Here is a 288358-nt window from a genome sequence, read left to right on the forward strand (position 1 = left end):
AGAACTGTGCCACTTGTATCCAGGAATATTGAACACCCAGTAGCACCCTTCTTTGAGTTACTCTTATTCTGGCCGCACCTAATACCTTACTATTCCCTATCCATGCGTTCCATCACTCCCAAATCTCTGCGTATTTTAGCTTTTCTCTCCATTTCACACTCCAGCCAAGTTAGTTTACAACCTCCACAACAGCACAAGCACATTGCTCTGCAAGGACATTGGTTCAAGCTCTGTTCAGGTGCAACATGCCCAAATACAGGTCCCGTCTCCCCCAGAACTGGTCCCGATGCCCCAGGAATATTTTATTACAGAAATGTATCAAAACAGGTTACAACCCATAAACATCTTGGGAAACATATTTTCCAGCAATCAACTATACAGTCTGTACAAATGTTTTCCCCTTTTTCACCCTCCTCTCTTTCCTCCCCCCCCCCCCATCCCTTCAACGAACAGCTCCTCAAACACATCCCCCACCTTTTCTCAAACCCCCCTGCGGAGCCACTTAACTCATATTTTTTCTTCTCCAACTACAGGCGGTCGTACACGTCACCCAACCAAGCCGCTGCCCCCGGTGGGATGCCCCAGGAATCTAAAGCCCCATCTCTGCAGTCAAACACTCATCTGCTATATCCTCCTATTTCTATACACACTTGCACATGGTACCAGGGATGATCCAGAGATCGTTGTTGATTGATGTAACTGAAAACAAAATCAGTCAAATGGGACATCCTAATAAAGGCTTTCTTTGTGACACACTTGCACATGAACAATCACATATACACACTGGTGAACACAGGCCACAATGAGGCCTTGTTGGATGTAATGGAACAGTCAGGAACAGACACCTAATCCTAACACAACCAGCAGCAGTGGGAATCTCAGAGCAAGTAAAAAAAATTGATGAGTAAGCTCGAACCAGCAAGTTGGCCTACTTTAGTCAGCAATAGGTGATTAACGGCACTGCAGTGGACTGAGTCAATCTTTCAATGGAATTGGTTCGCCTGATGTTCAAGAGGGAGGGCTTTTGTAGACATTGTAGATGGTACACAGATTATGTACAACTTGTTTTCAGCACATCTCAGCAGGTTTGAGGGAACTAATACTGATCCAAGTGATAGGAAGTACAAATAGCCATGAGTTTGATGTTAGCACATGAGTTCCAGGCACTGAATAGACAGTGGTCAGACAGAGTGTGACTCAAGTCCAATTCGAAAGCTGCACTCTTTACTGTATTAAAGGAGCACTCTTAAGAATGGGATCAATTGTGACCTTCACTTCTCTGTTTATATCAGAGATGTTTAATTCTGAAGATTCCAAGTAGCACTGGCCTAGAATTCCTGGTGAGACTTTGAAGAAGGGGGGAGATTCTTTTCTTTTCGATTTTTCCAATTAAGGTGCAATTTAGTGTGGCCAATCCAGCTACCCTGTACATCTTTGGGTTGTGGGGGTGAGATCCACGCAGTCACGGGGAGAATGTGCAAACTCTACCCGGAAAGTGACCCGGGGCCTCTACGTTGCTGGAGGAGGTGCTGACGACAGGGGGACTGGAAAAGGGGGTAGTGTCAGCGGTTTACGGGGCCATTTTGGAAGAGGAGACTGGATGGGATCAAGGCAAAGTGGGTGGAAGAGTTGGGAGAGGGTATGGAGGAGGGGTTCTGGTGTGAGGTGCTCCGGAGGGTGAACGCCTCCACCTCGTGCGCGAGATTGGGGCTGACACAACTGAATGTGGTGTACAGAGCGCACTTCAAAAGGTGAGGTTGAGCCGGCTCTTCTTTGAGAGGGTAGAAGATGTGTGAACGTTTGGGGGGGGGGGGGGGGGGGGGGGAGGATCAACCTCTCCACCCTGTGCCCTGGCATGGCGGGGGGGACCTGCTGGAATTCTTGATTTTTGAGAAGGTCAAATTTGAACTGAGGGTAAGGATGGAGGGGTTCTACAATTCATGGGCGTTATTCATTATGCACTTTGGAGAACTGGATTACATCGAACATAAGGATTTCACAGCTGTGCTGAAGGAGGGCACTATGGAGGACTCGAGCAGTGAGGCGATATGGGCAGAGCTCAGAAATAGGAAGGGTGCGGTAACAATGTTGGGGCTGTACTACAGATCTCCCAACAGCGAGCGTGGGATAGAGGTACAAATATATAAACAGATTATGGAAAGATGTAGGAGCAACAGGGTGGAGGTGATAGGAGATTTTAATTTTCCCAACATTGACTGGGATACACTTAGTGTCAGAGGTCTCGATGAAGCAGAATTTGTAAGGAGAATCCAGGAGGGTTTTCTAGAGCAGTATGTAAATAGTCCAACTCGGGGCAGCACCGTAGCATTGTGGATAGCACAATTGCTTCACAGCTCCAGGGTCCCAGGTTCGATTCCGGCTTGGGTCACTGTCTGTGCGGAGTCTGCACATCCTCCCCGTGTGTGCGTGGGTTTCCTCCGGGTGCTCCGGTTTCCTCCCACAGTCCAAAGATGTGCAGGTTAGGTGGAGTGGCCATGATAAATTGCCCTTAGTGTCCAAAACTGTCCTTCGTGTTGGGTGGGGTTACTGGGTTATGGGGATAGGGTGGAGGTGTTGACATTGGGTAGGGTGCTCTTTCCAAGAGCCGATGCAGACCCGATGGGCCGAATGGCCTCCTTCTGCACTGTAAATTCTATGATAAATCCTATGAACTCGGGAAGGGGCCATACTGGACCTGGTGTTGGGGAATGAGCCCGGCCAGGTGGTTGAAGTTTCAGTCGGGGATTACTTTGGGAATAGTGATCACAATTCAGTAAGTTATAGAATACTCATGGACAAAGACGAGAGTGGTCCTAAAGGAAGAGTGCTAAATTGGGGGAAGGCCAATTGTACCAAAATTCGGCAGGAGCTGGGGAATGTGGATTGGGAGCAGCTGTTTGAAGGTAAATCCACATTTGATATGTGGGAGGCTTTTAAAGAGAGGTTGATTGGAATGCAGGACAGACATGTCCATGTGAAAATGAGGGTTAGAAATGGCAAGGTTAGGGAACCATGGATGACAGGTGAAATTGTGACACCAATAAGAGGAAAAAGGAAGCATACATAAGGTCTAGGTGACTGAAGACAGACAAAGCTTTGGAAGAATATCGGGAATGTAGGACCAATCTGAAATGAGGAATCAAGAGGGCTAAAAGGGGTCATGAAATATCTTAAGCAAACAGGGTTAAGGAAAATCCCAAAGCCTTTTAATCATATATAAGGAGCAACAAGAGTATCTAGAGAAAGGGTTGGCCCACTCGAGGACAAAGGAGGAAAGTTATGCGTGGAGTCAGAGAAAATGGGTGAGATTCTTAATGAGTACTTTGCATCGGTATTCACCGAGGAGAGGGACATGACGGATGTTGAGGTTAGGGATAGATGTTTGATTATTCTAGGTCAAGTCAGCATATGGAGGGAGAATGTGTTGTGTATTCGAAAAGGCTTTAAGGTGGACAAGTCCCCAGGTCTGGATGGAATCTGTCCCAGGTTACTGAGGGAAGTGAGAGAGGAAATAGCTGGAGCCTTAACAGATATCTTTGCAGCATCCTTGAACACGGGTTAGGTACCGGAGGCCTGGAGAATTGCTAATGTTGTCCCCTTGTTTAAGAAGGGTGCAGGGATAATTTAGATAATTATAGACCGGTGAGCCTGACATCGGTGGTAGGGAAGCTACTGGAGAAGATACAGTGGGATAGGATCTATTCCCATTTGGAAGGAAATGGGCTTATCAGTGATAGGGAAGATCATGTCTTGCCAACTTAATAGAATTCTTTTGAGAAAGTGACAAAGTTGATTGATGAGGGAAGGGCTGTAGATGTCACATACATGGATTTCAGTAAGGCATTTGATAAGGTTCCCCATGATAGGCTGATGGAGAAAGTAAAGTCTCATGGGGTCCAGGGTGTACTAGCTAGATGGATAAAGAACTGGCTGGGCAACAGGAGACAGAGCGTAGTAGTGGATGGGAGTTTCTCAAAATGGAGAACTGCGACCAGTGGTATTCCACAGGGATCCGTGTTGGGACCACTGTTGTTTGTGATATACATAAATGATTTGGAGGAAGGTATAGGTGGTCTGATTAGCAAGTTTGCAAATGACACTAAGATTGGTGGAGTAGCAGATAGTGAAAGGGACTGTCAGAGAATACAGCAGAATATAGATAGATTGGAGAGTTTATAGAATTTACAGTGCAGAAGGAGGCCATTCGGCCCATCGAGTCTGCACCGGCTCTTGGAAAGAGCACCCCACCCAAGGTCAACACCGCCACCCCATCCCCATAACCCAGTAACCCCACCCAACACTAAGGGCAATTTTGGACACTAAGGGCAATTTATCATGGCCAATCCACCTAACCTGCACACCTTTGGACTGTGGGAGGAAACCGGAGCACCCGGAGGAAACCCACGCACACACGGGGAGGATGTGCAGACTCCGCACAGGCAGTGACCCAAGCCGGAATCGAACCTGGGACCCTGGAGCTGTGAAGCAATTGTGCTATCCACAAGGCTACCGTGCTGCCCCTGCTGGGCGGAGAAATGGCAGATGGAGTTCAATCCGGGCAAATGCGAGGTGATGCATTTTGGAAGATCCAATTCAAGAGCGAACTATACGGTAAATGGAAAAGCCCTGGGGAAAATTGATGTGCAGAGAGATCTGGGTGTTCAGGTCCATTGTACCCTGAAGGTGGCTGCGCAGGTCGATAGAGTGGTCAAGAAGGCATACGGCATGCTTTCCTTCATCGGAAGGGGTATTGAGTACAAGAGTTGGCAGGTCATGTTACAGTTGTATAAGACTTTGGTTCGGCCACATTTGGAATATTGTGTACAGTTCTGGTCGCCACATTACCAAAAGGATGTGGATGCTTTGGAGAAGGTTCACCAGGATGTTGCCTGGTATGGAGGGCGCTAGCTACGAAGAGAGGTTGAGTAGATTAGGATTATTTTCATTAGAAAGATGGAGGTTGAGGGGAGACCTCATTGAGGTCTACAAAATCATTGAGAGGTATAGACAGGGTGGATAGCAAGAAGCTTTTTCCCCAGAGTGGGGGAATCAATTACTAGGGGTCACGAGTTCAAGGTGAGAGGGGAAAAGTTTAAGGGAGATATGCGTGGAAAGTTCTTTACGCAGAGGGTGGTGGGTGCCTGGAACGCATTGCCGGCGGAGGTGGTAGAGGCGGGCACGATAGCGTCATTCAAGATGTATCTAGACAGAAACATGAATAGGCAGGGAGCAGAGGGATACAAATCCTTGGAAAACAGGCGGCAGTTTTAGATCGAGGCTCTGGATTGGAGCAGGCTTGGAGGGCTGAAGGGCCTGTTCCTGTGCTGTAATTTTTCTTTGTTCTTCTTTGTTCTTCATGGGAGGGTTGGGGGTGGGGGACTGTATATGTTAATGGTAACTATGGGTGATTCCTGATTCCCTTTTGTTTATGTTAACATGCGGGCCGCTGTTTGGGGGTTTGGTGGGAGGATGGGATTGTTGCTATTGATATGGGGATTGACATTGCATTCGTTACTGATTATTGTTTATTATTGGTGGGTGTAAATTTGGGAGAAAACGTGAAAAAGGAGAATAAAAATATTTTTTTTAAAAGTGACCCGGGGCCGGGATCGAACCCAGGTCCTCCGCACCGTGAGGCAGCAGTGCTAACCAGCGCACCACTGCGTCACCCCTAAAGTGGGGAGATTCTACCAGCTCTTTGCTTGCCTCTTTGTTCCAAAATGAAGGGAGAGAGGGTCATTTCAATGTTTTGGGCAGGCACCTGCACTCTTGGAGCAACTTGAAAGTCCACTTGGATAATGGGGAGCATTGAGAGGATTTGTACTGTGGCAACACAGAGTATGGCGTTTAGATTGGCCAAGAAATGTAAAACTCAGTATGTTTGTTGTTTCCCCCCAGATGAATGCATTGTTAACAACCACCATCCAGTCACAAAGAATGATATTTCAGAAGCACTGCAGCTTGTCAAAACCGATGGAGCCAAACTCCACTCTGTGCACCCTCAAGAGAACTGATGTAAGAACTGAAAGAGATAAATAAAGGAATAGAACTGTATACCATTGTTGCTTTATTGTTCATTTGTTCCTCCTTTATGTGAGAAAGAGACCTGGATTGTCTCTCCCTTCATTCCCACAGCAACCGCCTCTCCCCTCACACCCCCATATCACGTAGAAGGCCCAACTCTGAACAGCCCTTGACAAAATGTACAGATCAAGAACATGACTTTGTGCCTTGTTCCGCCAGTGAGACATGAAAAACACCCACGGTTCAAACACTGACATCTGCTCAACTATGCCATCATTCATGCAAGAAACTACACAGATGTTGATATCACCCACACCATGACAGGTACCAACGACTGCCAGGTAGATCACTACCTTATTTGACCAACCATCTCCCTCAGCCTGGACCCCCAAACAACAAAGGCAACAGAAGCAATGGTGCAAGAAAATTAACACCACATGCCTCAAAGATCCCTATCACAGTCAATGCTGCATTGCCGACTTCTCAACCTCCAACCACCAAGAGTGGAAGTGCTTATAGTGCATGGTCAACCCTGAAATCAACTATAATATGCACCTGTGAAGAGGTCTTTGGCCTTGCTATCAAGTGACTGGTTTGATGAAAACAACCCAGAGATACAGGAGCCAAACAAGAAGATACGCAAAGCATTCAAAGACTGGAAACTTAACCACACTTCAAGAGAAAAATAACAGTTCTGCAAGTGTGTGAGGACAATGGTACAATATAAAACCCACAACATAAAGAACAAATGATGGATGGAAAATACGCGATAAATCAAATAACTCATGGACACCACTGACATGCATGGCTTCTTTAACTTTATCAAGACAATCTTGGGCCCTAGCATACAAAGGCCCATTCTTCTAAGAGCCAAGTATGGAGGGAAGCTCAGCAATGACAGAGAGGCAGTCAGTGCTCACTGAAGAGAACATTATGAAGATGCTGGGCTGGAATCTCTGATTTTGAGGCTATGTCCGGAGAATGTATCTGGTTCAATGACAAAAAAATTGGCAAGGCCCCAGCACCGACATTCCGACTGGTGAGGGGCTAGCAGCCGTGTTGCGTAAAACACATGGCCTTCACGAAATAAACGGCCAGAGAATTGCCTGTTCCTTGGCCACACACGTGCATGGCAACGATGTGCAACGGTCGTGCCATACAATATAGCGCCGGCCGCACGCAGACCCGACCTGCGAGATAGTGCCACCCTGGACCCTGCCTTGCCACCCCTTGACCCCCCTCCCCCCACCACCACCACCAGTCCACCCAGCCCTCTTCAAAGCCCCCCTGGCCAGCAGCAAGGCTCCCCCCCCCCCCCCACACACACACACGACTGTGGCGGCGCTGGACACAGTCCGCAGCCACCACTCGAGGTTCACAAAAACTGAGAGCACAAGTGAACCGTGCCATTGTGAACCCAGCCCATCGGGGGAGGGCCTTCAGGTAACGTGCTGAGGCCAACGCAATGGCATGCGGCATACTCCCCAATGACGCCGTTTTGGAGGTGGGGGGAGCATCCGAAAACAGGCGCCCCTTCGATTCGGTCTTGAAGGGATTCTCTGCCCAATTGACGATTACGAAATTGGCATTGGCAAGCGGAGAATCCCGCCCCTTGTCTTCGACTTGAATATCCTTCAGTTCCATTCCTCAATATCCTATCTGGCTCAGTCTTGGTGCCACTCCAGTCCAGAGAGAAGTTGTAAATGCCTTCGACAGCTAAAATGTAACAAGGCCTCTGGAGCAGATGGAGTCCCTTCCAAAATTCTGAGACATGACAAAGATACATGCCAGGCACAACTGCACAACCTTATATACCTTGTCCGGGAAGAAGAGTGGATGTCGGGGGATCACAGGGGTGCTGACTATATTCAAGAAGAGAGTCCGGTTCAATTGTGGTGTCTGCGAAGGAATCTCCCTGCTGTCTGCCACAGGGAGGTTAATTGCAAGGATCCTCTTCAATCACTTTCTTCTGCCAGTGGCCAAATAACTCCTTCCTGTGTTGCAGTACAGTTTTTGCCCATTAAGAGGCAGCGCAGACATAATCTTCACTGCATAGCAAATCAAAGGAAAATGCAAGGAACAGCATGAACCATTATTGCCTGGCCCTTGTTCGATCTCTTCAAAGCCTTTGACTCTGTCAACTGTGAAGGCTTAAGGAATCTTATCCTCAAATCATCCCCCATGGTTACCTGCTACCATGATCATCACCAACAGAACCACCAAAGACACTATCACAGTGAAAGCTGGAGTCAAACAAGGCTATTGTCTTTGCACCAACCCTCATCTTCATGTTCCTCACTGAAAAACCACACCGCAACTCCAGCAAACCACCCATGGGAATGGAGATCATTTTCAGTGCAGGCATAAGAAAACTGTTCAATCTGCGCCATTCAAGCCAAAACCAAAACCACTCCAATCTCAGTGGCTCGTTTTCAGAATTGTGTGTGTGCGCTCACTCGGAAATTGAGATCCAGGTGACTGTTAACTCCTTTTCTGAAGCAGCTGAGAAACTGACCTTTCACTAAGAAAAATAACTTCCACTTCCAATTAGCTCCCACAAACAACACAACCTCTCATTGATTAAGATTAATGGCGAGATCCTGGAAAATGTGGATCATTTTCTGTTGCTTGGAGCCTCTTCTTAACGGAGGCAGACATCGACGATGAAATTCATCATCACCTCCAGTGTACCAGCTTAGCCTTTGGCTGACTGACGGAAAGAGTATTTGAAGGCTGGAATCTCAAACCTGACACTGAGGTCACGAGGTTCCAATGCAACTGTTGCATTCAGAAACTGGTCGCAGGAGGAGAGACTCCGAGGACGTTTTAGAGACATCCCCAAGAACTGACCCCGAAGAGGTCAAACATGTACCTGATTCATGGGAGACTCTGGTTTCTGATCAACAAAAATTGATTAGACTCATTCGGGAAGGCGCCGAGCACAGAGACTAAATTGGCAACACGGGAGGTTTCGGAGAGAGAATGCGAACCTCCCAAGAGCTCATCCACCTAACCCTTCAAGCACCACTTGGCTGCAGATCATGCATTGGACTTAACAGCCATCTCAGAACCCACTGAACCAGAGTGGGAGCAAGTACCCCTTGATGTGTGTGTGGGGGGGTTAAAGGAATTCTTCCTCAGAGTTACAAAGCTAATGTGCAGAGTGGACAGGGCAAGGCCCTTAATCCATCCCGTTGCTGGCTCCAAAAACCAATCCAAATTGAATCTAATTCATGGTCCCCACAAACTGGATCCAAGCTGACAAGAACAGGATTAACACCTGATCTCGGGCTTGATCCTACGCTTGATCTTAGTCGAAAGGTCGTGATGCGATGCCTAAGAAACTTTCACCATAGCTACCACCTTGGTGTTGCTTCCAGGCCTGTCTAACTCGTGGTCACAGGTGGAGCCAGCTTTACACTTGCTGTGACTGATGAGGCAAATCTGAGGCAACTCTTGAAGAATCGACATCAGCACTTTCGTCAGCCTGCAGTCTCTTATTTCTGATCACCCTTCTATTAAGTCTGTCAGTATAAATAGTGGCCTATTGATGTTATATGCAAAGCAGCAAGTTACAGCCATCCTCTCTGAATACGCCTTCAGAGATCCGGAAGATGAGAGAAGGGAATGGTTCTCTCCCTCTGCCCCCCCCCCCAAAAAAAAACCTGCATAATTAATTCCAGGAACCCAGTTCATTGCTGCTCTGCTCCCCCCCTGCAGTATTAATGCCATTAGGACGGAGAAGAGGCTGGACCCGTTTATCATGAATCAATCTACAAAAGACTTCTCTGTTCCACCTCAGGCCGCAGGGGTGTTCCGTCAGAGGAGCCCACATGCTTGATTTTAACTCTTTGGCGCTAAGCTCCAGGGTCTGGCATTGTGGGGGGAGTGGGAGTGGAAGGCTGGGCTGGCGGAATGTTGGTATTCATCTTGCAAATGACTGCGTTCAATGTGAGTGAAAGCTCCAGATTGTGAGAGGGGGAGGGAGAGAGGGAAGGAGGGATGGCTGGAAGAACACTGATCTTAGGCAGTGCAAGACAGTGTGACAGTCTTTCATACATAAGCAAATTGCAGATAAATTATGCACATTGAACTGCACAGAGTCAGCTCCCAGCCTCGTTCAGTACCACACGGCAGGAAAGGAGCAGGAGCCAAGGAAGCAGCGAATGCTGAGACAGACAGAGCGAGAGACTTGATTTGAAAAGGGTCACTCTGTGAGGGAGACAGAAACCAGCTCAGGATTCCTGCCTCTGTCCTGAATGCCTCACAGGAAACCTATCTAACCGGGATTCCTGCCTCTCGGGGTGGGAAGATTACAAATAGCCTCTCGTCGCGCCGACAGTGGAATTGGGAAGCTCCGCCAATGTACTGAGTCCCGCGGATTTAAAACAAAACACACACCACAGGCATCCGGTAAGAGCAACGCGCGATTTTACTTGGATTGTGGAGGGTGGCAGAGCTTTTTCGGAATCAGAGAGCCACATTCTTCTTTAGGGGGCACATCCACCCCCCACCCCCCCCCCCCCCTCCCAGCCCCTGCACCTTGTCTCTATCTGTGCCCCTGGGTAACGTACTCCATCCAGTTGTCACACAGCAGACAGCCTCTTCCTTATCCCAGTCCCACACATTCTGACTGGGGTCTGTGTGTGTGATCTATTTTAAAATCGAGGAATTCTGACCTTTGGAAGGACTCTGAGCATCCAGAGGGGGGTTTACGGGAATGAATGAATGGAAGCTCTCAGGATATAATGGGCAGGAGGAGGCAGGGGCGTCGGATGCACAAGGTTCCATCTGTTTAAAAGCGTTTGAACTTTTATTTGAATGCTGTTGTTACACGGAATCCTGTCCAGTAGACGAGCCCCTGGGCTCAGCTTCACACAGTGGAGATGTTCAAGTCACAGGTCTGTCCCCAAAAATGATTCAGGGAGATTAAGGATTTAGTTACCCCCTCCCCTCCTCTCCCATTTAATTACATTTTAGACTCAACAATGCAACAAGATTACTGTCAGATGTATACACTCATGTGTACAGCAGGAGAGAGAGCTTTCTGGGTTAAAATGGGGGTCCTCCCCACGCCACGTTTAGGTTGTTGATTCCAAGATTCGGGAAAACGCCAAGTTGATTTTTAAAGCGCAGTTAGGCAAAGTTTTCTAGGAGACCCCCCCCCCCCCGACATTCGTTTGACAAGCCTACAAACATGGTAGCAGACAGCGCCCAGTAGTCCATGAGGTGCAATGATGACACTGGGAGCTGCCCAGCTCCCTGGATCTCCCGCCCTCCCTTGGAAGAGCTCCGGGTGGACTGCCCTGAGTTTTCTACAGCTGTCTCTCTTTCTCGTCTGGAAGCCCTTCTGGAAGGGCTGCATTGCAAGGGCCGGGGCAAATGGTTTGCGGTTAGCCCATTGGAGAGGGAGACAAGCAGCTGAGCGAGTGTTCAAATGCTTGCTTTGCAAAAAGAGTCGACCGAAATCATTTTTCATTTTGTAAAAGTCAGGGGTTCTATGTGGAAAAAAAAGTTGAGACATGTTTGATTGAATTCACAATAGGTGGCAGTACTGAGTCGTGAGGGGGGTGGGGTGGGGGATAGAGACATGTGTAATTCAGTTAAAAGTCTTAATATCCCAGGCTGAAACAATTCTTTTTTCTAATAAATGTTAGAATACTCAATTCATTTTTTTCCCAATTAAGGGGCAATTTAGTGTGGTCAATTCACCTACCCTCCACATCTTTGGGTTGTGGGGGCGAAACCCAGGCAAACGGGGAGAATGTGCAAACTCCACATGGACAGTGACCCGGGGCCGGGATCGAACCTGGGACCTCGGCGCCATGAGGCAGCAGTGCTAACCCACTGCGTCACTGTGCTGCCCTAGGCTGAAATAATTCTCAAACAGGGGCAAGATGCTCATTAAATCTCCATGTGTTGGTGACTGAACTTGAGTGGGAGGTGTATTTTTCTTATTTAATGATCAATCGTAAGTAAACTTGCCGCAAAGATGCTACATTAAAGAAACCTTGTGTAACTTGTAGAAGGCAGTGAGAGAATAGTTGTATGTCAGGATGGGACGCAAATATATGTCACGCATCCGTTTGCCCTGTGGGAACGGCACCTCAGCACTGTGCACAGCTCTCCTGTAAGTACTGTGTAAGGTTAGGCGCTGTTCATTAGCTACTCCATTACTCCCCATTGTAACACAGAGGCTTCACCGCACAGTGTGTCTGAGATTTTAATGAAGTGCCCTGCCCTCTCCACTGCACAACGTGGTACCAAGAGGTTTCTGTGACTCCCCCTGAAGGGAAGTCAAATAAGCTGCGCCGCAGACCTTTTTCCCCCGGTTTGTATGTGTTAATGAACCCATTATTTAATTTGCCGAAGGGGGCCTGTAAATGGATCGAGGCACTCAATGTTCGTTGTTTTGATGAAATCAGGTCATTTCACAGGCATAATCAGCTCTCAGAAAACACTCCAATGCAAAATTAAATCCACAACAAACTGCCTTTAGTGATTCGCTTTGTGTTTGAAAAATCAGGGATGCCTTCAGCAGTTTGCTGCAAGCTGGTGTCTGAACATACAGATTTACAAACTTGTGTGCTTGCACGTGAGTGCTTTTTGACCAGTGAATAAGCTCTTGGATGCCCTCCTTCGGATCACCATTTTTCACAGGATCCCCCAAACACTGAACCCGTTTCGGAGGGGGTTTAGTTTCTGAGAGCAGGATTAGCATCAGTAGAGATACAGCCAGCAACACGCTGGGAGGAGTTACTGAGTGACTCAGTCCCTAAATCTGCCAACATTTAGTCAATAATGTAATTTAAAACTGTGTTCGATAGTTCACCTAGCGTGGAATGTTTCTGAGTGATGTCAAAGGATTTTTTCGTCAGAATTAATCATTCCTTTTTTTAATAGCATATTTAGTTTTCAGAAGTGATATTGATGGTCCCAGAGGAGGTTCTCCTCTTTGAGAGCTGACTGTGTCGTGTTATGTACTCTGGGATAACACAGGCTGCAACTGGATGCAGCTTTAACCAAAAGATACTCCATACCTTGAAGTTAGTTCAATCTGATTTATTGAACCAGTAGCACAGTTCTCTGAGTTCGACTCTCTGCTAACTGTCATCTCAGGGTACCTTTAAGAAATGGATGTTTAAGCAATGTACCTTTTAAGAAATGCAGTGATGTCAGAGTGTGGGTGGAGCTTGATTTTAGTTCAGCCATTTTGCAGTTTAGTTCCAGTTTTGAGAAAAAGAGCTTGGGGTGTGTCTGTGTTTGCAATGAGCTGGATCTGCTGTGATCTCTGCCATGAAAGACTATCTCTGGATCATTTGGGTGATTTAAACTCATAAAGGTAAAGCCTTTAATCTGATGTGTTTCTGTTTAAAGGTGTTAAGTCTCATGGATGCTGAAAGGAATAACTGAAGGATTATGTAGTGTTGTGATATTTTCGGGGTTATCTTTGAAGTAAGGGGTGTTAAGAGATCCAATGTTTATTTAAGAGGTTAAGTTGAGTTCATGGAATAAACATTGTTTTGTGTTTAAAAACCCATGTGTCCATAACTGTAATATCACACCTGGAGAACAAGCCGTGTGCTCGGAAAAGCAACAAATACATTAAAGGGGGAGGTTGGTTGAACTCCATGATACATTTTGGGGTTCTGAAAATGCCTCGCCCATAACAATTGGGGGCTCGAGGGGGATAAAAGTCTATCTATTGGATTGTTTTTTGTGAACTTAAAGACAGTGAAGGATTGTTGCTTTTCCGATGTGGTATTTTAGGTTAAGTGGGGAGTGTTGTGGACAATGGCTCTTTCAGCGGCTCAGAGGTTTTTGGGGGTGGGGAATGACACACTCAGTACCTTATGGACAGAGACTAAACGCAGACTGTTGGGTCTGGCAAAAACATTGCAGTTAACATTACCTGACAAAATGCGAAAAGTTGAGGTCATTATGGCGGTGGTTAAGCATTTAAAGTTGCCTGAGTTACCGTTTGACTCATTGGAAATGACTAAAATTCAGTTGCAAATTGAACAAATGGAACTTGGGAAAGAATTAAAGTGGCTTGAATATGAGAGTGAGAGAGAGGAAAAAGAGAGAAAAAGAGAGAGAGGAAAAAGAAAAGGAGAGAGAAGAAAGGAGAAAAGAAAGAATAGCCCTAGCAGAACAAAAAGAAAAAGAAAGGGAGATACAGGTCAGGGAAAAAGATAAAGAGAGGGAGTTTGAACTTCAGAAAATGGCCATGAAACATGACAATCAGTTAAAATTGGCAGACGTAAAGGGAAACGTACAGTTGGATGATAGTGATGAGGATGAGGAGAGTGAGAAAGAGCGTCATAATCGAAGGCTTGATGAGAATCTATTTAAATATGTCCAAACATTGCCAAGGTTTGACGAGAAGGAAGTGGAAGCCTTTTTCATTTCATTTGCTAAACAACTGAAATGGCCACAGGACATGTGGGTATTACTGATTCAAACAAAGCTGGTAGGTAGAGCTAATGAAGTGTTTGCATCACTACCGGAGGAGGTATGTGGAACATATGAGGAGGTGAAGAAATCCATCTTAAGTGCATATGAGCTAGTGCCTGAAGCTTACAGACAAAGGTTTAGAAATTTAAGGAAAGAATTTGGTCAAACATACATGGAGTTTGAAAGGCTCAGAGTAATTTTGATAGGTGGATAAGGGCTTTGAAAATAGATCAAACGTATGAAGCTCTGAGAGAAATTATACTTTTGGAGGAGTTTAAAAATTCAATTCCTGATGTAGTGAGAACTCATGTGGAAGAACAGAGGGTTAAAACTGCGAGATTAGCAGCAGAAATGGCAGATGATTATGAATTAGTTCATCAATCAAAGATTGGTTTCCGACATCAGTTTCAGCCGGCGAGGGATAGAAACTGAGGACATGACAAATACTCAAATGGTAAAGGTAAAGGTAATCTGATGGGAGACAATAAAGAGAGTGTAACTCAGATTTAAAAAGAAATTCAGGAGGGTGGAAAAGAGATGAAAAGTTTCAAATGTTTTCACTGTAATAAACTAGGCCATGTAAAGTCACAGTGTTGGTGGTTGAAGAAAAGCACTGGGAAGGCTGATGTGGTAAAACAGGATAAGACAGTGGGATTTGTGAGAGTGGTAAAGGAAAGCCCAAGGGAAGCGAAGGAGGTGCAAATGATTGTACAGCCTGTTCAAGAAGTAATTGTTAAGAAGGTGCCAGATGTCTTTAAAGAATTTACTTGTGTGGGTAAAGTTTACTCGTGTATCAGGAAGAGCAGGTAAAGAAGTCACAATTTTAAGAGATACAGGGGCCAGTCAATCTTTAATGGTAAGAGATGAGGAATTATGTAGTTTGGGACGAATGTTGCCAGAAAAGGTGGTGATATGTGGAATTCAGGGTGAGAGGAGTAGCGTTCCGTTATATAAGGTAAGATTGGATAAGTCCAGTGAAGAGTGGTGAAGTGGTAGTAGGAGTAATAGATAAACTATCTTGTCCAGGAATACAGTTTATCTTGGGTAATGATATAGCTGGATCGCAGGTGGGAGTGATGCCTACTGTGGTTGATAAATCAGTGGAAAATCAGACAATTGAAGGACGAATATCCTGGGATTTTTCCGGATTGTGCAGTAACAAGGTCGCAAAGTCACAGGTTAAGACAAGAGGAGAAATCAAGGAGTGATGATGAGGTTGAAGTGCAATTATCAGAAACGATTTTTGATCAGAAGGTTGAAAAAGAACAAGAACAGGTGGAGGATGAGGCGGATATTTTTAGTTCAGGAAAATTGGCGGAGTTACAACAGAAAGATGTAGAAATAAAATGGATATATCAGAAAGCATATATGGAAGAGGAATCTGAGAATATAGCAGAGTGTTATTACCGTAAAAGTGATGTCTTAATGAGAAAATGGAGACCTGTACATATGCAGGCAGATGAAAAGTGGGCAGAAGTTCATCAAGTAGTATTGCCGGTTGGGTATAGAAAGGAGGTGTTGCGAGTTGCACATGAGGTACCAGTGGGAGGTCATTTGGGAATAAGGAAAACTCAAGCTAAAATCCAGAAACATTTTTATTGGCCTGGACTACATAAAGATGTAGTTAAATTTTGTCAATCATGTCAACATGTCAAGTGAGAGGGAAACCTCAAGCAGTGATAAAACCAGCGCCCTTCATACCCATTCCAGCATTTGTGGAACCTTTTACGAGGGTCCTAATTAATTGTGTAGGACCGCTTCCTAAAACCAAAAGTGGGAATCAATATCTTTTGACTATAATGGATGTGTCTACTAGGTTTCCAGAGGCCATTCCAGTACGTAATATTACAGCGAAAAGGATTGTGGAGGAGTTACTTAAATTCTTTACTAGATATGGACTACCCACAGCAATTCAATCGAATCAAGGATCAAATTTTACTTCAAAGTTATTCAAAGAAGTTATGGAAAGCTTAGGAATAAAACAATTTAAATCAACTGCGTACCATCCAAAACCGCAGGGAGCGTAAGAAAAGTGGCATCAGACATTAAAGACAATGTTGAGGGCGTATTGTCCAGAGGATTGGGATAAAGGAATCCCATTCGTATTGTTTGCAATTAGGGATGCACCAAATGAGTCTACCAAATTTAGTCCTTTTGAACTAAGTTTTGGTTATGAGGTAAGAGGACCACTTAAATTGATCAAGGAAAAATTGGTGGGTGAGAAATCGGAAATTACACTATTGGATTACGTGTCAAATTTTAGGGAACGATTAAATCGAGCAGGTGAATTGACTAGACAACATTTGAAAGTTGCACAAAATGTGATGAAACGGGTAGCGGACAAGAAATCCAAAGTTCGTAGTTTTGTCAGTGGGGATAAAGTTTTAGTGTTGTTATCAGTGGTAGGTGAGCCTTTAAAAGCTAGGTTTTGTGGACCGTATCAGATTGAAAGGAAATTAAGTGAGGTGAATTATGTGGTAAAAACATCAGATAGAAGGAAGACTCGCCGAGTGTGTCATGTGAATATGCTTAAAAGGTACTTTGAAAGGGAAGGAGAGAAAAATGAGGTTTTAATGATTCTAACTCAAAGTGATGAACCAAATCCAGATGACTGTAAATTTGAAATACCTCAAATTAAATTGGAAAATGAGGATGTTTTTAAAAATCAAGATGAATTGTTAAGTTACCTTCCAGAGGAAAAACGAACTGACCTGAAAGAGTTATTGATATCACATGGGCAAGTTTGTAGAGATAAATTGGGAAGTACTAAAATGGCTATATCTGACGGAGATGTGGGAAATGCTATTCCTATCAAACAACATCCATGTAGACTTAATCTTTTAAAATTGGCACAGGTTAACAGAGAGATTGAGAGTATGCTTAAAAATGGCATAATTGACGTGGGCTGCAGTCAATGGAGCTCACCCATAGTAATGGTACCTAAACCACACGGTACACAACGGTTGTGTGTGGACTATCGAAAGGTGAATGCAGTTACAAGAACGGATTCTTATCCTGTCCCGTGTTTGAAGGATTGCATTGAGAAATTGGGACAATCTGCTTTTATTTCCAACTTCCAGACAAGGAAAGAACATTTAAAACATTGTATGGAATTCCTCGATCGACTTCAGGCGGCGGGTTTGGTGATGAACCTAGCCGAAAGTGAATTTGGAGAAGCCCAAGTCACTTTCCTTGTGGAGTTTCCAATACCCTCAAGACGAAGGGAAATAATGCGATTTCTTAGCATGAGTGGATTTGATCGAACATTTGTGCAAAAGTTTTGTGGCATGATTACTCCACTGATGGGCTTGCTAAAGAAACGTCACAAATTTCAATGGACAGCGGACTTTCAACAGGCATTTGACTGCCCAAAAGCTGTGGTAACCAATGCTCCTGTATTGGAGAATTGCAAGGGGTTCTGTGGTCAGATTGAACTAAAGTATCTGATTCTAAAGAGAAATGCTGAGGAGTAGAGGAATGGATGGATCGTGCAGAGACTTTGTTCAAAGAGACTGTCAATCAAGAAGGTTTTCGGTTGGAGGAAGAAGAGCGAAGAAAAATGGACTATATTATTATACCTGTTTGAGTGTGTTGTTGTCTTTAAATGAAAATGTATATTTACTGTGTGCATTTCTTAGTGAATGGTGCAAAAGTGAAAAAAGAAACCATCTTGAAGTTGATGGTTTTTTTTTCCAGGGGGGAGGTGTCATGTGAGGGTACCTTTAAGAAATGGATGTTTAGCAATGTACCTTTAAGAAATGCAGTGATGTCAGAGTGTGGGTGGAGCTTGGTCATTGATTGAACTCGATGATACATTTTGGGGTTCTGAAAACGCCTCGCCCATAACATAACCTAAGTGTGGTTACTCTGAACCAGACTAGCTCTTAGCCACGTGCTGGAGGTGTGATACTGTACATACATCCTGACTCACTCTGTAGCTATTCATCAAGGGAAAGAGACGGAGTGTGAGTGCCTCGTGCCTTTTAAAGTGAGATACCACCCCTGAGTGTCCTGCCTGCTCATTGGTCATGTCCTGTTCTCTGAGTTCATTAGCTGCCTGCCTGTATATCATTATCTGCATGTCTGCATATTATGGCATCTCCCCTTTTTTATGTTTTGTTGGCACATGGGAACGTACTTATATGTGGCATATATTAACATATTCACAAGCGGTGGCATATCTGAACATATTTACATGTGAAGACAGACAGCTGTCTAATGTGAGAAAACAGAACATAGCAAACAAAACAAATGTTCATAAGTCCAGTCTCTGGTGCTTGCGTCTGATCCTTGTCGACCGCCGGAGAGGTGGCGGTGGGGACGACGGTGCCTTGACAGGCGGGATGGAAGCCTGACTGGTGGCCTCATAGTTCGAGGTATCAGGAGGTGGCAAAACAACGGACGGAAACGGAGAAGAAAGCGGTTGCGGGCAGGCAACTTTGCGCAGTGAACGTCTGTTTCGTCACACAACAGAACCATCAGCCATACGTACAACATACGAGCGGGGCGCAGCCTGTCGAACAACGACAGCTGGAGCAGACCAGCCACCATCCGATATCTTGATCCTGACAGTGTCTGCCGGGGATAACACGGGCAAATCGGTGGCATGAGCATCATAGCCCTGCTTTTGCTGGTTTCGGAGTTGCTGCACCTTCTGCAGCACAGGGAGGTGATCCAGGTTGGGCAAGTTTATGGCTGGAAGTGTCGTTCGCAGGTCCCTGTTCATCAGGAGTTGAGCCGACGATATGCCAGTGGACAGTGGGGTTGCCCTGTACGCAAGCAGTGAGAGGTAGATGTCAGAAGCAGAATCCGTGGCCTTGCAGATGAGCTGTTTCACAATGTACACCCCTTTTTCTTTTTTTTTAATAGACAATTTTATTGAGGTATTTTTGGCATATAAAACAATGACATTGTATCGTACTGTACAGAAAGAAAAGCAAATAACGCATAGTGCAAACCACGACTCCATTCTCGCAAGGATCTGCTGAAACCACCCCCTACTCTACTCTACCCTAGCCCCCCCCCCCCCCCCCCCGCTGACGATTAATTCTCCGCGAAGAAGTCAATGAATGGCTGCCACCTCCGGTGAACCCTGATAGTGAACCTCTCAAGGCGAACTTAACCTTTTCTATACCGAGAAAGCTCGCCATGTCCGATAGCCATACTTGGGTCTTCGGGGGCTTTGAGTCCCTCCATGCCAACAGTATTCATCGTCGGGCTACCAGGGAAGCAAAGGCCAAGATGTCGGCCTCCTCCTCCTGGACTCCCGGGTCCTCCGACACCCAAAGATTGCCACCTCACGACTCATTACCACCCCAGTTTTCAAAACCTGGGACATGATGTCCGCGAATCCCTGCCAGCACCCCGAGTCTAGGGCACGACCAGAACATGTGTACATGGTTAGCCGGCCCACCGGCGCATCTGGCACACTTATCCTCCAGCCCGAAGAATTTACTCATCCGGGCCACCGTCATGTGGGCCCGATGTATGACGTTAAACTGGATCAGACTGAGCCTGGCGCATGTTGCGGTCGTGTTTACTCTGCCCAGAGCTTCTGCCCAAATATCGCCCTCCATCTCCCCCCAAGCTCCTCTTCCCACTTAAGCTTCAGGTCCTCAGTCTGTATATCCTTGCTCCCATTAGTTCTTTGTAAATATCTGAGACTCTATCCTCACTTACCTCTCCCCTAGAAACTACCCTGCCCTGCCTCCCCTCTGGCAGGAGGCGTGGGAAGGATGGCACCAGTCGGCGCACAAAATCCCGCACCTATAAGTATCTAAAGTCATTCCCTCTCGCCAGCCCAAACTTCTCCTCCAATGCTCGGAAAGCTCCCTTCCAGGAACAGATCATCCACCCTCACAATCCCCGCCCTCCGCCACAGTCGATACCCACCATCCATGTTCCCCGGGGCAAATCGGTGATTGCCGCAGATTGGGGTCCACACTGATGCTCTCACTTCCCCTATATGCCTCCTCCACTGGCCCCAGATCCGCCACCATTATAGGGCTGGTGGAGTACCACACCGACGGGAGCGGCAGAGGCGCTGTAACCAGGGCTGTCAAACTGGTGCCCCTGCACGAAGCAGCCTCCATCTGCTCCCAAACCGACCCCGTACCCACCATCCATTTCCTTATCATCGCTATGTTGCCCGCCCAGTAGTAGTTGCTGAAGTTCAGCAACGCCAGCCCTCCTTCCCCTCTGTTCTTTCGAGCATCACCTTCATCATCCGCGGGGGCTTCCCCGCCCAGACAAATCCCAGGATAATTTTATTCAGCCTCTTAAAGAAGGACCTCGGGATGAAAATGGGGAGACACTGAAATATGAACAAGAATCTCGGGAGAATCGTCATCTTAACAGTCTGCACCCTCCTCGCCAGTGACAGCGGGAGCGCATCCCAACTCCAAACCTCCTCCCTCACCCGTTCCACCAGTCGGGACAGGTTGAGCTTATGCAACTTGCCCCAGTCCCGTGCCACCTGTATCCCCAAGTATCTAAAGCTTTCTCCTACCAGCCTGAACGGCAACCCCTTCAGCCTACTCTCCTGCCCCCTCGCCTGAATTACGAACAACTCGCTCTTAGCCATGTTCAATTTATATCCTGAAAACCGGCCAAATTCCCTCGGGGTTTCCATGATTCCGTCCATCCCCGCCATTGGGTCCGATACGTATAACAGCAGGTCATCCGCGTATAACGAGACTTTATGTTCCACTCCCCCCTCGGACCAGCCCTTTCCAGTCCCTTGAAGCTCTCAGAGCAATTGCCAGCGGCTCTATGGCCAGCGCGAACAGCAGAGCGGAGAGAGGGCAACCCTGTCTTGTCCCGCGGTGCAGTCTGAAGTAATCTGATGTCATCCTGTTCGTCCTTACACTAGCCTCTGGGGCCTGATATAACAACCTAACCCAGTCAATGAATCCCTCCCCGAACCCAAACCTTCCCAGCACCTCCCATAAATAGTCCCACTCAACCCGGTCGAAAGCCTTTTCGGCATCCACTACCTCTGCCTCCCTGCTCTCCGGGGGCATCATAATCACATTGAGCAGCCTCCTTAGATTGGCCACCAGTTGCCTGCCCTTTACGAACCCGGTTTGGTCCTCCGCAATCACGTCCGGTACACAGTCCTCAATTCTAGTCGCCAAGATCTTGGCCAATAACTTAGCGTCTGCGTTATCCCGTTTCAGAATAAGCGAAATAGTGGCCTGCGACATCGTCGGGGGTAGAACCCCTCTGTCTCTTGCCTCGTTAAAAATCCCGACCAGCACCGGCCCCACTATCTCGGCAACCTTTTGTAAAACTCCACCGGATACCCATCCGGCCCCGGGGCTTTACCCGACTGCATGACCTTCAGGCCCCCCAATACTTCTTTGATCCTAACCAGGGCCCCCAGTCCGTCTACCAACCCCCTACCCACTCTTGGAAAGGTCAGTTCGTCCAGGAATCGCCTCATCCCCTCCGGTCCCTGGGGGATTTCCGAAGTGTACAGCTTACTATAAAAGTTCCTAAACACCTTGTTCAGCCCTGCCGGGTCCCCCACCAGATTTCCCTCCCCATCCGCTATCCTTCCTATCTCCCTAGCCGCTTCTCTCTTCCTTAGTTGTTGCACGAGCATTCTGCTGGCCTTCACCCCATGCTCATAAATCGCACCTTTTACCTTTCTCAGCTGCTCTACAGCCTTGCCTGTAGTCAGCACCCCGAACTCGGCCTGCAGCCTCTGTCGTTTCCTGAGTAACTCTGGCCTCGGGGACTCTGCATAGCTCCTGTCCGTCCGTAAAATTTCCTGATCCGGTCGGTCCGTTTCTGCCCTATCTGTCCTGACCCTATGAGCCCGGATTGAGATCAGCTCCCCTCTCACCACTGCCTTCAGTGCCTCCCAGAGCACTGCTGTTGAGATTTCTCTGGTATCATTTACCTGCAGGTAATTCTGCATGTATCTCCTGAGTCTCTCACACACCGCCTCGTCCGCTAGCAATCCAACTTCCAACCTCCATTGTGGGCTCTGAAAGCTATCCTTACAAATCTGTAGATCTACCCAGTGCGGAGCATGGTCCGATATGGTAATTGTCGAATATCCTGCCCTCACCAACCCGGCCAGCAAGTCCCTACTCATGGCAAAGAAATCAATTCGGGAATACACATTGTGGACGTGGGAGTAGTACGAAAACTCCCTCGCCGATGGCCGGCTAAATCTCCACAGATCAGCTCCTCCCATTTGCTCCATGAACCCTCTCAGTTCCTTTGCCATTGCTGGCAACCTGCCCGTTTTTGAACACGACCGACCAGGCTCGGGTCCAGGACTGTGTTAAAATCCCCACGCATGATCAGTTTGCGCGAGTCCAAGTCGGGGATCTTCCCTAGCATCCTCCTAATAAAATCCACATCGTCCCAATTAGGGGCATACACACGAACCAAGACTACTCTCACCCCTTCGAGCTTACCCCTAACCATAATAAATCTGCCACCCCCATCCACAACTGTACCCCCCGCCTCAAATTGAACCCATTTATTAATCAGGATCGCAATCCCCCTAGTCTTAGTGTCAAGCCCTGAATAAAAGACCTGACTAACCCAGCCCTTCCTTTACCTAACCTGGTCTGCCACTTTCAGGTGCGCCTCCTACAGCATGACTACATCCGCCTTCAGAACCCGTAAATGCGCGAACACACGCGCCCTCTTCACTGACTCGTTTAGCCCTCTAACATTCCAGGTGATCAGCCTGGTTGGGGGGCACTTCGCCCCTCCCCCTTTGCCGATCAGCCATCCCCTTTCCTTGGCCAGCCCCTCCAGCCATGTGTCGCGCTTCCTCTGGCCCGCCTCCTGGCCGGTTCTACCCATGACCTCCTCACTGTTGCCATGTCCAATTTCCATCCTCGTCAGCAGATCAACTCCCCCCCCCCCCCCCCTAGCGACACCATCCTACCACCTGACCCCTGCTCTAATCTAACTATATGAACACCCCCCACCTGGCTTCCGTTGACTAGCCCGCCCAGCTAGTCTGGTGGCTCCCAGCTTCGGCTCCAGCGCGTCTCTCACCCATTGTTCCCCGGCTCCCCTCCACCCTGCCCATCCATCCATACCACTTCCCCAAACCGGCCCTGCTTAAACAAATACTCTATACAAGTCAGAGACGTCCCCAACAATAGTGCAATTTAAATCAAACAAATAGAGATAAGGGGCGGGATAATCGCCGGCGGCTGGCGTGAATCCCGCTCCTGCCGGTTGCCGAATTCTCCGGCACCGGATATTCGGCGGGGGTGGGAATCGCGCCGCGCCGGTTGGCGGGCCCCACCCGGCGATTCTCCGGCCCGCGATGGGCCGAAGTCCCACTGCTGGAATGCCTGTCCTGCAGGCGAGAATCAAACCACCTTTTGAACGGCGGGACAAGGCGGCACGGGCGGGCTCTGGGGTCCTGGGGGGGGGCGCGGGGCGATCTGGCCCCGGGGGGTGCCTCCACGGTGGCCTGGCCCACGATCGGGGCCCACCGATCCGCGGGCGGCCTGTGCCGTGGGGGCACTCTTTTCCGTCCGCCTTCGCCATGGTCTCCACTATGGCGGAGGCGGAAGAGACCCCCTCCATTGCGCATGCGTGGGGATGCCGTGAGTGGTCGCTGACGCTCCCGCGCATGTGCCGCCCGGCAAAGTCATTTCCGCACCAGCTGGCGGGGCACCAAAGGCCTTTTCCGCCAGCTGGCGGGGCGGAAATCAGTCCGGCTCGGGCCTAGCCCCTCAAGGTGAGGGCTTGGCCCCTCAAGATGCGGAGAATTCCGCACCTTTGGGGCGGCGCGATGCCGGACTGATTCGCGACGTTTTTGGCACCGGTCGGCGGATATCGCGCCGATTGCGGAGAATCCCGCCCAAGAAGTACCAGGCACTCTCAGCCCTTCCCCCCCACACACAGAAAAAGATTGCAAAAAAAAAAATTCCCCGAAACCCCCATTATAACCACACCTTTTTAATTATTTCCTTTTTTATTTTCCCCCTACCAAAACTCCAGCCAAACAAGAAACCCAAAAAGGAAACATTCAGGGAAACCACGAAAAAGAACAAGAAAAACTCATCGCAACCAAAATACATCCACCTAAAAAGGTCGAAAAAACGAAAAGAACAAACCCAAGCATGTAGGCATCTCGCAAAGCGAGAGGGAGAAACAAAATAGACTTAAAAGTTCTACCATGAGTCCAAGAGTCCTCAGCTCAGGGCCAGCCCTTGCTTCTTAACAAAGTCCATCGCCTCCTCGGGTTCCTCAAAATAGTGGTGCTGGCTCTCATACTTAACCCACAGTCGCGCCGGAAAAAGCAGCCCGAATTTCACCTTGTTCTTGTACAAAATCTCCTTCACCTGCCTGTAGCCTCCCCTCCTCCTGGCCACCTCAGTGCTCAGGTCTTGGTAAACACGCAGGGTGCTATTGTCCCAGGTACAGCTTTGTGTGCTCTTGGCCCATTGAAGTACCCGCTCCTTATCCAGGAACCTGTGGAACCGGACCACCATCACTCGTGAGGGACCCCCTCGCCGCGGCTGCCTCACCTGCACTCTATGTGCCCTATCCACCACCGGAGGGCGAGGGAACACCTCGTTCCCCAGCAGCTTCTGAAACATACTCCCCACATACACGGCAGCATTCAGCCCCCTCCGGGAGGCCAACGATTCTTACATTCTGCCGGCGAGATCTGTTGTCCAGGACCTCCAGCCTTTCCAGGATCATTTTTTGCTGATCCCGCAACCTCCAAATCTCCACGTCCGCCACCGTTTGAAAGTTGGCCTGCTCCTCCACCGTCTTCTCCAGCTCCTGGATCTTCTCAGCCTGGGCATCCAGCCTTTTCTCCATTCGGTCCATCGACTTCTGGAGCGGCTCAAAATTATCGTGCTTCAGAGGTAAAAAGCCCTCCTGCATGGCCTGTAGCAGTTGCTCCATTGTAGGCTGGGCTGTCGGCGCCTTGCTCTGGACATCGGGCATATTGGTCTCTCTCACAGCCTCCACCGTGGCCTTGTTTGACAACTTCTTCTGCTGTTTACGGTCCCTCCAGCTTAAGTCCATACAACTCTGTATGGGTTCAGTGCCTGAGTACTATTGCTTTCCAGTTCCGCGCACAAAAGCAAAAAAAGTCAGGGGAAAATGTGTGACCTACTCCCTCATAGCCGCCACCGGAAGTCGTGCACCCCTTTTTCAACCTTTCCATTGGACCGCGGATAGTGTGGGCTGGAAGTGACATGTTTGAAATGGTACGACTTGGCAAACATAGACCACTCGTGGCTGTTGAAGCACGGGCCATTGTCACTCATGACAGTGCGGGGGATACCATGCCTGGAGAATGTCTCCTTACAGGCCTTGATGACGGTCCGGGATGTGAGGTCTGAGAGCTTCACGACTTCAGGGTAATTGGAGAAATAGTCAATAATCAACACGCAGTCACGACCATTTGCACAAAAGAGGTCGATGCCAACCTTGGACCACGGGGAGGTCTCGATTTCATGCTGCTGGAGCGTCTCCTTGCTCTGCACTGGCTGGTTGACAGGTTGCACAGTTGAGGACCATGTTCGAGATGTCCTGGCTAATACCGGGCCAGTAGACAGCTTGCCTGGCTCTGTGTCTGCACTTCTCGACGCCCAGGTGTCCCTCATGGATTTGGCGGAGCACCAAGCTCTGGAGACTGAGTAGAATGACAATCCGGTCCAGCTTGAGGAGGATACCATCAATCACCGTCAGGTCGTCCTTTACATTGTAAAATTGAGGGCACTGCCCTTTCTGCCAGCCATTGGCGAGGTGGTGCATGACACGCTGCAAGAGGGGGCCTTTGGCTGTCTCCTCGCGGATACGAACCACCTTCTCATCAGACGTTGGGAGGGTGCTAGCACACAGCCGCACCTGTGATTCAATCTGCCGGGTGATTTCCAGCGGTCCACTAGGCAATGTGATGGAGCGGGACAATGCATCAGCGATGATGAGCTCCTTGCCAGGCGTGTACACTAAGTCAAAGTTGTACCTTCTGAGTTTGAGGAGGATGCGCTGCAACCGAGGCGTCATGTCATTCAGGTCCTTGTGGATAATGTGGACCAGAGGCCTATGATCCATCTTGACAGTGAATGTTGTGAGGCCGTAGACATAGTCGTGACACTTGAGAATGCCAGTGAGAAGACCCAGGCATTCCTTCTCTATTTCACATACCTTGTTTCGGTGGGCGTCATGGCCCTCGATGCATAGGCTACCGGTGCCCAGAATGAAGTGTCATCGCGTTGAAGCAGCACCGCACCGATGCCATCCTGGCTCGCATCTGTCGAGATCTTCGTCTTCCTGTCTGGGTCGAAAAATGCCAAGACGGTGCAGTGGTGAGCTTGGCTTTCAGCTCCAACCACTCTGCCTGATGTGCTGCCTTCCACTCAAAGGCAGTGGACTTTTTCACCAGATTTCGTAGGGCCGTGGTGTGTGAGGCCAGGTTTGGGATGAACTTGCCCAGAAAATTGACCATGCCCAGGAAGCGCAACACCGCCTTCTTGTCTTCAGGGACCTTCATGGCTTCGATGGCCTTGACCTTGTCTGTGTCCGGGCGCACGCCCTGCTGAGAGATCTGGTCACCTAGGAACTTGAGTGTCGACATGTCAAAGCAACATCTGGACCTGTTCAGCTTCAGGCCATTGGCATGGACACGGGGGAATACTTGCTGGAGACGGGAAACATGCTCTTCAGGGGTCGTGGTCCATATGATGATGTCGTTCACATACACAAGAACCCCTTCAATGCCCTCCATCATCTGCTCCATGATGCGATGAAAGATCTCCGATGCTGAGACAGTGCCAAATGGCATGCGATTATAGCAGTATCTGCCAAACTGTGTGTTGAAGGTGCAGAGCCTTCTGCTGGACTCATCCAGCTGGATTTGCCAAACTCCATGTGACGCATCGAACTTGGTGAAAAAACGTGCGTGTGCCATCTCACTGGTGAGTTCCTCCAGCTTCGGGATGGGGTAGTGTTCACGCATTATATTCTTATTGAGATCCTTGGACTTAATGCAGATGTGCATTTCTCCTGAAGGCTTTCTAACACATACCATCGAGCTGACCCAGTCAGTCGGTTTGGTTACCTTGGAAATGATGCCCTGTTGCTGAAGATCCTTGAGCTGTGCCTTCAGGCGCTCCCTCAGCGGAGCCGGGACCAGGCGTGGTGCGTGGAACACTGGCTTGGCATCAGGTCGTAGCAGAATTTTGTATCTATATGGCAGTGTGCCCATCCCGTCGAACACATCCGGATACTGAGCGAGGATGTCGTCAATGCCGGCCTGAAGATCCACATTGGAGGATGTCGTTGTGTAAACCCGCTGCACGAGGTTCAGCTGCTTGCAGGCATGTGCGCCAAGTAGGGATGCCCTGTCTGGCTTGACAATTTCAAAACGTAACTGTGATGGGTGCTCCGGTTGGAGACGAGTAGATGGCAGGATCCCAGTGCCGTGATGGCGTTACCGTTGTAGTCCATGAGCCTGCAGACTGCTGGAAGGACCTTGGGGGGCTTTTTGACACGTTTGAAATCTGCCTGTGAGAGGAGGTTGGCAGAAGCACCTGTGTCCAGCTTAAACTGGATGGAGCAGTGGTTGACCTGCATCACCGCACGCCATTCGTCCGCAGAATCCACAGCGAGGATGGATTGAATTTGTGATGAGTTGGATGTGGCATATTCACATTTGGTAATGATGCCCACACAGTAGGCGGAGTCCAGGCATTCTTCCTCTGGATCCGTTGTGCTGCCAGGATCAGAATCCTGTAATCGTTGTTGCACACTCTGCACGCGCCGTCGCCCGAATTGGCAGCGCTGGCCCCTGACTGGTGGTGCAGACCTGCACAAGGCTGCATAGTGTCCAGGCTTCCCGCAGTTTAAACATCGCCTGCCTCTTGCAGGGCAGTGTTTCTTTAAGTGGGCGTTGCCGCAGTTCGAGCACGTCATGACGTCGGCATCCTGACGCTCCGCGCGTCGTCGCACATACGCAGTGCGGGTGTCGGACGCTTCGTTATCCCGTTCGCATTGCGCAAGCGTGGGGCCCCGGGAAAAGCGTGCAAAATGGCCGCTTTCATCAATGCTCAGGCGCTGCATCCGGGAGATGGCCTGCACATTCTCTGCCTCGTGGGAGGCAAGTTTCTCATTTTCAGCTGATTTGTACTCGGCATAGCGAGTTTTGGCATGCTCATGCACTGTGCATGTTTCAATCGCGACTGGCAGGGTCATATGCTTGATTTTCAGTAGCTGATCTCTCAGAGGATCAGAGTGAACTCCAAAAACGATTTGGTCTCTGATCATGGAGTCAGCAATATCACCAAAGTTGCAGGACAGCGCTAGCAGGCGGAGGTTAGTTAAGAAGGAGTTGAAAGATTCATCTTTACCTTGTAGACGCTGTTTGAATATGTAGCGCTCGAAGATTTCATTGGTGTCCACTTCACAGTGACTGTCAAACTTGTCCAGGATGGTCTGAAACTTTTGTCTTGTCCTAGCCTTCGGTGAAGTGAAAAGAGTTGAAGAGTTCCATGGCTTGATCACCCTCTGTTGAGAGGAGAAGCGCGATCTTCCTTGCATCAGATGCACCCACGAGGTCTGAAGCTTCGATGTACAGCAGAAACTTTTGCTTGAATGTCCGCTAGTTGGCACTGAGATTGCCGGAGGTCCTGAGCTGGTGAGGAGCCTGATTCTTCTCCATGGTGCCGGGATACATTCGCTGGTCATCACGGGAGGGACTGAGGTAAACCACCTAGATTAAGCAGTCTCCTGGTAGCATGTCATGTTATGTGTACTCTGGGATAACACAGGCTGCAACTGGATGCAGCTTTAACCAAAAGATACTCCAAACCTTGAAGTTAGTTCAATCTGATTTATTGAACTAGTAGCACAGTTAGCATAGTTCTCTATGAGTTTGACTCTTTGCTAACCTAAGTGTGGTTTCTCTGTCTGACTGAACCAGACTAGCTCTTAGCCACGTGCTGGGGGTGTGATACTGTACATACACCCTGACTCACTCTGTAGATGTTCATCAGTGGAAAGAGGCGGAGTGTGAGTGCCTTGTGCCTTTTATAGTGAGATACCACCCCTGAGTGTCCTGCCTGCTCACTGGTCATGTCCTGTTCTCTGTGTTCATTAGCTGACTGTGCCTGTCTGTATATCATTATCTGCATGTCTGCATATCATGACAGACTGGTGGTTATTTAACCTGAGGGTCACCACACCCCAGGTTCGATTCCCCGCTGGGTCACTGTCTGTGCGGAGTCTGCACGTTCTCCCCGTGTCTGCATGGGTTTCCTCCAGGTGCTCCGGTTTCCTCCCACAGTCCAAAGATGTGCAGTTTAGGTGGATTGGCCATGATAAATTGGCCTTAGTGTCCAAAAAGGTTAGGAGGGGTTATTGGGATAGGGTGAAAGTGAGGGCTTAATGTGGGTCGGTACAGACTCGATGGGCCGAATGGTCTCCTCCTGCACTGTGTGTTCTATGTTCTATCTCAGGCAAGCGGAAAGGTGGAGAAGGCTTCATCCTTCATATCAGCCAGTACGGGAATTGAACCCACACTGTTAGCATCGCTCTGCATCACAAACCACTCATCCAGCCAACTGAGCTAACCGACCCTCTCAATATTGATGACAAGATTCTCCTTAAAAGGGGCCCTAATGGCATGACTGCCAGTTTTAGAAGTCGATCCTGGATGGTGAGGCTTCCTCTTTAACGGTGATAGGGATACTGCTATCTAAAAGGGTTCACAATATGAAACAGAGAAACAGAGTTTCTGAAATAGAAACAGAGCATGCTGGAATCTGAAAGGCCATCGATCTGAAATGTTGACTCTGTTCCTCTCTCCACACAGCTGCTGCCTGACCCACTGAGTATTTCCAGCAGTTCCTGTTTTAATATCCCCGTTCCAGCATCCACAGTATTTTGCTTTTCGATTACATTGAGGGAACCCTCTTTTTGAAAAGGCCTCAATGGTGTAATTTCCTCTTTAAAAAGCGACTTGTTAAGAAGGGGACCCAACTCTTTGCCAAAGGGAGATTTTTTATGCAGATGGTAGGTCTCCTGTATTTCGATGTAACCATAAATTACAGCAGATTTGCGGTAAATTCCATTACAAAGAGAGCTGCTAATATTATTTTCCTTCCTGTGCTTCAGAAAAATGGTCCTGCCTGGAAAAAAAAAGCAGAGCTACTCTTCCGGTTATTAACTTGCATTCTTTTTTATTACAATAAATGATCCATGTTCAAAGTCATGAGGGGGGGGGGGGGCGGACAGAGTAGATAAGGAGAAACCGTTCCCGCTCGCAAAGAAAAAGGCTCAAGCGGGAAAGGGCATAGATTTAAGGTGATTTGCAAAAGAAGAAAATGTGATGCGAGAAAAATAGGTTTTCACACAGCAAGTGGTTTGGGTCAGGAATGTTCTGCCCAGAAATGTGATGGGGGCAGGTCCAGTCAAGGCATTCAAGAGGGCATTAGATGATTACGTGAATAGAAACAATGTGTAGGGGTACGGGGAAAAGGCAGGGGAATGGCACTGGGTCGTGATGCTCGTTTGGAGAGCTGGTGAAAAGAAGATGGGCCAAATGGTCTCTTTCAGTCTGCGATTCTGTATTGTTGAGTTAACTTGGACCTTTGTGGTAGATGTGGGAAAGTGGAACTGTTGGCTTTGTGTGGTTGAACAACCTTTTTCAGGAATTGTTGGATGGAAAAAGACTAAAGTCGATCTGACCCCTCAAATAATCACCCAATAGGAAATTGGAGTTGTTGAGAAGTTATGGAATCAATCGCTGTCAATTAGTCTCCAACAAACCCTGAAGTGAGGTGAGGAAAGCCCCAATGATAGAAAACATTGGAAATTACAGATCCAAAGGTGCCATCTCCTTCCAAGCATGTTACACATACCGTGGGTGGAATTTCTGGCCGTTCGCTGGTGGCGGGATTCTCTGGTTCCGCCGGCAACTGTGTTCCCGGCAGCGTGGGGGGCTTCAATGGGAAATCCCATTGACAAGCAGCAGGAGTAGAGAATCCCACCGCCAGCAAATGGCGGGCCAAAACCCTCCATCCTGGTGAGCAGCGGTAGGGGTCAGCCTCGCCACGGAGAATCCCAGCCCATATGTCATGTCTCAAGTTGCTCATATGCTGTATCCCAAAATATTATCTTCTCAAAAGAAATATCAAATTCCTTTGAATGAATCACTGTTACTTGCTCCATCAAGGGAGCTCATTGCTCCTCACTCAAATGATGTGTCCTGTTTTGATCATTTTCCACTTCAGGAAGATGGAGCTGAGGTAGATCGGCCATGATTTTGTTGATCAGCAAAGCAGGCACAAGTGGCAAATGGCCCATATCAGCTCCTATTCCTTTTGTCATTATGTTCCACTGTGTCGGGCAATGTGAAATAACTTGTCATGGTTGACATTATCTTGTCCTTATTGAATTCTGCAAACAGCAATGATATAATCTCTTACTGTCCTCTTTTCTACTGAGAACATGTCCAATTTAAATAATCGCTCCTCTTAATACCTCACTTCACCCCTCAACCATTCCTACTTCTCTCTCCTGCATCTTTCCAGTAGCTACAATATCCTTTTTGTAATGTGGCAACCAGAACTGTGCACACTATTCGAAGTGCTGTCACACCAATAATAGTGGCAGGACTACCAGACTATCTTGGTTCATGATTGATCTTTTAATACACCTCAACATCTGGTTTGCTTGACTCAACTGCCACCGAGCATTGCTACGATAACCTCAATTTATCGGCACCACAATCTATTAGATTTTTGTTCCCATGGTGAAACATTTTGCATTTCAACACATTGAATTTCATCTGTCTGCCCAATTCCCAAGTACATTGAAACATTCCCTTCACGTACCCTGAAGAAGAGAAATAAGAGCTGATATCATTGCTGTTTGCAGAATTCAATCAGGATTTGGTAATGTCAACTTTGGATGCTACTATCTTCATTAGCTTTGTGTCAACTTCGTATTTAAACACTGTCAGTTGCTTCCAGCTCCAGATGTTAAGAAATTAAACAAAAGAGGGCCCTAAATAGTGGGATGCCTCTGCTTTACATTATCCTATGCTGATGATGGTTAGCACTGCTGCCTCACAGCGCCAGGGACCAAGGTTCAATTCCGGTCTAGGGTAACTGTCTGGAGTTTGTACGTTCTCCCCGTGTCTGTTTGGGTTCCCTTCGGGTGATCTGGTTTCCTTCCACAGTTTAAAGATGTGCGGTTAGGTGGATTGGCTGTGACAAATTGTCCTGTGGTGTCCAGGGATGTGCAGGTTAGGTTATGGGGTTACACGGATAGGGTGGGGTGGACTGGTTGAGGGAACCTATGTAGGATGCTCATTCGAAGGGTCGGTGCAGGCTCAATGGGCCGAATGGCCTTCTTATGTACTGTAGAGATTCTATGACAATCCCTGTACAACCACAATTCTATTGATCAACCAGTTTTGGATCCACTCCAAATTATTTCCACTAAATCCCACATATTTTCAGCACCAGCCTTCCCAGAGGAACTGCACCAAAGGCCATATTCACATCCAATGACGTATCCCTTAGCAGGCTCTTCTGCCAGGCGCCCAAAGAAAAATCGTGATACAGGGCAAGATACTGCAGAAGCTGGAAATCTGAAGTAAAAACAGGAACAGCTGGAAATACTCAGCAGGTCAGGCTGCGTCGGTGGAGAGAGGAACAGAGTTTCAGGTTGATGGCCATTCATCAGAACTGGGAAAATGGGTGGAACACTAGGATGGATGCGATTGCACTACAAAGGGTGCAAAGGAGATTCACCAGGACGTTGCCTGGGCTGGAACGTTTTGGCTATGAAGAGAGGCTGGTTAGTCAGGGGTTGTATTCCTTTGGGCAGAGAAGGCTGAGGGGGGAACCTGATTGAGATGTACAAAATTATGAGGGACATAGATAGGGTAGATAAGAAGGAACTTTTACCCTTAGTGTTCGGGTCAACGAGGGGGAATAGATTTAAGGTAAGGGGCAGGAGATTTAGAGAGGATTTGAGGGAAAACCTTTTCACCAAGAGCGTGATGGGAATCTGGAACTCACTGCCTGAAAGGGTAGTAGAGGCGGGTACCCTCACAAAAAGCATTTAGATGAACACTTGAAACGCCATAGCATTCAAGGCTATGGACCCAGTGCTGAAAAATGGTATTAGACTGTCGTGATTTCATTAAATGGCGGGACAGGCTCAAGGGGCTGAATGGCCTACTTGTGTTCCTATGTTCCTAGGTGCTTAATAGCTGGCGCAGGCACAATGGGCCAAAGGGCTGGTTTAGCACACTGGGCTAAATCGCTGGCTTTTAAAGCAGACCAAGGCAAGCCAGCAGCACGGGTTCAATTCCCGTACCAGCATCCCCGAACAGGTGACGGAATGTGGCGACTAGGGGCTTTTCACAGTAACTTCATTTGAAGCCTACTTATGACAATAAGTGATTTTCATTTCATTTCATTTTGTGCTGCAAAAACTATGACTCTAAGTTAGACATGTTGTCTGCAAGTAAAAGGAGGTGGGGTGAGAAGAGCTGAAGGGAAGGTCTGTGATAGGATGGAAGGCAGGAGAGAGTAAATGACAAGAAGTTGGTGGTGTAAGGTCAAAGGGGTGGTAATGGAAGAAGTGAAGAAACAAAGGATATGTCTGGGGGAGGTGTGAATGACAGAATCAGGAGCAGCTGCTATTCAAAAGCAAAAGGAAAGAAGAAATAAGAGAGTAAAATCAAAACCTGCAAAGAAAATGTAAACAAAATGGAGCGAGGAGTGGGGCCGGGGGGGGGGTTGGTGGTGCAGGATCACAGTCTGAAATTGTTGAATTCAGTGTTGAGTCCGGAAGGTTGGAAGATGCCAAGTTGAAAGTTGAGGCGGTGGCCCTCGAGCTCACATGGATCTTCATTGGAGGACTACAGGAGGTTGAGAAGAAAGAGGTCAGAGTGGGAGCAAGATTCAGAATTAAAATGACAGAAAACCAATAAGTTCAATTGGCAAAGTCTCACTTTCCTGAACCCACGTTGGCTACCTTTCATGATCTTATCTCTATCAAGATATTCCAGCACCTTGGCTGGAATTCTCTGGCCGTTCGCTGGCGGCGGGACTCTCTGGCCCTGCAGGCCACGTACCCTCGCCCATGGGTTTCCCGGAGGTGTGGGGTATCTCAATGGGAAAATCCCATTGACAAGCGGCGGGGGTAGAGAATTCCGCCACCAGCGAAAGGTGCTACCAAATTCTCCGATAGCGGGGCGGACTCACACCGGAGAATCCAGGCCCTTATCTTTTCATAACTTTGCCCACCATGGACATCAAGCTTGCTGCTCTGTCATTTCCTGCGTTACTTTTGTAACAGGAGCAACATCTGCCTCTCTCCTGTTCCCAGGAACATCTCTGGTATTCAGTGGTTCCTGGAAGATTTGTGACAGAGTTCCGGCAACTTTCTGATGGGTCCTGAGATGCATCTTATCCACCCCCTGAGATTTAGTTGCCTTAAATTATGGGGAACATAGATAGTGTAAATAGGGTAGATAGGAAAGAACTTTCTTTATTAGAGGGGCCAATAACCCGGGGCATAGATTTAAGATAAGGTACAGGTCATTTAGGGAGAGTTTGAGGAAAAACCTTTTCACCCAGATGGGTACTGGAATTCACTGTCGAAAAGAGTGATGGAGGCGGGAACTCTTAACATTTAAGAAATGGATGGAAAATATTAATTCAGTGGCTACCAGAGCAGGTCAAAGGTTAGGAATCCTGTGGCGAGTAACTCGTCTTCCTCTCCCAAAGCCTGTCCACCATCTACTGGCCACAAGTCAGGAGTGTAATAGAATACTCTACACTTGCCTGGATGAGTGCAGCAACAGCACTTAAGCTCAACACCATCCAGGACAAAGCAGCCGCTTGATTGCTCCTCCTTCCATAAACATTCAATCCCTCCACCACCGACAAGCAGTGGCAGCAGTGTGCACTGTCTGCAAGATGCACTGCAGTAACTCACCAACATTCCTTAGACAGCACCTTCCAAACCCACGACCACTACCATCTAGAAGGACAAGAGCAGCAGATACCTGGGAACACCACCACCTGGAGGTTCCCCTCCAAGTCACTCACCACCCTGACTTGGAAATATACCGCCGTTCCTTCACTGTCGCTGGGGCAACATCCTGGAATTCTCTCCCTAACAGCACGGTGGGTGTACCTACACTTCGGGGACTGCAGCGGTTCAAGAAGGCAACTCACCATCACCTTCTGAGAAGCAATTGGGGATGGGCAATAAATGCTGGTCTAACCAGCAACGCCCACATCCAGTAAACGAATGAGAAAAGTATGAGCACAGCTGTTCATCACAGTTACTGTTTGGAGTTACAGTTTACTTCAGTCCATCACACGAACCTGCCTCCCATCCACTGACTCCATTTACACCTCCCGCTGCCTGGGGAAAGCGGGCAGCATAATCAAAGACCCCTCTCACCCGGCTTACTCACTCTTCCACCTTCTTCCATCGGGCAGGAGATACAGAAGTCTGAGAACACGCACGAACAGACTCAAAAACAGCTGCTGTCACCAGACTCCTAAATGACCCTCTTATGGACTGACCTCATTAACACTACACTCTGTATGCTTCATCCGATACCGGTGTTATGTAGTTACATTGTATACTTTGTGTTGCCCTATTATGTATTTTCTTTTCTTCCCTTTTCTTCCCATGTACTTAATGATCTGTTGAGCTTCTCGCAGAAAAATACTTTTCACTGTACCTCAGTACACGTGACAATAAACAAATCCAATCCAATCCAAAACCCTCTCGTTCCCTTTCCAGATCACACAGATCCTCTCAGTAAAGACAGAGACGGAAACCTGACTGAGCATGTTTATTGCATGTGTGACTTAAGTTGGCATTCCCTCACCCGACCCCACTCCATCTTTCATTTTTATTTTTCTCAATATAATTAAAATTATTTATCCTTGACTTGTTTTGCCATTTTCAATTATTTACCATCTGACACCTTTTTTGCACACCCAGTATGCTTTTTGATATGGAATCTGTCTTTACCCTATGCCATTTTACATCAAAGCTCCCAAGAGTAGGATTTCTGGCAAGTAGAAGTATCGAAATGCAACGGACTGAGCACTAATTGACCCTTTGCACCCAAAAAAAGTAAACATCTCTTCAGGAGTTAGGGAAATCTTAAGAAAGCCAAAGAAGAAATCAAAATGGAATGGAAAGCAGACAAAAAGAGGAGACAAGTGAAGTCCAAGGGTTTATGTCCCACCCCAGTCACCTGAACACACAGTCCACTGCAGTACGATCAGCTTTGTGTTATCCGGTACGCTACCAAGCAGAATTCTGTGGTAACCTGAATTTCTGACAGCTTCATTATTTTTTAACGTTGGTCGCTTTCAATTTGCGTTCTTTAAAAAACAAATCTAATAACAACAGATTGGAAATCTGCAGAAGCTGTTCTTCAGTTTTACATTGAAATCATTGCATTATTGGGATCAGTTTTTAATATTGTGCCTGAATGAAAGGTGCACTGCTTAGGGCAACTGTTAGTGAAGCTGGCTGTTCGATTTTATTTTAAAGCTGGTCTGAAGGTCTTGGTTGTGGGCCGAGGTGCCAGCTTTGTCTTCAGTTGTGGTGGTTTTACTCTGATGTCCTACTGTGCTTGGGACTCTTGACTGCCCGGCTGCTTCCCCTTTCCCTCAAAGGTAGAGTTGCACCTCCTCTTGTGTCCTGAGTCGTAAGTTGCAATGAGAAAATAAGAGATTTACAATGGATAGGTCAGGTGAGTGGGCCAAAATTTGGCAGATGGAGTCTATCTTGGGTAAGTGATAGGTTATCTATTTTGCTTGGAAAAATGGAAAGGCAAGTTATCTAAATGGAGAGAAGCTTCAGTGTGCTTCGCTGCAGAGGGATCTGGGTGTCCTCATGCATGTGTCGCAGAAAACTAGCATGCATGTACAGCAGGTAATAAGGAAAGCAAATGGCATTTTGGCCTTCATAGCTAAAGGAATAGAGTATAAAGTAGGGAAGTGTTGCTGCAATTGTACAAGGCATTGGTGAGACCACACCTGGAGATCTTTGCACAGTTTTGGTCTCCTTACTTGAGGAGGGATGTAATTGCATTTGAGGCGTTCAGAGGAGGTTCACGAGATTGATTCCAGAGATGAGGGGCGGGATTCTCCGAGCCCCCGCCGGGAATTCTCCGGCGCCGGGGATTTGGCGGGGGCGGGAATCGCGCCACGCCGGTCGGTGGCCGCTGGCAGCGGCCCCCCCCCCGGCGATTCTCGGGCCCGCGATGGGCCAAGTTTTCGGCCGGTCCCGCCGGCGTAAATTACAACAGGCCCTTACCGGCGGGACCTGGCTCTGAGAGCGGCCTCCGGGGTCCTGGGGGAGGGGGGAATCTGGCCCCGGGGGGTGCTCCCATGGTGGCCTGGCCCGTGATCGGGGCCCACCGATCCGCGGGCGGGCCTGTGCCATGGGGGCACACTATTCCTCCGCACCAGCCGCTGTAACAGTCCGCGATGGCCGGCGAGGAGATGAACCCCCCCTGCGCATGCGCTGGGATGACACCAGCACAGGCTGGCACTCCAGCGCATGCGCCAACTCGTGCCAGCCGGCGGAGGCCCTTCGGCGCAGGTTAGCATGACGCCAAGCCCCTTCTGCGCCGGCTGGCATGGCGCAAACCACTCTGGCGCCGGCCTAGCCCCTGAAGGTGCGGAGGATTCCGCACCTTCGGGGTGGCCCGACGCCGGAGTGGTTCACGCCACTCCTCGGCGCCTGAGTGGCCGCCCCGCCGATTCGCGGAGAATCCCGCCCGTGGGGTCTGTCTTATGAAGAGAGATTGAGCAGTATAAGCCTATACTCACTTGAGTTTAGAAGAATAAGAGAGATCTAATTGAGGTATATCAGATGATAAAAGGTATTGACAAAGTAGACATGGAGCGGATATTGCCTCTTGTGGGACATTCTAGAATGAGCGGTCATAATTTTAGGATAAGGGGTAGCAGATTTAAAACAGGGATGAGGAGAAATTACTTCTCTCAAAAGGTCATGAATCTGGGAAAATCATTACCCCAGATTGCGGTGGATGTTGGGACATTGAGTAAATTTAAGGAGGAGATAGACTGGTTTTTAATTAGTAATGGGTTGAAGGGTTATGGAGAATGGGCAGGAACGTGGAGTTGAGGCCAAGATGAGATCAGCCATGATCGTAGAGAATGGCTGAGGGGGCTTGAGGGGCTGAATTGCCTACCCAAGCCCCTAGTTTTCTGAGTAAGGTAGCTCCCTGTTACCAGGCAATTTGACTAACCAGTGTCACCCATTCCCTGAGAATGGCAGATTACAAATGTTTTACTTTGATAAGGAAGTGTTGCACTGTCAGAGGTGCCATTTTACAAATTAAATCTTAAACCAAGTCTGCTCTTTCTTGTGGCTGTATGTGATTTCACAGCACTATTCACAAAGAGAAGGGGACTTCTCTCTGGTGTCCAAGTCAATATTTATCCCTCGAACAACATCATAAACGTAGATTATCTCATTATTAGATTGCTGTTCTGAGAGCTTGCAACTCTGCTGTTACATTTCCTACATTACAACAGTGACTACATTTCAAAGTTACGGTATTGACTGTGAAGCACTTTGCGGTGTCCTGAGGCCATGAAACATACAAGCATGTGAAATAGGAGCAGGAATAGGCTATTCGGCCCCTCGAGCCTGCACTGCCATTCAATAAGATCATGGTTGATCTGATTGTTACCTCAACCCCACATATTCCTGCCTACTCCGGTAATCTTTCACCCCCTTGTTTTATCAAGAATCCATCTATCTCTGCCTTAAAAATATCAAACACTTTGCATCTACTATCTTTTGAGGAAGAGATTTAAAGATGCATGGCTCGGGCAGCACGGTGGCACGGTGGTTAGTGCTGCTGCCTCATGGCGCCGAGGTCCCAGGTTGCATCCCAGCTCTGGGTCACTGTCCGTGTGGAGTTTGCACATTCTCCCTGTGTTTGCGTGGGTTTTGCCCCCACAACCCAAAGATGTGCAGGCTAGGTGGATTGGCCACGCTAAATTGCCCCTTAATTGGAAAAAATTTATTGAGCACTCTAAATTAATATTTTTTAAGAATGCACGACTCTCCGAGAGAGAATGCTATATCGGTGCAATTCTTTATTCCAATCCCGTTTCGGGCCAATCAACACCCTCAAACAAAATCTCTTGACCACTTTCCTTCCCAGACATAAAGACATAGAAGACAGGAGGAGGCCATTCGGCCCTTCGATTCTGCTCCACCATTCATTATGATCATGGCTGATTATCCAACCCAATAGCCTGATCCACCCCCCCCCCCCCTAATATCCTTTGAACTGCTTCACCCCAAATGCTTAAGACCCTTCAGGCATCTAGCTCCTGTATTGGATCCTTCACATCACCCAGCAATTGCCTGCTTCAGTGGCAAGGATTTAGATAATTAACATAGGAGAAACATGGATTAACATGGGCTTAGGTGGATTGCTCTTTCTAGGGGCCGGTGCAGACTCGATGGGCCGAATGGCCTCCTTCTGCACTAAATTCTATGAAGAGACTGTGGAGTGGCCTCATCCAAGTGTTTAAAATGATCAGAGTAGACAGAATAAATAGGATCAAACTGTTTCCTGAGGGGCACAGTTAACAGGTTGCTGAAGGTGGGGGTCAGTTGAAAATTGCAAAGCTGAGATTGATAGACTTTTGTTGGGTGAGGCTTATCAAGGGATAGGGAGGCGAGTGGGTAAAATATGATGGACTGCAGATTATCTATGATCTAATTGAAACGGTGGAGCAGGCTTGAGCACCTGAATGGTCGACTCCTGTTCCAAAGCAATAAATGAACTGTGAATTTGTTTAACTCTCTTGCTCTTTCAGGTTTTCTTACATCATTCCTGTGCTCTTAGCTCTCACCCTGCAGATTTTGTACAGGCTGTGGTGAATGTACGGAAAATTCACCTCATTAGTTAAAAGTGACAGCCAGAAAGATTCTTGCGACTGAGCATTTCTTGTTGCGACAGTTGGATCTGGTCCAAGGACCAGTAACCTTAAAATTAGAGCTAGGTTGTTCAGGTGGTGTTAGCTCAGTTAATAATAATAATCGCTTATTGTCACAAGTAGGCTTCAGTGAAGTTAATGTGAAAACCCCCTAGTCGCCACATTCCGGCGCCTGTTCGGGGAGGCCGGTACTGGAATTGAACCCGCGCTGCTGGCATTGTTCTGCATTACAAGCCAGCTGTTTAGCCCACTGTGCTAGCATATGACTCAGAGTAACACCAGCTGTGCAGGATTTGACCCCTGTTCTTGAGGTGGTACCTGCCCCATAGTAAACTGACAGCGTGAGCCACAGTTCAGCGATTCTTCAAGAATCGAGGGTGCTTGCTGAAGGTTATTCAGGGGTGATGTGAAGAGCACTTCACACAAAAGGCAGCAGAATCTAGAACTCCCTCCCCAAGAAACTGTTGAGGCTGGGGGGTCAATTGAAAATTTTCAAACTTAAATTAAGCACAATTGAGAACAAGGCTGAATACAGAAGGTTGGGTGGGGGGGGGGGGGGGAGGTGGTGGAAAAGCAAACACGAGAAGCAAAGAGGGAGTATGAAAAGAGAGTGCCCACTAATTAAGAAGGGAATTCCAAAATCTTCTTTCAGTTATTAAACAGCCATTTAAACAGTAAAAAGGTGGCAAAAGGAGGAGTAGGACTCAGTTAGGGACAAAAAGGGAGATTTGCACATGGAGGTAGTAAAAAAAACTTCTGTCTTTACCCAGGAAGTAGATGCCACCCAGGTTATGTGAAAATAAAGGCTGTTCAGCACTTATGCCATGTCATCATTATGTTCAATTTGCATCAAACTTTAGCAGTATTACATTTAGAGTATTGTTCATAGTTCTGCTCTCCATATTTCAAAAAGGCATTGCAGATGGTGCAAAATGTTTATGAGGATGATATCGGAACTAAGATGGTGTAACTATCAGGAAAGTCTGAACAGGCTGAGGCTCTATATAGAAAAGGGAAGACAGAAGGGTGAGCCAATAGAGGTCAATCAACGGTTTGATAGGTGAGATGCAGAGATGTTTCCACTTGTTGGGGAATCCCCAAAAATAAGCGTCACAAATACCTGTGACTAATAAATCCAATAACTGAGCTAACCCCACCTGAACAACCTGTCATGATATTCAGGCACACATCATAGCACATACATACATACGTACTGATGGACAGATCAACGGACCAATCAACACACACAACACGACAGCCAATCACAGGCAAGAGCATACACAGTACAAAACAGTGAACACAACACTTCCTGGGCACTCGAGCAGGAGACGGCTCAGGGCACAGAGCTCATTGCAGGCCACTCAGCCATCCACCATGTGCTGAGTGCCACCACAAGATAGAATTAGGAATAGGTCCACAGAATCAAGGGTCACACGGAGTGGTGAGGCTATGGACCTAGTTACCACATGGAGTAATTGCAGTAAAAAGCATCGGCTAGACTAGATAAACATGGGATGATGGGAGATGGGGAATGGTGCGGTGAGAGGATAAAGAATGAGGTGGCACAGTGGTTAGCACTGCTGCCTCACAGCGTCAGGGATCCGGGTTCAATTCTGGCCTCGGGTGACTGTTTGGAGTTTGCACTTTCTCCCTGTGTCTGCGTGGGTTTCCTCCGGATGCTCCGGTTTCCTACCACAATCCAAAGAAGTGCAGGTAAGGTGGATTGACCATGATAAATTGCCCTTTGGTGTCCAGGCATGTACAGGTTAGGTGGGGCTATGGGGTTGCGGGGATAGGGCGTGGGAGTGGGCCGAGGTAGGGTGCTCTTTCAGAGGGCCGATGCAAACTCAATGGCTGAACAGCCCCATTCTGTACTCTAGGAATTCTATGATTCTATGAGGATATACTGATAGGGTGCAATGAAGAAGTGGGGAGAGAGTTTATGTTGAGGAGAAACATTGGCATAAACCAGCTGAGCTGAATAGCATGTTTCTGTGATTTAAATTGCAATGTCCCTTGGGTTTCTGCTATGCTCCAGCCAATGTTACATTGATAGCCTAGCATAATATCATGGGTAGCCTGATATAACAAAACTAATCAAATGTGGTACAGTGAAGCCAGAATAAGCTGGACTAAAATGCTTCAAAATCTCTAATCGAGGACATCACATCAACCAACAAAAAACCTGTTTTCTTTATCTTCCGCAACTCAAGTAGAATTGGTGACCACGGGAAGATGTGGTAGTCATAGAGAATATGGCGATACTTAACTGGATAGTAAGGATGTTAATAGATGGAGAGGAGGCAAGAAATTGATGTTGAAAGAGGCAGAAAACCAACAAAATAATTGAATACGGTTAACAAACTCATGGCCAACCTCTGTCCTTACGGAACTTCAACTGCTGGCATATTGTCATAAACACAACAATGGATTGGGTAGAATACCTGTAAGATAGACCTCCCAATTTACTGCCATAGCTTCAGCAATGTCCTCAGCGTTTCTGCTGATCTTCTGCCAAAGTTACAACTCGAGATTGGGAAACCCGCTGTTGAAATTTGCCAAAATCACAACTCGAGATTGTTGAGATTTCTACCCAGTAATTCCCCTCCCTCCAAGACACTTCAGAAACAAATTCCACTCTTGTATGAAACGTCAAGTGAACTTTGCAGAGTGTCTACTTTAATATTTCAGTCCCATTGATTTAATAATCAAAGTCAATGCTCTTACTTTACTAAGAAGGTGCTGTTTTCACATTGTACAGTATGATTTGTTATAAAATGTGCTTACAGCAGCTGAAAGTGAAGCAGATATTGCAAAAAAAACATCTGTTACGGGAGGTGGATACCCCCCAAGATAGGAACATAGGAATTTTTCAACCAACAAAAAAAAGCCAAGCTCCATTTAGTTGGCCTCCTTTCATTCTGCTAGATGGCTGATACAATGATGATGGAGTTGTTAACTAATCATGGTCAATATTGATTGATTAGCCCACCAAGACTCAGATATTGGGGGCGGGATTCTGCATTGGCCGACGCTGAAATCAGGAATGGCGATCGGGCAGAGAATAGCTCCCGCCACCGAAATCGTTGCAGGCGCCAGTCTGACGCTGAATCGCGATGCTCCACCTCTCCAAAACGGCATACTTGCAATGCAAGCGCGCACAGTTGCAACCACGTTCGCATCTCATTAGCGGGCCCACACGCGATGCTCTGCCTCCAATGGGACGAATTCCTGACGGCGTGGTCCATGTGTGCTCTCAACGGTCGTAAACCTGCTGTGGCTGCGGAGAGAGAGGGAGGGCGTATGGACAGTGTCCAGCACCGCCATACTTCACCGCCAGTCGTGCCGCTGGCCGCAGGGCTTCTACCAGGGCTGGGGGAATAGTGGGGGGTGGTCAGGAGGTGGGCTGTGGGGCTGGAGTGGACGGGGATGCTGTCCAGCAGAACAAGGACCATCTTTTCGGACGCGGTCGATGTGTGGGAGGGGGGGGTGTATAGTCTACGCGCGGCTGCAGCTTGTCAGCCCTGGACATGTCCATCACGGACCCGGCGATTCCCCAACCGTTTGTCGCGTGTTCTGCAGGTGTTCCACGCAGCTCCGGTGCTAGCCTCTCACTGCGGAATCGGTGCAGGTGTTGGCGCTGATTTTTCTGACGTGGAACTCCACAGCTCCTCCATTGGCATCAGCGCTTATGAAAATGAAAAATGAAAATTGCTTATTGTCAAGGGTAGGCTTCAATGAAGTTACTGTGAAAAGCCCCTAGTCGCCACATTCCGGCGCCTGTTCGGGGAGGCTGTTACGGGAATTGAACCGTGCTGCTGGCCTGCCTTGGTCTGCTTTAAAAGCCAGCGATTTAGCCCAGTGAGCTAAACCAGCCTCAGGAATGGAGAATCCAGCCCAAGCTGAGGAAATTCCCACTAGTGGAGAGATCTGAAAATCTCCAACGACATCATAGAATCATAGACTTTACAGTGCAAAAGGAGGCCATTCGGCCCATCAAGTCTGCACCGGCCCTTGGAAAGAGCACCCTGCTCAAGCCCACGCCTCCATCCTATCCCCGTAACTCAGTAACCCCACTTAACCTTTTTGGACACTAAGGGCAATTGAGTCTGGCCTATTCACCTAACTTGAACATTTTTGGACTGTGGGAGGAAACTGGAGCACCCGGAGGAAACCCACGCAGACACGGGGAGAACGTGCAGACTCCGCACAGATAGTGACCCAAGCCGAGAATCGAACCTGGGACCCTGGAGCTGTGAAGCGACTGTGCTAACCACTGTGCTATGTGTGTCCCCCCCACCACTCTGCATTCGTGCTGCCAGGCATGCTACTTTCACCAATTGTTGTTTTATATTGGTAGTCTCAGCATAAAATATTAATGATCTTTTCTAATACCATGTATCAAGCACACAAGGGGCTGGTTTAGCACAGGGCTAAATTGCTGGCTTTGAAAGCAGACCAAGGCAGGCCAGCAGCACGGTTCGATTCCCGTACCAGCCTCCCCGAACAGGTGCCGGAATGTGGCGACTAGGAGCTTTTCACAGTAACTTCATTTGAAGCCTACTTGTGACAATAAGCGATTTTCATTTCATTTTCATTCATTTCGCAAGGTGTATTTTGGAGCAGGGAAGAAACTCAGTAGTCAAATTATTGATACGCTTTTTTGAGTTCCTATGTTCCCATATTGAGTATATTCAAGATGTGGAGATGCCGGCGTTGGACTGGGGTGGGCACTGTAAGAAGTCTTACAACACCAGGTTAAAGTCCAACAGGTTTGTTTTGAATCACTAGCTTTCGGAGCACTGCTCCTTCATTACCTGATGAAGGAGCTGCGCTCCGAAAGTGAGTATATTCAAGGCAGGATTGGTAGACCTCTACGTATTAAAGATATGAAGGGTTGTGGGGACAGTGCTGGCAAAACATGGCATTGGGGTAGAAGATCAGCCATGGTCTAGTTGAATGGCAGAGCAAGCTCAAGAGGCTGAGTGGCCTACTCTTGCTCCTATGTTCCTTAGGCAGTTCCTTCGCTCCGAGGGGGAGGCATTTAGTGACTGCGTTGCATCCCCGATGGTGCAACACAAGGTGTTCGCCACTTCCGCTCTCTCGCTTTTTCCCCAGACGATTACAATGAAATGAAAATTTCTGGAATGGAAGACATGTGCTATTCCATGGAAGGGGATGACTTTCAGTGGTGAAAGGTGGTGTGGAGTTTGCATGTTCTCCCGTGTGCCTGATGTTAAATTGAGCACAAAGGGGGGTGATTACAATGAAGATATATAGTTTTTTTTAAATGCGAATGATGAGGCTATTCTTTGAAAACACATCTAAAAGTGAGGCAATCCCTTCATTAAATGCTCAAATAGAGTAACACCTGTAAAAGGAAAGGTAAACCGTCTCCTAAAAAAGGATCTACGTAAATGAGACCCATATCTGTGGAGAGAAACCGAGTTAACGTTTCGGATCTAAATGATCGGTAATTAGATGGGAAATGTTGGCCGGAACCTTCCGGCTGTTCAGGCAGGCGGGATCTTCCCGTCGCTCCGACAGTGCACCCCCGTTTTGGGTTTCCTGGCAGCAAGGGGTGCATTCAATGGGATGCTCCGTTGATAATGGCAGGACCAGAAGATTCTACCGGTGGCCAAACGTGGCCATCTCCGCCACGGTGAAACACGTGGTGGGTTGTGTGGAAAGTCCTACCCGTTAACTCTCTCCACAGATGCTGCGAGCCATCCAGAGCTTTTACAGCACTTTTTGTTGGTATTTCAGATTTCCAGCTTCCGCAGTATCTTGCCTTTATTTTATCCCTGTGTAAAAGTATTGGCTTGATAAATTGGCTGTTTGGTGGTAGTGTCCCACATCTATTTATTCCTCCAGCCCAGCATCACAGGAGCCAAAATTATTTTTCATACTCATTTGCAGAATCTTCTCCCAACGCAACTGTGGAAACTATTAATGGAGCTGAGGAGTTCAGTCATCTCGCCCTCCAGCCAGACCCGCCCATTTCCATTTCTCAGAGACAGGCTCCTGTCCATTATAGTTAATTACATAATAAGGCCATTGTGTTCAACAATGTGCATAATTAATTGCTGCTTCACTTCCGAATTTCTTTTGGCAGCTGATGTTTATAACTTGTAAAATGGATTCTCAGGATGGAATATCTTATTGGTTATGATGCACAAAAGATTGTCTTCGAGATAAACGGTTACACCCTGGCTCGGTACCGGGCCAATCCCTGATGAAATTCACATTCCAAATATCTGTTTCAGACTCATTTGGAGTCAAAAGCTGTACATTGTATTATGGTGAACATATTGATATTCATTACAATCTGCACTTTCTCACAATGCACTGCCCTACAGATTTCACAATTCTCAGGTATAGATGTTTCAGCACAATTGTACAGGGCATTGGTGAGTCTGCACTGGAGTACTGTGTCAAGAAGAATGAGCTTACCCAAGAGGGTGCGCAGTGAAGACTGCGTTCTGAAATGAGGGGATTGGCCTTTTAGGGGCAATTGATAAGATTAGGTCAATATTCCTTGTAGTTTAGAAGAATCAATGGTGACCTAATTGAGATGTATAAAATTTGCAGGAGGCTCAACAGGATAGATGCTTAACATATGCTTGTCCTGACTGGGGAATCTAGAGCACAGGATCACAGTCTCAGAACAAGGGGTTGACCCATTTGGGACTGAGATGAGGAGAAATTACTTCACTCAAAGACTTAGGAATCTTTGGAATTCTCTACCTCAGAGAGCTGGGAGATGCTTTTTAAAAATAAATTTAGAGTACCCAATTGTTTTTTTCCCCAATTAAGGGCTATTTAACGTGGCCACTCTGCACATCTTTGGGTTGTGGGGGTGAGACCCACACAGACACGGGGAGAATGTGCAAACTCCACAAGGACAGTGACCGGGGCTGGAATCGAACCCGGGTCCTCAGCGGTGTGAGGCAACAGTTTTTATGTTCCTTACAAGCTTACTTTCGTACTCTATTTTCCCCTTCTTAATCAATCCCTTGGTCCTTCTTTGCTGAATTCAAAACAGCTCCCAATCCTCAGACCTGTTGGTTTTCTGTGCCAATTTGACTTCCTTGGATCGAATACTATCCCTAATTTCCCTTGTAACCCGTGGTTTGGCCACCTTTCCTGTTTTACTTTTGTGCCAGACAGGAATAAACAATTGTTGCAGTTCCTCCATGCGTTCCTTGAATGTTTGCCATTGCCTATCCACTGTCATCCCTTTAAGTAACATAACTTATCGATCATAGTCAACTCACGCCTCATTTTATTGTAGTTTTTTTTGTTAAGATTCAGGACCCTTGTATCAGAATCAACTACTTCACGCTTCATTTTGATGAGAAATTCTATCATATTATGGTCGCTCATCCCTAAAGGGTCATGCACAACTAGATTGCCAACGATTCCATTCTCATTACACAGTACCCAACCTAGGATGGCCTGTTCTCTAGTTGGCTCCTCAACATATTGATCCAGTAAACCATCCCGTATACCATCCACAAATTCCTCCCATGTGGTATTTTGGCTAATTTGATTTTCCCAATCTATATTCAGATTAAAATCACCCATAATTAAAAAGTTCCTTTATCACTTGTGTCTCTAATTTCCTGTTTGATGCCATTCCCAACAATATCACTGCAGTTTGGGGGTCTATATATGACACCCACTAACGTTTTTTGCCCCTTGCTGTTTCTCAGCTCTGCCCATACAGATTTCCCATTGTCGGAGCTAATATCCTCCCTCACTATTGTTCTAATTTTCTCCTTAATCAGCAATGCAACCCCACCGCCTTTTCCTTTTTGTCTGTCTTTCTTAAATACTGAGTGCCCCTGGACATTCAGTTCCCATCCCTGGTCATCCTGTCGCCTTGCCTCCATACTCCTGACTATATCATACACGTTTCGACCACAGTACAACATGCAGACACAATTAACCTTTACTCCTTTATTCTGTTAGCCTGTAGCCTTACAGACAAGGTGACAGATGCCATTGTTGCACATGCTCCCAGAAAATGTCAGGGCATACCCAAGTGTGGCTCTTACCCCTGTTTTTAGAACAGAGTGCAGCATGACATCACCCTTCATCCTGATTGTTGTCCAGTGACTCTTAGTGAGAGTGCAAGGTGGCTAGATGTTAGGTAAGCAAAACACGGAGCTAGGCTATGAGGTCCCCAGGAGTTGAAGAAACAAATCACCACTTACAGATTTAGTTCAAGGTTAGCTGACAGACTCTCGGTTGAGACATTACCTCAGCTAGGGTGGAGAGAAAGTACAAGGAAAGAAACAAAAAACATACAGGTGAAAAATGCAGTGGACAAGCGCAGGAGCAACAAACGTCAAGGCCTCTGCCTACCTGCACTGAAACATACATGCATTTTTCACATTAATATTCAAATTTTTCAAAGCTCTCCTTATCTCCATAAACTATGGATCATCCAAAACTCTACTGCCTACCTTGCACCAAGTCTGTTCTCCAACCTCCCCCACGTCCATTAAACTTTGCTTAAAACCCAAATCTTAGCTCAGCCGTTGGTCATCTCTCCTAATTGCTACTTCTTTGATCTGGCATCCACCCTCGGCTGTTTACACCTCCTAGAATTACCTGGTGATAGTAAATGCACTAATTTAAAGCGTGTTATTGTTGTAATAAATGGATGGACAAAATCCAATGTTGGATGGGAAGGGGGGTAATGTAAATTGATGAATAATTGCCGCAGTAATGTCAATTGAAAGGGAGCTTCTTGACTCCCAAACCTTGTGGGATTGAGAGAATACAGAAAAGTCAAATTCTTGACTCAATTAATGTTTTTAAAAATGCATTCACGGGAGGTGGGATGTTTCCCTTCCCAAGTGGCAGTGAGATGCCTTCTTGAAGTTAACTTTAATTTTACTAAGGCCACACTCTGTCAAATGTTGGCTTGGTGTCAAAGGCTGTTAGGAAAGTAGTTCCAAGATTTTGACCAAACAGCATTGAAGGAGCGATGATATAATTCAGAATGGTGTGTGACTTGGAGTCATCTCCAGCCCTTGTAGGTGGCAGAGGTCATTGGTTTGGAAGGTGTTGCCAAAGGAGGCTTGGTGAGTTGTTGTTGTGCATCCTGTATATGGTACACACCATAGCCAAGTGTGCCTTTGGGGAGGCAGTGGCATAGTGGCATTACCACTGGACTAGTAATCCAGAGACCCAGAGTCATGCTCTGGGGCCCGGTTTCAAACCCCGCCATGGCAGATGGTGAAATTTGAATTCCATGCCGCAATGAGCGGCACGGTAGCACAGTGGTTAGCACAGTTGCTTCACAGCTCCAGGGTCCCAGGTTTGATTCCCGGTTTGGATCACTGTCTGTGCGGAGTCTGCACGTTCTCCCCATGTCTACGTGGGTTTCCTCCGGGTGCTCCGGTTTCCTCTCTCAGTCCAAAGACGTGTAGGTTAGGTGGATTGGCCATGCTAAATTGCCCTTAGTGTCCAAAAGATTAGGTAGGGTTAAGGGGTTACAGGGATAGGGTGGAGGTGTGGGCTTAGGTGGGGTGCTCTTTCCAAGGGTCGGTGCAGATGTGATGGACCGAATGGCCTCTTTCTGCACTGTAAATTATATGAATTCAATAAAAATCTGGAATTAAAAGTCTAACAGGTGACCATAAACCATTGTCAATTATCATAAAAACCCAGCTGGTTCCCTAATGTCCTTTAGGGAAGGAAATCTGTCGTCCTTACCTGGTCTGGCTTATATGTGACTCCAGATCCACAGCAATGTAGTTGGCTCTTAAATGTCCTCAGGGATGGACAATAAATGCTGGCCCACATACCGTGAACAAATAAAAGAAAAAAAGTAAGGGGCGCCAATTAGCAGGTTGCTTTGGCCTGGATGGTGTTGAGCGTCTCGAGTGTTGATGGAGCTGCACTCACCTAGGAAAGTGGAGAATATTACATCACACTCCTGACGTGTGCTTTGTAGTTCGTGAAAAGGCTTTGTAAAGTCAGAAGATGAGTTACTTTCCCAGGAATTCTCAGCGCATGACCTAGCTGGTCCCGTTAAGTTTCTGACCAATGCTGACTTCCATCATAGTGATGGTGGCAAAATCCAGTAATGACAATGCCATTGCATTGCTTGCCTCTCTCTCTTGTTGAAGATGGTCATTATATATACTTGTGTGGTGCAATTGTCAATTGTCAGTTATTCACCCAAACCTGAAAGCTGTCCCAAATATTGCTGCACACAGGCACAGCTGTTTCATCATCGAAAGAATGACCAGAACACTATGCAGTCAACAACAAACATTCCCCTACTGATCTTGGGCTGTATTTTATGTTCCCCACCAGTCATGTTTTGGGTGGGGGGGGGTTTGCCATATAAAATGGGATGGGTGTCCAGCTCACTCCACCACTGTCTTGCCCATTCCCACAATACAGAGGCAGGGGAGGTGGTGGGCCTGTGACAAAATCAGCAGCCTGCTCACCATATACAAATAGGTGATTGAGGGTCGATTAGACTTGTTATCACGCCAATTAACCCTGACAATATGCTGTCTGCGCCATTTTACATTTGGCACGGGCAGTTGGGCTAAGGCGGGCAGCCTGATTTTTTTTTAACCAAGTTCTTCGAAGGGTGGGAAGGGAGGGAGGGTTCAATATTCGGGGGCTGTTCTTTGCCAACTGGCAGGCGGCCCCTCTAAGAGCGAACATCCGCCTTTCCTTCCTACCTGCCTGCAGCGTTAAACCCATGCCACTGCCCCCCTTCTTGGCCTGCCCAAGCCGTCACTGCCCAACACCAAGGACTTAACTGCTCCGGGGATACATGGACCTTCTTCCTTCTTGTCTTGCAGGTCAGGCAGCGGCCATTGATGCACTCTTGGTGTTGCTGGGTCTGATGGAGTTGTTGGCCAATTGGATTGTCCACCAGCTCCAGAAGGTGGGACTTTTCTCCAGTGATGGACAAAGTCTCATTTGGCCCTGGTTTAGCCATCCGGCATCATGTAATGGCTGGAGGGAGGGTCAGCGTGGAGCAGGTTGCTTCTGTACCAACATGTTTATGGGGTGTTGGGAGGAGGTGGTGGTCCACCGACCTACCCCCCCCTCCCCAACTCCACCCACTTGTCTTTTCAGCCCCTCATATTGGAGGAAAAGCTTTTGAAGCAACTGTACGTGATTGGACCAATGCATTGCCCAGAGGAACTCCTGCAGCAGTGCGCTGTGGCTAAGATGGCTGACCTCCAACAACGTCAATCATCTTCCTTTTGTGTTAGGGATGACTCCAGATGGTGCAGAGTTTTCCCCTGACTCCCTTATTACTGCCACATTCGGTCAAACAATGCCTTAATGTCAAGGGCAGACACTCTCACCTCAGCTCTGGGGTAATCAATCCTTTATCTTAACGAGAAAAGCTGGATCAAATTGGCACAAAGTGAAACCTTATCAAATGCGATCTTTAATAATGTCCCTGCCCCAAACTATTGCCTCATTGCAGATTGGCAGTTGAGTCAGATAACAGGGAGAATTGAATCAGGCAGACGCAAATGCCTAAACTGAGTCTCTACTTGATTAACTGTTTTGTGTGATGCATAGACAATGACAGCTGTTCCGTTGCAGATAACCTCAGTGCTGCCTAATCCCAATCAGGATATTGTTTTTCCGCCTGCGTGAGCAGGTTGAGTTAATGTGATCCGGAGGCTGCAAATTTGGCCCATAAGGGGTGTCACTGCTGACGAACAATCCCACCTCCACAGGTTTGAGCTATTTATAAACCATCAAATCAAACTTCTGAGTTCGAACATTATGGCTTTGAGTCCCACTTCAGACACTTGAGCCCTAAATCCTGGACACTCCAATCAATACATGAGGGAGTGCTAATCTGATGAAGCTGCCATCTTCAGAATTGAGACATGAAAGTGCCCTCTCAAAGGATGCGAAAGATCCCATGGCATTACTTGAAGAACAGGAGAATTTATCCCTCTACTATTATAATTAAGTACAGTAAGAAGTTTTACAACACCAGGTTAAAGTCCAACAGGTTTGTTTCAATGTCACTAGCTTTCGGAGCGCTGCTCCTTCCTCAGGTGAATGAAGAGGTATGTTCCAGAAACATATATATAGACAGATTCAAAGATGCCAGACAATGCTTGGAATGCGACCATTAGCAGGTGATTAAATCTTTACAGATCCAGAGATGGGGTAACCCCAGGTTAAAGAGGTGTGAATTGTGTCAAGCCAGGACAGTTGGTAGGATTTTGCAGGCCAGATGGTGGGGGGGTGAATGTAGTGCGACATGATCCCAGGTCCCGGTTGAGGCCGCACTCATGTGTGCGGAACTTGGCTATAAGCTTCTGCTCGACGATTCTGCGTTGTCGCGGGTCCTGAAGGCCGCCTTGGAGAACGTTTACCCGGAGATCAGAGGCTGAATGCCCTTGATTGCTGAAATGTTCCCCGACTGGAAGGGAACATTCCTGCCTGGTGATTGTCGCACGATGTCCGTTCATTCGTTGTTGCAGCGTCTGCAAATCAGTCGGGCATCGCACCGCCCCAAAGGTGCGGAATGCTCCGCATCTTTGGGGGCCGAGCCCCAACCTTAAGGGGCTAGGCCTGCGCCGGACAAATTTCCGCCCCGCCAGCTGGCGGAAAAGGCCTTTGGTGCTCCGCCAGCTGGCGCGGAAATTACATCTCCGGGCGGCGCATGCGCGGGAGCGTTAGCGGCCGCTGACGGCATTCCCGCGCATGCGCAGTGGAGGGACTCTCTTCCGCCTCCGCCATGGTGGAGACCGTGGCGGAGGCGGAAGGAAAAGAGTGTCCCCACGGCACAGGCCCGCCCGCGGATCGGTGGGCCCCGATCGTGGGCCAGACCACCGTGGGGGCACCCCCGGGGCCAGATCGCCCCGCATGCCCCCCAGGACCCCGGAGCCCGCCCGCGCTGCCTTGTCCCGCCGGTAAGGTAGGTGGTTTAATCTACGCCGGCGGGACAGGCATTTTAGCTGCGGGACTTCGGCCCGCCGGAGAATCGCGCGCGGGGGGGGGGGGGCGCCAACCGGCGCGGCGCGATTCCCGCCCCTGCCAAATATCCGGTGCCAGAGAATTCGGCAACTGGCGGGGGCGGGATTCACGCCAGCCCCCGGCGATTCTCCGACCCGGCGGGGGTCGGAGAATCTCGCCCCTTGTCTGTTGGTGGATTGTTTAAAATAAAGTTGGGAGAGGTATGGAGAGATGGTTTTGTGGGTGCAGGCATAGTTGGAGGTGTGGCCAGTTGGGGGTATTAGAAATGGTATTAGGGGGGTGTGGCAAAGTGGACGATGGAACAGAACGTGAGGGTAGGAAGAACTGTGGTGGGTGATGGGGGGTTGGGTTACATGCATGAGGCATCCAGCTTTCAGCAGCCTCCCTGTGCAGTGTGTACATTCTTTTCAAGGCTTCCCAGGAGGCGAGGGGAGGGACAGGTTGTCCAGGTGTCCAGAGGCATAGGTTTTATCCAGGTGTGCAAAGCCATGGGACTTGTCCAAGTGTGCAGGGCCATGGGGCTTGTCCAGGTGTGAAGGGCCATGTATCTTGCCTGGGTGTGAAGGGGCTTACAGGGAGGAGTCAGTGGAAACAAATGTGGACTCTTGATGATGATGGGGACCAGAGATGTAGTCGGGGTTGAGGGGGGCCAATGATTACAGGGGTAGGATTGATAGGGAGGATTGTACATGGACATTGGCCTTAACATTGTTGAAGGAATAGGGAGATTGTTGATGGGTAATGACGGGCCGGTTGAATGTTATGCTGAAGGGTCAGTGGTTATGGAGGGTACGGTGTGGGTGTCTGGGGAAGGGTCGCAGTGTCGGAGCTGATGTAGAATGTGACTATCACCATTGTTGGTTTGCTCGAAACTAAACAGAGCTTCGAGGTGGAGATCCTGGGATCCTGCATGGGAGCTGAGTCAGTGGCTGGACAGGAATGCAGGTCATCTCAACTGGGCAACTGAAATGGAATCCCAACAGTATTGATTGTGCGAGAGACTCGGGACACATGAGACTTTGATGGAGAAAGGCTCAGTGTGTAGAGGAAAACGTTTGCACACGGCTCGCAAGGGCCCTGGCACATACCACTGACTCTCTGCAGAATCAATTGGGGGGGGGGTGGCGAGGAGAGAGGAGTCAGGTGTCCAGAGGCAGAGAAGAGGGTGTGTGGAGGGCATTCAATAAGCCTTAAGTACCACGCTGAAACAAGACAGAAAGCATCACTGAAGTAAAAGTGATTAATATTAATAATAATAATCTTTATTAGTGTAACAAGTAGGCTTACATTAACACTGCAATGAAGTTACTGTGAAAAGCCCCTAGTCGCCACACTCCGGCGCCTGTTTGGGTTCACAGAGTGTTCAGAATGTTCAAATTACCGAACAGCACGTCTTTCGGGACTTGTGGGAGGAAACTGGAGCACCCGGAGGAAACCCACGCAGACACGGGGAGAACGTGCAGACTCCGCACAGACGGTGACCCAAGCCGGGAATTGAACCCGGGTCCCTGGCGCAGTGAAGCAACAGTGCCAACCACTGTACTACCGTGCCGCGAGTCTCCAAAAAGGGAACAAAGTCCTCCGCCATGGTCATTTAGCCGCGTGTTTCCCAGAGCTCGCAGTGCCGAGAAACACATGACAATTCAACGTGACTTGTATTGTATAAGGGGCCTGAACGGCGAACGCGCTGCCTTGGCCGCGGGCACAGAGTCCGGATTTGTACAGTGGGGAGCTCCGCTCGCCGATAACCCCATTGTAGCGAGAGATCGGGACGCCATTTTTAAATGCATTGTCAAGGTGCCAGGCTGGCACTGCCCCGGTGGCCCCAGCAGTACCATGGCACCACCTTGCCCCAAGTGGGCCTCCGATCCTCTGGGAGACCCTCACAAGTGCTATTCTGTCTAGTCCCCATTACCAAACATAGTGTTCACCCAAGGTCTCTGAGGCAAAGGGGATGAATCCCAAAGCCTTAAGTACCTCAGGAATCTGCACATTAGAGTCAGGCTTACAGCCTCGCTCTAATATGCAGATTTGCCAAAAGGTGATCCTGCTACAGTGGGCAGGATTTGCATAGCAACATCTCACGAGATTGTGTTGAACCTCGTGAAGCGTTGCGAGCCGGGTAGATCCTGGGGGCGGGGCCTCCCGGCTTTCATCAGGCAGGCTACACTGCGGCAATCTGCTTTTCCGGCGCGGCGTGGCCATTGGATCAGACCCTACATTTACATACGTTCCCTAATTGTGACAATTATTTGTTCACCTGTGCAACCAGTTGTGATTAATATCTCTTGACTTTCCTTGGCTTGCTACTTATTCAAAGTGCATGCCCGACATCCACTGCAGGGTGGAGGCAGCCTGCTGTCCTGTTGGCCCTGATGCCTTGGAAGACTTTGGCAGCCAGCTTCTGGAGAGCCAAGGCGTGGCTTCTTTTGGCTGTCCTCCTGTGGACTAGCTGTTCCCTCTGCAGTAGCAGAGGACAGTGTTGAAGGGGGTCACAGGTGTAGGGTTGGAAAACTTTTGAGATTCCTGCGTGAATGTCCCAGGTGTGCCCAGCTGCCGCTCCTCCTCCCTTTGGGTGCCTGAAGGCCCCGTCCTGACTCCTTGAGGGGAAGGGGTACCTGGAGGGAAGTGGAGGTACCCTGTCCCCCCTCTCATATGCCACCTGCAGAATCTCCCCAGAATCTCCAATGTTGGCATTGGATGGTGGACCTGCATTGGACACCCTGGGCACTGAAAACATTGGTGACCTGCATTCATGCAGAGTTGGTTTCCCTGCTCGGCCTTCTCCTCCAGTCAGCTGGATAGAGAACCCTCCTCCTGACCTCCACCTGGTCAAGAAAGACATGTGAGAAGGCATCGCTGAACTTGGGTGTTGGACCTCCCTCTCACCTTCCTGCCATCTCGATAGAAATTTGCAGTAAGCTCGATGTACAGGCGCCTTCAAAACATGGCGCTGTGGAATCCATAATAAATTGTTCCTTCGTGAAGGACGTGGGTCTGCAGAAACAGAATGATGGATGTAGCTGAAACAAAAATGTGCTTTCTGTAAACTGCAGTAACCACCCAAGGTCAGGTGGGGAGATAGGGTATGCAAACGAAGGATCAAAAATAGTCGTTCTCTATTGGCTAGAAGTGCTGTCCTTTCATTGGTTTAAAATGAAAGTGTATGGGACTGCGGTGCTGAGGATCCGGGTTCGGATCCTGGTCCTGGGCCACTGTCCGTGTGGAGTTTGCACATTCTCCCCGTCTGCGTTGGTTTCACCCCCACAGCCCAAAGATGTGCAGGTTAGGTGGATTGGCCACGCTAAATTACCCCTTTATTGGAAAAAAATAATAATTGTATACTCTAAAATGAAAGTTTAACTGTGATATTATTGTGTTGACATGCAAATTAAGGGATTAGACTGCGACTGTAAACCTACTGGTTGAAAATGTTCGAAGTTTTACTGCTTTGCAGGATTGAGGCAGAAGATTGCAGTGAATCCCACTGTTGTTCTCCTTGTGCACAAGGCAATACAGCTTGATTAAAGAGTACTCGCCGTGCCTGCTTGTTAATTTCCACAGCGTCGGGATATGATCGCATGCCAGCCACGCGAGATGTCGGAAAACCCCCAGCTACATAATTGATGATACCGGGGCTGCAAGATTCCGCAGGATTTCCCTCAGCCTCCGCAGCGGGAATCCTAGTCCCCAACTCCCTCCACTCTGATGGGAGAATTCTGCCCATTGTACCTCCTTCGTACGGTACAAACTGACATTGCCAGTGAATAGAACCAACAGGCATTCTATCCTCACATCAAAGGTTGCTACACAAGATAAGAGAACATGCTAACATATTCATAGATTCATAGAATTTGCAGTGCAGAAGGAGGCCATTCGGCCCATCGAGTCTGCACCGGCTCTTGGAAAGAGCACACTACCCAAGGCCAACACCACCACCCTATCCCCATAACCCAATAACCCCACCCAACCCAACACTAAGGGCAATTTTGGACACTAAGGGCAATTTATCATGGCCAATCCACCTAACCTGCACATCTTTGGACTGTGGGAGGAAACCGGAGCACCCGGAGGAAACCCACGCACACACGGGGAGGATGTGCAGACTCCGCACAGACAGTGACCCAAGCTGGAATCGAACCTGGGACCCTGGAGCTGTGAAGCAATTGTGCTATCCACAAGGCTACCGTGCTGCATGCATAAAGGATTGGTTAGACAACAGCAAGCAGAGACGAGGGTTAATTGGCTCTTTTTCAGGATGGCAAGCTGTAACGAGTGAAGTGCCATAGAGATCAATGCTTAGGCTTCAAATATTTACATGGATGGAGGGATCAAATGTAAGGTAGCCAAATTTTCAAATGACACCAAGATAGATAGGGATGAAAGTTGCCAAGAGGAGGTAGAGAGTTTGCAAAGGGAAATGGACAGGTTAAGTGGGTCGGCACCCATTGTTCAGGTGGAGTATAATGTGGGAAAGTGTGAACTAGTTCACTTTGGCAGGCAGAACAGAAAGGCAGCATGTTATTTAAATCGTGAAAGATTGCAGATCTTACAGGGTACGTAGGGATCTGGGTGTCCTGGTACATGAATTGCAAGAAGTTAGCATGCAGGTGGTGTGCTCGTACTGTTGCTGGACTCAGTAATCCAGAGAGCCAGGGTAATGCTCTGGTGACCCGGGTTCGAATCCCACCACGGCAGATGGTGGAATTTGAATTCAATCAAAATCTGGGATTCATTCTCATGATGGCTATGAAACCTATGGTGATTGTTGTACAAACCCATCTGGTTCACTAATGTCCCTTTAGGGAAGGAAATCTACCATACTTACCTGGTCTGGATAACATGTGACGCCAGATCCATGTGTGGTTGACTCTCAAGCAAGCCAGTTCATGGGGAATTAAGGGTGGGCAATAAATAAATACTGGCTCAGCCACCAACACCTACATCCCATGAATCAAATAAGAAAATGTACAGCAAGTGAGTTGGAAGGCAAATGGAATGTTGACCTTGATTGTAAATGGAGCATAAAGGTCGGGAAGTTTTACTGCAGCTGTTACAGGGCCTAAGTGAGAGCGCATCTTGAGTGCTTCAGTCTCCTTATTTAAGAAAAGATAGAACTGCATTAGAAACTGATCAGAGAAGAGTCACTTGACTCAATCTCATGAGCAACAGCTTATCTTATGAAAAAAGGTTGAAAAGGTTGGACTTATACCCACTGAAGTTTAGAGTACTAAAGAGTATTGAAAAGAAGATCCTCCTCCCCATCTTCATCCCAAAGGCCTTTTTCAAGCGGGTGAATAAGATTATTTTGGGCTTTGTGTGGGCGGGTAAAATCCCGCGAGTGAAGAAAGTGTTGCTGGAGCGCAGTCGGGGGGGAGGGTGGGTTGGCGTTGCCGAACCTCTGCAATTACTACTGGGCGACTAATATAACCATGATTAGGAACTGGGTAGTGGGGGATGGGTCGGCATGGGAGCGGATGGAGGCGGCGTCATGTAAAGACACCATTTTGGGAGCACTGATAACGGCCCCGCTCCCGTTCTCATCGGCCCGATACTCCACAAGTCCGGTGGTAGTGGCAGCTCTAAGGATCTAGGGGCAATGGAGGAGATATAAGAGAGTGCAGGGAGCATCGATTTGGACGCCGATTTATAACATCCACAGGTTTGTACCGGGTAGGCTAAATGGCGGGTTCCAGAGTTGGAAGAGGGCAGGAATAAGAAGGATGGGGGATCTATTTATAGACGGGAGCTTCACCAGCTTGAAAGCTTTGGAGGATAAATTTAAATTGCCAGCAGGGAATGGTTTTAGGTATTTGCAGGTGCGAGACTGCCTGAGAAAACAGGTGCCGGCCTTTCCACTGCCACGGGGATACAGGATAGAGTAGTTTCCAGTACCTGGATGGGAGAGGGGAAGGTATCGGATATTTACCAGGAGCTTTCGGAGGTTGGAGGAAACTCCGGTGGAGGAGCTTAAGGTTAAGTGGGAGGATGAGCTTGGAGGAGAGATGGAGGCGGGACTATGGGCAGGTGCCCTAAGCAGTGTTAATACCTCCTCATCATTCGCCAGGCTTAGCTTGATACAATTTAAGGTAGCCCACCGGGCATACATGACAGCGGCTAGGATGAGTAACTTCTTCATGGTTGAGGATAGGCGTGCGAGGTGCGTGGGAAGCCCAGCAAATCATGTCCACATGTTTTGGGCATGCCCGAAGCTTACAGGGTTTTGGTAGGATTTTGCTAAGGCAATGTCCATGGTACTAAAAACATGGGTGGTGCTGAGTCCGGAGGTAACGAGTGTCGGACGATCCGGGAGTTCAGGGGGCGAAAGAGGCCGACGTCTTGGCCTTTGCCTCCCTGGTAGCCCGGAGACGGATCTTGTTAATGTGGAGGGACTCGAAGCCCCCGAGTGTAGAGACCTGGGTTAGTGACATGGCTGGGTTTCTCAGTCTCGAGAAAATAAAGTTTGCCTTGAGAGGGTCAATGTTAGGGTTCACCCGGTGGTGGCAGCCGTTCGTCGACTTTCTCGGGGCAAATTAAAATGTCAGCAGATGCAGTATTCCAAGGGGGGGGGGGGGGGGCAGATTGTTGTTGTACGGTTGAGGTTTGTGAAGATTGGGCTGGGGGAGGGGGTTTATCTCACCATGTTGATGTCATTGTTTATGTTACTGTTATAAACATTTTCAAATACCTCAATAAATTATTATTTAAAAAGATCCTGAGGAGACCTGATAGGGTGGATAGAGCTTGCGTTATCGGCTTAAAATTGGCGACAATCAAGTTTTTAATAAACTGTGTGTGTTTGTAGACTACATTTTATTTATTTATTTTTCCACTGCCATCTTTTTGTTTTTTAAATATCTGTTCATCCGCTCCATTATTGTTGTACAGTTCATTGGAGGGATGACATCCCGTGCCAGACCTGTGGCTTCTGGCTCCACGCTGTGCCCACTCGCTGGCCATCCACACACCAGCACCACTCAGCAGGGATTACTGTTGAGTAATCAGAGACCCTGCCTCGCCCCTGACCGGGTTCACCAGCTCACACCACTGAGTGTTCTGGTCTTTGCGACTTAGAAGCATACCATGCAATTGCATTTCCCCAGTGAGGTACCGGGTGAGAGGTGGAGCACATCCTGGTAAATACACCGAGTCCTCTTTCAGTGTCTGCATTCCAATACTAATTGCCCTTGATCAGTCTGAACACCGCACTGAGATAGCTCACCCTGAATTCAGAGACTTGCGACCGCTTGCCAATAATATACACACGCGGGCTATATTTAGAGAATGAGAAAAAATGGGATTGCTTCCTTAAAATAGGCAGTTAAAAGCAGATACAAGAGTGGTGTTCAAATCATAAAAAATTTTGATCCCTCAGGTATGAGTGTCAGTAACCACAATGCACATATACAAGCCATTAGTGAGATGGGTTGTGGGGTGATTGGGAATGCACTGCCTGAAAGAATGCTGGAAGCAATTTCTCTCGTAACTTTCAAAAGACCTTTGGATAATTCTCATAAGTTATGGTATAAGGCAAAAACGTTTTCACCAGTCTTATACACCACTTCAGCTTATCTATCGATTAGTCATCGATTAGTCATTCGACATATCTATCATTGGAATCACCATTTTAATTATGTAATTTGTGAGCATAAATAAATCGAATCACATCCTTTGCCTCAAACCAAAATTCCTACACGACAGCGTTCAAGCGGAAAGTCATGAAATATGCAAAAGAAAATGGCGGAAACATTGCTGCTCACCGTGAATATAAGTCAGCGAGAAAAATGTTGGGGATGGTGGCGAGGAGAAGGATGTGTTGCGTAAAACCAAGAAGCTGATAAAAAGCACATGTGGATATAAAGGCAGGTGGACTAACATCGAACAGATATGAGAAGAGTATGTGTTGACAAAACAAGCTGATTGCCATGGTTAAATACAGTTCACTCCATCTGAAAGACAAACAGATTGCTGCGGAATCTCAAGCTGGTTTGGTTTCATCCTATGCACTGCTTCGACTTGTATACAAATAGAGCTTGGAAAAATCAAAAATCTGATCAATTCAATTTATACTCCACTTTACTGATACACCAGTAAATAGGGCACTTGAAAGGAGAAATTTGCAGAGTGAGAGGGGGAGTGGGGTGGGGGGAGAATAAGGCCAACTGGGAGGACTGAAGAGCCAGTATACGCAGGGAGGACCAAAATGGTTTTGAAACTCTTTCCAATTAACACTGATTTGACAGCTGCACAATGGTGCATACAGGAAAGGGACAGGACTGCCAGAGCATGGAATTTGTTCTGCTTCCTGATGCTGGATGGAATTCCGAGCTCCGATGACAGCAGTGAAACAACACCATGCATGCATGAAAGCCATAGTTAAAAGCATTGTGACTACGCATGAACATGGAATCGCTTCCAAGTTGTACCCATGACTTTAAATTAGAACATAGAACATAGAATTTACAGTGCCCTCATTACCGTGCAGGGCAGCACGGTAGCACAAGTGGCTAGCACTGTGGCTTCACAACACCAGGGTCCCAGGTTTGATTCCCCGCTGGGTCACTGTCTGTGCGAAGTCTGCACGTTCTCCCCGTGTCTGCGTGGATTTCCTCCGGGTGCTCCGGTTTCCTCCCACAGTCCAAAGACGTGCAGGTTAGGTGGATTGGCCATGATAAATTGCCCTTAGTGACCAAAAAGGAGAGGTTATTGGGTTACGGGGATAGGGTGGAAGTGAGGGCTTAAGTGGGTCGGTGCAGACTCGATGGGCCGAAAGGCCTCCTTCTGCACTGTATGTTCTATGTTCTATTAGCTCAACCATTGTTAAGTTTTTAAAATCGCTATTACTGCTTTGTCTTAATGGCGATGTCTAGGGCCTAGTACATTGTAGAACAACATGGTAGCACAGTTGTTAGCGCTGTTGCTTCACAGCATCAGGGTCCCAGGTTCGTTTCCCGCTTGGGTCACTGTCTGTGCGGAGTCTGCATGTTCTCCCGTGTCTGTGTTGGTTTCCTCCGGGTGCTCCGGTTTCCTCCCACAAGCCCCCAAAGATGTGCTGTTAGGTGAATTGGACATTCTGAATTCTCCCTCTGTGTACCCGAACAGGCGCCAGAGTATGACGACCACGGGATTTTCACAGTAACTTCATTGCAGTGTTAATGTATGCCTACTTGTGACAATGAGAAAGATTATTATTATGGGTTAATGTGGGACTGAGTACAGTATCACCCACACAGTGATGTATGAAAGCACATGACCCAGAGCCAGGGTCAGTCTACAGATGGACAGAGTTGGGTAAATACCTCGGGTGGAGAAATCCCAATACCTGTACTTGCTACTGTAAATAAATACATAGTTAAGAGTTGTTAATAAACACTTGCTGATAATATACTAAACGTTACGAAGCTGACTCCATGGTGTCCAAAGCAGAATTCTTCAGGGTGAAGAGACCAGGCAAAGTTTGGCACAAGGGCTGCTGTTGTCCACTTTCTAATTCAGGGCCATTGTTGGGAGCTGTAACTGTGATACGCGTACAGTGTAAAAACTCCTCTATTGGCTGCTCTAGTTTCCAAACAGTCGAGCATAGACCAGTGATGGGCAACCAACGCTATTGAGGGGGCCACATGAGTGGCCGCCCTCCTTCATTTCAGTGAGCCTCAAGGTTGAAATCGGGCATCTTTACCAACCATGAGGGCAGCACGGTAGCACAAGTGGATAGCACTATGGCTTCACAGCGCCTGGGTCCCAGGTTCGATTCCGGCTTGGGTCACTGTCTGTGCGGAGTCTGCACGTTCTCCCGGTGTCTGCGTGGGTTTCCTCCGGGTGCTCCGGTTTCGTCCCACAGTCCAAAGACGTGCAGGTTAGGTGGATTGGCCATGATAGATTGCCCTTAGTGACCAAAATGATTAGGAGGGGTTATTGGGTTACGGGGATAGGGTGGAAGTGAAGGTTTAAGTGGATCGGTGCAGACTTGATGGGCCGAATGACCCCCTTCTGTACTATATGTTCTATGACCCTATGAATAAAATCAAATATATTCGATATATGCCAATAAGTTTAGAATGGGTAAATGTTTTATCATTCGCATATGAGTAGAACTGTCATCAATTTCAAATGGTAAAAACATTAAGATTTAAACTTTGGTTGGGCGCAGTGGGAGCACATGACTCTCACAGTCAATGTCATGTGCAATCAGCGGGCACCTCACTTCATGTGCCCTTGCTTTGTGTGTGTATCACTGTAGTCATGCCGGGAGGGAAAGGAAACTACTCGGACAGAAATCAGTGGAATCTGGCAACCCTGAACATGGTCAATGTTCAACAAAATGCCTCATGGGCCGCACTCAGGACCCTGATGGGCCGCATGTGACCCCCTGGGCCGCACGTTGCCCACCAATGCTGGAGACAGACTTCACCATTGCCTGTGCCTAATCAGTAGGGAACACTCAAACCACTAGAAACCGTGTCGCGCCCCAGAACCCGAGCAGAAAATCCAGGCTGACATTCCAGTGCAGTCCTCCAGATGAGAAATGAAACCATGGCCATTCCCTCAGCTGGAGCTTAAAGTTCCCATGGTGCCAGAAACATCCTGCATTTACAAAGTGCCATTAAAGTAGTCAAACATTCCAAGGCACATCAGACGATCAATTAGCTGACAAAAAATGTGCGGCTGAGCCTCCTAAAGTGATATTGGGGCAGGTCACCAAAAGAGATACATTTAAGGAGCATTTTTAAGGAGAAGAGAGTGGTGAGGGGACAGAGAGGTGTTGGGGGAGAATTTTCAGAGCTTAGGGCCTAGGTGACTAAAGGCATGGTCATCAAGGGTGGAGCAATGAAAATGGGAGGGGTGAGCAGGAGACCAGAATTGGAGAAATACAGTACAAGAAAGATGATAGAGCTGAAAGTTATTCCAGAGATATAGAGGGGTGAGGCTAGGGAGCAACTTGAATACAAGGATGAGAAATCTGGTGCTAAACCAGGACCCAACATGTGTTAAGAGGCACAGGCTAGTGCGGATGTGAATCTTGACATTGTGTGACATCACGAACATGCCTGATGCTGTTCTCAGCTTGTTCTCTACGAAGCATACTTAGAGAGAGGAGGAGACCATTCAATTCGACCATGGCCGCTCTGCACCTCAACACCATCCCCAGCGTAAATCCATCATTTTCCGTCTTGAAGGCCACTTACAATTTTGAGTAACGGTCACTTGATGGTGATCAGGAACGGGGACTGTGGCTGGTTTATTTTTCCTTGCTTCAGGCGAGTGCTTCCAGGCAGATACTGAACCTGCCTGAAATCATCAAATTTGATCGTGTGCCTCAGTGCCACATCTAAGCCAGCTGGCGAGCTCCACGGTGTGCCTTTAAATGCTGTGAGGCGCATAGTGCGCTGGACATAATTTATCATTTGTTGTCAGAAGGCTGTACAGTGGTTCGGTGTCAATCACAGGAATGTGAACAACACATTGACACTCTGTTTATTGAGTTACCCTCAAGGGAGCCTTTCCCTGTCAAGGCGAGGAAAAGCTGGCGTGTGTGCTGCAGGGCAGCGATTACTTATTTGTTATCCAGTGAATTGTGTACTCCAAAGTGAGAATGTTAAGGTGGTATCAAGGACTCCCAAAGCAGGTCAGTTACAAAGCTCCCCCTTCTCTTTCCCAAGATTTTAACTCATTCAGTACCCATCCACTCACACCGAGTTAAAACCGGGACCCACTGTGTCTCATCCCCGACCCCAAGAGTGTGGCATTTTGCTTCGGGGAGAATCTCTTACATCTGACTGGGAAGGTAGATGGGAATTTGGTTTAAGGTCTTAACCCAAAGGAATTTAAGCAAATAATCAAAGCTGGCACACCCAGTGCAGTGCTGAGGGAGCGCCGCTCGAATGAAACATTAAACTGAAGCCCAGTCTGCCCTCTCGCGTGGGCGCCAAAAGATCCCATTGCACCATTTCCAAGGAGAGTGAGGATCACCTCTGGCAATGCAGCACGCCATCACATCTGCACTCGTGTCAGCCTTTATTAAGTGCTCAAAGTCGTTAGAGTGGAGACTCGAGACTGACCACGATTTACCTAAATCAGCGGCGTGATTACTACCAAAAGTCACATTTAGCACTGAATTATGAAAACAGTGAGGGGTTCGACATGAGGGCTCGATGATCAAGGATATGTTTCTTTGCAAAACGGAGGCAAATGGCTGCAAACACCAGGACGTGTCTGTCAGACAACTCAACATCGGCCATTTATTCCAGTTAGAATTGTATAGCAGCCGCTTACACTAAATGGTGAATGTAACAGACTAAATGTAGACTTCATGTGATTAGAATGGCGTCATTCTGACGAGCAGGTTACAAGACGCACACCCAGTGCAGATAATAACTATAAAAGCCAGTTTTACAAGATGGGGTGGATGGAGTGGGTGGCAGTGTAGTCAGATGAAACACAACGCTTCTAAATAAATGGGTTCATGCTCTTCAGTAGCAAAAGGAATAGCAACAGTTAAAGCAATTGTATACTGACAGCAAGCACTCCTCTCTAGGGCTAGGTTATACATTGTGCACTTGATAAGAGAGAATGATCTGCATTTATATAAAGTAAAGTCGCCATAGTCCCAGATGACAATAGGGGGGCGATTCTCCGATATTGAGGCCAAGTGTTCGCGCCGTCGTGAACGCCATCGCGTTTCACGACGGCGCAAACAGGGCACGGACACAACCTATCCTGGCTCCCACAGGGGGCCAGCAGGGCGCTGGAGTGGTTCACGCTGCTCCAGCATCCTTACATGGTGCCAAATGGGCGCCGCGCCAAACTGCGTATGCCCAGTTGGGCCGCGCCATCCTGCGCATGCGTGGGGAACGTCTTACGCACGCCGGCCCCTCACCAACATGGAGCCGGTGTTCTGGGGCCGCGCGCGGAAGGGGGTAGGCCCTGGGGGGGGGAAGAGGCCGACCCGCCGATCGGTGGACCCCGATCGCGGGCCAGACCCCATCGGAGGACACCCCGGTGAAGGTGCCCCCTGCCCCCCCCCACAGGCCGCCCCCCCCCCCCAGCGTTCCCGCAGAGTTCCCGCCGGCAGCGACCAGGGATGGACGGCGCCGGCGGGAACCTGTCATGTCGTAGCCAGTACAGGAATTGCGCTATTGGCCTCACTCTGTATCACGAACCTGGGGTGGGATTCTCCGACCCCCCGCCCCCCCCCCCCCCCCCCCCCCCCCCCCGCCGGATCGGAGAATCGCCAGGGGCTGGCGTGAATCCCGCCCCAGCCGGTTGCCGAATTCTCCGGCACCGGATATTCGGCGGGGGCGGGAATCGCGCCGCGCCGGTTGGCGGGCCCCTACCCGGCGATTCTCCGGCCCGGATGGGCTGAAGTCCCGCTGCTGGAATGCCTGTCCCGCCGGCGAGAATCAAACCAGCTCTCTTACCGGCGGGACAAGGCGGCACGGGGAGGCTCTGGGGTCCTGGGGGGGGCGTGGGGTGATCTGGCCCCAGGGATGCCCCCACGGTGGACTGGCCCGCGATCGGGGCCCACCGATCCGCGGGCGGGCCTGTGCCGTGGGGGCACTCTTTTCCTTCCGCCTTCGCCATGGTCTCCACTATGGCGGAGGCGGAAGAGACCCCCTCCACTGCACATGCGCGGGGATGCCGTGAGCGGCCGCTGACGCTCCCGCGCATGCGCCGCCCGGCAAGGTCAGTTTCGCGCCAGCTGGCGGGGCACCAAATGCCTTTCCCGCCAGCTGGCGGGGTGGAAATCAGTCCGGCGCTGGCCAAGCCCCTCAAGGTTAGGGCTCGGCCCCTCAAGATGTGGAGACCTCCGCACCTTTGGGGCGATGTGATGCCAGACTGATTCACGCGGTTTTTGGCGCCGGGTCGGCGGACATCGCGCCGATTGCGGAGAATCCCGCCCCAGCTGTCCAGCCTACTGAGCTAAACTGGCCCCCTGTAGCACCTTTTGCAACCTCAGGACGCCCCAAAATGCTTTCAGCTAATTGAGCACTTTTGAAGTGTACTTACTGTTGCAATGTAGGAAGCAGGACAGCCAACTTGCACACAGAAAGATCCCACAAACAACAACAAGATGAGGAACATATCAGCCATGATAGAATGGCGGAACAGACTCGATGGGCCGAACGGCCTAATTTTGCCCCTATATCTTATGAACTTATGAACAACGTGATAAATGACCATACCACCTGTTTTTACAAATTACCTGAGTTAAAGAATGAATATTGCCAAGGACGCTGGGCAGAATTCCCTGCTCTTCTTGGAACTAGTGCAGCGAGATATTTTCTGTTCATCCAAGAGGGCAGACTGGGCTTCAGTTTAATATTTCACCTGAAAAGACAGCGCCTCCTACAGAGCAGCACTCCTTCAGTATTGCACTGGGATGTCATACGAACATAGGTGTCAGCCTGGATTATGTGATTAAGTCTCTGGACATAAAATCTTCTGACTACGAGGCTAGAGGTCTACCCACCAAACTGACACTCAGATGCATCCAATGTGCTATGGGCAACATGCAAGTTGGAATAGACAGATTGGTTCCTTTGTGTCCAGTAATTTATTGATGAGTTCATGCTTTGAAGTTGAGAAGTATCCCTACTGAATTCACTGCAGTCAGAATGAAGCATCTCAGTTCTTCAAAAAGAAACTTGTACTTCCAATTAATTTTATTCCAGTTTTGTGAGGGCCATGAAGAATCGAGCATGAGTTTGTCGATTCAAACAGAAAGTAACTTTATTTACAATTATACATACACAACAGCAGCAGCACACCACTGCTTCCTACTATCCGGTACCGCACTAGCCAGCTCCATTTATACAGGTGTACTTGCTAATGGATTTTCCCGCCCCCCCCTCATTGGGGGAGTTCATACTCCCTAAGAGTCGTGGGATAGACAATAGTCCCCAGCAAATGGGATTCTGGCAGGGGGACACGGGGGGTCCGCCCCAGGTGGAGCGCCCCCACGGTGGCCTGGCCCGCGATCGGGGCCCACCGATCTGAAAATGAAATGAAAATGAATGAAATGAAAATCGCTTATTGTCACAAGTAGGCTTCAAATGAAGTTACTGTGAAAAGCCCCTAGTCGCCACATTCCGGCGCATGTTTGGGGAGGCTGTTACGGGATCTGCGGGCGGGCCTGTGCCGTGGGGGGCACTCCTTCCTTCCGCGCTGGCCTCTGTTAGGCTCTGCCATGGCTGGCGCAGAGAAGAACCCCCCTGCGCATGCGCAGGCACATGCCGGCCGGTCTGCGCATGCATGGTAATGGGTTGAAGGGTTATGGATAACGGGCAGATCGGTGAAGTTGAGGTCAGGATGGGATCAGCCATGATCACATTGAAGGTGTTCAGGCTCGGGGGGCTAAATTACCTACTCCCGCTCCTAGGTCATGTGTTCTGGGGAGGAGATGCTCTTGGTCTGCAACATTGGAGGTAGCAGATGAGGAACATATCAGCCATGATAGAATAGCGGAGCAGACTCAATGGGATGAATAGCCTAATTCTGCTCCTATAGCTTATGAACTTATGAACATGTGAACTTATGAGTTTGAGTATTTTTCTAAGAATTGCTTGTTAATTAAATTGTGTTGAAACTTAGGGTCAAGGGGTCGTAACAATAGTCTAACTTGCACTAAGTCCCACTCACCCATCGTCATCATGTTTGATGACTACATTGCGTCCCAGTCTGGCGACGCTTCAATTTAAAATGCGGATCCGAGCTTTCAAATTCCTCCAGGGCATCACCGCTCCCTATCTCTTTAACCTTCTCCAGCCTGACAACATTACAAGATTCCTGTGCCTCTCCAATTCTGCCCTCGTGCACATCCTTGACTTCAGTTGCACTACCGCTCATGACTGTTCTTACAGCCATCTTTAAGGCGAGGCGGCGGTGCAGTGATATTGTCACTGAACTAGTAATCCAGAGACCCAGAGTAACGCTCTGCGGACCCGGGTTCAAATCCCATCACGGCAGATGGTGAAATTTGAATTTAGCAAAAATCTGGAATTAAAAGTCCAATGATGACCATGAAACCATTGTCAATTGTCGTATAAACCCATCTGGTTCAGTAATGAATTTTAGGGAAGGAAATCTGTTGTCCTTACCTGGTTTGGCCTACATGTGACTCCAGACCACAGCAATGCGATTGACTCTTAACTTCCCCCTCCAGGACAATTAGGGATGGGCGACAAATGCTGGCCCAGCCAGTGGTGCCCACATCCCCTGAATGTCCTAAGCTCTGGAATTCCTCACCTAAACCTCTCCTCTTCTCACATTATTTAAACTCCTTACAATCTATCTCCTTGACCAAGCTTGATCACACGGACATCTCCAATGTGTCAAAATGCGGCTGATGAAGTCCTGTAAAGTATCTTGGGATATTTTACCAGGTAAAAGATCCTTTGTAAATGAACTGTTGCCTCCTTACAGTTAAACGGTTTGATCACCGATGGTGAATGCATTGGGGGGTGTCAAAAGCTGATTTACAGCAATGATGCAGTCACAGAAAGCTATGTAAGTTTTTGAAGGAGCGGGAACATGATCACGACGGTGGCAGAGATTTTGTGTGGCCCGTTCCCCGTTTTGCATGCGGCTCTATCCTTGATGAAGACCAAACTCACTTTCGAAGCCCCATTCAAATGCAATTGGCAATCAAGGAGGTTAAGCAACACATTCTCGCAGCCAAGTAGCATTTTGTTACAGGACATTTGGCAGGAGGCAGTGGAAGTTAAATAATAGCTGGTAAGATTTTTGTTGAGACATGAATATTGGGCCGCTCTATAGGGATAACTCCCTTACTCCTCTTTGAACAGGGCCTTGGGATCTTTTGCATCCACCTGAAAGGGTAGACAGTCCTCTGAAAGGCAATGCAGCATTCCCTCAGCGCTTCACAGGAGTGTCAGTCTATATGATGGCTCAAGTATCTGGAGCAAGACTTGAAGCCATGCTCTTCTGACAGAAGGGAATGGGAAGCTTTGTCCTAAAACGTGGCTTTCTTTCTTTGCAAATACCTGGATCTCCTTTCCCTGTTCCTTCCTGTTTGGTGAAGGCTGCTAATGGTTGCGGTGCCTTTCGAACCTTCCTAATGTTTTTCATTATTTCTCTTACCCGATTCAGATGCTATCCTTTAATTGTCCCTCTTCCTATAAACTCCATCACCACCACTCGGGTGCTCCCGACAGCTGCCGAGATCATGATCTGTGAATAATTATGCAAATTAGCCAGTGTATTAAAATGTGAACAGTGATGGCATTTTACTCTTCTCGCAAGATTTATACAACTGAACAATTCACATCTATAGGTCAAAATCTGGTCTTAAAGTAGGAAGCCAACTTGCCCACCCACATACTAGATTTATGTAGAGTGACACACAACATACACATTCTCGCACAGACCTGCCTCCCTCTCCGACTTCAGTTACCATACCGAAGAGGGCATTGGCGATCATGGACTTCCATGTTAATCTTGCCCTGGGGGTGTACATCACCTTCGTTGGTGATACATTCATCCAGTTTGCGAGGCTCTTTGCGGGGGTTGGGGGGTGTAGAAAGTCCCAGCCATGATTTCTTAATTTTCAACTCCCTCTTCCTGATCTTGGCCAGCAGAGTTCTTTTGCTCTCAGATTTTACTAACACCTCTTCACTGGCAATGTGACCTGTCCATTATATCTACATTAGTCACCTTGAAAACCACAACTCTGCAGCCTCAATCCTTCTCTTCATTGCTTCACTGATCGTCCAACATTCCCAATTGTATGTCGAAATTGGTGCGATGCAGCATCCTCTGATTTTCAGCTTTGTTTTCATGGCTAATTTCGAGTTGATAATCTTTTTCATTTTGCGAAATGCGTTCCAATCCTTTTTCTTATTTCTTGCTCACACTTCCCATCCAATGTTAACATATTGCCTAGGTAACCAAATCTCGCACAGACACACATAAAAAATCCAGTGAGATTTAAAAATCAGACTCGCCCCTTGAATTGTCTCAATGCATCTCTTTCATTATTAATTGGACAAATCCTACTTAAAATGTCCAAGGCCACTATAATTTAGTAGATTCATTGCAGACCACCATCTTCGAAAGAAGATAGCAACAGAAGTACGTCATCCGGCCCCTTGACCCTATATGGCTGATATGCATCTAACTGCCTTCTTTCTGAAATGCTCTTGTCTAACAAAACCTGTTCATGTTTAAATGTTCATTTGATATCCAGCATCCACAGAATTTTGGGTGGGGGGAAAAGTTCAAGATTGCAACTTCCCTTTTGTGAAGAAGTGCTTGTTCACATCATTGGAGCAGCACGGTGGCACAGTGGTTAGCACTGCTGCCTCACAGCACCAGGGACCCTGGTTCAATTCCGGCCTTGGGTGACTGTGTGGAGTTTGCATGTTCTCCCATGTCTGCATGGTTTCCTCCGGGTGCTCCAGTTTCTTCCCACCGTCCAGAGTTGTGCAGGTTAGGTGGGGTTATGGGGAGAGGGCAGGGGAGTGGGCCTCGGTGGGATTCAGAGAATCGGTGCCAACTCGATTGGCCGAATGGCCTCCTTTTGCACTGTAAGGATTCTATTCTATTCTATCACCCCATAAATGCTTTAGTTTTAATTTTACACCCCCACCAGAGGAAATATTTTTTCTAGATGGGGTCTAACCAGAGCTCTGTACAACTTTAACATGACTTTCATTCCTTTGTATTCCTGCTGTCGACAGAAAGGCAATCTGCCCATTAATGTTTTCACAGAATCTATAGCATCTCCACAGTGTGGAAGGAAGCTATTCATCCCATCGAGTCTGCACCCACCCTCTGCAAGAGCACCTCACCTAGGTCCACTCCCCCACTCTATATCTGCAACCCATCTAATCTGCCCATCTTTGGATAATAAGGGGCAATTTAGGATGGCCAATCCACCTAATCTGCATATCTTTGCACCATGGGAGGAGGCAGAGCTGCAAGAGAAAACCCACGCAGACAGGTCGACCAACTTTTCACAATTGCTGTGGATGGACTCTTAAATCTCTGTTCCTCTCCAATACTTAGGATCCGCCCCCCGCCCCCTCCCAGCGCCGTATTTTCCAGTGGCAAAGGCAGCACCCCATTGGTCGGTGATGGGATTTTCCAGTCCCGCTGATGTCGACAGGGTTTTGCATGCGCCGCACCCTCCACCAGTGGGGGACACATTGCGGGGAGGGGGGTGTTATCACTGGCAGGCCTGGAACATCCCACTGGCGAGAAGAGCCTGAGAACTTCAGCCCTAGTTTCTTGTCATTTAGAAAATATTCTAATTTATCTTTATTGGGTCCTGAGTGGGTAACGCGTGTGGTCATTCTGGCCAAACACTTTTGCATACTGAACTCTGTTGCTAACTTTTGGTTGGTTCAATTGGCTCTGTTTTATAACCTTTGCTCTCGAGTCGCCAGGTATCTTTATGATACCGCCACGAGGTTCAAGTTCAAGTAATGAGCAATAACTCAATACACCGATTAGTAAGATTCAAATCAAAGCACATTTATTATACACAGTAATTGCTACTCATGCACAAATTCTACTTCTAAGCTACTTCTACAACTAACAGACCTATACTTAGCTTCGGACTGGCCCACAAGGTCAGGGGAACAAATGGCCTTTCGTTCGGGTTCTGAGTCTGCGGGATTCGAAGTTGGTACGGATTGGTAGCTAGGAGCGCCTATCTCGTAGCGAGCGTTGACTTAAGACTTACTGGATCTCGACGGCAGTTGAACCGGTCACGGTCAAAGTTGGTTCGCGTTGCTGTGTGACCCGGTCAAGAAGGACGATTTGAACTTGGGGGCTTCCCGCCTTTCGGGGCGGACCCTGTACCTGGTTCCAAGTGATTGGACTTTGTTCCAATCGCTTGGTTCAATTTTTCCAATACTGGAGCGGTTCCTTGATCGATGGGCGGTCTTGAGGTGTCCGTTAACCTCTTTTGTGTTGGCTCCTGCTGGCGCCGAGGAGTCTGGCTTGGCTTTGTTTATCCCAAATGTTTCGATTGTACCTGAGGATCGCGCATTAGTATGTAGATGGCTGCTACATTATTATGCTGATGGCTGCTTGTATCGATGCTGTCTGGGCTTTTGCAGAGTTTAATACACAGTGACTTGTGCCTGCTAGTTTCTGCCTGTGTTGGCTGAATTTCCCTTCAGCCTTTGCTGTTCTCCATTTTAAGTCGGGAGTTGGCCAACCCAGGTGGCTACAACTCTACCTACCACATCATAATTTGCTTACCTAATCTATCAATGTCCTTTTGCAAATTTCTGCGATCACCTACATTTTCCACTTAATATCACCGGCAGACAAATGTACAGTTCTCTCTTCCTTTATTCAAGTAATTTGTAAATATAGAGTTTGACCCCGTTTGAGAGTGGAGGTGGAGAAAGGCTTTGATCTACTTTGATTTCAGAATAAATTAGACTTTTGATCTGTAAATGTCAAACTACAATTTGGCAGGCAGCAGTAGGAAAACATTTAACTTCCAGAGAGCACCTTCTATCAGGCTATTCTTATTGTAAAGTCACAGCAGGAAGTTTGAGATCATTTGAATTTTTGAAAACGACAATCCTTTATTAAAGAATAAAATGCACACATGTGACCTTGTGTTTTATCAGTCAGAATTTTGTGGCAATTCAGAAATGTAGGAACAGGAGGAAGCCGTATAGTTCCTGGAGCATCTCCCGCCATTAAACCGCAATCAACCACAGTGCACGAGGAACCTTGACGTCTCCCTCTTCACTGCAATTCTGCGCACCATTGGCGTTCCTCTCTCCATCCTGTTTTTGATCTTGTCCATCCAGTCCTTCTCCATCCTGGCCTCTCCTTTCCTGATGTTTTGCCTTCTGATCTCGCCCACTCTCAGCCTGCCTTTTCCAGTGCTTGTATTTTCTCAATTTCCGCTTCTTTGGTTTAGCTAAAAGCCCATGAGACGCTGGGACTGCAATTTCCCTGCAGACAAATTCATTGCTTCTTCCCTCAACCCAGCTCATTCTGAGGGTTCTTCGCCAGGGCCACATTTCGGAAACTCTTCTCATCAGCCTTACTGACGGTCCAGCTCTCACACCCATGCAATGTAATGCTCTGTAGCAAGGAACTAGCAAGTTGCCTTTTCAAGTGCAGGCCATTATTGGATGCCCTCAATATTTCATTCATGCTGAAGAGTTGTGGAATGGGCATTTGGTTGCCTAGCCTTGATTTCATTGCTGTTCATTTGGGATTACTTTCGATCCCAGAAATTGAAATTGATTTTTGTTCACAGTGGCCGTGGGCTGAATTGTCACACTGTTCCTGCCATGAATTTTCATCGAGCGTACCGTGTTGATACTTAGCTCAAAGTTCAGACTTGACTTTCTTAGCTGTTCAGCCATCATGCATAGTTATCTCACCCACTGAAGGTGTGTGGAGGTAATGTCTTCACCTCTTTTGCCAGTCTATTTGTCTGTTTGTAAACAATATATTTCAAAATCTTTTAAAACATTTTTCCAGTTAAGGGGCAATTTAGCGTGGCCAATCCACCTATCCTGCACACCTTTGGGTTGTGAGGATGAGATCCACGCAGACATGGGGAGAATGTGCAAACGCCACACGCACACCCAGGGTTGGTATCGAACCCGGGTCTTCTGCGCCGTGAGGCAGCAGTGCTAACCACTGCGCCACCGTGCCTCCTTATATATTTCAAAATCTAATGGATAATTTCAACAAAACCTTTGGTTCAAGAAAGAAATGTGTCATTTTTGGCAAAGGTGTGGTTCCAGATCCTGGAATTTCTTAAAGGACCGATTAACATTGGGAAATAAGGAGAATTGATGTTTTTTAGAACATTGTGAGCTGTTTTATTCAGAATGTTGTTAATTGTTTTTCAATGGTGTGGATCGATTTGGCTACTGTGGTCTCAGCAGACTGTTGGATGTGGATTGGCCTGAAGCCTCCTCAGTAAGATGGACACTCTAAATAAAAATATTCATTTTTTCAGCTTAGTAGTGTCATGTAAGAGAGCCTTTAAGAAATAGATGTGTAAGCAATGTACCTTTAAGAAAACAGTGATGTCAGAGAGTGGGTGGAGCTCAGCTCAGTTCAACCATTTTGAAGTTTCAGTTTTAATACGTGCCTGGCTGGTTTTGCTGAAAGCAGCTTCAAAGTGCCTGGCTGTTTTGCGGTGAGCTGATTAAAAGGAGAAAGCCAGCTTGAGACAGCAGCTTGAGAAGTTCTGGTTTGCTGTGAGTTGCTTGAAGAGACAACGCCAGTTGGAAAAAGCAGTTGGGGTGTGTCTGTGCTCCAGAGAACTGCAGGAAGAAAGTAAGGTGCTAGAGCTGAAGTCAACCAAGCTAATATGTCTCTGCCATTCTACAGAAAATATATATATCTTTTAACCTGATGTGATACTGTTTAAAGGTGTTAAGTCTCGTGGAAGTTTGAAGGAACATTTTAAGGAGTTATTTACTGTTGCAATATTTTCTGAGTTATCTTTGAAGTAAGGGGTGTTAAGAGATCCAATGTTTATTTAAGATGTTAAGTTGAGTTCATGGAATAAACAGTGTTTTGTGTTTAAAAACCCACGTGTCCATAATTGTAATCCCACACCTAGGGGAAAAGCCACGTGCTCAGAAAAGCAACAAACACATTAAAGGGTGAGGTTGGTTGAACTCCATGATACATTTTGGGGTTCTGAAAACGCCTCGCCCATAACAGTAGTTAAAGAACTTTAACCAGGGAAAGGAAAAGCTGCATCACTGTAATAACGTGGAGTTATCACAGCATGGCAGAAATATGCATTCTACTGAATTCCTTCTTAAGTTCTTCTTTCTCGATGTTGGCCATTAGGGTAATGTAATAATAAACAATAATAATGATCTTTATTAGTGTCACATGTAGGCTTACATTGACACTGCAATGAAGTTACTGTGAAAATCCCCTAGTTGCCACACTCCAGCGTCTGTTCAGAGAATTCAGAATGTTCAATTCACCCAACAAAGATCAAAGAACAATACAACTTGGGAACAGACCCTTTGGCCCTCCAAGCCTGTACTGGTCATGATACCAACCTTTGTCAAAACCCTCAGCACTTCCTTGTGCTGTATGCCTCTATACCTATCCAATCCATATGTTTGTCAAGATGTCTTTTGAACGCCGTCAATGTATCTGCTTCCACAACCTCCACTGGCAACGCATTCCAGGCACTCACTACCCTCTGTGTAAAAAAACCTGCCTTGCACATCTCCTCTAAACTTTGCCCCGCGGACCTTAAGCCTAAGCCCTTGGTGTCTGCCTCCTCCACCCCTGAGAAAGAGTGCTTCTATCCATGTCCCTCATAATCATGTAGACCTTTATCAGGTCACCCCTCAACATCCGTCATTCTAATGAAAGCAGTCCAAGTCTATTTAGCCTCTCCACATTGCTAACACCCTCCAGACCAGGCAACATCCTGGTAAACCTCCTCTGCACCCTCTCCAAAGCCTCCACATTTCTCTGGTAATGTGGCGACCAGAATCGTGAGCAATATTCCAAGTGCAGCCTTACCAAGGTTCCATACAACTGTAGCATGACATGCAAGTTTTTATACTCAATGCCCCATCCAATGACGGCAAGCATTCCAAATGCTTTCTTGACTACCTTGTCCACTTGTGTTGCCACCTTCAAAGATCTGTGGACATGCACGCCCAGACCTCTCTGACTTTCTATATTCCTAAGAGTTTTGTGTTTATGGTATATTTCCCCTCTATGTTAGACCTACCAAAATGCATTACCTCACATTTGTACAGATTAAACTCCATTTGCCATTTCTCTGCCCAAGTCTCCAACCTATCTATGTCCTGCTGTATATTCTGACAATCCTCAACACTATCTGCTACTCTACCAACCTTGGTGTCTTCCTCGAACTTACTAATCAGACTGGCTACATTTTCCTCCAAATCGTTTATGTACATTCTAAACAACGGAGGCCCCAGCAAAGATCCCTGTGGAACACCACTAGTCATAAGAACATAAGAACTAGGAACAGGAGTAGGCCATCTGGCCCCTCGAGCCTGCTCTGCCATTCAATGAGATCATGGCTGATCTTTGTGGACTCAGCTCCACTCTCCAGCCCGTACACCATAGCCCCGAATCCCTTTATTCTTTAGAAAGGTATCTATCTTTTTCTTAAAAATGTTTAAAGAAGGAGCCTCAACTGCTTCACTGGGCAAGGAATTCCAGAGATTCACAACCCTTTGGGTGAAGAAGTTCCTCCTAAACTCGGTCCTAAATCTACTTCCCCTTATTTTGAGGCTATGCCCCGTAGTTCTGCTTTCCCCGACCAGTGGAAACAACCTGCCCGCATCTATCCTATCTATTCCCTTCATAATTTTATATGTTTCAATAAGATCCCCCCGCATCCTTCTAAACTCCAATGAGTACAGTCCCAGTCTACTCAACCTCTCGTCATAATCTAATCCCCTCAACTCTGGGATCAACCTAGTGAATCTCCTCTGCACTCCCTCCAGTGCCAATATGTCCTTTCTCAGGTAAGGAGACCAAAACTGAACACAATACTCCAGATGTGGCCTCACCAACACCTTATACAACTGCAGCATAACCTCCCTAGTCTTGAACTCCATCCCTCTAGCAATGAAAGACAAAACTCAATTAGCCTTCTTAATCACCTGTTGCACCTGCACACCAACGTTTTGCGACTCGTGCACCAGCACACCCAGGTCCCTCTGCACAGCAGCATGTTTTAACATCTTACCGTTTAAATAATAATCCATTCTGCTGTTATTCCTCCCAAAATGGATAGCCTCACACTTGGCAACATTGAATTCCATCTGCCAGACCCTAGCCCATTCACCTAACCTATCCAAATCCTTCTGCAGACTTCCGGTATCCTATGCACTTTTTGCTTTACCACTCATCTTAGTGTCGTCTGCAAACTTTGCCACATTGCACTTGGTCCCCAACTCCAAATCATCTATGTAAATTGTGAACAACTGCGGGCCCAACACTGATCCTTGAGGGACCCCACTAGTTACAGGTTGCCAACCAGAGAAACACCCATTTATCCCCACTCTCTGCTTTCTGTTAGTTAACCAATCCTCTACCCATGCTACCACTTTACCCTCAATGCCATGCATCTTTAGTTTATGCAGCAACCTTTTGTGTGGCACCTTGTCAAAAGCTTTCTGGAAATCCAGATATACCACATCCATTGGCTCCCCGTTATCTACTGCACTGGTAACGTCCTCAAAAAATTCTACCAAATTAGTCAGACACGACCTACCCTTTATGAACCCATGCTGCGTCTGCCCAATGGGACAATTTCCCTCCAGGTGCCCCGCTATTTCCTCCTTAATGATAGATTCCAGCATTTTCCCTACAACCGAAGTTAAGCTTACCGGCCTATAATTACCCGCTTTCTGCCGACCTCCTTTTTTAAACAGTGGTGTCACGTTTGCTACTTTCCAATCCTCTGGGACCACCCTAGAGTCTAGTGAATTTTGATAAATTATCACTAGTGTGTTTACAATTTCCCTAGCCATCTCTTTTAACACCCTGGGATGCATCCCATCAGGGCCAGGAGACCTGTCTACCTTTAGCCTCATTAGCTTGCCCAATACTGCCTCCTTGGTGATTACAATCATCTCAAGGTCCTCACCTATCATATCTTTATTTCCATCAGTCACTGGCATGTTATTTGTGTCTTCCACTGTGAAGACTGACTCAAAAAACCTGTTCAGCTCCTCAGCCATTTCCCCGTCTCCTATTATTAAATCTCCCTTCTCATCTTCCAAAGGACCAATATTTACCTTAGCCACTCTTTTTTGTCTTATATATTTGTAGAAGCTTTTACTATCTGCTTTTATGTTTACTTTCATAGTCGACCTTCCCCTTCTTTATAGCTTTTTTAGTAGCTTTCTGTTGTCCCCTAAAGACTTCCCAGTCCTCTAGTCTCCCACTAATTTTTGCCACTTTGTATGTTTTTTCCCTCAATTTGATACTCTCCCTCACCTCCTTAGATATCCACGGTCGATTTTTCCCCTTTCTACCGTCTTTCTTTTCTGTCAGTATGAACCTTTCCTGAACACTGTGAAAGATCGCTCGGAAGGTTCTCCACTGTTCCTCAACTGCTTCACCATGAAGTCTTTGCTCCCAGTCTACCTTAGCTAGTTCTTCTCTCATCCCATTGTAATCGCCTTTGTTTAAGCACAAAACACTAGTGTTTGATTTTACCTTGTCATTCTCCAACTGTATTTTAAATTCCACCATATTGTGGTCGCTCCTTCCAAGAGGATCCCGAACTATGCGATCATTAATCAATCCTGCCTCATTACACTGGACCAGATCTAGGACTGCTTGTTCCCTTGTAGGTTCCATTTCATACTGTTCCAGGAAATTATCCCGGACACATTCTATAAACTCCTCCTCAAGGCTGCCTTTACCAACCTGGTTAAACCAATCGACATGCAGTCACAACCTTCCATTCAGAAAAACACCCTTCTACTTGTACCCTTTGCCTTCTATGACCGAGCCAGTTCTGTATCCATCTTACCACCTCATCTCTGATCCTGTGACTTCACCTTTTGTACAGTCTGACATGAGGCGCGTTGTCAAAGGCTTTACTGAAGTCCATATGAACAACATCTACCGTCTTCCCCTCATCCAGCATCTTTGCCACCTCCTCAAAAATTTGTTCAAGTTAGTGAGGCACGTCCTCCCCTTCACAAAACCATGCTATCTATCGCTTATGAGTCTATTGGTTTCCAAATGGGTATAAATTGAGAATTCTCTCCAATAATTTAGCTACTACTGACGTGAGGCTCACTGGCCTATAGTTTCCAGGATTATCCCTGCTACCTTTCTTAAACAGCAGTACCACATTAGCTATTCTCCAGTCCTCTGGGATCTCACCTGTAGCCAATGAGGATACAAAGATGTCAGTCAAGGCCCCAGCAATTTCCTCCCTTTCTTCCCTCAGTATTCTGGGGTAAATCCCATCCAACCCAGGAGACATATTTACCTTCCTATCTTTCAAAAGACCCAATACCTGCTCCTTTTTGATGTTCACATGATCCAGACTGTCCACACACCCTACCCAAGAATCATCTTCCACAAAGTCCCTTTCTTTGGTGAACACTGATGCAAAGTACTCATTTAGTATCTCGCCCATTTCCTCTGGCTCAACACATAGATTACTCCCCCACTGTCCTAAAGTGGTCCAATCCTTTCCCTGGCCATCCTCTTGCTTTTTACATATGAATAAAAAGCTTTGGGATTCACCTTAATCCTACTTGCCAAGGACTTTTCATGACCCCTTCTAGCCCTCCTAATTTCCCGCTTCAGTGCCTTCCTACTTTCTTTATACTTCTCAAGGGTTTCAACTGTCCTCACCCTTCTAGACCATACAAAAGTTTCCTTTTTCTTTTTGCCGAGGTTCACAATATCCCTTGTTATCCATGGCTCTTCCAAAGTTCCCGAAACGTCCCATACTTATTCTTCGTTCTCTCAGGAACGTGACTTTCCTGAATCCTAATCAATTGTCATTTGAAAGACTCCCACATGCCCGATGTTGATTTACTACCAACAGCCGCACCTAATCCAAATTCTTCAATTCTTGTCTAATGTTATCGTAATTTGCCTTTCCCCAGTATAGCACCTTAATGCGAGGGTTACCCTCATCCCTACCAAAAGCACATCTTTCTGGACGAAACCGGAGCACCCTGAGGAAACCCACTCAGACACGGAGAGAACATGCAGACTCTGCACAGACAGTGACCCAATCGAACATGGGACTCTGACGCCGTGAAACAACAGTGCTAACCACTGTGCTACCGTGCCACCCTGTCATCAGCATATCTGATAATTTGGATATTGTGACCAGCACTATTGGCCCCCAAGTGTCTTGGGAGAGCAGAGCTGGCTTATCTCATGACCTCTTCTATGGAATTGAAAAGTAGTGGTGAAAGCATTCAGCCTTGTCTCTTTGTCCTTGTCAGCTTTGTTATTTCCAAGTGCACACACTACACCTTTTTCCTGTTTGAAAAGTCTTTGGAGATTAAGTGATATGGTACTTATGCTTTTGTTACATCCCTGTTGGTGTTACTGCTGGGTGGGAAGGTCCCAGAATGGAACCCCAGCTCAGAAGACTGTAACATTTCAGTTTTTTAAGAAAACATGGAGGGACAGAGTCACGGGAATGCTAATTAGATTTTAAAAACAAGATTTTTTTATTAAGAGTGAAAAGTTTGATAACAATACAAGACTCCATTTGCTCCCCCTTTAGGTTGATACATGTATACAATTTTCAACGGTAACACACCACTCTGATTGCTATTCAATCGATCTTCCGTGGATTTCTCCTCACAATCTCCCCAGATGATTGTCACATGTATGTTTCCAAAGTCAACTGCCAAAATGTTTTGCTTTAAAATCATCTTTCAAACAATGCTTTCCATTAATAATCCAGTCCAGATTTTCCTACTGTCTTTTCAAACAAAGCTTCTGATCCACTGTGTTGATAAGTAATCCAGCTCCAGGATTCCCAACTCTCCTTTCCAGGCTTCCTTAGTCTTAAATGCTTTCACACAAACTCTGGGATTCAGCCGCCGATTTCCACTATTCTCAACTGTAGTAAGGGGCGGGATTCTCCGACCCCCGCGCCGGGTTGGAGAATCGGCAGGGGCTGGCGTGAATCCCACCCCCGCCGGTTGCAGAATTCTCCGGCACCGGATATTCGGCGGGGTCGGGAATCGCGCCGCGCCGGTCGGTGGGCCCTCCCCCGGCGATTCTCCGGCCCGCGATGGACCGAAGTCCCACTGCTCGAATGCCTGTCCCGCCGGCAAGGATCAAACCACCTCTCTTCCCGGCGGGACTCGGCGGCGCGGGTGGGCTCCGGGGTCCTGGGGGGGGCGCGGGGCAATCTGGCCCGGGGGGTGCCCCACGGTGGCCTGGCCCGCGATCATGGCCCACCGATCCACGGGCGGGCCTGTGCCGTGGGGGCACCCTTTTCCCTCCCCCTCGACCACAGTCTTCATCATGGCCGACGCGTAAGAGACACCCCTCCCCCCGCGCATGCGCAGGGATCAGCCGCTGACGCTCCCGCGCATGTGCGGACTTCCGCCGACCAGCGGAGTCCTTTCGGCCCCGGCTGGCGTGGCGCCAAAGGCCTTTCCCGCAGGTCGGCGGCGAGCCAACCACTCCGGCGCGGGGCTAGCCCCTCAAGGTGAGGACTTGGCCCCTAAAGGTGCGGAGAAATCCCCCGCCCCGCCGGGTGGGGGAGAACCCCGGCCAAGAGCTCACAAAATTTAAAACGACTTCAAATATCTTCCTGGTCTCTTACGATTATAAATAATGGGCCCGGTTTACCGGCTTCGTCGTGCCCAACTTGGTGATGTCATGAAGCCGTTGACTCTCGCAAGATTGTAACAGTTGAGCTGTCTTGGAGATTCAACCAAACCTCACGAGACGTCATGATCTGGACCTTGCCCTCTCTGGGCGAGATCCAGATATGTATATTTAAGTGAGCCATTTAGCTCAATTAAATATGTTACTGCTGGATTTTCCCAGCGCCCGGGACCTAATGGCTGTGCCTGGGAGACCTCACCAGGATGCCTTTTCGTACTGGTTTCCACAAATGTGAACCAAACATAATGACACTGCGGTGGGGCCTCCCAGGCCATTAGATGCCAGGGTGGCACTGCCAGGCTGGCAGAAGCACTGCCAGGGTGCCACACTGATCATAGAGTATCATAGAATTTACAGTGCAGAAGGAGGCCATTCGGCCCATCGAGTCTGCACCGGCTCTTGGAAAGAGCACCCTACCCAAGGTCAATACCTCCACCCTATCCCCATAACCCAGTAACCCCACCCAACACTAAGGGCAATTTTGGACACTAAGGGCAATTTAGCATGGCCAATCCACCTAACCTGCACATCTTTGGACTGTTGATAGTGCCAAGCTGCCTGGATGCCAGGTTGCACCCCGGTGCCAGGGTCGGGCCTGGGATGCCTTGCCGAGGTGAGGTGGGGTGAGGGGGGGCTCAAGGACCTTGGTGAGCTGAGCTCGTCAGTGCAGGAAACTATATAAGGATGGCCTTGACGGGACGTTCCTTGCTGAGGCCCAAAAAACAGCAAAGTGCCGTTGAACAGCGGGGTCTTTTTTGGTGCTACAGGTACCGCGAAACGCCCCACTCAACACACTCGAAACCGGACTCTGTTTTCTTCTGGTTGAATTGCGCGCAATATAAATTCAGTCAAATCACAATAACCGAAAACCTTCCTACCCGAAAGGAAGTCATTGCTGAGCAATGACTTTTTCCTTCTCAATATTTTCATTTACTTTTCACGCTGTAACCTCTCTAAGCACAATAGAAGCACAGTTTGAACTGACAAAATCCCCACATCTTTGTCGAACATGAATCTGACTAGAGTTTTACTCTTCTTGCACAGAACAACTAAACTAAACCCACTTAATTCTACACCCTATTTCCAATATTTTGCAATACAAATATAGATTACCTGAAACTGCCTCTGTTTTCCTGACACCTTCAAGTTCGAGACTCCCCAATCTAGAAAATAGATTATCTCTATTGCCATCTCTAGTTGCCCTATCTGTTCCCCATCTCTAGTTGCCCTATCTGTTCCCCATAATATCTTAAAATCACCTCTTAAACTTCTATATTCCAACGATTGCAACCCTGGTTTGTGTAATCTCGCCTCATAATTTAACACTTGGAATCCAAGTATAGTTCTGCTAAATCTATGGTGCAGTTCCTCCAAGGTCAGGATATCCTTCCTCAGGTGTGGTGCCCAGAACTGCTCACAGTAACTCCCACTGTGTTCTAATCAGGGCTTTGTGCAGCTGAAGCATGACTTGTACTTCCATGTACTCAAGATGGCTAAATATAAAGAGGCAGCATTCCATTAACCTTTTTGATTGTTTGCTGTAGTTGTTCATGACGTTTTAATAATTTATGTACTTGGGCTGCCAAGACACTTTGAGCATCCACAGTTTCTAGCCTTTTATCATTTAGAAAGTACTCTGTCACATCCATTTTATGTCCAAAGTGGATGACCTCATATTTGCCTACATTGAAATCAATTTGCCACAACTTTACCCATCATTTAATTTATTAATGTTGCATTGTAAATCCTATGCTTCCATCTACACTGCATACAATGCCCACTATCCTTGTGTCATGAGAAAATGTGGAAAAATGGCTTTCTATCCCGGCATCTTTAGTTGTTAATATATAGGGTGAATAATTGAGGCCACGGCCTAGATCCTTGCGGGACCCTGTAAGACCATAAAACCAGAAGACGTCGTATCAGAAGTGGGCCATTCAGCCCATCAAGTCTGCTCCGCCATTCAAAGAGATCATGGGCGTCATTCTCCGACCCCCCGCCGGGTCGGAGAATGGCCGTTGGCCGCCGTGAATCCCGCCCCGCCGAAGTCTCCGGTACCGGAGATGGGGCGGGAATCGGGCCGCGCCGGTTGGCGGGACCCCCGTTCAATTCTCCGGCCCGGATGGGCCGAAGTCCCGCCCAGAAATTGCCTGTCCCGCCGGCGTAAATCAAACCTGGTATTTACCGGCAGGACCAGGCGGCGTGGGCGGGCTCCGGGGTCCTGGGGGGGGCGCGGGGCGATCTGACCCCGGGGGTGGCCTGGCCCGCGATCGGGGCCCACCGATCCGCGGGCGGGCCTGTGCCGTGGGGGCACTCTTTCCCTTCCGCCTCCGCTACGGCCTCCACCATGGCGGAGGCGGAAGAGACTCTCCCCACTGCGCATGCGCGGGAAACTTTCAGCAGCCGCTGACGCTCCCGCGCATGCGCCGGGAAACTGTCAGCGGCCGCTGACGCTCCCGCGCATGCGCCGCATTTCCGCGCCAGCTGGCGGGGCAACAAACGCCATTTCTGCCAGCTGGTGGGGCGGAAATCCCTCCGGCGTCGGCCTAGCCCCTCAATGTTGGGGCTAGGCCGCCAAAGATGCGGAGCATTCCGCACCTTTGGGCCGGCGCGATGCCCGTCTGATTGGCGCCGTCTTTGGCGCCAGTCGGCGGACATCGCGCCGTTGGGGGAGAATTTCGCCCCATAACTGATCTGGGGCGGGATTCTCCGACCCCCCCCCCGGCCGGGTCGGAGAATCGCCGGGGGACGGCGTGAATCCCGTACCCGCCTGCCGCCGAATTCTCCGGCAGCGGAGATTCGGCGGGGGCGGGAATCGCGCCACGCCGGTTGGTGGGCCCCCCCCCCCGCGATTCTCCAGCCCACGATGGGCCGAAGTCCCGCTGCTGTAATGCCGGTCCCGCCGGCGTGATTTAAACCACCCCCCTTACCGGCGGGACCAGGCGGCGCGAGCAGGCTCCGGGGTCCTGTGGGGTGGTGCGGGGCGATCTGGCCCCGGGGGGTGCCCTCACGGTGGCCTGGCCCGCGATCGGGGCCCACCGATCCGCGGGCAGGCCTGTGCCATGGGGGCACTCTTTCCCCTCCGCGTTGGCCATAGCCTCCGCCATGGCCAATGCGGAGGTGACCCCCCCCCCCCCCTGCGCATGCGCGGGGATGACGTCAGCAGCCGCTGACGCTCCCGCACGTGCGCGGACTTCCGCCGGCCGGCGGACTCCCTTCGGCCCCAGCTGGCGTGGCGCCAAAGGCCTTCCACGCCAGCCGGCGGGACGGCAACCACTCCGGTGTGGGCCTGCCCCTAAAGGTGAGGGCTTGGCCCCTAAAGGTGCAGAGAAATCCGCACCTTTGGGGTGGCCTGACGCCGAAGTGGTTCACGCCACTCCGTCCCCCCGGGACCCCCCGCCCCGCCGGGTAGGGGAGAATCCCGCTCCTGATGTGATCATCCTTAACTTCAATTTCCTGCCTTATCCCCATAAACTTTGATTTATTGATTAAAAATCTCTATCTCAGCCTTGAACATACTTAACGGCCCAGCCTCTACAACTCTCTGCGGCAACAAATTCCACAAATTCACCATCCTCTGAAAGGAGGATTTCCTCCTAATCTCTGTCTTAAATGGGTGACTCTGAGTCTATACCCTCTGGTCCTAGACTTTTCTCACAAAGAGAATCAACCTTTCAGCATCTATCCTGTCAAGCCCCCAGAGAATCATGTCTCAATCAGGTCACCTCTCATTCTTCTAAACTCTAATGAGTACAGGCTCAATCCACTCATCATCATAATTTCTCACCATCCTTCCAACTAGAGTGCTTATCTAACATCCATACTCTCTGTCTCCCACCCTTCAGCAAATTTCCTAACCAGGCCAATCATTTTCCTTCAGTTCCCTGAGATTCAACTCTAGCCTACACAAGTGTCAGCCATGACCTGCTCTTTACAAACCCATGCTCGCTCTCTCTGATCAGTTGAAAATGTTCCAGCTATAAAGTCACTCTATCCTTATTTATGGACTCAAGCAATTTCTGGAAAATCTATGTTTTACTAATTCCCTGCTTTTCATCTCAACTTTCTCAAATAGGAGAGTGAAGTGCGTAATTTTCCAGACTAAAGGACCAATTTCCATAAGATGTGTTAAGATCCCGGACCAGACCCCAACATTTGTTAGGATACCGAACAAGAACCCCAAACACTTTTTTAAAAATTTGTAAAACTGTGAGGAAAGGATACTTTGCTCAAAGAGTGATTCCACTGACCAATAGTTACCTGTTACATTAAAATAAACTTTTTTCTTAAATACATTAACATCACAGAAAATAGCTTTTGAATTAACAGTGAAATAATTCTTAACAATAGAAGGAAACACTTTAACTTGTAACTTATACTGTCCCGATCTCCAATTAAACAAAGCCCACCACAGGTCAATAGCCACTTATAAATAAAGTTAGCAACCACAGGGATACTTGCTGTACTCTGGGTAGAGGTTTCTTGGAAATACTGCTTGAAGGGGCTTTAGGGGCAGGGTTAGCACAGGGCTAAATCGCTGGCTTTTAAAACAGACCAAGGAAGGCCAGCAGCACGGTTCAATTCCCCGAACAGGCGCCGGAATTTGGCAACGAGGGGCTTTTCATAGTAACTTCATTCGAAGCCTACTTGTGACAAAAAATGATTTTCATCTCATTTCATTTCATTTCAAGAGAGAGAAAAAAATCCTTTCAGGAAGCAGACTGCAGATCCTTCTGTCTGTGTCAGACTACTGCTTAACCTGACCGTCTTTGGCAAAAGCTGCTGCTCAGTTTAAAACTCCTGGCAGACTCCAAGCTAAACTGTCTGCCACAGACCTGGCTCCTGCCATTAATTATATCATCTTCATCCCTCTCCGATCCTCTGACTTACTTACCTACGTCTGACCACTCTGGGCGCAATTCAACTGAAACATTTCAAAGTGTATTTTTGGGCACATTTGGTGGGGTGTTTCCCACTGGCTGCATTGGCGAGATCATGGCCCGTATTCAACGGCACTTAGTGCCAAAATTGAGCCCCCAGGAGATTCTCGACATTCCTGGCTCCCTTCCCATCTGATCCGCCCAAATCGTGCCTCAGCAGCTCACCACAAACAGGGGGAGCTGCTTTTAAACGCCCCCTCACCACTCACTCCCAGTCAACACACAAGCATAGTAGCGTGCAGACCTGCTCCTCGCTTTGGCGATGCTGGTCTGACAAGATTTCTCAAGGCTGTGGATGAGAGGCGGGGAACCCTGTTCCCCCAAGCGGGTCGGAGGACCAGCAGCAGGATAAGAGATGCCACCTGGGAGGCAGTGGCAGCGGCTGTCAGTGCCGGCTGCATGGCCAGGCGGACCGCGGTCCAATGTTGGAAGACCAACGACCTTCAACGTGCGGCAAGGGTAAATTACCACCTCTCTCCTGGCATCAGTTCCACCTGCCACCCCTCAATTTCCCAAACCACTCCTCCTCAATTCACTGGCTGACACCTTGCACCTTCTCCACACCGCTCTTCGTGCTTGCTCCTCGGCACCCCCTGGCCCCCCCAGCACCACCCCTTCATGTGTAAGTGCGGTGCCCAACCCCACGTTCCACCAGCTCAGAGGCACACACTTCGGTGGCCGCCATGAGTGGACAGGTTTCTGGGGCACAATCTGGTGAGCACCACACAGTTACTGATGCACATCAGGTGTAGGAAGGAACACCCAAGCGAGACAGCAGTCAGAGGTCTGCTCGATCCCAGGAGACAGCTGGTGTCCAATTGATGCCAAGTCTCTGGACAAGGTTCTCCAAAAGCTGATGCAGATGATAGGACACAGCCATGAGATTCAGGAGGGAGTGTCAGTGACATTCCAGCAATTACAAGGCCAATTGGAGTAGTCCCAAAGTCTGCAGGTAATGGTGTCGACAATGTATGCCGCCAAGGCCAACACTGCTAGGGTGGTGACCATGATGTGGAGATGCCGGCGTTGGACTGGGGTGAGCACAGTAAGAAGTCTTACGACACCAGGTTAAAGTCCAACAGGGTTGTTTCGAATCACTAGCTTTCGGAGCACTGCTCCTTCCTCAGGTGAATGAGGAAGGAGCAGTGCTCCGAAAGCTGGTGATTCGAAACAAACCTGTTGGACTTTAACCTGGGGTTGTAAGTCTTCTTAGGGTGGTGACCACAGTGTAAAGCCTGGGGCCCAAAGTTTGCACCTTGAGTGGTGGTGCCCAAGGCATGGCTCAGCCTGTGACGACCATGGCTGAGGGCCTCAACATTATGTTTCTGTTGCTGAGGGACATGTCTCAGGTGCAGGTGGACATTGTGGGGCTCTCCAGAGCTGGCCCAGTTACTGAAGACCGTCGCTGCGGGTGTCGTCACCATGGTGCAGGCAATGGGGAGCTGCCAGGATTGGCAGCACCGGATGACTTGACCATAGGCCACAGAAAGCAGTAGGCTGCCTTCACCTCTCATGTGCATTCTGGGGTCACACCTGCACATAGCATAGACCACAAAAGATCAAGAAGAGTGCGGGGCACTGAGAAGGCACTGGTGGGGTTACTATCTGTCGCTAGGGGGAATGTAAATGCAAAATGTTCACGATTAAACCATGTCACACCAGATACATGCAAAGCCTCTGCAACTTTAATCTTCACCCCCTCACCCCCTGTCCTCCACCATCCCCCGAGAACAGAGGTCCAAAATCAAAAGCCCCCGTGCAGACCCTGTTCAGAGAATGATATGAGTTCTCTGTCAACAGAAAGATAGGAGTCAGACTTTTGCAGCATCTGAGGAGCATTAGAGGTTTCCTCCTGCCTTGTATAGTGACCCACTGACAGGGTTAATACAGGCCCATCTCTTGGAGTAATGTTTCACAGATCCTTGGAGGGGGTAACAGGGTGGTTGGGGAGGGGGCGGTGTGATGGGAGCAGGGAATGGGGGGGCCAATTGGGGGAGATGGAGGGAAATTAGGGTGGGAGTGAGGAAAGTGGGGGAGGGAAGGGGAAGGAAAGGGGGGCTGAGCCTCGTCCTATGAGAATCTGGAGATGATGAGGGCCTCTCTGGTCCTCTTTATATACAGGAATCTTACCGCCGGCCGTCCTCTCTTCTCTGGCCCTTCCTCACTAAGTTCATTTCAATCACACAGGCATTTGATTGCAATTCCTTTACCTCTCTTTGATGTGGTTGATGTTTGCAAACATTGGAGTTTCAGCACTTAGAGGCAGTCACCCTTGAAGGGAAATGAATGAATCAAGACTGTAGCTGTTTTGAGGAAGCTGTCAATCACAGCCCACTACTAGAAAGGAATGAATGGCTTGCAGCTGCAGGATCAGAGGGGTTTAAACACAGATTACAGCTGTTCTCTTTCCAGAAATGGACACGTTGTGCTTCCAGGTAAGTGTTACAACTATAATTTCTGCCACTGCCCTTGTCTGGACTGCTCTCTAGCACCCAGACAGGGTTTCTTTTCTGAGGGGGTCTGTGGGAGAATTCCTGTAATTGGGCAGTCCCTGTAGGGAGTCCCTCTAGTTAAGGGGTTCCTGAGGGCAGACGGGGGGGTAGGCCCCTTAAGGTAGGGGGTCACTGGGGGAGGGGGGTCCCTGTTAAGAGAGTCCCTGGGGGATCTCCCTATTAAGAGGTTGCTGGGGAGGTCTCTCTATTTAGGGAGACTCTGTGGGGGATCCCTTTAGTTTGGGGGGGTTGGGACGGTGAGGGGGGGGATGTGGTCTAGTTGCGGAGGTGTGGGCAGGCAGTGCATTGTGGCGGGACAGAGTGGCCTTCGGGTGCACGTTGGGGGCAACATTCTTAAGGAGTTACCCCTTGGCCCACCGCGAGGACTACCAGTCAGGTACTTGTTTGGTGGTACCTGTAGTAACCCACCTGTCACCCTATCCACTTGCCATCCTACCCACCTACCACCACATCCATCTGCAATCCTACCTACTTACCCACTTACCTCACCCACCTGCCCATCGTACCCACTCATTCATTCATCCAATCACCCTTTCACCCATATACTAGCACCTACGCTGCACATTTCCACGGACCTTATGGCAGCTAGTGCTGTAAAAAGGTGTGGTTTGTATTCCTCCAACACTACAGTGCTGCAATGGAGATGGAGTTTCTTGTGGGACTGCACACTTTGTGTTTCTGAGCAAGTCAGGTGTGGATGACCTGGCCAGAAATGTGGAGCACATCCTGGGCGTTGATAAGTTCCAGTGGAGCGGCATCCGGCAACGATTGCCATTTCATGGGAGATGCGGATAAATGTCTCAAAAGGTGCTTCACAGAAGCATGTGCAAAAGTTGGCAACGAGCCAGATAAGGGATTCGGGAAATTTGGTAAATGGAGCAAGTATTAAACTAGCATGGAGACTTGAGAAGAGAATTCCAGAGTTTTGGGGCCAAGGCAGAGGAAGGCACAACCACCACGATGGGGTGAATTAAGTGGGAGATGCACAAGGCCTGAGTTGGAGGAGCAGAGAAATCTTGGAGGATTATGGGACAGAAACAGGTTGGAAAGATGTGGTGAGCGAGGCTGTGGAGGCATTTGAGCAAGACGAGAATTTTAAAAGGGAGGTATCGAGCCTGTGTTGTAATGGAAGACACAGTTAATGAAACTTACTGTGTGGAATAAAGCTGGCTTACAAAAAGTTTGTAAGGAAAAGCATACAGAAGCCAATGATCTGTGAATGTTTACACTTGATTTGTGCCAACTGAGTGGAATGGTTACCAGGCCCTGAATCTAAAATTGCCCATTGATGAATGAAGCATTTTGGTGTGGTTTTGAGTTGGAGGAATGCAACATTCCCAGAGGGCTGGGAGTTCTACCTGGCTAGTGCAAATCTCACCAGAATGGTAACATGCTTCAGGGGTGATTTTCTGGGAGTTCTGTTTGCAGAATTATTCACGTGGCCAGGTGCTGGAATTTTCCCTTGTGGTGGGAGCAGAAAATTGCATGCAAGTGAAACTTAAAATGGGAGAAAAATTTTAGACAGAGTAAGGAGGCAAAGACTGGTGATGCCTGTCCTCCTAAGGTCAGCCCCATATATTATTAAGTGAGTTATTTGGATATCTGAGCATTTGGGTGAAGTGTTGGGTGCTCTGAGATACAGACGAACCAACACGGTTGCGATTGGTACAACGCAGTTTTATTCCTTTAAACTATTTATATAACAAACTTGGTACTCAGCACGTGGTGACTGTGTGAGTGTCTGTCTTTGAGGTCCTTGCCCTGTGCCGTCTCCTGATGGACTGCCCAGGAAGTGTTGTGTTTCTTGTTTTGTACTGTGTACTCTTGTCTGTGATTGGCTGTCGTGTTATGTGTGCTAATTGGTCCGTTGCTCTGTCTATCATTCTGTATATGTGTATGTGCTGTAATGTTCACTTGAATATCATGACATTGGGATGATTAGAAAGCAGTGGACCAAATATATCCACAGAAATTGTCATCCCTTATCACAAATAGCATCTTCTAAAATTGTGTCTGTCTTTAAGCTGGGCCTACCACTTGAACACATAAACCAGATTTGAATAGTGAGGCCATGGTTCAGAGAGTGGCTCACCCTGGCTTCCACCTGAAGGGATGGAAGCCTTCCTTCTGTAATGAGGCTTGATCTCTGGTCTGGTTTAGTGTTATAACCTGCCTACTGACGATTGGCTGGGGACTAATGACTATCCCACAATCCTATGGGAGTATGAACTTCCCCAATGAGAGGGGCGGAGAAACTCCTACTATAAATAAGCTGGCCAGTCCAGGAACCAGGAGGAAGGAGAAGGTAGCAAGGAAAGTTACTGCTACTGTTATGTACATATTGTTATAGTAAATAAACGTTATTATTTTGTATCCTTAAAACTCGTGCTGGATTCTTCGGGGCCGTTACAAAACTGGCGACGAAGGTAAAAGTGAATAGCTGTCTACACTGCTGAAGCCACCTCCCTGGATTTTTGTTGGATACAGGTTGGAAGTTGTTTTCTATTATACCATGCCTCTGTACGGACGTTTGGATGTTTTTGATGCTGCGCTGGAAAGCTGGAACCAGTACACACAACGGATGCGTTACTATTTCCGGGCAAACAATATCACTGAAAACGAGCGCCAGGTGGTCATATTGCTCACCGCCTGCGGGCCGCATACGTTTGGGGTGATTAGGAGCCTTACGTACCCAGCTGCGCCGGACACCAAAACGTTTGACAAACTTGTGAATATAGTGGGGCAACACTTTAACCCAACCCCGTCCACGATAGTCCAGCGTTACCGGTTTAATACCGCTGAGAGGACCCCTGGAGAATCCCTTGCCAATTTTTTTTATCCAGGCTACGTGGGATTGCGGAATATTGTGACTTTGGTGAGACCTTGTCAGAAATGTTACGCGACCGTTTGGTTTGCGGTATTAACAATGCGGCCACCCAGAGAAAGTTGTTAGCGGAGCCAACATTGACTTTTCAACAGGCAATACAAATAGTCTTGTCCCGAGAGAGCGCAGAGCGAGGAGTACAGGAGCTACAGGGAATGGAAGTGCATGCCTTGGGGCGCAACCCTTTCCGCCCAAAAAGGTCCCCCCGCACTCCTGTGGTACCTTGGGCGAGGCAACGACCAGACCGACGCCAGTGGCCATCGGACATTCCTCCCCGAAGGGAGCCTTCTCCAGAGCCAATGGATGAGGAGCCATGTCCGTGTCAGACTTGTAGGCGCCGACCCCGTCGCGGACGGCGGTCCTGGGGACGCCAGAGGCGCCGTCGTTCCGACCGAAACTGGGACCAGCCCAGGGGCCGTAACTGGGACCAGCCCAGAGGCCGTACCTTCCATGTGGATGAACCTGCGGCGACCACTCCTGAGGATGTGGAGACGGAGGACGACTGCCTGCAGCTGCATTGTGTGGCAGCTCCCCGTGTGGCCCCCATTAAGGTGACAGTACGGGTCAATGGCCACCCGCTGGAGATGGAGTTGGATACTGGCACAGCGGTCTCCGTGATCGCCCAGAGGACATTCGACCGCATCAAGCAGGGTATACAGACCCTTACATTAACTGACTCACAGGCCAGGTTGGCCACCTACACGGGGGAACCACTGGACATTGCAGGAACTACAATGACCCCTGTTGTCTATGGACGCCAGGAGGGGCGTTTCCCACTTATCGTAGTGCGTGGCCATGGGCCCAGCCTGTTGGGTCGGGACTGGTTGCGCCATTTGCGGTTGCAATGGCAGCACATCCTCCAAACAGTTTCTGGAGGGATGACTGAGGATTGAGGTGCTAGGACGATACCCAGAGGTATTCCAGCCTGGTTTGGGGAAAATAAAAGGGGCCGTAGCCCGTATCCAAGTTGAACCAGGAGCCACGCCGCGCTATTTCCGGGCGCGCCCAGTGCCTTACGCTTTGCTCGAGAAGGTAGAAGGGGAGCTCACTCGTTTGGAGAGTTTGGGTATTATCAGGCCCGTCCGTTTTGCTGACTGGGCAGCACCAATTGTACCAGTAATGAAGCCAGATGCCGCAGTTCGCTTGTGTGGCGACTATAAACTTACAGTGAATACAGTTTCCCGACTCGACCGATACCCAATGCCTCGCATAGAGGATCTCTACGCGAAACTTGCAGGCGGACTCTCATTCACAAAATTAGATATGAGTCACGCCTACCTGCAGTTGGAGCTGGACCCTGCCTCCCGACCATATGTAACAATTAACACACACCGGGGCCTGTATGAATATACACGGTTGCCCTTTGGAGTATCCTCTGCCTGCGCAATTTTTCAACGTGTTATGGAGGGCATTTTGAGAGGTTTACCACGTGTGGCTGTCTACCTAGATGACGTGTTGATTACAGGGACGTCGGAGCAAGAGCATTTGGAAAATCTGGAGGCTGTCCTTAAACGCCTTTCGGAGGCTGGAGTCCGTTTACGTCACACAAAGTGCGTATTTCAGGCAAAAGAATTAGTCTACCTAGGTTATCGGGTGGACCGCGAGGGTCTGCACCCTGTCGCAGAGAAGGTGCATGCAATTCAACATGCCCCCACCCCGACTGACACTTCGCATCTTCGTTCTTTTCTTGGTCTTGTAAACTATTACGGGAAGTTCCTCCCCAATCTGGCAACTACGCTGGCCCCCTTACACCTGCTGCTAAAGAAAAATCACACCTGGGTTTGGGGTCAGCCGCAAGAAACCGCTTTCTGGCGGGTAAAGCAACAATTGTCGTCGTCTGGGTTACTAACCCACTATGATCCGGGAAAGCCTTTGCTCGTCACATGTGATGTATCCCCGTATGGTATTGGGGCCATCCTGTCCCACAAGATGGAGAAAGGGGCCGAGCAACCGATAGCTTTCGCCTCCCGCACATTGACTGCAGCGGAGAAAAAGTACGCGCAGATCGAGAAGGAGGGCCTGGCAGTGGTTTTCGCGGTGAAACGCTTCCACCAGTATGTGTACGGCCGCCATTTCACTATCGTGACTGATCATAAGCCCCTGCTGGGACTCTTCAGAGAGGATAAGCCAATACCGCCCATTGCTTCTGCACGGATCCAGCGCTGGGCTTTGTTGCTTGCTGCATATGAGTATTCTCTAGAGCACAAACCAGGTACGCAGATAGCAAATGCCGACACACTGAGCCGATTGCCTTTATCAACCGGCCCCATGTCGACCCCCACGACCGGTGAGGTGGTCGCAACCCTAAATTTTATGGACACCTTGCCTGTCACGGCATCACAGATCCGTGAGTGGACCCAGACGGAGCCAGTCCTGTCAAAGGTTCGGCACATAGTCCTGTATGGTGGGCAGCATAGACAGCTCCCAGGCGAGTTGCGGGCATTTTCCTCCAAGCTGTCAGAGTTCAGCGTGGAAGACGGCATCCTCTTGTGGGGGACGCGTGTGATTGTCCCGGAAAAAGGCCAGGAGCTGATATTATCAGACTTGCACAATGGGCATCCGGGCGTGACCGAGATGAAAATGTTGGACCGGAGTTATGTCTGGTGGCCAGGCCTCGACACCGACATTGAGAAGGTGGCCCAAAACTGCTCCATTTGCCAGGAGCATCAGAAGCTTCCGCCGGCCGCGCCCCTACATCACTGGGAATGGCCAGGGCGGCCTTGGGCACGCTTACATGCAGATTTCGCAGGCCCTTTTCAGGGATCCATGTTCCTTCTGCTAATTGACGCCCAGTCCAAATGGCTGGAGGTGCATAAGATGCAGGGGACAACGTCCTGCGCAACAATTGAAAAAATGCATTTATCATTTAGCACGCATGGCCTCCCCGAGGTGCTGGTCATGGATAATGGCACTCCATTCACGAGTGAGGAGTTTGCTAGGTTTACAAAGACGAACGGCAACCGCCATATCCGCACTGCCCCTTATCAACCGGCTTCAAATGGGTTGGCAGAGCGTGCAGTGCAAACATTCAAAAGAGGCCTAAAGAAGCAGTCTTCGGGATCAATGGACACGAGACTGGCTCCTTTTTTGTTTACGTACAGGACCACCCCCCATACAGTGACTGGGGTAGCTCCCGCAGAACTCCTAATGGGCCGGAGACTTCGCACCCGCCTTAGTATGGTCTTCCCGGACATTGGCGCAAAAGTACGCCGCACACAAGAATGGCAGGGACCGGGAATGTCTCGGCATTGTCCGATTCGGCAGTTTGCGCCCAGTGACCCAGTATTCGTGCGGAATTTTGCTGGTGGTGCCCAATGGGTTCCTGGTGTAATCTTTCGCCAAACGGGCCCTATATCATACCAAGTGCAAGCCCAGGGTCGTCTCCAGCGAAAACATGTAGACCACGTCCGGTCCAGAAGATCATCCCCGCAAAAGATTCCCCACCCCCGGTGCTCAGTTCAACAGCGGCAAAGACCAGAAACAAGGGAAGGTAGTCCTCCAAATCTTCCACTGGTGCCTCACTCGAAGCCTGCGCAGGTCGTGACGGGACCGAATGGGGATAGAGACGCTGACATGACGGAGGCAGCAGACTCTGACTCCGAGATGGAGACACAGGATGAATCAGAGGGGGAATCCTCGGGTCCACAGGCCGTGGATGTACAACCGCGCCGTTCATCACGGAAGCTCCGGTCTCCGTCTCGTTATACGCCGCCTGATCCAGCGCCGCGTGCAAATGGCGTCCGGCCTGCGGCCAAACGAGTTTGACGCCTTCCTTCGCCAGGGCCTACGGTGGATTCCTTGGACTTTGGGGGGGAGGGATGTTATAACCTGCCTACTGACGATTGGCTGGGGACTAATGACTATCCCACAATCCTATGAGAGTATGAACTTCCCCAATGAGGGGGGCGGAGAAACTCCTACTATAAATAAGCTGGCCAGTCCAGGAACCAGGAGGAAGGAGAAGGTAGCAAGGGAAGTTACTGCTACTGTTATGTACATATTGTTATAGTAAATAAATGTTATTATTTTGTATCCTTAAAACTCGTGCTGGATTCTTCGGGGCCGTTACAAAATTTAGGATGGAGTTTAAGTAGGGCATTGTAATTGAAATCAGTGCCTTTGGGTTGGAAAAGGATTGAGAGGGAAAATTGCTGTCAAGAACTTCTGCAGACAGGATCGTTCTTAGTTGTGTTAGTGGGTGATTTAGCTCAAATACTGGGGCAACCCACATTGTTCAGATGCGGCCCTGCAGCATTTCTGACTGGATAATTTACACATTGATGCACTATCAATTACTACATAGACGAGAGTAGAGAATAGTCGAGGCTTTATTAAGCTGAGATGTGTGGCCTCCTGCAGCTGCTACCAGAATGGTAGCAGCTCCGGTGAGCACACACATTTATACTCCGCCTACTGGGCGGAGCCAGCAGGCAGGGATTTACCCCCGTACCTCTAGTACAGGAGCCTTACCGTACTACATCTAATATACAGTTACTACATCTAATATACAGTTAGTGGTGACTACCGCACGCACGAGACTGGCCACAAACAAAATTACCACATAAAATGTGCAATATTCATTATTTATGTAATAGCCAAAGTTTAAAATCAATAGTTGTTAAGGAAAAATAGGAACAAGAGTAGACCATTGAGCCATTCGCTCCTGTTCCACCATTTAATTAGACTGTGGTGCGTCAAACCCATTCACTCGCCTCAAGTCCATATCCCAACAAAAGCCTATTGATCTCAGCCTTGATAGCTCCAAATGATCCCCAGCCTTTAGCGGGAGAGATTTCCAGAGCCCTTCGTGTGGTAGCTTCTGATTTCATGTCTAACTGAGCTAACTCTAATTTAAAATTGCGCTTCTTTGTTCTTGATTCCCACACCAGAGGAAACGGATTCCTAGAAGTGACCCCATCAAATCGTTTTAACAGTTGCAACTGCTCAGTCCAATTACCCCTCAGGAGCGGCATTAGAGAAGGGCACAAACTGCGAGGGAAGGAGCAGGAATATTGCAGAATCAATCAGGGATGATACAGGAGTTCCTGTGTTCCACAGTGTAATTGTTACTGTGCCATTGGTTAATAACTTAATTTTCTACAGCAGTATCATGAAGCATTTAAGTTCCACACTGTGTTTCAGCTAACAGTTAGATATAGTGACACCACAGTCCTGGCCAGAATGGAGATGATTCAACAACTGTTGTAACTAAATAGCTTTGTCAATTTGTGCACAGTGTGGTTCTGCAAATCAATCTGTTCACCAGATAATCTGTATTTAGGTGTTGGTTGGCTTCTTCTTTTGAATGGGAGTAGCAAAAAGTCAGATATTAATATCTAAATATCCAGGCGAAGGTTGCCAGTGTAAAAGCATGGATCTCTTGGAGGCTGCTTGTGAATTCTCTCAGAGGGCAATGCTCAACGATGTGCCCCAGGGTCTCACTAGGAACTCCAGAGTAGTTTGTTGGGAATGCTTTATACCTTCAGTGTAGAAGCTGGCATCATCGACTGTGGCTAGTTCTGAGGTGACGTTTGGTTGTCCTCTGTTTGTGAGGAAGGTTTGGTCCATGAGGTTGTGCAGTGGGAGCCCTCGATAAGGAATCCATTTGGTGTGTCGGTGCTCGGTCCAAGCATTATGTCCTCACTCGTCAAGACTGAGGGGAAAACCACAGTAGAACTTCAGCCACTGGCCAAAATTGTCTTTAAGATTTGAAATGGATTGGTGGTAAGGTTGGTCAAGTCAGCCTGTATCTGGAATAGCCAATTATTTTTTTCCAATTGGGGGCAATTTAGCATGGCCAATCCACCTAACGTGCACATTTTTGTGTTGTTGGCGGGGGGGGGGGGGGGGGGGGGGGGAGGGAAGACCCATGCAGGCATGGGGAGAATGTGCAAACTCCGCATGGACAGTGGCATGGGCCGGGATCGAACCCTGGCCTTCGGCGTCGTGAGGCAGCAATGCTAACCACTGCACCACCGTGCCGCCCCAGATCCGAAATGTATTTTTAAAAATTCATTGTCAAAATCAGGGCGGCTCAGTGGCGCAGTGGTTAGCACTGCTGCCTCACGGTGACGAGGACCTCGTTCGATCTCGGGGTGGTCACTGTCTGTGTGGAGTTTGCACATTCTCTCCATGTTTGCGTGAGTCTCACCCCCACAACTAAAACATGTGCAGGGTAGGTGGGTTGGCCATGCTAAATTGCCCAATAATTGGAAAAAAATTAATTGGGTACTCAAAAACATGTTTTTCTTTCAGATTTTGATATCAAAATCCCCGATAATCACTTCACCTGATGAAGGAGCAGTGCTCCGAAAGCTTGTGATTTCCTTTTTTTTAGGAAATATTTTATTGAGGCATTTATCATTATAAGAATTTTAAACATCAAATTTCAATAAAAACAAAACCACATTAATGTGCCCAACAAAGCCCCCCGGGCACAAACCCCAGCTAACATGGCTTACAAAACAGTGCCACCTTCCTCAACCACCTCCCATGCCAATCTTGTCCCCATTCCCCCCCCCCCCCCCCCCCGCCCCACCACCTGCTGACAGCTTAATTTTTCTCAAAGAAATCGATGAACGGCTGCCACCTCCGAGCAAACCCCTGCAACGAACCCCTCAAGGCGGATTTAATTTTTTTGACTCCAAGAAACCCCGCCATGTCGCTAACCCACACCCCTGACTTTGGGTGCTCCAAGTCCCTCCACCCTAGAAAGATACGCCCCTGGACACCATGGGAGGCAAAGGCCAGGACGTCAGCCTCTCTCGCCCCCTGGGCTCCCGGATCTTCCGACACACCGAAGATCGCCACCTCTGGATCGGCACCACCCTCATTTGTAGTACATCTGACATGATGTCAGAAAACCCCTGCCAGAAACCCCTCAGCCTTGGACATGCCCAAAACATATGGACATGGTTCGCAGGACCCCCCGCACAGCGCCCACACCTATCCTCCACTTCCTCAAAGAATCTGCTCATCCGGGCCACAGTCATGTGTGCCCTGTGGACCACCTTAAATTGTATCAGGCTGAGCCTGGCACACAACGAGGATGCAGTAGGTCTCCTCAGGGCCTTCTCCCATAACCTGGCCTCCACCTCCCCACCCAGCTCGTCTTCCCACTTTCTCTTCACCTGCCCTATTGGGGCTCCCTCCCACTCTTTCAGCTCCTTATATATCTCTGAGACCTTTCCCTCTCCTACTCCTGTTCTTGACATCACCTTGCCCTTTAGCCCCTGGGGCGGCAGGTATGGGAGGTCAAAACCTGCCCCAGCACCCGCCTCATGAATTCCATGTTCACCCAGTTCGGGGCATAGATGTTCACCAACACCACCGGCAACCCCTCCAGTTTCGCACTTACCATAACATACCTCCCCCAGAGTCCGCCACAATATTCCACCTTTAATACCACCCAGTATTGACCAAAATCGCCACCACTTCGTTTTAGAATCCAACCCTGAAACACTTGTCCCGCCCATTCTTTCCTCAGCCTAATCTGGTCCCCCACCTTCAGGTGTGTCTCTTGTAGCATGGCCACATCGTCTTTAATCGCTTTAAGTGTGCAAACACATTGCCCTCTTGACAGGCCCATTCAATCCTTGCATGTTCCACGTGACCAGCCTGGTCAGGGGGCACCTTGCCCCCCCCTCCCACCCTGCCGATCAACCATAGCCCCTCTTGGGCCAGCCCTAGGCCCATGCCCCGCACTTCCCCAGGCCCGCACTCGGTCACCCACTGCTATCGATCATCCTCCCCTTACATTTTACAAGCCCTATCCCTGTCAATAGTACCCCCCCCATCTACTCCCCAGTGCCTCCAGCAACATCCCCCGCCCCCATCCCCGTCCCCTGACAAAGAACAAAAACAACCCTGAAGCCGAAAAATAAAAATATTGACCTAGAACATAATTTAACATTTTAATCACATCTCCACAACAGGTTCAAGGTCCACCTTCTCCTGCTAGTCTATTGTCTCTAACAAATTCTACTACCTCCTCCGCTGATCCAAAGTACAATTCCCCACCTTTGCAGGTCACCCACAGATGTGCCGGGTACAACAGTCCGAACTTCACCCCCTTCTTGTAGGGGGCTGCCTTGACTTTGTTAGAATTCGCCCTCCTCTTGGCCAACTCTGCACCCAGGTCCTGGTATATTTGAATTTCCCCCGGTGCAATGCCTCGTCTGCCTGGCCCATCTCATAATCTGTTCCTTGTCCAGGAACCGGTGTAGCCGCACCACCATTGCCCTCGGCGGCTCTCTCCCTTGGAGCTTCCTCAGTAGCGTCCTATGCGCTCAATCCACCTCCAACAGCTGATCAAACGCACCCTCTCCATGCAGCCTCTCCAGCATCCTCCCCACATATGCGCTAGCATCAGCTCCTTCACTCCCCTCTGGCAGGTCAACGATCCTAATATTCTGCCTGCGTGACTGGTTCTCTAGGTCCTTGACCTTCTCCTGGAGCCACTTCTGCGTTCAATAAGCTGACCAGCTGCTCCATCGACCACTGAGCCCTGTGTCCCAGCCCCTCTGCCATCTGTACGTACGTCGCAGGCACTGCACCAGCTCCAAACGTCTGGTCCCCTCTCTTCCGACTGATTCTGGTCCTCAGCTCCATACATCAGAGGGTTAATCTTTTCCTCGCACTCTCCTGCACCTTTATTGATCCTCACATCCACTTGTTAGCCGGGCAAAAGGTCCGAAGGAAATGCCACGAGCGGGAGCCACCAAATGTGCGATCTCTCACTTCATCGGATGTGAAAGCTTGTGATTTCAAATATACCTGCTGGACTTTAACCTGGTGTTGTGAGACTTCTTACTGTGCCCACCCCAGTCCAGTGCCGGCATTTCCATATCACCAATAATTATGAGCAGCGAACACCTCCATTAAAGTTTCAATTTCAAAACTGTTCATTTATGTGTAAAATATGTAGTTAGCAGATATTTAAATCCATATCACAACATTTTGCAGTGATATAGCACCTTAAACATCTCAACATGCTCCACTGGAGTGCAATCAGACAAATTTAATACCAAGTAACATAAGGAGCTATTAGGTCAGGTGACTAAATGCCGTGTGGAAGTGTTAGGTTTCAACGAATAGATTGAATAAGGGAAGGAGAGGTTCGGGAAGGAATTCCACAGCTTAGGGCCTAGGCAGCTGAAGGAACAGCCACAATTAGTGAGGCAATTAAAATTGGGATGTGCAAGAGGTCAGAACACAGAGGTTTTCGAGCATTGGGAAGGCTGTAGGAGATTATGGGGCTGGGAATGGAGAAGTCATGGCGAGGTAGGATGCAAATTTTATAACTGAGGCAACGCCAGGCTCGGAGATAATAAGACCAGGAACCACAGAGCTCCCCATCAGGTCCTCTGGTCAGGAATGAATTTCATAGGGAGAGCTGGTTTAGAACATTGCTGGACCCCAGATTTAGATTTTTACAATCCATTTCCAATATAGGGTGGGAAAATCAGAGGCTGAAAATTCAAATGATAAAATACTGCCTGCATCGACTTTGCTGGCCCAGAATGCCTCCTTAAGGAATGGGTATTATAGGCCAGATTAGCACAGCTCCAGCAGTGGTTAAAAAAAAAAGACAAGAATGTACACATCAACGTTTGGTGCAAAATAAAAGAACATTTCAGATTGAGCCTTTTTATTATTCGTCCTTTTTGGAGATGTTAAACTGAGGTTCCATCTGCCCTCTCAAGTGGACATAGAAGATTCCAAAGCTATATTCAAAGATGAGCAGAGGAGTTCTCCCAGTATCCTGGCCAAAATTCATCCTTTCAACCAATATCGCCAGGAAAAATAAATGATCTGGTGACGAACGTTTTGCTGTTTGCAGGATGCTGCTCTGCCGACAGTGGCTGTCTGTAGCATTTGGTTCAGTAAAACACTTCACGTCGAAACGACAGTTTAAAAATACTTCATTTGCTGTGAAGCACTTTAGGACTCCCTGAGGTTCTGGAAATTTCCATATCAATTCAAGTTGTTCTTATTGTAAAAATCCTATGCACATGTCTTTGGGTCTTCACTTATCAACTGTGCCCACAAATGGTGAGTTTCGTTTTGGCTCTTCCATGATTGTAACAGGATTTAGCCTGCAAATTGATTTTTTTTAAAGTCAATCATCATTTTCTGTTGTAGATATTCAATAAATCTCTTGGACCATGTTTCAGCTTTTACCTCACACAGATGGAGTAGAAATCTGGAAGTTTGGCTTCTCAAACGGCTGTGGATAATAGGGGTCAACTGCATCTTTTAACACATTTTTGTCAAGAAATGTTTTCAAGGGATGTGGAGTAAAGGTGGGGAAATGGAGTTGAAGTACAGGTCAGCCATGATCTCATTGAAAGGGCACATGATCCTACATTTCCTTAATTTTTTAAAATGAAAGCTTAAAATGTGAGCAAATAATGATGTTTAAACAGTTAAGAGCAAAATTGTTTCAAGAGATATTGGGCGGATTCTCCGTCTAGTGATACCAAAATCGCGAAACGTGATTGAGCGGATAATCGCTCGTGAGTTGAAAATTGTGGCCGGCGGCATGCGCCCGATGGAATGCCATACCTCGGTGCCTCGACAGCGGCGTCAATGCGTTCTACTCCACAAGTACAGTAAATGCCGTTGGTATATCATTAACGGGCCCATCCCGGTATTCTCCGGGGCCCACGCGATGCTCAGCCTCTGCCAGGAGGAATTGCCGATGGGGGTGAGAAGGGAGGACACGTTCCTAGAGGCACGAGCGTGGGCTGCCGGTTCTGCCGAGGCAGGGCTGGCTGGGGGGAGTGCGTCTGCCAGGACCGGGTTGGGGGGAGTAGCGGGGGGCGACCAGGGGATGGGCCGTGGGGTTGAGATGACTCCCCCCCCCCCCTCCTCCCCCCCCCCCCCCCCCCCCCGGGACCGCGGTGTCCAGGCACGGACCGCCATTGCCGTGGCCTGCAAAGCAGCCACCTTGCTGCGCACCCAGTGACTGCCCACTGTGGCCCATGGTTGCGCAGCGTGACACCGGTCAAATGGGTGTCCCCACCATAACACCCCATACTCCAATACCCCCCACCACCAACCAGCCCGTTCCCCCCCCCCCCACAACAGCGCCACTCACCAGCAGGGTATCACGGGGTCCACCCAAGGGCAACGCCCACATAGCCCTACAGGAGGGCCTCGGAGGGGAGCTGCAGAGCATGCCTCTGGCATGGGTGGGGCGAACTACTGCTATCACTGCCAGTGCGGGAACCAGAGGTGGAGGGTCAGGAGGGGGATATGTGGGGGCAGGGGCTGCAGTACAGACCGGGGATGCACTGAGGCTGTAAGAACTGGAGCTGCTTGAGGAGCAACCTGAAGCAGCGAAGCTTTCCCCAGAGCATCAAGAGGTAGCCAGTGAGGATGGAGAGCCGGCCAATGAGGAGGTGGGAAGGAGCTCTGCTTTGACAAAGAGTCATCGGTCTCGAAACGTTAGTTCTTTTCTCTCCCTACAGATGATGCCAGACCTGCTGAGATTTTCCAGCATTTTCCCTTTTGTTTCTGTCATCCTGCATGTCTGGCCTACATATGACTCCAGACCCACAGCAATGAGGTTGATTCCTAAATACCCTCAGGGATGGCCAATAAATGCTGGCGCAGCCAGCGACGACCACATCTCATAAAACAAATTCCCTAATTGTGCTCGATCCTGAAACTGGATCACTACAATCCAACCACGGTGTTGTTTCTAAGCATTCATTGCCTTAAAGATCGGTGGAAGCAGCTTCAGTAATAAACTTCAAAAGGAAATTGGATGAATGCTTGAAAAGGAGATACGTGCTTGACTATGGGGAAGGAAGGAGTGGGAGAGTGGCACTATTATCTTTATAAGAGATGGCATAGAAGCAATGGGCTGAACGGCCTCCTTTTGGGCTGCATGATTCTATGATTCTATGAGCAATTCCAAATGTTCTGTTTGTTCAAAAATAGGAAAACATTCCCAAGCAGATATTGCTTACATTGAATATAGCTTAAATTTTTTTAAAATTCAGGACTAAAGACCGAACTTAAGGATCTCTACAAAGTTAAAGTCCTACTTTTACTCCTTATCATAGATTATCATAGAATTTACAGTGCAGAAGGAGGCCATTCGGCCCATCGAGTCTGCACCGGCTCTTGGAAAGAGCACCCTACCCAAGGTCAACACCTCCACCCTACCCCATAACCCAGTAACCCCACCCAACACTAAGTGCAATTTTGGACACTTAAGGGCAATTTATCATGGCCAATCCACCTAACCTGCACATCTTTGGACTGTGGGAGGAAACCGGAGCACCCGGAGGAAACCCACGCACACACGGGGAGAACGTGCAGACTCCGCACAGACAGTGACCCAAGCCGGAATCAAACCTGGGACCCTGGAGCTGTGAAGCAATTGTGTTATCCACAATGCTACCGTGCTGCCCGCGTCCGACAATTATGCATTGTCTGAATCCCCTATTTACCCCAGTGTAACATGATATACATTATCCATACAATCCACTATTTCCCATCTGTATCCTTGATGCAACCAAACTGTTTCCTGGCATTACATTCACCAAATTCAATACATACGACACTATTGTTTATTATTAAGCTATATATGGTCTATGATATTCCTGTTCGCCAGTGTATATGTTTCATATGTTCCACTGCTCCCTACGATCTCTTGGCATTCACCTTATCCTACCATTCCTCAATTCATAGGATCCCTACAGTGGAGAAGGAGGCCATTCGGTCCATCCAGTCTGCACTGATCCTACAAAAGAGAACCCGATCCTAGACTCACTTCCCCACCCTATCCCCGTAACCTTGTAACCCCACCTGACCTTTGGACACAAAGGGGCAATTTAGCATGGCCAATCCACCTGACCTGCACTTCTTTGGATTCCTGATTGAAAATGCAAGCGTTTTCTCAAGTATCCTGGTTGAATGTTTCATTGTTTTTCAGTTTGATACACCAATGTTCGACATTCTGTATCTTCAATTTTTTCATACGAACATACGAATTAGGATCAGGAGTAGGCCACTCGGCCTCTCGAGCCTGCTCCACCATTCAATAAGATCGTCATTGATCTGGTTGTGCTCTCAACTCCACTTTGTCACCTGCCCCCATAACCCTTGATTCCCTTGTCTATCATAAATCTGTCTAACTCTACCGTGAGTACTTTCAATGACTCAGCCTCCACTGCTTTCTGGGAAAGGAGAATTCTACACATTAACAACCCTCTAAGAGAAAAAATTTCTTCTTATCTCCATCTTAAACCCTTATTCTTGAACGGTATCCCCTGAATCTGTTCCCTCCCACAAGTGGACACATCCTCCTGCTGTTTGCCCGATCAAATCCCCTCAGTACCTTAGATGTTTGAATATGATCACCTCTAACTGAGGCACTGATGAAAAGTTCTGGTATCACATGAGGGCAACAAATCCGATATGTATAAATCTTTAACTCTTAAATTAATCTGCATCATAGTCTCCCATCTGGAATATAAATAGCTTCTGCAATATGCTTGTGAACCCACCCAAAGCTGATGGCTGACACAAACACTAAACTTGGACCCAACTAGAGGTCTTTGCAACAGTACAATGTACATTTGCATAGTGCCTTTAACATAGTAAAGTAACCCGAGGCATTGCATGGGATCGTTATCAAACAAAGACTGACATTAATTAGGAGGTATTTGGACAGGTCATTTTACTTAAGGATGAGAGACCGAGAGGTTAGGAAAGGATATTCCAAATTTGGGGGTCTAGAGGACTGAAAACCCAACCACCAAGCCGTTACTGCTCCAAACTACATTGACTTAATGTTGTTCCTTTCCTATGGTAAAACCGGAATGAGACTGGCTTTGAACAACATGTTTTTTCATTCTCAAAGTAGCAGGAAGCACAGCGGGAGAAAGCAACATAATTAAAGAGCAACATAAAAGCTTCACCCAGAGTGTGAACCTTGTGCTGAATCCACCATTTGAATCACGGCGGGCAATGAATCTGTTCAGTGAAAGTACCACCATATGTTTACTGCTGTTTATAAACTCTCACTCCTAACTCACCGGGGCTGCCTCTTTGATCCTGATTAAACTTCTTTAAAAAATGAACCAAATAAATAATAAATACATAAGGACAGAGTTGAAAATAATGAAGATGTACAGAACTTGAATCTGCTCATAAATTACCCCGGAAATGTTGTCACCGCTGGTTTTACAGGCTGCCAGGGCAGCCAGTTTCCGCACAGTAAGATCCCAAGTTGTAAAATGTGATAACGACCACTCAGTCTCTATTTGGAGATGTTAATCGAATGATATATATAGGCTGTGTACTGGGAGAATTTTCATTTCTTGGCGAGGGGTTAGGAAAGATTTACTGATTCAGCTACTTTTAATGGCTAGCACCAGTGCCACGTGGAACACAATCAATTCCACGAAAAACAGTGCCAGACTCGTTGGGTCCGTGATTGGCGCTCCTGAGGGTGACATGCCACAGCTGCACTTAAATGATCCTTTCCTCCACACACACCATCCCAGCCAACAAGATGGCTGGAAGAAGAACAGCGCCACGGTTCAGGGACGCTGAGCTGGAGACCCTCCTGGATGTGGTGAAGGAGAGGCGGATGACTCTATACATCGGCTCGGGAGGAAGGCCACCAGGCACCGCCGTTCGCTGTGCCTGGGCGCACGAGGCAGAGGGGGTCAGCACTGTGGGCAACGTCGTCCGGTGCAGTAAGAAACTGCACGACCTCCTCAGGGCGGTAGGGTGCGTTGGCTGCAGCGTGCCCCTGGCACTAAACCCACCAACCCACACATCTGTAACCCGCCTCCCCCGGGGATGGCCGAACCCCCACCCTGCCCCACATGCCAGCACCCATGCCAACTGCCATGGCCGGGTGTCCTGGTCACTGTGGCCACCATCTACCCAACCCTGGGCTGCATGCGCCAGACCATCTAAAAGTTCTGTTGTGTGTACCTCCCCCACCACCACCACCTCCACCACCCACCAGGAGAAGGCCACGCAAACCGCTGGGAGCGGGACTGTGGCCCGTCACCGTTCCCGAGCAGAGGGCCCTGAACATAGCCAGTGGCCCAGAGGAAAGGGTGGTCGTCGGGGTGGAGTGCATGGAAGTGCGATCTCGCTGACTTACGGTTCCCCAAGACGCGGTTCCCGATTTCGGCGTCGGCCGACGGAGAATCCCGCCCATTATTCCTAATCTGGGTCATCAATCTGGGTTATCCTGAGATTGGGCTGGATTTTCCACCCTTCCCCGGCGGTCAGTTTTGCAGCAGTGGAGGCAACCAGCCATTGGCTGGTGGCGCGACCTTCCTGTCCCACCGCTGTCAACAGGGTTTCTTGACGTTCACACCATCCAGTGTCGGGGAGCCAGCGGCTGTGTTCGCTATTGGCGGGGACGGATGGAAAATCCTGCCCTCTGCTTCCATGTCCTCAGTCATGGAAAACCTGCTCTCAGCATCTGCCCTCCCAGAAGGAAAAAAACAGCGAGGTCCAGTATTCTTATTTCCCCATTTTTACTGTTTTTTTCCTTCTGTCAGGCTGTCCTTCAACCTGACATATTTCAATGAGATCATCTCTCATTCTTCTAAAGAGAGCTAAGCCCATTCAAGTTCATCTCTCCTCATAGAACAGCCCTCTCATCCCAGGAATCAATTTATTGAACCTTTGCTCTACTCCCTCCAAGGCAAGTATAACCTTCCTTTGGATGGCAGACAAAAATTGCACACAGTTCCTCTTGCAGCAAGACATCCTGAGGGCGTGTTTCAACTAAAAGGGAACAGAGTCCCATAGCGAGCACATTTAGCTGCGTGTTTTCTGGGGCTTGCAGCGCCGAGACTCACAAGGCTATAAAACGCCACCCACGTTAGATAAGCGGAACAGGCGACTGAGGCCACACAAAGCCCCATTTTGTGCACTGAGGAGCACCCGTCTCCGGAACTCCTCAGTGCAGTGAGAGATCGGACACCAACTATAAATGGTGTCCTGATCTCCAAGGCCCCTGGCCCAGCCCCCGACCCCCGCGAACCCCAACACACTATGGGAGGGTCCCCAGCCTCTCCCACAACCCGTCTAATACTTGCACAGGGCACCTCCGGCCCAATCGCCAGTGCACACAAAATGCCATCAAGGTGGCATCAGGATATTACCCTGCCCAAAGGGCATGCATCTGAGGGCCTCCAATCCCCTGGGAGACCTCACGAGTGCCCTTCTATCTGGTCCTCATTTATGGAGGCCAATGCTGAACGGCGCTCGCCAGAGGTGGGGTTATTGGGTTATGGGAATAGGGCGGGTCATGGGCCTAGGTAGGGTGCTCTTTAAGAGGGTTGGTCCAGAATTGATGGGCAGAATGGCCTCCTTTTGCACTGTAGTAATTCCAGAAACGGGGGGGAAAGATTGAGATAGCCGGTGAAAATAGCGCCCTGATCTGCAAGGAGCCATTCCTGTTGCGAGCTTCAGGTTCGGAGAATCTCCCCGAGGCCTAAAAACATGGCAAAGTGGCGTTGAATAGCGGGACGTTTCTCAGCACTGCTGCCGCCATTCAGCGGGCTTTAACTCACGTCTGCTAAATTGCGTCCCCCAGCGAGGTTTTGTATCTTCAGCGAACTTGGATATGTTACGTTCTGCCTTTCCTCTAAGTCAATATAAATTGTAAATCCCCCGGTACTGACCCTTGAGGCGGCCCATTGAAAGCAGCTTGCCAACCTGGAAATGAACATTTATTTCTATTCTCTGTTCCTGCCCTTTAACTAATTCTCTGAGCATGCTGATATATCACCCCAACCCCATGAACCCTTATCTTGCACGGTACCTTTCATCTGGCAGCTTATAAAATAACCCTTTGGAAAACCAAATGTTGTTCATCTGCTTGTCCATTTTTATTTCCCCTGTTCATGAAATGCTCAGAAATTGGTAGCAAAGTAGTTAAACATAATTTTCATTTCATAAAAGTATGTTGACTCTGCCTAATCATATTTTTTTTCTAAGTTTGTGTTATTTGACCACTGTCATTCGGCAAATGTAAGGTTTTTTCTACTTTGCGTTTTTATTTTCCTCAGAAACTTGAAGCTTTTAACCCATCTCTTTAACAACGGAGTTTGTAAAACTTCATGAAAAATATACACATCAAGGTTAACACTGCAGCCTCACGGCGCCGAGGACCCGGGTTCGATCCCGGCCCCGGGTCACTCTCTGTGTGGAGTTTGCACATTCTCCCATGTGTGCATGGGTCACACCCCCACACCCAAAGATGTACAGGATAGGTGGATTGGCCACGCTAAATTGCCCCTCAATTGGAAACAAAGAATTGTGTACTCCAAATTGATTTAAAAAAAAGAAAATATACACATATAAACAAACCCAAAAGACCTGGGACTCTCTATTGGCTGACGCCGGATTCAGGATACGCGATTGGGTGGAGAGTCGGTTCTGACGGCAAAATCGTGGCGGGCGGCGGTTTCACGCCAAATTCCAATTCTCCGGTGTCACGCCAGCGGCGTCAATTCATTCCATTCTGCACGTACAGAGTTCACCGTTGGTATATCATAGCAAGCCCGACGCAGTATTCTCGGGGCCTCTGAGATTCTCTGCCTCCAACTGGGGGGAATTCCCGATGGTGAGCTTCACCTGTGCTTTTAAATATCGAGAAACAGGTGTGCTGGCTGGTGAGGGAGGGAGAGGAGGTAGGACACGGAGAGGCTCGACCGTGGGCTGCCGTTCCTGACACTGGCTGAGATGGGGGGGGGACCTGCCAAGATCGGGGGCTGGATCGGTGATAGCGGATGGTCATGGGGCCGAGGTGACCCCCCCTCACATTGATTGGGGCGGTGTCCAGGCATGAACTGCCATTGTCATGGCCTACAAGGCAGCCATCTTACTGCGCATCCCACTGACAACCCACCTTGGTCTTGATTCTGCAGAGTACCACTGGCCGTATGGGTGCCCCACCCCTGCACCCCACCTTCTGCCATACCAAATCCTCCCAACTGGCCACCACCTGCCAGCGGGGGATCACGTGACCCACCCAAGGGCCCCCTACAGGGGGCACAGAATGGGGGCCACAGAGCGTATCACTGATATGAGCAGCGCCAGACGATGGCAGCAAGGATGGGCATCAGGGCCAGAACCTCCCACAGTGCCAAGGATGGGAGAGGGGGTGAGACGTGCAGAAGCAGATCCCGCAGTGCCAACCGGGGCCACCGTGTAGCCCCTTGGACCTAGTTGGGCACGGGGGGTACACACCATGCTAACATGTCGGCCTTTCACCACCTGCAGCCAATGGATATTGGCATTTAAACAGCAATGGTGGTCTTCCTGCTAGTTGCCGCAGCCCTGGGGGATGCACTGCCGCTGTACGAGCTGGAGCTGCTTGAGGCGGAGGAGGCTGTAGCAGCAGAGCCTGCCCCAGAGGAACAGGAGGCAACCGCCCAACAGGCCAAGGAGGAGCAGGTGCCGCATGAGGCCTCGCGTGTACCGGTAGCGCCTGTCCTTCGAGGACCGTTGAAGACTCCGGTTGGGCAGGGAAACAGTGCGACATATCTGCCAGGTCATGCTGCACCTGGCACCACGGGGTAATGGGGAGGACACCCGATCCAGGTGGCCGTCAAGGTAATGGTCACCCTGAACTTTTACAAGGTCTTTCCAGGCGCCAAGTGGGGACCTGTCAGGGATCACACAGAACTCGGTTCACAGGTGCATCCGTGCCGTCACAAAGGTCCTGTATGCCCAGTCAACATAATACATCCATTTCAATGTGGATGGAGCCCACTAGGATACTTGGGCAGCGGGGTTCGCCGCCATCGCCAAGATGCCCTGGATTGAGGGGGTGATCGACGGGATGCATGTCGCCCTACGAGCACCTGAAGGTGACAGGCTGCTCGACACAAAGTGAATGGATTTCCATTCGATGAGCGTGCAGCTGGTGTGTGACCATCAGCTGCACATCATTCATGTCTGTGCCCGATACCCAGGCAGTGCACATGACGTCTTCATCCTGGCACACTCGACGGTTGATTCCTGGCATCTTCGAGGTGCATCCATTAGCTCTGAGGAAAGGTTGTATAAACGCGGTTTGTTCTCAATGGAACGACGGAGGTTGAGGGGCGACCTAATAGAGGTCTACAAAATTATGGGGGGCATAGGCAGAGTGGATAGTCAGAGGCTTTTTCCCAGGGTAGAGGGGTCAATTACTAGGGGGCATAGGTTTAAGGTGAGAGGGGCAAGGTTTAGAGGAGATGTACGAGGCAAGTTTTTTACACAGAGGGTAGTGGGTGCCTGGAACTCGCTGCCGGAGGAGGTGGTGGAAGCAGGGACGATAGTGGCATTTAAGGGACATCTTGACAAATACATGAATAGGATGGGAATAGAGGGATACGGACCCAGGAAGTGTAGAAGATTGTAGTTTAGTCGGGCAGCATGTTCGGCACAGGCTTGGAGGGCCGAAGGGCCTGTTCCTGTGCTGTACTTTTCTTTGTTCTTTGTTTGTTCTTATGGTCAGGATGGTAATCTTCGCCGCTCTATCTTTAGTCCATTTCGTGAAGAAATTCTTGATATCACTTTTATCATCCAGCAACTAACTCACCGCATTGGTTACTCATGTAACCAATATATGGCAGGGCCCAGTCAGCTAATCTCAGTCATGACAATAATTGTAAGGAGGAGGTGGGTGCAACAATTAGGCTCAGTGCCTTTGGTACAGGAGAGATAAGAATGGCAAAGTTATTTCTACCAGAGGTCACAGGTGAGGAGAGAATTTAAATAATGTTGTGCTCACCGAGGTAAGGAATGTTTGTTAGAAAGGAAGATTAGGTTCCACCATCAAACGCAAATTCCCCACCACTTTCCTTTCAGCGTGTGGTAGTCACCACTAGCAGTATTATATGTATTACAGTAAGACATGTATAATAGAGGTACATGGGTAAATCCCTGCCTGCTGGCTCTGCCCAGTTGGCGGCGTATAAATGTGTGCTCTCCAGTACTGCCACCATTCTGGTGGCAGCTACAGGAGGCACAACATCTTTGCTCAATAAAGCCTCGATTGTTCCACTATTCTCGTCTTTGTGGTAATTAATAGTGCATCACAGTGTTCTGGAGGGACTGTTCTCACTATGAGATCCTGGCTGACTCCTTCCCAGAAGTGCAGAAGATTTTAGTTCAGACGGGCAGCATGTTCGGCACAGGCTTGGAGGGCCGAAGGGCCTGTTCCTGTGCTGTACTTTTCTTTGTTCTTTGTTCTTTATACCCAGCTGGGGGGTTGGCTCCTGGGCGACAGGGGTTATCCACTGTGAATGTGGCTGATGACACCTATCCAGAGACCACAGACCAAAGTGGAGACCCGCTACAATGACACCCATGCTGCGACCAGGGGCGTGATCGAGTGATGCTTCGGCATCCTGAAAATGCGGCTCAGATGCCTGGAGCACTCTGGAAAGGGCCTACAGTGTGACGCTGGGAGAGTCGCCCACATCGTGGTGGCCTGCTGCGTCCTCCACAACATTGCGCAGCGGAGGGGAGGGAAGTGCGAGGTGCTGCGGTGTTCTGGCACCTCCCTTGCGGGAGTCATCTGCACAGGCCCCATCAGCTCGTCCTCCCTCGGGGTGTTCAATGGCCCCCAGGATACTCCGTGGAACGGGGGTGGGAGTGGAGCGAACCCTTGAGATGTCCCTGCCACATGGCACTGCCAGTCCTGGAGGCCCACTGCTGTCTTGGTCAGGGTCCCCATGCTCGCAGCCCTGGAGCACAGGGAGTGGATCACCTCCATCTGGGACTGTGCCACATCATGCTGCGACTGTGCCTCCATCTTCTGGATCTGTGTCACATCAGCCAGTGACTGCGCCATTTACCGCTGGGACTGGGCTACCTTCCTCTGTGTCTGTGCCACATCGGCCAGCGCCTGGGTAATGCCACCGATGCTGACAGCCTGACCCGCTGTGACTGGACCACGCTAAGGAGCGCCATTGCAATGTCCAGGTGGCTCTTGCACATGGCTGCCTGTGAGAGGGCAGCCCTGTCCTGGGCCACGGCCACCATAGAACATAGAACATAGAACAATACAGCGCAGTACAGGCCCTTCGGCCCACGATGTTGCACCGAAACAAAAGCCATCCAACCTACACTATGCCATTATCATCCATATGTTTATCCAATAAACTTTTAAATGCCCTCAATGTTGGCGAGTTCACCACTGTAGCAGGTAGGGCATTCCACGGCCTCACTACTCTTTGCGTAAAGAACCTACCTCTGACCTCTGTCCTATATCTATTACCCCTCAGTTTAAGGTTATGTCCCCTCGTGCCAGCAATATCCATCCGCGGGAGAAGGCTCTCACTGTCCACCCTATCCAACCCCCTGATCATTTTCCCACCTGCTCAGATTGCCTAAGGCCTTGGACATGATGATCCATCGCCGAAACCCTCGACCCCAAGGTGCATGGTCGGCACCACCTCCTGCTCCTGCACTCGGTTGGACTCCTCCACCTGCGCCTGCAGGTACTGGATGCTCGCCGACAACCCCTCATGTAATCCCTGGCTCTGTGACTGCATCTCCATAATCAATGGGACTGTCCGTTCCAGAAGCCCGAAACCCATCTGGACGGCACCTAGTCCCTGAGGTCAGCCTGCCCTCTGACCGTCTGCTCCCTTGGATGTTCCTGGGCGGGATTCTCCGCCGGCGGGATTCTCCGTTTTGCCGGCGCCCGGGGTTTTCCCGACTGCGCGGGGCTGCCTCACAATGGGAAACCCCAGAGTAACAGAGAATCCCGCCGGCGAGACAAGGCACAAATGTGGCGCGGCGGGGCGGGGAATCCAGCCCCCTACCTCTACCTGCTGTACTGGATGAGATGTGTGGTGAGCACTAGATAGTGTCCCGGGAGCCCTTTCACTGAAGTGCCCAACCGAGGTGAGTGTCGCAGGGATGGTGGAGGGTGTTGGAAACAGCTGTGACAGGAAATCCGTGTCATCATTGCATTTGAGCTCTAGGGTGTCCTGGGTCTCGGGTTGATGGCTTGCGTCCGAGTCGGTGTCCTTGTCACTACTCAGCACCTGAGGCTGTGGTGGGGGCACCAGACGGGCCCGCCTCATCACCAGCAGCTCCTGCAATACACAAGATAAGACGCATGATTAGACCGCGAGCCGGGGGAGTAGGGGTATGTTGGGGAGGAGGGGGGGGGAGGGTGTTGGGGAGTGGGGCAGGGTGTGTTTGGGAGGTGGGTAGGGGTGGTGGTGGGGAGCAGGGGTGAGGGGGGTGAGAGGGGTGATAAGTTAGTGGCGTGGTGGGGGGGGGGGGACCGCTACTTGGCGGGTTCTCATTTCCTCACCCGGCTCAGGTCTCCACATCGACGACTGCCCTTTCCTCGGGCCGTCGACCACGTCCAGGGCCCTCTGGTCTGCTGCGGTGAGGGGCCGCAGATCCGGCGGACCCCTCCAGTCTTCTCCCAGCGGTTACAGGCAGTCTTCTGCGACGGGGGGACGATGACGAAGGGACGGGACACACACAGAAAGCGCACAGTGTTAGACAGTCCGATGCATGCAGCCCAGGCAGTGGGTATCTGGTGGCTTCAGTGGCCAGGGCACCCGACCATGGGGGCCAGTATGGGTGCCGGCATGTGGTGCAGGGTGGGGGGGGGGTAACGGGTGTGTGGGATGGGGCACAGTGCTGCCTGCTCACGCTGGCTGTCCTGAAGAGGTTGTGCAGTTTCTGTATTGCTGGTCGGACCGGACAGTGTTGCTCACGGCACTTACCGCCTCTGCCACCCACCTGCATCCAGGTACGGCAAACAGCGGATGCTGGCAGCCTCCTTCCCAAGAGGGTCACCCGCCTCCCCTCCACAGTGTCCAGGAGGGTCTCTAGCTCGCTGTCCGTAAAGCAGGGTGCCACTCTCTTCACTACTATCCTGTTGGCTGGGATGGTGTATGCGGGGGGCGGGGTGGGGGGGGGGGGTCTGCAGCTTGTCGGCCTCATGAGTGTCAATCACAAATTCGGTGAATCCTGCACCGTAGCGGGGCAGCACGGTAGCACAAGTGGCTAGCACTGTGGCTTCACAGCGCCGGGGTCCCAGGTTCAATTCCCCACTGGGTCACTGTGAGGAGTCTGCACGTTCTCCCCGTGTCTGCGTGGGTTTCCTCCGGGTGCTCCGGTTTCCTCCCACAGTCCAAAGATGTGCGGCTTTGGTGAATTGGCCATGATAAATTGCCCTGAGTGACCAAAGAGGTTAGGAGGGGTTATTGGGTTACGGGGATAGGGTGGAAGTGAGGGCTTAAGTGGGTCAGGTGCAGACTCGATGGGCCGAATGGCCTCCTTCTGTACTGTATATTCTATGTTCTATGTTTCTCATTCGGATCAATTGAGTTCCATGTGGCGCTGGTGCTTGCCCTTTAACGGTCATTGAGTCTGTCCAGGTGCGGCGCCAGTTGCTGTCATAGAACTGCGCGAATCCTGCTCCGCGTCACCTATGGCTGGATTCTCCGATTGCCGACGACACAATCGCATTCGGCGATTGGGCGGAGAATCCCTATTGATGCCGAAATCGGGGGCGGCGCCTGCAAAACGGCGTCATCGGTGAGTACGACGCATGCCATTGGGACGGTCTCAGGAAGTCATCTGAAGGCCCTCACCCGATGCTCCGTCCCCGATGGGCTGACTTCCCAACAGTCATGGATCACTTGTGGTCTGAGGTTTCGTCAACCTCACGTGGCGGCTGCGGACCGTGTCCAGCGCCCCACAGTTGGGGGGGGGGAGCCGTTCTGCTAGCCGGGGGGGGGGCTTCGGCAGGTGCTGGGGGGACTGGTGGGGGTGATCCGAAGGTGGCGAGAGCGTTTACAGGGGGGCACTATCTGGCAGGCGTGGTCCGTGGGCGGCCGACGCCATGTTGTACACCGCGACCACTGCAGGTCGCCGCCGTGTGCATGTGTGGCCACGGTCCCGGCAATTTTCCAAACCTTTCTGTCAGGAATGCTGGGGGTTTTACGTGGCGCGTCTGCTAGCCCCCCCACCGGGCGGAGTATCGGTGCGGGGCCCCGCCAAATTTTTCATCGTAAGACGAGACACATGGTCCGGACATAGCCTCAAAATCGGAGAATCCAGCCCTTAGTCTCAGAAGCTGCCCATTAGACAGCAGTCTATCCAGACTCCCAGGCACCAAGGGCAAAATTATATATTTTTTTGCAGAGTGTGGCAATGGGCAGGAATTGCAGCGTTGAAGCCACCGGCACCAAGGGCGGCTTCCGCTGCCGTATTGCTTGGAATTTAGTGCATAAAGGTTGAAGGGGCAGGTCCCAGTGTGTAACGCTGGTGGGACGGCCTCTGATTGAGACCACCCTGCCGCCAACTTCGTTTTTAAAGATTAGGGCATCATTTTTGAAAGCTGCCCTGATATGCAAAAGTTAAAATGGAACCCCCCATACAACCTCCCCCCCCACCCACCTGGCACTGCCCCAGCACATCCTGAGGAGGCATTGGCCGGTCATGACCCTCTTTCCATGGCGATGCACTCACCTGAGCTCCTCTACTGGGTCTGACTGCCAGGTGCATGCCGTGGAAGATCAGTCGGCCATTCCGACTAGAATGAATTATGTAACGGGAGGGGAATGATCAGGCATAGAGACCTGATAATGACATGCAAATTTATTCTAATAAGGTTCCCATGACTGGCAAAGGTAGGGACAATCGCAACAGACGTCCTGGTGGCATGAAACACGGTTTGGGCCTCTCGCAAGATTTTCTGTTCCTGTCACCAACCCCGCCTGGAAAGAACGGGAGTGGAAAATCCAGGCCCAAGACACACAAATAACCTGAATGAAACTGAAACCATTTTTATCTTTCTTAATTCAAATATATATATATATTCAACTTAATAATTATATATTTCTGACAAAACCCCATTAGCCTGCTGATCCGCTGTAAAAATTGACCATTGGAAACTAGGAGATTGCAGTTGGTGTCAGTTTGGCAGATATCGGTCTAAACTTATTGTCACCCTAGAATTGATTTCCCAGTGTCACTTTCTGGAGCTTCCTGTGATGTCACTTATGCTGAGGTCATCCGGAATATGTCCAACCAGAATTTGCAACTCTCATTGAAAATTTGAGTATTGTTGAAAAAGCCATGTTGAAGCTTTTCCCTTGCACTTATCAGGACACTTCACAAATATACCATCAGAAGGGGAAAACAACAGTTTATACTGTATGAGAAGAGAGTGCTGAATGGTTGGTAAGTGGACTCTGATTGATAGCGACATTACCATGGTGAATGCACCAGTTGATGGTGGCTGACAGATAACTGCCAAGCATTGTTTGAAATTTAAACCAGACAGCTTGACCCTGATTGGTTAAGGCATTGCCCTGGCGAATGAATCAGTGAATGGCTGTCATTTAGTTTGTTTAGCTGAATCAGGTCCAATGTGTGTACATGTTATTTCTGTCTGGGAAGAACAGGACCTGTGTACTCGTTTATGTAGCTTCCAAATGCGTCACACAGCGAACCTGACTGTCAATTTTAAATTGGTTGTTCGCGTAATTCTTAGCACAATGAGGATTATTTAGCAAATGTTGTCCGATCACCGAATCGCATCTAATGTTGGATACTGTGATTTGAGTTTTGCAAGTACGTTCAGTTTGTACCTTGCTCATTGTGAACAGCGGCTGGGATATGCTATTTGACACGATCATTGGGATGTGTGGCCTACATGTATGGTTTTAATTTCAAACAATGCTTGGGAGTTATCTGTCAGTCACCATCAAATGGTGCATTCTCCATGCAAAGTCTCTACTAATCAGAGTCCCCTTGCCAACCAATCAACACTCTCTTATCATACACTATAAATTGTTGTTTTCACCTGATATTGGTACTCTTGCGAAGGAAGCGTTCTGTTGAGTGCAAGATGAAAAGCTTTGATAGGTCTCTCTCTTTCAGCAGTACTAAACTTCTGTACTACCGAACGACAAATTGAGAATAATAAAATATTTCTTCAGATGTTCACCTTTGCTTATTTAACATCATACTATATAATCTAATATTCTAATCCACTTGGGCAACCTACCCATATAACTCTGTAATGGGCTTTTTAAAAATTTAGATCTCTGGTTTCAGGCTTCAGTATGATACTCTCAAACTCAATGTCAAATCCTATCATATTATAATGATTCATTTCCCAGAGGATCCCTTACTGTGAGATTACTTAATACCCCTGCCTCACTGCTCAAAACTGGATCTAAAATAGCCTGCTCCCTGGTTGGTTCCATGACTTATTATTCTCGGAAACTGTCTTGAATGCATTCCGTGAACCCGTCCTCCAAACTACTTTGATTTGCCTCGTCTTGTTGAAGATTAAAGGCCCCGATATCATTGAATTACCCGATTTGCAACCTCATGTTATCTTTTGAATTAATACTCCGTCCGACGGTATAACTAATGTTAGGGGTGTGGGGGTTGCAGAGGGCCACAAACCACTCTACCAGCATTTGCTGACCTTTATTACGTCTTATTTTCATCCGTAGCGATTCAACTTCCCGCATTTCAGAGCCCAAATTCTTCATCACTAATGTTTTAGCATCAACCCTTACGATCAAGCATACATGCCCCCATCCCCCAGCCTTTTCTGTGCACCTGTCTTTTCAATGAGCTACAAACCCTTCCTGTACTATTCAGTGGGTTACTGTGGGTCAAATTAAACGTCCTCCCCCATGGTCTGTTTGGTGGTGGGGAGGGTGTTATGTTCTAGTACAGAGGCAATCACTGAGTACCAAAGAACATCTAGTTCCAGACTAATCAAATTTATTATTCTACAACAAACTGTGGGTTGGAAACTAATACTAACAAACTGGAACAATCACAAACACAACTAACCACAACAAATTCTCCTACAGACTCCGCCCAGGTTACAATGCCACGTGGTATTATTTGCCTGTCACCTAGTGGTCGGAGGCCAAACATATTTACATGTACAATTGCTTATGCATATCACTGCAGGGGGGGGGGGGGGTGCAATTAGTGGGGTGGGATGGTGCCAGATGGGCCCACGCCACCTTCCTGCCATCTCTGCCCCAAGTATGACTGGTTTGGCAAGGCTCATGGACAGCTTTTCAACCATGACACCATTTGGACCCTTAAGTGGGCAATTAATATTGACTTAAGCGCCTCATCCAACTGCGACTGGTATGGACCAGTGGTGGGCAGGGCAGTCACCACACTGGAAGCCGATAACACAAACCTTGTCGAGTTTTCAAACAGTTTCACAGGGGGTGGCATCGTGTGGTCTCGCCTGATTGAGGGAGCTGTCATGGGAAAGGAGAGGTCCGCTAAGAGTTATCGCCTGCCTCTTTTCTGACTCCATGCCTGAGTCCCCAAGCCAGAACCTCCATTCCAGCCTCAATCGCTAATTCTGGGTTTTTGGTTCCTTGATCACGGGAAAGACCCACCTCTGGCCAATAAAGTAAAAGAGGGGGAGGGGTGGCATTGTCAGTCAAGGACAGTATTACGGTGGCAGAAAGAAGGTTTGATGAGGACTCGTCTACTGAGGTAGTATGGGCTGCGGTTAGAAACAGGAAAGGTGAGGTCACCCTGTTAGGGGTTTTCTATAGGCCTCCGAAAAGTTCCAGCGATGTAGAGGAAAGGATTGCAAAGATGATTCTGCATAGGAGCGAAAGTAACAGGGTAGTTGTTATGGAGAGACTTTAACTTTCCAAATATTGACTGGAAACGCTATAGTTCGAGTACTTTAGATGGGTCTGTTTTTGTCCAATGTGTGCAGGAGGGTTTCCTGACACAGTATGTAGATAGGCCAACGAGAGGCGAGGCAATATTAGATTTGATACTGGGTAATGAACCAGGGCAGGTGTTAGATTTGGAGGTAGGTGAGCCCTTTGGTGATAGCGACCACAATTCGATTACGTTTACATTAGTGATGGAAAGGGGTAGGTATATACCGCAGGGCAAGAGTTATACCTGGGGGAAAGGCAATTATGATGCGATGAGGCAAGACTTAGGATGCATCGGATGGAGAGGAAAACTGCAGGGGATGGGCACAATGGAAATGTGGAGCTTGTTCAAGGAACAGCTACTGCGTGCCCTTGATAAGTATGCCCCTGTCAGGCAGGGTGGATGTGGTCGAGCGAGGGAACCGTGGTTTACGAAAGCAGTTGAAACACTTGTCAAGAGGAAGAAAGAGGCTTATGTAAAGATGAGACGTGAAGGTTCAGTTAGGGCGCTCGAGAGTTACAAGTTAGCTAGAAGGGCCTAAAGAGAGAACTAAGAAGAGCCAGGAGGGGACATGAGAAGTCTTTGGCAGGTAGGATCAAGGATAACCCTAAAGCTTTCTATAGATATGTCAGGAATAAATGAATGACTAGGGTAAGAGTAGGGCCAGTCAAGGACAGGAGTGGGAAGTTGTGCGTGGAGTCTGAGGAGATAGGAGAGGTGCTAAATTAATATTTTTCGTCAGTATTCACACAGGAAAAGGACAATGTTGTCGAGGAGAACACTGAGATGCAGGCTACTAGAGTAGAAGGGCTTGAGGTTCATAAGGAGGAGGTGTTAGCAATTCTGGAAAGTGTGAAAATAGATAAGTCCCCTGGGCCGCATGGGATTTATCCTAGGATTCTCTGGGAAGCTAGGGAGGAGATTGCTGAGCCTTTGGCTTTGATCTTTAAGTCATCTTTGTCTACAGGAATAGTGCCAGAAGACCGGAGGATAGCAAATGTTGTCCCCTTGTTCAAGAAGGGGAGTAGAGACAACCCCGGTAACTATAAACCAGTGAGCCTTACTTCTGTTGTGGGCAAGGTATATAAGAGATAGGATGTATAATCATCTGGAAAGGAATAATTTGATTAGAGATAGTCAACATGGTTTTGTGAAGGGTAGGTCATGCCTCACAAACCTTATTGAGTTCTTTGAGAAGGTGACCAAACAGGTGGATGAGGGTAAGGCAGTTGATGTGGTGTATATGGATTTCAGTAAAGCGTTTGATAAGGTTCCCCACGGTAGGCTATTGCAGAAAATACGGAGGCATGGGATTCAGGGTGATTTAGCAGTTTGGATCAGAAATTGGCTAGCTGGAAGAAGGGTGGTGGTTGATGGGAGATGTTCAGACTGGAGTCCAGTTACTGGTGGTGTACCACAAGGATCTGTTTTGGGGCTACTGCTGTTTGTCATTTTTATAAATGACCTGGAGGAGGGCGTAGAAGGATGGGTGAGTAAATTTGCAGATGACACTAAAGTCGGTGGAGTTGTGGACAGTGCAGAAGGATGTTACAAGTTACAGAGGGACATAGATAAGCTGCAGAGCTGGGCTGAGGGGTGGCAAATGGAATTTAATGCAGAAAAGTGTGAGGTGATTCATTTTGGAAGGAATAACAGGAAGACAGAGTACTGGGCTAATGGTAAGATTATTGGTAGTGTGGATGAGCAGAGAGATCTCGGTGTCCATGTACATAGATCCCTGAAAGTTGCCACCCAGGTTAAGAGGGTTGTTAGAAGGAATACGGTGTGTTAGCTTTGATTGGTAGAGGGATTGAGTTTCGGAGCCATGAGGTCATGTTGCAGCTGTAAAAAACTCTGGTGCGGCCGCATTTGGAGTATTGCATGCAATTCTGATCGCCGCATTATAGGAAGGATGTGGAAGCATTGGAAAGGGTGCAGAGGAGATTTACCAGAATGTCGCCTGGTATGGAGGGAAGATCTTATGAGGGAAGGCTGAGGGACTTGAGGCTGTTTTCGTTAGAGAAGAAGGGTAAGAGGTGACTTAATTGAGGCATACAAGATGATTAGAGGATTGGATAGGGTGGACAGTGAGAGCCTTTTTCCTCGGATGGTGATGTCTAGCATGAGGGGACATAGCTTTAAATTGAGGGGAGATAGATATAGATCAGGGGCGAAATTCTCCGGAAACGGCACGATGTCCACCGACTGGCGCCCAGAACGGCGCAAATCAGACGGGCATCGCGCCGCCCCAAAGGTGCGGAATGCTCCGCATCTTTGGGGGCCGAGCCCCAACATTGAGGGGCTAGGTCGGCGCCGGAGGAATTTCCGCCCCGCCAGCTGGCGGAAAAGGCCTTTGGTGCCCCGCCAGCTGGCGCGGAAATGACATCTCCGGGCGGCGCATGCGTGGGAGCGTCAGCGGCCGCTGACAATTTCCGACGCATGCGCAGTGGAGGGAGTCTCTTCGCCTCCGCCACTGGTGTCCTGGGGGGGGCGCGGGGCGATCTGACCCCGGGGGGTGCCCCCACGGTGGCCTGGCCCGCGATCGGGGCCTGTGCTGTGGGGGCACTCTTTCCCTTCCGCCTCCGCAACGGTCTCCACCATGGCGGAGGCGGAAGAGACGCTCTCCACTGCGCATGCGCGGGAAACTGTCAGCGGCCGCTGACGCTCCCGCGCATGCGCCGCCCCGAGATGTCATTTCCGCGCCAGCTGGTGGGGCAACAAAGGCCGTTTCCGCCAGCTGGCGGGGTGGAAATCCCTCCGGCGCCGGCCTAACCCCTCAATGTTGGGGCTCGGCCCCCAAAGATGCGGAGCATTCCGCACCTTTGGGGTGGCGCGATGCCCGTCTGATTGGCGCCGTCTTGGGCGCCAGTCGGCGGACATCGCGCCGTTTGGGGAGAATTTCGCCCAGGTTCTTTACTCAGAGAGTAGGGCGTGGAATGCCCTGCCTGCAACAGTAGTGGACTCGCCAACATTAAGGGCATTCAAATGGTCATTGGATAGACATATGCCGATAAGGGAATGGTGTAGATGGGCTTTAGAGTGGTTTCACAGGTCGGTGCAACATCGAAGGCCGAAGTGCTTGTACTGCGCTGTAATGTTCTATGTTCTAAGTGCCTGATTGGCACCAATCATGGCGAGCTTTCCCCAAATTAGGTGATGAGGGTCTCTCTCCAGCTCGCCAGCTGGTAAGTGGAACCGTCTCCTTGCCTGGATTAAATTCTGTCTTATAAAGCCATCCATGTCTTTGTGATGGCTATTGGATCAAATCCATTTATTACTCTTTGTGACAAGAATTTATCTATCTTGTTACGAATGGTTCATACATTCAGATAAATCCCCTGTAATTTTAATGTTTTACCAATTTATCCTTAGTTAACCTTATTCACTGATGCTCTATTACCATGTTAATTCTCTGTCCCCTCCTTTCACACTCAGCTACATTGCTTTATAGCTTTAATTTTTCTCTTTCAATTTTTAAATTTCTCCTCACGTAAACCCTCCCCTATCTAAAGCCCCAGTTATTAAATTCACCAGGACGTTAGCCCAGCATGATTTAAGTGGAGACCATCTGAATGGATAAAGGGAACAGTAATGCAGTCTTCGGATTCCCTGTCACGCTGCAAAAGTCAGTATCTATTCCCTGAACTATATTGTCCCCTGTCACGTGCCACATCCTGTTTTACTCCTCCCATTTCAATGGCCACCTGTCCAGCGATGCCATGTTCAAATTGCCCATTCACCCAGCAGTCTTTCTTCTTCTTCAATAAGGTAGCAAGCACCGCATGCCTGTTGGACAAATTCACATTTTGACACAGGCAGCAGTTGAGACATGGACAGCTGATGAAACTTTTAGTTTATTAATTCTGACCATTTACAAAGACTAATACTGTAGATTCATCCAGTTCAACAACACAAGAGGAATGTCGGCCAGGATTTTCTGTCCCTTCCCGCGGACGGCAAATCTTGGCTGCGGTCAATGGACAAACTAGTATTCATGAACATGGCAGAAAGCCACATATATACACCACTAGTGTGAATTGTCCTTTGACATGAGCATAGGCACAAGAAGTTCTGCTTCTCCATTTAATGAGATAATGGCTGACCTCTACCTCGACTCCATTTTCCTGTGTTTGCTCCTTACCCACCAATACCCTAACTTAATAAAAATCGCAGTCACAAAATCTCCAATTGATCCCCAGCATTCACAGCCTTGCGGAGAAGCAGCTACTAATGAAACTAAACAAGCTTTCAAACCAAATCCTTGAGACAAATTGGTCCCGGCAGTGTAGAAGTTAATGGGCCAGGCTTTAGAGAACCCCAAAGTGTATCACGGAGTTCACCTGACCCACAACTTTTACTAGATTGTGGTATGGGGAGCACACGGCCCACTCTACAAGTGTGGTACAGCAGAAATGGAAAAGTATTAAAGCAAAACAATGTTTATTCTATGAACTCAAGTTAACCTTTTTAAAACATACAGTGAACATCTTAGCAACCATTAATTCAAATACAACCCCCAAAGACTACAACACTGAGTAATCCTTTAAGCTTTCCTTTTAACATCCAGAAGACTTAAAAAATAACTTTTAACAGAAGCACATCAAGTTAAAGTCACTACTGAGAGCAGTTGTTCGTTTTAAATCACCAAAGGAACGATTTACAGTTCTTAGATTACAGAGAGAGAGACTAATACCCCTTCTGGCTGTGACCAGCTATCCAGCTCTGAAAACGAAACTAAAACACACCCTGCAGCAAACAGCCAGAAATGAAAGTAAAAAGCTGACAGATAGCCCAGCTCCACCCACTCTCTGACATCACTACAGTAATAAACACCCATTTCTTAAAGGCACTCTCACTACAGATATTTATATACATACCCATTTATAAACACCCATTTCTTATAGGTACTCTCACATGACACCTCCCCCCAAGAGAAAAAAAACCCCAACAACTTCAAGATGGTTTCATTTTTCACCTTTTCACTATCCTGTAAGAAATGCACACAGTAAATATACTTTTTGGTTTCAAAAAAAAACACACGCAAACAGGTATAATAATATAGTCCATTTTTTTTTTCGTTCTTCTTCCTCCAACTGAAGCTGTTTCCATTCATTTCTCTACGCCTCGGCATTTCTCTTTAAAGTCAGATACTTTAGTGCAATCTGATCACAGAATCCTTGTAATTCTCCAACACAGGAGCATTGGTTATCACAGCTTACAGGCAGTCAAATGCCTGTTGAAAGTCCGCTGTCCACTGAAATTTTTGACGTTTCTTCAGCAAGTCTATCAGTGGAGCAACCATGCTACAAATATTTTTCACCAATGTCGATCAAATCCACTCATGCCAAGAAATTGCATTATTTCCCTTCGTCTCGAGGGTATCAGAAGCTCATCAAGGAAAGTGACTTGGTCTTTTCCAAATTCACTTTTGGCGAGGTTTATCACCAAACCCGCCTCCTGAAATTGATCGAATAACTCCATCAGATGTTTTAAATGTTCTTTCCATGTCTGGCTGAAAATTACCAGATCATCAATGTATACCGCACAATTGGGTAATCCTGAAACAACGTTGTTAGTTAACCGTTGAAATGTGGCTGGTGCGTTTTTCATGCCAAATGGCATAACTTTGGTCCTCTTACCTCATGACCAAAAATCAGTGCAAAAGGACTGAATTTGGTTGACTCATTAGGTGCATCCCTAATTTCAAACAGTACGAAAGGAATTCCTTTTTCCCAATCCTCTGGATAATCGTGACAATAAGCCCTCAACATTGTCTTTAATGTCTGATGCCATCTTTCTAACACTCCCTGCGATTCTGGATGGTACGCGGTTCATTTAAATTGTTTTATTCCTAAGCTATCCATAACTTCTTTGAATAACCTTGAGGTAAAATTTGATCCTTGATCCGATTGTATTTCTGTGGGTGGTCCATATCTAGTAAAGAATTTAAGTAACTCCTCCACACTCTTTTAGCTGTAATATTACATACTGGAATGGCCTCTGGAAACCTAGTAGACACATCCCTTATCGTCAAAAGATATTGATTCCCACTTTTCGTTTTAGGAAGCGGTCCTACGCAATCAATTAGGACCCTTGTAAAAGGTTCCTCAGATGCTGGAATGGGTATTAAGGATGTTGGCTTTACCACTGCTTGAGGTTTCCCTACCACTTGACATGTGTGACATGATTGACAAAATTTAACTACATCTTTATGTAGTCCAGGCCAATAAAAATGTTTCTGGATTTTAGCTTGAGTTTTCCTTATTCCCAAATGACCTCCCACTGGTACCTCATGTGCAACTCGCAACACCTCCCCTCTATACCCTACCGGCCATACTACTTGATGAACTTCTGCCCACTTTTCATCCGCCTGCATATGTAAAGGTCTCCATTTTCTCATCAAGACATCACTTTTACGGTAATAACACTCTGGTATACACGCAGATTCCTCTTCAGTGTATGCTTTCTGATACATCCGGTTTATTTCTACATCTTTCTGTTGTAACTCCGCCAATTTTCCTGAACTAAAAATATCTGCCTCATCCTCCACCTGTTCTTGTTCTTTTTCCACCATCTGATCAAAAATCGTTTCTGATAATTGCACTTCAACGTCATCTTCACTCTTTGATTTCTCTTCTTGTCTTAACCTGTGACTTTGCGACCTTGTTACTACACAATCCGGAAAAATTCCAGGATATTCGTCCTTCAACACTTCTTGGGCAGAATTCTCCGACCCCCCGCCGGGTCGGAGAATCGCCGGGGGCTGCCGTGAATCCCGCCCCCGGCGGTTGCCGAATTCTCCGGCACCGGAGATTCGGCGGGGGCGGGAATCGTGGTGCGCCAGTTGGCGGGCCCCCCCCGGCGATTCTCCGGCCCAGATGGGCAGAAGTCCCGCTGCTGGAATGCCTGTCCCGCCGGCGTGGATTAAACCACCTCTCTTAATGGCGGGACAAGGGGGCGCGGGCGGGCTCTGGGGTCCTGGGGGGGTCGCGGGGCGATCTGGCCCCGGGGTTTGCCCCCATGGTGGCCTGGCCCGCGATCAGGGCCCACCGATCCGCAGGCGGGCCTGTGCCGTGGGGGCACTCTTTTCCTTCCGCCTTCACCATGGTCTCCACCATGGCGGAGGGGGAAGAGACCCCGTCCACTGTGCATGCGCGGGGATGCCGTGAGCGGCCGCTAACGCTCCCGCGCATGCGCCGCCCAGCAATGTCATTTCCGTGCCAGCTGGCGGGGCACCAAAGGCCTTTCCCGCCAGCTGGCGGGGCGGAAATCAGTCCGGCGCGGGCCTAGCCCCTCAATGTTAGGGCTCGGCCGCTCAAGATGCGGAGGAGTCCGCACCTTTGGGGCGTCGCGATGCCGGACTGGTTTTTGGCGCCGGTCGGCGGACATCGCGCCGATTATGGAGAATTTCGCCCCAGTTGTCTGATTTTCCACTGGCTTACCAGCCACAGTAGGCATCATTCCCACCTGCCATCCAGCTATATCATTACCCAAGACAAACTGTATTCCTGGACAATATAGTTTCTCTATTACTCCTACTACCACTTCACCACTCTTCACTGGACTTTCCAACCTTACCTTATATAATGGAATACTACTCCTCTCACCTTGAATTTCACATATTACCACCTTTTCTGGCAACATTCTTCCCGAACTACATAACTCCTCATCTCTAACTATCAAGGATTGACTAGCTTCTGTATCCCTTAAAATTGTGACTTCTTTACCTGCTCCTCCTGATAACCATGAGTAAACATTCCCCATACAAGTAAATTCTTTAAAGAGATCTGGCACCTAATTATCAATCACCTCTTGATCAGGCTGTACAATCTTTTGCCCCTCCTTCACTTCCCTTGGGCTTTCCTTTGCCACTTTAACAAACACCACTGTCTTATCCTGTTTTGCCACATCAGCCTTCCCAGTGCTTTTCTTCAACCACCAACACTGTGACTTTACATGGCCTAGTTTATTACAGTGAAAACATTTGAAACTTTTCATTTCTTTTCCATCGTCCTGGATTTTTTTAGTCTGAGGTATACTTTCCTTATTATCTTCCATCAGATCAGCTTTACCTTTACCACTTGAGTATTTCTCATGTCCCCAGTTTCTAACCCTCACAGGCTGAAACTGATGTTGGAAACCAAACTTTGATTTATGAACTAATTCATAATCATCTGCCATTTCTGCTGCTAATCTCGCAGTTTTAACCCTCTGCTCTTCCACATGAGTTCTCACTACATCAGGAATTGAACTTTTAAATTCCTCCAAAAGTATACTTTCTTTGAGAGCTTCATATGTTTGGTCTATTTTCAAAGCCCTTAGGCACCTATCAAAATTACTCTGTTTGATCCTTTCAAACTCCATGTATGTTTGATCAGGTTCTTTCCTTAAATTTCTAAACCTTTGTCTGTAGGCTTCAGGCACTAGTTCACATGCACCTAAGATGGATTTTTTCACCTCCTCATACGACTCAGATAGCTCCTCTGATAGTGATGCAAACACTTCACTAGCCCTACCTACCAGCTTTGTTTGAAACAGTAATATCCACATGTCCAGTGGCCATTTCATTTGTTTACCCACCTTCTCAAATCAATTGAAAAAGGCTTCTACCTCCTTCTCATCAAACCTTGGCAATGCTTGGACATATTTAAATAGATCCCCGCCAAGCAATCAACTATGATGCTCGTTTTCACTATCCTCATCACTATCATCCAACTGTACGTTTCCCTTTACGCCTGCCAATTTTAACTGACTGTCATATTTCATGGCCATTTTCTGAAGTTCAAACTCTCTCTCTTTATCTTTTTCCCTGATCTGTATCTCCCTTTCTCTTTCTTTTTCTTCTCTTATCTCTTTTGTATTCAATAATTCTTTAATTCTTTCTCATGTTTCATTTGTTTAATTTGTAACTGAATTTTTGCCATTTCCAATGATTCAAGCTGTATCTCAGGCAACTTTAAATGCTTAGCCATAATTACCTCATCTTTTTGCATTTTGTCAGGTAATGCTAACTGCAATGGTTTTGCCAAATCTAACAGTCTGCTTTTAGTCTCTGTCCGTAAAGTACTGCATGTGACCGTCTCCACCCCCAAAAACATCTGAACCTCTAAAAGAGCCATTGTCCACAACACACTCCCTACTTAAACTTGAATACCACACCTGAATAGCAACCACAATATGCTCACCCCTCACTGTCTTTAAGTTCACTAAGCCAATCCAATAGACAGACTTTTATCCCGGACGTGCCACCAATTTGTTATGGGCCAGGGTTTAGAGAGCCCCAAAGTGTATAATGGAGTTCACCTGACCCACAACCTTTAATAGATTGTGGTATGGGGAGCACAGGGCCCACTCTACAGGTGTGGTACAGCAGACATGGAAAAGTACTTTTTAAAGCAAAACAATGTTTATTCTATGAACTCAAGTTAACCTTTTTAAAACATACATTGAACATCTTAGCAACCATTAATTCAAATACAGCCCCCAAAGACTACAACACTGAGTAATCCTTTAAGCTTTCCTTTTCACATCCATAACACTTAGAAAATAAATTTTAACAGAAGCACATCAGGTTAAAGTCACTACTGAGAGCAGTTATTAGTTTTAAATCACCAAAGGATCGATTTACAGTTTTTAGATTACAGAGAGAGAGACTACTACCCCTTCTGGCTGTGACTGCTGCTATCCAACTCTGAAAACAAAACTAAAACACACCCTGCAGCAAACAGCCTAAAACAAAAGTAAAAAGCTGACAGACAGCCCAGCTCCACCCACTCTCTGACATCACTGCAGTAATAAACACCAATTTCTTAAAGGTACTCTCACAACAGATATTTATATACATACCCATTTATAAACACCCATTTCTTAAAGATGCTCTCACATGACAAGAAAGAAAGAGAGAGAGAAAGAAAGAGAGCGAGAAAGAGAGAGAGAAAGAAAGAGAGAGAGTAAGGAAGAGAGAGAGAGAAATAAAGAGAGAGAGAAAGAAAGAGGGAAAGAAGGAAAGAGAAAGAGAGAGAAGGGTGAAAGAAAGAGAGAAAGCGAAAAGAGAGAAAGGAAAGAAGGATGGATGGAAGGAGGAGGGAGGAAGGAAGGATGGATTTCAGAATATTGGAAAGCACTTTTCAGCCAATGAAGTACAAATAATATTGTAATGTGGGAAACCGAGCAATCACTTTGTGCACAGCAAGATCCCACAAACAGCTAGGGTTTGATAAGCAAATCATCAGTTTTTAGTCATATTAGTTGAGGTATAAATATTGGCTAGGTCACCTACTCTACTTCAACATAATGCCATGGGATCTCTGACAGCTGCCTTGCTTGAACATATTGTCAAAATGCAACACCTCCAAAGTAGTGCCTCAGTACGGCACGGAATGTCAGTCTCAATTATGTGGTCAAGTTTCTGGAGTGGGACGTGAGGCATGAGAGACAAGAGTGCTACCCACTGAGCCATGGCTAGCTTAGTCTTTCCGCCTCAGCAACAGTGCAAACATTCCAATTGACCTCAGGAAGGGGCAAACTCATCCAAAATTTCCTCTTCCTGAATCGCCAGTTGGTGGCAGCCGGGTATCTGTGACCATTGGGCGAGCGATATGACATTTAGCTACAATGCCCCACATGGTCAAATAGCCCGGATGGGCCGAAGTCCCGCCGATAAATTGCCTGTCCCGCCGGCGTAAATTGAACCACCTACCTTACCGACGGGACAAGGCGGCGTGGGCGGGCTCCGGGGTCCTGGGGGGGGCGCGGGGCGATCTGGCCCCGGGGGATGCCCCCACGGTGGCCTGGCCCGCGGTCAGGTCTGTGCCGTGGGGGCACTCTTTCCCTTCCGCCTCCGCCACAGTCTCCACCATGGCAGAGGCGGAAGAGACTCCTCCACTGCGCATGCGTGGGAAACTGTCAGCGGCCGCTGACGCTCCCGCGCATGCGCCGCCCCGAGATGCCATTTCCGCGCCAGCTGGCGGGGCACCAAAGGCCTTTTCCGCCAGCTGGCGGGGCGGAAATTCCTCCGGCGCCGGCCTAGCCCCTCAATGTTGGGGCTCGGCCCCCAAAGGTGCAGAGCATTCCGCACCTTTGGGGCGGCGCGATGCCCGCCTGATTGGCGCTGTTTTGGGCGCCAGTCGGCGGACATCGTGCCGTTTCCGGAGAATTTCGCCCCTGTTTTGAAGAGATATCTAATAAGTCCATTCCCTGTTGTAATGATATGCATAAGCAATTCTGTATATTAATATGTAAGACCTCCAACCAGTAGTTGGCAGTAGAACTACACCACGTGACACTGCAACCTCGTGGAGTCTTGAGTGTGGAGTTGTCGTGGAAAGTCATGTTTAGTATTAGCTCTCGTATTCCAGTTGTTAACAGTTTACAGTTCGTTAATAGTATTGGTATTGTTCCTACGCACGTTATTGTAATTTAATAAATCTTAATTAGTCACAAACTAGACGTTCTTTGGTGCACTGGCTGAATCATTGCAAAGCTTTAGAACCTAACACCTGTGGCTCCCCTATAGTTTTGCAAGCATTTCCTTCTGGAGTATTAATTCTATTTCCTTTTGAAAGTTACTGGGCTGGATTCTCCGATTCCCGACGCTGGAATCGCTTTCGGCAACGGGGCAGATGCCGAAATCGGAGTCGGCGCCGCTTTCGCAACCTTCCAACCCCTGAAAAGCGGCGTACTCAGAGAGCACACCGCACGCCGTGTCCACGGCCTCTGAACGTTGGCTGAGGCCCGCCCCGCGATGCTCTGTTCCCGACTGGCTGTGTTCCTGACGGCGTGGGTCTCTCACGGTCTCACCGTTGGGAACTCAGCGTGGCATCCGAGGACTCAGTCCAGCGCCGCCAGAGTCGGGGGAGGGCCAATCCGCGGGCATGGGGAGACAAATCTGGAGAAAGGGGCACTGTGGTGGGGCAGTACGGGGCGCGCAAGCCGGCCAAAGGGGGGGACTACTTCGCAGGCCGGGTCTGCAAGCAGCATCTGCCATGAAGCACGGCGCGGCTGCTGCAGGCCACCGCTGTGCGCATGCACCGCCATGGACACGGAAATTCTCCAGGCCGTATCGGCAGTAGAGCTGGGAGCTCTACGCTGCCTGGCTGCTGGCCAACTCCCACCCTCCTGCCCCAGAACGGAGAATCGGTGGCCATTTTGCGCCAGTTTTCCTGGCGTAAGACGCCACCGTTTTCACGCCGGCGTGGGGACTTAGTCTGCAGAACAGAGAATCCAGCCCTCGATTCCATTACCCTTTCAAACAGCATTGGCGGGATTCTCCGACCCCCCGCCGGGTCGGAGACACGCCAGGGGGTGGTGTGAATCCCAGCCCACCGCCCCGACGCCGGCTGCCGAATTCTCCGGCAGCGGGGTTTTGGCGGGGGCGGGAATCGCACCGCGCCAGTTGGCTGCCGCTAGCAGCGGCCACCCCGGCGATTCTCCGGCCCGCGATGAGCCGAGCGGCCGCCTGTTTGCGGCCGGTCCTGCCAGCGTAAATCAAACCAGGTCCTTAGCTGCGGGACCTGGCTCTACGGGCGGCCTGCAGAGTCCTAGGGGGGGCGCGCGGGGATCTGGCCCCGGGGGGGGTGTCCCCACGGTGGCTTGGCCCGCGATCGGGGCCCACCGATCCGCGGGCGGGCCTGTGCCGTGGGGGCACTCTTCCTTCCGCCTTCACCACAGTCTCCACCATGGCGGAGGCGGAAGAGACTCCCTCCACTGCGCATGCGCGGGGATGCCGTGAGCGGCCGCTGATGCTCCCGCGCATGCGCCGCCCGGCAATGTCATTTCCGCCCCAGCTGGCGGGGCACCAAAGGCCTTTCCCGCCAGCTGACGGGGCGGAAATCTGCACCTTTGGGGTGGCGCGATGCCGGACTGATTTACACCGTTTTTGGCGCCGGTCGGCGGACATCGCGCCGATTATGGAGAATTTCGCCCCTCGATCTTGATTCTCCATTCCTTCACGCTGGCGGGATTCTCCGTTCCTTCCCGCCGGCGGGATTCTCCGTTCCTTCACGCTGGCAGGATTCTCCGTCCCTTCACGCCGGCAGGATTCTCCGTCCCTTCACGCCGGCAGGATTCTCCGTTCCTTCACGCCGGCAGGATTCTCCGTTCCTTCCCGCCGGCGGGATTCTCCATTCCTTCACGCCGGCGGGATTCTCCGTTCCTTCACGCCGGCGGGATTCTCCATTCCTTCACGCTGGCGGGATTCTCCGTTCCTTCCCGCCGGCGGGATTCTCCGTTCCTTCACGCTGGCAGGATTCTCCGTCCCTTCACGCCGGCAGGATTCTCCGTCCCTTCACGCCGGCAGGATTCTCCGTTCCTTCACGCCGGCAGGATTCTCCGTTCCTTCCCGCCGGCGGGATTCTCCGTTCCTTCACGCCGGCGGGATTCTCCGTTCCTTCACGCCGGCAGGATTCTCCGTTCCTTCCCGCCGGCGGGATTCTCCGTTCCTTCACGCTGGCGGGATTCTCCGTTCCTTCACGCCGGCAGGATTCTCCGTTCCTTCACGCTGGCGGGATTCTCCGTCCCTTCACACCGGCGGGATTCTCCGTTCCTTCACGCCGGCAGGATTCTCCGTTCCTTCACGCCGGCAGGATTCTCCGTTCCTTCCCGCTGGCGGGATTCTCCGTTCCTTCACGCCGGCAGGATTCTCCGTCCCTTCACGCTGGCAGGATTCTCCGTTCCTTCCCGCTGGCGGGATTCTCCGTTCCTTCACGCTGGCGGGATTCTCCGTTCCTTCACGCCGGCAGGATTCTCCGTCCCTTCACGCTGGCAGGATTCTCCGTTCCTTCACGCTGGCGGGATTCTCCGTTCCTTCCCGCTGGCAGGATTCTCCGTTCCTTCACGCCGGCGGGATTCTCCGTCCCTTCACGCCGGCGGGATTCTCCGTTCCTTCACGCCGGCGGGATTCTCCGTTCCTTCACGCCGGCAGGATTCTCCGTTCCTTCCCGCCGGCGGGATTCTCCGTCCCTTCACGCTGGCGGGATTCTCCGTCCCTTCACGCCGGCAGGATTCTCCGTTCCTTCACGCTGGCGGGATTCTCCGTCCCTTCACTCCGGCGGGATTCTCCGTTCCTTCACGCTGGCGGGATTCTCCGTTCCTTCACACCGGCAGGATTCTCCGTCCCTTCACGCCGGCGGGATTCTCCGTTCCTTCACGCTGGCGGGATTCTCAGTCCCTTCACGCCGGCAGGATTCTCCGTCCCTTCACACCGGCGGGATACTCCGTTCCTTCACGCTGGCGGGATTCTCCTTCCCTTCACTCCGGCGGGATTCTCCGTTCCTTCACGCTGGCGGGATTCTCCGTCCCTTCACGCTGGCGGGATTCTCCGTCCCTTCACTCCGGCGGGATTCTCCGTTCCTTCACGCTGGCGGGATTCTCCGTCCCTTCACTCCGGCGGGATTCTCCGTTCCTTCACGCCGGCAGGATTCTCCGTTCCTTCACTCCGGCGGGATTCTCCGTCCCTGCACGCTGGCGGGATTCTCCGTCCCTTCACTCCGGCGGGATTCTCCGTTCCTTCACGCCGGCAGGATTCTCCGTTCCTTCACTCCGGCGGAATTCTCTGTCCCTTCACGCCGGCAGGATTCTCCGTCTCTTCACTCCGGCGGGATTCTCCGTCCCTTCACTCCGGCGGGATTCTCCGTCCCTTCACTCCGGCGGGATTCTCCGTCCCTTCACTCCGGCGGGATTCTCCGTCCCTTCACTCCGGCGGGATTCTCCGTCCCTTCACTCCGGCGGGATTCTCCGTCCCTTCACTCCGGCGGGATTCTCCGTCCCTTCACGCCGGCGGGATTCTCCGTCCCTTCACGCCGGCAGGATTCTCCGTCCCTTCACTCCGGCGGGATTCTCCGTCCCTTCACGCCGGCAGGATTCTCCGTTCCTTCACGCTGGCGGGATTCTCCGTCCCTTCACGCTGGCGGGATTCTCCGTTCCTTCACGCCGGCGGGATTCTCCGTCCCTTCACGCCGGCAGGATTCTCCGTCCCTTCACGCTGGCGGGATTCTCCGTCCCTTCACGCCGGCAGGATTCTCCGTTCCTTCACGCTGGCGGGATTCTCCGTCCCTTCACGCTGGCGGGATTCTCCGTTCCTTCACTCCGGCGGGATTCTCCGTTCCTTCACACCGGCGGGATTCTCCGTCCCTTCACACCGGCGGGATTCTCCGTTCCTTCACACCGGCGGGATTCTCCGTCCCTTCACGCCGGCAGGATTCTCCGTTCCTTCACGCCGGCAGGATTCTCCGTCCCTTCACGCTGGCGGGATTCTCCGTCCCTTCACTCCGGCGGGATTCTCCGTTCCTTCACGCCGGCAGGATTCTCCGTTCCTTCACACCGGCGGGATTCTCCGTCCCTTCACGCCGGCAGGATTCTCCGTTCCTTCACGCCGGCAGGATTCTCCATCCCTTCACGCTGGCGGGATTCTCCGTCCCTTCACTCCGGCGGGATTCTCCGTTCCTTCACGCTGGCAGGATTCGCCGTTCCTTCACGCCGGCAGGATTCTCCGTCCCTTCACACCGGCGGGATTCTCCGTTCCTTCACACCGGCGGGATTCTCCGTCCCTTCACACCGGCGGGATTCTCCGTTCCTTCACGCTGGCAGGATTCGCCGTTCCTTCACGCCGGCAGGATTCTCCGTCCCTTCACGCCGGCAGGATTCTCCGTTCCTTCACGCTGGCGGGATTCTCCGTTCCTTCACGCTGGCGGGATTCTCCGTTCCTTCCCGCTGGCGGGATTCTCCGTTCCTTCACGCCGGCGGGATTCTCCGTTCCTTCACGCTGGCGGGATTCTCCGTTCCTTCACGCCGGCGGGATTCTCCGTTCCTTCCCGCTGGCGGGATTCTCCGTTCCTTCACGCAAGTGGGATTCTCCGTTCCTTCACGCTGGCGGGATTCTCCGTTCCTTCACGCTGGCGGGATTCTCCGTTCCTTCACGCCGGCGGGATTCTCCGTTCCTTCACTCCGGCGGGATTCTCCGTCCCTTCACGCCGCCGGGATTCTCCGTTCCTTCACTCCGGCGGGATTCTCCGTCCCTTCACGCTGGCGGGATTCTCCGTCCCTTCACGCTGGCGGGATTCTTCGTCCCTTCACGCCGGCGGGATTCTCCGTTCCTTCACTCCGGCGGGATTCTCCGTACCTTCACGCCGGCAGGATTCTCCGTTCCTTCACTCCGGCGGGATTCTCCGTACCTTCACGCCGGCGGGATTCTCCGTTCCTTCACTCCGGCAGGATTCTCCGTTCCTTCACGCCGGCGGGATTCTCCGTTCCTTCACACCGGCGGGATTCTCCGTTCCTTCACGCTGGCGGGATTCTCCGTCCCTTCACTCCGGCGGGATTCTCCGTTCCTTCACACCGGCAGGATTCTCCGTTCCTTCACACCGGCAGGATTCTCCGTCCCTTCACGCCGGCGGGATTCTCCGTTCCTTCCCGCCGGCGGGATTCTCCGTTCCTTCACGCCGGCGGGATTCTCCGTTCCATCACGCCGGCGGGATTCTCCGTTCCTTCACGCCGGCAAGATTCTCCGTCCCTTCACGCCGGCGGGATTCTCCGTTCCTTCACGCTGGCAGGATTCTCCGTTCCTTCACTCCGGCGGGATTCTCCGTTCCTTCGCGCTGGCGGGATTCTCCGTCCCTTCTCCAGTGATTGGAGATTTGAATGAGCGCCAAACTCTCCGTCCTTGCTGGCAGCGGTAGCGAGGTGGGCTCACAACGGCGAATCCCAGCCCTCATTTCTCCTCAGGTTGTTCATTAGAGGACTAGATATTGGCCGGAATTCTACGACCGTTGGGATTCTCTGGTTGCGCTGGGAATGCAACTCCCCTCCCACGGATTCCCTGCTGTGGGGTGGCTTCAATGGGAAATCCCAATGACAAGCGTTGGGAGCAGAGAATCCCACCGCAAGTGAACGGTGCACCGCCGCGAAACACACGGCTTCAGCTGTGACCAGGAATCCAAAGGCAGTGGCCGGGATTCTTCGACCTTGCGCCGGGTCGGAGAATCCCTAGGGGAGGCGCGAATCCCGCCCCGCGCCGGCTGCCCTATTCTCCGACGCCATTTTTCGGGGGCCGGCGGGATTCCCGCCACGCCGGTCGGGGGCCGTTGACAGCGGCCCCCCCCGGCGATTCTCCGGACCCCGATGGGCCGAGTGGCCGTAAAGTTTTGCCCAGCCCGCCGGCGTGAATTACACACCTCACGCACAGCGGGACCTGGCAGGTAATTGTGCGTGGGGCGGTCCTGGGGAGGGCGATTGGGGGATCTGACCCGGGGGGGGGGGCGGGGGGCCACGGCGGCTTGGCCCGTGAACGGGGTCGACCGATCGGTGGGCGGGCTGGTTCCATGGGGGCCTATTTTACTCCACGCCGGGCCCCTGTAGGGCTCTGCCATATTGCCCGGGGGTTGCGCGGAGAAGGGAACCCGCCCATGCGCGAGATCTCGCCGGCCGGTCCACGCATGCGCAAACTTGCGCCGACCCTTCGCCGCCGGCTGCAGCGGCGCCAACCATTCCGGCATCAACCTAGCCCCTGAGAAATTGGAGAATTCCTCACTTTGGGGGGCTGTTGACACCGGAGTGGTTGTGCCGGTTTTCCTGCCGGCGTGGGGCCATAGCCCCATTTTCAGAAAATCCCGCCTAATGGGTGGGATTTTCAGGCTGGTCCCACTGACGACAATTCCCCTTTTGTGGATCCGCAGGACTGGAAGATCCCATCACCAGCCAATGGCAGGCCGCCACAAAACACACCACCGGGGGAATAGAAATCTTGCCCTGTCACCGTATTGCTTTTCTCGGATTCCCAGGTTTCCGCCGGGTGCTCCAGTTTCCTCCCACAGTCCAAAGATGTGCAGGTTAGTTGCATTGGCCTTGCTAAATTGCCCTTAGTGTTCAAAGTTTAGGTGGGGTCACTGGGTTACGTAGATAGGTTGGAGGCGTGGGCTTAGGCTTAAGTGGGGTGCTCTTTCCAAGGGCCAGGACAAACCCGATGGGTTGAATGGCCTCCTTCTGCACTGTAGGGATTCTATGAAGATGGTCACCAGTTATCTTAAACCTGCGTCTCCTGGTTTGTCGATCCTCCTGTCAGTGGAGACAGCTTCTGCTTATCTACTCTGTCAAAGCCTCTTATAATCTCAAACATCTCTGTCAAATCTCCCCTTGACCATCTCACTCGGAAAAAAATAGCCCCACCTTCTCCATTCTCTTCCACAAGTGGCAGACCCTGTGCAAACCTGGAGATGCACAAAAAGGCAGCATGGCTCATGTAATGACTTCACGCAGACCTCATTAATAACAGAATCTTGTAGATCTGCTGTCTGTGCAAGATACTAACAGCTTTAATTGATGATTAATGACTGCCCACTACTTGCATCCCAATGGTCCTCTTCCAACAGCAATTTAATTTACTTAAGCTATTGAACCAGAATTGTTACTGAAGACAAAAGAACTCATTAACTCAAAAACATTTGAGATTGCAAAAAATCTGGGGAAATTTAGGCCGAGGTGCCATATCTCCTTTAAGTGAGCTGTGCTTTTGTGCTGTTGTCTAGTTGATGTTGTTTTTTTAACCAGCAAATGAACACCCCCTGTGTATTTTCACTTGTCCCTTGACACAGAGCAGCCTGCCATTGTGAAAACCCTGCCACAGGAAGTTTTAAAATTATCTTTCTTTTCTCTCCTCATCTCCTGACTTGTTCTGGGTTTGTAGTCCCCAGGGTGTCCGCAATCACTTCAACATGTAAAGGAATGCTGAGCGAAGAGTTTCAACAGCGAATGTCAGCCGGCCATTTGGCAACAGGTTGCATCATGCCTGTGTATGTTGCTACGCCCTCGGGGGAGCTGGCAGAAAGGTTGGCCACTGAACTTTCACCTGTGGTAACTGGGTTCAGATCTAACTCAGACAGACTGGGTGGCGGTTTCCTACATCTGCTCGTCTTAAGGTTCCTACGTGGAATGAGTTTGGACAGCCTCATCCGAGCACAGAGAATGGGTATCGGTCTGCAGCACAGGATGGTGGTTGAGAGAAAGGGGAGAAACTGGTGCAGTTGGAAATGCGATTCTGAGGTTGAGGATGCAACATGTTGTTGGAACCATGTCGGAAGAACATATTGGGCCTAGGGGGGGTTGCAGCACACACAGCCCAGAATGACAGCCAGGCAAAAAGGGTTAGATTATGAGGACAGGCTGCATAAACTAGGCTTGTATTCTGTTGAGTGCAGAAGCCTGGGAGGTGTCTAATAATGGGCCAGGATTCTCTGATCCGTGTTTGCCCCGCCGCCTCTGCCAGCGGGAATGGAGAATTTGGTGCTCAGCCAAAACTCCATTGCACTTGGCATCAGAAAGAGTTCTTGAGACGAAGCCTAGAGATAGCCTCTCTGAGCTATCTTCCATTTTAATGGGAATCCTGGACGCGATTCTCCGATGCCGCGCCGGTTGGGGGAATCGCCGATCGTGCCATTTTTCCACGTGACGCCGGTCCGACGACCTCCCGCGATTCACCCAAGCGGCAAGATCGGCCCCGTCGGGTTTTGAGCGGCGCAGGCCGGAGAATCACCCGAGACACCCAAAATGGTGATTCGCCGCTACCCCCGCTATTCTCCGGCCCGGATGGGCCGAAGTCCCGACGGGGTGACCCCAGTTCACGCCGTCGCCGTTCACACCTGGTAAATAAAGTCGTCAGCCAGTCGTGCTGGCTGACGCTTATCAGTGAGGAGGTGAGTGGACTGTTCCGGAGCTCCTGCAGACCAGGTCGGCTTCCCCGAGAATGCTGCGGCCAACGGGGGGGGGGGTGAGAGGGGGTTGGAGAGAGGGTGGGGGAGCGTGTGGAGGTGGGAGGAGGGGAGGGAGAGTGTGGAGGTGGGAGGGGTGGAGGGAGAGTGTGGAGGTTGGAGAGGGGGTGATGGAGGGAGTGGAGGTGGGAGGGGGCTGAGGGAATGTGTGGAGGGTGTCGTCCATTCGCGGATGCCACATGTCAGCCGCCCTGAGATGGCAGGACGGTGACGAGGACACGGCCGCAGGTTGTCGTGTGGCTGATGGGCACAGGCGACTGGCACACTGGTGAGGAGGACGGTGTGAACTGACCGTTGGACGCAGACAGTGACCAGGTGTTAGGCTGGCTGCGTATCTGCAGTGCGACCAGGCCACCGGGGCACACAGGTATCCCATGCAGCCCAGCTGACGAGGTGTGGAAGAACCTCCGTGTAACATGTTGTTTCTCTGCCCCCCACCACCCTCCTGCAGGTCACCATGTATGCCAACCAGACAGCGATGTTCACTGCCGTGGTTGGAGCCGCAGCTCTGCAGGTGGCCATCCGGCAGCGTAGACTGCGACGGCCCACAGTGGCTGCAGATGCAGCGGCTGCTGCAGCAGAGGGGATGGCCGCGGAGTGGCCCATCGTCGCCGCGCATGCCGCAGGCGCTCAGGCCCGGAATGTCCAGGGGGATGCCGAGGGGAACATTGACCCCCCCCCCGACGGCGAGGAATGCACCGGAGGCGGGCACTGATATTGAAATGCTTGGGGGGGGGGGGAGGCAGAGGAGGAGGAGCCACTGATGGTGGTGCCAGGGCGCCACAGGCGTCCAGCAAGGCCGAGGGTGTACCGTGACCGAATGTCGTTCGAGGCCCTACCGGACATCACATGCAGGAGGAGACTACGGTTCAGCAGGGAGACGGTCGCACATATATGCCACCTCGTGGCGCACCTCGCACCACTTGGAACGGGTGGAGGACACGCTATACAAGTCTCCGTCAAGGTGACGGTGGCCCTAAACTTTTACGCTACCGGTTCCTTCCAGGCGCCGAGCGGGGACCTATCCGGGATCTCACAGGCATCGGTCCACAGGTGCATCAGGGCCGTGACTGACGCCTTGTACGCCATCTCGGACAGGTATATTAAATTCCCCGAGGGCCGAGCACAGCAGGAAGCACGGGCACGTGGATTCGCCAAGGTGGCCGGGATACCGATGGTCCAGGGTGTCATCGATGGTGTGCACGTCCCCATGCGCCCATCTACTAGGGAAGTGTTCATGAACAGGAAGGGCGCATACTCCATGAGCATTCAGGTGGTGTGCGACGCCCACATGAAGATCATGCATGTGTGTGCAAAGTACCCCGGGAGTGTACATGACGCCTACATTCTAGCATAGTCGTTCATCCCCACAATGTTCGATGGATGCCCCCCCCCGGCTGAGGGGCTGGTTGCTGGGCGACAAGGGCTATCCGTTGAAGTTATGGTTGATGACGCCAATACGGAGGCCTCAGACCAACGCGGAGAGCCTATACAATGAGGCCCATGCAGCAACCAGAGGTGTGGTGGAGCGGTGCTTCGGCCTGCTGAAGATGAGAATCTGATGCCTGGACTGCTCTGGAGGGGCCCTGCAGTACTGGCCCAACAGTTGTGGTCTGCTGTGCGCCGCACAACATTGCCATGCAGAGGGGAAATGCACTGGTGGAGGAGTCGGAGGGAGGACCCGACAGCACCGGAGCTAATGCAAACGAAGGGGAGGAGGAGGAGGAGGATGGCGTGCATCAGGGTGGGGGGAGGGGCGCAGGACACAGACACTGCCCGGCTGCTCGTTACGTCCAGGAGGCTGCACGACGGCACCGTCGAGGACAGCGGGCACACGATGCGTTGGTGGCCGCACGGTTCACGCACCGTGGGGGAGGGATTCACTGAACACTGCCACTTGCACCGTCAGTCCTGCACACGGGCACCACACAGCGAATGGACTCCTCCAACTGCGTGTGCAAGTCCTGGAAGATGGCCCTCATCCCGTTATTCAGTCCCTCGGTGTCCACATGCATCGGTTGTCCGGGTGGGTCAAGTACATCCAGGAACCCGGGAACCGTCTGGCGGCAGCTGTTTGCTGGGCCTGGGCTGCCCTCCGACCGTCCAGCCCCTCGGCTGCTCCAAACTCCACCTGCTGTACCAGCTAAGCTGTGTGGTGCGCACCAGACCGTGACCCGGGAGCCTCATCACTTATCTGCCCAACCGAGGTGAGTGTCTCTGCGATGGTATGGGAGACAGCAGTGCCGCTAGCTCGAGGTCATCATCCGTTAGGAAGTCTGGTGTGTACTGGTCCCCCTCATGGCCCGGTGCAAGGTGCATGCGGCTCATGTCATGTTGCCCTCCAGGTGAATCCGTGGACTGTGTGGCCGTTCTCTGTGCGTCATCGTCACTGTCCGTCCTGTGCCCCTCAGTATTGTCTCTGTCCGTCGTATGTGCGTCCCCATCCAGCGTCCCAGACAGAGAGGATGGCCCTCCTGTCCGATCGACTGCCACCCTCTGGGTGCGCTTCAGGTTGGAGATGGTCGGCTGTGTCTTGGCCGAGACGACCCTGGACGTTCGGTGGCTGGCCCTGGGGAACACAACGATACGGGGTTCGTTAGTGGTGGGGGTAGTGTGTGAGGGGGGAGGGGATTGAGGGTGCAGTGGCATGAGTGTGAGGGGGAGGGGATCGAGGGTGCAGAGTGTGAGGGGGGCTATGACGGGCTGGGGGGGTGGGGCTGAGGACATGCAGGGTTGTCTCACTTGCTTCTGCGCCTCCGACCTGGCATGTCGCGACCTCCCGGGTGGTGGATCCCCCAGCGAGGTCCCGGGCCCTCTGCTCCAGAACATTTAGGGGGTACAGCACAGGAGAAGCCCCTCCAGTTCTCATACGCTCACGTTGGTTGTGAGCTGTCTTGTCCTGGTTTTGGGGGGGGGGGGTTGGGGGGTTGGATAAAGCATCACAATTAGGCGGGTATCACCAGGGCATGCAGATATAATCTATATTAATGCTGGGTGAGGAGACAGTTGGAGCCACGCCATGGCATCTCTCCAGGGGGGGGTCCCGGTGCTCATGTGGGTCGAGTACAACGTTGCGCACCCTGAGCCCCCACCCCCCCCCACCCACCCACCCCACTTCCACCCCTCGTGCCCGGGGGTGGGGTGGGGGGGTTGTGACCCGGGGGCACGCTCATGGCACTTACCCTGGCAGGCCGAGTGAGCCCTTGCAGCTTCTTCCGACACTGCTCCCCGGACCGGGGAGTGTGCCCCACAGCACTCACAGCGGTGCCAACTTCACGCCAACCGCGCCTCACCATGCTGGATGGCTGCCGATGCCACGTCTTGGGCAGAGGGTGGCCCTTCGGTTTTCAACCTCATCGAGGAGGGTGTCCAGGTCCGTGTCCCGGAACTTCGGTGCGGCTCGTCGGGGCTCAGTCATCACTCCTCCTTCTCCTCCTCCTGGGTCCTTCCGTGCGCGGATCGCGCCATTTATGGTGCAGCGCCGTGTCATTCGGGCGTCGCTCGCTTACGACGCTGCTTTCGCGCCACGCCCCCCCGAGTTCCTCGCGGCCCCGCTCCTAGCCCATTTTCAGGCCCTGAATTGATCGCGATCGGGGCCGTTTCGTGCCATCGTGAAACTCGACGGCGTTCACAACGGCGTGGGCACTTAGTCGCGGGAGCGGAGAATCGCGCCCCTGGGCTATAATAGTCGGGAACCCCAATTGAATCAATTTAGCTATGCATATCAGGACTTTACGGATGGTGGTCCCCCATGTTAAATTGTCCATTCACGTTGACATATCCTGAATCAAGACAGGATCCCACTACATGCAGTTGCCGATCAGAACCCGCTGGTGGTGCACAGGTGAGTATAGCCCCCAGGGGAGGAGGGGGGTGGCGGAGATGGTCATGCCAGGGCAGTAGCCTGGCATGGTCCCCAGCAACTGCCCCAGCAGGTGTGGTCGGAAGATTTCCATGGAAGAAGTGCCAGAGGAAGGGGGTTCTGTGGTGGGGGCGGTGGAGTTCCATGATGGTGGGGGTTTTCCTTTTCTTTTTACATTGAAAAAAGATATTTTAAAAGCCAAAGAGTGGCGTTGTGAGACTATCCCTTGAATTGTTTTCACTAAGTGTCTGAAAATACAGCAGGGAAAGCCGGCAGCACAGCCGGTGGGCTATCCTGCTTTTCCCACCCGGGATGACACTACACAAATAAATGGTAAAATTCCACCCAATGTTTCAAGGCGATGACCTTTCATCAGAACTGGTAAAAATGGGAAACGTAGCGGGTGAAAGAGGGGGGTGAAAAGGAACAAAAGGGAAGGTCGGTGATCAGGGTGAAGGCAGGAGAGGTTAAAAGACAAAAAGATTGATGGTGTAGGGTCAAAGGGAGAAGTGATGGGACAAGGAAGAAAATGAAAGACATGTCTAGAGAATGTGTGAATGGCAGGATGATGAACAACTGTCACCCAGAAGCGAAAATAAGAACAACCAGAGTAAAATCGACAGCGTAAAAAGATAGAAAATGGGGACAGCGAATACCTGCTGTAATTCTGGAGCTCAACGTTGAGTCCACAAGGCTGTAAAATGCCTAATCAAGAGATGAGGTGCTGTACCCTGAGGTCGCGGACAGAGAGGTCAGCTTGAGAGCAAGGTGGGAGAATTTAATTGACAGGCGACTGAACTGGACACAGGTGCCGTGCAAAGCGGTCACCGATCCACATTTGATCTCCCCAGCATAGAGGAGGTCTCAGCCTGAGCAGTGAATACAGTATATGGAACTGAAAAAAGCACATGTAAATCACTGTTTCACTTGGGACGTGTATTTGAGGCCTTTGGTGGTGAGGAGGTAAAAAGGGTGTAATGTTCTTGTTGGATGGCCTTATTTATTACAAGAACACTTGCAGTTAAAGTTATAAACTATTTATTAACATTAACTGGTGGTAAACTATATACAAGACAACAGATGAACATCAGCAAAATTATGCACATGCAAGCCCTCTCTTTTCTTCCTCCAGCCAGTGTCTCGTCAGTTGATTTTACGTTCACTTGTATACTAATGAGACTCCTAGTGGTCAGTTGGTGAATTACAACACAACCATGATATCTCTACAAAGGGTGGGTCTTTGCATCCCTGTGCTTTCTTGGAAAGGTGTCTTAGGAACCAGTGGTGATGTTTGGGATAATTAAGGAGTCAGCCAGGATCTCATGGTGAGAACAGTCCCATCCAGAACGCTGAAAGGAAAGTGGTGGGGAATTTGCGTTTGATGGTGGAACCTAATCTTCTTTTCCAACAAACATTCCTTACCTCGGTGAGCACAACATTACTTATTTAAATTCTCTCCTCACCTGTGACCTCTGGTAGAAATAACTTTGCCATTCTTATCTCTCCTGTACCAAAGGCACTGAGCCTAATTGTTGCACCCACTTCCTCCTTACAATTATTGTCATGACTGAGATTAGCTGACTGGGCCCTGCCATATATGGCTCAGCATCACTAGGTTACATGAGTAACCAATGCGGTGAGTTAGTTGCTGGATGATAAAAGTGATATCAAGAATTTCTTCACAAAATGGACTAAAGATAGAGCGGCGAAGATTACCATCCTGACCATAAGAACAAAGAAAGAACAAAGAAAAGTACAGCACAGGAACAGGCCCTTCAGCCCTCCAAGCTTGCGCCGACCATGCTGCCCATCCAAACTAAAATCTTCTACACTTCCGGGGTCCGTATCCCTCTATTCCCATCCTATTCATGTATTTGTCAAGATGCCCCTTAAATGCCACTATCGTCCCTGCTTCCACCACCTCCTCCGGCAGCGAGTTCCAGGCACCCACTACCCTCTGTGTAAAACACTTGCCTCGTACATCTCCTCTAAACCTTGCCCCTTGCACCTTAAACCTATTCCCCCTAGTAATTGACCCCTCTACCCTGGGAAAAAGCCTCTGACTATCCACTCTGTCTATGGCCCTCATAATTTTGTAGACCTCTATCAGGTTGCCCCTCAACCTCCTTCGTTCCAGTGAGAACAAACCATGTTTATTCAACCTCTCCCCATAGCTAATGCCCTCCATACCAGGCAACATTCTGGTAAATCTCTTCTGCACCCTCTCTAAAGCCTCCACATCCTTCTGACCAGAAGGATGGTCGACCAGAATTAAACACTATACACCAAGTGTGGCCTAACTAAGGTTCTATACAGCTGTAACATGACTTGCCAATTTTTATACTCAATGCCCTGGCCAATGAAGGCAAGCATGCCGTATGCCTTCCTGACTACCTTCTCCATCTGTGTTGCCCCTTTCATTGGCCTGTGGACCTGTACACCTAGATCTCTCTGACTGTCAGTACTCTTGAGGGTTCTACCATTCACTGTATATTCCCTACCTGTATTAGACATTCCAAAATGCATTACCTCACATTTGTCCGGATTAAACTCCATCTGCCATCTCTCCGCCTCAGTCTCCAAATGATCTAAATCCTGCTGTATCCTCTGACAGTCCTCATCGCTATCTGCAATTCCACCGACATTTGTGTCGTCCGCAAACTTACTAATCAGACCAGTTACATTTTCCTCCAAATCGTTTCTACGTACTACGAACAGCAAAGGTCCTAGCACTGAACCCTGCGGAACACCACTAGTCACAGCCCTCCAATCAGAAAAGCATCCTTCCATTGCTACTCTCTGCCTTCTATGACCTCGCCAGTTCTGTATCCATCTTGCCAGCTCACCTCTGATCCCACGTGACTTCACCTTTTGTACCAGTCTGCCATGAGAGACCTAGTCAAAGGCCTTACTGAAGTCCATATAGACAACATCCACTGCCCCACCTACATCAATCACCTTTGTGACCTCCTTGAAAAACTCTACCAAGTTAGTGAGACACGACCTCCCCTTCACAAAACCCCTTCACAAAATAATGTAACTAGATGCCACAATGGGATGTGGTAGTGGGGGGGGGTGGCTGGGGGGGGGGGGGGGGGGGGGGGTGGCGGGGGGGCAGTGGGAGATGTATCAGGGCTTCTGGGTGAATGAAGTAAACTGGACTAATTTGTAATCTTGCAAACTCTTTTCAATGGAGGATCATTCCTCGGACATTTATTTAACTGAGTTATTCCTTCCTCAGGTGGTTCAGTGTGCAATAAATGCAAATATTTCTGTCCTCTCTTCTTGGTCTCTCATCCCCAATGTGTTGTTTATCATGTTCGAACCTACTTTACGAAGAAAATAAGAGCATGAATAGGCCATTCGGCCCTTCGACCCTAATCTGCAACTCCACATGATGGTGGCTGATGCTCCATTTCAGCGCCATACACCAGCACTCTCCCCATATCCCTTGACACCTTTAGAGTCTGAAAATCTATCTATTTCCTTCTTAAATATATTCAGTGATTTGGCCTCCACAGCTTTCTATGATAGAGAATTCCATGGGTTCACCACCCTCTGAGTGAAGACATGTCTCCTCATCTCAGTCCTAAATGACCTGCCCTGTATCCGGAGACTGTGCATCATGTTTTTCTCAGCCTGTCCAGGAGCCGCCATTCCAGTGATCCTCAGATAAGAACTTGTTTAGGCTCATGGCTGCCACTCACTCTCACAGCATAGCCTTAGAATTAGAAAGCTGCATGCAAAGATGGTTAAAATGCTGCATGAAGTTGGGTGTTTCCGAATGAGGACAGGATAATGTCAGCTGTAGTTCAATCTGACAGCTTCACCTCATTGGAAATTTTAACTGTTGAGGGAAATGACATTTCCATTTAATGTTTAAATAAGTTATATAGAAAGCAATTGGATACAGTTTTTTGAAGGGTATTAGTCTTGTGAGCTAAATGCCCTTGCATCTCTTGTACCTTTCCAGAAATACCAGGTCAGTGCGGAAAATGCTCAGTGGACAGCCTTTATAATGGGTGTTCACTAATCATGACCCACAAACATTGGGAGAGATTCTCCAGCCGTGTTGCGCCCGGCGCAAATCCCGCCATGTCGGGGGAATACTGGGGGAGGCCCGAAATTTGATTTGCACCAGGCACCATCTTCTGATGCTTGTCTGAGATCGGGGCAGTCTTTAAAAAAGATGCCCTGATCTCTGAGGAGCCGGAGCTGTCGGCGACTTGAGATCACACACACCTCATTCAGGGCGCAGTTCACCCAACCTCAAAAAAAAATTCTATGTGTGGATGGATTGTGATCTGTTGTTCAGAACCACCAGGTGGAAATCGTACCTCATTTCCCGCCGGAGATCCAGGGAGAATTGCGCCCATTGTCTAACAATGCATTGCCAAGTGTCATGTGAGAGTACCTTTAAGAAATGGGTGTTTATAAATGGGTGTGTATATAAGTATCTGTAGTGAGCGTACCTTTAAGAAATGGGTGTTTATTACTGCAGTGATGTCAGAGAGTGGGTGGAGCTGGGCTGATGTCAGCTTTTTACTTTCCCTTTAGGCTGTTTGCTGCAGGGTGGTTTTGGTTTCATTTTAGTTTTGGAGAAGCTGAAATCACAGCAGGACGTGTGTGAATCTCTGCAAGATTATGAATGTTCGTTTGGGATTTTCAAAGTGGTAACTGCTCGCAATAGTGAATTTAAACCTGATCATTGTGTGAAAAGGGTCTTTTGTCTTCTGAATGTTGTTTGGGAATTTATGAAGGATTACTTAGTGTTGTATTTTTTGGGGGTTGTATTTGAATTGATGGTTGCTAAGGTGTTCACTGTATGTTTTAAAAAGGTTAACTTGAGTTCATAGAATAAACATTGTTTTGCTTTGAAAAATACTTTTCCATTTCTGCTGTACCACACCTGTAGAGTGGGCCGTGTGCTCCCCATACCACAATCTATTAAAAGTTGTGGGTCAGGTGAACTCCATGATACACTTTGGGGTTCTCTAAACCCTGGCCCATAACACAAGCGATTGAGATCTCTGCCACATGATAGTCTTTCGTGATGGTTACTGATCAAGATGGGGAAGCTGAACTGCTACCCCATCCTCCTCCCCACCTCTATCTCCAGCCCAGGTCAATGAAGCACAGAACTTGAGATCTAGGGCAGCACGGTAGCATTGTGGATAGCACAATTGCTTCACAGCTCCAGGGTCCCAGGTTCGATTCCGGCTTGGGTCACTGTCTGTGCGGAGTCTGCACATCCTCCCCATGTGTGCGTGGGTTTCCTCCGGGTGCTCCGGTTTCCTCCCACAGTCCAAAGATGTGCAGGTTAGGTGGATTGGCCATGATAAAAAATTGCCCTTCGTGTCCAAAATTGCCCTTAGTGTTGGGTGGGGTTGCTGGGTTATGGGGATAGGGTGGAGGTGTTGACCTTGGGTAGGGTGCTCTTTCCAAGAGCCGGTGAAGACTCGATGGGCCGAATGGCCTCCTTCTGCACTGTAAATTCTATGATCTTTCTAGCCCATGCAGGCTACTCAGTTACAGTGAGAATAACTCATTCTGGTTTAATTATACAACCTATTTTCCTATTCCAGCTCAGCTCCATGAGTTTGTGAATCGGTCTATTTTTCTGATTGCAGATCCAATTCCTCATATTTGCACTTTTTGAGCAACACTGAGTGGAAAGACTGATTCAATTGCCCTTCTGGCTTATGTGTTAAGCTCTGTATTCCGTCATTTCCCATTGACACGTCCCTGCAGTGCCACATCAGAAGTTGCAACTGCCTTGATCATCCTGTGCACATTGTCTTGGGCACACTTCAGGCCTTCCTTTAAAATATGAACAATCCCAAGTCCACCAGGCTGCTTGACAGAAGAATTGTTCTCTATTTAAAGACCAGAGATTTGTAAATTGGTATTTTGTTTGTAAAATAATTCTTTCAAAATACACAGTGCACTGCTGAGCTAGCAGTAGATCAATCTTCAGCCAGCAGCACAAGCCAATACAGTCATTATCTTTGAACACTAACTCTTTCTCCGTCCTTCTCTCTCTCTCTTCTCCCAACCCTATTTCTCTTAGAGCTCATTGATTGTGTTTGATGGATGCGGAGATGGGATTTGAAGATAAAGCCAGAATACGGACGGCAGAGAGAAGACCTTTGATCTGATGGACTGTAGTAATGGACTCAATGGCACGGGTTGTGCGGCAGAGATGAAGATTTACACTCCTGACCATGGGATGCAGCTGACAAATGACTCCAGCGTTCTGCGCACGTCGACTGGCAAAATGGCGAAGGATCAACCACGATGCATCTGCATCTCAAGCTGACTCCACTCACAGTGCGTTGAATAGGCTCATTGTCTCCTGCACTAAACCTTCGAAGTCCTTCAGCCAGGAATCAATTAGCCCCAATGATATATTTACCTTCTTCCATTTGAAGTAGGGCACTGCCTTGCCTTTAATGAAGTGTGAGGCTCCTCGTGCATCGATTCAGCCAAGAAACCTATACCCCACAATAGGAGTCTGGATGGTTGGAAGTTGCTCGTAAGTTTCTACAAAATTATTTTTAAGGACCAGTGATTGGAGCACTTAAGCAAATATTAGTTTATCTTTGAGAACAGGGAATCAGAATATTAGGAGGCATTGGCTCTGGAAAAGTCACCCCAACCTGTCCAAGGTACGACGTTTCGGCCAAGTTGTCTAACTTTTGAGTTTGACGGGGAAAACCCTGAGGCGTTGCCCTAGAGAGGTCCTCGCCCAACCAACATGGTGCTGCCACCCCCCGACAGGCGGCATGTGTGCCTCTCCACCATTGTCATCATGAGCAGCATGGCCTTCATGGATGCCTACCTAGTGGAGCAGAACCAGGGGCCTCGTAAGATTGGGGTCTGCATCATAGTCCTGGTCGGAGACATCTGCTTCCTCATTGTGCTGCGGTACGTGGCGGTCTGGGTTGGTGCTGAGGTAAAGACAGCCAAGCGCGGCTACGCCATGATCCTCTGGTTCCTGTACATATTTGTCCTAGAAATTAAGCTCTACTTTATTTTTCAAAACTATAAGGCCGAGAAAAAGTACACAGACACAGTTGCACGGAAGGCATTAACTTTACTCCTTTCCATCTGTGTGCCTGGGCTGTACCTCATCTTGATTGCCTTAGACAGCATGGACTATGTCAGGACTTTCAGGAAGAAGGAAGACTTAAGAGGACGCCTCTTCTGGGTAGCCTTGGACTTGCTGGATATTTTGGACATCCAAGCCAATCTATGGGAGCCGCACAAGTCTGGCCTTCCGATGTGGGCAGAAGGCCTCATGTTTTTCTATTGCTATATTCTGTTGCTCATTCTGCCTTGTGTCTCTCTTAGTGAGATCAGCATGCAAGGTGAGTATATAGCCCCTCAAAAAATGATGCTATACCCTGTTTTAAGTCTGGTGACCATCAACATAGTTACAATATTCATCCGTGCGATTAACATGGTCTTATTTCGAGATAGTCGGGTTTCGACTATATTTATTGGTAAGAACATCATCGCCATTGCCACTAAGGCTTGCACTTTCGTGGAGTATCAGAAACAGGTCAAGAATTTCCCAGAAAACGCAATAGCTCTTGAACTCCAGCAGAACTCCATTCCGCACAATCAGACCATCCACGAAACGCAGGCTGTCCCTCACGACCAGACGGCGACCAGAGAAATCGTGGACACATGACAGCGATGAGTTCAAGCAGTGAATAACATCGCAGACAGTTTCCAAACGTGGCCTGGGGAGAGGAGGTAGCGAGCCAATTGGAAGGAGGCAATTTCAGACTTTGGCTAGCACAGATAGTTCTCTGTCCAGTGAGATTGCATGGATGGGCTGCTGACGATCTGTGTTCACCCCCTCTCGTGCTTCCCCTCCTTCGATTGGTCTCCTATCACCAGTCTCGTGCGACATCTCAGGTACAATGTGGAAGCGAATGGAGCCTTGAGATGGTGCCAGAAGCTCTTCAAAATATAACTAAGGGTTTGGCCTGGAACCTGAGCCTGAAGCCACCATGCGAGGCCATTCATAGCCAGTGGCACATTGATTTGCCATTCTCTAGACACAGGATTTTTGAGTCCAAATTTCTAATGAATGAATTAACATGTTTATTATAAGGTGACTGTTTTACAAACATATTTTGGGGTCCAACTGTATTTTCAGAACAAAGTATTTAAATTATTTCATAAAATTCATTTCTGTCAAATGCAAAAAGCTGGAAGGGTAAAGAAAAAGAATGAAACATGTTTTGATATGTGGCCGATTGCCATTGAATCATCTCTGTTTGGGTTGTTATACTTCATGTGATATCCTTTACCTCCTTTGCGCCTTCCATCTCATGATTAGAATTAAATCTGGACTTCTACAATTCTTGTGAAAACTTCTCAATCCTTCTGCATTGTTGATTTGAATCATTCTGTTGGAAGCTACCAACCTGTACTATTGTCCACAGAAGACGTTGAAATTCGGTTCCAGCATAAATCACTAGCAGCTAATGTGCTACAATGGGCCTCTTTTTCTCTTTTTAGCAAAGGACAACAGGCAGAGGGGTGATGTTGGTCTGGGCTGCTGGGCTGGAGAGCTGGCAGGAGGCCTTCGTCGCCTATTTTCAGGAAGGCTCGCTGCATTTGTTCCATTCAGGCACTTGACCGGCCAGCAATGGCCTTACTCCCGCGATCGACGAGTCCAGGAGTGAAAGTCCCGTCTGCTGCCTGTCCATCAGAAGCTAAGAGTTCTATTGAATAGCAATAGCACTGGGTGGTGGTGTCAGCTGCTTGCACAACACCCACCCGAGGCATAGAACAGTGGTTTAATCCCAGGCCAGAGGTGAGGAATGGCAGAAAGGCATTGCAGGGTGGGGATCAGGGGGTTGGGGGCTCAGCAATAAGGGCAGTTGCTCTCAGTGGATCCCTCATCCTGATGCCAAAACCCTTGATCAGGCACAGAGTGTCTTTGAATGAGGGCCACCACCTCCCAGGAGCCTGCAAGTCACCGTGCATGTGTTTGCTTAACGAGCATAGCGAGCCCCATACCCACGGCTGGGTTAATACCAGTGTCAGCAGGATGAAGCTGTTATGTGGTCATTAACCCACTGAAGGGTTGCAGTTGTTGGTGGGTCAGTAAGGCCATCCACAGGCCTTCCCGTCACAAATATAATTGGGTAAAGGCAGGAGGGGAGAGGGGTATCCACCCACCATCCTTCTGCCTGACAAAATGCCCCCTCGCCACCAAACCCATTATGGTGGAGGGCACAAGATTCCACCCAACAATGCAAAGCTTTACACACACACATCTTCCCTCATAATCTCAAATTTCTATTACCACCCCCTTCTTTCAGTGGACAGTTCTCCTGATGTCTCAGCAGATTGAGTCTCAGCCAATCACTAGCTTGAACCGTGAGGAGCCATCACTGGCCAAAGATTTAAAGTTGTGACAGAAACCAATGACCGCCATAAATAAGCAGCCATTAGTTGTTGGGACTTACGAGGCATGGTATTAGACTAAGGGTTTTTGTTGAAGAAAAATGGGACAAAGCAAAGCACTCACTTAATGTTAAGCACATGTTAAGTATATATTTCAAAGATATATCTATCAAAGATAGATTCTGTGCTTTTGTTTGTTTTACAATCTCAGTTTGTCCCTGTCATTGCTGGGGAACAGATGACCCCTGCCGACCTCTGAGGAGACATTCCCCATCAGGCTGCAAGACTCAGTTTAATTATTCTGGATATTCATATATTTATCCAATGGTGGAGATAAGTAGAAAATGGGTTTGTTTGCTGGAAAGAAAATAAAACATACTTATCTGACAAACACCGTAGGCCTGATAATAAAAGGGATCTCATTAGTTATATAAGAAATAAGTGTGGCTGCATATCTAAAGAACGCATTTGTGATAATGGTTTGGATTTTGCTCATTAGCCCAATCAATTCCGTTATAAATCTCTTCATTTCATTTTCACTCATGTGCTCTGACCTAAAGGGCACGGAATCTTTACAGTGCAGAAGGAGGCAATTCGGCCCATCGAGTATGCACTGGCTCTCCGATCCAATCCACCTAATCCCACTCCCCTGCCTTATCCCCGTAACCTTGCACATTCTTTCTTTTCAGCTAGAAATCAAATTCCCTTTTGAAAACCTCGATCGAACCTCCCTCCACCATCCTCACAGGAATTTTATCCCAGATCCCAATCAGCCTCTGGGTGCAAATATTTTTCCTCACATTGCACTACTCCTTTTGCTCATTATTTTAAATTTGTGCCTTTTAGTTCTTGATTTACCCTTGAGAGGGAGCAGTTTTTCACTATTTACCCTATCCCTACCTCTCAGGATCTTGAATGCCTCTGACAAGCCTCCTTATTTTCTCAAAGGAAAACAGACCCAGTCTCTCCGATCTATCCTCATAGCTACAGTTGTTTATCCCTGGAATCATTCTTGTGAATCTCTCCTCTACTCTGTCCAATCCCTTCACGTCCTTCATCAAGTATGGTGGTCAGAACCGGACACAGTACTCCAGATGTGGGTGGCATGATGACACAGTGGTTAGTACTGCTGCTTCACAGCACCAGGGACCCAGGTTCGATTCCAGCCTTGGGTGTCTGTCTGTGTGGGGTTTGCACGTTCTCCCCGTGTCTGTGTGGGTTTCCTCCGGGTGCTCTGGTTCCCTCCCACAGTCCAAATATGTGCAAGTTAGGTGGGGTTACAGGGATAGAGTGGGAGTGTGGGACTCAGGAGGATGTTCTTGCAGAGGCTGCAGACCCAATGGGCCGAATGGCCTCCTTCTGTACTGTAGGGATTCTGTAGATTCTTCTCACTCCAATTTTATGGGATTCTGTGAGGTCCTTGGCTCATTGTCCACTGGTGTAATCATCTTCATCGGTTCACGATAAAAATTAGGTAGCTCAGTCACAATCTCAATTGTTTAAAATAACCATGGCTCAGCAAGAAGCACTACTATCTCAAAGTCAGCAGGTTGTGGAATCAAGCCTCAGTCCAGAGATCCCAGCTTATAAACCAAGCTGATGCCCTCAGGAGTGTACTGATGGTGTCCTGCACTACTCAAGGTGCTGTCTTTTGAATGAGAGGTTAAATCAAGGCCCCTACTGCCTTCTCAGGTGAAGGTAAAAGATCCCATTGCACAATTTCAATGAGGGAGTCTTTCCTTCTGTCTCGTCCAATCAGTCATTATGCCTCAACCAACAATCTCCAAAACAGGTTATCTGCTCACTATCACATTGCTGTTTGCAGGAGCTTGCCGTGCACAATAAGATGCCACATTTCCCGACAACAGCGAACACATTTCAAAAGTGCTTGGCTGGCTGTAAAGAGCAATGAGGCATCCGGAGGTTGTGAAATGTGCTATATAAATCATAGAATCCTTACAGTGCAGAAGGAGGCATACGGCCCATCAAGTCTGCATCGATCCTCCAAAAGAGGACCTTACCATGACCCATGCCTCTACCCTAACCCCACCTAACCTTGCTGGACACTAAGGGGCAATTTAGAATGGTCAAACCACCTAACCTGCACATCTTTGGACTGTGGGAGGAAACCCTTGCAGACACAGGGAGAACATGCAATCTCCGCACAGAGAGTCACCCAAGTTTGGAACTGAACCAGGGTCCCTGGTGCTGTGAGGCAGCAGTGCTAACCACTGCCGCCCAACAATAAATGTTCTTTGTTAAAGTAGGGAAACAAATAACTTGAGAAGAGCCACTCCTATGTATCATTCCAAGCACACAAGACTGCTATAAATGGAAGATTTTATTTCAGTGCATTACATTTCTTTGGATTCCATTAATCATATTTTAGTCCGGTTTGTCATAAGTCATGAAGTAATGTGTTGAACACTCTGTCTCTTTACATGTTTTCAGCTGGTTGTGGAAAATCTCCATTGGCCAGAATGCAAATTGGAGATTTTAAGCAACCAGGCAAAAGATAATAATGTATTTCACTGCCACAAACATGTCTAAATTTTATCATCACTGTGAATCTTAATTTAAATATATAGCGTTATCAGTACCACAATGCAATCTGACCTCCAACAGCCAATAACAAACGGAGGTATCTGCCAGATGTAAGATCTACTGATGCAAAGAGCATCAATACACCCACGAGATAGAGATGTGCATTTTGTCGACACTGATTCGGGCAATGTGGCATCCAACCAACGCACAACTGGCATTCCAATTAGAATTACTCAGAATTGGCAGCACAGAAGCAGACGTCTTAGCCCAGCAGTTCTCTGCCGATGTTGATTCTCCATGAGACTCTCCACCGAGCCCAATCCACATATACTTCTCTTCCTTTTGCTCTTGTGTACTTAACTTGCTTCCTCTTACCTAGATGCCACAGAAAGAAGAAATGTTATCTAAACTGGAGGTGCTGTCATATGGTGGGAGTAAACACTCATGTGATGACAATGCTCCAAATGACACTTGTCTACTTTATTAGAAATCTACTTGTACAAACCTGCAAACAAATCCAGCTCAACACATGCCCATGTTCATTATATTGACCATTTTTCTGCAGAAAGTATTTGGAAAACAATATTGGGCAGGATTCTCCTTTGGTCGACGCAGGAATGAGGTAATGCAATTCGGCGGAGAATCGGTTTTGATGCCGAAATCGTGGTGGGCGCCGGGTTCACGCCAAATCGCAATTCTCCGGTTCTTCGACGGCGGCGTCAATGCGTTCCACTCCGCACGTACAGTAAACACTATTTACATATCATTAACAGGCCTTACCCGGTATTCTCCGGGGCCTCCACGATTCTCCGCCCCCACTGGGGGTAATTCCCGACGGCGAGATTCACTTGCACTTTTAAAAATCGGGAAACAGGCACCGTGGCTGCTGAGGAAGAGAGAGGAGGTAGGACATGGAGAGACGCGACCTTGGGCTGTGGGCAGGGGGGGCGGATGGGGGTGCCTGCAAGGGCTGGGGGGAGGGGGGTGAGCCATAGGACGAGGGTGACCCTCCATGGGACTGGGGCGGTGGCCAGGCATGGACCACCATTGCCACGGCCTGCAAGGCAGTCACCTTGCTGTGCACCCCCTGACCACCCACCTTGGCTCCTGGTTCTGCAGGGTGATACCGGCTGAATGGGTGTTCCTACCCCCGTTTCCAAGACCCCACTCCCCCCCCGCACCCCACCCCCCGCCATATCATCACCCCCAACCGGCCGTCACCCACCAGGGCATCATGCGGCCCACCCAAGGGCGACGGCAAGAGATAGCCCCTCTAGGGGGGCGCCAGGTGGAATGCGGAGCCGATGACACCCCTGGCAGCAGAGAAGGGCTCCAGGGCCAGAGGCCCCCACAGTGCCACGCACCCAGCGGGCCGGGGTGCACAGATTGAGGTGTGGGACATGCGGAGGCATGGTCCACAGTGCCAACCGGGGCCACCGTGTAGCCTATTGGACCTGGTTGGGCACAGGAGTGCGCACCATGCTAACATGTCGGCCTTTCACCCCCTGCAGACATTGGACCATGGAAATAGTGGCCTTCCTCTTAGTTGCTGCAGCCTTGGGAGATGCACTGCGGCTGTACGAGCTGGCGCTGCCCTTTTTTTTATTTGTTCATGTGACGTGGGCATCACTGGCTGTGCCAGCATTTATTGCCCATCCCTAATTGCAATTGAGGGGGCAGTTAAGAGTCAGCCACATTGCTGTGGGTCTGGAGTCACATGTAGGCCAGACCAGGTAGGGACAGCAGATCTCCTTCCCTAAAGGACATCAGTGAACCAGATGGGTTTTTACAGCAATCGGCAATGGTTTCATGGTCATCCTTAGACTTTTAATTCCAGATTTTGATTGAATGCAAATTTCACCATCTACCATGGTGGGATAGAGTCCGGGTCCCCAGAGCATTACCCTGGGTTTCTGGTTTACCAGTCCAATGACAATACCACTACGCCACTGAGTCCCCTTGCTCAAGGAGGAGGAAGCTGCAGCAGCGGAGTGTGCCCCAGAGGAACAGGTGGCAGCCGGCGAGGATGGAGAATCGGCCGCCCAACAGGCCAAGGAGGACGAGGTGCAAAGGAGGTGCCGCATAAGGCCTCATGTGTAGCTGCATTGGCTGTAATTCAAGGACCTGCCGGACTGGGCATGCCACCGAAGACTCTGGCTGAGCAGGGAGACAGTGCAACATATCTGCAAGATCATGGTGCACCTGGCACCACGGGGGAATTTGGGAGGACTCCTGCTCCCGATGGCCATCAAGGTGACAGTCGCCCTGAATGTTTTCGCCACGGGCTCCTTCCAGGCGCCAAGTGGGGCCAGTCCGGAATCTCACAGACCTCGTGCACAGGGGCATCCACGCCGTCACGGAGGGAATACATAAGGGATGTATGTATTTGTTCGCATTAAATACCTATTCACTCTGCCTCAGTGTTCTGTCAGATGGGTGTGAGGGATGGGCTGCTCTGGGCTGGCCAGAGAAGGGATGGGCGGGGCGGAGGGGGTGGGGAGGGGGGTGGTCATGGCCAGACCTTGTGTGTCGGCTGGACTCCCCACCCTCCCTCTCCTCATCCGTCGCCACCTCCATCATCCCAGGAAACCGATGGCACTGTGATCAATTAGCCAGCCCGCATGCAGGGATCACCCAGGTGGACAGTGGAAGGGCCACCGTGGGCAGGAGTCTGACGTTGTCATACAATGTGGAGCGCCAAAACTCATCGCAGAGCGGGTTGTCATCATCCTCCATCCCATGGACCAGACTGCACACTACCCAGGTATTGGGTGCAGACGTGCATGCTGCGCAACTGATGGTCACATATCAGCTGCATGTTCATCGAGTGGAACCTCTTTGGGTTTGTGTAGAGCAGCCTGTCATCTGCAGGTGCTCTCAGGGGGATATGCATCCCATCGATCATCCCCTGTACCCGGTGATGTTGGTGATGGCAGCGAACCCCACCAGGCAGCCTGGTGGACTTGATCCACAATGAAATGGATGTAATGAGCTGCCTGGGCATATGGGGCCTCTGTAACGGCACAAATGCATCTGTGCACCAAGCTCTGTGAGATCCCGGACAGGTCCCCACTCGGTGCCTGGAAGGACCCCGTTGCGCCAAAGTTCAGGTCGACCATCACCTTGACGTCCACAGGGAGCGGGTGTCCTCCCCCATACCACCATGGTGCCAGGTGTGCCATCTGGCAGATATGTAGCACTGTCTGTCTGATCAGCCGGGTCTTCGACGGCATGCCCGGTCCAGCAGGTTCTCGAATGACAGGCGGTGCTGGTACACATGAGGCCTCATGTGGTGCCTCCTTGGCACCTCCTCCTCCTCGGCATGTTGGGCGGCTGGCTCTCCAACCTGAATGGTTGCCACCTGTTCCTCCGCTGCCCGCTTCGCTGCTGCAGCTTCCTCCTCGAACAGCTCCAGCTCACAGAGCTGCAGTCCATCCCCCAGGGCTGCAGCGACTAGGAGGAAGACCACCATTGCTGGTTGAATTCCAATATCCATTGCCTGCAGGAGGTGAAAGGCTGACATGTTACCATGGTGTGTACCCCCTATGCCCAGCCATGTCCACTGGGCTACATGGTGGCCCCAGTTGACACTATGGGCTCTGCCCCTGCATGTCCCTCCCCTCCTCCCCATCCCCGCTCCCCTGACCCCGTCGGTGACCGCACCATGGGGCCTCTGACCCTGGTGCCCATCCTGATGTTAGGGGTAACGTTGACTGGTGCTGCTCTCACCAGGGTTATGCTCGGTGGCCCCCGTAGGGGCTACTGTGGGTGTTGCCCTGGGTAGGCCGCCGGTGGGTGGCAGCCGGGTGGGGGGAATTGTGGCGGGGGGGTTCAGTGGTATGGCACCCATACGGCTGGTGTCACTCTGCAGAATCAGTGGCCAAGGTGGATGGTCAGTGGGGTGCGCAGCAAGATGACTACTGTAATGGCGGTCTGTGCCTGGACACCGCCCCAGTCCCGTGGGGGAGGTCACCCTGGCTACGTAGCCTGTTTCCCCCCTCCCCAGCCCCCCCCAAACCCCTGGCTCTGGCAGACCCGCCCCCACCCAGCCCAGCCAGTGTTTGGCCCGGCAGCCCACAGTTGCTCCTCTCTGTGTCCTACCTTCTCTCTTTCTCCTTCATAAACTACCACGCCGGTTTCGCGATTTTTAAAAGCACGAGTAAGCCGCGCCGCCGGGAACTTGGCCGATAGGAGGAGGAGAATCGTGGAGGCCCCGGAGAATGCCGTGTCAGGCCCCGTAATGATATACAAACGGTGTTTACTGTACGTGCGTCTCGGAACACATTGACGCTATCGAGGTGACGGAGAATCACAATTTGGTGTCAAATTGGCGCCAGCCGGGATTTTGGTATCGGAATCTATTCTCCGCCCAATCACGTTTCGCGATTTCGGCATCGACAAACGGAGAATCCCGCCCTTCATGTTTAGTTGTTGATTATCCCACCCAGAGGAAATGATTTAGCATTTTGTGCACCTATATCAGATCACCCCTCAATCTTCTATACTCAAGGAAACGGAAGCCAAGTTGATGCAACCTGTCCTTACACTCTGATCCCCATGGGGTCAGGTGACTCCACAGTGCTGTCAGATTGGTCTGAAGGATGCTTTTGACCCTTCCCACTTCGAGACAGAGGAGCTGCCTAAAAAGAATGGGATCTGAAATGCAGGACCCTATTTAGACAAATATTTATTGTCAGTGCATAATTCTGTTCCCAGTCAATGAGGGGATAATTTTGATCAGCTCAGATGAGATTTCCTTCCCTCAAACCTTTGAAAATATATTTCACAAAATCTCATTATTTGTGATTGGTCTGGATGGTCACCCTTGTAGACAGATGCAGAGCATCAGCAATAATGCAGAAATTACTGAACCCATCACTGCAGATCTCAAGGACAAAAATGAATACTTAATGTCTACGCAGTACAATGTTGAAATATTTGAATTTCTAATATGTGATTTGGTGGTTAATGAGACACTTAGGTGGAGCAGTAATGTGGCACATGGGTTGCCAAGGAGAGTCACACGCAACACTGCATTGTTTAACTTTATACTGCTTAACACTTTTACACATGAACATATTGAGATTAGAAGAATCTGCTTGAACAGTAATCTCTCACACTGCTGGAAATTTCCAAAATAGAATTCAGCAGAAATGCAAAGAAGTCAATTTTGCCCCTTCTCGTATGGCAATAACAGGGTTGAGCGGCTTCAAAATTGGGTCAGAGACCTTACTTTCCTTTTGACCGTCGCAATGCAACTGGTTTCCATTTTGAAAGGGTCCTTCCATTTACATAGAAACATGCATGGGAAATAGAAGCAGGAGGAGGCCATTCGGCCCTTTGAACCTGCTCCGCCATTCATTGTGATCATGGCTGATCATCAAGTTCAATAACCTGATCCCGCCTTCCCCCCCATATCTCCTGATCCCTTTAGCCCCAAGACCTATATCTAATTCCTTCTTGAAGTTACACAATATTTTCACCTCAACCATTTTTTGTGGTAGTGAATTCCACAGATTCACCACTCTCTGGGTGAAGACATTTCTCCTCACCTCAGTCCTAAAAGGTTTACCCCTTATCCTCAAACTATGACCCCTAGTTCTGGACTCCCCACCATCGGGAACATTGTTTCTGAATCTACCCTGTCTAATCCTGTTAGAATTTTTAAAGTTTCTATGAGATCCCCTCTCACTCTTCTAAACTTCAATTAATGTACATAAGAACTAGGAGCAGGAGTAGGCCATCTGGCCCCTTGAGCCTGCTCCACCATTCACTGAGAACATGGTTGATCTTTAGTGGGCTCAGCTCCACTTTCCGGCCCATACACCATATCCCCAAATCCCTTTATTCTTTAGCAAGGTATCTATCTTTTTCTTTAAAACGTTTAAAGAAGGAGCCTCAACTGCTTCACTGGGCAAGGAATTCCAGAGACTCACAACCCTTTGGGTGAAGAAGTTCCTCCTAAACTCGGTCCTAAATCTACTTCCCCTTATTTTGAGGCTATGCCCCCTAGTTCTGCTTTCCCCGACCAGTGGAAACAACCTGCCCGCATCTATCCTATCTATTCCCGTCATAATTTTATATGTTTCAATAAGATCTTTCTAAACTCCAATGAGTACAGTCCCAGTCTACTCAACCTCTCGTCATAATCTAATCCCCTCAACTCTGGGATCAACCTAGTGAATCTCCTCTGCACTCCCTCCAGTGCCAATATGTCCTTTCTCGGGTAAGGAGACCAAAACTGAACACAATACTCCAGATGTGGCCTCACCAACACCTAACCGACTTAGTCTCTCCTCATATGACAGTCCTGCCATCCCAAGAATCAACCTGGTAAACCTTTGCTGCACTCCCTCCATAGCAAGAATATCCTGATGCACGATCAATTAGACTCGAAGGCGAGTCATAACTGAAGGCTTTAATAGACTAGATCTGTCCCCCAGCAGCTTCGGTACAGAATGAGGGCTACTGGGATGGCATCTGTTCTTATAGCCCGCCTGTCAGGGCGGAGCCACATACCAACATCCAATGGCAAGCTGCTAGGCTTACCCAATGGTCTACAGCCTCTCGGGTACCCCAATACCTGATACTACCACATTCACCCCCTGTTAAAAAAGAATCCGGCGGGGATGGTGGCCGTTGGTTGCAATTGCATTTAACATGGTATGGTCAGATTATGGAGGTACCGTGAGTATTTACAAGTGTGGCAGATGTACATAGTCAGTGTACAGATACAGTTACAGTGTAACAATCAGTCGGTCGGGTGGTCTGGTCGTCCTCCTGGATCGTCTGAGCCTCTGTGGTGGTTCTGGTGGGTGTCCGGGCGTCTGCGACTCCGGGAGCGTGGCTTCGTCATCCATGGCAGCTTCGTCACCCCTAGGCGGCGCTGGTGGGGCAAATGGTGGACCCGAGAGGGGGGCATTGGTGGGTGGGATGGCCTAGGCAGGGGTGGGGGAGGCCCCACCCCCCAGTGAGGTGATGTGGGGGGGGAGGGGGGGTAATGGTTCCGGTGCGCGTGGGGTTCCGGCGGGTGCCAAGTCCCAGAGGGAGACTGTATCTTGCCGGCCGTCAGGGAATGCCACATAGGCGTACTGGGGATTAGCGTACAGCAGGTGGACCCTCTCGACCAACGGGTCCGACTTGTGCGCCCGCACGTGCTTCCGAAGCAGGATGGGTCCGGGTGTCGCTAGCCAGGTTGGGAGCGAGGTCCCGGAGGAGGACTTCCTGGGGAAGACAAGGAGACATTCATGAGGTGTCTGATTGGTGGTTGTACAGAGCAGTGACCGAATGGCATGGAGGGCTTCCAGGAGGACTTCCTGCCAGCGGGAGACTGGGAGATTCCTGGACCGCAGGACCAGTAGGACGGTCTTCCAGACCGTTCCGTTCTCCCGCTCTACCTGCCCGTTTCCCCGGGTGTTGTAACTGGTCATCCTGCTTGAGGCGATGCCCTTGCTGAGCAGAGATTGACGCAGTTCGTCGCTCATAAAGGAGGACCCCCTATCGCTGTGTATGTAAGCGGGGAAACCGAACAGTGTAAAGATACCCTGGAGTGGCAGTGGTCATGTCGGGGCAGGGGATGGTGAACGGGAACCGGGAGTACTTAATAGTCTATTAAATTGATGCACGATCAATTAGACTCGAAGACGAGGTTATATCATAACTGAAGGCTTTAATAGACTAGTTCTGATCCCCAGCAGCTTCGGTACAGAACGAGGGCTGCTGGGACGGCATCTGTTCTTATACCCCGTCTGTCAGGGCGGAGCCACATACCAACATCCAATGGCAAGCTGCTAGGCTTACCCAATGGTCTACAGCCTCTCGGGTACCGCAATACCTGATACTACCACACATCCTTCCTCAGATAAGGACATCAAAACTGCACACAGTACTCCAGGTGTGCAAAGTGCTTGCCTGTTTTGGGTGATTGGCCCATTGCAATGTAGGAATGAGGTAGTTTGGTTGGACCCTGGTTCAATCCAAGTGGTTCCACAGGCTTGTTGATTTAAGGTATGCATTAAATTATTTTGAGGATCCTGAAGGAGTTGATAAAAATAATAATTTTAAAAATCTCATCCACTCTACTCTCAATTTGGTATTTTTAAAATAAAACTTTACTATGAATACAATATGAAACTCTTTCCCTTCACAACCGAAAAGAATAGCTTACAATTACCCCTTAAACATTCCTACTAAATTCCCCATTAAACAACAAAAAAAGAAACATACAGTTCTCAATCCAGCTTAAATCAGCGTGGCATAGAATGTTCCAGAACAGATTTTTGCCCCCTGTTAGAACCCCTTAAGATTGTGGCTGAATGTCTTCAGCCGTGTTTCAGCGTTTCCCTTGTACTCAGACAAGACTGCTCTGCTTTAAACATTATTACTGCTTTTATAACTATCGTACTGAGAGAGAATTGTGAACTCAGTGTCAGACAGATCAGGGGCCAGATTCTCCGATTCTGAGGCTAAGTGCGGAGGATCCGTGGCGTTTTACGTGAAACAAATCGGCGGCACCCCCTCACCGATGCTGGGACCAGTGAGGGGCTAGCAGCCGCACCACATAATACTCCCAGCCTCCACGAAATAAAGGGCCAAAACATTGCGGATCCTTGGCTGCGCATGCGCATGCCGACGGCCCGCAGCGGTCGCGCCATACAACATGGCGCCGGCCGTGCGTGGACCCGACCTGCCAGATAATACCCCCCTGGACACCCACCCCCAGCCCTCACAGAAGCCTCCCCCCCCGCCCCCGGCCAACAGCACGGCTCCTACCCACGGCGGCGCTGGACAGTCTGCAGCTGCTACACCGAGTTCCCGATCGCCGAGACCACACGTCCCCCGCGCGGTCGGGAACCCGGCCCATCGCGGGCGGAGCATCAGGGGAGGGTCTTTAGGTGATGGCGTGCGGCGCGCACCCCGATGATACCATTCCGTAGGGGGCGGAGCATGCGAAACCTGCGTCAGGCGCCACCCCCGATATCAGCGAAGAAAATAATTCTCCGCCCAATCGCCGATTATGAAATCGGCACCGGGAAACGGAGAGTCTCGCCCCAGACTTCAACCCCTCTCCGAAAACTTTCTCAAAATATCTCTCTGAATCTCTTAACTCCACCCAGCAATGACATCACCTCCCCAAGCTGGAAAACAAATAAACGCTCCATGGACTTCCCCATTCAAACCACAGTGCATTACCTCAGACTGGAAAACGCATTCCTCTTCTCAATTTCGCATTCTGGCTCTAAAAGCTCCCAGGCCCAGCAAAACAGGATTCTATTTTTTTAAATCATGACCACTGCAGTGAAACATACCATAACCCAGGCTCTCAACCCTTAAATTGCCCGATATATAGAATCCAATATTTGTAAAATCCTCTATTCATCACAAGAGACCCAGTTCTTTTGCAGGATGTGGGCATTGCTGGCAAGGGGGCATTTGTTGCCCATCCCTAATTACCCCTGAAATGATGTGGAGATGCCGGCGTTGGACTGGGGTGAGCACAGTAAGAAGTTTTACAACACCAGGTTAAAGTCCAACAGGTTTGTTTCGATGTCACTCGCTTTCGGAGCGCTGCTCCTTCACCTGAGGAAGGAGCAGCGCTCCGAAAGCTAGTGATTTGAAACAAGCCTGTTGGACTTTAACCTGGTGTTGTAAAACTTCTGACTGTGCCCCTGGAATGAGCAGCTCGCATGGCCTTTTCAAAGAACAGTTAAAAGCCAAACACATTGCCTTGGGCCTGGAGTCACATGTAGGCCCAGAAGGGTTAAGGAAGGCAGATGTCGTTCCCTAAATAATATTAGTGATCCAGATGGGTTTTTCAAACAAGCAAGGATAGTTGCTATGGTCACCATTACTGAGATCAGCTTTATAAATTGAATATAAATTCTACTAGTATTGGGATTTGAAGCCATGCCTCCAAAGCATTAGCCTGGATCTCTATTCCAGTGTTATTGCCACTACACCACTCTCACCCCGCCTTGCCACTCGATCAGCATCTTCCCCTTGTGGTTATTCAGGATTTACACTCCGTGAGTTGGGTTGGTGCTTTAAATCTACTCTGCCTTCAAATGCAGCTGAAGGAAGTAATTCATCCCTTCTAACTCATCCTTCCACCAAATCCTACAAGCTTGTCATTAAAGCTCCTCACGACCAACACAAAGGTTCTTTGGAGAATGATGCAGCAATAACAGTATACATTTACTGCCAACCTGCTCACACTCATTGCCTTGATTTATTGCTGCTTAATTTATCATTGGTGACATTTAAATATCCCGTGAAACATTAACTGAAGTTGTTTTGAGTTTACTTGTCTGACACAGAACTGAACGACTGAAGGTGCATGACTCTTTCTTGAATACTGTGTTCTCCATTTGGCAGCAGCCTGCCAGAGCCTTGCCAATATGACCATTCCTGGCGGGTGTTTTCAAGCAGGGAGTGTTGCCAAGCTTGACCATGGGTAGTATCACAGCAGAGCCCAACTTCCAACTGACAAAGACGGACATTTTCCAAATGGGATCACTGGATATTTACCAAAGGTGGGACTCCAGAAATTATATTGGGTCTCCCAAGATCAAGTTTACCATGCACCTACTCAGCATACTCACTCGTCAACATAATTACCCATAAAGGTGCATTAAAAAGGTCCAACAAGCGGCAGAAAAACTCAGGTGTAAGAATTCTAATTTTCCGTAATTTTACCATGAGAAAGAAATAACTTGCATCTTTCACAACACCTGGACGTCTCAAAGTTCTTCAGAGCCAATAAGGTAGTCTTGAAATTGTCACTGCTGCAATGTAGTTAACACAGCAGCCAATTTGTGCACAGAAAGCTCCCATAAACAGCAATGTAGTAATCATCAGATAACCTATTGTTAGTGTCGCTGGTTGAGGTCAATATTGGCCAGGCACAAGGGAAACTTCTCTTGTTCTTCCTTGAATAGTGCCATGAGACTTTTACTGAGAGAGGATACAGGGCCTTGGTTTAATGTCTTACCTGAATCTCTGACATTGCAGCACTCCCTCAGTACTGCACAGGAACACCAGCCTGGGATATGTGTTCACGCAGCTAGACTGGAACTTGGCACAGGGGCTGGACACGATTCAGTGGACAGAAGATTAAGTGCACTGCTGGGTGTGTTTGGCGGGTTGTTTCTCAGCAGCTACAGCGCTGAGAAACACCCGCTATTCAACGGCACTTTGCTGTTTTTTCGTTCTCAGGGAGTTTCTCCCCACCGAGGCCACACTCAGAGATTTTGTGCTAGCGAGCTGATCTCGACCCCCCCCCCTTACCCCCAACTTTGTGGAGGGCCCTGGGTACCCCCTTACATTCCCCTCCAATGGGCAAGGCCCCCCCCCAGTCCGAAACCTGGCAGTGCCAACCTGATATTTGTGCACTTTGGCACTGCTGGCCTGGCACTCTGGTAGTGCCCTTGGAACCATGGAAATGTCACCTGGGCATCATGGCAGTGTTACGGCACTACCCTGCCCTGCCTACAATCACCAGGGGGTCACTAATGACACGCAAGACCCCTCCGAGGTGCCATTACACCTGGCCCACACTTGTGAACACCAGTACTCAACGGCGCCCTGGCGAGACCTCGCAGAAACAGCCTTTGACTCCCATGTGCTGGGTGAATCCAGCATCCAGGTATTTAAATGAACCTAATGGCTCATATAAATATGCCGATCTGGATCAAGCCCATCGAGGGTAAGATTGTGCCGGGTGGAGTGAGTCGGGTGACTCATGATCCGATTTAGGGCTCTCGCGTGATTCACCCGTTGTACCCGGACCCGGGCCGGGGGCATCATGGTCCACCTAGAATCGGGACTTCAACATCGGGATCAAATGTGGGTTTGAATCCCGCTCTCTCAGGAATAACCACATGACATGATTTTTGGAGGATTAGTTAATTCATGACCAGAGGTCATTCTCACTGTCCAATAATGGACAGCACGGGGGCTCTGAATGGTAGGAGAGCAATCAGAGGCACTCCTGTCCTGAGTGAGCAGCAGTTTGCTGATGCAGATGAGGGAGAGAGGGTGGGTTTTTCAAATGATAAATGGAGCACCGGTTCCTGGTCTGCCACAGGAGACTGTCTCCTTTTCCTGGCCGTGTTTTGGCTGCAGGGGCGGGGTGCCTGCTGACTGGAAAATTCCACTCGGTGAGGAAGGGGCCTTAATAATTCCCTTAATTGGCTACATGCGACTTGTGGGCAGATAGCCATTGAACCTCTGACCTGGCTTCTTTGAAAGTGGCCCGGAGATGGAACGATCCCAGCAAAGCAACTCGGAAAGCTCCCACAGCAATGTTTTTGCCTCTGGTCTCCCCCTACCTCGGCCTTGAAAATTCAGCATGGCAACTGCCGGTGAGCCACGGTGACACTCGAGAGGTATCACACATTTCCATTTACAGAGGATAAAACCCCAGTAGTTCCCCAACTTGGCTTCAGTAACCGGTGATAAAGATGATGATAATCATTTTGTTATCTTTGACCACATTTTCAACATCACCATTATCGTCATTGGGCAATGGCAGCAGCTGACCTGACTGCATTCATTTTTGCTCAGTGGTTTTCTCCTTCAATCCCTGCCTTCTCTCCCCTTTGCAAGGATTGACCCCTTGTTGGAAATGGTACAGTGGGTTCCAAACATCCTTCGGTGCCTCTCTTCAATCCTGAGCTTTGAGAGACATGCTTCCGTATTGTAAACCTCAATGATCGGGATTAATTGCTGATGAATTGTTCAACGATGTTGGGATCAGGGTGGATCTATCGGTCTTTAGTTCCACCAATTTCCCCAACACCATTTCTCTACTAGTACTGATTTCCTTTAGTTACTCCCTCTCACTAAACCCTGTGTTCCCCAATATTTCTGGTATGTTATTTATATCCTCCTTTGCGAGGACAGAACCAAAGTACCTACTTAGGTATCCACACACACGCTTTTACCACTCGTGCCTGCCACATAGCAATCAACAATGTCTCCTTTTCATATCTAAAAGTCCCATTTGCCACTTGTCACAACTCAATGCTAAAATGCAATCAACCCTCAGACGTTTTGCATATAGGTTTACACTGTGATTACGTGAGCGAAAGATCTTCCCTAGCTACTGATCAAATTTCCCCTTTGCTACAAGCCTCTCTCATCGCTTTGAAAGCCCATCTGCCTCTCTCCTGAAAATCCAAAATGACTTCCCTTTTACTCTTCTATTGACTTGTTTCTAAAATTTAATTTGTTTTCAATTAGCCAATTTCACCTCATAATCATGTCTGGCAAATTGGGCTTGATGGAAAACCTCATCTCATTTCCGCCAGAAGAGCCCTGACAGAAAATGGAAATTATGTCTGTGCCTAAGGCTGCATTGTAATTCTATTTGTAAGTAGTTGGCAGATGTCACTCACAATTTTCTCTCAATGAATGAAGATCACAGATGGAATCGCAGAATCCCTTGGCACACCACCACAAAAGCTCACTGGTACAACTGGTTGAACAATAGTGTGTATATGGGATGGTTTTCTGGACCAATACATTGAGGAACCAACTAGAGAGCAGGCCATCCTAGACTCGGTATTGTGTGATGAGAAAGAAATAATTGGCAATCTAGTCGAGTGAGACCCCTTGGGGATGAGTGACCATAATATGATAGAATTCTTCACCATCTGGAGAGTGACGTAGTTGATTCTGAGACTAGGTCCTGAATCTTAATAAAGGAAACTACGATGGTATGAGGCATGAGTTGGCTATGATGGTTTGGGAAACATTACTTAAAAGGATGATGACGGATAAGCGATGGCAAACATTTAAAGAGAGCATGGGTAAACTGCAACAATTGTTCATTCCTGTCTGGCGATAAAGTAAAACGGGAAAGGTGGTCAAACCATGGCGTACAAGGGAAATTAGAGATAGTATTAGATCTAAGGAAGTTGCATTCAAATTTGCTGGGAAAAGCAACAGACCTGAGGATTGGGAACAGTTTAAAATTCAACCAAGTAAGACCAACGGATTGATTACGAAGGAGAATAATGCGAGTAAGCGGGGAACATAAAGACTGACTGCAAAAACGTCTGCAGGTATGTGAAAAGAAAATGATTGGTGAAGACAAATGTAGTCAGAAACTGGTGAATTTAGAATGGGGAACAAAGAAATGGCTGACCAACTAAGTAGGCACTTTGGTTCTGTCTTCACAAAGGAGGATATAAATAACATACCAGAAATATTGGGGAACACAGGGTTTAGTCAGAGGGAGGAACTAAAGGAAATCAATACTAGTAGAGAAATAGTTTGGGGGAAATTGGTGGTTGAAGACCGATAAATCCCCAGGGCCTGATAATCTACATCCCAGAGTACTTAAGGAAGTGGCCCTAGAAATAGTGGATGCATTGGTGGTCAGCTTTTAAGATTCTATAGACTCTGGAATAGTTTCTGCAGATTGGGGAGTGGCTAATGTAACCCCACTATTTAAAAAGGGACGTAAAGAAAAAACAGGGAATCTTAGACCAGTCAACTTGACGTTGGTAGTGGGAAGAATTCTAGACTCCATTCTCAAAGATTTTATAGCAGAACATTGGAAAACAATGGCAGGATAGATTTATGAAGGGGAAATCAGGCTTGGCAAATCCACTGGAATTCTTCAAGGGTGTAGCTAGTAGAGTTGATGAGGGGGAGCCAATGGATGTGGTTTATTTGGATTTTCAGAAAGCTTTCAACAAAGTCCCACATAAGAGATTAGTTCCAAATGCGCCGTGATCCGGCAGATGTGCTGTTTGGTTCCCCTGCTCAGCTGGAGTCTTCAAAGACACGCTCGGTCCCGCAGGTGTTCAAAAGACAGGCGCTGCCGCTATACACGAGGCCTGATGTGGCGCCTCCCTCCCACCTCCTCCTCGAACTGTTAGGCGGCTGGCTCACCATCCTCACCGGCTGGCTCTTGTTCCTCTGGGGCAGGCTCCACTGCTGCAGCGTCCGCTTCGAACAGCTCCTGCCAGAGGCGAAGCATCGTGGAAGTCCCGGAGAATACCGAGTTGGCCCGTTAATGTTATGCCAGCAGCGTTTACTGTATGTGCGGAGTAGGAATGCATTGACGCCACTATTGAGGCTCCGGAGTATGGCATTCCATCGGGCGCCTGTGACTTTAGGCAAGGGGGTGTCTCCCTATTACAGGGGTCCTGGGGGAGTCTCCCTGATACAGGGGCCTCTGGAGTGGGCAGGCTGGGTCACCATCGTACTTGGGTTGGGGGTGGGCACCAAGGCAATCCGGGGGTGAGGAGCTGCTATGCAGGGGACGGTTCGGGGCTGATTGACGGTATGTGGGGGAGTGGCTGACAATGGGACCTCGCTATCGGTCCGCTCGCTCAAAACGGCGGCCTGATAGTGGGAATCCCTCTGGAATCCCTTGTATTCCGCGCCATGCATAATTATATTGGTGGTGACATGAAACTCCAGGAGGAATGAAACTCTTTACGAACATCCTTGAAGAGGTTAAACATTCTTGCCAATTTATGAAAGTCCCTGGCTTGTGAATGACTAAAATGGAAAAGGTTCATTTGGGAAGACACCAAACTCACAGGAAAGATTTCAGTGGGAACACAGAGAGTGAAAGTCGTGGTGTTCAGAAACAGCGCACAAACCCCTCAACAACTTATCAACCCAACCCTCTAGACAGCATCTGGCCCGCAGGTCACCAAGTCCGCAGATCACGCATTGGGCTTATCAGTCATCTCAGAACCAGAGTAGGAGCAAGTCATCCTTGATCCTGAGGAACTGCTAGAAAGAAGTAATTATAATATTCAAATGAGGCTGTAGGCTACTTGTGTTTCCCCATGGCCCCTCCCTCGAACAAAGCTGCTGTAATCTGTCCTGACGATCTCCAAACATGTGCCCTCACGATGACTAGCCCCATGACCTCTCTTCCCTTGCAGATCTATCTCCTCCGCCGATATCTCCCTTGAGGTCATTGGAGAAGTGTTGGATTCCCAAAAACTGCTGACCAAGGACTTATAACAAACCATAGTTTATTCACCAGCTGAGCAGCCACGACATGCTTATACTCTGCCCACACTACGAGAAGAATTGCCTTGCTTCCGTCACATGACCTCTTAAATATTCATGTAATCACGTGGCCATTTGGCCATAGTCAGGATTTCCCATGCCCTGTGCCCCAATTCTCAGCGACAACCCCTTGCTTCCTGTAATGTCTCTCTCCCCTACCATTGTCCAACAATCTTTCCGTTGCGACCCATTATTGCTCGCTTCCCCCACTCCCCCCACCATGTCCATTCTCTCACTTGCAAGATGCAGCCTGGGTCCCTGTGACAACGCAGACTGACCCTCCAGTCAGAAAGAGCTAGTCATTGGCACCACAAAATCTCAAAGCAACGAATCACTCGAGGTAATGATCAATGTGGCAATGAAATCCTCCTCCTCCCAAGCACACACGCAAGGCAGCAAAGGCCAGATTACATCACATTGGTGAAATTACATTACAACACACATACTGACTTCGTAACTCAATAATGTTGTGTACGTATGCCTCCAGATGGATCTCTGAGATTAGCATGTAATATGATAGGTCGAAATCAGATAAAGTTGTTGATGTTAACCCATTGGAGCCAACAGCGCAGTCCATTCAGACAAGTGAAAGCAATACATTGAAACAGTTGCATTTATACAACACACGTCACAACCTCAGGAGGTCCCAGAGTACTTACAGCTATCCAAGGTTTCTTGATGTATAGTCATTGTTGTACTGTAGGAATTGTGGCAAATTGTGCACAGCAAGATTCCATTAACAGCAATGAAATATTGTGCAGATAATCTGGGCAATCAGTGACATTGTTTGAGGTATAAATATTGGTCATGACATTGGGAAAAAGTCCTCTGACCTTCTTCCGAACAGTGTCATTACATACACCTTTTCGAGTGCTTTTGCATATACCTGAGAGGATTGTTTGAACCCCGCAACATTCTGTCTTGGAGACAAGAGTACAACTGTGAAACCAAAGTGGATTCATGTGAGTGATACACACAGTTCCCTACAATCCTTCAATAGAATGTTGCTGTACAGGTTTCTGTGTGAGGAGGAAGCTCGAGCTATAGATTGCAAGGTGAGGATTGGTTGAAATGAGTGCTATCAGTTGCTGCGTTCTGCTAGAACTAATTTCAAAGGTAGGAGGGAGATTTATCTTTCTCCTGAAAATGTTCCTTGGATTATTTTGGAAATTAGGCTTGTTTCAATTCCTGTCCTCTGTGGCGCACAAAGACTCCGTGAGACAAACAGAGTGAAGTCGATGAGGCTTTATTAAGCGTGTCTGTTCCCCAGCAGCCCGATAGTAAACTGGCATGCGGGGGAAGGCACCGGCTTCTTATACTTCGCCTTCAGGGCGGAGTATGAGGTCAACGGCCAACCAGGACCCGGGATCTGTCAGCCAATGACATTAGGGCTTCCAGTCCCACATGACCCCCAATACATACTACCACATTCACCCCTTGTCAAAAATGAACCCGGCGGGGTGATGCTTCGTATGGTGGTAAGGGTTTACAGTACTGGTCCTGGGAGGAGAGAACAGTTACATGGTAGGACCGTATTGGACAGTATCGTCCTGTTACAACTATTTACAGAGGATATATGAAAACAAAATGTTCATTGGACAGTCCATCTTTGTTTTACATCGACGCCACGAGTCGGTCGGGCGGTCTGGTCGTCCGTGTCGATCGCCTCGGCCCCGGCGGTGGTGGTGGTGCTTGTACCAGCGTTGTCGCCTCCGGGAACCGCACGGTTTTAGCTGTCGGTGCAAAGGGGAGGGGGGCTGATCCTCCTGGGAAGGGGGCGGTCGCGGGGTGCGGCGGTGGCAGGAAGGGGGGCGGTTGGGTTGATGGTGCCGGGGGGGTGTGCGTGGTGCCGGCGGGCGCCAGATCCCGCAGGGAGACCGTGTCCTGTCGGCCGTCGGGGTACTCCACGTAGGCGTACTGGGGGTTTGCGTGGAGGAGGTGAACCCTTTCGACCAACGGGTCCGCCTTATGTGCCCGCACGTGCTTTCGGAGCAGGATGGGTCCTGGGGCCGCCAGCCAGGTCGGCAGCGACGTTCCAGAGGAGGACCTCCTAGGGAAGACAAGGAGACGCTCGTGAGGCGTTTGATTAGTGCTCGTACATAATAACGACCGGATGGAATGGAGAGCGTCCGGGAGGACCTCCTGCCACCGTGAAACTGGGAGATCCCTGGACCGTAGAGCCAGTAGGACGGCCTTCCAGACCGTGCCGTTCTCCCTTTCTACTTGCCCGTTCCCCCGGGGGTTGTAGCTGGTCGTCCTGCTTGAAGCTATACCCTTGCTGAGCAGGAACTGGCGCAGCTCGTCACTCATGAAAGAGGACCCCCTGTCGCTGTGGACGTATGCGGGGTAACCGAACAGTGTGAATATGCTGTTCAGGGCTTTAATGACTGTGGCCGCGGTCATGTCGGAGCAGGGAATGGCAAAAGGGAAGCGGGAGTATTCGTCCACTACATTAAGGAAATACGCGTTGCGGTCGGTGGAGGGGAGGGGCCCTTTGAAATCGAGACTGAGGCGTTCAAAGGGACGGGAAGCCTTAATCAGGTGCGCTCCATCTGGCCTGAAAAAATGCGGTTTGCATTCTGCGCAGATGTGGCAGTCTCTTGTGACTGTACGGACCTCCTCTAAGGAGTAGGGGAGATTGCGGGACTTGATGAAGTGGTAAAACCGAGTGACCCCCGGGTGGCAGAGGTCCTCGTGGAGGGCTTGGAGGCGGTCAATTTGTGCGTTGGCACATGTCCCGCGGGATAGGGCATCAGACGGCTCGTTCAGCTTTCCGGGCCGGTACAAGATCTCATAGTTGAAGGTGGAGAGTTCGATCCTCCACCGCAAGATCTTGTCGTTCTTGATCTTGCCCCGCTGTGCATTATCGAACATGAAGGCAACCGACCGTTGGTCAGTGAGGAGAGTGAATCTCCTGCCGGCCAGGTAATGCCTCCAATGTCGCACAGCCTCCACTATGGCTTGGGCTTCCTTTTCCACTGAGGAGTGGCGGATTTCTGAGGCGTGGAGGGTTCGGGAGAAAAAGGCCACGGGTCTGCCCGCTTGGTTAAGGGTAGCCGCGAGAGCTACGTCAGAGGCGTCGCTCTCGACCTGGAAGGGGAGGGACTCGTCGATGGCGCGCATCGTGGCCTTTGCGATGTCCGCTTTGATGCGGCTGAAAGCCTGGCAAGCCTCTGTCGACAGCGGGAAAGCCGTGGTCTGTATTAGGGGGCGGGCCTTGTCTGCGTACTGGGGGACCCACTGGGCGTAGTATGAAAAGAACCCCAGGCAGCGTTTCAGGGCTTTTGGGCAGTGCGGGAGGGGAAATTCCATGAGTGCGCGCATACGTTCGGGGTCGGGGCCTATTATCCCATTGCGCACTATGTAGCCCAGAATGGCTAGCCGATCGGTGCTAAAAACGCACTTGTCCTCATTGTACGTGAGGTTCAAGGCTTTGGCAGTCTGGAGGAATTTTTGGAGGTTGGCGTCGTGGTCCTGCTGATCGTGGCCGCAGATGGTTACATTGTCGAGGTACGGGAACGTGGCCCGTAACCCATGTTGATCAACCATTCGGTCCATTTCCCGTTGGAAGACCGAGACGCCGTTTGTGACGCCAAAAGGGACCCTTAGGAAGTGGTATAATCGCCCGTCTGCCTCGAAGGCTGTGTACTTGCGGTCACTTGGGCGGATGGGGAGCTGATGGTAGGCGGACTTGAGGTCCACGGTGGAGAAGACTTTATACTGGGCAATCCGATTGACCATGTTGGATATGCGGGGGAGAGGGTACGCGTCTAGTTGTGTGTACCTGTTGATGGTCTGGCTATAGTCAATGACCATCCTTTGTTTCTCCCCTGTCTTCACTACTACCACCTGCGCTCTCCAGGGACTATTGCTGGCCTGGATTATGCCCTCCTTTAGTAGCCACTGGACTTCGGAGCGAATGAAGGTCCGGTCCTGGGCGCTGTACCGTCTGCTCCTAGTGGCGACGGGTTTGCAATCCGGGGTGAGGTTCGCAAACAAGGACGGGGGTTGCACCTTGAGGGTGGCGAGGCCGCAGATAGTGAGTGGGGGTATGGGGCCGCCGAATTTAAACGTAAGGCTCTGTAGGTTACATTGAAAATCTAAGCCCAGCAAGGTGGGGGCACAGAGTTGGGGAAGGACGTTAAGTTTGTAGTTTTTGAATTCCCTCCCCTGTACCGTTAGGGTAACTATGCAGAATCCCTGGATCTGTACGGAGTGGGATCCTGCGGCTAGGCAAATCTTTTGTGCGCTGGGGTAGGTAGTTAAGGAACAGCGTCTTACCGTGTCGGGATGTATAAAACTTTCCGTGCTCCCGGAGTCGACTAGGCATGGCGTCTCGTGGCCGTTAATTAGGACCGTTGTCGTCGTCGTCTGGAGAGTCCGGGGCCGAGCCTGATCGAGCGTAACCGAAGCGAGCCGTGGTTGTAGTAGTGGGGTGGGGTCCGTTGTTGCCGTCCAAGAGGACGTCGGGGATGGATAAAATGGCCGCCCCCATACCTCGCCCGTAGATGAGGGGTCACAAGATGGCGTCGGGGGTGGACAAAATGGCCGCCCCCATGCGTCGTACAGGTCGGGGGCGGTCCAAGATGGCGGGGCCCCTCCTCCCCTCGTGGTGGTCGGGACCCAAAATGGCGGCGTCTGCGGGTCGCACATTGAGTGCTGGGGGGTCTGGGGGGCGCTAGGACCGCGCGGAGTTCCCGGGCCGCGGGCGCTAGGACCGCGCGGAGTTCCTTTGGTGCGTGCTCCAGGGCCGCGGGCGCTAGGACCGCGCGGAGCTCCCTCGCTGGGGACCGGCAGGTCAGTGCGAGCGCTGGGGCCGTGAGGAGGTCCCTCGCCGGGGACGGAGGTCGGGGTCCAGGTGAGTTGTATTGCCGGCGGGTCAGGCGTGGGGCGCGGGACGGGGGTGAGGGACCAGGTCGGCGGCGTTGGCGGGTCAGGCGTGGGGCGCGGGACGGGGGCGAGGGCCCAGGTCGGCGGCTCCGGCGGGTCAGTCGTGGGGCGCGGGACGGGGGCGAGGGCCCAAGTCGGCGTGTCAGGCGTGGGGCGCGGGACGGGGGCGAGGGCCCAGGTCGGCGGCTCCGGCGTGGGGCGCGGGACGGGGGCGAGGGCCCAGGTCGGCGGGTCAGTCGTGGGGCCGCGAGCGCTGGCACCGCGCGGGGCTCCCTCGCCGGGGACAGCGGTGGTCGGGGTCAAGGTAGGTGGCGCCGGCGGGTCAGGCGTGGGGCGCGGGACGGGGTGAGGGTGGCGTTCGGGATGCGAAAAACCCCCTCCTCTCCGTGGAGAGTGTTGGCTGGCACCCAAATCGGGAGCGCCGGCGGCGGGTCATACATGGGCTGCGGGGAGGGGGGTTGGGGAGCGTAGGCGGCGTGCAGGGCTCCCAGTTCTCCCGGGGCCGCGGTGGTCGGGACCCAAAATGGCGGCGCCTGGGGGTCGCACATGGCGTGCTGGGGGGGTTGGGAGGCATAGACTGCCTGTAGGGCTCCCTGTTCTCCCGGGACGGCGGCGACCACGCGGGACCGGCACACCACCGCATAGTGGCCCTTTTTCCCGCAGCTTTTGCAGATGGCTGCGCGGGCCGGACAGCGTTGTCGGGGGTGCTTCGCCTGGCCGCAGAAATAACAGCGGGCGCCCCCGGTGCGACTCGGCGTTTGGACTGCGCAAGCCTGTGGGGTGTCCGGGGGGGGGGGTAGGGGGTTTGCCGCGGCGGGTACGTACGGGGCCCAATGGCCTGCCGCGCGGTCGGGGCCGTAGGCGCGGGTATTACGCGCGGCTACGTCCAGCGAGGCTGCCAGGGCCCGTGCCTCTGAGAGTCCTAGTGACTCTTTTTCTAGAAGTCTTTGGCGGATTTGGGAGGATTGTATACCTGCAACAAAAGCATCGCGCATTAACATGTCCGTGTGTTCGTTTGCGTTCACAGACGGGCAGCTGCAGGCTCGTCCCAAAATCAGCAGCGCGGCGTAGAACTCGTCCATCGATTCTCCGGGAGCTTGCCGTCTCGTCGCGAGCTGGCAGCGAGCGTAGATTTGGTTAACTGGGCGAACGTAGAGACTTCTCAGTGCTGCGAACGCCGTCTGGAAATCGCGGGTGTCTTCAATGAGGGTGAAAATCTCCGTGCTCACCCTCGAGTGCAGGACCTGCAGTTTTTGTTCATCTGAGACTCGGCCTGTGGTCGATGTGATGTAGGCCTCAAAGCAAGTCTGCCGGTGTTTGAAGGCTGCTGCTGCATTCACTGCGTGGGGGCTGATCCTCAGGCATTCTGGAATGATCCTGAGCTCCATAGTCCTTTTTAGGCACGCTTAATAAATTGTGGCGCACAAAGACTCCGTGAGACAAACAGAGTGAAGTCGATGAGGCTTTATTAAGCGTGTCTGTTCCCCAGCAGCCCGATAGTAAACTGGCCTGCGGGGGAAGGCACCGGCTTCTTATACTTCGCCTTCAGGGCGGAGTATGAGGTCAACGGCCAACCAGGACCCGGGATCTGTCAGCCAATGACATTAGGGCTTCCAGTCCCACATGACCCCCAATACATACTACCACATCCTCTATCCAGCTGTTGGATGTAAATACACATCTGTTCATGTTGGATGGGAACCTATAGGCAGTGCCACTTGTAATTAACCAACACTTGTGGCTGGTGTCTCTTAAAAGTAGCTTGTTCCAGATTCCTAGCTCCCTGTTTCCATAGAGTACCTACAGTATAGAAGTCTGCACAAACCCTCTGAAAGAGCCTACCGAGGCTCACTCCTCTACCCTATCCCCATAACCCCGTAGCCCTGTAACCCTCAGATCTTTGGAAACGTACCAGTAATTTTAGCATGGCCAGTCCACCTAACTTGCACATCTTTAGACAGTATGAGGAAACCGGAGCACCTGGAAGAAACCCATGCAGACGCGAGGAGAATGTGCAAACTCCACACACTTACCCAAGTATGGAACTGAACCCGGTTCCCTGGTGCTGTGAGGCAGCAATGCTAGCCACTGTACCACCCCAATTCATCATCAACAGTTTCTCTTTCAGCTACTACATTTGTAAAAAGCCTGCTACTTGAATTTCTCCCTTTCCATTTTTTATCACCTCCCTAAAGCTTCTCTTTAAGTTTATTTTTACCCATTATATTTTTCTTTATTTCCTTTTTTGCTGTTTCATTTGGTACGCATTTTATCATAGATTTGTAGAACGCGGAATATGACCATTTGACGCAATTCTTTAAAGAGCTACCCAATTAGTTCCATTTACTTTCTCATGGCCCTGCAAGAGTTCTCCATTAAATCGTCTCCCACCACCCTTTCCGGCATTTTATACCAGATCAGAATAACTCACTTCATTAGAAAAACTCCTTTCATCTCCACCAGCCCAAGTTCTTTTAACAATTATCTGAAATCTGTGGAAACACTCTCCCTCTATTGCCACACAATTGCCAGTCAATGACCATCTCCAACACGACAGCCGATATCTCTCTGCTTGACATTCAAAGGGATTATCATTGCTGACTCCCCCGCCATCCATGTACCATTGTCCTGGGCTTGCCATATAAATACTGTGGCTACAAGAACAGGTCAGAAGCTAAGAATTCAGCGGAGAGTAACTCACCTCCTGTCCCCCAATTGCCTGTCTGCCATCTACAGGTACAAGTCAGGAGCGGTGTGGCAAACTGTACACTTGACTGGATGAGTGCGGCTCCAACTACACTCAAGAAACTCAACACCATCCAGGACAAAGCAGATCTGTGTCCCATCCAACACCTTAAACACTCACTCCCTCCATCACCAATGTATAGTGGCTGCAATGTATGCTGTTACAAAAGTGGGACTTTACAAGACAGTTATTAAAAAATATATCCCCATTTAATCGAATACGAAACAAAATGTTCTGAATGGGGGGTGGTGGTCATATTAAATCTCTGCCCAGACACACGTCTATGTGATCTTCCCATGGGTAAAGAAACCCAAGCCAAGACCTATTGAAAATTAAGTTACAGTTTTCACACATTGGCATAGACAAAGGGACAATTGTAGTGGCCTACTGGTATTGTCACTGGACTAGTAATCCAGAGACACAGGGTCATAGTCTGGGGAGACCTGGATTTGAATCCCGACAAGGCAGATGGTGATATTTGAATTCAAAAAAACAATCTGGAATTAAAAGCCTAAAGACAACCATGAATCGATTGTCATAAAAAAAACCATCTCGTTCACTAATGGCCTTTGGGAAAGAAAATCTGTCACCCATGCCTGGTCTGGCCTACATGTGACTCCAGATCCACAGCAATGTGGGCAATAAATGCTGGCCCAGCCAGCGACGCCCACTTCCCATGAACAAACTCTAAAAAAGGATAGACGGCTTATGAAAAATGGAGTTGGGAATCCCAGATCTGGAAGTCCCATGTCCATTTCTGACAGACCAGTAGGAGAATTAATTGCTGAGTTGAAACAGATCCCATTTCACTGGAGTGAGGGCCTTATCCTGCAGTGTGTGAGCATGTCTTTCAGAGCAGACATAAGTGTCAGTGAAGGGTGGATAAGGTCTATGGAACTGTCATGCTGTCAATTTATTTAAATGGTCACCGTTAAACTTAAAAAACAGTCTACCTGTGCCTGTATGTTTAAAAAAAATCTGTGCTTGCAGTTTCAATCGATGTTTGTTGGCATAACCCTAAATGCTAGCATTCCTGCTTAACTGCTTCCACAGCCTGTCATTTATCACATTAGGGGACGTATGTTCACAGTTTGATTGACAACGCCAAGCGATTATTCAAGAATTAGCTGTCTTTGACATGGGATTATGAGTACAAATGAGGGATTATGTACTTGAGGGGATTTAAATGTAATAAATGGGCTTTTATGATTTTCAGTGTTTTTTATATCGTAAAGTCTGAAATAGATACTTATGACTTTATTTTATTTCACTTCAGCATGACCCCTGAGTCCTATCCATTGTGAATAATGGGTGAGATGGCACGGAGAATGTATGGGAAAAGGGTGGTGAATAGAAAGAATAATTGGTATCAATTGGTACAATCTTGGAATGGGGCTATACAAGACTATGGGAATGAGTGAGGGAGGGGATCATGTGCTGATACTAAGTTGGTAGCGGGGCTATGAGTTGCCATAGAGATTTGTGAGAGGTCATGAGTTGGAACTTAGTAGGTATGAGGCTACAAGTGACCATGGATGTAAGTCGAGGGGCATTGGTTGACATGGATGCTATGTGGAGCCATTAGGGATGGATAGGTGCAATGCGTATGCAAGAATGGGGAGTGGGCAGGGGTGAGGAGATGTTAGGCAGTGAGAGCTAGAGGGCTTAATATTAAACAAAGCAGCTGGGACGAAGTCCCAGAGAACCAAGGTGGAACTTTTCACCAGCCTGCCTCAGCAGTCAGCAGCCCCTGTGGCTGCCTCCAAACTGCATCTGGGATGCAGGCTTGACTCCAGTATGCACATTCACCCTGGAACAAAGACCTTGCCATTTGGGGGAGTTCTTCCCAAGGTGGGTGCAGTGAACTGGAAATGTTGTGACTCCTCACATCCACCTGAGGAGCAAAAAGCCAGACCATGGAGAGAGAGACATAAGCAGATACTGCTGTGAAGAGCAGGAAAAGACTGGTGAGAGATGGTTCTCTCTTTGTTTTGTAAAAATTTAGATTACCCAGTTATTTTTTCCAATTAAGGAGCAATTTAGCGTGGCCAATCCATCTATTCTGCACATTTGTTTTGGGTTGTGGGGGCGAAACCCACGCAGACACGGGGAGAATGTGCAAACTCCACACGGACAGTGACCCAGAGCCGGAGGATGGTTCTCTGTTCTAAGAGAAGAGGCTGGAACAGGCAGAGCCTTCAGTGAAACTCATATTTGTTTCTGAAAATCTGAACTAAAAACTTGGCTGTGCAGCTAGAGAGCTAAAGGCCGGTTTCAATCAGAGCCTGACAATCTGAAAAAATATGGGAAAATTCTGCCCCAGGGCTAAATGGCTTAAATTAGGTGGTCAGACTCCGCAGACTATTTTGCATTCCTTCCAGAAGGTTAAGGGGGGATCTGACCAAGATGCTGAAGATGGTTCGGATAGAAGCCATTTCCACTGGCGGAGGAGTCCAGGCAAGGGGCACAGTCTGAAAATTTCACCCCGGCGTTCAGGGACAATGTCAGGACGCACTTTGTCACACAAATAGTTGTGAGAAACAGGGTGGCACGGTGGAGCTGCTTCACGGTGCTGAGGAGGCAGGTTCAATCCCAGCCCCAGGTCACTGTCCGTGTGGCGTTTTCACATTCTCCCCGCATTTGCGTGGGTCTCACTCCAACAACCCAAAGCTGTGCAGGGTAGGTGGATTGGCCACGCTAAATTGCCCCTTATTTGGGGGAAAAAATGTAGTTGTGAAAAACTGGAATTCTCCCCCCCCAAAATACATTGGGGCTGGGGCAATAGAACATTTCCAGACTGATTGTGGTAGAGTTTTGTCAGCTCAGGAATATGAAACCAATACAGATTGGCGATGATCTAACTCAGTGGTAGAACAGATTTGAGTGCTGTGGCCTCCTCCTGTTCTTAGATTCCTGTGAAAGGGCAGGCTTATCGCCTGGGGGCTTTTATTTAATTAGCTGTAGTATGCAGCAGCTACCAGGCACTGATGGTCAGAGCCAACCAGGCAGAGGAATAATTGTGCTTTCTTATTTCATTTGCCTGGAGGGCATTTTGATCCATGGAACGGTTCACTTGGAATGTAACAGAGTGAATCTAGCATAAATACCAAGCACCAGCGAAAGAGAACAGCCTTTTAATTCTATGTCGGGGTCATTCCGGCTGCTGGTAACAATGTAAATCCGACAGATCAGCTGCACATTATCCCCCTTTCCTGCATGGTTTTTAACATCCACGGAAGTCATCGGGGAGATGCCACCTACACTTTTATTGGCGTCGGTAAACTTTGCCTGATTTGGCTAATTCACAGTCCAGTGAAAAATCCCTGATTCTCCTCAGCTTCAGCACTGTCTTACGAATCACCATTCCAGTTCTCTTCTCGCGACCAGTGGTGTATTAAGGCAAACTTTGGTGTGATTCCATGGCTAGTAATTCCTGGAATAGGTCGCTAGTCTGTCACCGGGGCTTATAGTTTGAGGGGCACCACTCCACATCAAGCGTGGCTGACCAGGAGTGTCTCACACTTTTACCATCTGCCATTGGCGTGTTTGGAAGGATTTACAGGTTGACGCACTCAACCTGTTTAACCGGGTTACAAACATACCTTCCTTGGCTTTCAAGTCCAAGGGTGGGACTCGAACCCGAAGCCCCTGGCCCAGAGGCAGAGACACACACCACTGCACCACAAGACCTTACGAATCGTCATCGCAAATGACATCTCCACCATCCATCAAAGTTCCTCCAGTTGGGGACTGAGGTGTGGGAAGGTGGACAACTGCTTGGATGGACATGCTGGGTTCCCAATGGCAGGAATTCAGGGCTGACACAGGGTGGTGAATCCTCCAGAATTATGCTCAAGCAGATTTGGTAAACATTGGTCCAGTGAGGCCTCCTGAATTTATGACAATGGAGGGTCCTGTTGTCTCAGTAGCATGTCAAATGGTATCCAAAATGGAGCCTGTATGGGAAAAACCATTGGGGCTTACTTGCCTGGCTCAAACATGTCTGCAGCTAATTTATAGAAGGCAGAGCACTGCACAGGGGAAGTGCAAAGATTTTGAATAAAGAGCAACACTCCTCCGGGTCCCACAATGAAAGATATGGGGCTGGATACTCCGTTGGCGTGATCCTCTGTTTCGACGGCAGCGCACTCACGCCTGTGAGTTTCCCGATGATGTGGAGGTGCCCACAATGGGAAACCCCATTGACCGGCTGGCAGGATGGAGGATTCCGCTGCCAGTGGGGGGGTGCCTAACATTGTGCAAGATGAATACGATTTAGAAGACTATTTCTCGATATAGTTGAAAGTGTAAATAAAATTCCACAGGCAATTCCGATGCGGACAATTTAAAACTGATCTCAATTGTTCACGATCACGATGATTGGAAAATTAATGGAACCAATATTCAAATTAAATTAGATACTGGTGCACAAGCTAATTTGATAAATTAATCAGACATGGCCAAACTGAAAATAAAATCTAAAATTGATGGAAATGATTATCAGCCGAAGGATCTCAACCAAAATATAAAGAGAGAACATTACCCAATTCCCAAACGTGAAGAGATTACAAGTGACATGTCAGGTTCCAGAGTTTTCACAAAATTAGATGCTTCTAGAGGGTTTTGGAAACTTGAGCCAGATGAAGCCAGCAGAAAGTGATGTACTTTCAACACTCCACATAGTAATAATAACAATATCCTTTTATTTTCACAAGCATGAAGTTACTGTGAAAAGCCCCTAGTTGCCACATTCCGGCACCTGTTCGGGTAATGAGCTGGTACGGGAATTGAACCAGTGCTGCTGGCCTTGTTCTGCATCACAAACCAGCTGTCTAGCCCACTGAGCTAAACTAGCCTTATGAAAGGTACTGTTTTAATCAAATGCCTTTTGGTATCCTATCAGCATCAGAAATGCTTCATCGGGTGATGGAACAAATGATAGAAGGTATTGCAGGCGTCAGAATATATGTTGACAATATCATCATATGGTCAGCGACTCAAGAAGAATACAACGCAAGACTGCTTCAAGTCATGCAGCGAATAGAGAAGTTTGGTTTAAAGCTAAATGGAACCAAATGTCAATTTGGTATCTCCAAACTCACGTTTGTAAGTGACCAGATTTCAGCTCAAGGTGTGCAGCCAGACACTGAGAAGGTTACCAGAAGTCTTTTCCTAAAGACAAAAAAGGCGGTTCTTAGACGGCTAGGCATGGTAATCTTTCTGAGAAAGTTCATTCTGAATTTATCATCGCGTACTATGGTTCTCAGACAACTAATATGAAAAAGTGTCGTATTCACATGGTCTGAAGAACACGAGAAGGAGGGGCCTGACTTAAAGACAGCACGCACCACAGCACCAGTTTTGTCTTTCCTTAATCCTAAGAATGGAACAAAGATATCTACTGTTGCTAGCAAGGACGGCATAGGAGCTGTGCTGCTTCAGCAAACATCTGATGGGCAATGGCAACCGATTGCATATGTCCCAAGAGCAATGACACCCACCGAGCAGCGCTATGATGCGCAAATCAAAGAAGAATGTTTGGGTCTCCTCACTGGGAGGGACAAATTCCATAATTATGCGTATGGGTTTCCCACCTTTACAGTGGAAATGGATCATCGTCCTCTTGTGTCTACCATCAAGAAAAACTTGAATGATATGCCTCCGAGACTCCAACACCTGATAATGAAACTTCAAAGGTCTGACTTCAAGCTAGTCTACACACTGGGCAAAGACCTTGTTGTAGCTGATGCACTGTCGTGTGCAACTGATGATACAGGGATGACTGACATTGTCCATGCCATCAAAGCTCAAGCATCCCTGATGGAAGAAAGTCTACCTGTCTCTGATGAAAAAATAAAACTAATCAAGGAAGAAACAGCCAAGGATTACACAATTTAGTGTGTGTTGCATTGCATGCAAGATGGTTGGCCCAAAGGGACTTGTCCCAAATACAGGAACATTTGAGCACATCGGAGCAGCAGAAACGGATTCCTGCTTAGATAAGACCGGATTGTAATTCCGACGTCGTAAAGAAACCTGATCCTCAGCAAGGTGCATGAAGGCCATTTGGGGATGGAAAAGTGCAAACGGAGAGCTCGTCAATCAGAATATTGGTATATTGGCCAGGTATCAATGAAGATATCAATAACCTCGACGCAGCATGCGAAACCTGTCAACAGAACCAGTCACAGCAGCAAAAAGAAACACTGATGATGCATGAACTTGTCAAGACTCCATGGGCAAAGATTGGCATCGATCAGTTTTACTTCCATGGAAATGATTACTTGTTAATCATGGACTACTTCTCGAATTACCCCGAGGTAATCAAATTGCCCAATTCCAGTTTGAAAGTGGTCATAAAAGCTACAAAAGACATATTTGCAAGGCATGGAATCCCATTTACTGTCATGACTGACAACGGTCCATGTTTCGACAGCTATGATTGGACTGAATTGTCACAACAATACGATTTGCAGCATATCACTTCCAGCCTACTACGTCCACAATCTAATGGGAAAGCTGAAAAAGGTGTGCACATAGCCAAGCAACTACTCAAAAAAGCATTGGATTCAAGTAGTGATCCATTCTTAGCTTTGTTAAGCTACAGAATGACACCACTGGCTACTGGATTTTCACCAGCACAACTGCTGATGAATCAACAGATACGTACTACATGACCATACTTGCCAGCAGCAGATCCAGATAATGACAATGCTGTGCAGAAAATGAAGCAAAGTAAGCAAAATCAGCAGCGTTACTACGACAGGATAACGAAGGATCGAGCAACGTTAGAGCCAGAAGATAATCTGCGGGAAGATTCCAACAGGAGGATGGCCTTGCATGGCTTGAGTAATTCGCCAGGCAGCTGCACACTCATACATCGTTCTGACAAAGGTTAAATCCTACAAAGGAATCATAGAGTGCTTCTTAAAGTGTTGACAGCTCAACCTGTATGTCCACACATAGAGCTTGACACAGATCTACTCAAGACAACTTCTACAGCATGACAGAGAGATGTTGTTACACCAGAGAAGACAACGATATATGATGAATCACCATGATTGAGAAGGTCCACACGTATCAAAAAGAAACCGAACAGGCTCAACTTGTGAACTTTAACAACAAAAAAATTGTTAACAAATGGACAGTAACCATTCAACCATGTATAGAATATACAATGCTCATTCCACGTAAATATGTTTGTACAAGTCTCCAAACAAATTCAAAGAAAGGGGGATGTAACAATATGGATATTGTATGGTAGATGAAGGGTTAACAATTTTATATAAATACATCTAACCACCAGATGGTAGTCAAGAGCAGTCACGTTGATCACGTGACACCCTTGATTCTGGGAGAAGGTGTTTAGGTGTGAGAGAGAGTAGTTGTGTATTTGGGAGTTCTGTAGGTAGAGTTATAGCATAGTTTATTTAGCAACCTTCGTACTTCGGAAAACGTTTGAATCTAATTTGAGTATTGTTAATAAATTAGTTTTGTTATTCAACTTAGCTTGTTGTTCTTTTTTGAACACTACACATCAAAGCCATTCTTACCTAGAAAAAAGAGAGCATCACACTTGCTTATTTGCTGTACAAGGCGCAAGGCACCAATCGCTCATAAGGGATTGGGTAAACACGTTGTGGGTTAATTTATTAACACTAGGACTTCCGGTTGCGGCGATGCGGAGCTAAGCCGCACGATTCGGCAGCTCCCGCAATCATGGACTTTTGGGCTCTCCAGAGGAGCCCCAACGGGAATTTTTTGAAGACGTTCCGTGTGGGAAGGTGAGAGTGAGGTCCCCCTTCACTGTATATGGAACGGACAAGAAGCGAAACGGCAAAAAGAGCGGCGTTGGAGCAGAGAGAGAAGCGAGGGAAGAAAAACAAGATGGCGGCGGCCGGAGATAAAGTGGAAGGCGGGCCGGAGCTGCAAGAGTTCATTAAGCGCTGTTTTGAGGAGCTGCGGAAAGAGATGCTGGCGCCTATGCTGTCGGCGATTGATGGTGGCGGATCAGAAGGCCCACGAGGTAAAGATCCAGGAGCTGAAGAAAAAGGTTAATGAGAACGAGGATGAGATCTTGGGCCTGGCGGTGAAGGTAGAGGCGCATGAGGCGCTGCACAAAAGGTGGGCGGAAAGATTCGAAGACCTGGAGAACAGGTCGAGGAGAAAGAATCTTCGGATCCTGGGTCTCCCTGAAGGAGTGTAGGGGGCCGATGCTGGGCATATGCGAGCACGATGCTCGAGTCGCTGATGGGTGCGGAGGCCCCTCCGAGGCCACTGGAGCTGGATGGGGCACACCGGGTGCTGGCGAGGAGGCCCAAGGCTAATGAGCCGCCAAGGGTGATTGTGGTGCGGTTTCACTGGTTCACGGACAGAGAGAGGGTCTTGAAATGGGCCAAGAAAGAGCGGAGTAGCAGATGGGAGAATGCGGAGAGCCGAATCTACCCGGACTGGAGCACGGAGGTAGCAAAGAGGAGAGCGGGTTTCAACCGTGCCAAGGCGGTGCTGCATCGGAAAGGAGTGAGATTCGGAATGCTGCAGCCAGCGCGATCGTGGGTCACATTCAAGGATCAACATCACTATTTTGAAACGCCTGAGGAGGCTTGGACCTTTATTCAAACTGAAAGGTTGGACTCAAACTGAGGGTTTGTGAGGGTGGGGGGGATGTTCGATGTTTGTTGTACATAGGGTGTTAATCACGCGCAGGAAATGTTCCACGGGTTGGGTGATGGATGGGGATGGGGAAAGGGACCGGGTGAGAAGACTGTACGAGACGGTGGGTGCCGGTGCTGGAGGGAGGGGAAGCTCGGGATTGGGGGAAATGAGACAGGAGCTGCGCCAGAGGGGGCGGGGCAGGCTTAGGAAAGCGCGGGCTTTTTCCCGCGCTAGGGAAGGACGGAGGGGTGGGGGAATGTAGGAGCGCACACTGATGGGGTGATTCCCACACGGGGGGGTCAATGGGACGGCGGGGGAAGCCGGGGTCAGCAGGAGTCAGCTGACTTACGGGAGTGCTATGGGGGGAGCAAAAGAGCTAGACATGGGTCTAGCGGGGGGGAGGGGGGGAAATAGGGTTGCTGCTGCACTGGCCGAGGGGGAATTGGACACAGAAGAGGTGGTCGGGGCGGGGGTTCCCCATCTGGGGGACTGGAGGGTGAGGGCGGCAGGGGCACGGGACTGGCCTAGAAAAGGGGATGGCTAGTCGGCAGGGTGGGGGGGGGGGGGGGGAGCCCCCCAATCCGGCTGATAACGTGGAATGCGAGGGGCCTGAATGGGCTGGTAAAGAGGGCCCGAGTGTTCGCGCACTTAAAGGGACTGAAGGCAGACGTGGTCATGCTCCAGGAGACACATTTGAAGGTGACGGATCAGGTCAGGTTAAGAAAGGGATGGGTAGGACAGGTATTCCATTCAGGGCTGGATGCGAAGAACAGAGGGGTGGCAATATTGGTGGGGAAGCGGGTGTCGTTTGAGGCCAAGAATATCGTAGTGGACAATGGAGGTCGATACGTGATGGTGAGCGGCAAGTTGCAGGGGACGTGGGTGGTATTGGTAAATGTATACGCCCCGAACTGGGATGATGCTGGATTCATGAAGCGTATGTTAGGGCGCATTCCGGACCTGGAGGTAGGAAGCTTGATAATGGGTGGGGATTTTAATATGGTGTTGGACCCAGCACTGGATCGCTCCAGATCTAGGACCGGAAAGAGGCCGCCTGTGGCCAAGGTGCTTAGGGGGTTTATGGACAAAATGGGTGGAGTGGATCCGTGGAGGTTTGCCGGGCCACAGGCCAGGGAATTTTCTTTTTTCTCCCACGTGCACAAAGCCTACTCCCGGATAGTTTTTTTGTTCTGGGCAGGGCGCTGATCCCGAAAGTGGAGGGAACGGAGTATTCGGCCATAGCCATTTCAGATCACGCCCCGCACTGGGTGGAACTGGACCTGGGAGAGGAGAGGGACCAACGCCCGTTGTGCCGGTTGGATGTCGGACTGCTGACAGATGAGGCGGTGTGTGGGAGGGTGAGGGGGTGCATTAAAAGGTACTTGGAGGCCAACGACAACGGGGAGGTGCAGGTGCGGGTGGTATGGGAGGCGCTGAAGGCAGTGATCAGGGGAGAGCTAATCTCCATCAGGGCTCATAGGGAGAAGATAGAGGGCATGGAAAGGGAGAGGTTAGTGGGGGAGATTTTAAGAGTGGACAGGAGATACGCAGAGGCCCCTGAAGAGGGACTACTTAGGGAAAGGCGACATCTCCAGACGGAGTTCGACCTGTTGACCACAGGGAAGGCAGAGGCACAGTGGAGGAAAGCGCAGGGGGCGACGTATGAGTATGGGGAGAAGGCGAGTCGGCTGCTGGCATACCAGCTCCGTAAGAGGATGGCGGCGAGGGAAATAGGTGGAGTCAAGGATGAAAGGGGAGCTACGGTGCGGAGTGCGACGAAAGTAAATGAGACATTCAAGGCCTTCTATGAGGAGCTGTACAGATCCCAGCCCCCAGCGGGGGAAGAGGGGATGCGACGATTCTTGGACCAACTGAGGTTCCCGAGGGTGGAGGAGCAGGAGGTGGCTGGTTTGGGGGCACCAATTGGGTTGGAGGAGCTGACCAAACGTCTGGGGAGTATTCAGGCAGGGAAGGCCCCGGCACCGGATGGGTTCCCGGTTGAGTTCTATAGGAAGTACGTCGACCTGTTAGCCTCGTTGCTAGTGAGGACTTTTAATGAGGCAAGGGAGGGAGAGACCCTGCCCCCGACAATGTCTGAGGCGACGATCTCTTTGAACCTGAAGCGGGACAAGGACCCACTGCAATGTGGATCGTACAGGCCGATCTCGCTCCTCAACGTGGATGCTAAGTTGCTGGCAAAAGTGCTGGCTACGAGGATCGAGGACTGTGTCCCGGGGGTGATCCATGAGGACCAGACGGGATTTGTAAAGGGCAGGCAGCTAAACACCAATGTGCGGCGGCTCCTAAACGTGATAATGATGCCATCAGTGGAGGGATAGGCGGAGATAGTGGCAGCTATGGACGCGGAGAAGGCCTTTGACCGAGTAGAGTGGGAGTACCTCTGGGAAGTGCTGCGGAGGTTTGGGTTCAGGGGAGGGATTATTAGTTGGGTTAAGCTCCTATACAGAGCCCCGGTGGCGAGTGTGGTCACGAATCAGCGGAGGTCAGAGTATTTTCGGCTGTATCGTGGGACGAGGCAGGGGTGCCCCCTGTCCCCCCTGTTGTTTGCATTGGCAATTGAACCCTTGGCCATGTCATTAAGGGAGTCTAGGAAATGGAGGGGAGTGGTCCGAGGGGGAGAGGAGCATCGAGTGTCGCTTTATGCAGACGACCTGTTGCTGTATGTGGCGGATCCAGTGGAGGGGATGGTGGAGGTCATGCAGACTCTAAGGGAGTTTGGGGATTTTTCGGGCTATAAGCTTAATGTAGGGAAGAGTGAGCTTTTTGTAGTACAGTCAGGAGACCAGGAAAGGGGGATAGACGATCTACCGCTGAGGAGGACGGAAAGGTGCTTTCGGTACTTGGGGATCCAAATAGCTAGGAGTTGGGGGGCCCTACATAAACTCAATCTGACGAGGCTGGTGGAGCAGATGGAGGAGGACTTCAAACGATGGGACATGTTGCCGCTCTCGCTAGCGGGTAGAGTGCAGTCGGTCAAAGTGGTGGTCCTCCCGAGGTTTCTTTTTGTGTTCCAGTGCCTTCCAATTGTAATCACCAAGGCTTTTTTTAAGAGGGTAGGCAGGAGTATTACGGGTTTTGTGTGGGCGAATAAGACTCCGAGGGTAAGGAGAGGGTTTCTGGAGCGCAGTAGGGACAGAGGAGGGTTGGCGTTGCCGAATCTGGGTGGCTACTACTGGGCAGCAAATGTGGCGATGATCCGTAAGTGGGTGATGGAGGGAGAAGGGGCGGCATGGAAGAGGTTGGAGATGGCGTCCTGCAAGGAAACGAGCCTGGGGGCGCTGGTGACGGCACCGCTGCCGCTCTCGTCGACAAGGTACACCACGAGTCCGGTGGTGGCAGCAACGCTAAAGATCTGGGGCCAGTGGAGATGGCACATGGGAGCCTCGGTGTGGTCCTCGATCAGGGGTAACCATTGGTTTGTCGCAGGGAGGATGGACGGGGGGTTTCAGAGCTGGCATCGAGCAGGGATTAGAAGAATGGGGGACTTGTTCATTGATGGGACGTTTGCGAGCCTAGGGGCACTAGAGGAGAGGTTTGGGCTACCCCCGGGAAATGCTTTCAGATACATGCAGGTGAGGGCGTTTGTGATGCGACAGGTGAGGGAATTCCCGTTGCTCCCGGCACAGGAGATTCAAGACAGGGTGATCTCGGGTGTATGGGTCGGAGAGGGCAAGGTGTCGGCGATATACCAGGAGATGAAAGAAGAGGGGGAGGCTTTGGTAGAGGGGCTGAAGGGTAAATGGGAGGAGGAGTTGGGGGAGGAGATTGAGGAGGAGCTATGGACTGATGCCCTAAGTAGGGTTAATTCCTCCTCCTCGTATGCCAGGCTTAGCCTGATACAATTTAAGGTGGTTCATAGAGCGCACATGATGGGGGCGAGGCTGAGTAGGTTTTTTGGGGTAGAGGACAGATGTGGGAGGTGCGCAGGGAGTCCGGCAAACCATGTCCACATGTTTTGGTCATGCCCGGCACTGGAGGGGTTCTGGAGGGGAGTGGTGGGAACGGTATCTAAGGTGGTGAAAGTCCGGGTCAAGCCTAGCTGGGGGATAGCAATATTTGGAGTAGTGGACGAACCGGGAGTGCAGGAGGCGAAAGAGGCCGGCATACTGGCCTTTGCGTCCCTAGTAGCCCGGCGAAGGATCTTGTTAATGTGGAAAGAGGTGAAGCCCCTCAGTGTGGAGGCCTGGATAAATGATATGGCAGGGCTTATCAAATTGGAGCGGATAAAGTTTGCCTTGAGAGGGTCTGCGCAGGGGTTCTACAGGCGGTGGCAACCGTTCCTAGACTATCTCGCGGAGGGTTAGATGAAGGTCGATCAGCAGCAGCAGCAACCGGGGGGGGGGGGGGGGGGGGGGGTGGATGTCTTGCGTGGGGGGGGTGGGGGGGAGGAGGGAGGGAGGGGAAAGGGGCGCTTGTTTGGGGGGTTTCGAGCACGAAAATACATGAAGGTCTCCACCATGGCGGAGGTGGAAGAGACTCCCTCCACAGCGCATGCGCGGGGATGCCGTGAGCGGCCGCTGACGCTCCCGTGCATGTGCCGCCCGGCAATGTCGTTTCCGCGCCAGCTGGCGGGGCACCAAAGGCCTTTTCCGCCAGCTGGCGGGGCGGAAATCAGTCCGGCGCGGGCCTAGCCCCTCAAGGTTAGGGCTCGGCCCCCAAAGATGCGGAGGATTCCGCACCTTTGGGGCGGCGCGATGCCCGACTGATTTGCGCCGTTTTTGCCGCCGGTGGGCGGACATCGCACCGATACCGGAGAATTTCGCCCATGATACTTGCCTGATTGCTATTCAACAGCCAGTTGCATCTATATAACACCTTTGAAGTAGTATAATATCGTAGGGCGTTTCACAGCAGTGTTACCAAATAAAATTTGACACCATGCCAGGGAAGTACAGGTGAACAAAAGTTTGGTCAAAGAGGAAGGAGTACGAGGAGTGAGAGGTTTAGAGCAGGAACTCAAGAGCTTAGGATCTAACAACTGAAGGCGAGAGACAAGAGGCCAAAGCTGGAGGAATGCAGAATTCTCAGATGGGTGCAGGGCTAGAGAAAGGTACAAAGATATTAATAAGGTTCTTCAACACTGAGGTTGTTGCGATAGGTTTATAGACAAGCATACAATACGCGCAATAGCAGCTAAATATGCATTTAAAATGATGTACTTACATCTGCAGCCAAGGATGGTGTGTTGCCCTTAAAGGGACAATCATCACAGATGGTATGATTGGGGGCTGGCAAAATAGAAATACTCATTGCAGCCTTTCAATTTTCATATATATAACAAAAACAACAGTTGCTGGAAAAATTCAGCAGGGAAACAAAATTAATGTTTCAGGTCGATCATTCACAGAACAGTTTCATCCACAGATATCATCTGATCGGTTGAGTTTTTCCAGCAGTTTCTGTTTTTTATATCAGATTTCCAACATCCACGGTATCTTGGTTTTGTTTCACTTTCCATATAATTTGCAAATGTTACAAACTTTGGGAAGTTCTCAGAAACAATAATTCGGGACAAAATTAATTGTAACTTGGGCAAATTAATTAAAGAAAGCCAGCATGGGTTTATTAAAGGTTGATCGTGTTCTTCTTTCTTCTTTTCTTTCCTAAATTTAGAGTACCCAATTCATTTTTTCCAATTGAGGGGCAATTTAGCGTGGCCAAACCACCTACCCTGCACATCTTTTGGGTTGTGGGGGCGAAACCCACGCAAACACGGGGAGAATGTGCAAACGCCACACGGACAGTGACCCAGAGCCGGGATCGAACCTGGGACCATGGTGCCGTGTGACAGCAGTGCTAACCACAGCGTCGCCGTGCTGCCCTTACTTGTGTTTTAACTATCTTGCATGAGTTTTTGATGAAGTAATGGAAAGGGTTGATTAGGGTATTGCAGCCAATGTGCTGTAAAAGGACTTGCAAAAGGCATGTGGTTAGGTGCCGCATGGCAGATTTGCGTGCAAAGTTAGAGTTCATGGAATTAAAGGAGGAAGAATAGCAACATGGATACAAAATTGGCTGTGTTACATGAAACAGAGAGAAGGGGTAAACAGTTGTTTCCCGGTCTAGAGGAAAGGTTAAAGTAAGTAGAGTTCCTTGGGAGTAGATGCTGAGGTCCCTACTCTTCCTCATATATAACCTTGACTTTGGGATACAGAACACAATTTCAAAATGTGCAGGCGGCACAAAATTTGGAAGTACCGTGAACTGTGAGGAAGATGGAGTTAAACTTCAAAAGGTTAGTGGAACGGTTAGACAAGTGGCAGATGAAATTTAATGCTGAGAACTGATTCATTTTAGTACGAAAAGCTTGGAGCAGCATTTTAAAATTTAGGGGTGCAATTCGAAAGGGAATGCAGAGGGACCGGGGTGGTATATGTGCAGAAATCATTGAAGGTAGCAGGATAGGTTGAGAGAGCAGTTAATGAAATGCATGGGAAAGGGCGGCATGTGGTGCAGTGGTTAGCGCTGGGACAGCGGCGCTGAGGACCCGGGTTTGAATCCCGGCCCTGGGTCACTGTCCGTGTGGAGTTTGCACATTCTCCCCGTATCTGCGTGGGTTTCACCCCTACAATCCAAAGATGTGCTGGTTAGGTGGATCGGCCATGCTAAATTGCCCCTTAATTGGAAGAAAGAAAAATAATTGGCTACACTAAAAAAAAATTTTAAATAGAAAAATTAAAAAAAATTAAAAATGCATGGGGTCCTGAGCTTTATAAATAGAGGCATAGAGTACAAAAGCAAAGACGTTATGATAAATCTTTCAATTAGTAGTACAGTACTTGAAAAGGGAGACATAGAATCCCAACATTGCATAAAGTGAAAGTGAAAGTGAAAGTGAAAATCGCTTATTGTCACAAGTAGGCTTCAAATGAAGTTACTGTGAAAAGCCCCTAGTCGCCGCATTCCGACGCCTGTTCGGGGAGGCTGGTACGGGAATTGAACCGCGCTGCTGGCCTGCCTTGGTCTGCTTTCAAAGCCAGCGATTTAGCCCTGTGGTAAACCAGCCCCTAAAGAGGCCATTCGGCCCATTGAATCTCCACCGACAACCTGAAAACACACCCAACCTTGTCTCACTCCCCCGCCCCATCCCCATAACCCCATCGAACCTATACATCCCTGATCACTAAGGGGCAATTTTATCATGGCAAATCCACCTAATCTGCACATCTTTGGACTGTTGGAGGAAACCAGAACACCCGGAAGAAGCCCATTCAACGCTGGAGGAACGTGCAAATTCCACACAATCACCCAAAGCTGGAATTGAACCTGGGTTCCAGGCGCTGTGAGGCAGCAGTGCTCACCACAGTGCCACCGTACCATATTGACAACGCTTTTCCATCTTTTCCATCTCAGGACAAAAGCAAGAATACCAAATGTCAAATCATCAAAAACAATTTTTATTACAGAGGAAAGGGACCTGAATGGTTGGCAAGTTGACTCTGATTGATTGAGGCATAATCTTGGAGAAAGCCATAGGACCAATAGGCTCCTCAATATTCTGCGTTATTTAAGAAAGATGCAAGGCTTGAAATTTTCCTTTTGTTTGCAGAGTGCGAGTCCCTGAGTACTTGACTTCTAGAGAATATAAATGAGCCACATTATGAGCTCAGTTGATTCTCTTAAATTGGATGTCAGTTATTAGTGCACTCAGGATTGTTCAGCAAGTGCTGCCTCTTCAGCCAAACAAAATGCCTACTGTTGAATATGACTCCATGATTGGGCTGCAATTGCTTGGAACATTATCTAAAGAGGAACGACATCCAAGGCCAAGGGGAAAAGGCAGTGGTGTGGCATAGACAAGTTGTTCTTGCAGAGAGGCGGCACAAGCACGATGGACTGAATGGTGTCCTTCTGTGCTGTAACCATTCTTCAATTCCATGGTTCCACTTACTTCCTCTATGTGACAATCCAACAATCCCTCATTACATAATTATACAACAGTTAAAATGCATATACATATCTCACGTAAGGAGAATTTAATGATCTTATCTCAGATCAATAATTTTGCTTCTCCTTATTTAATGAGCTCTGTTTCCGATGGCCTAACAGAATTGGTATAACTCCTTTACTTTATTATCTTAACATAATTTTGTTCTTGTTACCTATCCTTGCTAACCTACCAAGTGATACCTTTAATTAGACGCTCGTCTTTTCTGTCTCATTAATACCAATTAAAAAGGATGATGTACACAAAGATGTTTTATTTGCAGAGCTAACATTCGTTATCAAATGATTAAAATTCCCTGAAACCTATGAATCAGAAATGCAAAGACTTTTCTTTTAATTAAGTTTACTGAAGGAATAAACTAACTATTGCTGAAAGGTCAGCCTTAGTTCATCAACTCAGTGGTCACTGCTTTAAAATTGACTTATACCGCACTCACTTAAAAGGCAAAGCCTAAAGCTTAATGTTCCAACCAAAATCAATAGCTGTATAACATTGGTAGATTTCAGGAGAGTCGGTCTGATTAACTCTTTCCTTACAGCAAAGGTATAAACATTCCCTTTCAAAGTGGAGCAGGGGAGGTCTTTCCAGTGTGCTGGACAATATTTACCCTTCAACCAACATCACACGAAAGAATGATAGGGCAGGATTCTCCGTTTGGCAGACGATATTCTCTTGCCAGAGCTGAATTGCACTAGTTTTATGATCCCCTTGCAGTCTTAAGACAGGATGCAATTCAATGTTCCACTCCATGCAAATTTATGCAAGGTATGGAATACAAGGGGCTATTGGGCCACTATCTTGAGAGGGTGGCCCAATAGCGAGGCCCCGTTGCCCGGCCACTCCCCCTCCCGCGCCCCATCGCACCCCCCACCGCACAGCATTCCCCCATGCCTAGATTGCCTGGATGCCTGCCCTACCCCAATAATAGAGGCCCCCTCCCAGAGACCCTGCAAAAGGGGACCCCCCCCACACGGACGCCCCGTCAAAAGGAATCCCCTGTACATAACCCCCCACACACAGAACTCCTCCCACACAGACTCCCCCCACAGAAAATGTATGCATGATGTGGAATATGAGGCGCTACTGGGCCATCCCCTTGAGTTGGAAGCTCATTGCGAGGATCCGCAGTCGTCCCCAACCTCCCTGCATCGCAGATTAGCCCCTCCCCCCCACCCCCCACTGCATAGCCGCTCCCAACCCCCGGATTGCCTGGGTGCCCCTCCACAACCAGGTACGTGGGTGACCTGACCCATTCCCCCCCCGCCCTGCCCAGGAGCCCTGTAATGGGGGGCTCCCCAGCGACTCCTATAATAGGGGAACCCTCACAGGATCCCCTGTAATAGGGACACCCCACAGGGACAGGAGGGCTCTCCCAACTACAGCGATCCCTGTGCGTGGGTACCCCTGTAACAGGGGTCCCAGAGGGTGAGCTTGAGTTAAGACCCATTAAGACTCATTTCCATTTAGATACATCCCCCCACCAGCACGCAACATGGGCGGGATTCTCCGCTGCCCGACGCCAATATCGTAATCAGCGATCGGGCGGAGAATCCCTGGGCGCGATTCTCTGCACCAGCGCCGTTTCAGAGAATCGCCTGGGGCGCCATTTTTACCTGTGACGCCGGTCCGACGCCCTCCCACGATTCACCCCAGTGGCGAGAACAGCCCCGTCGAGGTCTGCGCGGCGCAGGCCAGAGAATCGCCCGGGACCCCCAAAATGGCGATTCTCCGCTCTCCCAATATTCTCTGGCCCGGATTCGAGCGGCCTTCCCAAAACGACGGCTTCACGCCTGCGCCATCCACACCTGGTCGCTGCCGGCGTAAACACCGCGGGAACGCTGGGGGGGGGGGGCGGTCTGTGGGGGGGGCGAGGGGGGTTCCTGCACTGGGGGGGTGCTCAAAAGGGGTCTGGCCCGCGATCGGTGCCCACCGATCGGCGCGCCGGCCTCTCTGAAGGAGGACCTCCTTTCCTCCGCTGCCCCGCAAGATCGATCTGCCATCATCTTGCGGGGAGGACGTCAACCGTGCATGCGTGGTTGACGTCATTTACGCGGCGCCGCTTTTACGCGGCGCCAAGGCCTGCCGCGCGTAAATGACGCGGCACCGCTCCTAGCCCCCCGGGGGAGTGTGAATCGGGATCTGGGAGCGGCCTCCGACGCTGGAGTAAAACACTCCGGTTTTCACTCTGGCGTCGGCACTTAAGTCTCCAGATCGGAGAATCGCGCCCCCTGTTTATGACCGAATCGGGGACAGCGCCTGTTTTTGGACGCTCCGCCCCTCCAAAAGGTATAATCGAGGAGCGTGCCGCACGGCATTGGAACAGGCCCTCCCCCGATGCTCCGTCCCTTGATGGGTCAAGTTCCCGACGGCACAGGACACATGTGCTCGCAGTTTTTGTGATCCCGGCGTGGCGGCTGTGGATTGTTTCCAGCACCGCCACAGTGGGTGGGGAGAGGGGTGCGCGGGGGGGGGGGGGGGGGGGGGTGGCATGGGGGAGCCATGCTGCTGTCTGGGGGGGACTTCAGCAAGGGCTGAGGGGATTGGTAGGAGGTGGAGAGGGGGTGTGCAGGGGGACGCTATCTGGCAGGTCGGGTCCACGTGTGGCCGGCGCCATGTTGTACGGCTCGGCCGCTGCAGGTCGCCGCCGTGCGCATGCGCGGCCACAGACCCGGCAATTCTCCAGGCATTTACACCAGGAAGGCCATGCGTTTCACATGGCGCAGCTGCTAGCCCCTCACCGGTCGGAGAATCGGTGCTGGGGCCTCGCCGATTTCTGCATCGTAAAACCAGACGCTTCCTCTGGACAAAATTGGAGAATCCAGCCCCGTATATGCTGTTCACACCGCCAGCAGAGAATCAGAGCATTGCGTTCGCATCGGCACCCAGCATCAATCCCAATCCCCCCCCCCCCATGAAATGAAAATCACTTATTGTCACAAGCAGGCTTCAAATGAAGTTACTGTGAAAAGCCCCTAGTCGCCACATTCCGGCGCCTGTTCGGGGAGGCTGGTACGGGAATTGAACCCGCGCCGCAGGCCTGCCTTGGTCTGCTTTCAAAGCCAGCGATTTAGCCCTGTGCTAAACATCCCCATGAGGCAGGTTAAGCAAAATAAAAAATTACAACTTGCATCTTCGGGCTCCAATTTCTTGGCTCCAATCCTGCTCCTCCCTTGGTTGAATTTGATCAGAAGCTCAGCAGCACATCCCTGCTCAAGCCCGCCTGGTAAAGATCGCCTGTTGGATCTCAATCACACGGGTAAATTTATTGACCGCAGGTTGTCTCCAGGGGTGGGAGAGGGGAGATTTTAACTGTTCTCCCACCTGCTCAGCCTCTGTTAAAATCATCCCCAATTGGGCCTTGAATCTATTTGCAGTTCTTGATCCACTGAATAGTGAGGATGGATGGCTTACGCAACCAGAATAATTCAAAGCAACCATGATTAACCTTGATCAATAATTATATTACAAAGGTTTTTCCTGAGTGGAGATTCTGAGGATAGATGGCAGTTCTTGATTGGTCTCGAGACAGTTGCTGGATGCATTCACCTTATCAATCATCCATATTGCTGAGGGAGGGCAGTGCATCCCTTCACAGGAATTGCCAAATGTCTTGTTTGCTTATTCAGTGATAACAAATTGATGTTAAAGTACCAAAGGTGGAAAGGAATCAATGTCCTGGGACGTAGGTTCGAGGCAATAGGAATTTCTGACTGATTGTCAAACAATTTCAATTCATCCCGTGGAGTTAGAGAGATAGAGAACTGGATTTTCAGTCCTCCCACCAGGTCAAGAATTGGACAGAGGAAGGAACTGAGGCCATGGCGCTAAAATGGTGAACATCGCTACACCAATAGAAAAACAATTTGCATTTATATAGCACCTTTCACAACCTCAGGGTGCACAAAAGTGTCTCTCAGCCAAAATGGGATACATTTGAAGTGTAGTCACTGTTGTGATGTAAGAAACGGAGCAGACAATTTGCTCAAAAGCAAGCTCCCACAAACAGCAATTAAATGAACAACTGGATAATCTGTTTTAGGACTAATTGATAGCTGCGGAAATCTGAATTAAAAGCAAAAAATGCTGGAAATACTCAAGGTCATGGCAGCATCTGGGGAGTGAAACAGAGTTAGCATTTCCTGGGCTGGATTCTCCGTCCCGCCGCCCCACATTTCTGTTTCACCCCACCGGCCGGATGCCGGTCTTAGAAATGTCTTGAGCAAGAGGTGGGACAAGGACAGAGGGAAGGTCTGTGATTGAGTGGTAGTCAAGAGAGATTGAACAACAGACCAAAGAGGATGGTAATGGGGCAAGAAAAGAAGAAGGAACAAAAGATGTTCCTAAGTCAGGTATGGTGCTGAGTGAAAAAAAGAACAGGGGTAAGCAAGGAAAGGAAACAAAATGGAGCACAGATTATGGTCTGAAATTGTTGAACTCAGTGTTGAGTTCGGAAGGTGCCCAATTGAAAATGGGGTGGAATTTTCCCATGATTTGACAGTCTCAGACTCTGACTGAAAACCGGTGTGTATCTCTCCAGATGCACAATTGAGTTTTCAGACCAGATTTTTCTGACACTGACAAAAAAGAACTTGGGGGCATGTTTTATGCCGCCATTCTGGTGGGGCAGTGTGGGGCTTATTAGAACCGGTAAGGTCAGCTCCACAGAGGTCAAGGGTGCCACCTTTAAAGGGTGCCCCAAACAGCAGGGTACAAACTTCCCCCAGAACCACCACCACACCAGCCCCCCACCCCACCACACAAAGATATTGGGGGCTCTCCCCCACCCCCTGATCACGACATAATCATCGACGGCTCCCCGCCCCTCATTGCCAGGTGCCCCTCCCCTCACTGCCACTGCCACTCCCTCTCAATGCCAGGTCCCACCATCAATGACAGTCCCAGGTCCCACCCTCACTGCTGCCTCCCTACATTATTGCCAACTGTCCCCCTTCAAAGGCCTCAGCTCTCCCCCCCCCCCCCCCCACCATACATAATGGGCACACACCCCCTTCCCCATTGGGTTCCCTAGAGTACCTGCCTCTGGCACTGCCCCCTGGCACAGGTGCATCAGGCATGTCCCTCTCCCCTGGGGGGCTATACTTACCTTGGAGCCCTTGGCGAAACCCCTTCGACTGTTTCCCATCCTCTCAGAGCAGTTGTGAACCTTGCCAACATGATGACACATCAGCGAGGTTTCACTATTCCGTTGGAGGTGATCTTGTGACGGGGAGGCCCTTTAATAGTATCAAACTTTATTGAGATTTATTTAAATGATGTTGCCGCCCTTTCTGAGCTGGAACTTTGTTACGTCACTGGCTAGGGGTGGGGAAAATCAGGAAACAGAATCACACCGGCGAGTATCACTTTTCCAGAATCTCACACTATTTTGCGCCCACACCGTTCTTTACACTGATGGCTAACATGGGGCAAAATCGCCCTCATGAGGTGCTGCCGTAACCTGCGAGGCATTTCCAGTGTTTTCGTAATGATCCATTTTAGGTGTTGTTTGTGATTGGTATTTGTGTGGGGGGATGGTGGAGACTAGAAGGGTCGGGGGGAGTGATTAAGAGGCTGGTGTCGGGTGGGAGGTAAGAAGGCCTAGTGGGGGCCGGGGTGATTAGAGGCCGGGTTGGGGCATGGGTGAGGAGGGTCAGAGGGAGATCAGAGGCTGAAACTGGGGAGGACAGAGAAGGGAGGAAAGGTTGGAAATGATTGGTGGTGGGGAAGTGAGCATTGTGTCCTCGGTGGAAGGGTGGAGAATGGATCGCTCAGAGTGGGAATATGATAGCGGGGGGAGGAAAGTTGTGACGGTAAGGGATCTTATCACTGGGGCAGTGGGGAGTGCACTGTGGACTGGTGGTGTCGGGAGCGGATGGAGGAATAACTCCTCCTCCTGGCCCAAAAGCAGTGCCGGAATACCACTTACTTCTCTGATACAGCTGTTCTTGCCTCCCGTTTTGCTATCAGTTTTCCAGAGAACTGTGAGCCGTAGTGGCCAGCACTACAGCTAAAATGAATTCACATATTTAACTGAGGGTCACACTCTGCGAGTGAATTAGTTGTCACACACCCCACCCTCTGTTAAACCGGAACCGGTGGGTTCAGATTTGAGATTTTTAATATCCTTTATTTTAGGCTCTCAACCTTTTTTTTGTGGGGGGTGAACATTCCCACTGATGGAATATGCGCAGATAGATGGACATTAATACGTAGACATATATAGAAAGAACATGCATAGAGACGCGAAATAGATGCACAATATAAATAGAGATAATACAGCCACATTAAAACATAGGAAGTGTGGATTAATGTGCCACAGAGAGAGGGGCAAGAGGGAGGGAGGGACAGAGATGGATACACATGCAGAGGAACGGAGACATGCAGCCAACTGTCAGCAGATGGGGAGACAACGTCACAAAGACTAATATCTGAAAGTCCCAAGCTGTACTCTGCATATTATGTGCTTTCTATATGATAAGGAGCGGGAGTGGGGAGTTAGGGGAAATTGAAATCATCAAATTTCAAGCCGTCAAAGTCATCAGGGAATTGCAGAATTGCTGGCAAGTCACAAAATGGAATGTGATCCAATCACTTGTCATTGCACCAGAAGCAGTGACAGGTCCCACATTGCTTCAGTGACATGAGCGTTAAAACGAAAATGAAACCTCTTTCAGGATGTCTATAGAGTTGTGAAAGCTGCAAGGAAGCTGAAAACAAAACGAGCTGTCTTTCAACGAGCCAGAGAGTGAATAGTAATAACCGACTCTGATGTGTTGGGTGTTCTGGATCACATACAGGTCACCAACACTTGAAATAATGCAACACTATTGTATTAAAAGGTTAACTATTTAAACATACTTGAATGGTGGGTAAATACGATACTAGCTTTAACGAAAGACCTTTGCCTTGTCCGAACCAGTTGTTGCACTCAGCACATGGTGAATGTCTGTGTTGCAGGCTGTGAGCTCTGTGCCACAATCCGGAAGATGGATGCGGATGTTGTCATCTGGAGCCAGAGCAGGGAGATCAGCTGCACGGGAGTCATGAGCCGCCTTGTGCTGTGCACGAGACAGTTGCATTCGTTGAAGGACCGGAACGTGGTCGAGGTCTGGGACGTGAATGGATAGCACCGTCGTCCTCAGGGTGCGACCCATGAGCAGCTGGGCTGGTGACAGGCCAGTGGACAGTGGGGCCGAGCGATAGGCCAGCAGGGCGAGATAGAAGTCGGATCCCACATCGGCAGCCTTGCAGAGGAGTCGTTTGACTATGTGGACGCCCTTCTCCGCTTTGCCGTTGGATTGGGGGTACAGGGGACTGGACGTCACATGCACAAAGTTGTACCGCCTGGCAAAGTTGGACCATTCCTGGCTTGCGAAGCAGGGGTCATTGTCTGACATCACAGTGAATGGGATGCCGTGACAAGCAAAGGTGTCCTTACAGGCATGGATAACTGCAGACGATGTGATGGCGTGTAAACGTACCACCTCCGTATTGAAAAATAGTCTACAATCAGAACATAGTCCCTGCCCAGCACGTGGAACAGGTCGATGCCGACCTTGGACCAAGGGGACGTGACCAACTCATGGGGCTGTAGGGTCTCACGTGGTTGGGCCGGCTGGAACCGCTGACAGGTGGGGCAGTTGAGCACTGTGTTGGCTGTGTCCTCATTGATGCCGGGCCAGTACACTTCCTCTCGGGCCCGTCGGCGGCACTTCTCCACGCCAAGATGGCCCTCGTGTAGCTGTTCCAAGACGAGCTGGCGCATGCTGTGCGGGATGACAATGCGGTCCAGCTTCAGGAGGACACCATCGACTACCACCAGAACGTCTCTGATGTTGTAGAACTGCGGGCATTGGCCCTTGAGCCACCCGTCTGTTAGATGGCGCATGACACGCTGTAGCAGGGGGTCAGCCGCAGTCTCGCGGTGAATTTGGACGAGGCGTTCATCCGTGGCTGGTAGATTGGAGGCCACGAAGGCCACTTGGGCATCAACCTGGCAGACGAATCCCGCTGGGTCACACGGGGTGTTGACTGCCCTGGACAGAGCGTCGGCTATGATCAGGTCTTTGCCCGGGGTGTATACGAGCTGGAAGTCATATCGCCGGAGTTTGAGCAGAATGCGCTGGAGGCGAGGCGTCATGTCGTTCAAGTCTTTTTGCATTATATTGACCAGCGGGCGATGGTCGGTCTCGACGGTGAGTTGGGGAAGGCCGTACACATAATCATGAAACTTGACGACACCGGTCAAAAGGCCCAGGCACTCCTTTTCTATCTGCGAGTAGCGCTGTTCCGTGGGGGTCATGGCACGTGACGCATATGCAACGGGGGCCCATGATCGCATTGCAGGAGCACTGCCCCAATGCCAGATTGGCTGGCATCGGTCGAAATTTTTGTCTCTTTCGCTGGATCAAAAAAGGCCAATACCGGGGCCGTGGTAAGTTTGGTTTTAAGTTCTCTCCATTCGCGCTCGTGGGCAGGAAGCCATTGGATGTCTGTTGTCTTCCTGACCAGGCTCCTGAGAGCTGTGGTATAAGAGGCGAGGTTAGGGATGAACTTCTCTAGGAAGTTGACCATGCCCAGAATTCGGAGGACCGCCTTCTTGTCCTCTGGCTATTTCATGGCTGTGATGGCAGCCACCTTGTCCGCATCCGGCCGCACACCCAACTGGGAGATGTGGTCCCCTAGGAACTTGAGTTCCGTCTGGCCAAAGGAGCATTTGGTTCTGTTGAGGCGTAGGCCCTGCTACCGTATGCGTTTGAACACGCGCTGGAGGCGACTGATATGCTCCTGCAGGGTGGTGGACCAAATGATTATGTCGTCGACATAGACGCGAACACCTTCAATGCCTTCCGTAATTTGTTCCATGATCCTGTGGAACACTTCTGACGCCAATATAATCCCAAACGGCATCCTGTTGTAACAATATCGGCCAAAAGGGGTGTTAAAGGTACACAGTTTCCTGTTGGATCTGTCTAGTGGAATTTGCCAGAATACTTTTGAGGCGTCAAGTTTGGCGAAGAGCTTAAAGCGAGCCATCTCGCATGTGATCTCTTCACGCTTGGGGATTGGGTATCCCTCATTATGTTGCGATTCAGATCCTTTGGATCAATGCAGATTCTGAGCTCGCCGGAAGACTTTTTTATACACACCATGGAACTGACCCAGTCGGTTGGTTCCGTAACTCTGGAGATCACTCCTTGGTCTTGGAGGTCCTGCAGCTGCTGCTTGAGGCGGTCCTTGAGGGGTGCTGGGACTCTGTGAGGTGCATGCACCACAGGCGTTCATTCTGTTTGAGTAGGATCTTGTAAGTATATGGGAGCGTGCGGTGTTGATCGATGATGGCGTTGAGTTGCGCACTGAAGTCAGCGTCCTGGAAGGCAGACGCGTCATCAGGAGAGAGAGAGAGTGAACTCTTTGAACGAGGTTTAGCAGCTTGCACGCCTGTGCGCCAAGCAGAGAGTCTTTCGAGGAGCCCACGATCTCGAAAGGAAGGATGGCTTTTCGTGACTTGTGCGTCACTTCGAGTTGGCATGAGCCGGTAGCAGGAATGATGTTACCATTGTAGTCCAATAGCTGGCAGGCCGATGGGAGAATGGTTCGTTTGACACGAAGGCTTTGGAAAGCAGACCGCGCAATGAGATTGGCGGAGGCACCAGTGTCCAGGCGGAATCGTATTTGGGACCGGTTGACCATCCGGGTGGCACACCACTCATCGTCTGGATCGATGCTGTATACCGACAGCGGCTGGTGTCTTTGCTTCAGGGACAGCCTGTTTTTCGTTACGACACCAACTCGAAAAGGCCCCTTCGGGCCCTCGGTGTCACTGCTGTGCAGTTGGTCGGAATCGGACTCGGTGACCGTGGGTTGGATTGCCGGAACATTCCTGCGAGGCTGAAGCGATATGAATTGGAAGGCTGAGCTGCTCGACAGCAGGCAGCATAGTGGCCAAATCTTCCACATCGTAGGCATTGTCGAGATTTTGCGGGGCATTGCCGCTTTAAATGGGCGGAGCCACAGTTGCCGCACGTCGTGACGTCAGCACGTTCGCTGCACCACCATGCATGTGCGGTGCGGTCACGCGTGGTGCGCGCCTGCGCATTACGTTCCTCCACGTCGCCGTCCCCTCGTTTGGTGCGTACAAGCGCGGGAGTCTGCGAAAAGCACGCGAAATGGCCGCCCTCATCCAGGCTGAGGCCCTGGAGGTGCTCAATCACTTGGACCCGTTCCGCCTCGTGGGGACCTTGCCGCGCCGTTTCAGCCGCTTGAATATGGGAGTACCGACTGGTGGCGTTTTCATGTAGGACGCAGGTCTCGATGGCAGTCGCTAGGGTAAGTTGCTTTACTTTGAGGAGCTGCTGACGTAGGGGGTCCGACTGAACACCGAAAACGATCTGGCCGCGTATCATGGAGTCGGAGGTGGGCCCGTAGCTGCAAGATTGCGCAAGGATGCAGAGGTGCGTTAGAAAGGATTGGAAAGGTCCGTCCTTACCCTGCAAACGCTGCTGGAACACGTAGCGCTCGAAACTTTCATTCACCTCTACGCTGCAGTGAGTGTCAAACTTGTGGAGAACCGTTTTGAACTTCGTCTTGTCTTCATCATCTGCAAAGGTGAGAGAGTTGAAAATGTGACTGGCATGGTCCCCGGCCGTGGAGAGGAGAACAGCAATCTTTCTGGTGTCCGAGGTGCCCTCCGTGTCCGTGGCTTTGAGGAAGAGCTGGAAGCGCTGTTTGAAAATCTTCCAGTTGGCCCCGAGTTTGCCGGCGATACGGAGCGGCGGCGGCGGCGGGCTGATGTTGTCCATGTTGCAGGATAACGGAATGCTGGCGGAAGGCAGATCACTTGCAGGTAGGTCTAAGAAGTGCTAGTATGCAACCACACCTGGTATCATGATGCGTTGGGTGTTCTGGATCACATACAGGTCATCAACACTTGAAGTGGTGCAACACTATTTTATTAAAAGGTTAACTATTTAAACATACTTGAACTGTGGGTAAATACGATCCCAGCTTTCACTAAAGACCTTTGCCTTGTCCTAACCAGTTGATGCACTCAGCACATGGTGAATGTCTGTGTTGCAGGCTGTGAGCTCTGTGCTCCTAGCTAGCTGCTACTTGAATGAGCGGGAACTCTGATGCCCCCTGTCTTTATAGTGTGTGTGCCCTCAATGGTGATTGGCTGCAGTGTTGTGCATGTTGATTGGTCCCACTGTGTGTCCATCAGTGTGTGTCTGCACCATGATACACTGGTGTATATTATGACAGACTCTACACCGAGGAGTTGAGGGTATGAGAGTGGTCAAGGAACTCAGTCAGCTGTCCAATGTTTCAGATTTAGCTGCCTCTAGACTATCCTCACAGCCAATGCAGTACAGTGAGGAATCAATTCTTCCTTAAGTCTGGGCCCTTACTATGTTTGGCCTTCCACAAAGTTTAGAAGACACAGGTAAACTGGAAATCATTTTGTATGACTGTAGCTTTTCTCTTGTAAGACTCAATTTCCAATCCTGGAGAAATCGGAACTGTGTCCAAACCCAGGAATGTCTTAATAATGTCTTGCTAGGATCAGGCAAGATCATTAGATATCCAACAACAATAATTTATATTTATACAGCCCATTTAACATAGTAAAAAAAAACAAGTTGCTTCCTATGGGATTTTGCATTCAGGCAGATACTAGGATAGGCGACCAAATCTGGGTCTAGAAGGTAGGCTTTAAGGAAGGATAGAGCATTGGTGAGACGTAGGAAACAGATTCCAGAATTTAAGGCCCAGGCAACTGAAGGAATGGTCGGCAATAATGAAGTTAAGGAGGTGGGTGATGTGCGAGGTCAGGGTTGGAGGGGCGCTGAGATCTTGGAATAGGGCTGAAGGTGGCTACAGAGATAGAGAGGGGGAGAGGCCACAGAGAGATCTGAACACAAGCCAAAAGAACATTTATAAAGCAAGGCATTGTGGAATCGGGATCCAAAGTAGGTCAACAAGCACAGAGGTGATGGGTGGAACAAGATCCAATTCTAGCTGGAGAGACCAAGCCCCACTTGTGGGAAATGCCACCCTCAAAGCACTCTGATTGGCACAACACTCAACTTTAGAAACAGCTTGAGCCTGGAGGAACTCCACTCAGTGGGGAATTATCTTGACAGTGGGTGACGGTAACAGAATCATAGACTTTTACAGCACAGAAGGAGGCCATTTGGCCCATCATGTCTGCATTGGCTCCCGAAATAGCTACCTAGCTAGTCCCATTGCCCAACCTTATCTCCTGGAATGAGAGCCTGGATTTTGTGCTCAAGCCCTTGGAGGCAGATGGTGTTAATGCACTTGGAGAGCCAGCAACAAGCCCTTTGATGGGCATAGAGCAGAGGACAGCAAGACCTTGGGACTGGGCAAAGGGAGAACATGGCTCAATCCAAAGGCACCCAGAGCAGGGAGCAGCAGCAGGAGAGGAGGATTAACTGGAATATAGGCATGTGGTAGAGCAGGGGAACAAGTGGGACATCCTGTTAAGAAACTCGAGTGAGAGGATGTGGGTAGATCGGCCTATCGGAGGGAGAGCAGCAAGTGAAGCCTAAAAATAAAAACCTCATGGTATTCCACTTTTTGAAATATAGTGTCGGGAGTGCAGAAGCCAATTCTTGCACAGCGCAATCCCACAAACAGCAAATTGATAATGAGCAATCTACTTTTTCTTTTTGGTGATGTTTGTTGAAGGCAAACTCCATTCTCTTTCACAGATAGTTCCATGAGATCTTCCATATCCACCTGAGAGGGTAAAAGGAGCCTCGATTTAATGTCTGCTCCAAAAGATGGTACTTCTGGCAGTGCAGCACACCCTCAGTACTTCACTGCGAGTGTCAGCTCAAGTTTCTGTTGTTGAACAGAAACCTTCGGGCTCAGGAAAGAAAGTGTCACCAACTGAACCATTGGGTGGCATAGGAAGGCAACATTCAGAGAGGACATTAAGGACCAGAACGCCTGTCAACATGCACTCCTCCAAGTGAACAGAACGGGAACCTGCAGCACATGAGCAATTACGTCAGTCATCCATCACACAACACTAGAACTGGCATTATTCTAAAACTCAATTGATTATTCCTACACAGAGATACACTGACAGTGGGCGCCATTCTCCGACCCCACTCCGGATATTCGGCGGGGGCGGGAATCGGACTGCGCCGGTTGGCGGGCCCCCCCGCTGGATTCTCCGGCCCGGATGGGCCGAAGTCCCGCCGATAAATTGCCTGTCCCGCCGGCGTGGATTAAACCACCTTTTGAACGGCGGGACAAAGCAGCGTGGGCGGGCTCCGGGGTCCTGGGGGGGGGCGCGGGGCGATCTGGCCCCGGGGGGGTGCCCCCACGGTGGCCTGGCCCGCGATCGGGGCCCACCGATCCGCGGGCGGGCCTGTGCCGTGGGGGCACTCTTTCCCTTCCGCCTCCGCCACGGTCTCCACCATGGCGGAGGCGGAAGAGAGTCCCTCCACTGCGCATGCGCGGGAATGCCGTCAGCGGCCGCTGACGCTCCCGCGCATGCGCCGCCCGGGGATGCCATTTCCGCGCCAGCTGGCGGGGCAACAAAGGCCGTTTCCGCCAGCTGGCGGGGTGGAAATTCCTCCGGCGCCGGCCTAGCCCCTCAATGTTGGGGCTCGGCCCCCAAAGATGGGGGGGATGAGTGCCAGGGAGGGGGACGGGGAGGTGCGTGCCAGGGAGGGGGACGGGGAGGTGCGTGCTGGGGAGGGGGACGGGGAGGTGCGTGCTGGGGAGGGGGACGGGGGGGATGAGTGCTGGGGAGGGGGACGGGGAGGTGCGTGCTGGGGAGGGGGACGGGGGGGATGAGTGCTGGGGAGGGGACGGGGGGGTGACTGCCAGGGAGGGGGACGGGGGGGCGGGTGAGTGCCGGGGAGGACGATGGGGGGGGATGAGTTCCAGGGAGGGCGACGGGGAGGTGCGTGCCGGGGAGGGGGACGGGGAGGTGCGTGCCGGGGAGGGGGACGGGGAGGTGCGTGCTGGGAGGGGGACGGGGGGGATGAGTGCTGGGAGGGGGACGGGGAGGTGTGTGCTGCGGAGGGGACAGGGGGATGACTGCCGGTGAGGGGGACGGGGGGTGCATGCCGGGGAGGAGGATGGGGGGATGAGTGCCAGGGAGGGGGACGGGGAGGTGCGTGCCGGGGAGGGCGATGGGGAGGTGCGTGCTGGGGAGGGGGACGGGGAGGTGCGTGCTGCGGAGGGGACGGGGGGATGACTGCCGGAGAGGGGGACGGGGACGGGGGGTGCGTGCCGGGGAGAGTGATGGGGGGGATGAGTGCTGGGGAGGGGGACGGGGAAGTGCGTGCCGGGGAGTGGGACGGGGGATGACTGCCATGGAGGGGGACGGGGGGGGGGGGGGGGGGGAGGGGGGGTGCGTGCCGGGGAGGGGGGTGCGAGGGCAAGGGAGCTTGTCCGCCTGGCCAGGTGCCATCCTCCAACAGTCGCGCCCATGTGGTCCATGCCACCTGGCTGGGGGGAGGAGGGGGTACGGGCAATGATGAAATGTTTTCCACCCCCTCCCCCCCACAGGCCGTCATGTTTTCCAGTCAGCCAGCGATGTTGGCCGCCGTGGCGGCAGCCGCTATTCTCCATGTTGCCCTGGATGAGGAGGAGGAGGAGCGTGCCAGAGAGGCGGCGCAGGCTGCCGCAGAGGGGCAGGCGGTAGCCTCCCAGGTTGGAGGGACACCCGCCCGACAGGACGAGGAGGGGGAGGAGGACGTTGCGGCGCCACGGCAACGGAGGCACCCGAGGAGGCCCTGTGTGTACCGGCCCCGGCTGTCGTACAAGCACCTCACGGACCGGGAATGCAGGAGGAGACTCCGGATGAGCCGGGAAACCGTGGCACACATCTGCCACCTGCTGGCACACCTGGCACCGCGTGGCACTGGCGGGGGACACTCTCTCCCCGTGTCCGTCAAGGTTACGGTGGCCCTGAACCTTTATGCCACGGGGTCATTCCAGACGCCAGGTGGGGACCTGTCCGGCATCTCGCAGACATCGGTGCACCGGTGCATCCGGGCAGTGACAGATGCCCTATATGCCATGGCGCACCGCTACATCCGCTTCCCCGTGGACCGGGCCAGCCAAGATGCCCGGGCCGTGGGCTTCTCTGCCGTGGCCGGGTTCCCCATGGTCCAGGGCGCGATCGATGGGATGCACGTCGCCGTGCGGCCACCTGCAGATAACAGGGCCGTGTTCACCAATAGGAAGGAGACCTATTCCATGAACATCCAGGTGGTCTGCGATCGCCGCATGATTATCCTGCACGTCTGCGCCCGATACCCGGGCAGTGTACATGACTCATACGTGCTGTCGCGGTCTTACATCCCCGGCATGTACGAGGGACGCCATTCCCGGCTGAGGGGCTGGTTGCTGGGCGACAGGGGCTACCCATTGCGGTCGTGGCTGATGACGCCTATACGGAGGCCATGGAATGACGCGGAGAACCGCTACAATGATGCCCATGTAGCAACAAGGGGAGTGATAGAGAGGTGTTTTGGCATGCTCAAGATGCGTTTCAGGTGCCTGGACCTCTCAGGGGGCGCCCTCCAGTATCCGTCGGATAGGGTCGGCCGCATCATTGTGGTGTGCTGCGTCCTGCACAACATAGCCCAACAGAGGGGCGATGTGCCGCAGGCAGAGGAGGGCGGAGTGGAGGAGCAGCAGGAAGAGGCGCAGTCCTCCCCAGATGAGGGGGATGGGGGCAATGGTCAGGGCAGACGGGCTAGACATGGGCGGGTGGCTGTCCACCGTTACCGGCGGGGCCAGCGGGCACGGGACAGGCTGATAGATGCCCGCTTCACTGACTAGAGGGGCGTGGGAATCGGCTAGTATGGCCACATACCCCACACCATGGCAACACCCGAACACACCCTCACCCTCCCCACCCATCCACCCACCCAGCACCCTCACCCCTCCCCCCAACCCCACCCACCCCAGCCGCATGCACACCACCCCCCCATTGCAGATCCACCTGCGGCACAACGGGCCGGGCTCACACAGTTGCCGGTGGACGCGTGTCTATTGCAGGCCATGAAGGATGATGACAACCCGCCCTGCGATGAGCTCCTGGCTCCACATCGTTGGACTATGTCTGACCCATGGCCACAGTACCATCATCCACCCGGACCATCCTTGCAAGCGGCTGTGATACTGCAGCGCACGGTCCCGTCCTCTGCCCGGGGGGATGGTGAGGGCGGCCCAGGGGGAAGGGGGCAGACTCACCTGGGGCCGAGGTAAGACCACCCCTCACACACACACTTGCGCTCAACGTACATGACACCCCCGCACGCTTTGGACAGGACACAAAGGCAGCTTCTGTAGGTGTAACATTGTCTTTAATAACAAAAGCAGTGCATGCACGTGCCCTAGCCCCTAAAACTCATCTGTGCCCTGCACCCGTGCCAACTTACTCAGTGTCTAATTGTTTGGCCTTACGGAGGTGGACTCCTGTGATTGCTGCCCTCTGACTCGGGATCCCTTTGGCGGCCGTTTCCTGGGGCATCCTGGCCTAGATGGGCCAGGCTGCGGCCCGGGCGACTGGGGTGGCGAGCTGCCAGCCTGTCCTGCCCGTTGCCCACCCGATGCACCTGGGACAAAAGGAGGGGGAGCCCGAGGTGTCGAGGTGTTCCGAGACCTTCCCTACAGGGAGACCCGGAACGGGCCCCAGCACCTCCTCCTCCCTCGGGGTGCCCGATGGCCTCTACATGGGTGCGAACGGACTGACCATCCGATGCCCCTCCGACACCTGGCGCTGCCAGTCCTGGAGGCCCGTGCTGGTATCGACAAGGGTCTGCAGGTTTGCAGCCATGGAGCTCAGGGAGTTGCCCATCCCTGTCTGTGACTGTGCAACGCCGGCTAGCACATGGGCAATGGTGCCTATGCCCTCAGCGATGGCCTGCTGAGACTGGGCCATGGCCTGCAGGGATAGAGCCATTGCCTGCTGAGACTGGGCCATTGACTGCTGAGACTGGGCCATTGCCTGCTGAGACTGGGCCATTGCTTGCTGAGACTGGGCCATTGCCTGCTGAGACTGGGCCATGGCCTGCAGGGATTGAGCCATTGTCTGCTGAGACTGGGCCATGGCCTGCAGGGATTAGCCATTGTCTGCTGAGACTGGGCCATTGACTGCTGAGACTGGGCCATTGTCTGCTGAGACTGGGCCATGGCCTGCAGAGACTGGGCCATGGCCTGCAGGGATTAGCCATTGTCTGCTGAGACTGGGCCATTGACTGCTGGGACTGGGCCATGGCCTGCAGAGACTGGGCCATTGCCTGCTGAGACTGGGCCACGGCGTTGAGCGCCTCTGCCATCTGCCGCTGGCGCTGGCTCATGGCCTCTTGTGAGAGGGCAGCCATGTCCTGGGCCACAGACGCCGCCTGCACGGAAAACCCCAGGCCTCGCATACTGCTCCCCATGTCTGACACCGTCGCACCCATTGCCTCCACCGCGGATGCCACCCGTGCGGTGTCGGCCTGGGTGGCACACATGACCGGCACCACTCCCAGCTCCTGGATGCGGGTGGAGGGGGGATATGGGGGATATGGATATCGAGCAGGGAAGTGGGGGGCTCACCCTGTCCGTGGTGTCAGAGCCGCAGCGCTGACGGCCTCTGCCACCTCCCTCCACAGACGCCGGCTGTGGCGTCGGGCGACTGCGGCCATGTACGGGATACAGGGCCTCCCGCTTCTGCTCCACTGCGTCCAGGAGCACCTCGATGTCGCGGTACTGGAACCTCGGGGCTGCGCGGCGGGCGGTCATCCGTTCGGGTCTTCTGGTCGGGTGGGGGGAGCAGCGCGTCTTTTGAGCCGTCACGTCGTGTGGTGTGCATGACGCCGCACGGCGTGAACCACGTGAGCCAGCGTGGATAGCGTCACGCCGCTGCTAGCCCATTCCGGGCCGGAGAATTTGCGATGTTTGGGGGGGCCCGACGCCGGACTGATTCGCGCCGTTTTTGGCGCCGGGTAGCGGACATCGCGCCGATTGCGGAGAATCCCGCCCCTGGTCTGTGATACACAGTTGTTTTCAACCAACAATCATTCATTACATACCTGAAAGATTAGCATCAGTACAAACTGAGTTTCTATGCTTATCCTTGGATGTACTCAACTAGTCCCTTCTCTCTGACTAAATAGATTTAAAATGCATTATTGTGATCTGTGGTTCCATCTGAACCACAGTAATAAGAGGGACAGCAGTAATTTCTCGATAGATGGAGTTCATTTGAGTTCCACTGGTTGTTGGATAATAGTTTCACAGTTTTCTTGCTGAATCTGAAGCTACAGGACCTGATTCGAGAAGGTCGCCTTGTAGAAGTGAAAGCCATCACTGAGATGGTTCCTTCAGCAGACAGCAGCTAACTGATGGCAGAAAACCTCATTTAATCTTAGACCTTGTCGTCAATCTCGGCTTAAGGTTGCATAGGTGTCTGGCCTTTTTTTTAAAGTCTTTTGCAGGGTGTGCGTGTCGCTGGCTAGGCCAGCACTTGTTGCCCATCCCTAATTGCCCATGAAAAGGTGGGGTGAGCTGCCTTCTTGAACCGCTGCAGTCCATGTGGCATAGTTACACTATAAAGACCCACGCGGCCAAGTAGTCGGGTGAACGTTAATTTATTCACGGTCAAAAGATCTTTCCCTAAGGTGGTGAATACACACACAGTATTAGTCCCATTCAGGACAACCAGCATGTCAATCTCTATCCGGGCCGGCCTTTATACTAGATAATTATAAGCCCCAGATGGGCGCGCCTCCGCCCATTAGTGGGGGGTGCTCGTATTCCACCAACCCTACGGGGAGATCAATTCGGATATCTCCGTGGACCTCGAGGGGGTTGTTACATACAGCTACATGGCTGTTATGGAGGGAGTTCCAGGATTTTGGTCCAGTGCCTGAAGTGTTACCTACGTGGTCGATAACACGTGTTACTCAATCCTTGGCTGATGGTGAAGTCCTCTGAATCTTGTTGAAGAAGACTCGAACTCGTCCAGTCACAACAAAGGTTTATTGAGTAACTATAACTACTAATGCGTGAGTTCTTTACCTTAACATGGGAACTAGGAATTGGATAACAAGATTTAACAATTGTAACTAAATATAACTCCACTATCTATGTGATTCTGATGTTTCCCTGTTCACAGCACACCCGAGAGAGAGAGAGAGACACCGTGTGGCTGCCCTTTATACCCCTGTTGGTCCAGCCCTCTGGTGATCATGTGGTGCTGCTATCTGCCCATTAACCCCTTGTGTGCATGCACTTACAGAGATCACCACAGTGCCAGTGAAGGAATGATGATATAGTCCAAATCAAATAGTGCATGACTTGGAGGGGAACTTGCAGGTGGTGGTGTTCTTCTGCCCTTGTCCTTCTATGGCCATACTAATCTGATAACGCCCAATCTCATCTGATCATGGAAGCTAAGCAGACTCAGAGCTGGTTAGTACTAGAGGGGGGGCAGGGGGCACGCTAGCACAGTGGTTAGCACAGTAGCTTCACAGCTCCAGGGTCCCAGTTTCAATTCCTGGCTTAGGTCACTGTCTGTGCGGAATTTGCACTTTCTCCCCGTGTCTGCGTGGGTTTCCTCCGGGTGCTCCGGTTTCTTCCCACTGTCCAAAGACGTGCAGGTTAGGTGGATTGGCCATGCTAAATTGCCCTTAGTGTCCAAAAAGGTTGGGTGGGATTACTGGGTTACGGGGATAGGGTGGGGGTGTGGGCCTAGGTGGGGTGCTCTTTCCAAGAGCCGGTGCAGGCTCGATGGGCCAAATGGCCTCCTTCTGCACTGTAAATTCTATGATTCTAGGAAGGTGTTTGGAAGCACCTTCCAAACGTACTTCCAAAATGGCACGTTTGGAAGGTGCTATTGAAGGAGCCTTGGTGAGTTGTTGCAGTACATCTTGTAGATGGTACACACTGCTGCCAATGTGTCTGTGGAGGAGGAGGCAAATGTTTAAGGCGATCAGTGGGTTAACAATCAAGCAGGCTGCTTTGCCCTGTATGGTGTTAAGTTTCTTGACAATTGTTGGGAGTCACACGCATTCAGGCAAGAGTATTTCCTCAGACTCCTGACTTGTGCCTTCTGGATGGTGGACAGGATTTGGGGAGGCAGAATTCTCAGCCTCTGAGTTGCTCTTGCCACCACAGTATTTACGTGGCTGGTTAGGTTCAGTTTCTGGCCAATGGTAATCCCAAGCATGTTGAATGTCAAGGAAAAATGGTTAGATTCTTTCTTGTTGGAAATGGTCATTTCTGGTTCTAGTGTGACGTGAATCCCACCCAAGCTCATATCAAAGCTCCAAAACCTAGGACCTGGCTCCTCACTCTACAACTGGATTCTTGACTTTCTGACCCACAGACCACAATCAGTAAGAATAAATAACAAGATCTCCTCCAGGATAATCCTCAATGCCGGGGCCCCCTAAAGGCTGTGTACTTCGCCCCCTACTATACTCCCTGTACACACATGACTGCATGGCAAAATGTGGTTCCAACTCCATCTACAACGTGACCATAGTGGGTCGGATCTCGAACAATGTCGAGTCAAGATACAGGAGGGAGCTAGCGAACCTAGTGGAGTGGTGCAGCAACAACAATCTCTCCCTCAATGCCAGCAAAACTAAAGAGCTGGTCATTGACTTCAGGAAGCAAAGTACTGTCTGTACACACCCCTGTCAGCATCAACGGGGCAGAGGTGGAGATGGTTAACAGCTTCAAATTCCGAGGGGTGCACATCACCAAAAATCCGTCCTGGTCCACCCACATTGACGCTACCACCAAGAAAGCACAACAGCGCCTATACCTCCTCAGGAAACTAAGGAAATTCGACATGTCCACATTAACTCTTACCAACTTTTACAGATGCACAATAGAAAGCATCCTATCGGGCTGCATCACAGCCTGGTATGGCAACTGCTCGGCCCAGGACCGCAAGAAACGTCAGAGAGTCGTGAACACAGTCCAGTCCATCACACAAACATGCCTCCCATCCATTGACTCCATCTACACCTCCCACTGCCTGGGGAAAGCGGGCAGCACAATCAAAGATCCCTCCCACCCGGCTTACTCACTCTTCCAACTTCTTCCATCGGGCAGGAGATACAAAAGTCTGAGAACACGCACGAACGGACTCAAAAACAGCTTCTTCCCCACTGTTACCAGACTCCTAAATGACCCTCTTATGGACTGACCTGATTAATACTACACTCCTTTATGCTGCATCTGATGCCGGTGTCTATGTATTTACATTGTGTACCTTGTGTTGCCCTATTATGTATTTTCATTTTATTTTATTTTATTTTCATGTACTAAATGATCTGTCTGAGCTGCTCGCAGAAAAATATTTTTCACTATACCTCGGTACGCATGACAATAAACAAATCCAATTTCCCACTTATCAACCCAAGCGAGAATATTGCTCATGACTTGCTGCATACTTTGCGTTCAATAATTTAAAAATGGACATAATCAAATGAGTTCTCTTGAGGGAACCCCTTGATTAGCCTCCTTTAGTAACACATTTTCCACCTCTTCAAATTTTTATTCCCCGTGAAGTAGATTTGGACTAGGCGATAGTTAATAACAAGAAATGTGGTATTATTGTGACTATCAGCATTGCCATAACTATCAGCATTACAAGGGTTAATGCAGTGTCGAGGGTAGCCACTAGAGGGAGCTACAGATACAATGATATAAGGCAGTGATGCACCTTAGGGGAGGAGTGTATGCAGGAGATAGCTAGTGAAGGTCATAAGAGCAGATAGTGTGAGTAAGGTTAGATTATAGTTTATTCCAGTAGTGAGATTAGCAGTAGGTGAGTGTAGTTAGATGTTATTGATCAGTTGTGCATTCTTAATCTAGTGTCGTAATCCAGTCTAGTAGTGTAAATAAAATAGTGGGCGGAATTCTCCGAAAATGGGGCAATGTCCCCACTCCCGCAAGAAAACTGGCACAAATCACTCTGGACTTTCCTGGAGAAAGTCCAGATTGATTCTCCATTTTGAAGGGGGCTTGCAGGGCTCCGGAGTAGTCCTTGCAGCTCCAGCTGCCGATATGTGGCCCTGCACTTCCGGCCGCGGGTCCGCGCCACATGGTGGACCCACACAGCAAACCGGCCCCAACAATATAGCCCCCCCCCCAGATAGTGCGCGCCCGCCGATCGGTGGTCCCCGATCGTGAGCCTGGCCATCCTGGGAGCCTCCCCCCGTTGACGGATCCCCCCGCCCACCACCAGGGCGGCCGCGGACTGGTTCCACAGCCGCCACTCCAAGCTCCCGCTGAGTGGAACCATGAGTGAACCACGCCGGCGGGAACTTGGCCAGCTGTCGGCTGAGAATCACCGCAGGGGCTTCATTCAATGGCCCCCGACCGGCGCCACGTAGACCGCGCGCGCGCGACTGGCGCCGATTCTCCGGTATGCGGAGAATCGCGGGAAGGCATAGGACCCAATCGCGTGACCACACCCCATTCTCCGCCCCTGCGCCGAGCGCGATTTCGGCAATGAAGTTACTGTGAAAAGCCCCTAGTTGCCACATTCCGGCGCCTGTTTGGGTACACGGAGGAAGAATTCAGAATGTCCAAATTACCTAAAAACACGTCTATCGGGACATGTGGGAGGAAACCGGAGCACCCGGAGGAAACCCACGCAGACCGTGTAGACTCCGCACAGACAGTGACCCAAGCCGGGAATCGAACCTGGGACCCTGGCGCTGTGAAGCCACAGTGATAACCACTGTGCTACTGTGCCACCTACTCTCTGTCTTTGGGTTACGGGGGTGAGACCCACACAAGCACGGGGAGAATGTGCAACCCTTGTAAAATTTAAGAAGAATTTGGACATTCACTTGCACTGCCATAACCTATGGGCCAAGCAATGGAAATTGGGATTAGTGCAGTCAGATCTTTGTTGACCACCGTGGACATGGTGGGCCAAATGACCTCCTTCTGTGTTGTACAAATGGATGAATCTATGAATGTGGGTAATTGCATCTGCGAGGAAGAATAAGGAAGCCGCCTAGTCCCAGCAAAATGTTAACAGGGAGCAAAAGGATCCAATGGTACAGATCCACAAATCCAGAAAAGCTGTTTATAGTAAGAATGCAATCATAATGTCGAACTCAGGGACTTGGGTGTATCCAACCCAAAGTAGCTCCAAGGATATCAGGTACATCAGAAGGGAATAAGAATGGGTTGTTGAAGGAAAGCGAAAGGCTTCAGCTGCAAGGTTTGGCCATTCACCGTTTATTTGCATATTTGTTTTACAAAATGAATCAGTGCAGTACGAAGTCATCGAATCATACAACAAATGAGTCAGTTATTCAGCCCATCGTGACTGGGCTAGCTCTTTAAACGGACCATCCAATTAGTCCCTCTCCAATGCTCTTTCTCCATAGACCTACAATATATATAGGGTGCAATTGTCCCACCACGTTGGGGGGGGTATGAAGATTGGGGGAGTGAAGAGGGTATTAAGGGGCATTATGAAGGTTGGGGGTGAAGGGGTATGAAGATTGGGGGAGTGAAGAGTGTATGAAGGGGCATTTTGAAGGTTGGGGGGTGAAGGGGGTATGAAGGGGTTTACGAAAGTTGGGGGTAAGGGTGGTATGAAGGAGCTTTATGAAGGTTGGGGGTGAAGGGGGTATGAAGGGGCATTATGAAGGTTGGGGGGTGAAGGTGGCATGAAGGAGCATTATGATGGTTGGGGTGAAGGGGGTATGAAGATTGGGGGTAAAGGGGGTATAATGGTGTATTATGAAGGTTGGAGTATGAAGGGAGTATGAATGGGGCATTATGAAGGTTGGGAGTAAAGGGGCTAAGAATGGGCATTATGAGGGTTGGGGGTAAAGGGGGTATAAAGGTTGGGGGGTGAAGGGGTATTAGGGAGATTAGGGGTGAAGGGGGTATGAAGAGGCATTATGAAGGCTGGGGGTGAAGGAGGTATGAAGGGGCATTATGAAGGTGGGAGGTGAAGGGGCATTATGAAGGTGGGAGGTGAAGGAGGTATGAAGGGGCATTATGAAGGTTGGTGGTAAAGGGGGTAGAAAGGGGTATTATGAAGGTTGGGAATGAATGGGGCTATAAAGGTTGGGGTGAAGGGGGTTTGAAAATTGGGGTAATGAAGGGGGTATGAGGGGTTGAGGGTGATGCGGGTATGTAGGGCATTTTAAAGGTTGGGGTGATGCGGGTATGTAGGGCATTTTAAAGGTTGGGGTGAAGGGGGTATGAAGGGACATTATGAAGGTTGGGGGGTGAAGGGGGTGTGAAGGGGCAACTGTCCTTTCTCCGTGCCCACCAGCCAGGCCCAGTATTTGCTGCCCCACTGCGATGAGGTGCCCCACATCCGACATCCCCCTGCAGTCTTCTCTCTCTTCTGGCAGTTATGTATTTGGGTGGGGGTTGGGAGGGGCGTTGTAGTGCTGGGAGACACAAAGGGCAAAGTATTAGGCGGTCGAACGCATGCAGCACAGGGGGTGGGCAACAGGTGGCCTTCAGGGCCCGGGCACCCAGCCATGGCGGGCAGTATGGGTGCTGACATGTGGTGCAGGGTGGGGAGCGTGTGCACTGCCAGCGGGTGGGATCCGGTTACCCTCTGGGTGGAGGTAACGAGTGAGTGGGATGGGGGTTAGTGCCAGTGGCACGGTGCTGCCTACTCACCCTGACCGCCCTGAGGAGGCTGTGCAGCTTTTTGCGGCACTGCTGGCCAGTCCTTGCGGTGGGGCGCACGGAGCTCACAGCCTCTGCCATCTGCGTCCAGGCCTGGTGTACGGCAGCAGGTGGCAGCATCCTTACTACCCCGGGGTACAGGGTTGCCCGCCTCTCCTCCATGACGCCTAACAGGGTCCCAGTTTGGTGTCCACAAACGGGGATGCCGTTCCGGATCCGTGCTGCCATCTTGTTGGCTGGGATGAGTGTGTGTGGGGAGTGGGGTGCTAATATGTGGCTGCAGCTTGTCAGCCTCTTGAGTGCCATTCCCGACCCCGGCCAATCAGACACCGTTTTTCATTGGAATCCCTCATGTCCCACAGGTACCGGTGCTCGCCCATTAACCTTTTGTGAATTGCTCCAGGACCGGCGCAAATTCAGTTGTGGCGTGATGCACGATCAAATGCACAAAGACTAAAGTTGGGTACAACTGTGGCTTTATTCCAGTCAGATGCGTGGCCTCCTGCTGCAGCTGGCGAAATGGCAGGGCACTGGAGGTCATGCATATTTATACTGTGCGCCGTGGGCGGAGCCAGCCGGCAGGAGCTACCGGCGAACCTGTACGGCAGGTCCTTCCTTACATCTCCTATTACAGTGGTTCACCACATTCACCCCCTGTTAAAAATGAGTCCGGCGGGGTGACGTGAAACTATATACAATTAGTGCAATTATGGACAGTGGTAGGGAAAGAAAAGTCCATGTTGACGGTCCGGAGTCCGTCAAATGTTCAGCCGGTCTGGTGCTTTTGTGCTTCGTTGGGAGCGGCGTAACGGTGGTGGCGAAGTCGGTGCTGTCGGTGGTGGAGGTGGCACCGAAGGCGGTGGTGGCGGTGCTGATGCTGGCCAGTCATCGGGGAACTCCGGGAGCGTGCAGAAGTCCGCTTCGTCCTCTTGTGCGGAAAAGGGGAGGAGGGGTGCTCTGGTGGGGTCAATATTGGCGGCGCGGTGGGAGGTGGGGGGGTGTGTTGGGTGGAACCTGATGGTGCCAGGTCCCTGAGTGAGACAGTATCTTGGCGACCGTCGGGGAACTCAACGTAGGCATATTGAGGGTTGACGTGGAGCAGGTGAACCCTGTCCACCAAGGGATCCACCTTGTGGAGTCGGACATGCCTACGGAGAAGGATCGGTCCTGGAGCAGCGAGCCAAGTTGGGAGCAACACCCCGGATGTGGACTTCCTGGGGAAGGTATAAACACGTTCATGGGGTGTGTTATTAGTGGCGTTGCACAATAGTGACCGGATGGAGTGAAGAGCGTCAGGGAGGACCTCCTGCCAGCGAGAGGCTGGGAGGTTCCTGGACTGTAGGGCCAGCTGGACGGCCCTCCAAACCGTCCCATTCTCCCGTTCTACTTGCCCGTTTTCCCGGAGGTTGTAGCTGGTCATCTTGCTGGAGGCTATACCCCTGCTGAGCAGGAACTGACGCAGCTCATCGCTCATGAATGAGGATCCCCTGTTACTGCGGATGTAGTCGGGGAAACCGAACAGAGCGAAGATGGTGCTGAGGGCCTTGATGACAGTAGCAGACGTCATATCGGGGCATGGGATGGCGAAGGGGAATCTGGAGTACTCATCGACAACACTGAGAACATACGGGTTACGGTCGGTGGAGGGGAGGGGCCCTTTGAAAGCCACGCTGAGGCGTTCAAAGGGGTGGGAAGCCTTCACCAGGCGCGCACGGCCCGGCCGGTAGAAGTGCGGCTTGCACTCAGCACAGACCTGGCAGTCCCTAGTGACTGTCCTTACTTCCTTGACGGAGTAGGGCAGATTGCGAGCTTTGACCAGATGGTACAATCGAATGACCCCCGGGTGACAAAGGCTGTCGTGTAGGGCCCGGAGTTGGTCCACTTGTGCGCTGGCACATGTACCTCGGGAGAGGGTGTCTGGGGGCTCGTTGAGTTTACCAGGGCAGTACAAGATTTCGTAATTATAGGTGGAGAGCTCGATCCTCCACCGCAAGATTTTATCATTTTTGATCTTGCCCCGCTGTGTGTTATTGAACATGAAGGCTATCGACCGTTGGTCCGTAAGGAGAGTGAATCTCTTACCGGCCAGGTAATGCCTCAAATGCCGCAGTTTCAACGATAGCTTGGGCCTCCTTTTCAACAGATGTGTGTCAAATTTCAGAGGCATGAAGGGTGCGGGAAAAGAATGCCACGGGTCTGCCTGCCTGGTTTAGAGTGGCGGCGAGGGCGACGTCTGAAGCGTCGCTTTCTACTTGGAAAGGCAGTGACTCGTCCACTGCGCGCATCCCAGCCTTGGCGATGTCTGCTCTGATGCGGGCGAAAGCATGTTGTGCCTCGGCCGCAAGGGGGAATTGGGTGGACTGAATGAGTGGGCGGGCCTTGTCCGCATAGTTTGGGACCCACTGAGCGTAGTAGGAAAAGCACCCCAGGCAACGTTTGAGGGCCTAGGGGCAGTGGGGGAGGGGAACTTCCATGAGGGGGCGCATGCGGTCGAGGTCAGGCCCGAGAAGTCCGTTTTGGACTATATAGCCGAGAATGGCTAACCGGGTCGTGCTGAACACACACTTCTCTTTGTTGGAGGTCAGGTTGAGAAGGGTGGCAGTGCGGAGGAATTTATCGAGGTTGGCATCATGGTCCTGCTGGTCATGGCCGCAGATGGTGGCATTATCTAAGTATGGAAAAGTGGACGCAAACCGTACTGGTCGACCATTCGGTCCATCTCTGTTTGGAAGATCGAGACCCCATTTGTGACACCGAAAGGGACCCTAAGGAAGTGGTAGAGGCGACCGTCCGCATGGAAGGCAGTGTATGGCCAGTCCGACTTCCGGATGGGGAGCTGGTGGTAGGCGGATTTCAGGTCAATTGTTGAGAAGACCCGGTACTGCGCAATCTGATTGACCATACCAGATATGCGTGGGAGGGGGTACGCGTCGATTTGCATGTACCGATTGATGGTCTGACTGTAGTCCACGACCATCCTGTGTTTCGCCCCAGTTTTAACCACTACCACTTGGGTTCTCCAGCGGCAGTTGCTGGCCTCGATAATACCCTCCTTAAGCAGCCGCTGGACTTCGGACCTGATGAAGGTCTTGTCATGGGTGCTGTACCGTCTGCTCCTAGTGGCAACGGGCTTGCAATCTGGAGTTAGATTGGCAAAGAGGGAGGGGGGATCGACCTTGAGGGTCGCGAGGTCGCAAACGGTAAGGGGGTTAAGGGCCCGCCAAATTTGAGGGTGAGGCTCTGGAGGTTGCACTGGAAGACCAGGCACAACAGAAGTGCAGCGCAGAGATTAGGAAGGACATAGAGGCGGAAGTTACTAAATTCTAAGCCCTGGACCGTGAGGGTGACTGTACAAGAGCCTCGGATCGGGATGGAGTGGGATCCGAATGCTAGGGAGATCCTTTGATTGGCAGGGTGGACCACGAGCGAGCAGCGCCTTACCGTATCAAGGTGAACTAAGCTTTCGGTGCTCCCGGAGTCCAGCAGGCATGAGGTCACGCGGTCGTTGATTTTAACCGTCGTCGACGCGGTGGCCAGGTTGTGCGGGCGAGATTGGTCCAGCGTCATCGAAGCGAGCTGCGGGTAGCCATCGGATCCTTCGGGTGGCGAGCATGTGCGGTTCCGATGTCGGGATGTCCGAAGACCCTGTGGGGGACAAGATGGCGGCGCCCATGGTGCGCACATTGCGGGGTCGGGACAAGGTGGCAGCGCCCATGGTGCACACAATGCGGGGTCGGGACAAGATGGCGGCGCCCATGGCGCGCACGTGGCTGAAGGGGGACAAGATGGCGGCGCCCATTGGTCGCACATGGACCCGGGAGGAGAGGATGATGGCTCCCATTGTGCATCTGGCGTGGGGAGGGGGCGATAGCGGGCGCGATCGCAGCGACAGCGTGGGCCTGGCACACAGCCGCAAAGTGGCCCTTTTTACTGCGGGCTTTATAAACTGCAGTGCGGGCCGGGCAGTATTGACGGGGGTGCTTCTGCTGACGGCAGAAGTAGCAGCGGGGATCCCCGGGGTGCGCGGATCGGCATGCGGCGCAGGCGTATTGGGAAGGCAGGGCACCGGCTGAGGAGGTCGTTGGCAGGGTCCAGGAGGGGTAGGAAGGAGTAGAAGGGTAGGCAGCGCGGCAGGAGGGGTACGATTGTACGTTACGGGATGCGACCGTCATGGAGTGCGCCAAGGTTTTCGTCCGCCAGTTCGAGCGTGGCTCCTTCCAGTAATCGTTCTCGGATGCGGTCTGACGCAATACCCGTCACGAAGGCATCGCGCATGAGAAGATTTGCATGTTCGGCGGCCGTAACGGCCTGACAGTCACAGTTCCGGACGAGTGGAATTAGGGCCCGCCAGAAGTCTTCGATGGACTCACCGGGTAGTTGCGAGAGGGTGGGAAGTACTTGCCTGGCAAAGAGCGTGTTCGCCTTCTGCGCGTAGTGTTCCTTGAGGACTCCCATTGCTTTTGTGTAATTCGTGGTGTCTTGGATCAACGGGAACACGCGGGAACTCAGTCTGGAGTACAGGACGGTTATCTTCTGAGCCTCCGTTGGCGCGGGGTCCGCCGCGTTGATGTAGGCCTTGAAACATGCTAGCCAGTGAGTAAAGTCTTTTCTGGCGTCGGGCAAGTGCGGATCCAGCTGCAGGCGATCGGGCTTAATTCTGATATCCATTCTGTGGAAAATCTGACTGTAATAAATTGATGCACGATCAATTGCACAAAGACTAACGTTGGGTACAACTGTGGCTTTATTACAGTCAGATGCGTGGCCTCCTGCTGCAGCTGGCGAAATGGCAGGGCACTGGAGGTCATGCATATTTATACAGTTCTCCGTGGGTGGAGCCAGCCGGCAGGAGCTACCGGCGAACCTGTAGTGCAGGTCCTACCTTACATCTCCTATTACCGTGGTTCACCACATGGTGGAAGTCATCCGATTCAGTCCCAGTGTCAGCACTTAGTTTCTGAAATGGAGACTCCCACCCACAATGGCAATTCATTATTTTTATATATCCAATTTCCTTGTGAAAATTATTATTGAATCTACTCCCAACACACTTTCAGACAGTGCATTCCGATCATCACAGCTCTCTGCATAAACTCCTCCTCAACTTCCTCTTCTGTTTTTGCTAGTTATTTTAAATATGTGTTTTCTGTTTACTAACTCTCTTGCCAGGGAAATCAGTAACATACTCAATTAAAACTCTTAATAATAGAAGTCTTAAGACTTCTATTAAAACCCCACTTAACTTTCTCTGTTGCAGAAAATAACCCCAGCTTCTCTAGTCTCTCCACGCAATACAAGTTCCTCACCCAGGTCTGATTATAATAAACCTCCTTTACACACTCTCCAATGCATTGACATCCTTCCTGAAGGGTCATTATGCCAAATTGGACATATTGGCCAACTGTTGACGCCGGCATAAACACTGGAGTGGTGTTTGCCGGGGTCAACAGGCCTCCAGGCCCAGCAATTCACCGTTGTTCAGGGTCCGAGGACGGCGCCGGAAAGCTGCGTGCTGCTCCAGCACCGAAAGGCGACCCTGCACATCCAGCGCGGTACACGCATGCACGTGATGGCTGGCGCAGGTCCGCGCATGCACGCGATGGCCGGCGCGGGTCCGCGCATGCGCGATGGCTGTCTCCCTGGCGCCGCATGCCCATGGTTGCCGTCTCCACGGAGCAACATGTCGGGGATTTTACAGCGGGCTGCGTGGAAGGAGGTAGGCCCCCTCCAGTTTGCGGACGCCCAGGCCCAGCAATTCACCGTTGTTCAGGGTCCGAGCACGGCGCCGGAGAGCTGCGTGCTGCTCCAGCACCGAAAGGCGACCCTGCACATCCAGCGCGGTACGCGCATGCACGCGATGGCCGGCGCAGGTCCGCGCATGAACACGATGGCCGGCGCGGGTCCCGCATGCACGCAATGGCTGGCGCGGGTCCACGCATGAACGCGATGGCCGGCGCTGGTACGCACATGCACGCGATGGCCGGCGCGGGTCTGCGCATGCGCGATGGCTGTCTCCCTGGCGCCGCATGCCCATGGTTGCCGTCTCCACGGAGCAACATGTCGGGGACTTTACAGCGGGCTGCGTGGAAGGAGGTAGGCCCCCTCCAGTTCGCGGCCGCCCGTCAATCGGATGCCCCCGATCGTGGCCTGGACCCCGTGGAGACCCCTCCCGGAGTCAGTTCCCCCCCTTCCCCCCACCAGGACATCCACAGCGATCGCGGGTCCGAGCTCCTGCCAAGTAGTGCCAGGTTAGAACCATGCCGGCGTAACTCAGCGGGAGTTTGGCCCATCGCCCGCGGAGAATCGCCGCAGGACCTTATTTCAGTGGCCCCCCACCGGCGCAACGGCGACCGCGCGGGCGCGATTGCCGCCGATTCTCCGGTCGCCGGAGAATTGGCGGCCAGGCGTCGGAGCGGCGTGGCGGGAATTTCCCGCGCCCTCGGCGAATCCCGCCCAACATTCTAGCTGTCGAGGCCTAAAGTTAGTGATTTATAAATCCCCTCATCATTTCCAAAACCCCCATGGAATCTTCCCTTAATCTTCTCTGCTCCAACGTCGATGACACCTGAGTTGAAGAGCCTGAGCATTGTGGCCAACGTGTACGCAAAAGACTATACCAACCACTCCTTGTCGATTGAAGCAAGCGCCCCTGGTTTAAATCCGCACGCTAAGGACTCACCAGTGTTTCTACAAAACCAATATGCCTACAAAACCAGACAGCGTTCACCAGTAGTGTAGAGCATCCCATTCTAGTTCAATAAATCATGTTTGATTGCTAAGCCATCTGTTTAATTAGGGCTAATGGTTTTTTCGGAATACCTTTCTAGAGGGGGAATCATCTGTTTGTGCAATTATGTAAGTGTAGAGTGAGTAATAATCACTGGAAACGGTTAAACTATTACAGCTAGCAAGGGCACTGAAGATCTCCCTCATCCTTAAAAAAAAAGACATTCTTTTTTCCCCATCAATAACTCATGGTAACATTTAGTTTGACAAGAAACATTTGTGAATTCAGCCAACCTTATGATTGCTTGAATCAAATTATTCAGCTTCCTTTCAAAGGCAAGGTGGCTAGTTGCAAATAATTCTGCCCTGAAAGGTATTTAGTCATTCGACGTCTCTCCCCGCCCCCTCTCCAAACCCAGCTCAGCCAAGGCCTGTTGCACTGATGGATGTCGCATCCATCTAATGAGATGTTGGGTGACCTTCCATCTCCACACCTGCAAGGCAAGTCACTCTGTTAATCAGGAATGCAGCATCTCAGTCACCCTCAACCCAGTTGTGTAACCTGTTGACATTACGGACAAGGAGGCGTGCTAAAAGGATCAATCCTGTGTCATTTAGCAATGACAGGTCTGTTGGGCCTCGATGCAGATGATGTGCTTTGGGTTCAGGTAACACATGTTGTTTTTTTAAAAATTTAGAGTATCCAATTCATTTTTTCCAATTAAGGGGCAATTTAGCATGGCCAATCTACCTGCCCTATTATGTATTTTCTTTTATTCCCTTTTCTTCCCAAGTACTTAATGATCTGTTGAGCTGCTCGCAGAAAAATACTTTTCACTGTAACGCGGTACACGTGACAATAAACAAATCCAGTCCAATCCAATCCAATCCTGCACATCTTTGGGTTGTTGGCATGGTAGTACAAGTGAACAGCACTGTGGCTTCACAGCGCCAGGGTCCCAGGTTCAATTCCCTGCTGGGCCACTGTCTGTGCGGAGTCTGCACGTTCTCCCCGTGTCTGCATGGGTTTGCTCCGGGTGCTCCGGTTTCCTCCCACAGTCCAAAGACATGCAGGTTAGGTGGATTGGCCATGATAAATTGCCCTTCGTGATCAAAAGAAAAAGATTCGGAGGGGTTATTGGGTTACAGGGATAGGGTGGAAGTGAGGGCTCAAATGGGTCGGTGCAGACTCGATGGGCCGAATGGCCTCCTTCTGCACTGTATGTTCTATGTTCTATGCATCCCCGCCTAGTTCCTATTCTTCCCCATTGGCACACTAGAGTGCTTGCCGAACTGTGTGCTCATTCTTCCAATGGAAAGGAGGACAGGCTGTTGGGTGCTGAGTCAGTGGATGATCTTTAGACTATATTGAGGGCAGCGGCAACAACGCTCAAGAAACTCAACACTATCCAGGAAAAAGCAGCTCAGTTGTTGGCAAACCAACTGCCACTTTGAATATCCACTCCCTTCCCCACCAGCGTACCATGGATGCAGTGTGCACAATCTACAGGATGCACTTCAGCAGAGAGCAACCTTCATCACTTCGAAGAACAAGGGCAGCAGGCGCATGGTATCATCAACATTTCCATATCCCCTTCAAATGCCAACTTGGATTTAAATCGCCATTCCTTCATCGTTGCTGGGTCATAATCCTAGAACTCTGGATTTAAGAGCAATGCGGGAGCAATCCACTGACTCAGCACCCAACAGCCAACCACCTCTGTCCTCCTTTCCATTGGAAGAACGAGCACACAGTTGGGCAACAGTTCAAGAGGAAGGCTCACTATTCCAGGGCAACTAGAGATGGGCATGAAATGCTGGCATTGCCATAAGGCCCACATGCCAAGGAAAAGAAAATAGGGAACAAAAAGAAAATGCTGAAAAATCTCAATAGGTCTGGCAGCATCTGTGGGGAGAGAAAAGAGCTAACGTTTCGAGTCCAGATGACCCTTTGTCAAAGCTTTAATGCAGAGAAAGTGGGAAATATTTATACTGTGGAGTGAGAATGAAAGATGAGCTATAGAAACCCAGGGAGACGGGGAGCTAATAGGCACAGAAACCTTGGGGAAAGAGTGTTAATGGCAGTCCCCAGAGAGAACAAAAGGTGTGAAAGGCCAAACTGCAGAGTAACTAACATCAGAGAGTAAACTGTGACAGATGTAGATGTGGGAGGAGGGGAATGGGAAGCAAAGGGGAGAAAGGGTAACGAAAGGTGGATAAGATGGTGAGGGTGGTGAATATATATAAAGAAAGACAAGAGAGAAAGAAATGGTAAAAAAACAGTTAAAATGAAATGGGATGAAAACAAATGGGTCGAGGTGGGGTAGAGCTAATCATTTGAAGTTGTTGAATTCGATGTTGAGACTGGAAGATTGTGGCGTGCCCAACAGGAAGATGAGATGTTGTTCCTCAAGTTTGCGTTGAGCTTCACTGGAACATTGCAGCTGGCCAAGGACAGACATGGGGGCATGGGAGCAGGGTCTTGTGTTAAAATGGCAAGCAATGGGAAGGTCAGGGTCCTGAATGCGCATTGCATGCTCTGCATCACAATTTCAAGGGGCAATTAGTGATGAGCAACAAATGCTGGCCTTGACAGTGATGCACACATCCTATGAGAGAATTTAAAAAAAACTTCTCTCTGCCCTGCGTTAGCTAATCTTAGTCAAGGTAACAACTGAGACCATGCAACTGGCTTTTGTTTGGGGAGGGCCTTTCCTTCCCAGGACTGGTGTAAATATGCAGGGCTATGAGGAGACAGCAAGGTAGTGGTATTTGCTTTGGATTGCTCCAGCAAACAGCCAACACAGAGACAATGGGCAAAATAACCTCATTTTGTGCTGCATTTCAAAATGGCTCAATCGATTGTCTGATGCTAATGGGATTAGAATGGAAAGGTGTTTGATGGCCGACGCAGACACAATGGCCGAAGGACTTCTTGCTGTGTTGCAAAATCTATGACCATAATTCGTCCCAAAAACTTCAGAGTCTGGTTTCGGGCATGTTTTTTTTTAAAAAAAAATATTTTTATTCTCCTTTTTCACATTTTCTCCCACATTTACACCCATCAACAATAAACAATAATCAGCAAGATATGTCAATCCCCATAATAACAACGTTCCATCCGCCCACCAACCCCCAAACATCAGCCCGCATGTTTACATAAACAAATGACAAAAAGGAATCAGGGATTACCCGTAGTCACCCTTAATCTACACAACCTCCCACCCACCCCCCACCCCCAACCCCCCAACTAATGTTCGATGTTATCCAGTTCTTGAAAGTGCAGAATAAATAGTGCCCATGACTTGTAGAACCCCTCTGAGCTTCCCCTCAGTTCGAACTTAACCTTCTCAAGGGTCAAGTATTCCAACAGGTCCCCCCGCCATGCCAGGGCACTGGGTGGAGAGGCTGCTCTCCATCCCAACAGGATCTGCCTTCGGGCGATCAATGAGGCGAAGGCTATGATATCTGCCTCCGCTCCCGTTTCCAACCCTGGCTGGTCCGACACCCCGAATATGGCCTCCTGGGGACCCGGGTCCAGTTTCACACGCACCACCTTGGAAATTACCCTAAACACCTCCTTCCAGTACTCCCCTAGCTTTGGACAGGACCAAAACATATGAACGTGATTCGCGGCCCCCCCGCCCCCCCCGCAACGCTCACACACATCCTCTACTCCTTCAAAAATTCAGCTCATCCTCGCCCTCGTGAGGTGCGCTCTATATACCACCTTCAGGTGTATCAGCCCCAACCTCGCACATGAGGTGGAGGCATTCACTCTCCAGAGCACCTCACACCAGACCCTCTCCTCTATAACCTCTCCCAGCTGTTCCTCCCACTTTGCTTTGATCCCTTCCAGTGATGGCTTATCCTCTTCCAGAATAGCTCCGTACACCGCTGACACTGCCCCCTTCTCCAGTCCCCTTGTCGTCAACACCTCCTCCAGCAATGTGGAGGCCTGTTCCTCTGGGAAGCTCTGTATCTCCTTCCTGGTAAAATCCTGAATCTGCATGTACCTAAACACTTCTCCCTGCTCTAGCTCCCTCAATCCTGCAAACCGACCCCGAAGGAACAAATCTTTTAGCGTCTTAATCCCCTTCTCTTCCCATTTCTGAAAACTTCCATCCCACCTCCCTGGCTCAAATCTGTGGTTCCCCCGAATCGGCATTTCCCTTGACCCTAAACCCAACCCAAAGTGTTGGCGAAACTGCCTCCAGATTTTCAATGAAGCTATTATTACCGGACTCCCTGAATATTTGCCCGGAGCTATCGGGAGCGGCGCTGTTGCAAGTGCCTTCAGCCCCGACCCACTGCACAAACTCTCCTCCATTCTGACCCACTGAGAATCCACCCCTCTGACCCAGCTCCGCACTTTCTCCACATTCGCTGCCCAGTAGTAGTACAACAGGTTCGGGAGACCCAAACCCCCTGCCTGCCTTCCCCTCTGTAGCAGCACCTTTCTCACTCTGGCCACCTTCCCTCCCCATATGAATGAGGTAATCCTTCCCTCAATCTCCCTGAAAAAGACTTTGGCAGGAAAATCGGTAGGCATTGAAAAATAAACAGGAATCGCGGCAACACATTCATTTTAACCGCCTGTACCCGACCCACCAGTGACAGAGGAAGGCCGTCCCACCTTGCCAGATCGGCTTTCACTTTCCCCACCAAACTAGTGATGTTGTACCTGCGAAGCCTCCCCCACTCCCGGGCAACCTGCACCACCAGATACCTAAAATGAGTCCCTGCTCTACGGAATGGCAGCCCCCCCACCCCTGCCCCCACCCCCGGCCGAGACACCACAAAGTACCCACTCTTGTCCAGGTTCAACTTGTACCCCGAGAAAGACCCAAATACCCGCAGTAGCTCCAATATTCCTCCTATCGATGCACTCGGCTCCGACTCATACAGCAGCAAGTCGTCGTCATATAAGGACACCCTATGCTCTACCACCCCCCCCCCCACCCCCCGCACTATTCCTTTCCATGCTCCCGAACTTCTCAATGCGATGGCCAACGGCTCAATCGCAAGTGCAAACAGCAGGGGGGGACAAAGGACATCCCTGTCTCGTCCCACGGTGGAGAGAAAAGTATCTCAAACTGATATTATTTGTGCAGACATTCGCCTTCGGTTCCTTATATAATAGCTTTACCCAGTTCACAAACCTTGGTCCAATCCCAAACCGCTCCAGCACTGCCATCAGGTACCCCCATTCTACCCGATCAAACGCCTTCTCGGCGTCCAATGCCACAACTACCTCTGTTTCCTTTCTTTCCGCCGGTGCCATAACAACGTTCAAAACCCTCCTAATGTTCGAAAACAGCTGCCTCCCTTTCACGAACCCCGTCTGATCCTCCCCTATCACCTTCGGAAGGCACTCCTCCAGCCTACCCGCCAGTACCTTCGCCAACACTTTTACGTCCACATTCAGACGTGATTGGGCCGATACGACCCACACTCTGTCGGATCCTTATCTTTTTATAGTAACAGGGAAATCGATGCCTGCTCCAAGGTTTGCGGCAACACCCCCTTCCCTATCGCCTCCTCAAACATTCCCACCATCAGGGGTGCCAACCTATCCTTAGATTTTTTATAATATTCCATCCGGCCCTGCCACCTTCCCCGACTGCATTCTCCCAATCGCATCCTTTATCTCCTGCTCCACTATTGCTCCTTCTAATGTAGCCCCGTCCCCCTCCCCTAGCCTTGGGTACTCCAACCCATCTGGAAATTCCTGCATCTCACGGTGTCCCCCGAGTGGCTCTGACTTGTACAACCTCTCATAAAACTCCTCAAAAACCTTGTTAATCAGCACTGGGGCCACCACCAACTTCCCTGCCCTATCCTTCACCTGAAGAATTTCCCTTGCCGCTGCCTCCCTCCGGAGCTGACCTGCTAACAGGTCAGCCTTATCTCCATGTTCATAAACTGCACCCCTTGCTCGTCTCAGTTGGCGCACCACCTTCCTGGTGGACAGTCGGTCGAAGCTCGCCTGTAGTTCCTTCCTCTTTTCCAGCTTCGCCGGGTCCCCATCCTCTGCATACCTCCTATCTACCTCCAACATCTCATCTATTACCCTCTGCCGCTCCAACCTCTCCTCTTTATCCACCCTGGCCTTAAACAAAATTACCTCACCTCTCACCACCGCCTTTAGAGCCTCCCAGACGACTGCCTTCGACACCTCACCCGTACAATTGAAACCTACATATTCCTTAATTACCTTTTCAATTTTCTCACAGAACACGTGGTTCCCCAAAAGCCCCACATCCAGTTTCCACCCCGCTCTCTGCGCGTTTTGGGCACGTTTGATGGGGTGTTTCTCGGCAGCTGCAGTGTGGAGAATGACACCACTGGCACTGCCCCCGGCTATTCAACGGCACTTAGCAGTTTTTTGGGGGCCTCGAGGAGTTTCTCCCAGTTGAAGCCAGATTTTCTGTACTGGAGAGCTGAGCTCGCCAGCAGGACCAGCTCCTCACAGATCGGGATGTCATTTTGAACGGCTGCCCTGCACAGAAAATGCTTTGGGTGGGGGACTTCAATGTCCATCACCAAGAGTGGCTCAGTAGTACCACCACAGACCGAGCTGGCCGGGTGCGAAAGGACATAGCTGCTCGACTGGGACTGCAGCAGGTGGTGAGGGAACCAACAAGAGGGAAAAACAGACTTGGCCTCATCCTCACCAATCTGCCTGCTGCAGATGCATCTGTCCATGACAGTATCGGTAGAAGTGACGATCGCATAGTCCCCGTGAAGACAAAGTCCCATCTTCACATTGAGGATATCTTCCATCGTGTTGTGTAGCACTACCACCGTGCTAAATGGGATAGACTTTGAACAGATCTAGCAATCCAAGACTGGGTATCCATGAGGTGCCGTGGGCCATCAGCAACAGCAGAATTGTACTCAAGCATAATCTATAACCTCATTGCCCGGCATAACACCCACCCTACCATTACCATCAACCCTGGTTCAATGATGAATGCAGGAGAGCATACCAGGAGCAACATCAGGCCTACCAAAAACCGAGGTGTCAACCTGGTGAAGCTACAACACAGGACTGCTTGTGCGCCAAACAGGATAAGCATTGAGTAATAGACAGAGCTAAGCGATTCCACAACAAACACATCAGATCTCAGCTCTGTCGTCCTGCCACACCCAGCCGTGAATGGTGGTGGACAATTAAACAACTCACTGGAGGAGGAGGCTCCACAAATATCCCCATCCTCTGTGATGGAGGACCCAGCACACCTGTGCAAAAGACAAGGCTGAAGCATTCGCAACATCTTCAGGCAGGAGTGCCGAGTGGATGACCCATCTCGGTCTCCTTCAGAGGTCTCCAGCATCACAGATGTCAGTCTTCAGCCAATACGATCCACTCCACGTGATATCAAGAAATGGCTGAAGATACTAGATACTGCAAAGGCAATGGGCCCTGACAATATTCCGACAATAGTACTGAAGACTTGTGCCCTAGAACTTGCCGCACCCCTAGCCAATCTGTTCCAGTACAGCTACAACTCTTGCATCTAACCGGCAATGTGGAAAATTGCCCAGGTGTGTCCTCTACACAAAAAACAGGACAAATCCGACGCAGTCATTACTGCCCTATCAGTCGACTCTCCAACATCAGCAAAGTGATGGAAGGAGCCACCAACAGTGTTATCGACCGGCACCTACTCAGCAATAAGCTGCTCACGGACACACAGTTCGGTTTCGCCAGCGTCACTCAGCTCCTGATCTCATTCCAGCCCTGGTTGAAACATGAACAAAAGAGCTGAATGCCAGAGGTGAGGTGAGAGTGACTGCCCTTGACTTGACATCAAGGTATCATTTGACTGAGTATGGCATCAAGGAGCCCTAGCAATACTGGATTCCATAAGACATAGGAGCAGAATTAGGCCACTTAGCCCATCGAGTCTGCTCCGCCATTCAATCATGGCTGATATTTTCTCATCCCCATTCTCCTGCCTTCTCCCCATAACCCCTGTTCCCCTTATTAATCAAGAACCTATCGATCTCTGTCTTAAAATTACTCAGTGAATTGGCCTCCACAGCCTTCTGTGGCAAAGAGTTCCACCGATTCACCACCCTCTGGCTGAAGAAATTCCTCCTCATCTCTGTTTTAAAGGATCGTCCCTTTAATCTGAGATGGTGTCCTCTGGTTCTAGTTTTGCCTACAAGTGGAAACATCCTCTCCGCGTCCACTGTATCCAGGCCTCTCAGTACCTTGTACGCTTCAATAAGATCCCCTCTCATCCTTCTAAATTCCAACGAGTACAGACCCAGAGTCCTCAAACATTCCTCATACGACAAGTTCTTCATTCCAGGGATCATTCTTGTGAACCACCTCTGGACCCTTTCCAAGGCCAGCACATCCTTCCTTAGATATGGGGCCCAAAACTGCTCACAATACCCCAAATCAGGTCTGACCAGAGCCTTATACAGCCTCAGAAGTACATCCCTGGTCTTGTATTCTAGCCCTCTTGACATGAATGCTAACATTGCATTTGCTTTCTTAACTGCCGACTGAACCTGCACGTTAACCTTAAGAGAATCGTGAACGACTTCCGGTTGCGGCTATGCAGAGCTAAGTCGCACGTTCGGCAGCTCGCGCTTGGAACGGACTTTTGGGCTCTTTTCAGGGCCCCCAACAGCATTTTTCCGACATTTCCCGGTGTGGGAAGAAGATTGCAATATTCCCCCGACAGTGTATGGCTTGGACCAGGAGCGGGGCGACTAAAAAAGTGGTGGTGAACCCAAAGAAAGTGCGAGGGAAAAAGAGCAAGATGGCGGCGGGCGCAGACCAGGCAGCGTGGATGCAGTAGGCGCAGCAGCAGCAGGAGATTATCCAGCGCTGCTTAAGGGAGCTCAAAGCGGACCTGCTGGAGCCGATGAAGGCTTCTATCGACAAGCTGCTGGAGACCCAGACGGCCCAGGGGGTGGCGATCCGCGAGGTCCGACAAAAGATCTCCGACAACGAGGACGAGATCTTAGGCCTTGCGATAAAGGTGGAGGCGCATGAGGCGATGGTTCGAGGAGATGGAGAATCGGTTGAGGCAGAAGAATTGGCGGATTCTGGGCCTCCCGGAGGGGTCGGACGTGGGGCCCATGTGGTCACCATGTTAAACTCACTGATGGGAGCAGGGTCCTTCCAGGGGCCCCTGGATCTGGAAGGGGCCCATAGAGTGCTGGCGAGGAGGCCCAAGGCTAACGAGCCGCTGCGGGCGGTGCTGGTGCGGTTTCATCGCTTCGCTGATCGGGAGTGCGTGCTCAGGTGGGCCAAGAAAGAGAGGAGCAGCAGGTGGGAGAATGCGGAGGTTCGAATATATCAGGACTGGAGTGCGGAGGTGGCGAAGAAGAGGGCCGGGTACAATCGAGCGAAGGTGGTGCTGCACAGGAAGGGGGTGAAGTTTGGCATGCTGCAGCCGGCGGAACTGTGGGTCACCTACAAGGACCGGCACCATTATTTTGAGTCCTCGGAGGAGGCGTGGGCCTTTGCTCAGGCCGAGAAGCTGGACACAAACTGAGGGTCGGGATGGGTGGTCGGTGATTGCTGTTGGTGTGTTACATTTTGAGGGGGGGTTCTTTGCTCTTATTTCTTTCTGGTTCGGTGTGGGTGGTTAGGGTGGGTTGGGCACTGTCTTGGTTGGGTCTGTCGGGTGGGCGCTTGGAGGGGGGGGTAAGTAAATGGAGTAGGGGTGGATGGCTGGTAGGGGGGATGGGGCCCCGCGGGGGAGGGGGAGGCCCGAGTCGGGGGTGAGGGGACTGGGCCTGTAAAAGGAGCTGCGTCAGAGGTGGCGGGGCTGGGCAGGTGGAAAGCGCGGGCTTTTTCCCATGCTGATGGCTGGAGGGGGTGGGGCCGGGAAGCGAGGGTTGCTTCCCGTGCTTGGGAGGGAAGGGGGAGGTGGAGAGCCTGCTGATGGGTAATGGAGGAGGAGGGTATGTCCCACAATGGGGGGAGTCGAAGGAGAGGCGGGAGCGGCCGGGGTCAGCAGGAGTCAGCTGACTTGCGGGAGTGCAATGGGAGGAGCAAAGCAGCTAGGAGGAGTCCTAGCTGGGGGTGGTGGGGTGGGGGGGGGGGGGGGGGGGGGGTGGTGGGTGGGGGGGGGAACCGGGTTGCTGCTGGTATGGTCAAGGGGGAGCTGGAGCGAGTAGAGGGGGTCGAGACGGTGGTCTGCCGCCGTGGGGAATGGGCCGGGAGTGGGGTGTGGGCGCGGACTGGCCGAGGAGGGGTTATGGCTAGTCGGCGGGGGAGGGGGGCGGATATCCGACTGATAACCTGGAATGTAAGCGGGCTGAACGGGACGGTCAAGCGGGCCTGGGTGTTCGTGCACCTGAAGTGGCTGAAGGCGGATGTGGTCATGCTCCAGGAGACACACCTGAAGGTGGCAGACCAGGTAAGATTGAGGAAGGGGTGGGTCGGTCAGGTGTTTCATTCGGGGCTGGATGCCAAAAATTGGGGGAGGGGGTGACGATCTTGGTGGGAAAGAGGGTGTCGTTCGAGGCGTCGAGCATTGTGACAGACAATTGTGGCAGGTACGTAATGGTAAGTGGTGAGCTGCAAGGGGAGAGGGTGGTGCTGGTCAACGTGTACGCCCCGAACTGGGACGATGCGGGTTTTATGCGGCGCATGTTGAGTCGGATCCCGGACTTGGAAGTGGGGGACCTGATAATGGGGGAGCCTATAACATGGTGTTGGATCTGGCACTGGATCGCTCCAGGTCTAGGACGGGTAGGAAGCCGGCAGCGGCTAAAGTGCTGAGGGGGTTTATGGACCAGATGGGAGGGGTGGACCCTTGGAGATTTGCAAAGCATTCTTCTCGCATGTTCATAAGGCTTATTCACGGATCGACTTTTTTATTATGAGTAGGGCGCTGATAGCGAGAGTGGAGGATACCGAGTACTCAGCGATAGCCATTTCGGATCATGCCCCGCATTGGGTAGACCGAGAGCTGGGGGAGGAGAGGGACCAGCGCCCGTTGTGGCGCTTGGAGGTGGGGCTGTTGGCAGATGAGGAGGTGAGTGAGCGGGTCCAAGGAAGCATAGAGAGATACCTGGAGGCCAACGATAACGGGGAAGTCTGAGTGGGGATGGTCTGGGAGGCGCTGAAGGCGGTGGTTGGAGAGCTGATCTCCATTAGGGCCCACAAGGAGAGGAAAGCAGAGGGAGCGGGGGGAGAGGGAGAGGCTGGTAGGGCAGATGGTGAGGGTAGACAGGAGGTATGCGGAGGTGCCTGAGGAGGGACTGTTGAGGGAGAGGCGTAGCCTCCAGGCCGAATTCGATCTGATGACCACCAGGAAGGCGGAGGTGCAGTGGAGGAAGGCCCAGGGGGCGATTTACGAGTATGGGGAAAAGGCAAGTCGGATGCTGGCGCATCAGCTTCGGAAGCGGGATGCAGCTAGGGAGATCGGGGGAGTTAAGGATAGGGGGGGGGGGTAGTGTGGTGCGGAGTGGTGTTGGCATCAATGGGGTCTTCAGGGACTTTTATGAGGAACTATATCGGTCCGAGCCCCCACTGGAGGAGGGAGGGATGGGCCGCTTTCTGGACCAATTGAGGTTTCCGAAGGTGGAGGAGGGACTGATGGTGGGATTGGGGGCCCCGATTGGGCTGGAGGAGCTGACCAAAGGAGATAGGAAGCATGCAGGCGGGGAAGGCACCAGGGCCGGACGGTTTCCCGGTCGAATTCTATCAAAAATATATGGACCTGTTGGGCCCGTTACTAGTCAGGACCTTCAATGAGGCAAGGGAGGGGGGGGTTTTGCCCCCGACGATGTCCCGGGCACTGATCTCCTTGATCCTGAAGCGACAAGAATCCCCTGCAGTGTGGGTCTTACAGACCAATTTCCTTGCTAAATGTAGATGCCAAGGTGCTGGCGAAGGTCTTAGCCACGAGGATTGAGGATTGTGTGCCGCAGGTGATCCACAAAGACCAGACGGGGTTTGTGAAGGGGAGGCAGTTGAACGCGAATGTGCAGAGGCTCCTGAACGTTATTATGATGCCGGCGAGAGAAGGGGAGGCGGAGATAGTGGCGGCAATGGATGCTGAGAAGGCCTTCGGTAGGGTAGAGTGGGGGTACTTGTGGGAGGTGCTGAAGAGGTTCGGGTTTGGGGAGGGGTTTGTCAGGTGGGTTAGGCTGCTGTACGAGGTCCCGATGGCGAGTGTGGCCACGAACAAGAGGAGGTCTGAGTACTTTCGGTTGCATCGAGGGACGAGGCAGGGGTGTCCCCTGTCCCCCCTGCTCTTCGCACTGGCGATTGAACCCCTGGCTATGGCACTGAAGGAGTCGAGGAACTGGAGGGGGTTGGTGGGGGGTGGGGAGGAGCATAGGGTGTCGCTCTATGCGGACGATTTGCTGCTATATGTGGCGGACCCGGTGGGGGGAATGCCGGAGGTAATGAGGATCCTCAGGGAGTTCGGGGATTTCTCAGGGTACAAGCTCAACATTAGGACGAGCGAGTTGTTCGTGGTTCACCCAGGGGACCAGGAGAGGGGGATTGGCGAGCTCCAACTAAAAAGGGCGGAGAGGAGCTTCAGGTATTTGGGGGTCCAGGTGGCCAGGAGCTGGGGGGCCCTGCATAGACTTAATTTCACGAGGCTAGTGGAGCAAATGGAGGAGGAGTTCAAGAGGTGGGACTCGTTGCTGCTGTCCCTGGCGGGTAGGGTGCAGTCAGTTAAGATGACGGTGCTCCCAAGGTTTTTGTTCCTGTTCCAGTGCATCCCCATTCTTATCCCGAAGGCCTTCTTTAGGCGGGTCAACAGGAGCATAACGGGGTTTGTGTGGGCGCGAGGGACTCCGAGGGTGAGAAGGGTGTTCCTGGAGCGGAGTAGAGATAGGGGGGGGATGGCACTGCCCAACCTCTGTGGGTACTACTGGGCCGCCAATGTGGCGATGGTGCGCAAGTGGGTGATGGAGGGGGAGGGGGCTGCATGGAAGAGGCTGGAGACAGCGTCTTGTGAGGGTACGAGTCTGGAGGCGCTGGCAACGGCGCCGCTGCCGCTCCCTCCAAGGAGGTATACCACGAGCTCGGTGGTGGCGGCTACCCTCAAAATCTGGGCGCAGTGGAGGCGGCACAGGGGGGAGGTGGGGGCCTCGGTGTGGACCCCAATACGGGGGAACCACCGGTTTGTCCCAGGGAGAATAGATGGAGGGTTTTTGGGGTGGCACAGGGCAGGGATAAGAAGGTTGGGGGACCTATTTGTGGATGGGAAGATCGCGAGCTTGGGTGAGCTGGAGGAGAAATATGGGCTCCCCCTAGGGAACACCTTTAGGTATTTACAGGTAAGAGCTTTTGCCAGGCGGCAAGTGGTGGAATTCCCGCGGCTGTTGCCACGCACAGTACAGGACAGGGTGCTCTCGGGGGGGGTGGGTTGGAGAGGGGAAGATCTCGGCAACTTACCAGGTGATGCAGGAGGAGGAGGAGGCCTCGGTGGTGGAGTTGAAAGGTAAGTGGGAGGAGGAGTTGGGGGAGGAGATCGAGGAGGGAACGTGGGCAGATGCCCTTGGGAGGGTGAACTCTTCCTCTTCGTGTGCGAGGCTCAGCCTCATACAGTTTAAGGTGCTGCACAGGGCACACATGACCGGGACAAGGATGAGCCGGTTCTTTGGGGGTGAGGACAGGTGTGTTATGGGCTCAGGGAGCCCAGCAAATCACACCCATATGTTCTGGGCATGCCCAGCGCTGGAGGAGTTTTGGAAGGGCGTAGTAAGGACGGTGTCGAGGGTGGTAGGATCCAGGGTCAAACCGGGCTGGGGGCTCGCGATATTTGGGGTTGCAAGGGAGCCGGGAGTGCAGGAGGCGAAAGAGGCCGGTATTCTGGCCTTTGCGTCCCTGGTAGCCCGGCGAAGGATGCGAGGCCCCCAAGCGTGGAATCCTGGATCAACGATATGGCGGGGTTTATTAAATTGAAGAGGGTGAAATTTGCCTTCAGGGGATCAGTGCAAGGGTTCTTCAGGCGGTGGCAACCGTTCTTGGACTTCCTGGCAGAACAGTAGACAATGGTCAGCAGCAGCAGCAACCCGGGGGGGTGGGGGGGGGGGGGGTTCTATTTTATTTTTGTTTGTTTACACTGGGGGATCTGAGGGGGTGTATATATTTGCTATGTTTGCTTTGTGTTAATTAGGCATGTTAATTTATTATTTATGTATCGGGGGGAGGGGGGCATGGGGGTTGTTTTATTTTGTTCTGTATTTAATTCTATTGGGTTCCTTTTTCATTTAATTGTTGATATTTTGTGAAAACCTCAATAAAAATTATTTTTTTTTAAAAAGAGAATCGTGAACAAGGACTCCCAAGTCCCTTTGTGCTTCTGCATTCCGAAGCATTTCCCCATTTAGAAAATAGTCTATGCCTAGATTCCTCCTTCCAAAGTGCACAACCTCACACTGTAGCCACCTAAATTGGCCAACTCCCGATTTAAAATGGCGAACGGCAAAGGCTGAAGGGAAATTCAGCCAACACAGGCAGAAACCAGCAGGTGCAGGTTTACTGTGTATTTAACTCTGCAAAAGCCCAGACAGCATCGATACCAGCGACCATCAGCATAATAATGTAGCAGCCATTTACATACTAATGAGCAATCCCCGGGAACAATAGCAACATTTGGGACACTCAAAGCTAAGCCAGACTCCCCGGCGCCAGCAGGAGCCAACACAAAAGAGGTTAACGGACACCTCAAGACAGCCCATCGATCAGGGAACCGCTCCAGTATTGGAGAAATCGAACCAAGCGATTGGAACGAAGTCCAATCACCTAGAACCAGGTACAGGGTCTGCCCCGAAAGGCGGGAAGCCCCTGGGGACTATAAAGTTAAGCCCCCAAGTTCAACTCACTCTCTTCTTCCTGCCCGGCTCACCCAGCAACGCGAACCAACCTTGACCGTGACGGGTGCAGTGACCGCCGAAAGAAGTAAATCTCAAGTCAACGCTCGCTATGAGAGAGGCGTTCCGAGCTACCAATCCGTACCAACTTCGAATCCGCAGACTCAGAACCCGAACAAAAGGCCATTTGTTCCCCTGACCCGGTGGGCCAGTCCGAAGTTACGTATAGGCCTGTTAGTTGTAGAAGTAGTTTAGACGTAGAATTTGTGCATGAGTAGTGATTACTGTGTATGATAAATGTGCTTTGATTTGAATCTTACTAATCGGTGTATTGAGTTATTGATCATTACTTGGACTTGAACCTCGTGGCGGTATCATAAAGATACCTGGCGACTTGAGAGCAAAGGTAATAAAACAGAGCAATTGAACCAACGGAAAGTTAGCAACATTATTTGGCGACTCCGCGGGACCCGATCTAGAAGTAGCATAACCACTCCGGCAGAACCCAGAATTTGAATTAGAGATCCTGGTGGGAACAGAAAACCACAAGCGTTCAAGCAGTTCTGATCAATCCTCATAATTCGGAAGTGTGTGTATGCATGCGTAACTAATAGGGCGATAAGGTAAAACTGATAGATTTTTTGTTGCGACAAAACTGTCGGGAGTTTGTATTTCGGAAAGTAGAGAAAGCCGTACCTGTATTTAAAGCACCGCCTTAATAAGCCTGTCCCAAAATTTGAGGAGCAGCATTCGGATAGGAAAGATGGCAATGCAGGCAATGCAACTCCTCATGAACCGAGAGGAATTTGCGGTCGCAGCGACCAGCAGCAGTAGAGTGGGACAAATGTCTCATTTGGGAAAAGGAGATCAGGAAATATCTCAAAGAGAAGGGACGGCCCCTTTGCAGTGAATTCTGTGACAACGAGGAATCAGGCCCCGGGAGTATAGGACATACTTGATGGGAGAACCTGAGCGAGATCCACAAGAAGAGCTTAGGGAAAGCTCGCAAGCCGATGGCAATCGTGTTCTGCTTGGCACAGTTGCGAGGAACAGAGGAGGTCGTTAGGACACTCCGGAAAGAGGTAGAAGGCATACATCGAATGAGTAAGGTCGATGTAAGCGAGGTAGAAAGAGAGAACTTAAGAGTTAAGGAGGAAGTTGGCAGCAAAAGACGGAGAGGTGGAAGATGCCAAAAGGGCACACCAGTCTTGTCTGGCGCACTTAAGCAGCTTCCAGTCCCAGTATGAAAAGGCCTATCAGGACACGGAACATGCAGTCCTGGTACGTGAAGAAACCGAGAGGCAGGTAGAAACATTGCAGAGGCAGTGTAGTGACCTGAAGGCAGCGTTAAGAGCACTCCATGCTGCCACCACGGAGCAAAGACAAAGCTCGTTAGACCACGCAAAGTGCCGGAAGCAGATTGCAGAGCTGCAATCGCTGCTTTCAGTCCAAAAAAGATTCCAGGAAACCTTTGGAGCAAAATTAGATAAGGAAGACGGCCCTGATTGGGAAGAATTAAATGAAACAGCGCAGAGATATGTTCAGGGAACATTTGCGCAGGGAAAGCCACAGAAGAGGAAAGCGCCCCAACCCCCCACAGAGCAGATAGTTCAGGCTCCAATGAACCCAGTAACCACCCACCGCACAGCCACAGCAGATGACACGGAATTTTTGTATACCACCCCCTTAATAGTGACCCAATTACGGGACGCGTGCGAGAAGATCACACCGTTCCTCTCCACCTCAGACCCCCACCATTTCTTTGCCAGAGTAAAGCAGCAGGCGACCATGTACGGCCTGGATGAGCGTGAGCACGTAAAGCTCACAGTTTTAAGTTTAGACCCTTCAGTCGTAGCAGCCCTTCCCGACCCACAGAATGTAGGAGGAGGCACCCTTGCAGAAATGCATACCGTGATCCTGGATGCGATCGGGTATAACCGGGGTGACCCCGTAGATGACCTCAACAAATGCAGGCAAAAGAAAACCGAGCACCCCACAGCGTTTGCTGGACGCCTGTGGATCCACTTTGCAGCAGTCTTTGGAGACGTAGACCGCGCCCATTTGTCCCCAGACAACATGGCCAAATGGACCCGCACCCTTATCTCCCATGCCACAGAAACAGGACAAAAAGCTTGCGCGAATTATGATCCCTCAGAGGAGGCTCATAATGAAAAATGGGTAGTAAAAAGATTGTCCCGCGCCTGGGAGCAGTCTGTACAAAGCAAACCCGCAGTTAAAATTCCCGAAGAAAAGTAGGCCGACGCAGATATACAGGCAGTTACAACACACCAGAACCCCGCATGGGTAAATGAAGGAAAGAACAGCCCCCCACCCAAGTCACAGGAGTGTTACAACTGTGGACAGTTGGGACACTTTGCAAGAGAGTGCAATGCCCCACGAAAGCCACAGAGAGCCCAGCAGACGGGCACTCTGAGTAAGAAGAAGACAGAGCCAATTCATAGCGTTAGCGCCCGTTCAGATCAGACGGACCTGAACGGAACGGACTGACGGTGTTCGGGCTCCCCCAGTTGGATCTGCGACACCCTTTGGGATAGGTCCGGACGACCGGTAGTTGCAGCAAAAATTCGGGGACAGCCCATCGAATTTCTATGGGACACAGGAGGGTCCCGCACCACAATAGATTCCTCCACCCTGTTTCAAAAAGACACGTGGCCCACTACAGCCACCATCACCCTCAACGGCTTTACAGGCCACTCATAGCAGGGACACATTACAGCCCCTGTACCCATTCAAATCGGCAACATCACCACCAAGCACCCCGTAGTCTTAGTCGATCTACCCCACACAGCAGAACATATTCTGGGAATAGACTTCATGAACTCCCACAATCTTTCATTTGATCCAGTCAACCAGTGTGTCTGGAAAATGGCAAAATCCGCAAGAGCCCCCGCAACGTTCAACATAGGTGAATACGCGAACAAAATTAGCGCAGTAGGCAAATTTTGGTTCAACCCGACCACGCTTAGCACGGACAAGCAGGTTAGGGCAGTTCTGCAAAAGAACAGGGCAACATCCACGACCCACAAACACGACTGTTGTCGGATGACTGGCTCCGTACAAATCACAGGACCTGACCCAAGACCCCAAAAGCAGTATGGATTTCCCCAAGAGGCAGAGGGAGAAATCGCAAAAGTAATCGAAAGCTTATTAGAGCAGGGTGTACTTAGATCAGTAGCCTCCACTAATAATGCCCCGATTTGGCCAGTGAGAAAGCCCGATGGATCATGGCGACTGACCATCGATTACCGGGAACTCAACAAAATCACCCCCGCAGCAGCCCCCACAGTAGCCACAAGTCCCGAGACCATGCTCAAGCAGGGACTCAATTCCCGGTACTTCACGGTTTTGGACATCAGTAATGGATTCTGGTCCATTCCATTGGCAAAGGCGTGCCAGTACGAATTTGCCTTCACTTTTAAAAACCAACAGTACACGTGGACATGCCTTCTACAAGGATTCCACAACACCCCCTCCATTTTCCACCGACAGCTGGCAAATGGTTTATCAAAATTCTCTCGCCCCGAATGTCTGGTCCAGTACGTAGACGACCGACTACTGCAGACAGACACCAAGGAAGAGCACATCGAGCTTCTGTCCGAACTCCTGGAACTCTTACACTCAATTGGTTGTAAAGTTAACCCCAAAAATGTCCAGATTTTGGAAGACAAGGTGATATATTTGGGTACAATTATCACGCACGGTAAATGCGAGATCGAGCATAAAAGGATTGACTCGTTTGCCAAATTGCCCCTTCCCCAGAACGTTTCAGCCCTCCGGTCGTTTTTAGGACTGGTTGGCTACTGCCGAAACCACATTGACGGTTTTGCCAGCAAGGCAGCACCCCTCTCAGACCTCCTAAAGAAAGGAGCCCCCTGGGAATGGCTTCCACAGCATACGGATGCTGAGGATGCATTGAAAAGAGCACTCATAGCAGCCCCCGCACTACAAGTTCCAGACCCACTTTCCCCTTACGCTATAGAGGTAGCAAGCACAGACAGCACCCTTTCGGCCGTGCTCCTGCAGGAACGCCACGAACAGTTAAGGCCCGTGGCTTACGCCTCCAGAGTTTTAGATGCTGTGGAGCAGGGATTTTCAGCCTGTGAGAGGCACCTGCTCGCAATATTTTAGGCAGTGCAGTACTTTTCATATATTACTGGACTGAACCCCATCACAATTCTCACAGAACACACCCCCACACAACTTTTACTGAATGGACGACTCAAGAACGGTAGTCAGCCAGATAAGAGCAGTTAGATGGACCCTTCTTTTGCAGGGACGGGACATCACTGTGAAACGGACAAAGACCCACACTTTTTTAGCTGACAACCTACAGTACCCCGGAAACCCCCATGAATGTGAAATTATCGCTCCACACCACAACACAGGCCCGTTTATTGCTAAAACCCCCCCAGAAAGATAGGTAGTTCAACCCAGAGCCCCCAGCACACACACACACGCGAGCCCATAAAGATATATGTGGATGGATCTTCCACAATATTAGAAGGGAAGCGCATAACAGGATGCAGTATTTATGTTGAAGACGTGCAGGGACGAGCCCTAGAAGAAATAGCAATACAACTTCCAGGACACTTAGGCGCGCAGGCAGCAGAACTTGCGGCCATCACATAGTGAAACACCCAGATTCCTTCCCCCGCCCAGCAGACATATACTCGGACTCTATGTCTGCAACAGCCTTACGGAATTCCTGCCCCTGTGGAAAGCAAGAGGATTTGTTTCCGCAGATGGAAAAACCCTCCCTTCAGCCCCATTGCTCCGTCACATCTTAGAGAGAGCACAAAACAGGACTTTTGGGATAGTCAAAGTTCGAAGTCACCATCGTTCCTCCCCCCCTGGAATGTAAAAGCTAACGCACTGGCTAAAGCAGGTTCCAGGCATGGATATTTTTGGACACCCCCCCCGAAAGTGCACCAGTGAATGCAGTTCAGGTCTCGCAGACTAAGATCGAGAATCTAGTGCAGGCCCAGAAACAGGACAGCAATCTCAGGGAGATTTTAAAAGGAAACTATCCAGCACCCTATGAGAGGTTTAAAAATGCTCTGACCACACATGATGGTGTGGTGTTAAAAGACAGTGTGGTTCCTGAACAGGACAGGAATCAACTGATTTATTTGTTCCATGATGGTCATGGACATCAGGGAATCGATCCCACTACAGCCCACCTCAGGCAGCTTTGTTGGTGGCCGAACTTAAAAGACGATGTAAATCACTACATCGAGAATTGTCTTATCTGTGCCCAGAATAATCCGGACAGGTATGCCAAAAAGGCTGAGCTTAGTCACAGCCGACCCGTTAATGGCCCCCGGACTAACCTCCAGATTGATTTTATAGGACCATTGCCCCCTTGCAGGAATGGTTATAAATATGTACTCGTGGTGATAGATACATTTACAAAATGGGTGGAAGCATTCCCATCCAGAACTAACACGGCAAAGACCACAGCCACGATTTTGACCCACCACATCTTTACAAGATGGGGACTCCCCCGAAGCATTGAATCCGACCAAGGTTCCCATTTTATGGGTCGCGTCATGAAGAACGTCCTCACGATATTTGGCATTACCCAAAAATTCCACATTGCATACCACCCACAGTCGAGTGGTATCGTGGAGCGCATGAATCGGACCCTAAAATCCACCCTCAGAAAAATGGTCCAGCAAAACAACACCACTTGGGACTCAGTCCTCCCTTTTGCGCTGATGTTTTTGCGAGATACGGTTTCCGCATCCACAGGTTACACCCCACACACTCTCATGACCGGACGTCCCATGTAAGGCACAGAGTTTTTATTAGGCTTAGACTTGACCAGCCCCAAAGTGACGGCCCTCACACACGAGAAAGCAGTAGAACAATTAATGGCGAATGTTAAAACGGCTCAGCTAGCAGCCGCAGTGAAATTGGGCACAAGAAAGAAACAGTGCAAGGCATATTTCGATGACAGTGCATGCGACTGAGTTCAGTGTAGGACAGCAAGTCATGATTTCTGTATACAACCCCAGCACATTCCTGTCACCAAAGTACTCGGGTCCATACTCCATTGCTCACAAAGTAAGCCCTTCCGTCTACAAAATAAAGTACCCCAATGGAAAGACTGCGTGGTTCCATATCAACCAGCTGAAGGCATATGGAACACAGTCTAACCACGCACACCACGTCATGCTCGACGCAGCAGACCACACCCCGCCCACAGCCAATGTAACACTACCCTCCCCCAACATGTCCAGCCCAGCCACGGATTCAACCTCGACTCCACCCCCGAAATATACTCTCCGCCCCGCAACGCCCACAGACTGCAGCAGCAGAGACAGCGACTGTGCCTCGGACGATAGCCACAGCATGCCTCCCTACTATCCCCATGCAACTGGACCCACACCCAGCGAATCCGACTACGATCCGAGTGATCCCTTCACGATCACTTTCCTAAACAAACCCCACCACCGACCACCGACCTACAATGACGACCCCGATTCCGTCCCCACACAACTAGACACCACCTATTGGCACCGAGATAATTCGTACAGACTCGTCCAGAATGACGAGAGCGAACCCAAATCACACCATGCAGCCCTATCAGCCCTGATACACTCGAGAGTTTGGCATCCGGGAGAAGATGACGACCTCGAGTCTGACTCCCAAAACGAGAACCCCTTTGCGACCCTGTTCGCAACCGATAACTGAGGTGTCCAGATGATGTTTTAAACGGAACCGCTTGGGAGAAAACGGTGTCCTTTCTGATGGAACCTGCAGCATGTTTTATGTTGTTTGTACTTGTACTGTTAAATGTTGTATGTCAGACCGGAATTTTTTATTCCCACAACCCCACGCCTTTTCAGCAGAAACCTCTGAGGACTTGCCCACAGAGACTTGCTACTGTCCCAGACGCCTGTTCAGAGGAACTCGCCTGTCGACAGACGCCCGTTCATAACTGCCCTTCTGGTTCGAAGGTAGAATCAATACGGCAACCCCCCACGATGACTACATTTCTTGCCCGTTCTTGTCGGTTGCTCAGGCAGTGGAGAAACAACTTGGGACCCGCCCTGCCAGGGAACCCCCCTCTGGTCAGCTACGCTTGGGTAGGGAACACACGGCATTGGTCGCCGTCCTACCCGGGGACTCCATCCAACTCGTACCCGTCGTGGCCCATACGCACCTCATTTCGGAAAATTGCCCCTTAATTGGAAAAAATGAATTGCGTATTCTAAATTTATATTAAAAAAAGAAGCTCGACATGATCCAGGACAAAGCAGCCCACTTGATTGCTCCTCTTTCCACAAACATTCAAACCCTCCACCACTGAAGAGCAGAGGCAGCCGTGTGTACCATCGACAAGATGCACTGCCGTAACTCACCAAGGTTCCTTAGACATCACCTTCTAAACCCTTGACCACTACCATCTAGAAGGACAAGGGCAGTTGATACCTGGGAACCATACCACCTGGAAGTTCCGCTCCAAGTCAAGCTCATATCAAAACTCCAAAATCTAGAACTTGGCTCCTCCCTCTGCAACTGGATCTTCGACTTCCTGACCCATAGACCACAATCAGTAAGGATAAATAACAACACCTCCTCCATGATAGTCCTCAATACCGGGGCCACGCAAGGCTGCGTACGTAGCCCCTGACTATTGTCATGTACCTTTAAGAAATGTGTGTTTATTAATGGGTGTGTATGTAAGTATCTGTAGTGAGAGTACCTTAAAGAAATGGGTGTTTATTACTGATGTCAGAGATTGGATGGAGCTGGGCGCTCTGTCAGCTTTTTACTTTCGTTATAGGCTGTTTGCCTATATCGGGTGTGTTTTGAAATGAAAAATGAAAATCGCCTATTGTCACAAGTAGGCTTCAAATGAAGATACTGTGAAAAGGCCCTAGTCACCACATTCCGGCGCCTGTTCGGGGAGGCTGGTACGGGAATTGAGCCGTGCTGCTGGCCTGCTTTGGTCTGCTTTAAAAGCCAGCGATTTAGCCCTGTGCTAAACAGCCCCTTTATTTTTGTTTTCAGTGTTGGATCTGAAGCCAGACAGAGCAGGTGTACTGCTGTTCTCTCTGCTATCAAAAGACTATCTCTTGATCATTCGGTGAATTCAAAATTATAAATGTTTTCAGCAGTGAATGTAAACCTGATGTGCTTCTGTTAAAAGGTGTTCCTTCTGTCTTCTGGATATTGTTTGGGAAGTTCTTAAGGATTACTTAGTGTTGTATTCTTTGGGGGTTGTATTTGAATTGATGGTTGCTAAGATGTTCACTGTATGTTTTAAAAAGGTTAACTTGAGTTCATAGAATAAACATTGTTTTGCTTTAAAAAATACTTTTCCATTTCTGCTGTACCACACCTGTAGTGTGGGCCGTGTGCTCCCCATACCACAATCTAATAAAAGTTGTGGGCCAGGTGAACTCAATGATATACTTTGGGGTTCGCTAAACCCTGGCCCATAACAAATTGGGGGCTCGAGGGGGATAAAAGTCTACTATTGGATTGGCTTAGTGAACTTAAAGACAGTGAGGGGTGAGCATATTGTGGTTGCTTTTCAGGTGTGGTATTCTAGTTTAAGTAGGGAGTGTGTTGTGGACAATGGCTCTTTCAGAGGCTGAAGTTTTGGGGTTGGAGACGGTCACACGCAGTGCCTTACGGACAGAGACTGAAAGCAGACTGATAGATTTGGTAAAAACATTGCAGTTAATATTACCTGACAAAATGCAAATACATGAGGTAATTATGGCAGTGGCTAAGCATTTAAAGTTGCCTGAGATACAGTCTGACTCATTAGAAATGGCAAAGATCCAGTTGCAGATTAAGCAACTTGAACATGAGAAAGAATTAAAGCAGCTTGAATACGAAAGAGAGGAAAAAGAAAGAGAGAGGGCGGAAAGAAAAAGAGATAGAGAGGAAAAAGAAAAGGAGAGAGCAGAAAGGAGAAAATAAATAATAGCCCTAGCAGAACAAAAAGAAAGAGAAAAGGAGATACAAATCAGGGAAAAAGATAAAGAGAGAGAGTTGGAACTTCGGGAAATGGCCATGAAACATGACAGTCAGTTTAAATTGGCAGACGTAAGGGGAAACGTACAGTTGGTTGATAGTGATGAGGATAGTGAGAAAGAGTGTCAAAGTCGAAGGCTTGGTGGGGATCTATTTAAATATGTCCAAGCATTGCCAAGGTTTGATGAGAAGGAGGTAGAAGCCTTTTTCATTTCATTTGAGAAGGTAGCTACACAAATGAAATGGCCACAGGGCATGTGGGTTAAACTGATTCAAACAAAGCTGGTAGGTAGGGCTAGTGAAGTGTTTGCATCACTACCAGAGGAGGTATCTGGGATGTATGAGGAGGTGAAAAGAATCCATTTTAGGTGCATATGAACTAGTGCCTGAAGCCTACAGATACAGGTTTAGAAATTTAAGGAAAGAATTTGGTCAAACATACATGGAGTTTGAAAGGATTAAACAGAGTAATTTTGATAGGTGGATAAGGGCTTTGAAAATAGACCAAACGTATGAAGCTCTCAGAGAAATTATACTTCTGGAGGAGTTAAGAAATTCAATTCCTGATGTAGTGAGAACTCACGTGGAAGAGCAGAGGGTTAAAACTGTGAGATTAGCAGCAGAAATGGCAGATGATTATGAATTAGTTCATAAATCAAGGCTTGGTTTCCAACATCAGTTCCAGCCTGTGAGGGATAGAAACTGGGGACATGAGAAATGCTCAAGTGGTAAAGGTAAAGCTGATCTGATGGGAGATAATAAGGAGAGTGTACCTCAGATTTAAAACAAATTCAGGAGGGTGGAAGAGACATGAAAAGTTTCAAATGTTTTCACTGTAATAAACTTGGCCATGTAAAGTCACAGTGTTGGTGGTTGAGGAAAAGCACTGGGAAGTGTAGCCACCTGGGTTGGCCACTTCCCGACTTAAAACGGAGAACCGCAAAGGCTGAAGGGAAATTCAGCCAACACAGGCAAAGATTAGCAAATACAGAAATCATGTGTATTAAATGGTGGTAACATGTGGAATTCAGGATGAGAGGAGTAGTGTTCCATTATATAAGGTAAGGTTGGAAAGTCCAGTGAAGAGTGGTGAAGTGGTAGTAGGAGTAATAGAGAAACTATCTTGTCCAGGAATACAGTTTATCTTGGGTAATGATATAGCTGGATCGTAGGTGGGAGTGATGCCTACTGTGGTTGATAAGCCAGTGCAAAATCAGACAACTGAAGTGTTGAAGGACGAATATCCTGGGATTTTTCCAGATTGTGTAGTAACAAGGTCGCAAAGTCACAGGTTAAGACAAGAGGAGAAATCAAAGAGTGAAGATGAAGTTGAAGTGCAATTATCAGAAACGATTTTTGATCAGATGATTGAAAAAGAACAAGAACAGGTGGAGGATGAGGCGGATATTTTTAGTTCAGGAAAATTGGCGGAGTTACAACAGAAAGATGTAGAAATAAACCGAATGTATCAGAAAGCATACACTGAAGAGGAATCTGCATGTATACCAGAGTGTTGTTACCGTAAAAGTGATGTCTTGATGAGAAAATGGAGACCTTTACATATGCAGGCGGATGAAAAGTGGGCAGATGTTCATCGAGTAGTATTGCCGGTAGGGTATAGAGGGGAGGTGTTGTGAGTTGCACATGAGGTACCAGTGGGAGGTCATTTGGGAATAAGGAAAACTCAAGCTAAAATCCAGAAACATTTTTATTGGCCTGGACTACATAAAGATGTAGTTAAATTTTGTCAATCATGTCACACATGTCAAGTGTTAGGGAAATCTTAAGCAGTGATAAAATCAGCACCCTTAATACTCATTCCAGCATTTGAGGAACCTTTTACAAGGGTCCTAATTGATTGCGTAGGACCGCTTCCGAAAACTAAAAGTGTGAATCAATATCATTTGACGATAATGGATGTGTCTACTAGGTTTCCAGAGGCCATTCCAGTACGTCATCTTACAGCTAAAAAGATTGGGGAGGAGTTACTTAAATTCTTTACTAGATATGGACTACCCACAGAAATACAATCGGATCAAAGATCAAATTTTACCTCAAGGTTATTCAAAGAAGTTATGGATCGCTTAGGAATAAAACAATTTGAATCAACTGCGTACCATCCAGAATCGCAGGGAGTGTTAGAAAGTTGGCAACAGACATTAAAGACAATGTTGAGGGCTTATTGTCATGATTATCCAGAGGATTGGGATAAAGGAATTCCATTCGTACTGTTGCAATTAGGGATGCACCTAATGAGTCAACCAAATTCAGTCCTTTTGAACTCATTTTTGGTCATGAGGTAAGAGGGCCACTTAAATTGATTAAGGAAAAATTGGTGAGTGAGAAATCGGAAATTACATTATTGGATTACGTGTCAAATTTTAGGGAACGATTAAATAGAGCAGGTGAATTGGCTAGACAACATTTAAAAGTTGCACAAAATGTGATGAACCGGGTAGCAGACAAGAAATCCAAAGTTCGTAGTTTTGCCAATGGGGATAAAGTTTTAGTATTGTTACCAGTGATAGGTGAACGTTTAAAAGCTAGGTTTTGTGGACCTTATCAGATTGAAAGGCAATTAAGTGATGTGAATTATGTGGTAGAAACACCAGATAGAAAGACTCACCGAGTGTGTCATGTGAATATGCTTAAAAGGTACTTTGAAAGGGAAGGAGAGAAAAAGGAGGAGGCATTAATGATTCTAACTCAAAGTGATGAACCAAATCCAGATGACTGTGAATTTGACCTACCTCAAATTAAATTGGAAAACGAGAATATTCTTAAAAATTGGGATAAATTGTTGAGTTACCTTCCAGAGGAAAAACAAACTGACCTGAAAGAGTTATTGATATCACATGGGCAAGTTTGTGGAGATAAATTGGGAAGTACTTAAATGGCTATACATGATGTAGATGTGGGAAAGGTTGTTCCGATCAAACAACATCAATACAGATTTAACCCTTTAAAATTGGCACAGGTTAACAAAGAGATTGAGAGTATGCTTAAAAATGGCATAATTGAAGTGGGTTGCAGCCAATGGAGCTCACCCATAGTGATGGTACAAAAACCAGACGGTACCCAACGGTTGTGTGCGGACTATAGAAAGGTTAATGCAGTTACAAGAACGGACTCTTATTCTATCCCACGTTTGGAGGATTGCATTGAGAAAGTGGGACAATCAGCTTTTATTTCCAAATTGGATTTACTTAACGGTTACTGGCAGGTACCTTTAACCGAAAGGGCAAAGGAGAATTCAGCTTTCGTCAATCCAGGTGGTATATACCAATTCAAAGCTATGCCATTTGGCATGAAAAACGCACCAGCCACATTTCAACGGTTAACTAACGAAGTTGTTTCAGGATTACCCAATTGTGCGGTATACATCGACGATCTGGTAATTTTCAGCCAGACATGGAAAGAACATTTAAAACATATGATGGAGTTATTTGATTGACTTCAGGAAGCGGGTTTGGTGATAAACCTAGCCAAAAGTGAATTTGGAAAACCCCAGGTTACTTTCCTTGGCCATACAATCGGACAGGGTCTAATGGTCACACGGGATGTGAAACCAACAGTTATTGTGGAGTTTCCAATACCCTCAAGACGAAGGGAAATAATGCGATTTCTTGGCATGAGTGGATTTGATCGAACATTTGGTGAAAAGTTTTTGTAGCGTGATTGCTCCACTGACGGACTAGCTAAGAAGCGTAACAAATTCCAGTGGACAGCGGAGTTTCAACAGGCATTTGATGGCCTGAAAGCTGTGATAACCAATGCTCATATGTTGGAGAATTACAAGGGACTCTCTGATCAGATTGAACTAAAGTATCTGACTTTAAAGAGACATGCCGAGGCGTAGAGAAATGGACGGATCGTGCAGAGACCTTTTGTTCAAAGAGACTGTCAATCGAGAAGGATTTCAGTTGGAGGAAAAGAACAAAAATGGACTATATTATTGTACCTGTTTGCGTGTGTTGTTTTTTTTAAACAAAAAAGTATATTTATTGTGTGAATTTCTTAAAGGATAGTGAAAAGGTGAAAAATCAAACCATCTTGAAGTTGATGGTTTATATTTTTTTTCTTGGGGGGAGGTGTCATGTGAGAGTACCTTTAAGAAATGGGTGTTTATATATGGGTGTGTATATAAGTATCTGCAGTGAGAATACCTTTAAGAAATGGGTGTTTTTTACTGCAGTGATGTCAGAGAATGGGTGGAGCTAGGCTGTCTGTCAGCTTTTTACTTTTGTTTTAGGCTGTTTGCTGCAGGGTGTGTTTTAATTTCGTTTTCAGTATTGGAGCTGAAGCCAGACAGAGCAGGTGTACTATTGATCTCTCTGCCATCAAAAGACTATCTCTTGATATTTTGGTGAATTCAGAATTATAAATGTTTTCAGTAGTGAATGTAAACCTGATGTGCTTCTGTTAAAAGATGTTTCTTCTGTCTTCTGGATGTTGTTTGGGAAGTTATGAAGGATTACTTAGTGTTGTATTCTTTGGGGGTTGTATTTGAATTGATGGTTGCTAAGATGTTCACTGTATGTTTGAAAAAGGTTAACTTGAGTTCATAGAATAAACATTGTTTTGCTTTAAAAAATACTTTTCCATTTCTGCTGTACCACACCTGTAGAGTGGGCTGTGTGCTCTCCATACCACAATCTAGTAAAAGTTGTGGGTCAGGTGAACTCCATGATATACCTTGGGGTGCTCTAAACCCTGGCACATAACACTAAACTCCCTATACACACACAACTGCGTGGCAAAATATGGCTCCAATACCATGCACATGTTTGCTGATAACATCGCCATAGTGGGTCGGATCTCAAACAATAATGAGTCAGAGTACAGGAGGGAGATAGAGAACCTAGTGGCATGGTGGTAACGACAACAATCTCTCCCTCAACATCAGCAAAACTAAGGAGCTGCTCTTTGAATTCAGGAAGCTAAGTATCGTACACACCCCTGTCAACATCAATGGTGCCGAGATAGAGATGGTTGACAGCTTCAAATTCCTAGGTGTGCACATCACCAACCATCTGTCCTGGCCCACCCACGTCGACACTACGACCAAGAAAGCACAACAGTGCCTATGCATCACAGCCTGGTATGGCAACTGCTCGGCCCAAGACCGTAACAAACTACAGAGTCGTGAACACAGCCTAGTCCATCACACAAATCCACCTCCCAACCATTGACTCTGTCTTCACCTCTTGTGACCTTGGGAAAGCGGGCAGCATAATCAAATATCCCTCCCACCCGGGTTATTCTCTCTTCCAACCTCTTCCATCGGGCAGAAGGTACAAAAGTTTGAGAACAAGCACTAACAGGTTCAAAAACAGATGTTTCCCCGCTGTTACCAGACTCCTGAATGACCCTCTTATGGACTGATCGGATCTCTTCGTACACCTTCTCTACTGAGTAGTACTACACTCCGTATGCTTCACACGATGTCTGTGTCCATGTATTTACATTGAGTATTTATGTGTGTCCTAAGTATGGAACAAACTGTCTAGACTGTTTGCAGAACAATACTTTTCACTGTACCTCGGTACACGTGACAATAAATCAAATCCAATCCAAAGTCACTCAACCACCCTGACTTGGAAATCGATTGGCGTGCCTTCACTGTCGCTGGGGCAACAATCTGGAACTCCCTCCCTAACCAGCCTAACCAGCGATGCCCTCATCCCGTAAAAACACCGGTCCACGATTGTGGAAACCTGTGCTAAATGACACCCAGTTGGGGCCTCGCAGGGGCAGCTGTTGGCTCCCGGTGCCGGGAGCCTAATGCCTCATTTGATCCAGATCACACCAGGCACCGCCAGATGGGTGACCGCCCGGCACAAAGCCTGATTTGGGGCTGTCCCGTAATTCATGGTGGGTGCTCTCCTCCAGCTCTCTCCCAGAAGTCTGTGAGTCAGTGCCTTATATAGATCTGCATCGAGCTCCATCTAGTAGTTATTTATGATATGACATTGACCCTTTGTATTCCGAACATTTCCCATAATGTCAGAGCTGTGGAGGAGAGGGGTATCACCCTGTACCCTAGGGAGGAAAGGAGGATTCCGGACTCTGCCAACCGCTGGGCCTAGGTGGCAGAGGTCGTCAGCGCCATGGGCAACCTCGTCCAGAACGGCCAGCAATGCCCCAAAAAACTGCACAACCTCCTCTGGGCAGCCAGGGTGAGTAGACGGCACTATGCCCCTGACATTAACCCCCGTCTCACACACCGGTTACCCCAGCCCCCACCCGGAGGGCAGCCGATCTCCCGCCCTGCACCACGTGCCGGCACCCATACCGGCTGCCCTGGCCGGGTGCCCTGGCCACTGAGGCCACCAGCTACCCACCCCCGGGGCTGCATGAGGCAGAGTTTCTAACACTGTGCATTTTCTGTCCCCTCCCTCCGCAGAAGAAGGCCGCACAGCGGGAGAATTCTGGAGGGGGACCGCCGGACCTGTGGCCCTTCATCGCAGCAGAACAGAGGGCACTGGACATGGTCGGATGGCCCGAGTAAAGGGCAGTTGCCGGGGTGGAGGACAACATTGGGCGAGGAAGTGAGACCCCGCCGAGTTGCAGTTCCCCATGGCACGTGTGTCACCCCCCTCCCCACCAACCCCCCACCATCACGCCTCCACCCACCACACCTCACCACTACCCACATACCTACACCCACACCGACCACACATGCACATCACCCCCACATACACACCACTCCCCCACCCCCTCTCCACCATCGCCCCTGCATCCCTTTCCACACACCCTCACTCCTCCTTGGTTCATGATGCAATCATGCATCTTGTCTTGTGTCTTGCAGGAACTACTGGTGATGGCGCAGGCCCCTCTGGTCTCCCCCACCCCCCCGGCTCCAGCCACAAGCAGATGCCTCAGTGTTGACCAGCGACGAGGATGAAACTGACATGGACGAGAGTCCTCGACGCGCATTCTGAGTCATCCCGGAACTCGGGTCCCATCCCATCACAGCTGGCTCCAACACCCACCACCATCCCAGAGACACTCACCTCGATTGGACACGTTAGTGAAGAGGCTCCTGGAACACTCTCTGGTGCTCACCACAAACATGGTCTTTTACAGCAGGTGGAGGTGACAGTCGGAGTTGCAGGTGGACGAGTTCAACCAGGTGCAGAGGTCGGAAGTGGTGCTGACCATGCGTGTCACCCAGGCCAACACCGTAGGGGTGGCATCCGCAGTGGAAGCCTTGGGGGTGAAGGTTTCGGCCATGGGTCAACATGTCCAAGGCCTGGGGCATTCTGTGCAGTTGGTGGTCGTGGCCCAAGACAGGGCTGGCCTATCACAGGCAGCCATGTGCCAGGGCCACCTGGACATTGCAGCGGTGCTACAGAGCGTGGCCTAGTCTCACCTCAGCGATTGTGGCGAACCCCGCCAGCCTACTGCATCCTAAGCAGGCTCGGTCCACATTAAAATAGATGTATTGTGCCAACCGGGCATTCAGGGCCTCCATGACAGTGCGGATGCATCTGTACACCGGACAGGTCCCCAATCGACACCTGGAAGGACGCTGTGGGATCGACTGTCACCTTGATGGCCGACAGGAGCGGGTGTCCCCCCCATTCCCCCACAGTGGCAGATGTGTCGCACTGTCCCCTCTGCTCAGCCGGAGTCTTCGACGGCATGCCCTGTTCGGTAGGTTTTCGAATGACAGGCACTGCCGGTACGCGCAAGATCTCGTGCAGTGCCTGCTTCGCACCTCCTCCTCCTTAGCTTGTTGGGCGGCTGGCTCCCCATCCTCACCGACTGCCTCCTGCTCCTCTGAGGCAGGCTCCGCTGCTGCAGCTTCCTCCTCCTCGAGCAGCTCCAGCTTGTACAGCCGCAGGTCATCTCCCAGGGCTGCGATGACTAAGAAGAAGGCCACCATTCTTGGTTGAATTCCAATATCCATTGTTTGCAGGAGGTGAAGGGCGACATGTTAGCATGGTACTTACCCCATGCCCAACCAGGCCCAATGGGCTATATGGTGGCCTCGGTTTGCACTGCAGACCTTGCCCCCACATGTCCCCCTTTCCCACCTCCCCATCTCCGCACCCTTGGCCCCATCAGTGCCCGGAACCGTAGGGGCCTCTGACCCTGGTGCTCGAGCCTGTTGACAGGGGTATCATCCGCTGGCACTGCCCTTGCCCGTGACATGCTTGGTGTTCACGTCTGGCCACCAGTAAGGGCTACTGTGGGCATTACCCGTGAGTGGGCCACAAGACATCCCTCTGGTGGGTGGCGGCCGTTTGTGGGCGGGCGGTATGGTGGAGTGTGTGGTGCGGAGGTGGTGGGTGGGGGGGGGGTGGTGGAGTGCAGGGGTGGTGGGGTGAGAGAGTGGGGGCTGGGGTACAGGGTGATGGGGTAGGGGCACCCATACAGCCATTGTCACGCTGCAGAACCATGGGCCAAGATGGGTGGTCAGTGGGGTGCGCAGCAAGATGGCTGCTCTGCAGGCCGTGGCAATGGTGGTCCGTGCCCAAGGTGGGTCACTCTCCAGCCCCAGCCAGCCAGACCAGTGTCAGGATCAGCCGCCCACAGTCGCACCTCTCCGTGTCCTACCTCCTCTCTCTTCCACATCAGCTGTTTCACCATTTTTAAAAGCACAAGTGAACCTCGACATCGGGAATTCCTCCCGGTAGAGGTGGAGCAGTGCAGAGACCCCGGAGAATACCGGGTCAGGTCTGCTAATGATATGAAATAGGTGTTTACTGTAAGTGTGGAGAAGAATGCATCAGCGCTGTTGTCGAGGCACCACAGAATTGTGATTTGGTGTAAACCCGCCGTCGGCCACGATTCCGGCGTCGAGACTGATTCTCCGCCCAATAGCGTTTCCTGATTTCGGCATCGGCCGACGGCGAATCCTGCCCAAAATCTTCAGAACATTCAAGAAAAACATTAAGAAATGCTAAAGAGAAGAAACACAGTAGATTATAGTTGAGACGATTGGGAAATCACTGGTTAATTACTCCAGAGCTAAAATATTGCCAACACAAAGTTCAGTGATGATCAATAGTCACAGAAAACAATGATAGTGAATTGACAGCCCATTTTGCATCTTAATCCAATACTTCTTCCCTTGGAGGTTGGGAGAGATTAACATCAAGAGCCAGTAAAAAAAAAACTCAATTTTGTTCCAAAATAACTAAATTACATTGGTTTCCATTTTATAGCAAGCTCAATATCAAAAACATAAAACTGAAAGTCTGTCAATGTAGCTAAGGGACAATATCTGAGAGGCGGTAACTGTCATCATATAAAATATTCCAGGATAGCTTTCATCTTCTTATGGTAATATTTACAACTTCATTCTTTTCTGTACATTTTGTTACGATCACCATAGAGACCGATAACCTGAAAAGAAAACAATCCCCAAACAACTCAGGTGAAAGGAATCGACGGATATGATTCCAAATTTTAAAACATTTTGTGATACCGATAAAATAAAAATCAACACAAAATCAAGTATGCACAACCAAAACTATGGTATTTCACTTGAAAAGATTGATTTCACTTTAAGTAGTCAATACAACAAAGGTACACCTCACAAATGTGCAACGGTGGCAATCTCATATGCCCGTGTTTTTCAATCCTTTTTTCCACGGACCCACTTTTACCAACTGGCCGACCTCCATGACCCACGACAGCCAACCTTTGCGACACACCATTTTCACGTCCCTTTAATTCGACAGGTGAGCCTGCTGGGTCCTCACGATCTCATTTGATTTTTTATTCAATGTTACATTTCTGCGAAGGACTTCAGCTGGTGATTTAAGTTCTCACTGCATCCTTTGAAAAAAAATCAAGAGTTTTGTCCTCAAGCTTGGCCATGCTTAGACTTCAAATGCCATTGAAATTTTGGGGATTTTAAACTCTCATTTCCCAGTACATCCCTGCATATAACATGCATGGGCTTTGCATCCTGATTTGTATCAGCACAATTAACAAAGCCATACCTCAAAAATCATCTTTATACTGCCTTGTTCCTGATTTCAGTTTTTTCTAAGTTCAAAATGATCCACCTTCATTCTTCACAGTCTTGTTGCTGTGCTTGCTCGCAGCTATAAAATAGGAGAATCTCGCCTCTGTCATTTTGCACCAAAGGCATGGGCGTCAGTGTATGTGCCAGGTAGGTAACACTGCTCGGGCATGTGGCAGCGGGTGGGGGGTGCCTTCTTCACCAACCACTGTTTCCATTGTAGGATCCCCATGTTTTGATCATCTCCATATCTGCCATATTAAAATCAAGACCATTGTGAGAAAGAAGAATTTTTGGAAGATGAAGATTCTGTGCCTCAAACGCGTTCCTGGCAGATAGACACAGAACTGATACAGTTCCATAAAGTCACTGTAAAAGACATTAATCAGGGTGTAGAAAGGGATATTAATTTACTAGCGGCCATTTTGAACTATTATCGATGTCGAATGTCACTCCCTATATTCCTGAAAAGGAATGTGTGGTGCTTTTAAAATTAAGTCCGCAGGCTTCAGGGGTTTAAACAAACGAAGAGCTTTATTAGAAAATGTTCACACTACAGGCTGCTAAGTTACACTGCCTGTTTGCCCGCACAAATAGTCAACGACATCATTTCTGATGACGTCACATGATCTGTCTCTTAAAGTGCCCCTGTTCCACTGCAAGGCTGCTAGTGAGGAAACAGTAGAAATACCATCAATACACAACATTTTCTGCCCCCTTTAAATCAAAGGTCCCCGACACAATAAAGAGTATAACATTAACAAAGAATCAACAACGGCAGTCAATACATCAGATGCTTCGGAGGACATCATTCTTTGTGTGTTGTCAGCGAACCCCAGGTGTCCCTGTCTTTTAGTGCTTGCTGCAACCTCTGGTATCTTTGGCTTTGTTGGGGAGATTGTCTGTGGTCATCTTAACTGGAGTCGTCATAGTATTCTGAGGTTGACTCTGTATGTGGTTCTCAATTGAGGTACTGCTTCCCCCAATTGATTCGATTAGTGCCAGGTTCTGGGGAAGACCCAGGTCATCTCTTGAGACAACTCAATTTGCACTCAGTCCGTTCTGTCCCTGACAGATTATTTCTTGTCGTCAAAAATTGATCCACGTGTCTCCTCCATATTATATCGTCTCGGGTTTATCCTGTGTAGAAGACCTGTCCTGTCTGTGCTAAATTGGCGGCAGGTATCCACTTTTCACTTGTGGTATGGTTCCTTACCAGAACCTCTTATCATAAAATCCCTCCAGTGCAGAAGGAGGCCATTCAGCCCATCGAGTCTGCACCAACCCTTTGAAATACCACCCTACCTAGGCACAATTCCTCACCCTATTCCTGCAACTCTACCCTCAGGGGCAATTCAGCATGGCCAATCCACCTAACCTGCACTTCATTGGATTGTGGGAGGAAACCGGAGCACCTGAAGGAAACCCTTGCAGACATGGGGAGAAAGTGCAAACTCCACACAGACAGTTATCCAAGGTCAGAATCAAACCCGGGTCCCTGACGCTGTGAGGCAGCAGTTCTAACTACTGTGCCACCCTGCCATCTCTAGAGGCCATGCAAAATATGCAATACGTGAAATTCTCCGCCTCACACTGCCTGGAGTGGAGTTCCCCGTGTTTACAAACATCAAGCTTTTATTGACAGGTCCTGGAGCACTTCAAACAGAGTTAAGTGCTGTCAATTTCCAGTTGACTAAAATCACTCAGACGTAAAGGGAGGTGATTGGAAAGCAATTAATTCTGTTTGAAGTGGTCCAGGAGCTGTCAATCACAGCTTGATGTTTATAAACATTGTGTTTAGAGCACTTCAGCGCTACCCAAGCCTGAAGGGAGATGAATGGAGCAATGCTGACAGTTGTGCATGTCTGGAAGCTGTCAATTACAGTCCCGTAAAATCAATATCAAAGAAAAATGAATGAATGGCTTGCAGCTGAATGATCTGAGGAGGTTTAAACACAGCTGACTGGTTTTCTTTTTTCAGGAATTGACAAGTGCTGCTTCCTGTGTCTGAACCAGCAGGTGTATTGCCCAGGTGAGTGTTAAAGCAGCGATTATTTTCACTGCCTCTGCCTGGACTGCTCTCTGGAGGTCAGACAGGGGTGTCTTTTTCAGGGGGCTACCTGTCTCTTTTCTGGGCGGGTGGTCTATGGGGGTTCACATTATTTAGGGGATCTCTGTGGGAGGTCCCTTTATTTAGGTGGTCTCTGTGGGGGGGAGGTGAGATGGGTCACCCCCGTACTGTGGAGGAAGGGAAGGACGCAGAAAATCCAGGCGTGGGGGTCTGAATTGCAATGCAGGGGGAGGGGGTGTTGGCCAGCCGCGGGACCTTGAACGAGGCTCCATTTTGACTGAGTGGCGCGATAGCAGGATTCCCTGGGGAATCCCTCGCAATCTTTGCCATGAATAAATGTGCATAGCTAAGGATTGGGAATCGCTTCCTCATTTGTGCAGATCTGGTACAAATCAGTTCTGGCAGGAGAAGCCTCCCAAACGGAGAATTCGGCCTAATGATTTGCCTTTTTCTCCCATCAAATGAGCTGATCCTGCTGATTTTTCCTCAACAATTTATTTTGCCGTGAGTGGTTTTAGCAAATTCTGGTTCTGCCTATCTGCTTCATCCTTACAACACCACACTGGCCTTTGTGCAATTGATTTAATACACGTCGTCTTAATAGTGATAGAATGATGACTGTCATTTTCCAGAGGACGCAACCTGCCTGTGCGGATAATTCAAGTCTCTGCGTGGAATATGGTTTTGATTCAGGGTTTGCTCCTGAAGTCTTTCCTCGAAGCACCATGATCTCTGACCGTATTGGATTATTTCTGGTATGTTTCTTAACCTGTCATGCGGTTACAGGAGTGTTATCTATTTGCTTAAAGTGGAAAATACTTCCAGACGAACTACTTATCGATGGACTACTAGGCAAGGGAGATGGGAAGCCCACCTGTGTTCCCGTGAAGGCCTGACTGCCAATACTTCATCGCGTGTGTGCTGACAAGAGCAATGCCCACCTCTGTATCCTGCTCGCTGCCATTGACGTAATCCCGGTATGAGGTCCAGGAATCATCGTTAGTGGACAGTGGTCAGTCAATAAAGTGAATTTCCTCCCAAACTGGAATCGGTAGAACCATTTAATGCCCAAAACGTTTCCTTGGACTTCTTTCTCTATCTGTGTATAATTGCTATTAGTCGTATTCAAGGTCCCGGACGTGAAGGATAACGGCTTCTTTTCACCTGTGGGTATTATGTTGGAAACCAACCCAACGCCATAAGGTGATGCAGTTGTCAGGGGTGAATTTGGCTCAAAATGTGTCAGGTTTTCTGATTTGAGTCGCCCCTCTTTGTCTTGCAGGCATGCACTCTCGCATTTATTTTTTGAAAAATACATTTAGAGTACCCAATTTTATTTTTGTTCCAATTAAGGGGCAATTTAGCATGGCTATCTTTGGGTTGTGGGGGTGAGACCCAAGCAGGTATGGGGAGAATGTTCAAACTCCACACGGACAGTGACCCGGGGCTGAATGCTCTCCAACATCGATCCTCCCATGTCCACTTTTTTTTTTTGACACCGAAGGTTGTGCCAAGGTTTTAGAATAGCAACCAGGTTAGGGACAAACCTTCCATAATAATTTAGTAAACCTAAGAAAGATCAAAGTTGGTTCACATTCTGAGGTGAGGATGCCTCGACAATGGTTTCGACTTTCAACGGAGACTTATGCAGTCCCTTGGTGTTGATGACATATCCCAGATATTCAATTGAAGATTGGAAAGATTCATATTTGTCTTTTTGGACTCTTAATCCATCATCTTCTAATCTCTGGAGTGTGATGTCTAGGTTGCAGAGATGTTCTTCTTTTTTCTTTCCGGTAACCAAGATGTTATCAAAGTAAAACTGGTCTATGTCTAGTCCGCTTAAAATTTTGTCCACAACTCATTGGAACAATGCTGGTGTGGAAGTGATGCCAAATGGCTATCTTGTTTATTGAAATAACCCTTTGTGTGTTACACTCATCAAGAACTGTTGCGAATCTGGATCCATGTGCATTTGAAGATACTCGAGACTGAAGCCAATTTTACTGAAGAGTTGACCTCCAGCCAGTGATTAAGTCATCAATCAAGGACAGAGGGTGCTGCTCTGCATACAGCACAAGATTAATAGTGACTTTAAAATCCCAGCTCTGGGTCAATGTCCGTGTAGAGTTTGCACATTCTCCCCGTGTTTGCGTGGGTTTCGCCCCCACAATCCAAAGATGCGCAGAGTAGGTGGATTGGCCACGTTAAATTGCCCCTTAATTGGGAAAAATGAATTGGGTACTCATAATTTATTTTTAAAAAAGATCGCCACAAATGTGTAAAGATCTGTCTTTTCCCATCACGCATACGATCGGCATAGCCCAATTACTAACGTTAAGAGGTTCAAGGTCTCCCATTTTGACCAGCTGTTCTAATTCTGCCTCTACCTGGGGTCTGTTTGTGTGTTGCAGTGACTTAGCCTTTAAGCATCTTGCCTGATTTTCTTCCTTGATCTTCAGCTTTATTGAGATATTCCTCATGCTTCCCAGCTCACTGTCATGAAATCTACATGGGCCCAATTTAATCTGTTCTTTTCCAGCCAAGTTCTTCCCATTTATGCTGGATAATGTCCTTTGACTATGCATAAGGGCAACTCTGCCGTCTATCCCTTTAATTTCACTGTTACATCAATATGACCCCTCACTGGAAACACTTGTCCGCTGTAGGTTTTTAACACTATCTTTAAGGGTTTCAGAGCAATACTTTAGAGCTGGTACCAACGAGATGGCTGCCTGTGTGCCCATCTACATCTTCACCAGCTGACAGCCCAGTAATGGAATGACCCAGCCTCACCAGCAATAGCCAATAACTTTAATGACAGTTCATCTTCAGATTGTTAATCGCGTTTCTTCTCACATCCTTTTTGTACCACATGGACATTTTTTTCTTTGTTCAGTTTTCCATTTGATTTATTCGGCTCTTGCTTTTTGCAACTTTTGCCTGAAGTTTGTTGCTTTTTCCAACAAGCATGTTCAATCTGGCCCTTTCTGCCACAATTCATGCACGTGATGCCTTTGCACCAACAATCTGCTGCTGAGTGCCTAGTTTTTGCACGGCTATGGCAAGTGCAAGTCTGTGTTCAAGTTTCAGTTGGCATCTTGTGAATTCTTGTGCTCAAACTCAACTGTTGAGCTTCTTTGGCTGCTAATTCCACGGATATAGCAACTTTAAAGCTTTCTTTAAGGCCAGGTTGCTTTCGGTTAGCAGTTGTTTTGAATAGCTTCACTCCTTAAACCGCAGACCAATCTATCTCTGAGGTTATCTTTTAAAACATCCCTGAATTTGCAGTTTTCAGTCAGTCTTTTCAGGGTAGCTACAAACTGTGCAATTGATTCACCTTCCAGGCTGCGCTTATGAAACCTAAATCTTTCTGTCATGACTCACAGTTACGGTAAATAGTAGCCCTGGAATATTTCCATTATTTCACTGCAGGTTTTTGTGCCTGGCCTTTCTGGCTGTACCAAACTCTTCAGGAGGTTAAATGTTTTCCCAATCATTATGCCTTGGAAAGTTGGGACCACTTGTTAAGGGCGAGGCGTTTTCAGAACCACAAAATGTATCATGGAGTTCAACCAACCTCTCCCTTTAATGTATTTGTTGCTTCTCCTAGCACACGGCTTGTTCCCTAGGTGTGGGATTACAATTATGGGCACATGGGTTTTTGAACACAAAACAAGGTTTATTCCATGAACTCAACATAACATCTTAAATGTCAGTTTTAATGATCTACAGTTCTCCGCTCTACCAGCTGAGCTATAAATGGAGAGGCCAACTTAACATCTTAAATAAACAGTGGATCTCGCAACACCCCTTACTTCAAAGATAACTCCGAAAATATTGCAACAGTAAATAACTTCCAACAGACTTAACACCTTTAAACAGAATCACATCAGGTTAAAGGATTTACTATTATGAGGTTAAATCACCCAAATGATCCAGAGATAGTCTTTCATGGCAGAGATCCAGCTCACTGCAAACACAGACACTCCCCAAGCTATTTTTCTCCAAACTGCAGCTCTCTAGAAACACACAGACACACACAAGCTGCTTTTTAAAACTGCAAAACTAAACTGCAAAATGGCTGACCTGACCTCAGCTCCACCCACTCTCTGACATCACTGTTTTCTTAAAGGTACATTGCTTAAACATCCATGTCTTAAAGGTACTCTCACACACACCTCCCCCCAAGAAAAAAAAAAACCCCATCGACTTCAAGATGGTTTTATTTTTCATTTTTGCACCATCCACTAAGAAATATACACAGTAAATATACCTTTTTGTTTTTAAAAAAAAAAACAACACACGCAAACAGGTATAATAATATAGTCCATTTGGCTTTGTTCTTCTTCCTCCAACCAAAATCCTTCTCAATTGACGACTCTTTGAACAAAGTCTCTGCACGATCCATCCATTCCTCTACTCCTCAGCATTTCTCTTTAGAATCAAATACTTTAGTTCAATCTGACCACAGAGTCACTTGCAATTCTCCAATACAGGAGCATCGGTGATCACAGCTTTCAGGCAGTCAAAATGCCTGTTGAAAGTCCGCTGTCCATTGAATTTCTTTAGGTTTCTTTAGTAAGTCCATCAGTGGAGTAATCACGCCACAATACTTTTGCACAGCTGTTCGATCAAACCCACTCATGCTAAGACATCGCATTATTTCCCTTTGTCTTGAGGGTATCGGAAACTCCGCAAGGAAAGTGATTCGGGCTTCTCCAAATTCACTTTCGGCTAGGTTCATCACCAAACCCGCCTCCTGAAGTCGATCGAAGAACTCCAGATGATGTTTTAAATGTTCTCTCCATGTCTGGAAGTTGGAAATAAAAGCAGATTGCCCCACTTCCTCAATGCAATTCTCCAAGCGTGGGATAGGATAAGTCCGTTCTTGTAACTGCATTCACCTTTCTGTAGTCCACACACAACCATTGGGTACCGTCTGGTTTAGGTACCATCACTATGGGTGAGCTCCATTGGCTGCCACCCATTTCAATTATGCCATTCTTCAGCATACTCTCAATCACTCTGTTAACCTGTGCCAATTTTAAAGGATTAAGTCTATATGGATGTTATTTGATAGGATCACCATTTCCCACATCTACATCATGTATAGCCATTTTAGTACTTCCCAATTTATCTCCACAAACTTGCCCATGTGATATCAATAACTCTTTCAGGTCAGTTTGTTTTTCCTCTGGAAGGTAACTTAACAATTCATCCCAATTTTTAAGTACATCCTAATTTTCCAATTTAATTTGAGGTATGTCAAATTCACAGTCATCTGGATTTGGTTCGTCATTTTGAGTTAGAATCATTAAAACCTCCTTTTTCTCTCCTTTCCTTTCAAAGTACCTTATAAGCATATTCACATGACACATTCGGTGAGTCTTCCTTCATCTGGTATTTTTACCACATAATTCACCTCACTTAATTTCCTTTCAATCTGATACGGTGCACAAAATCTAGCTTTTAAAGGCTCCCCTACCACTGGTAACAACACTAAAACTTTATCCCCACTGGCAAAACTACGAACTTTGGATTTCTTGTCCGCCACACATTTCATCACATTTTGTGCAACTTTCAAATGTTGTCTTGCCAATTCACCTGCTCTATTTAATCATTTCCTAAAATTTGACACGTAATCCAACAGTGTAATTTCCGATTTCTCACCCACCAATTTTTCCTTGATCAATTTAAGTGGTCCTCTTCCCTCATGACCATAAATTAGTTCAAAAGGACTAAAGTTGGTAGACTCATTAGGTGCATCCCTAATTGTAAACAATACGAATGGGATTCCTTTATCCCAATGCTATGGATAATCTTGACAATACGTTCTCAACATTGTCTTTAATGTCTGATGCCACCTTTCTAACGCTCCCTGTGATTCTGGATGGTACGCAGTTGATTTAAATTGTTTTATTCCTAAGCTATCCATAACTTCTTTGAATAACTTTGAAGTAAAATTTGTTCCTTGATCCGATTGTCTTTCTGTGGGTAGTCCATATCTAGTAAAGAATTTAAGTAACTCCTCCACAATCCTTTTAGCTGTAATATTACGTACTGGAATGGCCTCTGGAAACCTAGTAGAAACATCCATTGCAGTCAAAAGATATTGATTCCCACTTTTTGTTTTAGGAAGCGGTACTACACAATCGATTAGGACCCTTGTAAAAGGTTCCTCAAATGCTGGAATGGGTATTAAGGGTGCTGGTTTTATCACTGCTTGAGGTTTCCCTCTCACTTGACATGTGTGACATTATTTACAAAATTTAACTACATCTTTATGTAGTCCAGGCCAATAAAAATGTTTCTGGATTTTAGCTTGAGTTTTTGTTATTCCCAAATGACCTCCCACTGGTACCTCATGTGCAACTCGCAACATCTCCTTTTTATACCCTACCGGCAATACTACTTGATGAACTACTGCTCACTTTTCATCCGCCTGCATATGTACAGGTCTCCATTTTCCCATCAAGACAATCTTTTTTACGGTAATAACACTCTGGTATACTCTCAGATTCCTCTTCTGTATATGCTTTCTGATATATCCGTTTTATTTCTACATCTTTCTGTTGTAACTCCGCCAATTTCCTGAACTAAAAATATCTGCCTCATCCTCCACCTGTTCGTATTCTTTTTCAACCATCTGATCAAAAATGGTTTCTGATAATTGCACTTCAACTTCATCTTCACTCTTTGATTTCTCCTCTAGTCTTAACCTGTGACTTTGCGACCTTGTTACTACACAATCCGGAAAAATCCCAGGATATTCGTCCTTCAACACTTCAGTTGACTGATTTTCCACTTGCTTATCAACCACAGTAGGCATCACTCCCACCTGCGATCCAGCTATATCATGACCCAAGATAAACTGTATTCCTGGACAAGATAGTTTATCTATTACTCCTACTACCACTTCACCACTCTTCACTGGACTTTCCAACCTTACCTTATATAATGGAATGCTACTCTTCTCACCCTGAATTCCACATATCACCATCTTTTCTGGCAACATTCTTCCCAAACTACATAATTCCTCATCTCTTACCATCAAAGATTGACTAGCCCCTGTATCTCTTAAAGTTGTGACTTCTTTACCTGCTCCTCCTGATACACATGAGTAAACTTTACCCACACAAGTAAATTCTTTAAAAACATCTGGCACCTGCTTACCAATTACTTCTTAAACAGGCTGTACAATCGTTTGCACCTCCTTCACTTCCCTTGGGCTTTCCTTTACCACTCTAACAAACCCCACTGTATTATCCCGTTTTACCACATCAGCCTTCCCAGAGCTTTTCTTCAGCCACCAACACTGTGACTTTACATGGCCTAGTTTATTACAGTGAAAACATCTGAAACTTTTCATTTCTTTTCCACCCTCCTGGATTTCTTTTTTAATCTGGGGTACACTCTCTTTATTGACTCCCATCAGATCACCTTTACCTTTACCACTTGAGTTTTTCTCATGTCCCCAGTTTCTATCCCACACCGGCTAAAACTGATGTCGGAAACCAATCTTTGATTTATGAACTAATTCATAATCATCTGCCATTTCCGCTGCTAATCTCGCAGTTTTAACCCTCTGTTCTTCCATATGAGTTCTCACTACATCAGGAATTGAATTTTTAAACTCCTCCAAAAGTATAATTTCTCTGAGAGCTTCATATGTTTGGTCTATTTTCAAAGCCCTTATCCACCTATCAAAATTACTCTGTTTGAGCCTTTCAAACTCCATGTATGTTTGACCAAATTCTTTCCTTAAATTTCTAAACCTTTGTCTGTAAGCTTCAGGCACTAGCTCATATACACTTAAGATGGATTTCTTCACCTCCTCATACGTTCCAGATACCTCCTCCGGTAGTGATGCAAACACTTCACTAGCCCTACCTACCAGCTTTGTTTGAATCAGTAATACCCACATGTCCTGTGGCCATTTCATTTGTTTAGCTACCTTCTCAAATGAAATGAAAAAGGCTTCCACTTCCTTCTCGTCAAACCTTGGCAATGCTTGGACATATTTAAATAGATTCCCACCAATCCTTCGACTATGACGCTCTTTCTCACTATCCTCATCACTATCATCCAACTGTATGTTTCCCTTTACGTCTGTCAATTTTAACTGATTGTCATGTTTCATGGCCATTTTTTGAAGTTCAAACTCTCTCTCTTTATCTCTTTCCCTGATCTGTATCTCCCTTTATTTTTCTTTTTGTTCTGCTAGGGCTATACTTTCTTTTCTCCTTTCTTCTCTCTCCTTTTCTTTTTCCTCTCTCTCTCTTTTTCTTTCCTTTTCCGCTCTCTCTTTTGTTTTCAAGCTGCTTTAATTCTTTCTCATGTTCCATTTGTTTAGTTTGCAACTGAATTTTTGCTATTTCCAATGAGTCAAACTCTATCTCAGGCAACTTGAAATGCTTAACCAGCACCATAATTACCTCACCTTTTCGCATTTTGTCAGGTAATGTTAACTGCAGTGTTGAGCGCAAAATGACTTACGCGAGACGAGAAGCGATGAAGTCGATCTAGGCTTTATTAAGCGAGACTTGTCCCCAGCAGCTCAGCAACAGAATGAGGCTGCGGGGAGAAGCTCGGGCTCTTATACTCCGCCTTCAGGGCGGAGCCAGCAGTCGGCAGATCCAACCAGTACCCGGGACCTGTCAGCCAATAGCCTCTCGGCTTCACAGATACCACATTACCCCTAATAGATACCACTACATTCACCTTTTGTTAAAAAAAGAACCCGGCAGGGTGGTGGTTCGCATGGTGGTAAGGGTTTACAAGGCTGGCCCTGGAACAAATTTCGGACTGTGTTAATACAGCTTTAGCCCTACACTGGGCTATGTACAAGTTTGTGAGAACTATTTACAATATGAGCAAAACATTTTTTTGTTACAACAACATTCTTGCTTTTCTTGGTGTCATGCGGATTCCACGAGTCGAGCGGGCGGTCTGGTCTTTCTCGTCGATCGCCTCAGCCCTGGTGGTGGTGCAGGTGCTTGCTCGGGCGTTGTCGTCTCCGGGAGCGTTTCGCTGTTTGTTCCTGTTTTACTCCTGGGCGGGCACGGGGGGAGGACCGATCCCCCTGGGAAGGGGGCGGTTGCGGGGTGCGCCGGTGGGAGGGAGGGGGTGATCGGTGTCGGGGGTGTGTGTGTGCTGCCGGCGGGCGCCAGGTCCCGCAGGGAGACCGTGTCCTGTCGGCCGTCGGGGTACGCCACATAGGCGTACTGCGGGTTCGCGTGGACAAGGTGAACCCTCTCGACCAACGGGTCCGATTTTTGCGCCCGCACATGTTTCCGGAGCAAGGTGGGTCCTGGGGCCGCCAACCAGGTCGGCAGCGACGTTCCGGGGGAGGACTTCCTGGGGAAGACAAGGAGGCGCTCATGAGGTGTTTGGTTAGTGGTGGTACACAGCAGCGACCGGATGGAGTGGAGAGCGTCCGGGAGGACCTCCTGCCACCGGGAAACTGGGAGATCCCTGGACCGTAGGGCCAGTAGGACGGTCTTCCAGACCGTGCCGTTCTCCCTCTCTACTTGCCCGTTCCCCCGGGGGTTGTAGCTGGCCGTCCTGCTCGAGGCTATGCCCTTGCTGAGCAGGAACTGGCGCAGCTCGTCACTCATGAAGGAGGACCCCCTGTCGCTATGGATATACGCGGGGAAACTGAACAGTGTGAAAATGGTGCCAAGGGCTTTAATGACTGTGGCCACTGTCATGTCGGGGCAGGGGATGGCGAAGGGGAAACGGGAGTACTCGTCCACCACGTTCAGGAAGTACGCGTTGCGGTCGGTGGAGGAGAGGGGCGCTTTGAAATCCAAACTGAGGCATTCAAAGGGGCGGGAAGCCTGGATCAGGTGCGCTCTATCCGGCCTGAAAAAGTGCGGTTTGCACTCTGCGCAGATGTGGCAGTTCCTGGTGACTGTACGGACCTCCTCCGCAGAGTAGGGGAGGTTGCGGGACTTTACGAAATGGTAGAATCGAGTGACCCCCGGGTGGCAGAGGTCCTCGTGGAGGGCTTGGAGGCGGTCTATTTGTGCGTTGGCACATGTGCCGCGGGATAGGGCATCGGACGGCTCGTTCAGCTTTCCGGGACGATACAAGATCTCATAATTGTAGGTGGAGAGCTCGATCCTCCACCTTAAGATCTTGTCATTCTTAATTTTGCCCCGCTGTGCATTATCGAACATAAGGGCTACCGACCGTTGGTCGGTGAGGAGAGTGAATCTCCTGCCGGCCAGGTAATGCCTCCAATGTCGCACAGCTTCCACTATGGCTTGGGCTTCCTTTTCCACTGAGGAGTGGCGGATTTCTGAGGCGTGGAGGGTCCGGGAGAAAAAGGCCACGGGTCTGCCCGCTTGGTTAAGGGTGGCCGCCACAGCTACATCGGATGCGTCGCTCTCGACCTGGAAGGGGAGGGACTCGTCGATGGCGCGCATTGTGGCCTTTGCGATATCCGCTTTGATGCGGCTGAAGGCCTGGCGAGCCTCTGTCGACAGGGGGAAGGTAGTGGACTGTATTAGCGGGCGGGCCTTGCCTGCGTACTGGGGGACCCACTGAGCGTAATATGAAAAGAAGCCCAGGCAATGTTTCAGGGCTTTGGAGCAGTGGGGGAGGGGAAATTCCATAAAGGGGCGCATGCGTTCGGGGTCGGGGCCTATTACTCCATTGCGCACTACGTATCCCAGGATGGCCAAACGGTTTGTGCTAAAAACGCACTTTTCCTCATTATATGTGAGGTTCAAGGCGTTTGCGGTCTGGAGGAACTTTTGGAGGTTGGCGTCGTGGTCCTGCTGATCGTGGCCGCAGATGGTTACGTTGTCGAGATACGGGAACGTTGTCTGCAACCCGTGCTGGTCAACCATTCGGTCCATCTCCCGTTGGAAGACCGAGACCCCGTTCGTGACGCCAAATGGGACCCTTAGGAAGTGGTATAGCCGCCCGTCTGCCTCGAAGGCGGTGTACTTGCGGTCACCTGGGCGGATGGGGAGCTGGTGGTAGGCGGACTTGAGGTCCACGGTGGAAAAGACCTTATACAGAGCAATCCGATTGACCATGTCGGATATGCGGGGGAGAGGGTACGCATTTAGCTGCGTGTACCTGTTGATGGTCTGACTATAGTCTACGACCATCCTTTGCTTCTCCCCGGTCTTTACGACTACCATCTGGGCTCTCCAGGGACTATTGCTGGCCTGGGTTATGCCTTCCTTCAGCAACCGCTGGAATTCAGACTGAATAAATATCCGGTCCTGGGCGCTGTACCGTCTGCTCCTAGTGGCGACGGGTTTGCAATCCGGGGTGAGGTTTGCAAACAAGGACGGCGGTTCAACCTTGAGAGTTGCGAGGCCGCAGATAGTGAGTGGGGGTATTGGGCCGCCGAATTGGAATGTTAAGCTCTGAATGTTACATTGGAAGTCTAATCCCAGTAATGTGGGCGCGCAGAGTTGGGGCAGGACGTAGAACCTGTAGTTCTTAAACTCCCTCCCTTGCACCGTTAGGTTTGCGATGCAGAACCCTTTGATCTCCACTGAGTGGGATCCTGCAGCTCGGGAAATCTTTTGCGTGCTTGAATGGATGGTCAGAAAACAGCGTCTTACCGTGTCTGGGTGAATAAAACTTTCAGTGCTCCCGGAGTCGATCTGGCACGGCGTCTCGTATCCGTTGACCAGCACCGTTGTTGTCGTCGTCTGGAGCGTCCGGGGCCGCGATTGATCCAGTGTCACCGAAGCCAGTCGTGGTCGTAGTGTCACGGCGTCTTCTTCGGACCCCGTGGAGCCGTCGATGCTGGGGTCCTTTGTTGTCAACCAAGATGGTGGCGTCCATGAATCGCACGCGGCCGGGGTGGACAAAATGGCCACCCCCATGGGCCGCACGTGGTCGGGGGTGGACTAAATTGCCGCCCCCATGAATCGCACGTGGCTGGGGGGTCACAAGATGGCGGTGCCCATCCTCCCCTCGTGGTGCCCGGGACCCAAAATGGCGACGCCCGCGGGTCGCACACGGGGCGCTGGGGGGGTTGGGGGGGGGGGTGTTCGGGATCTGGTGTCCTCGTTCTTCTCCGGGGATTGCGGTGACCCCCAAGGGGCTGCCGCGCGGTCGGGGCCGTAGGCGCGGGCGTTTTGCGAGGCCACATCAAGGGAGGCTGCAAGGGCCCGTGCCTCTGAGAGTCCGAGCGACTCTCTTTCTAAAAGTCTTTGACGGATTTGGGGAGAGTTCATACCTGCCACGAATGCACACGAATTAGCAGGTCCGTATGTTCGATCGCGTTCACCGGCGGGCAGTTGCAGCCTCGTCCCAAAATTAGCAGCGCGCCGTAGAATTCCTCGAGCGATTCTCCGGGAATTTGCCGTCTCGTCGCGAGTTGGTGGCGCGCGTAGACCTGGTTTACGGGCCGAACGTAGATACCCTTCAGCAATGCAAGCGCCGTCGGGAAATCCTCTGCGTCTTCTATAAGCGAGTAAATCTCCGGGCTTACCCTCGAATGCAGGACCTGCATTTTCTGCTCTTCCGTGATCCGGCCGGGGGTCGTTCGGAGGTAGCCTTTAAAGCATGCTTGCCAGTGTTTGAATACGGCCGCCGAGTTCGCTGTGTGGGGGCTGATCCGCAGGCACTCCGGGGCGATCCGGAGCTCCATAGTCTTTTAAGCTTGCTTAATAAATTGTAGCGCACAATGACTTACGCGAGACGACAAGCGATGAAGTGATTCTAGGCTTTATTAAGCGAGACTTGTCCCCAGCAGCTCAGCAACAGAATGAGGCTGCGGGGAGAAGCTCGGGCTCTTATACTCCGCCTTCAGGGCGGAGCCAGAAGTCGGTAGATCCAACCAGGATCCGGGACCTGTCAGCCAATAGCCTCTCGGCTTCACAGGTACCACATTACCCCTAATACATACCACCACACAGTGTTCTTGCCAAATCTAACAGTCTGCTTTTCGTTTCTGTCCGTAAGGTACTACGTGTGACATTCTTCACCCCCAAAACTTCTGAGCCTCTGAAAGAGCCATTGTTCACAACACTCTCCCCACTTAAACTAAAATACCCCACACCGGATAAGCAACAATCCTTCACTGCCTTTAAGTTCACAAAAGCCAATCCAATAGATAGCCTTTTATCCCCCTTGAGCCCCCAATTGTTATGGGTGAGGCGTTTTCAGAACCCCAAAATGTATCATGGAGTTCAACCAACCTCTCCTTTTAATGTATTTGTTGCTTTTCCTAGCACACGGCTTGTTCCCGAGGAGTGGGATTACAATTATGGATACATGGGTTATTAAACACAAAACAAGGTTTATTCCATGAACTCAACATAACATATTAAATAAACATTGAATTTCTTAACACCGCTTACTTCAAAGATAACTCCAAAAATATTGCAACAGTAAATAATTCCTCAAAATGTTCCTTCAAACTTCCAAGAGGCTTAACACCTTTAAACAGAATCACATCAGGTTAAAGGATTTACTATTATGAGTTTAAATCATCCAAATGATCCAGAGATAGTCTTTCATGGCAGATATCCAGCTCACTGCAATCACAGACACTCCCTAAGCTCTTTTTCTCCAAACTGCAGCTCTCTGAAAACACACAGACACACACAAGCTGTTTTTTAAAACTGCAAAATTAAACTGCAAAATGGCTGACCTGACCTCAGCTCCACCCACTCTTTGACATCACTGTTTTCTTAAAGGTACATTGCTTAAACATCCATGTCTTAATGATACTCTAAAATGACACACTATATCTGCTGTTATCTTGTTCGCTTGAACAAAATAATCAAACCTCTCTGCATACGAGCTCCATCGCTCTGTATTCTCAAATGGTTCCATGGCGTCAGGAACTCCTGCCATTTTGCATGATGGAAGGACCTGCATGTGCACAATGTGCCTTGGCGTTTTAGCATTCTTTTGCTTCCTTGCTCCCCAAAACCAGGCAAACCTGACTTCAGCCTGTTTCCCTTTTGTGTTTACAACACCCCTAGCTCTATATTTATTGTTGTTACGGCATACCTGCTATTCACGGTGTTCCCGGTACTGTTCTGGATCATTTTGGGCAGAGCTCATGGCAGGTTTCTTTGCAAAGTTGTTTCCTTTGGATTCCCTGATGATTATTCGCTTTCTCCGGTAGCTGCAACCATAGTTTGGCTCCCCAATCAACAGCTTTCGTGTAGCGATAATTTTGATTGTTTATTTTTCTTTTCAGTTGCCTAAAAACGCTGTTAACCGTGTCACCGGTTTTTATGTGATGGTTTTAAAATTAAGCTTGCAGGCCCCAGAGATTCAAACAATGAAGAGCTTTATTAGAAGATGTTAACAGATGTCCGGTGGCAGCTATGTGGTGAGCAGTCGCACGCGGGGTGGCTCCCACCAGCGTTCTTTGTTTTTGGCCCTTTTCGCCCTGTTTGTGGGTTAAGTTTGGAGGGAAATTTGAGTAGTTCGATGGGATAAGGTCCCCAGAAAAAAGTAATGCCCAACAAGTATCATACAAGGTAGCAGGCGGGCAAAGAATCGTCGCCGGACTCAGAGGCCCCCTGAGCCTCGTTGGAGAAAATGGCGGAGGCTTTTGCTGCGTCTTGGTCTGTCCATGGGTGGCTGAGGTGCTGGCAGGCTTCTTGATGGAGGAATTTAAGAAGCAGCGACAGGTGGTCTCTGAGGACATTGAGAAGGCACTGGAAGGGGTTCTATTTGTGCAGCCTTGGCGAAGAATTGGAAGGTAAAGGAACAAGGCGCAGTGATACAAGGGGTGGGGGTGCCACTCTCGGAAGAGAGTGACCGACTTGTTTCCCTGGAGGTCGAGATGGAGTTGCTGGCTGACGGACATAAAGCTTTGAAGGCCAAGGCGGACGACGTGGAAAACCGTTTTAGATGGCAAAAGTTAAGAAACATTGGGCTGCCGGAGGGCCTGAATCCTATGGACTATCTGTCCAAGATATTTGGGAAGATGGTGAGGGAGGTGGGGACTTTCCGTCCCCTCCCAAATTGGACCAGGCCCATTGGTTGCTCAGGCAGAAGCCCCACTCTGGGGAACCACCACGGGGATCTTCATCAGGTTCCACAGTTACCAAGAGAAAGAATGGATCCTGAGGTGGATGAAAGACCATTGAGGCTATAGTTGGGAGGGCCATGCAGTGAGGATATATCAAGATATGTGAGCAGAACTGGCTAGAAGGCATGCAGGCATGCAGAGTTCAACAAGGCCACGGCTGCATTGTACAAATGCATCATGCAGTTCGGGGTGGTATACCCTGCACGTCTTCGAGTGATTTTTAAAGAGCGAGACTATTATTTTGAGGCACCGGAGGATGCAGACAAGTTTGTAAAGAAGCATGGACTACAGGCAAATTAATTGTTAACTGTTCGGTGAATTTGTATCTGTATTTATTGCGAGATTTTTGTATTGTGGTTGAGGGCATGTGATTATGGGAATTTGCTGGGGATTTTTGGGGGCATGTTTGGAGTTTGTATTTTGTAGTTTTGGGATTGTTTGTGGGATGGGGGTTTGGTTTTCTTTTTCCCTCTATCTTTTGTATTAAAGTTGTATATGGGCGGGGGGGGGGGGGGGCAGGTTGCCAGTATGATTGTATTTCTGGTTTTACTCTGTGTGGGGGTCACCCTGCTAGCTATAAAGTTTGTTAACAGGAGTGGAGGATTGGGGGTATCTGCTGCTCATTACTTTAGTTTTTTTTTAAAGTAGTTAGCTGAGAATTTTTGTCCTTGGTTTGTTTGGGGTTGGCTGTTTGGGGGGGGGGGGGGTTACAGATCCTTGTTCTCCCTTTGTTAGTTTGTTTATTGGGGTGTGGTTCTGCCGGGAGATGATGCAGGGGAAGACTGCTGACAGTGACTAACCCCTTGTCTTTGTTCTGGTCTTATGGGGGGATTTGGCTACCATCTTGAGTGGGCCTAGTCTCGGTACTCACTGAGATGCTGCTGGGTAGTCCCACATGATGGAAATGGCTGACTCTGGGTGTGGGAGGCCCACTATACAGCTGATAACATGGAATGTAAGGGGACTAAATGGCCCAGTAACAAAGATCACAGGTGTTCGCGCATCTGAGAAGTTTGAAAGCTGATGTGGTGTTTTTACAAGAGACCGATTTGCGGATCAAGGACCAAACAAGGTTACGGAAGTGTTGGGTGGGAAAGGTATGCCATTTAGGTTTCGATGGTAGGGCTCAGCGTGCTGCAGTTTTGATCAGCAAGAGGGCATCTTTTTCAGCTGCTAAAATATTGGCAGACCCAGGCGGGAGGTATGTAATTGTCAGTAGGCCGTTTGCAAGCACATAGGTGGTCCTGGTCAGCATGTATGCACCAAACTGGGATGTTACAGAATTTGTTAATAAGGTGCTGGCTTCTGTCCCAGATCTGGATTCACATCAACTAATTTTGGGAGGGGGACTTCAATTTCATTTTGGATCCTAGTTGGATAGGTCAAGTCCTAAGTCTCTGAGTCCATCAGGGGTAGGGAAGGCAATATTGACCTTTATGGAACAGATGTGGGGAGGGGGGGGTGGGGGGGGGGGTAGATCTGTAAAGATTTATGCATCTGAGGGATACGGGCTTTTCTTTTTATTCTCACGTCCACTGGGTCTACTCTCAGATTGACTTCTTTGTGGTGGACCAGTCTCTTCTTCCTGAGGTAAAGGGGGCGGGGTACTCAGTGATCATATTTTCAGATCATGCACCGCATTTTGTGGGCTTAATGATGGAGCCGGGCCTCTGTCAGTGACCTCTGTAGAGATTGGACATGGTATTGCTGGAGAACAAGAGATTCTGTGAGCATATATCCATTGGAGAGTACATTGAGTTTGATGGGAACGAGGCAATTTCACCTTCCATGCTGTGAGAAACTCTGAAGGTGGTCATTTGGGGGAAGATTATCTTCTACAAGGCATATAAGGACAAATCTGGAAGGTAGAGATGCAGAGGCTGATGGGCTCCACCTTCAAGGCGGACTGCCAGTACTTGAGTTGTTGTCGAGTAGAAAGAAATTGCAGACAGATTAGAGCTTCTCTCGGTGAGCAAGGAGGTGAACCAGCAGCGACGTTTGAGGGGACCTTTTACAAATATGGGGAGAAGGCCAGTGGTATTTAGTGCACCAGCTGGGGCAGGGCCTCCCAGGAGATAGTACAAATAAGAGACTTGAATGGTTGGTTGATTTCTGCCCCAGGGATGGTTTATGCGGCATTTGAGGTCTTTTATTGAGAGTTATATAAGTCAGAGCCTCCAGATTAATGATGCAGTTTTTGGATGGTTGTACTTGCCAATGTTGGAGCAGGGAAAAAGGGAGGCGCTTGATGCGATGGTGGGACTGGAGGAGGTTATAAAATCTATCGGATTAATGCAGGCGGGTAAAACTCCGGCTCCGATGGGTTCCCTATCGAATTCTATGTTCGCAGGTGAATTAATTCCACTGTTGCTGGTTATGTTCAATGATTCCTTGTCTGGGGGGAGGGGGGGGGGGCGGTCGGCGTTGCTGGCCATGTTGGCGCAGGCATCAAGTTTCCAGATCCTGAAGAAGGATAAGGATCCTATGGAGTGTGGGTCGTACTGACCAATTTTGTTGTTGAACACTGGTGCTAGGTTGTTGGCGAAGGTGTTGGCAATGCATTTGGAGCCCTGCCTTCCAGGGGTGATTTTGGAGGAGCAGACTGGTTTTGTTAAGGGCCGGCACTTGTTGGCCAACTTCCGATGATTGTTAAAATGTCCCCCTGCCCAGTTGCCGAGCCAGAGGTGATTAATTACATGGATACTGAAAAAGCGTTTCATAGGGTTAAGTGGGGAGGTTTGCACACATATCCTCCACCCGGGAAGATAGCGTTGGAGGAAGTAAAGAGAAAGTGGGAGGGTGAACTGGGTCCGTTTTTTAAAATACATTTAGAGTACCCAATTTTTTAAAATCCAATTAAGGGGCAATTTAGCATGGCCAATCCACCCAACCTGCACATCTTTGGGTTGTGGGGGTGAAACCCCTGGGTCCGGTTTTTGATGGAGGGGTGTGGAGTGAGGCTCCTCACAGGTTTAACTCCACCCCCTCTTGTGCTAGGCTCAGCTTGATCCTAGTCAAGGTGATGCACGGGACACACTTGACGAGGGCGCAGATGAGTACTTTCTTCCCGGTGGAGGATATGTGTGCACGCTGTGCTAGGGGGCCGGTGAATCACACGCACATGTTCTGGCCTTGCTCTAAACCTGTGAGTTTCTGGGTCTCCTTTTTCAGCACCATGTCAGGGATTCTGGGTATTCAGCAGGAGTTCAGTTCGTTGGTGGATATTTCTGGTGTTTTGGACTTGCCAGAGCTGCAGACAGGGGTGAAGGCGGATGTCTTCACCTTCACCTCGTTAATAGCCCCCAGGCGAGCTCTGCCCAGGTGCAGGTCCCCGGTACCACCCAGTGCCTCGGCTTGGCTGAGTGATCCAATGGAATTTTTGCATCTTGAGAAGGTCAAGTGTACCATGGGAGCACCGGTGGAAGGGTTCTACTCGAGGTTGCTGCCTTTCACCTCCTTTTCCAGGGAGTTGGTTACCGTCAGTTGCTAGGGGGAATGGGCGGGATTCTCTGACCCCCCGCCGGGTCGGAGAATCACTGCGGGGCGGCGTGAATCCCGCTCCCGCCGGCTGTCATATTCTCCAGCGCCGGGGTTTTGGTGGGAGCAGGAATCACACCGCGCCGGTCTGCGACAGCGGACAGCGCCCCCCCCCGGCGATTCACCGGTCCGCGATGGGCCGAGTGGCCGCTCATTTTCAGCGGGTCCTGCCGGCGTATATCACAACAGGTCCTTACCGCTGGACCTGGCTCCAAAGGCGGCCTGCAGAGTCCTCGGGGGTGCGAGGGGGGATCTGGCCCCGGGGGGGTGCCCCACGTGGCCTGGCCCACGATCGGGGCCCACCGATCTGCGGGCTGGCTTGCGCCGTGGTGGCGCCTTTTCCCTCCACACCGGTGGATGTCAGCCTCCGCCATGGCCGGTGTGGAGAAGAACCCCCCTGCGCATGCACCTGAGCATGCGTCAACTCGCGCCGGCCGGCGGAGGCCCTACGGCGCCGGTTGGCGTGGGGCCAAGCCCTTCATGGCGCAGCGCCAAATACTCCGGCGCCAGCCTAGCCCCTGAAGGTGCGGAGGATTCCACACCCTCGGGGCTGCGTGACGCCGGAGTGGTTCACGCCGCTCCTCGGCGCCAGAGTGGCCGCCCCGCCGGTTCGCGGAGAATCCCGCCCCCGGTTTTGTTAAGTTTTGTTTGTTTAGGGCGAGTCGGAGTTGGGGGGACGAGGTTTGATGTGGGGGGGATTATTTTGAAATGGCGTTTGCTGTATGTAGAATCATAGAATCATATAATCTACAGTGCAGAAGGAGGCCATTCAGCCCATCGAGTCTGCACCAGCCCTTGGAAAAAGCACCCCACCCAAGCCCCCACCTCCACCCTCTACCCGTAATCCAGTAACGCCACCCAATCTTTTTGGATACTAAGGGCAATTTAGCGTGGCCAATCCACCTAACCGGCACATCTTTGGACTGTGATTGTTTTGTTTTTGCTTGCTATAATGAAAAACGTTTTTGAATAAGCACAGTAACACAGTGGTTAGCACAGTTGCTTCACAGCCCCACGGTCCCAGGTTCGATTCCCGGCTTGGGTCACTGTCTGTGCGGAGTCTGCACGTTCTCCCCGTGTCTGCGTGGGTTTCCTCCGGGTGCTCCGGTTTCCTCCCACAGCCCAAAGATGTGCAGGTTAGGTTGATTGGCCCCTTAGTGTCTAAAAAGGTTAGGTAGTGTTTACTGGGTTACGGGAAAGATTGGAAGTGTGGGCTTAAATGGGGTGCTCTTTCCAAGGGCCGGTGCAGACTCAATGGGCCAAATGGCCTCCTTCTGCACTGTAAATTCTATGATTTAAAAGAAAAAGGTGTTACCATTACAGGCTGCGATGTTACACTGCCCGTTGCCCACACAAACAACTGATGATGTCAAGCTAACATCACGTGATCGGTCCCCACAAGGCTACTAGTGAGGAAACACTAGAAATGCCATGAGTACACCACAGATTGGATCGGCTTTGTGGTTCTGAATGCGTTTAGTGATAGATATGTGTGAACCTTAGTCTAGAAAAGACATTGATGTCCTGGAGGCAGTGCAGATAAGATTCATGAGATTAATCTATCATAACAGAGGACCTGTGTTAAAGCTATTCTATCTGTTAGAAAATGACTAAGAGAGGATCACAGAGAGCTAGAAGATAGCGTTGCACAAGACAGAATGATATTTAAAACTAAAACATGACAGCGTGATAAAGAGAAACAGATTCCTAATGACCAGGTTGATGTGAGGAAGGATTATTTAATAGAAGGTTGGGGGAAGTAACAGGTAAACGGGCAGGGTGATAGTGGTGGAACCTTTAGTTTGTCTGTATGGGGAAGCTGGATTGGGAGCATTCAAGCTATGCTGAGGTGCATACCGTGAAGCCTTGAAGACCATTTATAAAAATTCCAGCAAGTTAGTTTTTTTCACTAAGTAATATGTTGGGTTTACAGTTCATAGTTAATTTGAGACGTGATGTTCAGGAACTGCAAGAGGCTGCGGAGGGACAAGTTCCCAATTGCACCCATGGCTCCCAAAGCTCTCTCCACTGAGGTTTTCTTCGTCTCATGTCTGGGTCTGATGTAAACTCATTGATCGAGATTGATTGATATGATTAGTCAAAATTATCATTATTTTAAATTCAACAATTCCTATGTTCCCATTAGCTTCGTATATTTGCATTTACTAATACGATCAGATCCAGGTGTTCAGCTTGAAGGTTGATCCTTAAACATAGCATCAACACTAATAACATCCTTTTCCAAAACACAAATGGAAAGGCACAGGCACAAGAGATGAATTGCCTGCTCTTCATGGGCTGGACTGCCATCTGGACCACTCTAACTTGCAGGCTTCAGCCTGGAGACAATGAGTTGAAAGGATTTTCTGGTCCAAATTGATCATGCATCTTCCTCTAGTTTCTCTCCTATCTCCCCTCTTACCCCCTTCAAATGTATCTTGTCCATTCCAAATTGCTTCCCTTCCTGACCCGCATGTTGAATGATATTGTTAACAGTTCCCCCTCCTAAAGTGTTATCCCGCTTTCCTTCAAATCTGTCAACGTCACCCTACTTTTCAAAAGAAAGCCTTGACCCCAACACCCTTACGAATTGCTAGCCCAGTTCCAGCATTCCTTTCCTCTCCAAAGCCCTTGAACAATAGGGGGGAAACAGTGGTTAGCACTGCTGCCTCACAGCTCCAGGGTCCCGGGGTTGCTTCCCGCTTAGGACACTGTCTGCGTGGAGTCTGCACGTTCACGCCGTGTGTGCGTGGGTTCCCTCCGGGTGCTCCAGTTTCCTCCCACTGGTCCCGAAAGACGTGCTGTTAGGTGAATTGGATATTCTGAATTGTCCCTCAGTCTACCCGAACAGGTGCTGGAGTGTGGCAAATATGGGATTTTCACAGTAACTTCATTGCAATGTTAATGTAAGCCTACTTGTGACATTAATAAAGATTATTTAATTTGATTCCTCCCAAATCCATACTCCCTAAGGATTGTGGTATTGCTATTAGTTCCCAGCCAGTGGTAAGCAGGCAGGTTATAACATCCCTCCCCCCCAAAGTTCAAGGAATCCACCGAAGACCCTGGCGAAGGAGGGCGTCGGACTTGTTTTGCCGCAGGCCGGACACCATTTGCACGAGGCGCTGGATTGGGCGGTGTGTAACGAGACAGAGAATGGCGCTTCCGTGATGAACGGCGTAACAGTTGTACATCCACGGCCCGTGGGCCCGAGGACTCCCCCTCTGAGTCATCCTGTGTCTCCATCTCGGAGTCGGCGTCCCTATCTCCACACGGTTCTGCAACGACCTGAGCAGGCTTTGAGTGCGGCACCAGAGGAAGATTGTGAGGAATATTTTCCACTGTGTCTGGTCTCTGTGGCTTTCAAACGAACACTGGGTCACCGGGCGCAATCTGCCGAATCGGCCGATGCCGAGAAAGGCCATGTCCCTGCCATTCTTCAGTGCGGCGTACTTTTGCGCCAATGTCCGGGGAAACCATGCTAAGGCGGATGCAAAGACACCGGCCCATTCGGAGTTCCGCGGGAGCTACCCCAGTCATCGCATGTGGAGTGGTCCTGTATGAAAACAAAAAACGAGCCAGTCTCGTGTCCATAGACCCGGAAGACTGCTTCTTTAGGCCCCGTTTGAATGCTGTCTGCACTGCGCGCTCTGCCAACCCATTTGAAGCCGGGTGGTAAGGGGCAGTGCGGATATGACGTAAGCCATTCATCTTCATGAACCTCGCAAACTCCTCACTTGTGAATGGAGTGCCGTTGTCCAGGACCAGCACCTCGGGGAAGCCATGCGTACTGAAAGACAAACGCATCTTCTCCATTGTTGCGCAGGACGTTGTGCCTACCATCTTATGCACCTCTAACCATTTAGACTGGGCATCGATTAATAGAAGGAACATGGATCCTTGAAAAGCGCCGGCAAAATCCGCATGCAAGCATGCCCAAGGCCGTCAGTGATGTAGGGGCACAGCCGGCGGAAGCTTCTGATGCTCCTGGCAAATCGAGCAGTTTTGGGCCACCTTCTCAATGTCGGCATCGAGGCCTGGCCACCAAACATAACTCCAGGCCAACATTTTCATTTTGGTCACACCCAGATGCCCATTGTGCAAGTCCCTTAGTATCAGCTCCTGTCCTTTTTCCGGGACAATCACACGCATCCCCCACAAGAGGATACTGTTTTCCACGCTAACCTCTGACAGCTTGGAGGAAAATGCCCGCAACTCACCTGGGAGGTGTCTATGTTGCCCACCATACAGGACTATGTGCCGAACCTTTGATAGGACTGGCTCCGTCTGGGTCCACTCATGGATCTGTGATGCCGTGATAGGCAAGGAGTCCATAAAATTTAGGGTTGCAACCACCTCACCGGTCGTCGGGGTCGACATGGGGCCAATTGACAAAGGCAATCGGCTCACTGAGTCGGCATTCGCTATCTGGGTCCCTGGTTTATGCTCCAGAGAATACTCGTATGCAGTGAGCAACAAAACCCAATGCTGGATCTGTGCAGAAGCAATGGGTGGCCGCATTGTTAATACCGCAAACCAAACGGTCGCGTAACATTTCTGACAAGGTCTCACCATAGTCACAGTACTCCACAATCCTGCTCCGACGTCTCTGTAATCAAAACATTATCTAAGTAGACGGCGACACACGGTAAACCTCTCAAGATGCCCTCCATGATGCGTTGAAAGATAACGCAGGCAGAAGATACCCCAAAGGGCAGCAGTGTATATTCATACAGGCCCCGGTGTGTATTAATACTTACAAATGGCTGGGAGGCAGGGTCCAGCTCCAACTGTAGGTAGGCGTGACTCCTATCTAATTTTGTGAACGAGAGTCCGCCTGCAAGCTTCACGTAGAGATCTTCTATGCGAGGCATTGGATATCGGTCGAGCCGGGAAGCCGTATTCACTGTAAGTTTATAGTCGCCGCATAAGTGAACTGTGGCATCTGGCTTCATTACAGGTGCAATTGTCGCTGCCCAGTCAGCGAAACGGACGGGCTTGATAATACCCAAGGACTCCAAACGAGTGAGCTTCTATCTTCTCAAGCAAGGCGTAAGCAGCTCCTGGTTCGACTTGGATACGGGCTATGGCCCCTTTTATTTTCCCCAAACCGGGCTGTAATACATCTGGGTATCGTCCTAGTACCTCCGTCAACCCTCCAGAAACTGTTTGGAGGATGTGCTGCCACTGCAGTCGCAAATGGCGCAACCAGTCCCGACCCAACAGGCTGGGCCCATGGCCGCGCACTACGATAAGTGGGAAACGCCCCTCCTGGCGTCCATAAACAACAGGGTTCATCGTAGTTCCTGCAATGTCCAATGGTTCCCCCGTGTAGGTGACCAACCTGGTCTGTGTGTCGGTTAATGTAAGGGTCTGTATACCCTGCTTGATCCGGTTGAATGTCCTTTGGGCGATCACGGAGACCGCTGCGCCAGTGTCCAACTCCTTGTGGACAATGATCATCCATCTCAAGCGGGTGATCATTGACCCGTACTGTCACCTTAATGGGGGCCACACGGGGAGCTGCCACACAATGCAGCTGCAGGCAGTCATTCTCCGTCACCACGTCCTCGGGGGTAGTCGCCGCAGGTTCACCCAAATGGAAGGTACAGCCCCTGGGCTGGCCCCAGTTTCTGTCGGAACGACGGGGCCTCTGGCGCCCCCAGGACCGGCGTCCGCAATGGAGTCGGCGCCCACAAGTCCGACACTGACATGGCTCCTCATCCATTGGTTCTGG

At 50.0% G+C, this 288358-nt stretch overlaps 1 protein-coding gene across 1 annotated transcript; it reads left to right on the plus strand.

Moving 5' to 3' along the window:
- The first annotated feature begins 9928 nt into the window (after positions 1 to 9928).
- Positions 9929 to 152865, plus strand: LOC140397364 (transmembrane protein 121). Its single transcript, XM_072486150.1, has 2 exons — positions 9929 to 10437; positions 150561 to 152865. Exon 2 carries the CDS (start codon positions 151248 to 151250, stop codon positions 152184 to 152186), a length of 939 nt encoding a protein of 312 aa, XP_072342251.1. The 5' UTR covers positions 9929 to 10437; positions 150561 to 151247; the 3' UTR covers positions 152187 to 152865.
- The last annotated feature ends 135493 nt before the right edge of the window (positions 152866 to 288358 follow it).

This window comes from Scyliorhinus torazame, chromosome 2 (assembly GCF_047496885.1).
Source record: "Scyliorhinus torazame isolate Kashiwa2021f chromosome 2, sScyTor2.1, whole genome shotgun sequence".
NCBI classification, from domain to species: Eukaryota; Metazoa; Chordata; class Chondrichthyes; order Carcharhiniformes; family Scyliorhinidae; genus Scyliorhinus; species Scyliorhinus torazame.

Bases quoted from the DNA above. Each gene is read 5' to 3' on its own strand.
- LOC140397364 (XM_072486150.1), top strand. From the start codon at position 151,248: ATGGTGCTGCCACCCCCCGACAGGCGGCATGTGTGCCTCTCCACCATT.